At 36.9% G+C, this 288,358-nt stretch overlaps 2 protein-coding genes across 11 annotated transcripts; both read left to right on the plus strand.

Moving 5' to 3' along the window:
* Positions 1-120,720: 120,720 nt before the first annotated feature.
* On the plus strand, positions 120,721-149,148 carry LOC131062366 (phosphoenolpyruvate carboxykinase (ATP) 1-like). The gene is made up of 8 exons (XM_059208381.1): positions 120,721-120,894; positions 145,524-145,569; positions 146,529-146,702; positions 146,810-146,963; positions 147,817-147,900; positions 148,018-148,119; positions 148,514-148,812; positions 148,946-149,148. Exons 1-8 carry the CDS (start codon positions 120,721-120,723, stop codon positions 149,146-149,148), a joined length of 1,236 nt encoding a protein of 411 aa, XP_059064364.1.
* A 275-nt stretch (positions 149,149-149,423) lies between these two features.
* On the plus strand, positions 149,424-240,467 carry LOC131062391 (ABC transporter I family member 1). 10 transcript variants are annotated; one of them, XR_009358463.1, is made up of 7 exons: positions 149,424-149,780; positions 149,909-149,960; positions 183,683-183,785; positions 185,531-185,582; positions 187,283-187,332; positions 216,657-216,801; positions 239,165-239,262. XR_009358463.1 is itself a non-coding variant. In XM_059209035.1 (6 exons), exons 1-6 carry the CDS (start codon positions 149,753-149,755, stop codon positions 239,236-239,238), a joined length of 315 nt encoding a protein of 104 aa, XP_059065018.1. In that variant the 5' UTR covers positions 149,424-149,752; the 3' UTR covers positions 239,239-239,379. The 10 variants fall into 10 exon arrangements, 7 of the variants coding, with proteins under 7 accessions (XP_059065018.1, XP_059065019.1, XP_059065017.1 ...); XR_009358464.1 differs by having other exon boundaries at positions 183,727-183,785; XM_059209035.1 differs by lacking the exon at positions 216,657-216,801 and having other exon boundaries at positions 183,727-183,785; positions 239,165-239,379.
* Positions 240,468-288,358: the final 47,891 nt, after the last annotated feature.

A 288,358-nucleotide genomic window follows, 5' to 3' on the forward strand; every position in this document is an offset into this window, starting at 1 on the left:
CGGTGTAGCTCCCAAACTACTTTACCGACTGAGGGAAAGAACTTCTCAAAGTAGAAAAACATGCATACAAGAAGTGAACCAAACTTCAGTGTATTTGCCGAGTTGGTCTTCTTCAGCTTCCTTATTGTGTTCAAGTTCTCAAACAAGTTCTTCAGTAGCAATTTACATAAATCTACTTTCATTCCCTTCTTCACTACTTTATAGGCCAAGTCAATTGCGGCACATGGTACACTGTTTTCCCTTGCAAATTGGAAGAAACAGTAACCAATTACTCTAATTGCAAACTTGAGTTCTGCATCAGTGACATTGTTCAATTTCAGTCCTCGGTAATCAAATTATACTCCAGTTAGACTGATTAGCTCCTTCTATGATATCATTTTCTGTTCTTGTGCATCATCATAGATAGGATACCCGATGATCACATGAATGATTTCCTTCGTGATTTTGAATGGTTGCTCCTCTAGCCACATAAAATCATCATGTACTCTGCTCAAGACAAACTTAACCCACTAGGGTTTGAACACACGGGGATAGGCTAGGGCTTCAGTTAATTCCTTGATTTTGATGTGCTCATACTTGCTATCCATTTTACCATCTGTGCACAATTCATCATATGCATCTTTGATCTCAACATGACCGAGTTCCTCAACACAACATTTGGTGAAGAATCTAACATCTTCAACTAACAAGACTTGATCTGGGATGAGTGAAAATGCAGTTTTGTAATCTGGCTCAGAGGCAACTTTGGGAGTCAAAGAATATTTCAGCGAGGGCTTCTCCACATTTTTGACAACTATGGGATCTTGGATCTTGGGAGCCATTGTAGGTTTCAGGTAAGATTTAGCAAATTAACCTTAGGGTTTACAAACGATTGACGCTTCACACTCGGTATACAATATCAATTTGACAAGATCAAAAATCAGCTTAACAGTGTGAATAGATTTGATGTAAATACCTTAGATTTCGCTTTGAAGATGGTTTGATCGCCTTGATTCGCTCTGCTCTGCTTCTCGAAAACTTGGTGAAATGAAAATGACCTCGAAGAATGCTTTAAGTACATAATAAACCTTATCGGGCTCTGTGCAAGTTAGGTCAAAGACATTAAATGCACTCGGTTCTACTTAACTTTCTTTCCCTTTTTTGTGCTTTAACCGAGTAACCAAATTTCCTTCATATACCAACTTGACAGGCTTCCTGAATTCACTGACTTGACAGGCTTCCTGTATTCACCGACTTGACAGATTTCCTGTAAAGTGCTCCAAAAGACTTTGATAGAATTTCAAACTTACTACTACATCTTACTATGCAGATTTTGAATTCAGTACATACTAAAATAGGAACTGTTTAAGATTTAACCTTGTGAGAATGCAGTCCCTTCATACCTTTACCGATTAATTTGGAGTGGGAGCACCTAACTCGGTAGGTAAGGTGCTTTCTTTATTTGACACAATTTCCTTCTTTCTCCAAATCATCTTTAATTTCTCTTTTATTTCCTCAGTGTCTTCTCTAGGTTGATCTCTGCAATCTCCAGCCAAGTGTCCAACTTTGTGACAATGAAAACATGCCATACCAGGATTTCTCCATGATCTTCGGATGTTCATTCCAAACCTTATAAAGCAGTTGGCACTTATATGTCCATATCTTCCACAACATTCACACCATATCCTTGTATTGTAATCCCATGGTACTACAGAATATTATCGGTAAGGATCTGTGTGAGTTCGGTAACCTCTAGTAGTTGCTCGGTGTGCAGACCACATGTGGTTCTTTTGCTTAAACCAACACTTCTTGGTACTATGTCCATATCTATTTTAGTTTTTATAAAACCCTTTGAATTTTGCCTTCTGATAATTGTTAACAGACTTTGTCCTACATTGATTAGATGTGTGACCATATTTATTGCAATTGTAACAATAACCATTGGTCTGAGTGGCATTCAGTTGCTTACCTTTTCTGATTTGACACATGTTGGCAGTATGACCTTGATTTCCACAGTAGTTGCAAATAGGCTTCTTTCTTTTGATGTTCTTCTTGACTCCAACTTTCTTTGATGATTCTCCTCTCTCGGTAGTGCAGATTCCCTTCTCGGTAGAGTCTTTTCCTTTGTAACCGAGTCCTCCTTCTTTGTAGGGTTGTCTTGTATTCAGTTGCTCATCCAACATCTTTGATGCTTCATAACTCTTCTTCAGTGTTTCCTTGGATTTCTTCTTTGTTTCAAGTTCATTGCTCAACCTTGATACTTCAAGTTTCAATGCTTGATTCTTATCATCTTTCATATTTGCTTCATGATGTGCATAACCTAGTTGATCTGTCATATTTTGTTGAATCCCAATCAACCTTATGATTTCATCATCCTTATCAGATACTAAAGCTTCAAGTTGTTGTTTCTCTCTTTCTAGATCTCTTACTTTGTCCTCGATTGTCCTCAATGCATCAAGATTTTCAGTCATCTGTGTGCTGAAATGTTCATGTTCTCTTTTCATTGCTTTTAGTTGATCAACCAGTGCTTTGTTCTTTTCTTTCAATTGTCCAATCATTTCTTCAATCTCTTCAAACATATTGTTCTCAGATGATGTCTCAATTTGTTCCACTAACTCTTGAGAGTCTTGCAAATCATCAGATAATCTTCTTCTCACTTTTAGAGATTTTTGCATTTGCCTTTGCATGTCTGCAATCACTTGATTAGCATGATCCAATTCTTCTTGCACATACACAATCCTCTGAGATTGTTTGTAGCCTTCCATTGATAAGATCTTTCTCTTTAGGCAGTTCAACCCTTTTCCAAGATTCAAGCTCTGATACCAATTGTTAGGCCCAATATGGAAAGCTAATGTACTAAGAGGGGAGGGGTCAATCAGTACTCCAAAACCTTTCTTCTATAATAACCTTACTGTTATGCATAAACAGAATAGTGCAGTAACATAAAATAAAGTTAAAACAAACAAATAACAATCATACATGATTCACTCCATAACACATATATTTTGGTTACGCAGAAACTCTTGGTTAGAGAGAAAAACTGCGGTGGGGATGGCACCCACAACTTCACTACTGCAATAATAAAGAGTTCTCGGTTAGAGCTACATATTTAGCTATTTCTGATAGCTTACCCTGTTAGGAGTAACACGATCTGTTAGATCTACCTTGCTAAAGGATTTTACAACATTAATCTGAATGTTGCACCTGGTTAGAGGCTTTACAATTTATAGACTTGGTTAGAGTCTTTTACCCTATTAAAGGTTTCTCTTACAACTTCAAAATATTACAATAAGACTTTACAAATATCTGCAACTTTACATCTGAAATGTTATAGCAAATTCTATGTGCTCAGAATAAGATTACCTTGCTTATAGCATACCTCGGTAACCCATAAAGTAACTCAGTAAACCCTTATGTTTACTCTGTTCTTCGACTGTTCTCTGATAACCTTCTCAGTGACCTCTCTATGTCTCTGTAACAGTCTTCCTTCACACACTTTTTTTTTACTCTCTTCCCATGCTGTATATATAGATCTCTTAAAGCGGTGACCTTATTTATTGCTTCGATCTTACAAACAAGATTCCTTGAATGAATAACTAAACAAAATATTTCATTGGTTAGATTGACCTTGCAATCATACACAATCTTCTAGTGCAATTTCCAATGTAATAACAGTTAGATGTGCCTCGATTTTGTAACACGTTTTCATGTGCATGTCTAGGTTCAATGTATCTGGTAACACGTCTCACTCGGTGAATATTAACTCGGTGTGTTAACTTTACTACTCAGTAGCTGTAAAAAGATACTTGGTGAATACTGCGTTCTGTGACTACTTTCTTCTGTAACCAACTAGACTATTCATATCGACTTCTCTGTGTGTACCGACTGCATGATTTAATAATGCTAACCGACTAGAATATATAGTATGACTTTGAATATAAAAACTAATGGCAATTTGATAAGTAGTAACAGAAGCAAAGAAGCAACCAGTTAGGAAAGTCACTATTGGGGTACTGGCATAGAAATGAACAGCAAAGGAAACACCTTCAGCCCCATCCGGTACTGGAAGAAAGAAGAAGGAGGATGACACTGATCTTGCACCTGTATCTGGTAATGTAACTATCATTCCACCCAAGACTTGTGCAGAATTAGTTGATGAAATAAATAAAGATGGTATGTTGAAGAATGTGCAATTTTATTATGAGCATTTGGATGATGATGAAAAGATAGAAGTAGAGGAATCAATTTTGTTGTATTTGGATATATATAAGAAAGCCTTGTTAGAAATTAAAAACCAAATACCAATACAGTTATATGACATTTTGGAAGCTAGAAGACTATCAGCAATGGAAGAGAACAAGCATATAAAGATTCAGGAGTTGTTATCTATTTGTGTTTCCATTACTCTAGAGGAGATGGACATGACACTTGAAGTTGTAGATAGGAAAATCTTTCACAGCAAGCATAGAATAATCAGTCTTATGTTAGGTAGGTTCAATGAGATAGTCAAGGAGACCCACAAGGCATGGGTTGAAGAAAATCGTGGTTTTTATACTTCATCAAAACCAAAGACAGATAATAGAGATATCTTGGTTGAAGGGAAAGGTAAAGGTATTGTGGGTACGTCACTCTCAATTTTTAAAAATATTAAGATAATGGATATAGAGCCCCTGGTAGAGACTAATGTACAGGAAAATGTTGAGATACTGACAGAATCAAAGAGTGTAAAGGTTGCAAGTGTACAAGTTACTAATGTTGAGGATAAGAGTCCTCCGGATCAAAATGTACAGGATGAGAACATAGTTCCTAAGGAGGAACCGATAGTAACTGAGACTGCACCAAGTGGCGAAGCCACCGATGCAAGTGAGGAAGCTATAAAGGTTAAACCATTAGAGGACAAGAAAAGGGAATCCAACAGGAAACTAGTAGTGAGTCCATCATTGTTGTCAATTGACACCTCATAGCTTGAAAAGAAAAGCATAACGGAGATGAGTTCTACTGAACTCATGATGATGGTTGCACAGAAAATGATGAAGGAAGGATCTATGGATAAAGGTTTTATTGATCAATCTATCACTGTTTTGCATAGACTTGTCCCAAAGTACAAATTTGACAATGAAGCAAGCCCATCCAACAAGCTTAAAGTAATCACATATCAAATTTCAAAGGACTTTCAGTCTTTGCAGCAGATATCAAACCGATAGGCATTAGAGAGGTTTACACAGGCAAAGAGAGCTACATTTGACAAGATGATTGAGTCAGAGAGGAAGGAGATTAATGATAAGTTGAAGTTGATAGATAACTCTTTAAGGTAGTGTACTAATATTTATAGAGTATGTTCTAACATAGGTTTACTCACAACTGAGACATATAAAAGGATTAAGGATATTTGGGAGGAGATTGTAGGTATAGTTAATTATTTTGATAGATCAAACTCTTTAACTACATCTATAGATGGTCAGAAATTTGGTTTTGGAAGCCAAAGTTTTAGCTCTTGAGAGGGAAAAAGATAAAATAATAAGGAGAGATAGAGGTCTTAGAGGATTGGTGAGTCCCTGATTGGATTCATTAAGTGTAAATAAGAAGGAGTGTATAGATATGGTTGGTAAGCCCACACCGACAGAGCTTAATGAGAAAGAGTCATATGCCCATATGCTAAATGGACTTGTATCTATTTCTGCCACTTTCAAATCAGGTTGGGATACCTATCTAGAGCTTTTGGAGAAGGTCTATCTAGATATTTTCAAATATATTCAACTTCGGTAAGGTATTTTGGGACATTCATTGTATAGTCTTTCATTCTTCATCCCAGTTTTTTGTATTTTTGGCATTGATGTCAAAGGGGGAGGTATAGGTGAAAAATATTCAGGAGATATGGAGTATTTTTGTTCAGATACATATTCATCTTAGGGGGTGTAGGCTCAGGATGAAACCAACAGATGGAAACCATGATCATTTTTCACATGAGTGTTGCCATGAATGCCAAAGGGGGAGATTGTTGGTAATTGACACTCAATTGGTTGGTTTCAATATGTTGTCATTGATGGCAACATGGCAATATGTTCTGGCTTCATATTTTGGTTTATTTGTGTACCAACAGACACTTCACCAAAACCAACAACGACACTGGCAGGTTGGAAGGAATTCTTTGGTTATAGGTATTGCAGGTCGACATGGTTCACATTCAGGTTATCGATATTGGAGGCCGACATCATTTGGGAGATCCGGTATCAAAAATTATTTTTGATATTCATGTGTTTATGTTATTGAGCTGACATGTATATTCATATTGTAATTCTCTTTGTAAGACAACATAAGGCTTGATGGATTGTAAAGGGGTGTATAGGTTAGTTGATTAGATCATTTTGTATCATGTGTATGTATGTATATGAAAGGATATGGATATGTAAGGTTATGGAATGTAATGGAGATGCGAAATATATGAGAGAGATCATGTCTGTGAGGATATTTATGTAAGAGGTTATTCCTGTAAAGGGTTTAAGGTTTCAAACTGGAATAGACATAGCTTAACCGGAACTATATTCAGGCATAGAAGATGTTATCATTGCAGTTCAATCATTTCTTTGGATTGTTGTCTAGATTTGTATGTAGTCAGTGAGGCTCCTTTTGTGATTGAGCAGTGTGCTCTAGGTTGTAAGCCTTCCTGCAAGTGCAGGCCCCTATATTTTGTAATATCTCTTCATATGGCTAGTGGATTGATATTGTGGGTCACAAATCCCACCATGGATTTTCCTCTTTGAGGTTTTCCATGTATAATTCTATGTGTTATGGTATTCATTTGTGTGATTAGCTTGTTTGTTGCTTTACTTCTTTCAATTCTATATGTATCAGTATACCGATTGTGTATGCATATTTTAATAAGGTTAAAATTGATCATTTTGGTAGAACATTGATTCACCCCCCATCTTAGTGTTCTTGGATTCCAACAGGTCTAGGACATTATATTGATGAGTCATGGAAGATGGATTAGGTGGAACTCCTTTTAGGATAATGTTTCCTTGATGTGACCTTTACATATGAATCACTTTCATATATGTGATTGATAACATAGTCATAAGATGCATTTGTGTAATTGACGTTGCTTTTACCTAACTTTGGGGGATTTCCCTTTTCATAATTCAGAAGGGGATCATTGAATGCTACATGTTCCTCATTAGATTTATGTCCATCAACTGATATATCACCCTTGTCAATAAAATATTGAATGGTATTCTTTAACCTTTGACAATCATTAGTTGTATGTCCTTTATTCTTATGAAACTTTCTATAATCTTTGATCCTTCCACCATGTCGGTTTGACCTTTGGTTCATAATCTCTTTCTTCGAGTAATGTTTTTTATTACGTGAAAAATAGGTTTTGAAGGGACCCAAAACCCTTTACAAATCAAACAAGGGATAGAACAAGACCGCTCAACAAAGAGGAGAGAGCCACAACAAAAAAAAGAGTTTGCCCCAAAAGAAGTCCTTTATCAATAACCTTTGTAAAGGTAGGTAGACATTGAAGTTTCAATTGGTAACTCAATTCAACATTTAAGTTGTGAATGAATATCTCTATCTTTTGTTACTCTGGTATGTCATATGGACACTTATTGAGGAGTTGTCTCCACCTTTGCAGTAAGGAACTAGTGAAAGATTCTCCATTTTTCTATTTACTATTGCAAAGGTCTAACATCGAAACCTCATGCTCAATTTTGTAAGATGAATGAGTGATTAATTTGTCCACTAGTTCATCAAATGATTTAATTCCTAGTGGTAGATGATAGAACCATTCTATAGCTTGGCCACCTAAACTTTTAGGAAAAATCTGCTTTAGGTGTGTCTCGTTATGTGCGATTTACATACATACAACACAAAACTCTCTAATGTGATCATGTGGATCACCTTTCCCCTTAAAATATGGAGGAAAGGGTAACATTACCAAGATTTTGTAAAATTTGTAAGGAGATATATCCTCAAGTGAGTATTGTTTTGGTGAAGATCTTGATTGTAACTTGGTGAGTTGTAGTTGTAAGTCTTGAATTTGTTGCACAATTTTATTCAAAGGATTCACCAAATGAGTATTCTCCTTCTTATTTCTAGTTCTTGGTTTGCACGATCATTTGTGTTCTCATTTCTGGTCTTATTAGTATTTGTGTTAGCATTTGTTTCACTTTGAGTTGTTGCCTTCAATTTTGATAGATCAAAATTAGATGGGAGTTTCACACCTTGTTGTGCAAGTTGAAGGAAATATTTCTCCCTATCATTCTCCATTACCTTTTCCATAAGTTTATAAAATTTAGGATCTTGTGTTGCCTCAAGAACATGTGCATCATCTATGTCACTAGAGGTTTCATAATCACTATTGTTGTCATACAATGGATTTGAACTCTCACCAAAGAAGTCTATTAAATCAAACTTAGGACCTCTTCCTTTCCCTTTTGTAAAGAAATCCATAGTTTCCCTGGTTTCTCTTTGTCTTCTTGTTTCAACCATACAAGATTCTTGAAATTTTGATGAAGTGATTCTAAGGTATGAAATTTGTATGTGTTGGATGAATACTTGTATATAAATTGGATCAATTCTTGATGTTTTGATTCAGAGGAATGAGACTTAACTAAGGTATCTAAAGTACTATTTTGATATTTTGTTTGAAAGATTAAATCTTGGACTATTGAGAAATACTGATACAAGGAAAATCAAATTGGAGATGGTAGATCTCTATGATGATGAATAACCTTGCCAAGATTTAACACTAGTTTAGTTCCACAGTTGAAGGATGATAAAATCCCGATAAGGAAACTAACCAAGTTGAAATGTTGATCTTAAAAGCAATAAAGGAATCCTGATTTTTGCCCAAAGTTGAATTTGTATGTATGGAATGTGTATGGAAAGTATAGAATGTTATAAAATCTCTTTAATTTGACACTTGATTGAGTATGTGTTTTTTGGAATAGGATCTTCACAAAAAAGGGTATCTAAATCTAATTTTTGTTTTTCTTCTAGACCTGCAGAAGTGCTCTTTGTTGCAGATGCGCTAGAGTAAAGGCGCTAAAATAGTCAATGAATTTGATAAAAGGAGTGCCAAATGCACTACTATTTTGGTCAAATACGCTATTGTATTGTTGAAATGCACTACTTTGGTGAACAAAAGCGCTATTCTGGTGAACAAAAGTGATACTCTGGTGATCAAATGTGTTACTCGAGTAATCAAATGCACTATAAAATGTTTTACAAGCACCAGTTTGTGTAAAAAATGCACTAAAATGTATCTCATATGCACTAACAAAAGTTGTAAATGTGCTACTCTGAGTTTCAAATGCGCTAGACTGTGTTGCAATTACTTTGTCTGTTTGAGATGAATTTATGTGTACGAGTTTTTCAAAAAAAAATTGTTTGTCTCAGGGATGATTTTCTTTGTTTTGATAAGATAACATAAAAAACACAACAAGCACAATGTTTGGTTGAAAAATAAAAGAAAGAAGCATGTACAATCCTAAATAAATGGTTTGGCCAAGACTATACTTGTCGAATCCTCTTGCAAAATAATACTTCACTTAACAGGATAGATGGAATCTTGATAGCATTGGCTCCCCTCCATGACACACACTTCTTGGGCATACCAAGCTTCAGATTTCTAAAAATCCTAAGATTTCTAGAAATTTTCTATCTTAAATTAAGGAATACATGAGAGGTATCTTCAGAATGCGCGTATCACAACTCTTGAGTCAATGAGTAGAAAAGGTAGGATTATAATGACAATAATTTCTAGTAAGGTCATCCATTCAAGTGGCCATACATGCAGTGTTTCAATCTTATAAAAAGAGGCCTCCCAAACCTTGCAGGTTTTACGCACCACTATAGGTACTTGAGGAGACAGATGTCAATATGACACATTGACAGCTATTACTTATAAGGTTCTTCACAAGCACATTTATTTATAGTGGCTTGGAAGGGCTTGTCCTTAGCCTCATTACTACTTGGTTCGTTCCCTCTCACTTTGCCTCATGGGCTACTTGGGAGGCAAGTCCACTGAATAGGTAATAAAAATCTAATAAACATAAAACTGAGTCTGGTTTTTCTGATCGCCCAATTAAGAGGAGAGCATATTACCTATCACTTTTTACAAATACAATAAACACTTTGTTTATTAACCACCTATATTAAGCTATGTGCACCTATTCTAAGAAGACAAATATGTAGATTTTTGTATGTTGTTAATTGACTAGCTAGTTAAACTGTGTGATGCAAAAATGATCAAATTACTGAACCCCTAATTAAAATAAGTACCTAAATGCAAGTAAATATCTTGCAAAAGTTAATAGTTTTCAGATTTCAGTCTTCGACATACGTGTACCTGCATATCCTCAATGGTTAAATAGAATGTATATGCACTATAGAAAATGACAAAAGCACTAATCTATGTAGTGAATTCACTACTTTCTGTCGTAAATCTGCTAATCTATAGTATGAATGCACTAAAAGGAATAGTAAATGTGCTATGAAACATTCTAAATGCACTACTTAATAAAATGAAAGTGCTAAACAAAAAACTACATGAACTAATTAAAAATCTAAATGTGCTAATTGAAAAGCTAAATGCATTAATTTGAGGGCTAAATGAGCTGCGAAATATTGTAAATGTGTTATAATATAGATTAAATGCGCTAAACTAGGTAGTGAATGCACTACTTTGTGAACTCTGCACCTACATGTAGACGACTGAAGAAAATTGTTAAAAATGAGGCAAGAGCCCCATGGTGGGTGCCAAAATGTGATGAGGAAATTTAACTAAATGTAAGACTATTGATTAAGCTACCACAAACTACTAAAATCCTACAATATAACCAAATCACCAAGAAACTATATAAATAAGTAAACTATGAAGAAAAACTCCCTATAAGTTCCATTGTGTTCTATCAACTTTTGATCTTGTTGTGATGTTTCCCTTAGATTGCGTTGTTGCTTGTTGCTTCATGATGACAAAAGATGAATGAACTTTGTTGTATGAGAGATGCAATGAACTATAATGAAACTAGATGAAGATAACATACAAAGCAATGGTGGATGAATGATATGATGTTGCTACAATGATACTAAGCTAAGCTAAAGGCACACTTTGGATTGCTTGATTTCTCTAAAATGCTCTAGAATGCTTGATTGATTGATTGTAACTAGTTCAATGTTGGCAAATGGATTCCTTATATATATTTTGCACGACCAAAGTCTTATGTGGCAAAGATCAACAGTTGAGAGTGAATCTTTTGATAGAATGAATGGCTATGAAGAATTGGTTGGAATGTGAGAGAGAAAGGGGGAAGATGTTACTCCTACGATGACAAGACGGAGGACAAGGTGGAAGGAGAAGCCACATGGCATGATTCTCACCTTGGCCAAGGATGAAGGCTCCTAGGATATAGAATGGTTGGAGATAATATAGGCTTCCTAAGATAAGTGAAGTCACCAATCCAGGGATGTTAGAGAGAATTTAGGCATTATAGGACAAGTGGACCTTGACCAAGTTGATGTGGACAAAACCACCATCTAGGATGTAGGGTGATGGAGAGAAGATAGGAAGTAGGAGGACACCTAAGTATCCTCCTCCTTTTGAATAGGAATGGATGTTGAGGATATACTTAGCCATGTGGTTGTTGACTTGGAAGAGAAGATGACATGGAATTAGAATTTGAAGACTTAGGGTAGATGATCAATTAAATAATTTAGAATTATTTAAGCAAGATGAACTTTAGAAGAAATGATGAACTATAATTAGATAATAAATAAATAAAAATTTAAATTAAATAAATAAAAATTTAAATTAAATAAATAAATTATTCAATTTATGTATTAATAGAAGAACGAATGCATTAAATAAATAATAAATATTTATTTAATTATGTCTAGCCATTTTTAGGTGTATACATATTTAAATTTGATTTTGATAGTCTTTGAGCTAAAATATTGGGTTTAGATATAGTGATCAACAATTTATTTAGAGGACGTTTGAAGTCTTTGAGCTACAAATTCTAGTTCCTTTCTAAGTTTGGAATTGAAATATACTAGAGAGCCTTTATGCTGCTATATATTGTATCTTTGTCAATTAATTTGTAAAGTTTCTTGCAGAAGTATTTAAACTTGTGTTAATCTTGAAATCATACATTGCGCTGGTGCATACGGGGTTTTTTTGTTTGTTTAATCTCGTGGTATTAGTTATTATTGTCTATTATTGTTCTTAGTTGTAAGTCTTGAAGGAATAACTTATTCTGAAACAAGAGAATAAGAGGAACATCAATCCTGAAATAAGAGGAATTGGTGAAGGTAACATCCAAGTCATTAGTTTAGTCTTAGTTCCTAGTCAAGAGTTAATTGGTAACAAGCAATAAGAAGGCAACCCCCCTCTGTGAGGAGAGATTTAATCTCACATACTATGGTTGAAACTACAATTTTGTAAACCTTATAGTTTACAGAATTTTCACCCAACATGCTAGAATTTCCAAGTATAACTCTTGCACATGTTTCCTACACATAGAAAGAGAGGTAAAGATGTTTGGGATAAGGGTTCTCCTTAGGTCAAACCCAAATTTTGGAATTAAATTTGAAATGGAAATTGTTGCAAAGCGCTTTCCTTTTAATAGAAAGGTCACATTTGAAACAAAAGTGTTAATAAAATGAAATATACCTTGATGAAGTTGTGTTTGATGCTCATGTGAGGGAATTAGGATGTCTTGTAAAATACCTTCAAAGAAAATTGATCATGAATGCCATCTTGAATGCACAAACTTGACTTTACTTCTGCTCTAATGCTTGATGAATGATTAATTGCTTTCTCACTTTGAATTGCTAGATTTGATTCTGATTAGATTTGTTAGGATTAGGTTTTGAAATAGAGGGGTAGACCTCCTTTTATACTTGAATACCCAAAAATTAGTTGAATTTCAAAAGCAGGCTGACATGGGATCAAATTTCCTACTTACTTGATGTGACCGTTATGGGGACACAAAATGGGTCTTGATTGGGAGGACTAGAGCATACCACGTCCTAGTGTTGAGCTAGGACCAAGGCACCTAATGCATTGGTCATGAAATTTGGGACTACAAAATGAGGGGGAGATAGTGAAGGTGACAAAAATGTGAGGTTGATAGGTAGTGTGAGCATAATCATGACATATATCAGGCGACAAACACCGAAACACCAAAGTGAGGTCTAGGTGAGAACAAAATTGTATGTGAATACAATTTATGATGCTACACAAACACTATTCATTGATAATTGAAGGAGAAGGTGAAGTCAAGATCAAGATTTCAAGTTCGAGCATCTATGATCAGCCTTATATGAATATATTCTACACCTTTGCATGAGGATTCAAGAAAACTTTATTAAGGTATCAAGTTCATGCATTTTTAGATCAGATCTAGCCTTTCCCTTAAAAGGAAAGCATTCTATTTCAATTTGATTTCAATTATCATTTCTAGGTTAAATCCTAAACTTGGGTTTGAACTAAGGAAAACTCCCATCAACCAAACCTTTTTCCTTCTTTCTATCTGTAGGGAATTATCTTAGGAGTTGCAAGAGAGGAATTAGGTAGTGTAAATGATGATCACTAGACTTGGATTTTGAAGGTGTGAAAAGTGAAGGACCAGAGCAACCCCTCCCCTTAGTCCTAAGGATTTTTTATAACCTTCTGATAGTGGATTTTGTGCATCATCTTGATCAGAAAAGGTCTACTTTGTTAGCAACAATCAAGAAGGAAGACTGAGAGGGGGGGTGAATCAGTCTTCACAAGATCACAACAAATCAAATTCCAAAACATAAACTGATAAACTACAGTAACAGATAGATAAGAAAATTAATAGCACAACACATAAGACCGAGATTTTGATGTGGAAAACCTGGTTAAGGGAAAAACCACGGTGGGAACCTACCCACAATAAGATGATACTCTATAGTAGTATGTGAAAATATTACAATGGGGAATGCACATGCATTCAGGCACACTATCTAGAGCTCACTGCTCAAAATATATATGTCGCACTGGCAAGTGCCCCTCCCACCAGCTCCTGTATCCACCTGTCATGCCTGGATCCTCCCTTGCACCCATCCACTCATCCCAAACCAAGTGAAATGCGGTCTAGAAGCTAGTCCGGCCCTCCAAGGGACTCGCTGTAGGGCCCCAATACCTGACCTCCCGTGTAATCCGGGGATACATTGGAATATCCCCCACTATATCCGATGTCTGACAAAACTATCGGGGCACCCTGAATGGGGCATAGTACTCCCTGTTATATATCGATCTCCCAAAAATCCACATCTCCACTCCCACCCAGTGCAGCTGCCAGTCATCCCTCCACCTCTCACATCCCAAAAATGGTCTCCATGTGAACTATGCCAGCTCATCCAAAATCCTCCTCCAAAACCATACGGACGTTGTCTGTGTATAATGCAGCAACCCCTGTATCTGTCCATAAATGTCTGTTGGGGCCACCTGTTCTGTACCCCCAATGGTCGAGTCACTGCAATATGCTCCCACGCCCAGATGTGTAGAAGAGTGACCCCTACAAATAAACTGGCATATTCTCTGTAGACCACTAGCTGCGTATCATGATATAGTTGGGCTAGCATCATTGAGCCCCACACATACTATACACCATCATGCACCATGAAGTAAACACATCTGCTCCACCTGAGAGGGAATTCATGTTCGCCCAAATTTGGAATGATCCGCCCACTCAGGAAGCCGCAAATCACCAAAACCAATCGAGGAATCCGTCAAACACCCATCGCCCTGCCCAAGTGCATCCTGCTCCTATCTAACATCGGTGGTATCTCATACTCACACACCTCCCGTAGATAAAAATCAGCTTCATATTTCTTCCTCACTTATCTCTTCCACCCAAATTCTTCTTCCTTTATATTCGAGAATTTTTTGTCATTTTTCCGAAAATATTCTCGAGGGGGCATACACCTCCCACACTTTACGCTGGGGCATCTTTTTTCTTCTATCTTCTACACATCACCAAAATTTGCCACTGTGTAAAAGACGGGCAAAATGTACACTTAAAAACAATTATTTTTAATTCCTCACATAATTAATTTATCAATTAATTATGCAAATTATCCTATTAATATTGTCACTATAGTATATGATTGATTTATTTAATAAATCAACCCCTCTTTTTATTCTTCTAAAAATTAAATCTTCTCAAATCCTCCTCTTAGCTAATTAATTTCAATTAAGTAGTTAACCTACATGATTCCTACAAATCATCTTCCTAATCTATCTTTAATCTAATAAATTCTTCTAGAAACTCCCTAAACCCACTTAACCTTATTCTTCTCATTTTTAATTCCCTCCACTCATTCTCTCTCCTAGTCAAATCCTCCTACAAATCCTATCCCACCTAACTTTTCTTCTAATCCCCCTCCTAATGAGTTGCTAGTGGCTAATCATCATGATTAGCCACAAAGTCAATTCCTTGTCCCTTCCATCCAACCACTATCCTTAAATGCTCTTTTCCTAGGTGAATGTGATATTTTCAAAATCTCATATTTCTCTAGGCATATCATCTCCCAAGGAATTTTTAATTCCTTCTTATTCCTCCAATCCCCATGATCATCCCTTTTTGAAGAATTTTAAATTCTTCCTCCCCATTCTTCAAGGAATGTCCCATCCTTTGCTCTTCTCAAGGCACATTGGAAAGTCTTCCCAATGCACCTTGAGGAGTGTGGAGACAAGAAATGCCTTTAAGACATATCTCTTGGTCTCCACACCCTCTCTTGGGCCTTGTGTGAGCTCACAAAAAATCCTGGCCCTTCATCTTGGGTCCATCCTAGCCATCCATTCTTCCTCTCCTCTTCCTATAAATTGAGGACTCCATCCCTTCATTCATCATCTCCAAGTTTAGTAATCTTATGCTGCTAGTTTGAGCCTAGAAAAATTATCATGGCATCCTTACCATGCCAAGATCATCTCTCATCCACACTTAATCAATCTCATCCATATCATCCCTCAAGATCCATCTTCATCCATTTGTGCACAACATTGGAGAGCCATCCACATCAAGCAAGCAAGGAGAAAATCATCATCAATTTGGAGCCACATTGGGTGCACTTCAACCTCATCTAAGCTCCATTTGAAGGAGAGGGTAAAAGGTTTGTGAGGTATATACATGTCATTCATGTTTTCATGTGATTGAAGTTATGTCTTTTGATTTCATATGGTTTTATGTTTGATTTCAATGTTTGCTAGCTAATCCACCTCATTCTCCTTTTCACCATCTTCATTTTGGCACGCCCGGTGGGACCCATGTCCCTAAAAACTAATATTTTTATGATTTTTTGTGAATTGTAAGACGCAGGTTCCAGAATAGCGCGAGAGATTGCAAACCAACACGAGCGACTTGGGTTTAACGTGACAGAAAACCTATTTCAGCACGAGCACAAACGCATCAGCGCAACCGCCCTATAACATTTAAATTTTTCTTGCTCTTTGTTAAATTTTAAAAAAGTTTACTCTTTGTCTATCTGTTTACCGCGTGTCCAGGCATTTTGGCGCAAGCGTAGGCACTTCGGCGTGATCTATTTCAATTAGCAAAACCATTTTTATAAAATTCTCGCTGTATTTTTTAAATTTGAATTTAGAAAATTTTACCCACTAATTTGTCAGGTTTTTCTTTTTAGGGTTTGAGCGCAAGCACAGGTGTTTCAGCGTGAGGGATTCATATCAACATGACAGACAGGTATAAAAACTCATCTCTGCTCTGTGTTGAATTTTTTTTATTATTGTTTTTGTTTACTGCAATGTGCATGCAGGCATTTCAGCGCCTGCGCAGGCACTTCAGCCCAGCTGACTGCATTTTAGCACGTGTGTTGTATGGGCAGTATAATAAGTACGAATTCCTTTTTTTTAGTTTTGCAGTCTAAATCAACCGTCCAAGACCTTAAAAAATAGAAAAACTACTAATCCACTTTTTTGCAGGTTGCCTAAAAGACTCAACCAAACATTGTGTTTTTTTTTTAACTAGGCACCTATATGTTAATTAAAGGGTGAATGAATCATTGTTTTATGTGTTTTGAGAAAAACGTAAAGGTAGGAAAGTATGTTCTTGTCTAGCTAGATGATCAGAAATCCAGACCCTCCAACCTTTTCTTGTTTGATTGCATGCTTACCCTTAGCGGACCTGCCCTCCCAACTTTCTCTTTGAGAAGGTAAGAGGGGAATGACCCAAGTGAGTACAACTGGACCTAGGGTTCCCAACTCACTATAATAAATAGGCCATTGACTATGAAAGGGTCAATGGTTGGGGCTTTATGAGAGTTCACTCTCACATTGGGTACTTATTAGGATCTTAGAAATCTTAATCATGCTTGTATGACTGCTAAGTTCTCGGTTCTTCGTTGGGCTATAGGCCTCAATTGCACTTGTACAACTATGAAGGGTAGCTCCTAATGGGAAGCCATACTAAACACCTTATGCATAGTGGCCAAAAACCTTCTAGTCATTGGTACAGGAGGTCGGACCTCCGAAGCCACCCATATTTTTACGACCCTTAGTAGAGACACAAAGTTCACCATGAGGAGTTTTCATGGGAATTGATGTTTGACTGCCCCAGAGAAGTGAGTGTTGTGGAGGGGAGCCAGTGGGGTCAAGCATCTAAGTGTCCACTCTAGGTAAGCGTAGCTGGGAAACCAATTGCGGTCCAATGACTATTGTCCTTGCTAGCCTTAAGAGTGTTGTATATGAGCATGAGTATCTTTGAGTTAAAATGCATTTGATCATTGTGTTTTCTTTGTTTGATACATACTTGCCAAGAGTAGACTAAAAACACATCACTATTCTCAAACACTTTGCAGAAACACTTGTCAAAACACAAACAATTATCCAAGTCATTTCTCACACAAAGTCCAAAATTGCATCAAAACTCCGTCTGTCTCATGTTTCATAAGCCCAAGTTGTATAAAGATCCTAAGAAGTCAATTCACCGACCTATCAAGAAGAAAAAGCTCACACAAGCACAACTCCTTAGGCATCGAAAATTTTGGTATACCAACTGTAAACTTTTGCTCAAACATAGGACATTCTTGCATCATTACCATGATTATGTCCATGGTCATAGCAATGAGTTTGATTCTAGTGATGAACTAAGAGTCCATGCTCTCCATCAAGGTTCAGGTTTGTCCTTTAACACCAACTATCGTCAAAATCAGGGTGATCATGTCCCTTCATACAACTTGCCATCCGAACCAATCATCTATTGAATCATGTTCATGCCAAGAATAACCTAGTCATCAAGTTTCGTCTAGTCATCACTATTATACCTCCTCAATCAATCATCCTCAATTTCCTAAGGACTTAGCACATCAAATCAATCTCCCTCCACTATCAAATCAATTCTTAAAATCGAAATCCAGTCATTCTTTAATCCAATTCAACCTCACGTTAAGGTTGCATGTCTTGTGAAGTTTCATTTAGACATCATCATTAATCAATTGGCTCTCATGCTTGAAGAAGAATCCTCTCCAAGTATCTTTTGCCTCATCCTTTTTGAGTCGATCAATACTCTTAACTCACACCTTTACTTTGCTTAGGGTCATTAGTCAACTCTTGGTGGAAAAGGGGTTTTTTAATCATCATTCCAAGGTCTAAATTCTACCCAACTTGGTCATTACCTTGCTTGTGGTTTCATCCACCACCTAAAATCCTCATCCAAGGACTAAGGTGTTAATCATAATCAAATCCGGGCTCTAATCCAAGAACCTCACCAATCAGCAAAATCCCTTGTCATCAAAGATAAAAATCCAAAAATTCCACAAAAATCTTGCTAAGTCATTTCACCAAAAAAATTTTCCTCCAAGCCTTTCTAAGGTTATTCGTGTATGGTCACAACTCGATCTCAAAAGAAAAAGATGGATGAACAACAATATGGTATGCCGGACATTAGTGTCCTATATGAAGATCCCACGCAAGATCCTACACAGAGTGGGCAATCTAGCAATCAAGATCAAAGCCAAAATCCTAATATGGTTAGCCAAGATGAACTCTCTCTGAAAGTGCAAACTTTCTTAGCAGACTCTTATAACCAAGAGATGATTGAAAAATTCATCCAACACAATCCTACTGCACTTCTAAAAACTATCCTTGAAAATGTAGCTCAACTTCCACCTGAATTTGACAGACCTGCTCTCGGCCAACAACCACAAGCAGACCTCTCTCCCACACAAAATGTTGCACCCGTTACCCAAACTCAATCAATTGCAGCCTCATCAATCATCCAAACTCAATCAATGCCACTTACGGTACCTCCCACTATGGTCTCCATTCCACCTTCTTCCTCCTTACCATCTATACCACTATCAAATCAGATCTCATCTATTCTCCAACACACTTCCATACCACCTCCTTCCATTCAACCACATATTTCTATTCTACAAACTTTGCTTCCTATCAACAATGTCGCAAATTTTATCTGGGCCACACTCAATCCTATCACAACAGTTTGTAGGCCATAACCAACTATCACTCAACTCCCAATGACATCAATCATCACATCTCATATTCCCGCCTCCTCATCATATCAATACATTGGTGGTGGTGTACCTTCCTTGACTCATCCAATTATTGGGGCAAGTACAATTCATCATTATCAAAGTCCACAACAAGACCTCATCAAGGAAATTCAAGACATGAAAAATATCATCAAGGACATGAAAGAAGGGACTAATAAGAGGAAACCTTACTCATTTAAGGAATTTTGTCCTTGTCCTTATGACCCATCTATATCAATTGCACCTTATCCTCCAAGATTTGAGACCCTAAATTCACCAAGTATGAAGGCAAAGGAGACCCCCGCGACCATGTCCGGGAATTTCACATCTTATGTCAAGAAGTCTCCTATAGTGACATATACCTTCACAGGCTCTTTCCCAAGAGTCTCACAAGAGACACCCTGGCATGGTTCTCATCTCTACCACGAGGCTCCATTGTCTCCTTTCCAGACTTGGCTGAGAAATTTGTAGCTCACTATGCCTACAACATAGCTAATGACGTTTCTATGATGGACGTATGTAACACAAAGAAAAGGCCCGGAGAGACTTTCGCCAACTTCTTACAAAGATGGCGACATCTCATCAAGAAATTCCAGTGGGACATGCCAGAACAACATCAAATTGAATTATTTCAAAAGAACTTGGTACCCGAACTTTCAAGACCTTTGACGTCTCAATGTATCAAATCCTTCCAAAAATTGACTGATAAGGGCCTCACCCTCGAACGTGTCTTGTTGGAAGAAGGAACCCTGAAACATTACCAGAAATCAACAAAGTTCTTCTTCTTATCATAATGACAAGCCAAAGTTTTGGTCTAAAAACAAAAACATAGTCAACGATGGTGTAACTAATGCAAATCGGGTCCAAACCGTGGCTGCTCCCCCAAAATCCACCACCAATAATCATTAATTCAACAATCAAAACAATCAAAATCAATCCCAAAAACCTCACAACAATGTCTCAATCTAGGGACGACCACCCCGATCAAATAACAGGACTACAAGAGACTTCACTCCTCTTGTTGAGCCTATTGAAATGGTGTTTCAAAAACTTGTCCAAGTAGGTGGAGTGGTTTTTCCGATCACTCGCTCATTTGACCCCAATCAACCCAAGTCGAGATGGTATAATGAAAATGAGTACTATGAGTATCATTGTATCAAGGGACATGATACACGAAAGTGCATGAAGCTTAAAATCTACATACAAGATCTCATTGATAGGGGTGAGATTGAAGTAGCAAATGCAAAACCTGGTAATAACAATGACAAACTTAAAATGTACTAGGAACCCTTCCTGAAGCATGATAAAGGAAACGACTCATCATCTAATGCAGTGATTTATGACTACACCAATCATATAACCGGCTTTGACTCTTTAGTAGGTCACATCGAGCCCACAGACAACCATGTTAATGTCATAACTATCCAGGGAGTTAATCCTCCCCCTTCCCAAAGCAGAACAATTCCTGCTAGGATAGTCATTCAAGGGGCCATGCCTTCCACCTCCCATCCCCAAAATGACTGCAATGTAACCACATGCCGAGGTAAAGTTACCATCCAAGGAGTCCCTCCCCCACCAAAACCCCCGCCCATGTCTTCCACCCGCTGATATGACCTCCTTGACTAACTTGGGAAGACCCCCGCGCAGATTTCCATTCTAGAACTTCTCAAGACTTCCCCTGTACATAAGGAAATTTTGGAACAAGCCCTCCTTGAGTCTCGCGTTCCTAATAACATCGATGCTACTCAATTCCAAGCTCTCATTGGAAACCTTGCTGCCCAACATCACCTTGTATTCACCTCCAATGAGGCTCCTGCAGATGAAGACCACAACAAACCTTTGCACATTGAAGCGCTTATCCAAAAGCACAAGGTCAAACGTATTTTGATAGATGGTGGATCTGGACTTAATCTATTTACATACAAGTTAATAAAACAATTGGGACTTTCTAAGGACCTGGTAGACACATCAGGAATGATCACAATAAAAGCATATGATGATGCGGAAAGAGTTTCGAAGGGCATGATCACCTTACCTCTTCAAGTGGGCCCTATTACAATTGAAACCCCTTGCCAAGTACTAGATCTTGATCTTGATCTCCCCTACAATATTCTACTCGGTCGCTCGTGGATTCACTCCTTGCAAGCCGTACCCTCCACTTATCACCAATGCATCAAATTCCCCTTCAATGGAACAAAGATCATTATCAAAGGTGATCCACAACCTTTTCAATATTGCAAACTCTTAGAGGGGAAGCATCCATATCATTTCCCACTAAATAGAACCTCGCCAACACCTCCATCTGACACATCAAATGTTGCCTCCACCTCATCCCAACCAGATACACAAATCAAGATCTTGGACAATGGTTGTGCAGAATACAAATTGGAGGACGTTTTATTAATAGGCAACCTCCCCCTGTCTCCTAAGTCATTTGGCAAACCGAAAGAGCTCAAGAAAGACCCAAAACTAGTCATGTAATACCAAAATACCATCTTCCAACAATGGGGCCCAGTTGATGAGGAGAGCCTCGAGGCAGATGTCTATTCATGGCTGTACCAGGAAGAAGATGAAGATCTAGCAAAAATATCCAAAAAGATGTACCCAAAAGCATCAGCCATAGTAAAAAAATGGGTTACAAAGGACACGGCCTGGGACTAGAGGAGAAAGGAAGAAAAGAACCGATAAATCCTATCTCCAACAAATATAACAGAGGCTTGGGGTACACCTCGATGCCCAAGATTACTATCGTTGGTGCCCCTTCAAGTCCTTCTTTGGATGTTGAAAGCGTTGACGAAGAGGAGTTCCACAAAATGCCTTATGAATACAAAAATGATATCTTCTTTGACACTCACGTCAATGCCATTACCCCCATAACCCCTTCCACTTCACATGAGCTACATCTTGTCCATCCTGAACTAATAGACTAGGGCCAACAAGACAAACCCACTTTAGACATCTGTGTCAATGATAATTCTCTCATTACTCTCCTAACGGTGTGAAATCTGAAAGATTGTAACAGAGTAGAGGGTATTCAACTACATGAAAAGGGATACTTTGGTAGTCAGGTCAATGCCCGTAGTTGCAAAAAAGATAATCAAAGCAAAAAACATGATTCCCTAGGTGAAAACCTCTCTAAGGCACCTTTGGATGAGCAAAAAAACAAAACAAAGGGCGTATCTGAAAGTGAAAACCTGGAAAAGGCACTTGATGATGAGGGACTTGACCTCCCTACCATTGGTTACCTTCCACAAGATAGATCAAATTTATTGATAGAAGAAACAAATAGCATCAACATGGGCACCAAGGCCATCCCACAAAATGTGCTCATTGCCAAGTCCCTCACAGAAAAAGAAAAAAAAGATTTCATCAACTTCCTTATAGAGGTAAAAATCAATTTTGCATGGTCCTATGCCGATATGCCAAGGTTGGATCCTGCCTTGGTGGTTCACAATCTCGCCGTCCACCCAGATGCAAAACTCATAAAACAAAAATTGCACAAAATGCGCCCACATATTGCACTCTTAGTCAAGGCAGAACTCCAAAAGATGTTAGACGTGGAATTCATCAAACCAATAGACTACATTGAATGGGTCTCCAACATTGTACCTATCGAAAAACCCATCGGGGGCATCCGCATCTACACAAATTTATGAGATCTAAATAGAGCTTGTCTTAAAGATGATTTCCCACTCCCCAATATAGATATGATTGTGGACTTTACAGCAGGACATGAGATGTTGTCGCTTATGGATGGATTTTCTGGATACAACCGAATCAGGATTGCGGATGAGGATCAACATAAAACTGCATTCACAACACCATGGGGTACTTTCTATTACCAGGTCATGCCTTTTGGCCTTAAAAATGCTGGAGCTACATATCAACGTGCCATGACAATAATTTTTCATGACCTCTTGCGTAAAATTATGGAGGACTATGTGGATGATCTACTAGGCAAATCCAAGACAAGACAAGAACACATCCCTATTCTAAAGCAGATCTTTGAAATATTGGAAAAATAAAAAACTGCACCTAAATCCCAAAAAGTGTGTATTTGGCGTCACATCGAGAAAACTATTAGGATTCATTGTTTCCCGCAGAGGCATTGAGTTCGATCCTGCAAAGGTAAAAGCTATCATGGAAATGCCTCCACCGAAAACTCTCAGACAAATGCGCAATCTCCAGGGGAAACTCCAATCTGTTAGACGTTTCATTTCACAACTAGCAAATAAGTGTCATCCCTTTGCACACCTATTGCGTAAGGACACAAAATTCAAATGGGACTGTTTATGCCAAAAGGCCTTTGAGAAACTAAAAGAATATCTAGCATCACCTCCAATATTGATGCCTCCTACTCCTAGAAAACCCCTTATTTTGCATATATGTGCTACTGCAGTGGCATTGGGGGCATTATTGGCACAAATAGATGATCAAGGGAAGGAACATGCCATTTACTACATCAATCAGACACTAGTAGGGTATGAACTCAATTATACCCCCATTGAAAGAGAATGTTTGGCATTAGTGTTTAGCACATAGAAACTCTGACATTATATGCTGAACAATAAAACAAAATTGATTGCTAAAATTGATCCGCTTAAATATCTCTTGTCAAAAGCTGCCCTCACTGGCAGAACTGCTAAATGGGTCATGCTCTTAAGCAAATTTGACATTGAATATGTAGACAGAAAAGCAATCAAGGGACTAGTCATCACAGACCACTTGGTCGACACTCCACTTCCAGGTGACCATCCAATTCTCACAGAATTACTAGATGAGTTCATTATGACTGTTACCACATCCTCCACATGGCAATTATACTTTGATGGCTCCTGCACTCAAAATGGATCAGGGGCAAGAACATTGTTGATCACACCTCAAGGAGATGGTATCCCAAAGTCATACAAGATAGATTTTGCATGTACCAACAACATCGCAGAATACGAGGCACTCATCACAGGATTGCGCTTGGCTATCCACTGGAAGATAAAGGAATTACAAGTCTATGGTGATTCCCAACTTTCAATAAAGCAAGTCAATGATGAATACCAAACAAAAGATGACAAACTCCTTCCCTACTGTACCATGGTTGAAGATCTTAAGCAACATTTCATGACAATCAAGTTTGATCAAGTCCCATGAATAAACAATAGGGTTGCAGATGCAATGGCCACCATAGGTTCCCTCCTTTAGATGCCAGCACATAGTCAGAAGTGTGAGTTCTTGGTTGAGCAATTATTTATACCGGCATACGATCTACCAGAGTCTGAAATGGTGTGTGTTCTTGTTGATCCCGAGTCCCCTTAGTACCAAGAAACCTTTGCTTTCCTAAAAAACAACACCATTCCCCCACACCTTACCAAAAAAGAACAACAAACCTTCATTCGCCGATGTGCTCATTACACCATCCTTGGAGACACCCTATTCAGAAGGCATTTTGATGGTTCCCTCCTAAGGTGTTTAGATGAACAAGAGGCAGAATGGGCATTACGCGAGGTACACGAGGGCATCTATGGGGACACTCAAGTGGGCTCACATTGGCTAAAAAAATTTTGAGAACAGGATACTATTGGCCTAAAATGGAAGTAGATGCATATAACTATGTGAAGAAATGCATCCCTTGCTAGCAACATGGTGACAAGATTCATGCACCATCGCAAGAATTGCAGCCATTCATTACACCATGGCCCTTCTAGTAGTGGGGGCTCGATCTCATTGGGAAAATTCACCTTCCATCTTCTAATAGACATAAATTCATTATCACCGCCACTAAGTATTTCACCAAGTGGGTAGAGGCTATCCCTCTTACTTTTCCCACTGGTAAACAAATATCCAAATTTATCCTAAATTACTTGATCTATCGATATGGCATTCCAAAAGTTATTATCACAGATAATGGCAAACAATTTAAAAACCAGGATGTGAAAGAACTTTGCCAAAAATTCAACATCCAACATCGCTTCTCCACTCCATATTACCCCCAAGGCAATGGTCAAGCTGAGGCTTCTAATAAAACCCTAATCAAAATCCTCAGAAAGACAGTCAATGAAGCTGACCGTGATTGGCACCTCCAACTCCATCCCACTTTGTGGGCCTACCGCACCTCCATCCACACCCCCATAGGCACCACTCCTTATTCCCTGGTCTTTGGCTTTGAAGTCATCCTTCCCCTTGAGATCGAGATCCCCTCTCTAAGGGTATCGCTGCAAAATATCCTACCAGAGGAAGAGTACAGAATTGCCCGCTTACAAGAGCTAGAATTCTTAGATGAAAGGCACCTCGAGGCCTTGAACCATCTTCGGGTATATCAGAATCATTTGCGCATGAGTTATCACAAAAAATTCAAAACCCGGGAATTCCAAATTGTTGATCTTGTCCTCATGGAGAATCAAAAAAACCTACAAGAAAGAGAAAAGAAAGGCAAGTTCGAGCCTAATTGGCTTGGACCATATGTAATTACAGCAAAGTATGGATCAGAAGCTTATCAGTTGGCTACTCCTAAAGGCGATCCTTTGGATGATCCAATGAATATTATGCACCTCAAAAGATTTTATGCCTAGTCCTCAGAAAGTCTTAAATTGTCAAAAAATCAAAAAATCAAAAAAAAAAAAAAAGGAAAAGATCCTAAAAAAATGTCACTTGGTGAAAACCAAGCAAACAAGTGCCTTGTGACACAAAAAAATCAAAAAATCAAAAAAAGAAAGAAAAAGCGATTTGTCCATTAGTGAAAACCACTTTGTGGCGCTATGGACAAGTACCTTGGTGAAAACCTCCATGCAGGTGCCAAGGTAAATAACTGGATCCATTGTCTATCAAGTCGACACTGCAAAGCACCCTCCATCTAGTCCACCCATTCACAACATTCCTTCCCTTCCACCCCCCAATAAACCACGTGTATGATGATGAGTCTTCATCTGAGTCATGAATAAGGAATGTCCCATCAAACTGAGCTTTTGTGCCTCTGTGTGAGCTTCAAGAAGTCTTGAGAAATAGTCCTAAGTCCGCAAGTCAATCTTCAAAACCATAGGATCACTTGCCTAATCCAAAAGTCCACTTTTCCCTAGGGATGAATCCTTCCCTCACCTGGCAACCTAATCCTCCATTCTAATCCTACTCTTGGCAAGAGGTATCATTTGGTCACGAATGAAGTGACTTGTTAGATTTTTTGGATTTTTCATTTAGACTTGCATCTTTTGCCCTATGACTACAACTATCTACGACTGTCTGTATTTTCCATATCCAGGTATGCTACAATAGGGGCATACTAGGGCATATTTTTTATAACATGGCATGTTTTGGATCTCTCTTGTATAAACTAGACCTGGTACTAGTGTTTATCAACACTTACCTTCTCATGTACAAGAGGTATTGGTGTGTTTGAGGGTTTCCTTACACGTGCCCACAACTTTGTATTAGTGTTTCTCAGCACTTGCATAGCTGTGTGTAAGGAATTCCCATTTATCTAAGAGTCAGTCCATGCCTCAGGTTTCTCATGGCATCCTGATTCCTATAATCAGTGGTGCAAGTCACCCAAGGCAATATCAAACTAGGTTGGCTCTCCACATTTTTGTGCACAAAATCTCACCATCATTCCATAAAAATCCTAAATCCAATAATCCCATGGAGTCTTCAATTTCCTCCATTTCCTGTTTATTCCATATTCTTCTATTTTTCTATCTAAGATCATTGTGTTATTACTGGCATATTCCCTCTTTGTATTATTCATTCACATCATATAGATTGCATTACTTATTTCATTTAGATAGTCATTTTTCCCACAAAACATTTATCACATAGGTTGCACTTAGGTTGCATCACATAAATAAAAGATACTTATTCATCCATGTAACATTGCATTCAGATTGCATCATAAATCATTTTACATCTATGAATCCATCACACATTTGCATATATGCATATCAAAAAGCATAAATCACTCATCCTGCATCCAAAAACATGTCAACAACAGATCATAAACATACATGTATAAGCATCCACACTACATCATAAATAGGTCAGCACAACATATCCATAATTGCATCCATATATTGCATCACAAGAAAAATAAAGAGAGTCCATCATAATAAAAAGTACACATCATCCATCATCATCAAATCATGTATATATATATATATAAAGAGGTAAATGTGTCTGTCATAATACAATGATCACCCCGAAGGGTCAAAATATGATACACAAGAAAAACAAGGAGCTAGCTCTCCTATCCTCTCCCTCCCCCTCTCCCTCCTCTAGATCCCTCTTCCATACCACTCGGACTCTCCTCTGTTGTCCACCCACACCATGCCCTGCTCCAACCACAACTCTCTCTCCTGAGCCATCATCCTCCCCACCACATGGTCAACCCCTGGCTGCAGCTCCTCATCCTCCAACACCCCAGGAATGGTAAGCCACACTGGCAAGTGCCCCTCCCACCAGCTCCTGTATCCACTTGTCATGCTTGGATCCTCCCCTGCACCCATCCACTCATCCCAGACCAAGTGAAATGTTATCTGGAAGCTAGTCCAGCCCTCCAAGGGACTCGTTGTAGGGCCCCAATACTTGACCTCCCGTGTAATCCTGGGATACACTGGAATATCCCCCACTATATCATGCATCTAAACAAGCTGTTGGGCCACCCTGAATGAGGCATAGTACTCCATGATATATACTGATCTCCCAAAAATCCACATCTCCACTCCTACCTAGTGCAGCTACCAGTCATCCCTCGACCTCTCACATCCCAAAAATGGTCTCCATGTGAACTGTGCCAGCTCATCCAAAATCCTCCTCCAGAACCATATGGACATTGTTTGTGTATAATGCAGCAATCCCCTATATCTCTCCACAAATGGTTGTCAGGGCCATTGTCCTGTACCCCCAATGGTCGAGTCACTGCAATATGCTCCCACACCCAGATGTGTAGAAGAGTGACCCCTGCAGATAAACTGGCGTACTCTCTATAGACCACCAGATGCATATCATGATATAGTTGGGCTAGCATCGTTGAGCCCCACGCATATTGTACACCATCATGCACTCTAAAGTAAACACATCTACTCCACCCAAGAGGGAATCCATGTCCGCCCAAATCTGGAATGATCCGCCCACTCAGGAATCCGCAAATCACCAAAACCAATCGAGGAATCCCCCAAACACCCATCGCTCGGCCCAAGTGCATCCTGCTCCTATCTAACATCGGTGGCATCTCATACTCGCACACCTCCCATAGATAAAAATCAGCTGCATCTAACTGATACTCGAGGATAATACCACGAACGGGGACCTTCAAGATCCTCCAAACATCTAACAGAGTCAATGTGGCCTCTCCAGTCGGCAAACAGAAGGTGTTATACCGACTATCCCACCTCTCCACCAATGTCGTCATCATGGAAGTATGTGCTCGTATCCTTGGTCACCTGCCTACATAATGTAATCCTAGCGCAGCTAGCACCTCCAGCTCATCGCGGCCTAACTCATGATATAGGCTCATCGTAGCAAGCCAATGCTCCTTCAAAAACAACGGTCCCCTCTCCACCTGCATCCATTAGACCAGATCATTACTTCCATGCCTAAACATTCTCTTGTGACCTCCGGAACCAATAATACCCTACCCCTATTCCAAAATTCTAAGCCAAAAACTTCATTTCCCTCTTTCCTAGGCGCATGCGCTAATCTAGCCAGCACTTGTGCCAAAGCCATGACACTCGCGCCATTCGGCAGGCGCTCATGCCAACAAAAAAACTCTACCCTGCTTTGACCCCCCTCCCCGACCCGTCAACACGAGCTCCCATGTAATTCCTTGGGCGCCCGCGTCGAAGTGCGAGCGCCCGCATCAAAATGCAACCGCTTGCGCTGAAGTGCGAGCAGTCACGCTGATCCCCCCATTCCCCTCCCAAAACCCCTATTCTACCCGACCCTACAGCGAGCTCCCACGCTGATCGCTAGCGCTCGTGCTGACCTAGGGGCGCGCACACTGAAATAGCTATTAGCGCATGCGCCTCGCCTAGCCTAGACCCCTATTACTAGCCCTAAAATTAACCCAAAATCAAAAATTCCAAAAGAGGGATAATCCTACTCGCCGGTGGTCCATAGCTAGTCGGTCGGTCGAATCGTCGGATCCTCTTGGCGCGATGATCACGAACTGGAATGTGGTCCATCTCTCCTTCTCTTCTTCTTTGCTCTGAATGGCTCCAAGGTTTGTGTGTAACAATGACTCCTCATTGGACCCATTGTGGCTTAGATGGGTCCCCGTGGGGGCCCATTTTCCTCCCCGGTCTCACATCTCCTATTCTTCCTTCCAAATTTTCCACAGCTGCTTCATATTTCTTCCTCACTTATCTCTTCCACCCAAATTCTTTTTCTTTTATTTTCGAGAATTTTTTGTCCTTTTTCCAAAAAAATTCTCGAGGGGGCATACACCTCCCACACTTTACGCTAGGGCATCTTTTTTCTTCTATCTTCTACACTTCGCCAAAATTTGCCACTACATAAAAGAGGGGCAAAATGTAGACACTTAAAAATATATATTTTAATTATTTTTAATTCCTCACATAATTAATTTATCAATTAATTATGCAAATTCTCCTCAATATTAATTAATTATAATTAATATTGTCACTATAGTATGTGATTGATTTATTTAATAAATCAACCCCTCTTTTTATTCTTCTAAAAAGTAAATCTTCTCAAATCCTCCTCTTAGCTAATTAATTTCAATTAATTAGTTAACCTACACGATTCCTACAAATCATCTTCCTAAACCATCATTAACCTAATAAATTATTCTAGAAACTCCCTAAACCCACTTAATCTTATTCTTCTAATTTTTAATTCCCTCCACTCATTCTCTCTCCTAGTCAAATCCTCGTACAAATCCTATCCCACCTAACCTTTCCTCTAATCCCCCTCCTAGTGAGTTTCTAGTGGCTAATCATCATGATTAGCCACAAAGTCAACTCCTTGTCCCTTCCATCCAACCACTATCCTTAAATGCTCTTTTGCTAGGTTCATGTGAGATTTTCAAAATCTCACATTCCTCTAGGCATATCATCTCCCAAGGAATTTTTAATTCCTTCTTACTCCTCCAATCCCCATGATCATCCCTTTTTGAAGAATTTTAAATTCTTCCTCCCCATTCTTCAAGGAATGTCGCATCCCTTGCTCTTCTCAAGGCACATTGGGAAGTCTGCCCAATGCACCTTAAGGAGTGTGGAGACAAGAAATGTCTTTAAGGCATATCTCTTGGTCTCCACACCCTCTCTTGGGCCTTGTGTGAGCTCACAAAAAATCCTGGCCCTTCATCTTGGGTCCATCCTAGCCATCCATTCTTCCTCTCCTCTTCCTACAAATTGAGGACTCCATCCCTTCATTCATCATCTCCAAGTTTAGTAATCTTATGCTGCTAGTTTGAGCCTAGAAAATTTATCATAACATCCTTACCATGCCAAAATCATCTCTCATCCACACTTAGTCAATCTCATCCATATCATCCCTCAAGATCCATCTTCATCCATTTGTGCACAACATTGGAGAGTCATCCACATCAAGCAAGCAAGGAGAAAATCATCATCAAGTTGGAGGCACATTGGGTGCACTTCAACCTCATCTAAGCTCCATCCGAAGGAGAAGGTAAAAGGTTTGTGAGGTATATGCATGTCATTCATGTTTTCATGTGATTGAAGTTATGTCTTTTGATTTCATATGTTTTTATGTTTGATTTGCATGTTTGCTAACTAATCCACCTCATTCTCCTTTTCACCATCCTTGGCAGACACAATATCAACACCTAAATTACATAATTATATCACTTATATATACAAATCATCAACCTTGATAACAAGGTCGACTAACCCTCAACCCTCAACTCGTAATTACAAAAAATACATTACACGATACAATGATTGACCACCGGACCAATATTATGATTTAATTACATAGAATGGACCTAATTCAAATTGCCAAATGATTACATCCACCTAAAATCCCGCCAAGATCAACCACAACACGCTACACCACCAGAAATACTGCATAACACGCAAATCATCATCGGTTCATAGAAATCACAAAAAAATTGCACAACAATCAATGAAAATCACCAAAACAAAAAGGACATGACTAGGAAACACCAGCAAGCATGTTAGAATCATCGAGAACAGTTGTACCAATACCTATTTTTAAATCTTCATCGGTCAACGTCTCAAAGCTCAAGAACACAACCAATCAACAATTATCACGAGGAAAAATAACGTGTTGAGCACCAAATCACGAACCATCTGAAATGAAGATACACAAGATAATCCCAAACAATAATCCAAAGTCTCGGCACAATATTTGATCACATCAGAATATACCGGAGGAAATACCGAATTCTGCAAAACAGTGATTAGCACAACCAAACTACAAAACCGGACCAAAAACTCTTCCCAAACTCACCGAAATAACTCACAGGAATATGTTGACATCAATGACAACAACATATCCTAGTAGCAGCAATGAACAACCAAATCCAACATACTTTGTCTACCCTCGATATTTGGAAGACTAGGGTGACCTGCTCCCCTTAGTCCCAAAAACTCAATTTGAATATTTCATCATAGGTTATGATCCATTTTCCTTCCTTATATCTAGGTTTACAACTCTGTTTGACATCTGGAACATTCTGTTACTATTGTTTTACATTAATTTCTCATTGTTTGACATAGATATAGCATTACAAATCAACCCTAATCACAATCTAATTTCAACTCTAATAAGTGAAGAGTTAACTTGATCTAAAGTCATTCCTTTTAGGATTGGATCAATCAAGTTCAAGTCCATTCCCTTAATGTAAGGTTATCCCATGGAAATTATTGGTTTTACCCATTAAGGTGGCGAAACCCTAATATTCACCACTTTACAAATACCTTTTCCTCCAAGCATAGAGAGAAAATCCTCCTCACTCTCTTGGTCCAAAGTGTGCATGATAACATGTGTACTGGTAGGTTTCTCATGTGTCTCTACTACTTCAATTCCTACATTTTCCTACAATAAGTATTCACTTGGTGTAGTATCTTAAATTATAACTACAACAATTTACAACTCATGCTTTTTCTCCTACTTTAGTGTTTCCCATTTTCATTTTCTCTAGGCCCATTTTAGCTCCTTTTTACTCCAACCTTGATGTAACATGTTCACACCACTAGGTGGGCTCCATATTTGAAGTTGTCTTCTCTTGTTTCATCATTCACTGGTCTTGTTTTTTGAGGACCAAGCCATGGATCACCTTGGTCCTGGACCAAGGCACCCCAAAATGCTTTGGTCCCCCTTAAACAAGCCTCAAATTTTAAATGGGGCAGGCCCTTTCCCTCTCCAATAGAATTCGGTCCTCATGGCTACACTTGACCATTAGAGGCCAGCCTAATTGGTAATTTCTCTAGGGAACCCTATATAAAGACATCCTATCAATTCATTTTGACATCCACAATATTTGTGCATCCATCCAGCATTCATCATCAAGCATTTTCAGAGATTCAAGTCAACATTTCATCCTTCAAGCATTATGGAGAAAAGTTACATCAATTTTCATGCAAGCATGAGTGTGTGATTAGGGATTTTCACGTTCATATGTTTTTCATGCCATTACATTCTACATTTGTGATTACATTCAAACAACATTGCATAATCAGTCATTCCATCAACAATTGTACATCTAAGGTATATCTCCCAACATTTACTTCAATATTTACATTATTCAATTCAAGTTCAATTCCTAAATCGAGGTTTCACCTAAGGCAATCCCCTATCCACAACCCCATTTCCTTTCTTTCTGTGTACAAAAAATAGGCTCAAGAGTTATACTCGAAGATTTTGATAGGTCCAACTTTTTTGGGAGGAAAATTTGGAGGACTAGGGTGAATTTGGACTACTTGGTCATGAAAAATTAGTCCGAACTTCTGGGAACAGGTTCTTAACATCTTCATTTGCCTAGATCTCAGTTTGTGGCTTTGTGGGATATCTATAATAGTTTATTTTTGACAATATACTTTAATTATTTATTTCTTTATCCTAATTTCACAATTACCATCCAATTTTTAAATAGAAAGAGGGGGCAAACATACAACCGGTGAATATAATCATAATTTTAGCCCTTTCCATATTTGGTGTGTGGCTAGATCTATTGGATTCACCCCTCTTTCAATGTAGTATTCCTTAAGGTAAAATTAGTGGTTTTATTATCTTAATTGTTGAAACTCTAGTTTTTCCACCATTACACAAGTGGATATATTTTCTGTAGGAAAAATTTCTTCCTTTGATGGCTCTTCAAATTACTTAAGCTCTTCTTCAAGATGAGCCTCTAGAACATTGCCATTATCAGCTTTCCCCTCTGTATCAATTTCAATATGGATGATATCTTGGGGTTGTTGTTATTCATCTATTTTATTTTTAGGCACATTAACTAAAGAGGATGGTAATGGAACCTTTCCTTTATCAATAGAAGTTTTTTGTGGAGTAGGGGTTGCCTCTTGGGCCTCTAAACAAATGGAGTAGCTCTCTCTTGTGCATTTGAAGACTCTACTCTTGTTTTCTCTCTCCCTTATAATTGAGATCCCTCCTCTTCTGCTTCTAATTCAAACCAATCTTTAACTATTGTTATTGGAGGAGGTCCTCTCCTTAATCTCTTATAAACTAATGGATCATCTTTAGAAGCTTCTTTAGTCTTTCCTCTAGCTCTAACAGATCTAGTCCTTTGGTGGACTAAAGATGGAATAGTGGTAGTAGCAAAAGACCGAAATTTCTTTCTCTTCTTAGGTGGTTGAGCATTAGTTGAAGGGGTTCCTAAAGTCTCCTTCTTATTCTTCATTTGTTTATGCACTTTTAATGGAGTTTGTTTTGTATAAGGCCTTGCATGACCTATTGAGTTAATCGAAGGAGGTGGATTCCTCGACGTAGAATGACCCCTTTTAATTTTGGAGGTACTAGCTTGTTCCTGTTGGGGTTTTCTCTCAATTTGTGGGATAGGTAGAATCTCATATAGATGGCCAATCCATTCATTTGTCTAGTGCAAAACATCCCACTCTTTCCCCCTCATATCTTCGGGCTCTATCAGGTTCCCATCCATATTGTTGATAGGAATGTTGAAAATTCTTTTCTTATTATACACGAGGTGCAACCTATTTTCGCTTTCCCTTTCTCTTATTTCTTCTGATATCCATATATTTTCAACCTCGGCTATGAAGTATAGGTCCAATATTGAATAGTCTCAAATTGTAACTTTGTAATCATCCATGCAATTGGCCTAATGATCTTCGATATATGGAACATGCATGAAGTGTGATCCTATCACCTTACTAAATGTAGCCATAGAATCAAACTTACTTCTCTCTATTTGCAAGGTTTTCAAAGAGAACTCCACTCCAATAATTCTACCTCTACATTCTTTGTCACTTTCATCTCCAACCAAGAATGGGCACCAACTCTTATCGACAATTGGAAAAATGGCTTGTGTTTATTGACAAGCAATTTATGTGCATCAACATTTGCCTACAAAGCTCTAAAATAATCAACCCATCACATGGGTATCAAGGCAAATTATTAGGAGCAACCATGTAGCCTGCTACTTCGATGTAAGTGAAAGTCTTAAACTGAATAAAGTAGCACTCGAACCTCTTAATTTTAGTTGTAGCATTAGATGACAACCTCTTGCCAATATCCACTTCCAAGGTTCTTATGATTGCAAACACAAAGAAATGATTGACTGTATAGTGATTTTTCGTACTCATTTCCAATGTTAATTGGGGGTAATGGTTATATATTTTCATATTAGGATCTATGAGTGATCCTACTTTCTTCAGTCCCAGATACTTGTCCTAAGCAACTAATAAGTAAAAAAAAATATGATTTCATGTAGAAATTTGGGTCTCTTTTTACTCTTACCAATTGTTCATCTAGATAGACACTAATCATCCTTCCCTAATCAATAAACTCCTTTCTTGTAGCAATGGTATTGATAAACAAGAGCATCCATGGTTGAACTTATTTTGCATCTGGTAAGCTTGTCACTTTGCTTAAGAGAATGAAATAGTTTGTTGCATCTAAATGCAAATAATCCCTATGAATAATATTCATGTGCTCCAATTGATTGGTATTCTTATATTTATCAAGGAATTTCTCATTGATGTATGTCATTGAGTTTTCTTCAGCTTCATAGTGTTGGCATTTTTTATGTTTATGTTGTGATTGTCATTGATGGACACACACTTGCATTGAGATACCCTTTATATGTATGATTTAGAGCACAACCGGTATTTGTTCCAACCGGTATGTTGTATTATAGTCTTTAGACTATTAATGTTTTGCAGAATGTGTTTCCCGGTCTGAAGTGGCATGTTGACCCCAAGTGGTTCATGGATCCCAAGCGATACAAGGGATTAAAGCAGCATAACACATTTTTACCAGTCTTCATTTTTGTCAAACCGGCAACCGGCATTTTATATGAACCGGTAATACTCTATGATGAGTTACCAATCGACATTTTGTGATGAGTTACCATCCACCGATTGCTTGACGGTGCCGACACCTTAACGGTGATTTTTGTGTAGTGGTACCAAGTATGTCTAGGTTCATTGAACCTAGGAAATTGTTATGTAATCCTATTGGACCGACATGAAATCAAATTCCTTTATAAGGACATCATGTCTAGGGTTTTAGGTTGTTGATGTGGTTGTAGCAAAAGTTTATGTTATTGCTAGGGTTTAAGGTGGTTGAGGATTTGGAGAGAATATGAATGTGTAGAAGACTAAAGTAATGCTGAAGTGCATTAGGAACGAGCTATCAAGGATCTAACCGAGCAGTATGTGCTACTAGTTAGATCAAACACTTGTTGATTACTCACATCTTTGACAAGTTTGTAGCCCTTAACTGGGTAGGCCCAAAAGCCTTTTGTAAATCCTCTAACAAGGTGGTTCACATCTGTGGATCTAAAATCCTCTAGCAAGGTAGTCTTTAATCAGACTTATCTAGATTGAGATTCCTAACAGGATATGTTCTGGTAAAGAACATTGTAAGACCTTAACCGGTCTAGTTTCTATTCTGCAGATAGTTACTTGTGAGTTCCATCTCACTGTAGTTTTTCCCATTTGGGTTTCCACGTCAAAATCTCTTGTGTTATGGTGTTTTTGCTTCTGTGGGTGAATGCATTATTAGCTATTTGGTTTGCATGTGTGTTAACCGGTTTGTCTGCTAAACTGTTTTACCAGTTTACTATTAGTCTTGCAAAGTGTTTAAGTGCAGAGATTTTTGGCATACTAATTCACCTCCCCCCCTCTTAGTATTCATCAATTGGTATCAGAGCCTACCTTTCTATAAGTTTAACCACTTGGAAAGAGATATGGGGGAATACTCTATAAGGGAACTTACACATCGGCTCACTCAGTCTGAGCAAGCCTATGATGATCTTATGGTCAAATACAAGGCATCTCAAGCAAAAAGGAGAGAACATGCTGAAAAGCTAATGGAGCTATCTGAAAATAGTTCTTCAGATGAAGCAGACATGGAAGCCCTAATTGCAGAAGTAAATAAGTTGAATGAATCAAACTCCAACCTGAGAAAGGAGTTGGGAGGACTGACTATCCAGATGTGTCAAGAGCTTGAGAATCGGAGGAAAGCTGAAGATCTGGTGAAAGAAAGAGATCATGGGATCTCCAAGCTGAAACAAGAGATCAGTGCCCTAACTTCTCAACTCCATGCAAGAAAAGTGGAAAAGGAAGACATGCAAGGAGAACTGAACATTGCCATCTCTAAGAATGAAAACCTATTGGAAACAAATGCTGCTATTTCCAAAGAGCTCTCTGAGTCAAAGGAAATACTTGCTAAGTTCAACAAGAGTACTGTCAAGCTAGAGAAAAAGCTTGAATCTGCCAAACTAGTCAAGAATACCAATGGACTTGGTTATTCCGGTCATGAGGAAGGTGAGACCTCTGGTACAAATGTTGTAACGTCAAAGAAAAAACTAGCATCAAAGGATAAAGGTAAGCAAAAGTTTAAACATGTTTGCTTCAACTGTCTTAAAGAAGGACATACTGCAAATGTGTGTAGGAGTAAGGCTTACAACAATTTTCCTTATTTCCTAAATGATAAGCCTAAATCCTATAGATTCAATGGTAAATGTAATGCATGCAACAAGTATGGGCATAAAGAATCTCAATGCAGGTTAGTTATGAACAACATTGATAGATATCCTCAGAGGACCCAAGGAGCTGGTCCTGAACCTTTTGTGAACCGGAATCACAACCGATTTAACGCTTTCAATCATCAGCAAAGAAGCGGTGGCTATCAAGCGGCAACCAAATGGAGAGCAAACTGTAAGGTCTGTGATGGTCATGGTCATGGTCATGGTCATACTGCTGCAACATGCAGAAGGAGGAGTGGAAACATGAACAATGGACCTTGGAGAGCACCTGGATTGGTCTGCTATCACTGCAACAAACCGGGTCACATTGCCAGATTATGTAGATCAAGAAAGAACATATCTGATGATATACCAGTCACTCCGGCAGGAAACATTGAGGTTGACATTATTCAAGCGGACATGAACAAAACCTGGAAGAATAAACTAGTGGTGTTACAAGAGGAATCGGTTTCTGCACCTAGTGTGGAAATCACAGAACCGGCAAACTAAGCTTCAAAAAGATTAGGGGGAGCAAACGGCGAAATGTTTCGAACCCCCAGTTTACACCGGTAAAAAACCTTAACCGGTATGTGATACCTGTTGTTTGGTAGAAGACCGAAAACGGTAAAAAAAGGCAAATTAGGGTTTACGCCCTAATGGAGGAGCATTAATGATGGTAGGTGAGGAATATGTTTAAAAGCATTTTTCAAATCATTTCTCACTATCAATTTTCAAGGGAAGAAATTTTTTTCAAAGAGCAGAGCGACGAAAAGGTGATTTGAGCTGAGATTTTGAGAAATTGAGAAACCGTGAAGGAAATTCAAATTCAAACTGCAAAAGGTCAAGTGGAGAACAAAAAGCGGTGATTCGGCAACCAACGGAGTGTGAAGTGAAGGAGAATCTGCAAGCCCTAAATTCACATGTTTCAAAAGGTATTTCTCAAGTTCTTAAAATTTATATCATGGCTTCCGCATCTCATACCAATTCTAGTGCATCTGTCCAGTCTTCAAGTTTTATTCAACGAAAGTCTAAGTATAATGCCCTATCACAAGTTCCAGCTGGTGTGATAGTAGAAGAGGGAATTTCTGACTACATAGATTGCAAGATTGAAGACCTAGGGTCTCTAGCTATCCACTCCCAGTTAGGTTTATTTTGTGGAAAGGATAAGAAGATCAAACCGGAGTATAATATTTTGGAGAAGAAGAAGCTCCACAATGTTGTTTACTTCCTAGAGGATTTCACAGAGGATCATATAAGGATCATTCTGAGCAAAATCCATGGTGACAAGATATACCTGGAGAGAACACATGATATCATGTTGCAGGCAATTCATGCAGTCACCGGATTCTACAACAAAGGGGAAGTGCTAGCCCTAAGGACGGTAAGAAAAACTAAAATGTCCAAGCTCACTGGTTCAGTGAGCAACTCACGAGGCATGACAGTCAATTCTATCAAGGATGATCTGGTTAAGTATGCCTGCATGGTGATAGGCTACCGGACATTCTCTACCAGCAAAATTAACTCTGTATCTGCTGCAACGGTAAATGTCACTTACCGGATGATAAAGGATGATGCATCATTTGACCTGTGCACTAGTATGCAAAGACAACTCATGTTGAATTTGAAGTCGATCAAACAAGATAATGCACAAAGGTTCAAGTTTGGACAACTACTGGTTGGGTTGTTCTTCTATTTCCAAGGCTACTTTCAAGGAGTAGGAGATGTCCAATGCTCTGCTGACCAACCCGTGACCAAGCAAATCAAGGAAAGCATTCAAGCAATTGCAACCGGTTACCCTGATGTTCTGAACAAGTATTTTGATGAGTTCAGATGAAAAATGAGCCAAAGAATGAGGATATCAGGTGACATCGTCAAGAAATATGAAGACGATATTTGTTTCACCATCCAAGTGGATAAATGCATAATGGAGGCTGTTGAGCCCAGACAGGAAGAAGTGGAGCCAATGGGCTATGAGGTGGTGTACGATATGCTGGAAGGGTATGCCTCTACCCTTATTGCCTCACCTCTTGACCCTAAGGCAAACAGGACTGGAACCTATCTGGAAAGGGTTACACCGATTGAGGAACCCTCTACTGAGAAAGGAAAAAAACCTATAGTGAAAAAGGCAAAGGCAGTGCCTGCAGCATCAGCACCGATTACTACTGCAACTCCAAAAGTGACCAAGCGGTCACCAGCTAAGAAGAAATCAGAAGCAACACCGGCTAAAGTTTTCGAGAGGAAAAGGAAGATAAAAAGCAATACACCAGACCCAGAGGAAACTGTGTCTGAGGAGCAGCCCAAGAAGGTGAGACAGACAAGAAAGAAGACAAAGAATGAACTGGCATCATCTGCATCGGTAAATATTGATATCTCCTCCTATAAACCTTTGACACATTGTCAAAGAACAATAAAGAATATTAGGAGAAAATTGCTACATGATTTAACTGAGTATTTTGATGACTTTAATGATGATGAAAAGGAAGCGGTTGAAAAGGAAATAATTCAGTATTTATGTGTTAATGACTGGTCACCTTCAGAAATCAGATTTGAAACACCAGATTCTTTGTATAAGTCCTTAGACAATAAATGGGGCATTGCCATAGAGCAGGAATAGGAAATGACAGAAAAAAATTTAGCTGAACATTTTCCTGATGTATCAAATTCGGAACTGTTTGATGTATTGAACAAATACAAAGGTCTTTTCTTCAAGAGAAGAAGAAGACTCCTGTTACTGGAAGGGAAGGCTAAGGAAGTGCTCAAGGATACACACACTCATGCTCTACAAGCTCTAAAGATGCATCGAGTGGATGAAGCCAACCGGCAAGCTGAGAAAGAATCGGTTATAACAAAACCGGATGAAGCATTTGATGATGAAGGAAACCCGGTTGATGAACCGGTCGACACTATTGATGTCTATGCCCTGGACATAGAAGATGTTGCTCAGGAAACACCATCTGAGGCAACAGGATAGGAGCAATAGGCTAAACAAGTTGATAAGCAAGTCGAGGACAGACAGGAAGTGGCAAAGGAATAGGTCGAGCAAAGGAAAAAGGATGAAGAAGAGAAGAAGAAAAAGGATGAAGAAGAGCAGAGGAAAAGGGATGAAGATGAGAAGAAGAAGAAGAAGGATGAAGAAGAGAAGAAAAAGGATGAAGAAGAGAAGAAAAAGAAAGATGAAGAGGAGAAGAAGAAGAAGGATGAAGAAGAGAAAAAGAAGTAAGAAGATGAAAAGAAAAAGAAAGAAGAGGAAGACAAGGAAGAGGAGAAAAGGAAGGAAGCAGAGAAAAGGAAGAAGGAAGAGGAGGACAAAGAAGAGGAGAAAAGGAAAGAAGTAGAGAACAAAAAAGAAGAGGAGGATAAGGAAGCAGAGAAGAGGAGAGAAGCGGAGAAGAAGAAAGTGGAAGAGGATAAGGCAGGAGAAGAGAAAAAGAGCACCCAGATGGAGACTCTGAAGGCAATCGGGAGTCAAGCCAAACCAACTGATCTCACCAATCCTATCGATATCCATTCTGCAAGTGAAATAGAGCTAATGCAGAGCATCAAGGTTGCTCAAGAGCACCTTGAAATTAATCGAAGGAAGAAGGAGTAGGATGTAATTCAAGCGGCTGTGGACACTCTTACCGGTTTGATACTCGGTACAAATCTTCCCAACACCGATTCATCACTAGCCAAACTTAAGCTCCTATGCAAAGTAGTGGATGATCAAGTGTAGAGCCTAGAAGAGGCAGCAGAGGCAAATGTCAAGAAGGAGCATCAAAAAGCTCTTAACATAGCTCTGGTGAAGAAGTTGAATGAGCTTCGGTCTGAACTAAAGAAAGAACAAAAGGATATAAGGGACGCTCTAGATGAGGGAAATCTGCTACTCAGCAAGATCTACCAACCCCATCTATTCTATGATGATGTGCTATCTCAGAAGCAAAAGCTTCAAACAGACTTTTCTTCCTACATGAGCACATTCAAGCCCCCTTATGATTCCTTTACAACTTATGGGCAAACTGTTCACTGGTTTCACATCTAGTAAGCAAAAATGGAGCAAGAGATCAGTACACGGTCTAGAGATTTGCAGGAGCTACAACTGGTTCTACTCCCATGATTACAAATTCTTCAGAAGTGCTATATGAACCTGGATGCCTTAACAGTTACACAGGAGATGAGCACAATTGATGCCATGGAAGAACAAGTCTCCCAGATGTAGACAAAAAAAGAAGTAGCCACCTCCCTACTTGAGTCCTGGTCTTTGTCGATGACACAAATCTTGCAGGACTTTAAATCTGTTTTTGACAAGTATTATTCCTTATTGTCATAGACTTTTATTATTTTAATATCAAATGAAAATAGGTTGTTCGGTTGTACTTTGTCATTGTTGGCAAAGGGGGGGAAAATTTCAATTTGGGAGAAGTATCTGGTAATCAAAATTTTCATATATGCTCTGAATATCTCAATGTTTATGCTCTATATGCAAAAGTGTTATAAATTGTATTGTTAAAGGGATAGTGCATATGCTAAGGGGGAGCAATTTTGATAATGGCATGTTTTTGTTGTAAAACACTTAGATGTCAAAATTTTATTTTCCTAAGTGTTGCCATCAATGCCAAAGGGGAAGATTGTTGGCATTTTTCATGTTTATGTTGTGATTGTCATTGATGGAGACACACTTGCATTGAGATCCCCTTTATATGTATGAGTTAGAGCACAACCGGTATTTGTTCCAACCGGTATGTTGTATTATAGTCTTTAGACTATTGGTGTTTTGTAGAATGTGTTTCCCAGTCTGAAGCGGCATGTTGACCCCAAGCGGTTCATGGATCCCAAGCAGTACGAGGGATTAAAGCAGCATAACACATTTTTACCAATCTTCATTTTTGTCAAACCGGCAACCGGCATTTTATATGAACTGGTAATACTCTATGATGAGTTACCATCCACCGATTGTTTGACGGTGCTAACACCTTAATGGTGCTTTTTGTGTAGTGGTACCAAGTATGTCTAGGTTCATTGAACCCAGGAAATTATTATGTAATCCTATTAGACCGACATGAAATCAAATTCCTTTATAAGGACATCATGTCTAGGCTTTTCAGTTGTTGATGTGGTTGTAGCAAAAGTTTATGTTATTGCCTGGGTTTAAGGTGGTTGAGGAGTTGGAGAGGATATGAATGTGTAGAAGACTGAAGTAATGCTAGAGTGCATTAGGAACGAGCTATCAAGGATCTAATCAAGCAGTCTGTGCTAATAGCTAGATCAAACACTTGTTGATTACTCACATCTTTGACAAGTCTATAGCCCTTAACAGGGTAAGCCCAAAAGCCTTTTGTAAATCCTCTAACAAGGTGGTTCACATCTGTGGATCTAAAATCCTCTAGCAAAGTAGTCTTTAATCAGACTTATCTCCTAACAAAGATTGAGATTCCAAACAAGATCTGTTCTGGTAAAGAACATTGTAAGACCTTAACCGGTCTAGTTTCTATTCTGCAGATAGTTACTTGTGAGTTCCATCTCACCATGGTTTTTCCCATTTGGGTTTCCACGTCAAAATCTCTTGTGCTATGGAGTTTTTGCTTTTGTGGGTGAATGCATTATTAGCTATTTGTTTTGCATGTGTGTTAACCGGTTTGTCTACTAAACTGTTTTACCGGTTTACTATTAGTCTTGCAAAGTGTTTAAGTGCAGAGATTTTTGGCATACTAATTCACCCCCCCCCCTCTTAGTATTCATCACATAGTATTTCTCTCCATGAGTTACCATCACTGTTGTAGATTGGTCATGTCAAGGAATGTGAAATACTGCTTTAATTGCATCGGGAGAGATATCTAGGATAATTTCTCCCAATAAGCCATAAATCCTTCTTTCATTTGAATTATAATTCATAGCATATGCGATGACCAAATTTGGAAATTATAGAGAAATAAGAAATCTAGCAGGTTGCACCAATTTAGAGCACACCAAGGATGAAGCCCATATAGCTATATCCCATCATGTTTTGACATTCTTGTAGGGATGTCATGTAGGCCCACATGTCCCAAATCTATGTCAGTAATACTCCTACCTATCGAGATCATCTTGGTCAGAGCAAGGTGACCATTGAATTTGTACTTCATAGGGACTACCTTATCTTTAGACATCACTAGTTCTGCATAAAATGAGTTAAGTCAATAGTTTTGTTATTAAGAAATAAATAACTGCACTAAAACTATTTAAGCATATTATTCAAAATAAAACTCTAAAAGAAAAGTTATAACTACACCTAATCAACATGAATTACAAGTAAACCAACACCTATGCTAACTAAAACATCTACCTTTTATTAAAAGAACACAAATCCTCAATTTTGAGGATTGAGGATGTTAACATCCTTGATCCATGTGTAAGACTTATAATAGGGACTTTGGGGGATCAGGGAGTGTGAGAGTCATTGATCCCCACAATTGGTGTTAATCAAGATCATCCCCAATTCCCACATAGAGTGTGTGGGTATAAGCCATCAGGGGTCAAGGATGTTAACACCCTCGATCCCCGTACTAAAGTATGGTGATAGAAATCAGGGGTTAGAGATATAAGAATCCCTTACCCAACTCTAGGGTGTTGGGGGTGAAACTACCCCGATCCTCACCATATGGTGGTTGGTACAAATTTGGCGATTGGGAATGTTTCATCCCCGATACTTTCTAGGCCCTTAGTGGCTTTCAAGATTGGGGGTCATGGATGTGAGAATCCCCTACCCAACTCAAGTTGATTCTTTATGCAAAGATAATTAATTTAAAATGCCCTATCATCAAACCCTAACCAACACACTCCTTGACATTGATATCTCTGGGCTCACGTTAAAACTAACAAGCTAGGGCATAGGTATTGGAGATAAACTTTGCTTATTTATAACCCTAACTAATGTTGGAGTGATCAACCTCACAAGACCTGCAAATAAATATAAACCTTCATACAAGAGAAAAAATATTTCACCAAAAGATGAATTATATTGAGATATGAAAAAATGTAAAAGACCCTTTCTTATAAAGGAAAATGATAGGTTGCAAGCACCAAGGAGGTGCGAGATTAGGTAGGGAGTGTTGGCAACAACAATGAAGGAAAACTGAGAGAGGGGGGTGAATCATTTTTCACCAAATTAAACAATTTAAGCAAATCTTAGATTCGATCAACTACAGCAAGAATAAAGATAAACACAATAACAACAACACACATAACACCAATATTTTGACGTAGAAAACCCGATTAAGGGAAAAACCACGATGGGAACCTACCCACAATAAGATGATACTCTATAGTAGTATGTGTAAACATTACAGTGGGGAATGCACATGCATTTAGGCACACTACCTAGAGCTCACTGCTCAAAATACAATGACCCAGAAGGCTTTAACCCTCAGGGAAGGTTCACTACCTTACAATAATATTCAGAGTACAATCCAGTTAAGATGAACTGAAAGAATGACATCTCCTCATGCCTGATGATAGTTCCCGTTAAGCACATTTGTCTTCTCTAAAATAATCTCTACTCAATACATCACACCAAAATATTAATTCACTTATCGGCACATACACCACTCTCTAATAACGCAGACACAACCACCATACCTGAATTACATGAATATAGCACCTATTTATACAATTCATCAACCTTGACTACAAGGTCGGCTCAAACCCTCAACACCTAATTACAAGATTGCATCACATGATACATAAATAAACCACCGGACCAATATAATTCCATAGATAACATAACATGGACCCAAATCAAATCCTCGAACACACAACACCACCAAGAATTTTGCCAAGATCAACTGCAACACGCTACACCACCGAAAATACCACATAACACAAAGAACATCACCGGACCCATAAGATCTTCAATAATGTACACAATCATCAATGTGGACCACCAAAAAAAATAGGACACAGTCCAGAAACACCAACAAGCACATTAGAAGCAACCATATAGTTGCACCAACACCACTTAATCAAATCTTCATTGATCAACATGCTAACACTCAAGAACACTTAACAACAACAATTCAAACTAGAAATATAACTTGTAGAGAACCAAATCACAAACCATCTGAAATGAAGATACACATGAACATCCAAAACACTCTCCCAAATCTGCAACTCAAGATCAGATCATACCGGAGCACAATGGATCAAATACCAGACACTGCCAACCACTGAACAAAAAAACCAAACCTCAAACCAAATCAAATGATATGATCAAGTAGACTTCCAGATTACTGAAGCCAATAAAAAATAAAGTATCTCTAGTTGATTCATCATCCCAATCAGATAAACCAACCAGATCAACTCTTTGTAATCACTAGAGCACCAAAATACAGGAATATGTTGACATTAATGACAACAACATATCCTAGCAGCAATAATATCCAACAATCTCCCCCTTTGACATTGATGGCAACACATGAATATGAAAAATAATCAATGCAAAGGAATAAATTAATACAAGCAATCACCAGCAAACTCTCCCTAAGATCATGCACATAAAGCTTCAAAGATAAAAGCAGTTTTTCACATGCTTCACTCCCCCTTTGACAACAATACCAAAGACATAATACAAATCATTATTATCTCCCTCTTATAATAAACTCACAAATTTGAACACTTGAATCACTCACTGACTACTTCGGTTGAGTAGCAACACCAACTCATCAATCCAGATAAGAAGATAAGACTCTGAAATCCACCGGATTGATGCATCTAAATGCATCTAGTTCTCATCAGGAGGAGCTGAGACCCATAACTTGTCTCTTAAATAGACAAATGTATATGTAGGAAAAGGCTTAGTAAAATTATATGCAATTTGATCCTTTGTAGATACATACTCCAATTTGACTTCTTCATCACTGACTTTCTCCCTCAATAAATGATACTTAATTTATATATGCTTTATTTTAGAATGCAGTACCGAATTCTTGGAAATATTGATAGCACTTGAATTATCACATTATATAACAGTAGGCTCATCATAAATAACTCTAATATCCGTTGGCATCTATTGCATCCAAACTACATGAGTACAACTGCTAGCAGCAGAAATGTATTCAACATCAACAGTAGATAGAGATATATCATCTTGTTTCTTACTGGACCATGATACCAACTTCTTCCCCCAAAAGAAAGCTCCACTGATAGTTCTCTTTTGGTCATCAACATCACCTACCCAATCAGGATCAGTATAAGCACATAACATGAAATCATCATTCTTTGGATACCATAAACCATAATCAATTGTCCCCTTCAAGTGTTTGAAAATCCTCTTCACAGCTATAACATGAATCTCTTTAGGATCAGCTTGAAATCTAGCACAAAGACAAACAATATGCATAATATCTAGTCCAGTCTGAGTCAAGTACAACAGTCCACCAACCATAGATCTATAGAAAGTCTGATTAAATTTATGGGATTCATCATACTTAGACAACTTACATCCAATCACCATAGGAGTTCCAACAGGTTTGGAATCAACTAACCCAAACTTATTTAACAATTCCTTCACATGCTTACATTGAGAAATGAAAATGCCTTTGTAAATTTGTGAAATCTATAGTCCTAAGAAGAATTTCATTTCACCTATCATAGATATCTCAAACTCTTTTTCCATATAATTAGCAAACTTCATACTCAAATCATCATCTCCTCTAAAAATAATGTCATCAACAAAAACTTCAATAATCAAAATGTTATCATTATCAACCTTAAAGTATAAATTACTATTAGTAGTACCTTTACAGAATCCCAACTTCATCAAATAACTGTCCAATCTAGCATACCAGGCTCTAGGGGCTTGCTTCAGTCCATATAGTGGTTTCTTCAATTTGCATACCATGTCCACTTCATCTGATAATGAAAATACATCTGGTTGCTCAATGTAGACTTCTTCTTCCAAGTCACCATTAAAAAAGGTTGACTTAACATCCATCTGATATACCTTGAAATTCTTGTAAGCAACATATTCAAGAAATAATCTAGCAGCTTCAATTCTAGCTACCAAGGAAAAATTCTCCTCATAATCAATTCCTTCCATCTATGAACACCCTTTACATACCAGTCTTTCTTTGTTTCTAACCACTTCATCAGCTACATTCAGTTTATTCTGGAACACCCATTTAGTACCAATCATATTCTTGTCTTTAGGTCTTGGAACAAGTTCCCAAGTGTTATTCTTCTCAATTTGATTCAACTCTTCTTCTATAGCCTTTATCCAATTCTCATCTTTACAAGCTTATGAAACATCTTTAGGTTCAATCTTGGAAATCAAACATATCTCTTCAACAACAACCCTTCTCCTATTCATCACACCTTTATTTTTATCACTAATAATCTGATTTTTTTAATGATTCAATCTTATATACCTTGGAGTCTTCTAATTGTTCTGTATTTCAGGTTCTTGCACTTCTTCATCGGCAACAACAATATCTGGATTAAGTGTCTCTACTAGGGCATTCATCTTTAAGATCTTAGTCTGCACAAGCTTTGAAGTAACATCTTGATCATCAAATTCATATTGACATGCTCTAATTCCCTTTCCATGATTCTCATCAAGCTTCACATTTGCACTCTCCACTGTCTTTCTCAGTCTCTTCTTGTAACACCGATAGGCCTTTCTCTTAGTAGAATATCCCAAGAAGATTCCTTAATCACATATTGCATAAAAAATTCTTATATCCTCATCTCTCTTGATATAACATTTGTTTCCAAAAATTCTGAAATATCTAGCTATAGGAACATGACCAAACTATAACTCATAAGGAGTTTTACCATAATTACCTTTTATATGCACCCGGTTGAATGTGTAAACAACAGTGCTAACAACTTGTCTCCAAAAGCTTTGAGCAACATTTCCTTCAATCAACATAGTCCTAGCAACATCCAAAATGGTTATGTTCTTCCTTTCAATAACTCCATTCTGCTGAGGGGTTCTAGGAGCATATAACTATCTTCTAATTCTATTCCTTTCATAGAGTGAATCAAACTCACCAGATATAAATTCTCCTCCTCTGTCAGATCTCAAACACTTCAGCTTCAATCCCATCTCAGTCTCCGCCTTAGCTTCAAATATCTTGAATTTCTCCAATGCTTTTGATTTCTCCCTTAGAAAGGTAACCCACATCATCCTAGAATAAACATCAATTAGCAACATGAAGTATCTGTCACCCTGCATACTTCTCACTCTTGTAGGACCACACAAATCAGTATGCACAAGATCCAATAAACCATTAGATGTATACAACTTTCTTTTTAATGTAGTTCTTGTTTGTTTTCCCAACTAACATTCTTTACATACCGGATTACATGGCTTCACAATTTTAGATAAATCTCTAACAGCTTGAGTAGAGCTTGTCGGTGTGATGATGATTGTAATGAATGACTTCATATGTTGTCATTGATGGAACATGTATACACACACATGTGTTCACATTATCTACCAGTATTACTTCTAAATTTACTTGTATTGCAACCGGTATTGGAAGTTTAGTTTATGATGGTTTAGAGAGTGTCAATTGGTACATGGAGACAACCGGTATATGCAGGAAATGACTTGACACCAACTTGAGGATTGAAGACCATCAAAGAAGCAATGAAGGACAATCAGTTTACATGTTGAAATGGTTAACTCTAACCAGTATCAATGTTCCAACCGGTATTCTTTGATTGTGTGATGAGTTATAACCGGTCGTGATGAGTTATCCTAACTGACAAATTTCGGCAGTAATTTGTGATGAGTTATGTTTGATTGTCTAGATACACTTCACCTAGGAAATTGTGATATAATTTCTAAGCCGACATGAAATCTAAATGTCTAAATAATGACATTATGATGAATTGTTTTAGGGCTATGATATGAGATTATTTGATGCGAAGATAGAAGTGTTAAGTTATTGAAGGCATTGAAAAATAAGTTGGTAATGCAGTTTTGAATGCGTAAAAGAAGATCTATTCAAGCAAGTTGTGCTACTTCTAGATCACACCATCTATTTTTTTCTAATCACTACAATAGTCAAATCCCCTAACCGGGTAAGCTCTAACAAGCTTCATTGTACAAATCCTTTAACAAGGTGATCCATTAGTTTGGATTTTTAAATCCTCTACTGAGGTTACTCCTAATAGAGCTTTGGGATCTTTAACAAGATTCGCTCCTAGCGGAGCACTTTTGTAGACCTCAACCGGTCAGTTACCTATAACTGCAGATAGTTAACTTGTGAGTCCCATCTCACCATGGTTTTTTTCCATTTGGGTTTTCCATGTATAAACACTTGTGTTATGGTGGATGTTTTACTTATTGTGGATGCTTTAATATCATTCTGGATTGCATGCATAGTGTTGAGTAAACTTATTAAATATATCTACGAGTCAGTGTTTAAAGTAGTATTGTATTTGGTGTCACTGATTTACCCCCCCCCCCCCCCCCTCTTAGCACTTCATAAGTCTATCAATTGGTATCAGAGCCCAAATTCCTTAAGGCTTAATCACTTGGAAGGAAACCCTAAAGCCACCATGGGGGATATGAGCTACTTTGAGATGGCTAGAGTGCTTGAAGCTACCAAGGATGAGCTTGAAACCTTAAGGATCATATTTAAAGATTCACAAGTCAAAAGGAGAGAGTTGACTGAACAACCATTGGAAATATCTGATAGTAGTTCTTCAGATGAAGCTAACATTGATGCATTAGTCGAAGAAGTTGAAAAACTGAATGGTGAAAAGCTAAATCTGAGAAGAGAGTTAGAAGCCCTAACTATCCTCATGAGTCAAGAGCTGGAAGCTAGAAGGGAAGATTAAGACCTTGCAAAAGAAAGAGATCATGAGATTTCTAAGCCCAGACAAGATAATGCAACTTTGCATGAGCATTGGCATGCAGAAAAAGAAGAAAAGGAGGCTTTCCAGCTAGATCTTGAAATGGCATCATCCCTAAGAGAGACTCTTACAAAACACAATGAAGATATTACTAGAGAACTCACTGAGGCTAATGGAAACCTAGAAAAGTTCAATAAAAGTTCTACCATGCTAGATGACTAGATCCAATCACAAAGGATGAAAGGTGAAACATCTGGACTAGGATTTAACACATCTGGGAAAGGAGAGTCTTCTGGTATAAAGAGAAATATTCACAAGGACAAAACTGCTCCTAAGGCTAACAAGCCTACCAGTAAGAAAGTCTTTAAACCTATTTGATTTATCTGTCATAAACCTGGACATACTGCAAATGTGTGTAGAAATAGATCCAATGAGAATACATGCTACAATGCAAATACTAGGTATGTATCTAAGAGATTTGAAGGTCATTGTTTTACATGCAAAATGTATGGACATAGATCAATTGGATGCAAATATGGAGCAAATAATCCAGTACCTCACATGAATCCAAGACCTAATGGTAACTGGAGGAGAACCTATGATAACTAGGGTAACATGAACTGGCAGAGACTCTATCTCAACCAGTTTGGTCCATTTGAGATGAAAAAGGTAACTAATGTCATTTGCACCATTTGTAATAATTACAATTATGTGGCTATGAATTGCAGAAGGAGAACTGAAAGAGGTAATGCAAGACCCTGGAGATCATCTGGAATGGCCTATTATCATTGTCATAAACTAGGACACATGGTAAAGTCTTGTAGATCCAGAAAGAACAAAGCAGTTAATCATTATGTAGATTAGAAAGGTAAGTAGAAGGTAAATATTGAGGAAACCAGAGAAGAGATGAACTGAATCTGGAAAAAGAAGAGTGATGATATGCCTACAGAAGAACCTAATCCTTAACCCAATGTGGAGAATCCTACACCAGTGAATTGAGCCTTTCAATAGGGCTAAGGGGAGCATAGCGGTAAATCTACTTCCGGACCCCTTGAAAGATGAGTAGTAAGAGAGCTTGCATTTTTTAGTTGATATGTTTGAAATCTTGATATCTTTTGTCAATTGGTTTTTCAAAACTTTATCAACTGGTTTTACACCTATTAATATTGTATGCATCCTTAAGCAGTGTATTAGGGTTTGTAACCCTAGCGACCGACCATTTAATGTAGTAGGTAAAAAGGATAAAAGCAATTTTTACTATGTTATTTTTACCCTAAATACATTCAAAAGATAATTCTTGAGCACTTGCAGAGTGAAGAGAGATTTGCTAGCTGGTCTTAGATGAATTTGTGTCGTGAATTGCATGACTGAAGTTGATTCAAATATTAGTAAAGGTGGAACTAGTGTACATTTGAGTAATCAACCAGTAACTGGAGCAACATGAGTGAATTAAGGTATTTCTTTGTAAACCGAGCCACATACTTATCTACTACTCAAGAGGGAAGCACTCTAGATGGCTTACTATCATTATTGGCTGATATTCAAGCACAGAATTCTTTAATGGATAGTGTAAAGGATGAACTCTATGTCGCTCTCACCGAATCCCAGACCAAGTACAAATCCATTTTTGATCAATTACCACCCCTGAATGGTAATTAAGTTTTTGATGTTTTTCAAAAAGGGGGAGTAATATGATACAGTCTTGGGGGAGTAATACAATATATTTGGGGAGTGATACAGTATTGAGAGAATGGTATATTATTCAGAGTATAGTATATAGGGGGAGTATACCGAGCAAAGTAAGCAAAGTATCCAAGAGAAGTAAACCACGCAGTATACAGGACAGTAAGCAAAGCACATAGAACAGATCACCAAGCATGCAAAATTAGAGTTTTGTACAGTATATCGATAAGGGGAGCATATCTGATATATTATATTATTGACTATTGTATATACTATGAGTATAGTCAAATTTTGCAAGTATATAGATTTTTGAGTTATAACTTTGAAAGTAGATTTTGTCAAACATCTCAACTAATGTCAAAAGGGGAGATTGTTACTACTTATCAAATTGCCATTAGTTTAATGTCAAAGTTATACTATATACTCTAGTCGGTTATCTATTACCAAGATATTCAGTTGGTATGCACAGTCTAGTCGATTACAGAAGAAAGTAGTCACAGAACGTAGTATACACTGAGTTGTCTACCGAGTATCTTTACATGTCTACCGAGCAGCAAAGATGACACACCGAGTTGATATACATCGAGTGAAACGTGTTACCAGATTCATTGAACTTGTGAAAATTTTGTATGTATTGTTAACGAGGAGTTGAAATATATGTGTACAATTTTTTGGTTAGCACACTTAGTTGTAAAGTTGTAAAATTTTCTAAGTGTTGCCATCAATGCCAAAGGGGGAGATTGTTGGCTTGATGATGATTTTAATGAATGACTTCATATGTTGTCATTGATGGAACATGTATACACACACATGACCAGTATTACTTCTAAAGTTACTTGTATTGCAACCGGTATTGGAAGTTTAGTTTATGATGGTTTAGAGAGTGTCAATTGCTACATGGAGACAACTGGTATATGCAGGAAATGACTTGACACCAACTTGAAGGTTCAACGGAGACCAGCAAAGAAGCAATGAAGGACAATCGGTTTACATGTTGAAATGGTTAACTCTAACCAATGTCGGTGTTCCAATCAGTATTCACTGATTGTGTGATGAGTTACCCTAACCAACAAATTTTGGCGGTAATTTGTGATGAGTTGTGTTTGATTGTCCAGATACACTGCACCTAGGAAATTGTGATATAATTTCTAAGCCGACATGAAATCTAAATGTCTATATAATGACATTATGATGAACTATTTTAGGGATATGATATGAGATGATTTGATACGAAGATAGAAGTGTTAAGTTATTGAAGGCATTGTAGAATATGTTTGTAATGCAGTTTTGAATGTGCAGAAGAGGATCTATTCAAGCAAGTTGTGCTACTTCTTCTAGATCACACTGCTTGTTGTTTTCTAATCACTACAACAATCAAATCCCCTAACCGGGTAAGCTCTAACAAGCTTCATTGTACAAATCCTTTAACAAGGTGATCCATTAGTTTGGATTCTGAAATCCTCTACTAAGGTTACTCCTAATAGGGTACTACCTTTAACAGGGTATAGCTCCTAACAGACATTTGGGATCTTTAACAGGATTTGCTCCTAGCAGAGCACTTTTGTAGACCTTAACCGGTCAATTACCTATTACTGTAGATAGTTAACTTGTGAGTCCCATCTCACCGTGGTTTTTCCCATTTGGGTTTTCCATGTATAAACACTTGTGTTATGGTGGATGTTTTACTTATTGTGGATGCTTTAATATCATTTTGGATTGCTTGCATAGTGTTGAGTAAACTTATTAAGTATATCTATCAGTCAGTGTTTAAAGTAGTATTGTTTTGGTGTCACTGATTCACCCCCCCCCCTCTCAGTTATTTATAAATCTATGAGAGCTTATCCTTATCATGCAGTCAAAATTAACATGCCACAACCAACTTTCATCAATCTAAGAAATAAAACAACTTTTCTCACTAGCATTCAAGTGAAAGATATTACCTTTAGTATTAGTCCTTGATGCAATCTCTATAACAGAGGCCTTTAGAATCTTGCATTTACCATTCTCGAATTGCAAATAATATCCCTTGTCAACCATTTGCCCAACACTCAAAAGATTATGCTTCAAACCTTCAACATACAAGACATCATCAGTATTATGTTTACCATCAAAAGAAATTGAACCTCTACCACGGATCACACAAGCCTTATCATCTCCAAATCTCACTATACCACCATCATACCTTTCCATATTCACAAATTTGCTTTTATCACCTGTCATATGATGTGAAAAACTATAGTCAATCACCCATTTATCTTTCTCTTCAATCTTAGCAGCCAAATTTTTCTCCTCAACAATGAAACTTGTAGAATTCACTGGTACCATATCATATTCCTTGATAGCAATAAATACAAACTCATCTTCTAAATTCCCATTCTAAGACTCTTTATCTGTCACACCTTCATTAGCAACATAATAACATCTCTTTTGATAGTTGAACTTCTGGTTAGGTTTATAGGGCTTATCATGCTTCTCAGATCTATCATGCTTATCAGATCTATCCTACTTTTCAAATTTGTCATGCTTATCATACCTAGACATTCTTTCAAGACACCTAGAAGAAAAATGTCCCATCTTATTACAAGAGAAACATTTCAAAGGTAAATTTCCATCATACTTACCATCTCCCTTAGGCAGTGTTCTAGCAATAAGGACTTCAAGCTCATCCAACTCTCTTTCTTGTTCTTCCATCTCTCTCTCATATCTGGAAACCCTAGATGAACTCTCTTCTAGACCATACTTCTACTTCCCAGATATAGAGGCTTTAAATGCAGTCTCAGATTTACCATGCAATTATCCAAATTCACTCAACTCAAGAGCAGCAAGATTACCAACCAACATGTCTCTTGTCACAGTAGTCACACTTCAGATCTCATCAATAGCAGCTACTTTAGGCTTATAAGTAGGAGGCAAAGATCTCAACACTTCAACAACAATCTCATCTTCTTCAAGAGTTCCACTGGCACATCTGATACCTAGGAAAAGTTCATTCACCTTATCCATAAAGGTAGATATGTTCTCATCTTCTCCCATCTTCAGCATTTCATACTTTCCTTTTAAAATCTGTAATTTAGTAACTTTGACATGTTTATCTCCTTCATAAAAGGTCTCTAGCTTCTCCCAGATCTCATGTGTAGTCTACAAACCCATCACATTAGTCATTTCTGAATCAGTCAAGGCACTCAACAATGCTTCCTTATCTCTTATGTTATGTTCAACATCCTTTATCTCACCAGCTAAATGGTCCATTCTGAGGAACATTGTAGGTATTCTTTGTAATCTTCCAATACTCTTTTCCAAGACATTTCAAGTGAACTTCCATCCAGTCCTTCCATACAATATAATTATTTCCATCAAATCTTAGGCTCTCCTTCTTGAACACATAGGTTTCCATCTCGGATCTCCTCAGGTGGTTAAGCTTCTTCTGGAGGATCTAGCTTTGATACCAATTGTTGGCAACAACAATGAAGGAAAATTGAGAGGGCGGTGAATCAGTTTTCACCAGATTAAAAAATTTAATCACAATCTCAAATCTGATCAACTGCAGCATGTCAGGCCCCACCATGAGACCCACAAATATCCCGAAATTTTTCCCCTCAAAACCCCCAATCCAGAAAACTAGAGAAAAGATAAAAATGCAGAGCCATGTTCATGGAAAAACTCACTGCCTCCAAAAAGCAAGCCACACAAAATAAAAATATCCTTTTTCCAAAATGTAACTCCAATCATGCAATATTCCCCCAATAATTAAATGTTGAACACAAGGTACCACTGAGAGGGGGGGGTGAATCAGTGGTTTCCAAACTTAAGAATTATTAAACCTTGACTATTGTGTACCGGTTAGCAGATCTAACACAAGGTGGATGTACCAGTGAGATAGGAAGATGACACAAATGCAACCACACACAAAAGGCACATCACATAACACTAGATATATGAGGAAAACCAACATGGGAAAAACCTCGGTGAGAAATATTGTTGGAGTCTACTGCTCCAATCTAGCCTTACAACAAACATTGTATTACAAAGTTTAAGGAACCGATCCAAGGAGCACCAACCTCTGATTTAGGGCACCAACCCCTGATTTTAGGGCACAAACCCAAGGAGAACCAACCCCTACACTGAGTTCCAACTCAATGATTACAAAGTCTGTAAACAATGCAAAAGTAATCCATTGGTTACAAATGAGTTCTATAACCTCTATAATCTCTCTTCCAGTTTGGCCCTGCTCTATTCTCTGTTTAAGCGGTTCTCTGTTATTCTTTCCTCTCTGCTACAACCTTACGAGTTCAACCTCTACTTCTTCCCTGCATGTACTCTGCTCTCTGTTGGTTCTCTTCTCACTCAAACACACTGTTTCTTGCCACCACCGGTACTCTTCTCTCTATCAGTTTTGTTCACTCTGATCACTACCGATTCTCAGCTTGTCGGTTAAGCCCTGCTCTAATCTTCTCTGACACTCACTCTCCACCACTTCACTCACTCCTGCCTTCTTACCAGTTCAAACACTACCAGTTCACCCCACTGTCAAACTCAATGACAGTCTATCAGTTGCCTTACCCTTGCCAGTTGAACTCTTCTTACCGGTTCTCTCTTAAGCACTCAGTCACCTTGATCTTTGATGAGCTCTCTGACTGGTTGGCTCTCTATTGTACTTTCAGTCTCTATCATTCAGAATTCAGCTTGCAACATCCCCTTCTATGATCTCTGGTCTGCATATTTATATGTGAGCTTTCCCACCATAACCAATATTCAAACATTTGGTGCGCTAGGGTTCCTTCATCAACCATAAGGCATATCAAATCAGATCGGATCTCATCTCTAAGATAGTCAACCTACAACCGATCACCCATTACCGCCAATCTCGCTAATTCTAAAACATATTTGCTATATTTAAAAAACATGACCTATTTGTCGGTCTACACTTGTCAACCACAATGAGCGATCACACAGTTAACTTCACCTACCCCGATCAACACCTAGACACATTGCATTGATCATGATGCCAACGAATCAGATCTTTGTCCTTTGATCTTTCTCGAGCTACATCCTTCTACTCTCGACCTGTGATTTATGCTATCGATATTAATGTCAACCAATCACCTCATCAACAATGCTCGATCCATTTGTTTGACACCTGGACTCCACATGGCATCTCTATCGGCATGCACCTCAACTCAATCATCGTGTCGGTTTAGACTCTGTCACCGACCACAACACACAACCGGTGTTCATCTACGGGTTCACTGACCCTGTCGGTTATACCCTACCCAGTCAACCTTCAAGCCTGCAGTTTGATTTTCTATCGGTGGAACACCTTAACCAGTCACCAAACATACCAATCTACCACATTCCCATCTTCATCAGATAGGAGGCTTTCACTTCTGCACTTTTCAGCTTACTGGTTAACATACTTACTAGTAACCACCTTGATGACACCATGTCATCAATCTTCAACCATCTCCATCTGCATTTCGGCATGAGTCCATGTCTGCATCTGCTCAACTTTACCTTCATCTTCATCAGGTCAGACATCATCTCAACCAGTTGTCACTTATTTACTCTTCCTTCTTTGTGTCAATAGCTTATTATGCTTACTCTTGTTGATCCGGTGCATATCTCCGATTTCATGCACCCGAGGCATCCTCATTGTTCCACTATGTTCATCTGGTGTGAGCTCACAATCATCTGCCTTTAAATTCTTGACTAAACTATCCCGGAGAGTTATAATACATTCCATGCATGTTGGGGGATAAACTCCACTTACCGGTGGGAGTGGATCCTTGTCATCTGCTTCTGGTATTCCACTAATATGACATTGTTATTATTGAGAAGATATATCTTCAATCGGGCACATAACCCGGTAGAGATCCCCTTTGTTTACCTTGTACTAACTTGCAGCAGTCCAAACTTTGTCGGTCATATCAGCATCCTGTGATAGCCTCTTCATCCAGAGGGAGTCCTACTAATTGACATCCAATTGCACACTGGTTTTGCACTTCTTCATTGGATCCTCATTGCTTTCTTACTAGTCATATGCTTGCCGGTTGGCAACAACGCACTACCAACATATCACTTATCGGTTGTCATACCATACCAGTCTCCAATACTTGTCTTCAACACAAGCCAACACTAACTTGTGTACCAGTGACTCCAATGACCACAATGTTGGTTGACATCCTCTTATTCACCGATGACAAGCTATATTAGTAACCTGCTATACTAGTTGACATTAATGACAACATTATTGGTATACACCAATGACAACAATACACATCAATCTCCCATATTGGTTGTCATGCTATACCGGTTGACATCAATGACAACACAATGCCAACATTAAATCCATTAATTAAATTATTTTGTAACCCCCACATGCACATGCAAGATATTAATTGAAATAAATAAGAATTATTTCCTTTTGGATTTAATTTTATTTATTATATATATATTTTTAAACAATTTAAGTGATAAATGTATTTTTATTAGATTAATACTTAATTAATTATTTGTAATCTTCTATTTAATTAATCCTTCTAAATTAGGCAATTATAATAAATTTATTAATTAATTAATCTTAAGACACACAAAAAGATGTTATTATTAATTCCCTTAGTAAATACTCTTTTCGAATTAATTAAATTAATTTAAATAATTTAAATCCTTAAGTTCCACAATTTCAACTTTTAATAAATTAACCAACCATAACCCAAATATCGAGAGAGGTGAAATCCTAATTCCTTCCTCAAAATTATTAAATTATAAGGAGTAACAAATTACGTCAACACAAAACACGGAGAGCCAATGGAGGGTGACGACAGAGAAGACCTGACGAACAAAGAACTAGGGTGCCTGATAGGGGTCTGACTGATATCTTCTTCATCCACTTTACCATTGGGTTGGAGAGCACGCTCAGACTTCAAGATTTAGGTGCAGTCGATGCTCGGTACCTGCAGCTGCATAAACAAGCTATCAAACATATATATAATCCACAAAATATCATACCATGAATAGGGAATGGAAGCAACATAGCTTTCCCGTAAAGAGCAGCGCGGCACTTTTCCCTTTCACCCAAGCACATAAAACATAGAAGTAGTGTACATCAAGTCAGTATGCATCGATAAATGTAAAAAAACTCATAAATAAACTAGCCCAATAATGAACTATTATATATGAACAACTAATAATCACATCATAAACTACATCATATGATTCCATTAAAGACATTGACATATAATTATCAGTCACAACCACATAACAACATCAACAATGTAAGATCAAGGCAGATATATATCTAAGAGTATCAAGATAAAATTCTAATATTAAAAGAATATTCCATCTATAATTATCTTACGTGGAGCGAAAATATATCATATAACATCACATGCTCAAAACATCATTATTCTTACCATCCACTTAACATGAAATATCATAGTCACATAGAAATCCAGGAAACATAGTCAAGCATCACAATCCAAAACCAAAATTGACCAACACTAAAATAGGGTCGAACCACACGGAACACAAATCACAAGGTCTGACAAGCCCAAAGAGGGAGGGGCACTACACAACAAGAATAAAGATAAACACAATAATAGAAACACACATAACACCAATATTTTGATGTGGAAAACCTGGTTAGGGAAAAAACACAGTGTTAACCTACCCACAATAAGATAATACTCTATAGTAGTATGTGTAAATATTACAATGGGGAATGCACATGCATTCAGGCACAATGCCTAGATCTCACTACTCAAAATACAATGACCCAGAAGGCTCCAACCCTTAGGGAAGGTTCACTACCTTACAATAATATTCAAACTACAATCCGGTTAAGATGAACTTAAAGAATAGCATCTCCTAATCCCTGATGACAGTTCTGGTTAAGCACATTTGTCTGCTATACAACAATATCTTCTCAATACATCACATCTAATGATGAATTCACTTATCTGCACATACACCACTCTCTGATAGCGCAGACACAAACACCATACCTGAATTACATGAATATATAACCTATTTATATAATTCATCAACCTTAACTACAACGTTGGCTCAAACCCTCAACACCTAATTACAAGATTGAATTACACGATATATAAATAAACCACCAGACCAATATAATGTCATAGATAACATATCATGGACCCAAATAAAATCCTCGAACATGCAACACCACCAGGAATTTTGCCAAGATCAACCGCAACTCGCTACACCACCGAAAATACCACATAACACAAAGAACATCACCAAACCCATAAGATCTTCAATAATACACACAATGATCAATGTGGACCACCAAAACAAGTAGGACACAATCAAGAAACACCAATAAGCATGTTAGAACCATCCATAATAGTTGCACCAACACCACTTAATCAAATCTTCATTGATCAACACGCTAACACTCAAGAACACTTAGCAATTCGGACTAGATAGATAACTTGCATAGAACCAAATCATGAGCCATTTGAAATAAAGATACACATGAACATCCAAAACACTCTCCCAAATCCGCAACTCAAGATCAGATCATACTGGAGCACAACAAATCAAATAACAAGATCCTCTAAGATTAACAATTGGTATCAGAGCATTGGTCCTCTATGTGCAGAAAGCCTAACAGCTTGAGGAAAAGATTTTGTGAAAGATGATGAAGAAGGAGGGTCCCAAGTTTACCAAGGACAACTACCGAATATGGAGTTATCAGATGAATATTTACATTAAATCAATGGGTTTATAGTATTGGAATCATGTGATAACCAAGTATGTTGCTCCTACTACCAGTCCCTTGACACGGGATGAACTCAAAGAATGTCAGGAAAAAATTTAGGCTCTTGAAGAAATTGTAAGTACTTTGTCTGACTCTGAGTATATTGATGTTCATAGATTAGAAACTACAAATGAGGTATGGGAGAAAATAATTTTAATTTATGGAGGAGATGAACATCTACAAAGGGCAAAGGAAGAGAGTTTGAGAGGAAATTTTGATGATGTAAAAATGGTTGATGATGAGAACATAGCTCAATATGGACAAAGGATTAAGGAAGTTGTAGGTGGTATAAAGAGTGTCGGAGATAAGATTGAAGATGATATTATTGTTAGTAAAATTCTTAGAACTCTTTTACTGCAGTATTCTATCAGAGTGTCTGCTATTCAGGAATTGAGATCCATTTCAAAAGATAAAGTCATTGTTGATTCTCTAATTGGAAGTTAACAGCATTTGAACTAAACAGTTTTGATAATAGTGTTTCCAAACCTTCTGAATCTGCTTTTAAGGCTTATGTAACCGGTACAACAGCAAGGAAAGGAAAATATGTTTGTCATAATCATGACTGCAAGTCTAGTCATGACGGTAGCAGAGGTGATGATGATGATGAAGATCATTTGATGGAACTTGAGGCATTTTGACTAAAAGATTCCCTAGAGGAACAGGTAAATATAAAGGTAAATTACCCTTGAAGTGTTTCTCTTGTAGTAAAATTGGACATGTAGCTGCTAACTGTCCTAACACTGATAAGAAAGAGAATTTTAGGAGATTCAAAGAAAAAGGCAAGAAACATTATTATGTTGTAGTGGATGAAGTTGTGACCGATGATGAAATGGAAGAAGATGACAATGAGGAAATAGTATTTGTTGTGAAGGAGAATCTGACTGATGAGAAGGCTTTGGTGTCTCACATGGATAGTTCAACAATGAATGGATAATAAATAGTGGTTGCTCACACCACATGACCAATGAAAAAAGTATGTTCTTATCCCTTGAAGAGTTTGATGGAGGTGTTGTAAGATTTGGTAATAACTCTCCTTGCATGGTTAAAGGTAAAGGATCAATTTCATTAAATGGGAAGAGGAATGCAGATGATGTCTTTTGGGTTGAAGGACTAAAACATAACCTCTCGAGTGTTGGACAACTTAATGATAAGGGATATCTACTTGAATTTAAAAGTGGAGTGTGCAGGATTATTGGAAATAATGGAGAATTGATTGCTATTGGGAAGTGGACTAGAGGTAATCTATTTCATCTGAATACTAATGTAAATGATTGTTTGGTGGCAAAGATTGAAGACAATTGTTTGTGGCACAAGATATTTTATCATGCCAATTTTGATAATTTGATTAAAGTTAGTAAGTCAAGTATTGTGAGAGGTAAACCGAACAATGTGTTATGCAAGGACTGTCAGATGGGTAAGATGACCTCTATATCCTTTAAGAGTAAGTCTTTCTCTTCAGAGAATATTCTTGATTTGGTTCATACTGATCTTTGTGGTCCTATGAGGACTAAGAGCTATTTTGGTGATAAGTATTTTATGATCTTTACTGATGATTATTCCAAAATGATGTGGGTAACTTTTCTCAGAGAAAATTTTGAGGCATTCAGTAAGTTTAAAGTATTTAAAGCTCATATTGAGAAAGATACTGGGAAGAATCTAAAATGTTTGAGATCTGACTAAGGAGGTGAATTTGCTTCTGATGAGTTTGTGAAGTTCTGTGATGAAGAGGGAATTAAAAGGCAGATGTCATCTCCTAGAACTCCACAACAGAATGGGATAGCAGAGAGAATGAATAGAATAGTTGTTGAAGTTTCTATAACCATGATGATTCAAGGTGAAGTACCGAAGATGTTTTGGAGAGAAGCAGGCAGCACTGTTGTTTATACTTTGAACCAAGTACTTGTCAAAAAAGGTAATAACAAAACACCTTATGAATTATGGCATGGAAAGACTCCTAGTGTAAGTTATTTCAAAAAAAGTGGGAGTAAATGTTATATTAAAGAGATGATTACACTGAAAATTTTGTTGCTAAATGTGATAAAGGCATTTTTCTTGGTTACTCTACAAAGAGTAAGGCATTTAAATGTTATAACAAGAGAATTAAGAAGATCATTGAGAGTGCTAATGTGAATATAGATGAACTCTCTGAGAAATCTGGAGAGACTAGCAGATTTGAGGCTAAGAAAGATGTATAAAGACTTGTGTTTATAGAATCAGAAGTGTAGAATATTGATGAGCAAAAAATACAGAAATAGGTGCTCAACCGGTAAATGCAGAAAGCGATGAAGAACATGAAGCGGGAAGGATACCACCGGAACTGGTCATTCCAAGGTATGTCAGGCTAAATCACTCAGAAGAACAAATAATTGGAGATAAATTTGCTGGAGTACAAACAAGGAGGAAAATCACAGAAAATTCTTGTTTGATTTTTACTATTGAGCCGAAAATAGTAAGAGAGGCATTAAAAGATGATGGATTAATGCAATGAATTAGGAGTTGGATTAGATAGAGAAGAACAAGACATGGACACATGTTCCCAGACCAAAAGACAAGAATGTGATTGGAACTAAATGGGTCTTTAGAAATAAGTTAAATGAAGAAGGCAAGGTTGTGAGAAATAAAGCAAGATTGGTTTGAAAAGGCTATGCACAAGAAGAAGGAGAAGATTATGGTGAAACCTTTGCACCTGTGGAAAGATTGGAAGGAGTAAGAATGCTACTTGCTTATGCTGCATTTAAAGGATTTAAAGTCTATCAGATAGATGTTAAATCAAATTTTCTCAGTGGCATCCTTGAAGGAGAAGTATACATAGAACAACTAAATGGATTTTCTTTGTTTGAAGACAAAGATATGGTTTGCAAACTACATAAGGCACTGTATGGATTGAAGCAAACACCAAGAGCATGGTTTGAAAGGTTGCATGCACACCTGATCAAGATAGTATTGATAGTTGAAGTATTTGTGGATGACATAATTTTTGGTGGTAACGATGACTTATGCATAGATTTTGCTAAGGATATGAAAAAGGAATTTGAGATGTCTCTTGTTAGTGAAATTAAATTTTCATTGGGTTGCAGGTCCAACAATTGGATGGTGGATTTTTTATCTATTAGAGTAAGTATGTCAAAGAGCTGTTGAAAACATTTGGCATGGAGGATTGTACACCAATTGGTACTCCGATGGTGATAGGCTGCAAGTTGTCTAAACAAGATTATTCACCATTTGTTGACGAGAAAGAATACAGGTCTATGATTGGTAAATTGCATTATGTTGTTCATAGCAGACCAGATATTGCACATGTTATTGGATTGGTTTCTAGATTTCAAAAGGATCCCAAGGAGACTCACTTGGTAGTGATGAAAAGGATATTCCAGTACCTGAAAGGCACAGTAGATTATGGTTTATGGTATCCTTATAAAGAAATTTTTTCTTTGAATGTGTTTACTGATGTAGATTGGGCAGGCAATGTTGATGACTGGAAAAGCACTACCGGTGGAGATTTTCTTCTTGGAGGAAGATTGGTTGCTTGGAAAAGTAAGAAGCAAACTTGTGTTTCTCAATCAATAGCAGAGGCAGAGTATGTTGCAACATCAATGAATTGCACGCAGGCAATCTGGATGAGGCATGTGCTTGAAGGATTCAGAGTTGATATGTTTGAACCGGTAACTATTTACTATGATAATACTAGTGCAATTAATATTTCAAAAAAAATTGTGTTACATGCAAGAACAAAGCACATAGAATTGAAATATCATTTTTTAAGGGAAAGAGTATAGGAAAAACAAGTCAGAATGGAGTATGTGACAAGCAAAGAGCAACTAGCAGACATTTTCACAAAACCATTGCCGAAGACAACCTTTAAGTATCTCAAAGGTAAATTAGGGGTCAAACCCCTACTCAAAAAAAACTATAATGCGCGATGTATCAATCCAGTGGGCTTCATGACTATTTTTCACTTTGGATTGATGAGATGCAAGCTACGCCATAGGGGGGCAGCTTAGATGAGTTTGCAGACATGTTGAAGACAACATTAGCAAATTTGATGATTTGTGATGCTTATGAACCTTTGGCATTGTTTTCAAAGGGGGAAAATAAATATGATTAGTCATAAGAGAAGACATATGATCATGGGGAGAAGATGTGTAATTGAAGATAAAGTGTAACCGGCAGATGAGGTGCAACGAAGAAGAGAAGAGTTGCAGAGAAGGGCCAGAATAGAGCGGAACGGTATGAGTTGAGTATGTTGATGTTTAGTGTTACTATCAATGCCAAAGGGGGAGATTGTTGGCATGTTTGGAATAACTGATAAAAAATGGAGAAAGATGACTGAAGCGGTACAAGACTGTTTGAGATGACATTGTGATGAAGAGATTGAGATTGCATGATGGATGACTTTGATCAGTTATTTATGTTGTCATTAATGGCAACTAATGTTTATTTATGTCTATTTATGTTTACTTGTGTTTTATTGTGTCGTCTAAATCTTTTGGTCTACCGAAGAGGGCTTACCGATAAAGAATCAAGAAACTAAGAATTAGGACCTTAATCGATAAACGAGGAAATATTTTGATTGTATCTGGTGATTGGTGATGATTGAGACTTTGTGGTTTTGAATGTAAGTTTATATCATTGTAACATGTATCTGACTGGAACCACATTATGTTGTGATAACCGAAAGTTATGTTTATAATTTCTATTGAGTTTTTGCCAAGGTTTAAGAAGGGTTTAAGGACTGGTAAAGAATTATCTTGATCGGTAATGGTTTTTGGTTTGATGGTGATCTACATCAAGTTCTCAAGTTGATGATAATATGGCACAAATCATGTGATGTGTTTGAAATATGTTTTGGTGCAAGAGCAAATTTCTTGGGAATGTGCAAAGTGCTTAGCGAAATGAGCTAAGGGTTTGACTTTGTACTAGATCGACTTGTTGTGACGATTTATGATCATTCAATGACTGATATTGATTTGTAATTGATTGTAATGATACATATGATGATTTGTAATGAGTTATAAAGATCTATGATGATCTATGTAGTAAGTCTTAGGGTTTTGATGCCGACCTAGTTGTAAAGGTTATTTATGTCGATAAGGTTGATGTTTTGAAGTGTCAGTGATTTTGAGAAGTGTGTGAAGCCGAACAAGGGTGTGTGAGAAGATCTTCCAAAGTGATGCAGACTTAGAACTTATTGGAGCTGATCAAGCAAGCAGTTGAGTACTATACATAGATCATTCATTGTTGTTCTCTAACAATTACAACTACTAAAATCCCTTAACCGGGTAGGTCCTAACATGCCTCACATTGTAAAATCTCCTAACAAGGTGACTCAATATCTGAGATCTAAATCCTCTTATGAGATTGATCCTAACATATCAAAGCTCCTAACAGGGCTGAGGTAAATCCCTTAACCAGGTGACTCCTAACAGGGCATCATTGTAAGCTTCTAACCGGGCTTGGCTCCTAACAGGGTGCATTCCGAAAGAGTGCAAAAAATTTGTGGGTACCAATTCCCACTGTGGTTTTTCCCTATTTGGGTTTCCACATGAAAATCATGGTGTTCATATGGTGAATGTTTTTTGATGTGATGGTTTGCTTTACTTCCTGTTTATGCATGGTTAATAAGCACTTAATGTGCAACATTGATATATCAGTTTAACAAATGTTTATCAGTAGATACCAGTACTAGTAAATGACTCTAGTGTTTATCTATATTTGATTTGGTGAAAGTTTTATGAGTCTGAGTTTCTGATTTAAAATTATTATTAATATTGATTCACCCCCCCTCTCAATATTAACCAGATCCTCTAATATTAACATTATTTAAAGCTAAATATTAAAAAATGGATGCCCAAGAATGATTTATAGAGCAGTTTTTATTTTAGTGTCCTATTGAGTGGAGTTGATGGCATTATGGATTGATATTATTGGCAAGTTTGGAGGTGAAGTTGACAAGGTGTCTAATGACATTCAATTAAATTTCTAAAATGATAATATGATACCCTCTTGGTTTTGGCATAGTCTTTTGGGAGGTTACCAAAACCTTAGTTCAAGGTAACTCCGACAGAGTTTGACAATTACAACTTTCATTCTTTCATTTTCTAGACAGAATTTGGTATGGGTTTGAAGGGGAAGAAGGGAGATGAAGAGAAATTAGATTTTAAGGGTATTTTGTTGTTGTGGTTTCTTCTTGTAGCTTGTGAAGACATTGTATTCATATTTGTTTGTGTTGAATGTGAAGCTAATCGTCTTAAATTTGTAATCAAACTCATATTTAATTTTCAATCATGAATTTTTTTTTCGCTTGCATGTTCTAGATTTGATTTATTATGAGTTTATTTTATTTATGTTAGTTATATTTAAAGGGAGAGTATCTCGTTGCATCAAGTATTCACATATATTTATAATGACTTATAATGGTTACAACTATATAGTTTATTGGAAACTATGCCCCAACATTAATGACTCTAGTTTACATACATGCAATACAAAAAATAATTCTATATTTAGAAGTATTGAATAGACTGTCTTATACCTGTGAAACATTCAAACACTTTTGATTAACTAGTGTATTTTAGAACATACACACTTAGTTAATTGTATATATTTATTATAATTGCACAAACTACATGTGGACCTAGTTAATTGAGTACAATATTGAAATATAAGGCTCAACTTAGATTGTTCCAAAATCCACCTATAAATATCTATTCTTTCTAATAAATAGTTTATTAAAAAATTACAAAAGTGATGGCATCATGTTCTTGGCATAAGGGAAATGATAGATGACCTTATGAATAATGAGAAAAAATTGATTGGTTACATTTCTAACCACCTTGCAAGTGCATTATGAGGTCATTTTATAAAGAAATTTATGTTATTTATTATCTACTTTATTGCTTGTGCATGACCATTAGCAACTAAATTATAATGATCTTCTATAATTTTAAAATGTTGTTGCAAGACTATCAAATTTTGCAACATAAATTATAACTTAATACATATTATTGTCACCAACATGATAAGTGAATCCTTGTGTTCAGTCCCATTCTTGGATTTGACTATGGTTTTTAAATCATTCATCTCCCTGTTGATTGGATTTGTTTCTACTAAAATCAAGTCCTTATGTAGAATTTATTTCACGAGATCCCATTATTATTAATTTAGGGGCCAATAATGTATCACTAAAGGTTTTCCATTTAATTATAATTAGACGCACTAAGAAAAGGGTGACAAAATGCTTTTCAAAATCCTCAAATTGATTTGGAGAAGCCCAAGTAAAAGTACTAATTCAAATCACTTTAACTTCAATTGATGGTGGCTCTTGTTATATTATGTATCCTACCATGATCTCTTTTGAGAAGTTGATGGGGAATATGAAATGTGTACTGTTACATCAAGTGGTATAGCTACATTGTTGAAAGGATCTATAGAAGTTGTTTTAAGGGAAATTTTAGTCATAAATAAGCTAGACTATCCAAGCTAACCACCAAAGATGGAATCTAACTAACTAAACCCTTAAGCACAATAAAAATTAATTAGATTAACAAAGTAATGAAATGAAGCATCAAAACCCACTTTTTGTCAATTCAATAGGCTTCCATTTCTCTTCTTCATCATCGTGTTGGTGTGGCTCTCAATGTCTACATGTTGGGATTCCTGCATAAAGATGACACAATAATTCTGAAGATAGTGGTTTCAAAAAATTGAGGAGAAATGGGTTGAATTTATAGATTTTGGAGGATGAGAACGGATGGCTAAGATTCGTTCCGGAACAGAATTGATCAATGGCTAAGATTGCTTGAGACAAAACTGATTGAGAGTTTAACTAATTTGATTGATAAGTCGACTAGGTTGATTGATTAGACGACTAAATTGATTAGTCAGTGAACTAATTTGATTGGTCTGTTAACTGATTTGATTGCCTATTCCAAAAATTTAATTGAGAGTTGAAAAAGGTTATTAAGGAGTTAATTGAGTTAACTAGGGAGGTGATTGAATAGATTGCTCAGTTAACTTAATTGATTGCCTAGTCAGACTGAAAATCAGTGGGAGTTAGAATTTCAACATGTGTTGTAGGACTTTTGAAATGAAATTCATTCTCATCTTTATTTGAATTTGAATTTTGATTTTCGAATGATGAAATAGAAATGCAAATTAACTCCAAATTTGACGAAATTGGAATTTGGTGAAATGTGAATTTAGAAATATGAAATTAGATGAAATTAATTGAAAATCAGAATTTGGGGGATTTGGAGATTGAATTAATTAAATGAATAATTTAAATGAAATTATTCAATCTTGAGAAATGAAATTAATTAAATAATAAAGATTATTTAATTAAAGAATTAAATCGTAATTAATTAAATAATTAATATTTGAGAAAGGGTTGCATGATGAATGAACTGAGGGATGGAAAATTGAATAATTAATAATGTGAAGAATAATGATTAGGGTGTAATTTAGAAGAATTTAATTAGTTTAATTAAAGAATTAAAGAATTATTTAATTAATAAGATGAATAATTAGTATGTTATTAGTGAGACATTTTTAGGTGTCTATAGAAGTGGAAACAATTAAGGTATTTTGACAATGTCTCTATCTCTACTACATGCTTCATTGAGTATCATTTGGATCAATTAATTACAACCCTATAAGGAATATATAAATACACAACGTGTAATATCTCATTGAAGTTGATGGAGATGGTCGATGGTATGGGAAACACTTTTTTGTAGCAATAGAAGAATTCATGGTATTTTTAGGTCAAGGCTTCACTCTAGTAATGCGATATCTACTGTAGAAATTAAGTTTTGTAGTAATGTAGCCTCCTTCTTAATGACCTTACTACTCAGTAGCCTCTACTAGGCTATTTTCTTGGTAAATAAACTTTTTGTGGTGATGGAGACTCCATTGTAGAGCATTTGAATGTATTCAACATTGAGGTAGTACCATCCACATGTAGTCCATACGCATGAAAATGAATGATGACAATCAATGTCAAAAATATGGAATAATAGAGTGATGAAAATCAAGAGTATTTCCACTGAGTTGAATCTTGAAGAAGTGTGTTCTTTACTCTCAGAACGGGTTGTTACAAAACTTGAATTCTATCAAGGATGTATTGGTTGTTAGAGGTAAATCAAAGGAGAAAGGAATGAATAGAATAAGAAGGATAAAATATCCAAACTAAAGTGAGATCTAAGTCTCCCAGTAGATCTAAGGTTAAGTGTTGGAACTTTGGCACGATAGGTTGCATAAGGAATGACTTCAATTAAAGAAGGACAAGAAAGGATGAAATTTGATTATTCAAACTTAATGACTCCTCAAAACAATATTGGTGAAAGGCCCTAAAAGAATGAACGTTAGATTATTCTTGAATGTGTAAGTAATTATAGAAAATAACAAATGCTCACCTTAGTCTAACCTTTGTTGACCAACACTAGGGCTAAGATTAACAAAAGAGAATGGATTAATAGAAGGAAATAGATAAATAATCTAAGCTAGGAGAGAGTGTGGAAGCTTGAAAAATAAGAAAACAAATTCTATGTACCTACTGGATTGATGACCATGAACTACATCACTTGATTACAAATATTTTTCCACACCGTTAGATCTAGAAACAAACTATCAATATGAAATCTAGGTGTTGAGTTAGTTGAAACAATCGAAAGGTTCAAGCAAAAGAAGAAATAGTTTCTAAAACAAGGAAAATTTCCATCAAAGTTTATAAGGAAGAACTTTGCCAAAAATTTGTCTCACAAACCACAAACAAATGGCTCCAAATTGTTTTAAAGATTCATCAAAACTCAGAAGAAGAAATTGCTAGAAAGAGAAGAAAATAAAGATCTATCTATGCAAAAAATGAACCATCCAAACAAAATTGAAAACAAAAACCTTATCTTTAAAATACTCAAAAACATACATCTTTTAACACTTCATAAATCAAATAGCTCATAATAAAAACCCCAAAAAATCATACTTAGTTTGTTTTTTTAATGCACATCCAAACATCAAATTTTGTATAAATATTAGGTTTCTACAATCATAGATTTGTTTGATGTTGTTTTTGGGATAAATTGGGTGATAGTTTTTTGCATCAACATTCCAAATCACTATGGCGATGCATCACACAATGTGATTCAAAACGTTGATGCATATAACTATCACACAATCTATTCTGATTATAGATCACATAATGTGGTTTGAAATGTTGATATTAAAAACTATCACACAATCTATCCTAAAAACAATAATGATAAGATTTTCTACCTAAATAACAAGATTATACAATACAATCCGAACACTACTCTATTTGTTATATCCACTTTAAAAATACATGGTCAAATCCCCATCATGTGTTTTGTGCTTATCTTCAACTTTCTTAAAAAGAAGAATAAATTACTTTCTTTTGAAAGCACTACCATTTTGTTTCTTTTCCCAAATGCTTTGCCAAAAATACAATAATTTGGGTGTCCGCAACAATAATTTGACTTTGGTGTAGCCGTACAATATTAATTTTCAATTTATAAATGTAAAGAAAAAGATCCAAACAATATTTGCTACGACAATAATATTTATTCTCTTTGTTAAAACATCTTTAGGCCCCACTTAAATTGACCTCTATAAGAACCAATAATAAAAATAGAACTAAAAATAAATAAATTAAATTCTATAATAGAAAAAACATTCATGGGCCCACTTAATTTGCCGTGTAGATCAAGCAACAAGCTTTTCATACATGATAATAACCTTTTCTTGGAATTAACTAATCTTTTATGTACTTTTGTCTCCATTTCACACATAATATATCTTTACTTTTTTTATAATTATTTCAGACATGAAAGTAACTTTTATGGAAACTCAATAAAATATATGTATTTTTTTGTCTTCATTTCAAATTAATTAATTATATATGTACATCCGCATACAAACAAATTGAATTAGATTTTAGTTTTATATAAATGAATGGCCCTCAACTTCTTAAAATGGTGAACAATTTCTACACCCAATTTGAAAAAATAAGTTTCTTTCTATATTTAGATGTATATTTGTTCATTCTTGTAAAGTTGGATTCAAGTTTATCTCCAGAAAATAATATTATTAAAATATGTTTTGATATTGTTGTGTTCAACATTGTTTTATATATAATGGAGGTCTAGAAGCCTCTTCGATTAAGAGTTAAGGATTGTAAATTTGTCTGGGGCACAATCCCGATCTCAAAGCCATTCAACTTCACTAGTAGACCAAGGGCCCATTGACAATTAATTATATTTCAATCTTTAACTAATATTATTTCATTAGATGAAAAGTTTGATCTCTTATTCTATCATTTGTGTAGATCAAAGGCATTCTAAAATCTATATTGGGAACAACATTTATGCTCAAATTATCATTTTATTTTAGTAAATTGTTAGGAACTATTAGTGAAACGCATCTCACATAGATGCTAGCTCAAAGTCTCTCATTACTATCTACAACAAATGACCACTATTTGAAGTTATTGTGTGGATTGAAAGGTGTTTGTTATTTAATAAGGACATGTGTTTATTCCATAATTATGTGCATTTATCAAATAAATTTTTATTTTTTTTTCATACGAAGCACAATACCCTATGCTCATCTCTAAATGGTTCTCACTCAAACTCATTCTACTACAAGATTGAGCTTCAAAAACATATTTTTGGATGGCTAAAATTTCTTACCGGTGAATTCACCTAGTGCTTATGCATCTACTTCCAATTACTTTGTTTTTTTATTAGATTTTATTCTATCATGTCTCTAACAATTTCTACCATTTCAAACCCTGTCATTGGTCAATTCTAATGGTAGACTCATATATAGCAACAAGTCATTTCCCTACAACTATTAAATTGCTTCAATTTTTGGGCTAAGACTCTATATAACTATTTATTACATGCAAATACCAACATTGATACCTTACTAGACTTCAACTAATGCATAAGTTTAAATTACAATCTAATTGTTGGAAAAGTTTTTTTTCTGGTTAATCTTTAATTTTACTATAGTCATTCTAATTATCTTCCTATCATAGAAAAATATTTCAAGGGAATATAACTAAAAATTTATTCCTAGGAATAAGCATGAAAATATTCAAACTTGCAATATGCTCGTTCAATGTATATTTGCATCAAGTCGTTGCATTTCTTTTTTAAAAAGACATACTTAATAAATCTGGGTTGATTATATATTAGTATCTCGAATAAAATTATATATTGTAATCATACCTTGGTACTCATATTAAATAATTGATAAGGGCCTAAATCTCTTTTCTTATCAACCCTTCATATTCCCATCGTAGCTCCCCCACCTCTCCCTCTCTCGATATAATTTGATTCCCCAAGAACAACATATGCTTACACACAAATTCATTTATCATGACAACAAAACACCATGTGTATAAGTATAGATTCATCAATCCACTTGAAGGTGGAACACACAACAATACATAACACACTTCAAACTAACTCAAAACATAATAAAAAGTCTATAACAATGGTGAGATAACTCATCATGAGACTCGATAGGAAAGATATTATCTCACCCTATACTAGTGATAAGGATATTATTGGCCAACCATGGAAAAGGAATCATACCAGTTTTCCAGAAAATGTCCAAAATGCCAAATTCATGGCAACCTTATACATGCACCAGCACATGAGTTGAAACCATTCACTTCATCATGGCCATTTTGTCAATGGGGACTCGACTTAGTGGGCAAGATTCATCATTCCTCATCAAATGGACATAAGTTTATCATCACAGCCACTGAGTATTTTACAAAGTGGATAGAGGTTGTCCCATTGACTACTGTTACCGACAAGCAAATATCCTCTTTTATCCTGAATTATCTCATTTGTCGATATGGAATTCCTAGTTCCATTATCACTGATAATGGAAGACCATTCAAGAATCAAGATGTGAGAGAACTATGTGAAAGATTCGATATCCAACATCATTTCTCCACACCTTACTATCCACAAGGGAATGGCCAAGAAGAGGCTTCAAACAAAACCATCCTAAAAATCCTCAAGAAAACAGTGAACGAGGCTGGTTGTGATTGGCATGTCCAACTCAACCCAGCATTATGGGCCTATAGAACTAGCATCTACACACCTACAGGAGAAACACAATACTCACTTGTGTATGGATCAAAGGCTATCCTACAAGTTGAGATTCCATCACTTTAGAGTATCACTAAAGAGACTTATTCCAGATGAGGAATATTGAGTAAACAAACTGCAAGAGTTAGAGCTGCTAGATGAGCACCGACAATGTGCTTTTGATCACCTCAAAGCCTATCAGCAACACATGTGCAAGAGATACAATCACAAAGTAAAACCTCAAGCATTTCAAATTGGTGACTTGGTACTAAATAAAAATCCCTGCAATCAACAAGATCGAGAAAAGAAGGGCAAGTTTGAAACAAACTAGCTAGGTCCTTTTGTCATCATATCAGCTTATGGATCAGGGGCATATTAGTTATCTACATCAGAAGGGGACTTGTTGATGGGTGTTTTGACACACTCACCACCTCTCCTAAAAAGCAATAAGTTTTGGGAAACTAACTACTCCAAGGTCTCTATAGTCGGGTCTTGACAGTGATGGGCAGCTCAATGGTTGATGTGATTCTAGTTGTCAAGGGGCATACTAGTTGAAACAATTTCAAATTACCTACTTATTTTTTGTATTTTTTTATTTGGATTCTCTCAAAAATAAACAACAAAAGATAGATCAAGGGAACAAGGAAATAATAATGAAATCAACATAATAACAACTGAATGATCCACACGGTTAAAATTTCATAACCTAGTATTATCAATATTACTAAATTGGCATTCAAATGACAAACTCCAGAAAATATATAAAGTCAGACAACTTCACATACCAATGGAAATGAATATCATCAAACCAATAATCACCTTATTGATTTAATTCTCATATACCATTTACATGCGCAATATGATTCATAAAATAAAAAATTATCCAAAAGAACTAGTTGTTGATTCAAATAATAGAAGTTACCAGATAACAAAGAACATAACCATATAGAACACACAAGTAGATCAGGCAATCCACAAGTTGCTTTTTGTATTAAACTTCAAAGAGTATCACAAAATCTTCTAAACTCATAAAACTCTACATCAAAATCTCTAAAAGAATCTCTAAATTGGACCTCAAATCGTCAATTCGCAGACCATTACAATGAATCAAAATCTCTAATTTATAGAGTTTCAAGTCCTAAATTCTAGGAATTAAAAGCTATCTAAACTAAGAGATACAAAAACAAGGAGTTGCAGTTGACATGCAAGTCTCTACCTTAAACTCCAATGAAACTACCAATTAACCATTACCACGAAACATGCGTTCCCGAAATTGGCCCTCACACCCATGCAAAATTTTGCCCAAAAACTGAAGTTGGTGTGGTGTAGCAATTGAACTCTCAGCTTTTGTGGTAATAAAAAAAATATCTTGAAAAAAGCAATCAAAATTGCATGTGCAACAACTATATGTTCATCCTCTACTCCTCTTATAGCTCTTATAGTTGCTAAAAAAACATGCAACTGTGTCTTCAGGAGGATAAGCAACATACAAAATCCGGAACTCAAACTTCTTCAAAATTTGATTTGTCTGCTCCTACCCATCGACCAACTTATTAATCACCCCCTTTGCATGATAAATGCAGGTGCTTGCACTGACTATGGGAAGACGGTTGCCTCTACCAGGCCGAATCTTTTAATCTGCCTATACTCTGCACTCAACCCTGGTTTCTCCAATTATTTTTGTCTTTGAGTTCTATGTGCCCGATCTCGGTATCTGTAACCCATTGGATGGCATCCTCCAGCCTAGAAGCATGTGTTCGCCCCTAGTATTGATACTTCATGGTGATTGGTAGCTTCTCAAGATCTTTTTCTTTGTAGGAAGATTCCATGAAACACTATTAGCCTGCAAGGGAAAACAAGTTGGATTAGACCACATACTTCATAGAAACTAAAAACTGCAAAACTCACCTTGAGAACCCAGGATCACGGGGTCCTAATGTAGCCAAAACATCAAAATAAACAAAACAAACCAAAGAACCTAGAAACCCGAAGTCCCGAGGTAGAAATCACTAAGCTACGACAGTCGAGTTTGGGAACTTAGGAACCTGAGTTACTGAGCTCGGCAAAGAAAAGACAAAAAGCAACTTCGGAAACCTGAGAACCTAGGTTACCAAAGTTGAAAATTAAACTATAAACAAAACTACAAAACCAACAAAAAAATCAACAAGGGAAGAAAAACAAAACACAAAACCCCGAGAACTCGGGAAACTGAGGTTACAGGATGAGGAACCACTTATAAAACAACCAACCTTGAGTACTCGAGAACCCGAGTTCCCGGGTTTGACAAAAGGAAAACCAAAACTCAAAAACAAAATAATAGAAAAAAGAAGAGCCTCGGGGACTCAAGAACCTGAGTTTCTAAGGTGAAACAAACAAACCTCAAAAGGGCAATCCGGGAACTCGAAAACTCAAGTTTTTGGATTGGCCAAACACACAAAAAACCTTCAACTCGGGAACTAGGAAACTAGAGTTTCCGAATTGAAGGAAAGACCATGAAAAACAAACGAACTTAAAAACAAGCAAAGGAAAACACCACTTCGAGAACTCAGGATACCGAGTTTTTGATGTGAAATAAGAAAAAACCAAAAAAGCAATCCGGGAACTCGAAAACCTGAATTTTTGAATTGACCAAACAACAAAGAGAAACCCTCAACTCAGAAACTCGGGAACCTGAGTTTTCAAACTAAAGGAAAAACAACAACAAAGACAAGGAAAACAAAAGCACTCCAAAATAAACAAAAAGAAATGTTACTTCGGGAACTCGGGTAACCGAGTTTCCGAAGTAATGAGGCAAGCAAAGAAGGGCTCTAACTCGAGAACTCGAGAACCCGAGTTTCCAAATTAGGGCAGGAAACAAGAAACAAACCAAAAAAGCTATAATCTAGGAAAAACTAGGAAATCTAAGCACTAAAATCAAAAGAGGAGGAAAGAGAAATTCTACCAACCTGAGAGAATGAACACACGAAATCGGGAAGTCAAAAATACGGAAAAGCCAAATTGTGGGGTAAGAGCTCAGAATCATATCACCTTGGTGCACAAATGAACCCAAAAGGGCCACTGACCACTATATATACCCCCCCCAATTGCAATTAAAGCGACCTCAGGAACTTGGGAACCCGAGTTCCCAAACTCAAACACTTCCTCAAACTCGACAGGCGATCCACAACCCGGGAACTCAGGAACCGGAGTTTCCGACTTACAACAAAACAAAACAAAAACGAAGACCAACTCGGAAACTCAAGAACCCAAGTTTATGAGGTGGAACTCAAAAACACAAAATAAAACATCATAAATTGAAAAAACCAACTTACGAAGCAATTGGAACTAAAACAAGCAACCAGTTCAGGAACACGGGAACCCAAGTTTTCAAATTAGAACAAACAAACAAGCAAATGGGCACCTCGGGTTCCTAAAGTGACCAAAGAAAAAGCATAAAAACTAAGGGAAACAAAACAAAAGGCAGAAAGCAAAAACAAACAAAAGGAACAAACTCGGGAACCTGGGAACCCAGGTTTTCGAAGAAAGAAATAGAACAAGCAAAAACCCACCTCGAGAACTCGAGTTTTCGAAGTGACTAAAACAAAAGCTAAAAAGCAAAAGGAGGAAAACTAACAAAAAAAGACAAAAGAGGGGACCCGTATTTTCATGAAATGAAAATGATGGGACTAGGTATGTAGGGCATAATAGGACCTATTGGATGAACCTATCAACAGTGCGCATTTTAAAAATGTCTATACATGAGTTATCTAATGCACGGATAAGAGAAAAATACAAAAAAATCAAAAAAATTGAGAAAAATGCAAAAAAAATTATAAAAATCAAAAAGTGCAATAAAAGCAAATAGTGAAAACCTGGCAACATGCGCTATTTGTGATATATCGGCTCTTCTATCTATCAGTACATATATCATACCCTTTTGCATCCATTTCATCTAGGCCATTAGCCAACACAACTCTTCAACACAATTCAATCTTGGACACACTTGGCGTAGTCATTGTCCTTCATTGTCTACAATAGTTTATTTATATAATATCTCACCATGGCTTGGTAATCAGTGTATATATCCATATCGATAGTTCTGTCTAGGGCTAGGGGCAAAATCCTGAACTCGTTGGGGGAAATTCACCTTTTTTGGCTTTAAATAAATAACAATTGCACAAACAAAGACATATTTTGCAAAACAAAGATCACGAAAACACTCAAAAGATGAACATCAAAACATTCAATTCCAAAAGCAATTCAACATAAACAATTACAAGCACATTTCAAACCACTCATCAGACTCAACTTTAAGATCGATACAGAACGACACATGATGGATGATCTATTTTGAATCATGGTTTGATTACTTTAGCATGTGATTTGACTGTTTGTATTTTGATTTGTGGATTATCAGATCTCTGAAGCGACTCAAGGATGTCTTGAACTAGAGAAGCAAGGAAGGAGTCTGGTATTTTCTTTGTCTACTATCTGTGATCCGATCATTAGTATTGTGCAACGTTGTCCCAAGACATGATTGGAAACATATCATTGCAGACATTTCGTATTTTCATATACAAAATGGTTAACTCTTATCTGTTTTACGCAAGCGACACTCGGGTCATCCTGGTTTACATATACCTCGACGCTTGTGTCAGATTGCCATATCAAAATCCATGAAAGTTATACTCATGTCATCGTGGTTCAATTACACCATCGATGTTTGTATTAACTTTCAACATTTTAAAATCTCAATGATTATTAAAAGGAACAAACAATTGACTAACGGAATGACAATTTGGTACACTTAGACTTGCAATGATAATTATCATTAGTGCATTTAGTTACATACATTATCATTAATGCATTTAAGTGCTCAAAATTACACTTAGTCACATTTAGATTGCATATCATTTTTATCTTTGCATTTAGTTGCATAGAATTTTAAAACATTACATTAATTGCATATCATTTCAAATCATTGCCTATCATATCATTCAGATTGCATTTATCATTCATAAGCACTTATACATTATCATTTTAGCCACACATACATTCATTTACCTAAAATGCAAGTCCATCATTACATTAGTACATAAACATCATTTATCCATAACAATAGGGGCATTTACATCATAACATCGTCATACATCCATTCATCACAACAAAATATATAAGCATTCATTCATAGGAAAATACATCACATTGTGCATCATCGTAAATGCATCATAAATCATTGTTAGTAAATAGATTTGTCATTGTGGTCGTTTACCTGAAACTGACCCTGTTTGCCCTATGTACAGTGACAAACGTTCCAACAGTTGGAGAGATCGTTCTGTGAAACATGATCTTCCTTTGTGTTTGAGAGGGGCAGCTCCCTCGTATGATAGGGGTATTTAGGATTTTGTGTACTTTTAACTTGAAAGTACATAAAGGAGAAAACATAAAACTAAAGAGAAATAAAGATAGAAACCCCAACAACAGACATATGACCATCGACTGAGATTTCCCAACATTAGCAACAAATTACAAGGGGAATTCATAAGGTAATATGCTTAGCCATGACATGACGATAAAGAAGAATGACAAATCTCAACATATGGAGAGATAAGATACTTGAACACATTCAAACTGAGATACCAAAGGTTGCTTGTGCATCATCACATCAATCGTACATATCACATATGCATAAAAAGACTACCAATTTGACATACAAGAAATCGGCAATAATAACACATGAATACATTTAGAACATAGGAACTAAGACGTATTCTTCATTATCCTTTTGGAAATATACAAGTCCAAAATCCTTTCTATACATAGTGCAAATCAAAATGTTATTACAAGTTTCTTCTGGAATTCCAGTAGAGTTTTCCCATCTGTAAAAAAGTCTCCCTTTACATTACAAATAGCCTTGTATTTATAGGCTTCCCAGAATAACTAATTAGTAACTAACTTTAATCCTAGGTTAATAACTAACTCTTTTCTGCATGAATTTCAAAGAGTTAATAACTTACACACTTATGCGCAGAAAAAGTCATTTTCCTAACCTTTGGTTACAATAAGCGACATAAGTCACTTTTTACAAAAAGAACAACTTGAAAATTTATAACCTTGATGAAAAACAAAGTTGCGAGTTATACTGAGGTACTCTCCATCTTTGTCTATTTCATTTATGGTGCTTGTAACCATCTCACTATCCAACCATCCACAAGTTGCTACTTTGATCATTTGCATCATGAGGTAGCCATTAGCCATCAACTTTCCTTTGATGAAACATAATCCAACTTCACAACATCTATAATGGATAAACCTCTTTTAATAGAGACCCTTTGCAACATCTCAAAGACAAAAATGATATATATAGATGTTATCCATGATAAATAATAAATTGATATCAAAACTTGGACTTTGACCTATCTTTCCCTATCCTTTCATAATATGTATGACGCAAACATTCTATTTCCTTTTTTGTGATGACATTCCTTGGGGCAATCAATCAAGCTTCTAAGGTGCCTCGCATTCTGTCATTTGCATTTTCTCTCATAATCACTTCACCATCTATTCCATATGTTGATATCTTGATCATTGAAATAAGGTATTCACCTACCAATATGTTTTGTTCGAGGATATGATCACATCAACTAGAATCCTTTACTACCATCTTGCAATGTTTGTTAATTATCTGAAATTCACCACCACTCTAAAAATTCAACCGGATGTGAATCAAGAAGAAGACTGTTGCAATGTAAGATCAACTTCTTGACAGAAATGATGGCATCTGGTCTTGAAATAGCGAATGTCGTCTACATTTGGTCAATAGGTTAACTAGATGGAAGCTTGTATTTTCCATTTCAACGTTTGTCCAAACTAGCTTGTAGTGTGGCCTCGTTGGTGCTTGAGTTACCAATGTATGTGGTGGGATTAGCCAATGACACACTCAAGGAAATAGATTGAATCCTGGATGTTCATTCTTAGGGCCAATTGTCAAACAAATCCCGTCCAGGAAGTGTCATTCGTTTGGTAAACCATGTATGCTCATATTATCTGAAATTCTTGTTCAATGGAAGCAGGTCACACCTAACATTAACTAGATACAAAGAAACTAATATGTAATTGGAGTAGACGTTGATGATGGGTTGGAACTGAAGAATGCATTGTAGCTTATCTTGCGACCATCGTAAGAAATAACATCGCTTTGAGGAATTTTGTTAAACTGTTCTCGTGCATTATTTGTGCTTTCCCTATGCTCCACGATCTGCAGCATATGACACATGTGCATCGCTATGCTTTGGTGGAGGTAATACCTATTTCAAAATCCATTTTGTGGATAGCCTACAATCATTGCATTTCAAAAGACCACATTTCTACAATCAACACATTCCAGGAAATACGTTTCAGTGCAGAATTCTGTCGAACATTTCACGTGCGTTGTTTGTGCTTCCATCATTGCGCACCCTTGCCACAAATGTGGCATTCATTGGATTATTCTGCCAATCAATTCATATGTGTTGCCTGTGCTCTCTTAAGGCCCACGTAATATCCATTAGCCATCACATTTCAGCTCTTCCTATGCCCACGTGATATCTAATAGCCATCGCACTTCATGAGACCACATTTCTTTGAGGGATTATGTCAAACTATTCATGCACGTGTTGAGGAATTTTGTCAATGGCTGAGATGCGTTCTATTTGCAGCCAACACCTGAGACCACATGACTTTGAGAAAGTAGACACCAAATAGTGCACCATTGAAACCATGACCTCATTTGGGGAATTCTGCCAAACAGTTAACATGCATTGTCAAACGCATTTCCTATGCTTCTCCGGTGCATTCTTAGCTACCATGATATTCTGTCAAACAGTTCATATGCCATGTCAAGGCTCACATGATTTTCATTTGACGTGTTCCATATCTCCTTGAGGTGGTTTGAGGCGGTCTTCCAAACAGTTAAACACCTGTGAGCGGCATTAATCCAAACACTTTGAGAGCTTCCTCGCAAACTCCATTCCATGCATATCCTGTATTCATCGCATTCCATGAGACCACATTTCTTTGAGGAATTCTGTCAAATGGTTCACATGCATTTTCTGTGCATCCATAACCTACAACATACATGATATTCTTGTTAAGCGTCTCATGAATATTGTCTATTCTTCCTCATTCTGCAACATTCAAACATGTTATGTATATTGGCTATTAGAGTAGTCACGACTACAACATCTGACGTGATTCCCTCTCTTCTTCAATTCTTTGATGAACGCTCATAACTTACTCTCTGAATCCTTATTTTATTTATTGTTTTTCTTTAATATCTTTCCTTTCTTTGATAAAATCAATAAGAGGTTAAGAATGCTCAAAAATTGAGCATTTCTAACCTTCTTGACAAAGTGGGGCCCGAAAGGTTAAGAAATGGGGTTAGAAATGCTCAAATTTTGAGCATTCTTACCCTTTTAGGGATAGGTTAGAAATATGGGTTAGAAATGCTCAAAAAGTGAGCATTTCTAACCTTTTTGACAAAAGGTTAAGAAATGAGGTTAAGAATGCTCAAAAACTGAGCATTTCTAACCTTCTAGTTGAGCAAGCTATCCTTTACACATTGGAAACCATTTTTCACTGAGAATGGATCAAGGAAGAATGCCACCGATGACTGAAGTTTATTTTCTCATCGTAAATGACCAAACATAATAAAATTATTTAAAATATTAAATTATCATTTGAGAAATAATTTAAATATTTTAAATATAACGCTTTGCCTAGAGAAAAATGGCATAACTTTCAAATGGTAGGGAGTTAGGTCCTAAAATTTGAAACACATGTCAATGGTAGGGAAATAGATCCACGCAATTATTTTCACCTCATGAAAAAGCCTTAAATGAGATATTTTAATCATTTGGGAGCAACAAACACTAAAAATTGAAAGTTTAAAATATGACAAAATATGAATTGGGTTCAGGTGAAAGTTGGACATGTGATACAAAATGAAGTTTAGTTCCTAACTGTCAAGTGATTTCCCTAAATTTGTGATAATTTTCAAAATTCTTTCATTTTTCATATTCTGACTAGTAAGGACCTTGGATTGCATGTTCATTGTTTACGCAAAAACAGCTATTGGATCTTTACTCGATGCTGAGACCGATTTAAAGTTCAAATCTTATGTAGGCCAAATATGGGGGCAAAAATCATCATATAGGGATATATCACCTTCAAAAACTATAGATCACATCATCATAAAATCACTTATCAAATAGAAAGCACACACCAAATTAGACACCATCTGCATAAAAATCTTGTAGACATACACATAGCATCTACAAATCATCATCAATATATATGCCAGATCATGTGTCATCATACATATATCAAAAGGACCATGCTCAATCATCATCAAATCAATCACAACATCATATGTATGCATCAACAAGAATCATTACATATAGACATGTGTGAGCATGTAAATAGAAATCATGACATCAACATCATCATATAAGAAACACATCATCATGTATAAGCATCACAAATGGAACCAAGAAAATTTGCTATCTCATCTCATATAAATCTCAAATCAAGGTCAAGTATACAAATAATATCATGTCTGTATATGAGATACATCAAAAAGAATGATCTATAATGGTACAATCAAGCATGATTGCCTCCAGAGGCAGAAGGTCTCGCAGCACCAGTATCACCACTAGATTTCCCTGGCCCAAGATCTCTATTAGGCGGGTCTCATTGTAATGGGCCTGTCACACCCCTACTATCCATCTGGGTGTGACTCCATCCTGATCTCATAGTAGCCACAGTTGCAAAACTCGGTGCTCTCCACTCTCTAGGGACCAAATCCTCATATAATCGCATGTAGTACTCGGCCTATTTGGTCGAATATTGGATCTCTCTCAAAGCATCTCTTAGAGGGGCTCTTTTTGTTTCTCTATCTAAGCTATAGGCCAAGGCCTCTGCTCAACCCTGTCGCTCAAGTGCAGTATCCCTCTCTATCTACAACTAGGCAATATGTCTCTATTGTGCTACAATCTGGCTCTATTGTTGTGCCACCTGTGCCTATAACCGTTGAACAAAGACCTGTAATGCCCTCATCTGTGCATATTGTTGTTGCATGGGAACCCAAATCTGACTAGGGACCTAAGAAGAGGTACCTTCTTCCCCTATCCGTGTAACTGGTGGAGGGAGGATCTCTAATCTCCTCCTCTGGGATTCTCCACCTGTCTCTTGCATAACCCTCGCGCCTGCACCACCACCACCGCCCTCCTCCTCCTCCTCGTCATCTTCATCATCATCCTCTCTGTGTCTATGACCTCCATGGCCCTATGATCTATCCTCGGGTCCTCATCATCAAAAGTTGGCTTTGGGTCCGCTAGATCGGACAACCGTGGCATTTCATGGGATATTCAAAATTGTGCATACGATGTTTGTTGGCATTGGGTTGTCATTGATGTCAACCTGTATGGGATGACTACCGATATGAGAGATGTATGTGCAACACTATCAAGGAGGAGTACAGGTTGAGATATCTTTGATATCACCTTGTGTTGCAGAACATCGGTAAGGTATGGAAGATGACTCCTAGAGTCACCGGTACACGAGTTGGTGCCTGACTTGTGTGGTTGGAATGGTAAGGTGATCGATACCGGTACAGTGTATCATAGGTACGGAAAGGATGTCAACTGGTAAGTGATGTGTTGACATGGGAAGTCAGATCAACCAAGTGAGTGGTTGTCATCCTGCAAAGGTCATAATCAGTGGACAAGCGGGATGAGCAAGGTGCTTGGATGTTGTTTGTGATGAAGAGGCAGAATGTTATCTAAATCACTTCAACACAGCATGAGAAGAATGAACAGATCACAGGTATGTTGTGAAGTTGTAGAACAACAGGAATCCCACCTAATGAAGATGTAGTCATCATGAGAAGTAATGACTAACAATGAATGTCCCCACATCGGATCTTTCAATGAAACAAAGGAATGCCTTAAGTGCATGAAATCAAGGTTACACACTGATCAAAAGAGAAAGCATGTTGAGATGCCAATACAGATGAAGAGTGATGTGTTTGTCACTTTGACAAACCAGTTGTGATATGGTTAGAGCTAATCAGGGAGAAGGCAAGGCAAAGCAGATGCAATCAAAGGAGAATGGTCGGACTGAAGATAAAGTTTGTTGAAGGTTGATGACAGAGTGTCATCAAGAGTTCTTATTAGTATATAATTCCACTGGTAATATGGAAAAGGTGCAGATGCAGATGTCTTCCCACCTTGTGGGAATGAGCATGCTTTGGATAGACATGTCTAGAGACCGGTTTTAGTATTCCACTGACAGTTCAAGAAAGAGCAGACATGAGGAGTTAACTAGTAGAGTGTGAGATACCGGCAAGGTTAGTAAACCAACAAAGAAGAGAAACTGGTAGAGTGTTTGGTTGATGATCCTATCTAGATCGACATGAAGAGTCAAGCTGGTTGTTCGACATGGATGCCACATGGATTCAAGGTGGGGAACTTGCATTCGAATGAAGAAGGAATGTACACTGATGGGGTAGTTGCAGAGTTGGTCGACATTAATGGAAGATCTCGCAAATCACGGGATGTGTTGCAAAGTTGTTGCAGAGGTTTGTGGCTCGAGGTTTGGAGGACAACTTAGAGCCAGCTAAGAGTGTTTGAGGAGATCGAGGTGGATGAAGGAAATAACAAGACCAATCTTGGTGCTTGACCAAGAGATCAACTGACAAGGTAAAAAGAAGATTGCCAAAGATAGAAGGCATGGTCAAGAAGGTGCGATAATGGTGGAGGTGTACAGTTGGCTATCAGAGAGATCAGATCAGGGAAGATCTACTTGGATTTGGTTTGTCTCGAAGGTGATGAGGAAACCCTAACTGCCTAGATTTTGAATTAGCTTTTGGCGAGAAAACCAAACTATAGATATGCAAACCAAAGACATAGTTAAGGGTTGCTGAAGAGAAGAAGATAGTGCTACTGTGAAGTGATTGAGTGTTACTTCTACATGTGAGAGAAAATCAGCCAAGTACTCAATGAGTATCTGAGAAAAGAGGGAGAGTAAAGAGCAAAACTGGTAGTGGTTATACTGGCAGAGCAGAAGTGAAGAGAGTTGCAGAAAGGCAAACGGTGGACCAGTAGAGTATAGCATCGGTAAAGTGCAGAGCAGTGAAGAGGAGATTCAATAGAGGAGATGAAGAGGAGAGGTGTACTGGTAGGTTTTTTGGCAGTTGAGCAACAAAAGTTTGATTCGACGTAGCAGAGAAGGTATCTCATCAACATAGTAAGGTATATGAAATGTTTACAAGATTCAATTGTAACAAGATAACTACTTTTGTAATTGATGTTTTTATTGTGAACACTAAGTTGTAGCTCAGTGCAAGGGTTGTAGCTCCTTTGGGTTCTAGCCCATAAACAAGTTAGGGGTTGGTGCTCCTTGGGTTGGTGCCCTAAACATTGTAACAGAGTTTTCATTGTGAGGCTAGATTGGAGCAGTAGACTCCAGCAGCATTTCTCACCGAGGTTTTTCCCATCTTGGGTTTTCCTCATATATATTGGTGTTATGTGATGTCCCTTTTGTGATTGTATTTGAGTTGGTCTCCCTACTAATCGGTAAGTCTGCATTGGGTTAGATCTATTAATCAGTATCCTCACATAGGATAGCTAAAGGGAAAAGTTTGAGAACCATTGATTCACCCTCCCCCTCTCAGTGGTGCATTGTGTCTAATAATTGGTATCAGAGCCTAGGTTCCCAGCTAGATGAGCTTTCTCGAGCTTGGGTAGATTTTGGTTTAAGGACATAATGGTTCATTTAGTGTCAATCCCTGCTCCTGTGTTTGATGGTTCAAACTATTTTATTTGACGTTGTAGAATGGAAGTCTTCCTATCCTCTCTAGGATTTGATGTATGGATGTCGGTTATCAGTGGTCTCCCTAAGAATTTCAGTCCTTCCACTGGATCTGAAGAAGAAATAAGTTTCATGTGCAATGAAGAAGCCATGAAGGCTATATTCAGTGGGTTCACTAGTGATGTCTTCTCAGAGGTGGATAAGTGTAAATCAATAAAGATTCTATGGGATAGACTAAGGAATATCTATGGAAATGAACCCTACACCACTGGATCTATGTGTGGAAGTGAGAAGAACAATGCAGTAGATACATGTGCAGATGATGAAGGTAGATCCACTAGCAGTCGCAACATTGATGAAGAGGGAACCCACCTCTTCATGGCTCAAGGATATAAAGATGAGGTGCACACATCTAAAAGTGATAAGGCAAATAGATCCCATCGGCAAGATGTGTTTGGCAATGATGATGAGGAAGAAGGAGACGAGACGGATAGATCTAGCCATCAAGATCTATTTGATAGTGAAGGAGAAGAGGAAGAAGATGCAGAAGTAGATGTTGAATGTGAACTGGTAAGTACTTTAGAAGAGATTCAAAATGTTAGAAATGATTTTAAAATCTACAAAATATCACTTCATAACGATTGCAATCAGTTGAGGACCTGCCTTGATGTGTCAAACCAAAAGGTTGGTCTATTTACCTCTCAACTAGAAGAGACAAAAAGATTGATTGATGATTTGAAATCAGTCTTGGACTCCAAGGAAAGTGAAAGGGAGAGCTAGAAAACTAAATACAAGCTATTCAAGAATGTTGCTATAGTAGAGTAGAACCAATTGGCAAAATGCCTTGAGGAATCTGAGAAATGCATCTCAAAGTTGAAGTCTCAAGCAAAGAACACCAAGGTGTGCTAGTGTGAAGATCTAGCATCCAAGTTAGAAATTAGAGATAAAGAATATCAGAAGCTACTTGGAGAAATGGAGACTCCCCAAAATGACCTTGAGAAATGTCAGGATGAGCTCAAGGTAAGAATTTGGTTTGATGGTAGCAGTGATGTCTTGGACAAAATGTTGAAAAAGTAAAAGCATGCCAAGGACATTGAATGATTAGGAAGTGGTGCCAGTGAATGTTCCACCAGAAAGAATGTCCCCCACAATGACATTATGTTTGTCTCCTCCACTGGAGAAAACAAAGGCCAAACCTTCACAGTGAGAAATGCTCCTTGGAAGAAGGTTGATGTAAGTACAACCGATGGAGATTTGCAGACAAGAATGATGATCAGTGTTGCAAGAAGAAGGAACAATGCAGATCCCAAAGGTAAAGGAAAGATGGGAGAAGACAGCTTCACTGGAAGTAGGAACATGAGAAGTCAACAAAGAAGACCTCCCTGCAGAGGACAAAGAAATGCTACCACCCACAGGGAAAAGCAAGTGTGGGAGAAGTGTTGGCAAATGCACACTCCAATGAGACATTGTAGGTGATTGAAGGTTTTTTCATTGATGGCAACCTTACAATCTTATGACACTAGCAAAGCATTCCACCAGCACTAGCAAGATCAGACTCTACACTGGCACTCAGACCACCGGCACCGACAGTGAAAGGAAGCATACCAGCACAGAGGCCGACAAGATTTTTGTTGTAATATATTTTGTTTATTATTGTAAAATCATTATAAGCCGACTTGGTAACATTGTAAAATGACTCATATATATAAGAGATCATTGTAGAACATTTTTGGTAAGAATGAAGGAAGGTAATAAGGCAGACCTATTATGCGAATTATAGGTTAAGGGTTTATGTAAGAAGCAGAGCAGAAACCGGTACTAGATCTGGCATTATAGATGCTATCTTGAAGCAATACAAGACACTAGATTTATATAATCCATTTTGTAAGTCAGTGAGACTTCCTATTTTGTATTTGAGCAGTGAGCTCTAGGCACTTGGCCTTCCTGCATGTGTAGCCCCTCTTGTAGCAGTAATATTCTCTTATTGGCCAGTAAGTGAATATTGTGGGTCACAAATCTCACCGAGGTTTTTCCCACACCGGGTTTCCTTGTTAAACCTTTGTGTTATGGTGTGTTTTTCAAGTGGTTGTTTCTATCTCTATTTATTGCATTACTTTTTGTTTACCGGTATACAGTATTAATATGTTTTGCATGTTTTAAGTTAAGAAATTGCTCATACCAATCAGATACTGATTCACCCCCCCCTCTCAGTATCTATGGGAATCCTAACAAGAAGAAGAGACCAAGTGGAAGAGGTGCACATAATCGATAACCAAGGATCCATTCTCAAAGAAGAAGAAAAAGAGATGCTAAACTGATAAGATCTCCTCATGCATGGAAAAATAAATTTATAAGTCATATGCCATTCTTTACCAGTTACTTCTTTGCATGTAATGCTTATGGCCACAGGGTAGAGGAATGTAGAAAGAAATCCAAAAATAATAATATGGGATCTCATGGACATCATGCATATGAGAAAAATGTATCCAGGAGTAGATACATGCATATCCCCTCTCCTGGTTATGCAAATGTTGTTTGTCTTGACTGCAATAGTTTTGGCCATAGAGAGTTTGAGTGCAGGAAGAGGAACCTACAGTCACATGGTGGTCGATATAACTATGCTCTGTAGAAATGTGAATACAGAGCATATGGAAGTCAGAGACCTGCATGGAACCAAAGGAGAAATGTCCCTGCAGGAGCAAGAGGTCCATCGGTTTCGATTGCCAATAACGGCAACATGACCAAAAGAAAATGGTCAAACCGGTATGTCAAGAGATTCCCCAATCATAAAGTTGGGATGGATGTTGTGTGCTACTATAGCACTACTTTTGGCTGTGATGGAGAATCAGGAAATGGAAGGACTTATCAGCAAAAGAAGGAAATACCTGCTCCCAAATCTAAAAATGGGAAGAAGAATGAGATCATGCAGGTATGGAGGAAGAAGACCATGGACCAACACTGTGCATCCAATACACCAGTGATATCTCCTAAGGCCTAAAGAAGATGCAGGATCTTAGGGGGAGTAATGCACCAAACCTATCATTCACCCCCTCAATGATGAAAGCAACATGTGAGAACATGTTGTTGCTAGTATGAAGGAAGAAAATAAGAAGATAAGTGTGTGTAGAGGCTAACTTGGCTACACACCAATAGATTAGAGATGAATCACTACTGTTGTATCAATGTATGAGAAAATAACAATTGGAATCAGATACAAAGTGACACAGAATGTCAGGAGTCATAGAAAGGTTCTTTGATAGTGATAGTAGATCAGTACAGGAAACCGAAATGTACAGGATGTTACTGACATGAATGCTAATAGATACTTGCAGGTTATGTAAGACAATAAGGTTGGAAATTATTGCAATAGCCCTGGTAGCATGGAATGTGGATTTTATGTCCCAGGTAGTGGTGATCAAGACCTGAATGACATATGTTAGCCTTGTGGTTAATCATGTAGGATCATGTCATGGGCTGTGGTGACTATGATGGAGCCAAAAGATCACCAGATAATCACATATGCACAAATCAACCGGTACATGGAAGATAATTGAAGCCCTGATATTGGACCTGATTGGAGATAAGGACCTGAGATGTATGACTCAGGGGGAGTTCAAGTGGCTATGATGCAAAGTCGAGATCCTTGAACTTAGAAGAGTAAGTGCACTGACTACCCAAAACTATAGATGATGAAAATTCACAGTAGGAATGCCCAAGAGAATTTCATTGCAATGGGTATCTAACTGTCATGTGGTTGGTTGTATTCATAGTGTAATCACATTTGATTCCTAATTGTCAGTTGGTTGGTTGTATTGATAGTACAATCACATTTGATTCCTAAAGAATTTTGAGATCAAAAAGAAGGTGATGCGGGTTGACCGGTAGGTGAGTAGTGTTTACTGGCACATCCCTCTGAAATTAAGTAGTGTAACAAATGGTATAACATTTGCATGCTCAATTGGTGTTAGTTGATAGTTGATTCCTCCATCTCAAGTGTTGTGACTTGAGAAAATTCAACAAAATGTAACAATTGGTATCAAAGAAGGAGAGACATCTGATAAAGACAAAGGGGGAGAAATAATTATGTCAGTGCCTGGTAAATACAAGGAGGAATGATACCTTGATAGTGCCCTTTTCCATTATTGTCAAAGGGGGAGAAAGATTCTATAGTATACTGCATACTACATGTGCTAAGAATCCATAGATCAGTGAAGGGGGAGAAGGATTATGTAGTATGTCGGATACTACATGAGTTGACATCAATGCCAAAGGGGGAGATTGTTGGCATTGGGTTGTCATTGATGTCAACTGGTATATGATGACTACCAATATGAGAGATGTATGTGCAACACTGTCAAGGAGGAAGATAGGTTGACATATCTTTGATATCACCTTATGTTGCAGAACACCAGTAAGGTAAGGAAGATGACCCCAAAAGTCACCGATACACAAGTTGGTGCCTGACTTGTGTGGTTGGAATGGTAAGGTGATCGGTATCGGTATAGTGTATCACCGGTAAGGAAAGGATGTCAACTAGTAAGTGATGTGTTGACATGGGAAGTCAAATCAACCAAGTGAGTGGTTGTTAGCCTGCAAAGGTCATAACTAGTAGACAAGCAGGATGAGCAAGGTGCTTGGCTATTGTTTGTGATGAAGAGGCAGAATGTTACCTAAATCACATCAACATGGCAGGAGAAGAATGAACAAAGTACAGGTATGTTGTGAAGTTGCAGAATAGCTAGACTCCCACCTAATGAAGATGTAGTCATCATGAGAAGCAATGACTGACTGTGAGTGTGCCCACACCAGATCTTTTGATGAAACAAAGGAATTCTTTAAGTGCATGAAATTAGGGTTACACACCTATCAACAGGGAAGGCATGTTGAGATGCCAGTATAGATGAAGAGTGGTGTGTTTGTCACTTTGACAAACTGGTTGTGATATGGTCAGAGCTAATCAGGGAGAAGGCAAGGCTGAGCAGATGCAGTCAGAGGAGAATGGTCGAACTGAAGATGAAGTCTATTAAAGGTTGATGACAGAGTGTCATCAAGAGTGCTTGAGTATGTAAGTCCATCGGTAATATGGACAAGGTTTATATGCAGATGTCTTCCCACCTTGTGGGATTGAGCATGCTTTGGATAGACATGTTTGGAGATTGGTTTTGGTATTCCACCGGTAGTTTAGCAAAGAGAAGACATGAGGAGTTAACCGATAGAGTGTGAGATATCGGCAGGGTTAGTAAACTGACAGAGAAGAGAAACTGGTAGAGTGTTTGGTCGATGATCCTATCTAGACCGACATGAAGAGTCAAGTTGGAAGCTGGTCAACATGGATGCCACATGGAGTCAAGGTGGAAAACTTGCATTCAAATGAAGAAGGAATGTACACCAACAGGGTAGTTGCAGAGTTGGTTGATATTAATGGAAGATCCCACAAATCATGGGACGTGTTGCAAAGCTATTGCAAAGGTTTACGGCTCAAGGTCTGGAGGACAACTTAGAGCCAGCTAAGAGTGTTTGAGGAGATCAAGGAAGATGAAGGAAACCGCAAGACCAATCTCGGTGCTTGACCAAAAGATCAGCCAACAAGGTAAAAAGAAGATTTCCAAAGATAGAAGATGTGGTCAAGAAGGTGCCATAATGGTGGAGGTTGTTGGTGCCCAAAACCACAGATTGGAAAACCCAAAGACTTGCCAACTCCTTAGGAAATCCAATCAGCCTTGGCCAACAAATAGGGATGGTCGAAGACCAAATCCCTCTGCACTTCAGGCTCCACAAGACCTAGGTGGGTGTACCCTTCCCTCTCAAGCACAAAATAGTTATTTAAATGTGGATTTAAGCCTCTAAGAAAGTTTACACAATTGGCAAATTAGTGTTCTGCAACTATGCTATATCATGTGCTTTAGCTAAATACTTTGAAAACTTAAAACTGAATATGAATAAAAGTGTATGTTAAAGATATTGTATATTGAAAATGAAATCTGCAAGGATTAGTTCAAATAGGATATGGAAGAATGTTTCTCTGTAAGGACCTTACGCATACAAATCAAAATATCAGAAATAAATAACAAACCAGTGCCTCTATCTAGGAATATGCACGATACTTTGTGGACAAATAATTCAATTAAACTCTTGAGACAGTTTTCAGGCAACTTGTAACACAAGACTATCAATACAGAGGTTCCATTAAGTGCTATAAGAACATGAAGAAGCAAATCTTATATTCAATTATAACAACTTGTGGTGGCACACTGTATTAAACCCTTTATCGGATTTATCAAGAGGAAAAAATGAAATTCATCAACACAAAAGTATACACGAATTCTGGAATTGAAACAGCGAATCTTGTATATTAATTTTTGGAGAGTGAATGCATACTGTATATGGTGAAAATGGATACAACAATAATAACAATATTGAAAGACTAAATGAGTTCAACCACCAAACCCTAGCCTAACAACAACAAAGATCCACCATAACATATGAAGATTACCTAAGACAATGCAAATCAAATGAAATCACAAAGATTATACCATCACATGTCCAATAGGGTTTGGATCTCCATTCTTCCCATCTCCATTGATCTTGCTTGATATATGTGCTCTCAGATTTTATGTGCACAAGAGCTCAACAAAGAACGGAATGTGGTTGCAAGTAGGATCGTAGTGTAGTCAAGTCATTAAGATGATTCATTAGGGTTTGATAATGAAGGAAGCATCTCCTTATATAGAAGACACTATATGAAATGGAGGGATAAGATTGAGAGGTGTAAAAGGAGGTCGGCTATGATTAGAGGGTACGTAAAGAAAATAATAAAATAATGAAAGGGGTAGGTAGTGTATGAATTAAGAGATGAATGACATGTGTCATGGGTAGAAAAGGTTAATGAATTAATTAAATAAATAAAGATTTATATAATTAATAGAAGAAGTGGGATAATTAAATAAATAAGATATTTATTTAATTTAGAAAAAGGAAAATTTAAATAAATAAATGTATTTATGTAAATGAGAAATAAGGCTAGAAGAGGATAAATGAATTAATTAAATAAATAAAGATTTATTTAATTAATAGAAGAATTAAGCTTAGATAATTAAATAAATAAAATATTTATTTAATTAGACTGGACAATTTTAGGTGTCTACACATACAATAGCTACACTTATAGATACTCCATTACACAGTGATTGCTCAAAATGATACTTCCATTCCTATAGACTTCTCCAATACAGACATCCCATAGCCCCTACTAGCAGCCTGACAGATTGTGAATTGTCCCTTTTTTTAATTGAAAAAGACTCCCTATTAATACCTGATCCAAAAGACTAATGTGAAAGGACACACCCTTTCACCGTTTCACATATAGGAGGGAGTTACAGACAGTTGTTTTTCCAAAGGACACACCCTTTGGTTTACAAAGATAATTACTTTTGAATCCCTAAAATACACACTAAATAAAGCTTTATTAATATTCTTTATAATCTTTCACTTTGATAAAATTCCACTTCCGCTCTTGCTTAAGCTCCTCATTTACAAACTTTGATAAAAGTTCTTCACTTTGATCCAAATATTTAACCCTTCGGGAAAATATTTTTGCAAAAATTCATACTTTGATTTTGCATAAAATCAACCCTAATACATACATGTATCATTTATTCACTTAGGGTGAAAATATTTACAAGCAAATAATAATAACGTAATGTTAAAATATATTAGGTCATCATGAGTTAAAAACATTATTCATGGTAAGAGCACTTGCAAAATGTAATTTTCCTTATGGTAAAATATATCCCTTTATAATTTCTCAAAAGGATAATGTCAAAATACTATCATGTCAAATGTTGTAAACAAGTCTTTATTTACCAAAATGCTTTTGCAAATGATGAATGGCAATATCAAAATATTAAAAAAAATTAAAAAAAGGATACTTCCTATGTCCGTGTAAGCTAAAGAATAAAATATCTTGCACAAAACATAAGAAAATCAAATAACTTGATAACTCATATTTTTAACTTTCTAGGGATATATTTAAAATCATTGATAAAATCTTCCCTATGCAAATAAGAATACTTTCCCCTAAAGAGATATATAACCTTTGCACATAATTAGGGTAAAGTGTTCCTAAAAAGATGATATCATAATAATTAATATAAAGCTCCAGAAATAAATGAAATTTCCTTTGAATAACCTTTTTAGAATAAAACATCCCAACGAAGATATTAGATCAATAATGTTTTGAAATTTTTTTTACTCTGGCTTCAACCATTTCCAAAAGCAAGAATATTATTCTAATTACCTCTTTTCCAAAAAAGTAAAAAATTACCTATTGAATGCTAATAATCACTTATCCTTGATATAATAATCTTTTTCATCAATAATACTTTAAAGATGATTTAAGATAAAAACGTTAGATTTTCACCATCAAACATTATAAAAAAGGCTATTCTTTATCAAAGTATTTTTACCCATTATAATAATTAAAATGAAAAATTATTTAAAGCCTATAGGTAAAAAATACTTCCTTAATATGCACTTAGTAGAAATAATTTGTCATCCTATCCTGCACACATAAGGCACATAATAAGGAATTTGAATAATAAAAATAATATCTCATTAGCTAGGGAAATTTCAAAGTATTCATCTTTAAAAAACTATTCCCTATGTAAAAAATGTTAGAATATTTTGCCCTAAGAAAATATGTTCAATTAACCTTCATAAGGATATAATAAAATAAGGGCAAAAAATGTTCCCCAAATGAATAATTAAGTGATTGAAAAAATAAATCTATAAAGAAATACAAATCATTTCATATAATATTTGAAAAATCCCAAAATGTAAAATATTGCGTAAATAACATTTGAGATCATTTATTTTTAGGAAAAAATAAATTCAAAGGCAAAATATTAATTAATAATCTTTTAAAATCACTTTTACCTTTAAAATAATAAAAAGCAAATGATTAAAACATACCTACCTCCGCTTGATAAAAATAAATTACCTTGGGAATTGTGGAAATATTTGCAAATTATTATCCATACTAATTTACCTTAACAAACATTTTCAAATAATACAATAGAGCAATAGGTAAAAGGGGAGGGTAGGTATGGGTAGTTAGGAAGGTCGGGTTGAGAGGTTGAGTGTTCAACTCCCTCTCCTTGCCTTTTTGTAAAAATATATTTCAAATCAGAAATCATTTTGTTAAGGATAAAACAATATATATTTTTTACTAAGGCCGTCACTTTCAAATCTGGGCCATTTTTGAGCTCTCTGTTGAGAGACAAAAATCACCATTTAAAACTCATATTCAAGCCCAAAAAATGGCCTGAATTGCAAAAACGTGAATGAACTTTTGCTGTTGTTGGTGATTCTTCTCATCATAGCCTCTCCGCTTCTCTAATATTTGCTGAACTTACTTGATTATGTATGAAGATCGCATATACTTAACAGTTCATTGTTGCTTGTCATCACCCCAATCATTTTCTTGCATATAATACTTCAGCTTGAGCGCTCAATAGGTTATTAAGGAAACATGTATATGTTGTTTATTAATGAATATATTGTTCATTGTCAACCCGTTGTACAACAATGGCCACCCTATCGGGGATCGGGAGGGCTCTCAAATGCCTATGCCAATACTCGATGGCTTTTACTCGTCGAGCCCCAATGTATCCCAATCATTTATTTTTTTAAAAATGATTTAAAATTTCACCTTTTGAGGTAAAAACTTTTTACTTCCTGTAAAGCGGAAGATCGCTGTCGAACCCTAGTTGGTCTCCCCTCTTCTAACTCCGAGGAGAGAGAAGGGAGGTTCGCTAGGATTCGATGGGTTTTCACTTAGGGGGAAGACTTTACATTCAAAAGAGGGGTTGAAACTCATAAGATTCAATCCCACACGATGTAAGATTGGATGCTAAATGAATTTCAAGGGTTTGGAAAGCAAAGCTACCCTCTTTTGTAAAGAATGTTGATTAAGGAAATTAAGCTAAGGATGCATAGAAAGTCATAAAGATTCGCTTATAAACTGAGTTTAGGTTATAGGATGAAGCTGCGGACCTGGAATTAGCAGTAGAATGTCGATACGGCGCTGTCCTGCGAATTTGAGAAAAAGTTGTCGGGACGATGGAGCCCGGCGCCACGGTCCTCCGAAAAATCCGCGAAACGAAGTGGGATCGGTTCGTCTCTGCACAAGGATTCCAGATCTTCAATCTCAGTCGCGTACCTGCAACCTACACACAGAAAAGCGAAGACGATTGGGGGGTTAGGGATTAGGGGTTTGCCTTTAGGTCAAACCCCGGTTTTGGAATTAACCAAGAAATGAGCAAGTGCTGTAAATGTAAATGACTGTAATGTAAAACAAGTACTAATACCTTGTTCTAAGGATGTTTGTATCCTTATGTGCAAAGGTTTAGATGTTGTGTGTTGTAGTATGTAGCATGTAATAAGTGATCTCCTCTTCAATGGTTGAATCCTTGTCTTGAATGCAACACTTAGCCTTGAATGGAGACTTGGAATGATCAATTGCTTGAATGCTTGAATGCTTGAGTATAGTTTCCACGCTTTGTACACATATTCTCTTCATTCCAAATGAGAGAGAAAAATGTAGTTTATATACTTGTCAATTAGGGCTGATAGACTGATTTTCCCGACCTTAGGCCAACCAGGGAAGTATATTTCCAAATTGCAATCAAAAAGACCCGATATCACTTAGGAAACCGGGCCCAAAATAGGACCCAGGGACCAGGGCGCTGGGCGCCCTGGTCTTGAGGGACCAGGGCGCTGGGCGCTCTGGTCCCACCTCCGGGACAGCGGGGTGCAAGGAGGTTCAGGCCAACAGTGCTTGAAAAATGCAGTTTTCAGTGTCGTGAGCAAGTTTTGGGGTCTCCATTCAGGTTGCGTGTTGCGTCGCCATCGTGAAGACCGAAATGCAGTCGAAATTGCAAGTGTCGCAATTTTAGGACGCTACATTTAGCCCCCACTTTAGCGGGAGTATGTATGCTCATACTTCCGGTAAAGTACAAGGAAACAATCATTGAAAGACTTTCACCACGTCAAGGAGGCAAGACACACCAAGCCCCCAGTGGACTAAGGATCTTACAACTTTGATTGACAAAGTAAAAGGGAAGATCACGAGGAAGAACCATGACTGTCAGTAGTAAGGTTCCCTCACTATGAGTCATGCAAAAGAAATACCAAAAATCTTCAAGACAAAGCTAAGTTTGCCAAGAAATTTTCAAGTATCTTTGAAAGGATAGATAGGGTGTATGCCCCCCTACGTTAAAGCGATCGCACACGCCTCAACGGGGGTGATTGTTTTAACGTAGTGATACACATAAGAAATGAGAAAGGAAAAGGAGCACGTTATCGCAAAGATTTAGCCCCCAAGTGTGAGATAAACCCAAGGATAATAGACACAAAACACAAAGCACGAGGTGACTTCGCTTTCCTCGGGGTCAGTATGCTGTATGATAAGTCATGTATATATATCATATGTATGTATGCATAATTGTTCTTCATTCCCCAATCAAGGAAGGTCACCTAGAAGAAGGGAACACATGTGTCTTTTGAGTCAACATGAGAGAGACCAAAGAGATCTCAATGCTTTGCATCGTCCTCAAGTAGACAACACTAAGGACGACAAATAGTCTAAGAATGAGAATAACATATAGAAGAAGTAACAAAAGAGAGGGGGAGAGAATCTACCATGCTAATGTAACTAGTCTAGCACGTCATCTACCCCCCGATCTTGCTGATCAATGTTTCGGGAAGGCAGGGAACACGCTAGAGGAGGAACATCCAACACAGCAGATGGAGCTATCACAAGATCCAAACAAGGGCTATGTTCATGTTCCGAGCCACATTGTTCTTGTCTAGGAGCTAGGATAAGTGCTTTAGAAAATTCATTAGATAAATGGTTATCAACATCAACAAGTTCATATTCACTATCAGAAGCAAGAGGAGTAACATTTTCATCTATATCGTCATCAAGATTTATAAAAATAGGATCTTTAACTCGCACAGGATCAAGACCATCATGCATCTTATGTTTAGGAAATTTAGGCTCAATATCCGGCTGAGGAGAAAATGGAATAATGCTTGTTGAAGGTGTTTTTGGAGATTGTAAAGTTTGAGAAGCAGTTGCTTGAGCCCTAAGACGATGCTTTCGTCGGTGTTCCCGTGCAGAACGATTACGTCTAGTCTTAGTAGGAAGTGTAGAAGATAGAGGAGGAGGAATGTTCTCATCCTTATCACTTGGATGTTTAGGTTGTGGTCTCTTAGGCTGGATAATAGGAGAAGAAGAAGGTCTCTTCTCTCTATAAAAGGCAGGAGGAGGAACTGCTCCATACAAAGGAGGAATTTTCGGTTTCGGGAGAAGACCAAGTCCATCATGACGAGGAGGTATAGGTCTACTCTTAGGAAGTTTATTAGGTATAGACATAGTCGCATCCATAGGGACGGGTTGGGAATCTTCTTGGGGAAAGACATTACTTTTGTCTTTCAAAGGAAGAATTTCCTTCTCAAGAATGATAGGAATGTCAAGTTTAGGTGCTCTAGGTTCACTTAGAGATAGGATCATATCTGTTTTCCACTTTTGATAAGATTTAAAAAGATGATCACTTCGCGGAGGAAGAGATTGGAATTGTTTGGGCCAAAAGTAATCAACAGGAACACTAGAGGTTCTTTCAGCTGGTTTAAAGAGACTATGATTGACAGTAACAACTTCACCATTATGGGGAAATTTCAAACACTTATGAATAGGAGAAGCAATAGCTTTCATGGAAGATAGCCAAGGATAGCCAAGATTCACACGAAATTGTTCGGAAGAAGGAATAATAGCAAAGTTCACATCAAGAGATTTATAATGGACCTCAATAGGCAATGTAATAGAACCAATCGCAGGAGAAGAAAATGCATCAAATAACTTCACAACCACATCTGTTTTGTCATAGATCACTTGATTCGATTGCAAAGTAAAAAGAAATTCTTCAGTAATAACATTAACCATGCACGAAGGATCAATAAGCACTCCACAGCAAGGTGTATTCTTGACTTTTGCAACTATGTATAAAGGACCATCAGGTGCTCTAATGGTTTCACTGGAATCAAATGTGATGGAAGGTTCTTTAGGGATTTCTTGCTGCTCTACAAAGTTAATCACATTCGGAGTCATAGACACAAGACCATCAGATGAGAAAGAGGAATCATTAGCCTCAATCGCATTAGAGGTATGAGAGGTATGAGAAGGTAATGGATCGGTAAAAATCTAAAGATTTTGGTTAGGAGGAGCTACAGATGTGTTGCCTTTATCATTCACTCCAGAAACAGAAATAGTATTATTATCAATCAAATCTTGAATTTTACCCTTTAAAGAAAAACATTTTTCAGTATCATGACCAGGTTGACGATGAAAATGACAAAAAGCTTTATGATCAAAATAAGGTGAAGTAATCTTTGCAGGATCAATTTGTCTTATAGGAGGAAGAGTAAGCACATTTTGTCCCAATAACTTATTCATAATATCATGCAATGATTCATTCAAAGGAGTATACTTTCTTTCTTTCCTGAAAAATTTAGAAATAGGAGGCACACCTGATGCTGCATTCACATTGTTGTTGATGATGTTTTCATTGAATTTGATGGAATCTTTGTTCGGTTTAAACTTCCCAAATGGTTGTTGACTGCTATCACCCTTATCACTCGGAGCCATAGGATGTGATTGTTCCATTTGACTCACAGTCAGTTGATAATTGTGAAGAGTGGCACACAACTGTTGGAAAGAAGTAAACTTAGAAAATAGAAGTTTGTCTTGAATATCTTTTTGTAAATTAGAAATAAAGATTCTTTGAATATCATTGTCAGGCACTGGAAAAGAAATTTGAGCATACAAATGCTTATATCTACCAATGAAATCAGTCACTTTTTCTTTAACACCTTGTTTACAATGCATTAAATCAATCAAAGTAACTTTAGGACTTATATTGTTTTGAAATTGTTGAATGAAAGCATTTGCGAGTTGTTCAAAAGAAGTAATAGAATAAGAAGGCAACGAGCAATACCATTGTAGGGCTTTGTCTCTTAATGTTCTGGTGAATAGTTTTGCAAGCAACCTTGGGTCATAAGCAAAATCAGTACATATTGTTTGAAAAGTCTTAACATGTGTTAGAGGATCTCCTTTACCATTATAAAGCTCCAAATGCGGGATTTCAACATGCTTAGGAGGAATAGCTCGAACAATGTCAAGAGAAAGTGGGATCGCAACATCAAATGTGGGCACACTAAACTTAGATTGATTCATAGAGGCAATTTGTTGCTGTAAAGAAGAGACAGTTTGTGCAAGATTATTAATGGTAGCTTCAGTCGAAGAGTTCATATTAGGTGTGTTAGATTGAGATGGAGGTGTGATGTTATTGAAAGAAGGTAGAGAGTAAGGTGGTGGGACCCTATGATAGTCAACCATAGGGGATGATTGGATAGGAGGAACACTACAAGGAGGAATGGAATGGTTAAATGAATTGCCCCCTTGCGTCATGTTCATTTGTGAAGATGTAATAGGAACACTTATTGAAGGAATGAATGAAGAAGTCGGATTGAATGAAGGAATAGGGTTAATTGAAGAAAGAGGATTGCCCCCATGACTAGTGATCACAGGAGGAATGTCTTGTATAGAGGTAGCCATGATGTTTGATGTAAAGGTAGGTAAACTAGCAATAGAAGTGGTCAAAGGAATAGAATGATTGACTTGTGTAGGAGGTTGTGTATAACCTAAAGTTTCGGCACAACTCTTCATAGGCATCACATTCGAATTCACAATATGTGAAATACCACGCAAGACATCAATTCCATTCTTATCATTTTGAAGCATGCGTTTTAGACCCTCAATTAAAGGAAGAGCTTGACTATCGGGATACTCATGAGACATCCATTGGTGAAAATCGTCAAATTGGTTATCCAATTTGGAAAGTTGTTCAACGGAAACTTCATGGAGAGCTTCTTCATCATTCGGAGGATTAGAGGAATTACCCATGTCCTCGTTAAAAAGGCTACTCAAATTAGGTTCCATCTCCTCGGTATTTAAACCTCGGAAAGACTTAATTCTATGGCTTCTTCTAACGGGAATAGTGTAAGTAGGGCTTATTGTTGTAAAACTCATGCACTAGAGAGAGAGAGAAGATTTTGATTTTAGAGGTAGCAATTTTCAGTAAAAACAGCCAATCTTCTAGATTTAAGCTATTAAATGCAATCACAACAGTCTCCCGAAATTTCGGAAAAAATGTTCGGGACCGTGGCGCTCAGAGTGCAACACGGTCCTTGCAACTTTTTTCGAAATTTGCAAGGATGAAAGGTATGATGATTTTAGAGCTAATCTGAAAAAATTGAGTGATTTTACGATCTGTAGATAGGCCAAATTAAAGTTGCAATCTCAAAATTGAACCCTATCAAGATTGTCGAAAAATGCAAAATTTGAATTTTGAAAAAGAGAGGGAAACTGAAATTTTGAATTTTATGATTTTAGAGGGAATGTCAAAAGCAATGCAAATTTTGAAATTTAAAAATTGACTCAATTTCACGCAAAATTCAATTTTGAAAGCGGAAATCAAAGTTGTTGTAATTAAGCACTTAATTTCAAAAGTCACAAAATGCGAATACTTGAATAAAGCACTGAAATTTTGAATAAATGCAAACACAATTTTCAGATCTAAGACAGTAAGAACACAATTTTGACACAAAATTTCAGTTTCGATAATTTTTGAATGATTAGGAGCCTTAAACCAAGCAATCACAAGACCAACTTTGACTGTAATTTTGAAAGTGTTAAAATTGATAAAATCAGCCAAAATTCTGGATTTTAGCAGGAAAATACAGCAAGATCTCGCTCCCGAAATTTTGGAAAAAATGTCGGGGACGATGGCGCTCGGAGTGCAACACGGTCCTCGCAACTTTTTTCCAAATTTTCAGGGATGAAAGATATTGTGATTTTATTGCGGAATCCAAAGTTACAGCTGATTTGGAGATGTTTTGATCGGTCAAATTGTCAAACAAAGGTTGAATTAAGAGGGTTTCAAAAATTAGGGTTTTGACTTTTAACCACTTAATTTTCAAAATTAAAGCACTGATATGAATTGATAATTTGTAATAGCAGGGCAGATCTGAAACAAGCATTAACAATTAAACATTTCACAAGCTTAATTACTAAAAAGAAATTTTAGGGTTTTTATGCAATCACCTCTAAAATTTTGCAAAAGATCAAACATGGAAATGTAATCAATTTTTTTTTTAGATCTAAGCATGAAAAGTCAGAAAGGATGTTCACGTCGGGTTCACCAAAATGTAAAGCGGAAAATCGCTGTCGAACCCTAGTTGGTCTCCCCTCTTCTAACTCCGAGGAGAGAGAAGGGAGGTTCGCTAGGATTCGATGGGTTTTCACTTAGGGGGAAGACTTTACATTCAAAAGAGGGGTTGAAACTCATAAGATTCAATCCCACACGATGTAAGATTGGATGCTAAATGAATTTCAAGGGTTTGGAAAGCAAAGCTACCCTCCTTTGTAAAGAATGTTGATTAAGGAAATTAAGCTAAGGATGCATAGAAAGTCATAAAGATTCACTTATAAACTGAGTTTAGGTTATAGGATGAAGCTGCGGACCTGGAATTAGCAGTAGAATGTCGATACGGCGCTATCCTGCGAATTTGAGAAAAAGTTGTCGGGACGATGGCGCCCGGCGCCACGGTCCTCCGAAAAATCCGCAAAACGAAGTGGGATCGGTTCGTCTCTGCACAAGGATTCCAGATCTTCAATCTCAGCCGCGTACCTGCAACCTACACACAGAAAAGCGAAGACGATTGGGGGGTTAGGGATTAGGGGTTTGCCTTTAGGTCAAACCCCGGTTTTGGAATTAACCAAGAAATGAGCAAGTGCTGTAAATGTAAATGACTGTAATGTAAAACAAGTACTAATACCTTGTTCTAAGGATGTTTGTATCCTTATGTGCAAAGGTTTAGATGTTGTGTGTTGTAGTATGTAGCATGTAATAAGTGATCTCCTCTTCAATGGTTGAATCCTTGTCTTGAATGCAACACTTAGCCTTGAATGGAGACTTGGAATGATCAATTGCTTGAATGCTTGAATGCTTGAGTATAGTTTCCACGCTTTGTACACATATTCTCTTCATGCCAAATGAGAGAGAAAAATGTAGTTTATATACTTGTCAATTAGGGCTGATAGACTGATTTTCCCGACCTTAGGCCAACCAGGGAAGTATATTTCCAAATTGCAATCAAAAAGACCCGATATCACTCAGGAAACCGGGCCCAAAATAGGACCCAGGGACCAGGGCGCTGGGCGCTCTGGTCCCACCTCTGGGACAGCGGGGTGCAAGGAGGTTCAGGCCAACGGTGCTTGAAAAATGCAGTTTTCAGTGTCGTGAGCAAGTTTTGGGGTCTCCATTCAGGTTGCGTATTGTGTCGCCATCGTGAAGACCGAAATGCAATCGAAATTGCAAGTGTCGCAATTTTAGGACGCTACACTTCCTTCTACCAACTATAAAGTATTTGATCATTTGATTTGCTCAAACGTAAAATCTTTTATTTCTTTTTTGTAATAATCCTGCACATTATACAAGCTCAAAATTTGTGTTAGTTTTAAAAGCATCATATAATTTCATGTAACACAAATAAGTTAAATACTATAATATTAATTGGAGGAAAAATATAATATTCAAAATTAAACACTTGCTAATTAATATTATACTCAAGAAAAATAATTATAAAATATAAATAAAATGGCTTTCATAATTCATTCAGCGTGATACTCCTGCAAAAGGAAATTTATTAGTATTCTACTATAATCATTTTGACAAAATTTTGAAATTGTATATTGCAAATTTGAAGATATTGTATTTAGATTAGCCTCATAAAACATATCAAACGATATCGTATGAATTCAAAATTTGAAACATAAGTCCTCATATATACATAAAATACAGAGGAATAATTAATTTGATATAACAAAGTTCAGATGAGAAGAAGTTATGGTTCAAAAAGGCGTACCTGGCTTGATTCCGTATTTGCAACCATATACATAGCTGGAAATCGACCACCTTGTTCATGCATCAAAGTAAGTTGCAGGGAACTCGGAGTGGAATAGATACTTGATCTAAATAATTGCAGAGAGAGATTTGCTTCCTAGTCCAACAGTACAATTGGTTGTTAGATAGATCAGATCAGGGAAGATCTGATTGGATTTGGTTTGTCTCGAAGGTGATGAGGAAACCTTAACCACCTAGATTTTGAATTGGCTTTTGGCGAGAAAACTAGGCTATAAATATGCAGGCCAAAGACATAGTTAAGGGCTGCTGAAGAGAAGAGGATAGTGCTATTGTGAAGTGATTGAGTGCTACTTCTGCATGTGAGAGCAAATTAGCCAAGTAGTCAATGAGTATCTAAGAAAAGAGGGAGAGTGAAGAGCAGAACAGGTAGTGGTTATACCAGTAGAGCAGAAGTGAAGAGAGCTATAGAGAAGGCAGACGGTGGAACAATAGAGTATAGCACCGGTAAAGTGCAGAGTAGTGAAGAGGAGATCCAACAAAGAACAAGAAGAGGAGAGGTGTACTAATAGGTTTTGTTGGCAGTTGAGCAGGAGGTGAGAGCAACAAAAGTCTGAGTCGGTGTAGCAGAGAAGGTATCTCACCGACAGAGTAAGGTATATGAAATGGTTACAAGATTCACTTGTAACAAGACAACTACTTTTTAATTGATGTTTTTATTGTGAACATTGAGTTGTAGCTCAGTGCAGGGGTTGTAGCTCCTTTGGGTTGTAGCCCATAAACAAGTTAGGGGTTGGTGCCCTAAACATTGTAATAGAGTTTTCTTTGTGAGGCTGGATTGGAGCAGTAGACTCCAACAACATTGCTCACTGAGGTTTTTCCCATCTTAGGTTTTCCTCATATATATTGGTGTTATGTGATGTCCCTTGTGTGATTGTATTTGTGTTGGTCTCCTTACTAACTGGTAAGTTTGCATTAGGTTAGATATATTAACTAGTATGCTCACATAGGATAGCTAAAGGGAAAAGTTTGAGAACCATTGATTCACCCCCTCTCTCAGTGGTGCATTGTGTCTAACAATGTTGTCATACCAGCATCAATAACCCCAGACATATAATCCCAAGTCTGCATACCCATGCTCAAATACTCTCTCATTGTTGCATCCAAAGAGATGATCGAACCCTAATCTGCAACATCCTACTAACGATGAGCATATAAGTATGCTCCCTGTGGCATACCCTGTTGTTGACCATGCTATTAGTATAATCACCTATGTAAAAATATCTCAATGATAAAAGGCATCCGACCAATTAAATATCACGATGTAAAGGTATATGGCATCTCTCATGTGTCCTCGGGCTAGGCCACACAATCCAAACATGGTCTCTAGATGACTGTATCCAAATTATCTGGTACTCGACACCAATACTCTAGTTTGCCTAGCCTATGATCGACAACAACACCTATGTATCCAAAAACATAGGGGCGGCCAACTGGTTTGTCTCTATCTAATAATGGTTTTGTAACCGCTATGTGCTCCCAGGCCCATACCTTTAGCAATGTGACCCCTTTTGATAAACTAGTGTACTCTAGGTACACCACATGATGGAGCTCTTTGTACAGATGAGCTAACATGCATGACCCCAAGGCAAATATCCTACCCTCCATCACCATTTCCTCCAGCACTAATCCCCATCCCATTGCCAGTCCCTTCAACCTACGGTCGGGACACAAGACTCATCCAATAAAGCCTACAAGAATAGACAACAATGGTGCATAACTATCTGCTATCTCCTGCCATGGGATCTCATATCCACTAATCCGCTCATCCTGAAATACTCATCGCAATGCCTCAGTGCCACCCTCCTCGGTATGCTCATATGGAAGAAGGTCACCAACAACTAGAATCCATGGGATCTTGTACACATCATCAGGTGTCACCGCCATCTCCCCCATCGCCAAATGGAAGGTGTTGGTATCAGTATGCCACCTCTCTGCCAAAGTTGTCAATAGACCTCGGTTAATCATATATCGGGGTATATCTAATAGAGATGATAATCCACATCTCTCAATAATATCTCTATGTGTTTGTGATAGCTGCGGGATCAGTCTCCTGCTCCAAGATTGCAAAACACCTAATCTCGCTTGCATTTTGAAACCATATCAAGTTAAAAAAATCATTGATCACATTACATTTATCAAATCAAATCTTTCAATGAAGATCATCTTCAAAATTAAATCAAAACAAAAACATATCAGGATCCAATACCATATCGACATCCACAAAGCACCATATCCAAAAATACATCATCAGTCATCACTCAAATCACAACTATCAAAACAAATTTATCTAATAACTCCATAACATATCAATCACATCAAGAATTTCATATCAAAATCTAATTATCAATCAACATCATATTAGAGAATCATATCAGAACATCATATCATAAAATCATATTAGAGCATCATATCAAAACATCATATCAGAGCATCATATTAACATCATATCAAGTATCATCTCATGCATCAAATCAAAGAATCATATCAAGATCAATCACACTCCAAATTAGAATCCTATAAAAAATCCTATTAAACATTATTATCAGAAATCAATAAAACTAGTATCAGCACCCCATATCAGTGATCCATATTAGTACCCCATATTCGAGACCCATATCTTGACCCATATCAAGAAAATCAAATCAATCTGACCCATATCGACATAAATAAAATCTTCCAAATCAACAATCAACTCAACAAAGCAAATTTCACATCTTCCAACTTGAATTCACTAAAACACACATACATAGCACTACACTTCCCTTTATGCCCTAACCTTTCTATCAAATGTGCTTAAGTTTCACGCACAAGTGCTAAAATAATGCTATGCACTAATATTTCAATTGAAAGTGCTACACTACAAATCACACTTGTTGAAAGACCCTATGCACTAACAAACCAATCCTATGTGCTAAAAGATCTTGTGTATGCGCTAATATATTCTGATGTGCTATCCTATAGTGCATATGCGCTATCCTATCGTGCATATGCGCTAATCGGCTGCCCTAGCTACCTATGCACTAAAATGCATTTTGTATGCACTAAAAAAATCAAACCCACATGCCTAAACCGATAAATTCCGACCCAAAACATGCAAAACGTGACAAAAATAAATAAAAATCATACAAACATGTGTGGATTCGGACACTTACCGGTGGTCCATACACGGTGGGTCGTTGGTGTCGTTTGACGCGCTCAAATCGGTGAGTGTGATAGGAGATCAGTATTTTCTCGTCAGATCTCCAACTCACCAATCGCAAGAAGACACATCTACAGATGAATCTTCTTTTTCACTTTTTTACCTTTTCAAGGGGATAAAAGGGAGGGTTAATAAGTGGGCACATGATTTTTTCCATTTTTTTTGCCTTTATTAACCTAACCAACATCATTTTTTGGGAGATTAATCAATCCATGAATATCCAATATTCAAAATCGTCAACACCATCATATCAAAAAAATTTGCACAATTTTTCAAAAGATCGAACAAATCCTCAATTCATCTCCTAAGGGGGCATCATCGCATTATCATCAACCAAATCAATATATGGGGCAAAATCATATTTTTTTAATAATTATTTTTTGTCAACCGATTTTTCTTTGAACTAATGTGCGCACACACATCACTTCAAAGAGGGGCAAAATATAGACGTATAAATCTGACCATTTGATTAAATAAATATTTAACATTTATTTAATCCATTTAATTAATTCCTCTATTAATTAAATTATATTTAATTAATTCCCCCCCCCCCACATTTTTCTATTAATTAAATAAATTATTCAATTTAGTTAAATTAATTCATCTAGCCACATCCTACCTTTTAATTTAATAAATCACCTTTATTTAATTAAACTCCCCTTTTCCATTTAATTAAATTTACATTTAATTAAAATCTCTCTCCCATTTAAATAAATCAATTTTATTTAAATATTCCTCCAATATAAGTTGTCATCCACATTTATGAAATAAATCACTTTATTTCAAAATTAAAATAAAAAATATTCTTCCACTTCCATTCTCTTAACAAATCCACTTGCATGCATAGCAAGTAACATTGTCCTAAGCAAAAAGGATGGAAGGCGGGCGATTCCAGGATTCAAACTCGAGTGGGAATTCTGGATCAGCATCGGGATAGCATTCGGCAGATGATTCAGAGATTCCTGCGGAAGGAGAAGGTTCAGATGGTAAGGACCCCGATGATCTCATGAACTTGGGGGACCTAGGGGGAGGATCAACACCACGTGAAGAGCAGTTAGCACTAGAGAGTGGGAAAGGGAAGCTTCAAACTTAAAAAATAGAAGACAGCAACTCGGAAGGAGCCCAAGGATAGCAAACGACTTGCGTTTCAGAGAACACGGTGGAAGGTAAAGATCATCCGAAAAGGGTTCTTTTTTTAACGAACCCTAAAGGGGGACCCAATGGACAGACAAGTAAGTGGTCCTCGTTGTTTGGGGTCAAGCCCAAAGGTAAGTCCTCATCACCTCCTGTTAAAAACTCATCGAATGTGTCTCAGGACAAGTTTGTTATCGTTGTTCCTGACCAAATCATTGATCAAAACATCGCTAGAATGGAAAACACTTTGATTGGTTATTTCTTTGGATCTAGACCTAACATAGAAATAGTTCATGGATTTGTAAAAAGAAAGTGGAACCTGAAAGGTCAAGTAGGTGTGGTAGCAATGAACAAAGCTTGTCTATCCTTCTCCTTTTCTTGTGATGAGGATAGAAGAAACATTCTTTGTAGTGGGTCTTGGGCAATAGGCAAATACATCATGTACATCTAGAAGTGGTACCCTAATTTAGCGAAAGGAAAGAATTTTTGGCCCAAGTCCCAGTGTGGGTCAAACTCCCTGGGCTCCCAATGGAATTCTGGGAGGAAGACGTTTTTGTAGGAATTACCAATACCTTTGGGGAGCTAATCGCCATTGATCAGATCACAGCTTCTAGAAGAAGGTTGATCTAAGTAAGGATCTATGTTGGAGTTGGACTTGACATGAACTTGCCAGAGGAAATAGAGATAGAATCAAAACTGGGGAAGTGGAAGCAGAACATTGTTTATGAAACAATCCCTTTCGCCTGTTATCATTGTTAAAAAGTCAGACACTGGGCAAAAAAATGTCCATCTAAAGAGGATAAACCCCATACCCAAACTAAGGTTTGGAAAAAAGTGGACAAGCCACTAAAATTTCGGGATTCCAATGACCCTAATCATGAGAAGCAGTCCCAGATAGTAAGGGTGGAGGAAGAAATCACTAGGGAAGTGGGTAATAAACCAAAGATTCAGATGTTGGAACAGGGTGTTGTACACAAAGAAAAAGATAGCACTCAGCAAGAGGATCAGAAAGAGGACAAGACAGAGATAGAGAAAATAGATAAACATCTCACAGATAATAAAGAGGAAGGAGATAACTTCAACCTTGTCTCAAAATCTCGAGATCAAGATAAAGAAATAGACTGGTTCCAAGAAGCCCAACCTGATACCATTTTGGGCCAAGGGCTATCGGAAATCTCATTGACCACCCCAGTAAAGGGAAAGTTGGCTAATTCAGAGGAACAAGATCCAAAATGGGGAGATGAAGAGGACATAAAAAAGGCACTGGGGAAGAATGAATCAAAGCAGGGGGACGAAGAAGTTGCAGAGGATAAAAGAAAGAACAAGCAAAAGAAAAAGAGCAACAATAACCAAGTAAATAGCACACTGACTAGAAACACTAGAAGCAGGCTTGGTGATGTGGAAGCGCAACACACTTCTCTAGGAAGACACTCAAATGCCAAAAAAAGAACATTGGAAACAAGCAGGAATTTAGCAGATGGTACCCAAAGAACCATCTTTGAGGCAGGTATTTCTAAAAATCCATGAAAATCATCTCCTGGAATATTAGGGGACTTAATAGTCCTCATAAACATAATTTAGTTAGAAATATGATTAGAGACAAAAACCCTGACATTTTTTTGATTCAAGAAACTAAGATGGTGAAAGATAAAGTTGAAAGTTTGAATATTTTCAAAAATGGAGGAGTCAGCGGAGGTAGTTCAGAAGGTGCCTCGGGAGGAATCGTTACATTTTGGAACAAAAATAATATAGAAGGAGAGGTGTTAATTCAGGACAACAACCTGGCCTGTATTAGGTTTAAGCACATTAAGAATTGCACTACGTGGGTCCTAACAAATGTTTATGCTCCTAACACTAAGACTGGTCGTAGCGAAATGTGGAGATATCTCACTGGGATGAGAAGAAGATTTGTTGAGGACAGCTGGATAATTATGGGAGATTTCAACACTCCCCTGAAGGAAAATGAGAAAAAGGGAGGGAGTCATGCTGATCTGGATAGCAGATTGGACCTAATGGACTTTATAAATGATAATGTCATTCATGATCTGGAGTTGAAAGGAGTCAAATACACCTGGACTAATCGAAGAAGTGGTGAGAATTTGATTCAAGTCAGACTGGATAGAGCTCTACTTTCCTTAGACTGGTTTAATCTTCATGAATGTTCTTTATCATCTCACATAAGGGCAGGATCAAATCATTACCCTATAACCCTAATGACTGAAGTAAAAAATAGAAGGAGACATTTCCCTTATAGATTTGAAAAAATGTGGACTAGACACCCGGATCTGGAAAGTAAGATTAAGGACTGGTGGCAGGTCAATATTGAAGGCAATGCCATGTATAAAGTGGTAAAAAAGCTGAAGAATGTTAAAGATAATGTCAAGAAGTGGAATAAGGACATCTTTACCTCAAAAGCATCGACCCTCTTAGAACTCAAGGAGATCCAAGATGAGATACAACACAATGGTTATACCTATATGTCTAGAAATACTGAAGATGCTATTCTGATGAGATATCATGAAATAATAGCTAAAGAGGAAACCTACTAGAAACAAAGATCAAGAAATGTCTGGTTAAAGGAGGGGGATAGGAACACTAAATACTTCCATATGTCCACACTTAGACATAAGGCTATAAATAGAATTGTATAGATTAAAGTGAATGGTAGATGTGTTGAAGATGATGATTCCATGAGCAAGATTGCAATGGATTTTTTCTCTAATCTACTTGCTAAGGATCAGAATTTGAATAAACAGGCCCAAAGGGAACTTCTTGATAGTATACCCACCACTCTGGGGGAAGAGCACAATGACCGTTTAACTACCATTCCCTCCCATGATGAAATTCTGACAGCTGTTAAGTCCTTTGAGGGCAGCAAAGCCCCAGGTTTGGATGGCTTTCCCATGTTCTTCTTCCAAATGCACTGGCATATTATTGGAGATGATGTTACAAGAGCTATGAAAGAGTTTTTTGGTGCTAGAAAACTTTTGAAAGAAGTTAATGGTACTTTTATAGCTCTTATACCCAAAAAGATGGGGGCTGATTCAATGGATCTTTTCAAACCTATAAGCTTATGCAACTCTCTCTACAAGATTATCTCTAAGGTCCTTACCTCTAGAATTCTAAAATTGCTTCCTTCCAATATCTTGCCTCAGCAAACTGGTTTTGTCCTGGGGAGGCAAATTTTGGACTCTATCATCTCTGTTCATGAAAATATCCATTCTCTGGCCTTTTCTAAAAATGAAGGTTTTTTTTGTGAAGCTTGACCTCTCTAAAGCCTATGATAGAGTGGATTGGGATTTTATGATGGATGTTCTTTCAGCTTTTGGTTTTAATCCTAGGAGTGTTGGACTTATCAGGCAACTTGTTTCTTCGACCACTTTCTCCGTGTTAATTAATGGCTCCCCCTCTCCTTTCTTTAAAGCCTCAAGAGGTCTCAGGCAAGGGGACCCCCTATCTCCAATGATCTTTATCATCATGGTGGAATGTTTGGGGAGATGTATTGGAAAGCTGGTTGGAAAAGGGAGTTTTGTGGTTTGAAACCTTCTTCGGAAGATCAAATATGCTCTCATCAGCAGTTTGTTGATGATTCTATAATAATGGGAAAAGCCACTGTGAAGGACGCTAGAAGACTAAAAATAGCTTTGGATATCTATGGAGAGGCTACTGGTCAGCTTATAAACTAGTCTAAAAGCTTTGTTTATTTTATCAACACCCCAAAGAGAAGGAGGATTAAAATTAGTAATATTCTAGGTGGCCAAATCGGTAGCTTGCCTGCCTCCTATTTGGGGCTCCCTTTAGGTCAGGATCCTCCGGATACCTTTTGGGGAGCCTTGGTGGATAAATTCCATAAAAAGCTGTCTGGATGGAAGGGAGCTCTACTTAGTCAAGCAAGTAAGGTTCAAATGCTAAAAACTACTCTTCAAAGTATCCCTCTCTATGCCATCAGTCTGTTCAGGATTCCTACTAAGTATGCTGAGGCCATTGAAAAAATACATAGATCCTTTTTATGGACAGGGGTTGAGGAGAAGAAGAGAATGAACTTAATTGCTTGGGAGAAGGTCTGTAAGCCTATGAATAAAGGCGGTCTGGGCCTTAGAAGAATAAGAGACATAAATGAATACCTTATGGATAAGCAAATTTGGAGAGGATATAGAAATCAAGGAGAGTGGAAAAAAATATGGGACAACAAATATAAAAGCCAATGTCCAAATCTTCAAAGTTTCCTCAAAGAGGAGATTATCCCAATTGGATCCAATATTTGGAAAAATATCTCTAGGACTAGAGACTTAATTATCAAAGGTACAAAATGGAAGTTGGGGAAAGGGAATCTTATTCAGTTATGGGAGGATCCTTGGCTTATGGAGACCCCTTTAAATGAAAACCTTGAGTGGAACAGATATCAGAACCAATGCAAGGAAAGATTTGGAACCAAGGTGGAGGATTATTGGAAAGATGGACAGTGGAAAGACTTATCTCAAGTGGATCAGTCTTTGGGTAGTTTGAACAAAGTCATGAACTCAATGGTGAGGATTGAAGAAGAAGACCAATTAATTTGGAAACTCACTGCTAGTGGTACTTTTACAGTGGCATCTCTTTATCATCAACAATACAATAACATGGAAAGTCCTTGCTCGGCTAAACCTTGGGTGAAAGGCCTTACCCCCAAGATCAACATTTTCTTTTGGATAGCCCTCCAAGACAAAATTCTAACAATAAAGAATATAAGAAAAAGAGGTATCAGCATACCAAGTTTCTGTACACTCTGTAAGCAAAATGAGGAGACAATAAATCATATGCTCTTTCATTGCCCCTTCTCAGCTGATGTTTGGGGAAGTTGTCTGGATCAATTCAATATCAGTTGGAGCTTCCCCAACTCGATTCAGGAGATTTTCAAGTCATGGCATCATCCTTCAAAAAATAGAACTACTACCTTGCTATGGAGAATTGCTTTACCACACATGTGCTGGGGTATATGGAAAGAGAGAAATGACAGGATTTTCAGAGAAAAGTACACTAAGGCTAACATTGTGTTTGAAAAAATAAGAAGAAGCATAGTGGAAAATATGAATATTGATGCCCTCCTAAATGGCACAAGGTTAGCAAATGATAAATAACACCAAAAGACACAAAACCGTTAGTGTTAGTCAATCAAAAACTAATCTAAAAAGGCATACCAAGAGAGACACTAAAAACATGCAAGCATATTTAACTATCAAAGCAAACATGATGAGGCATCTCCAAATACCTCCTAACATGCTCTTAGTTTCTTTCTCCCTTGTTCCTCTCCTCTCCAAGTTCCAAAATAGTGTAGCTCTCGGGAGCTTTTTGCAATATGGATGCTTATGGAGGATTGAGATTGTAGTATTGTGCTTCAAACATGAAATGAAAAGCTAATACTAATCTATTGATGCTAAAATGATATATTTTAACCAAAATGATAAGATATTAGTTGATTATGCTAAAATGCTCTCTTAAAATGTCTATAGCTTAAATGCATACAAGTTTTCAGGATCTGGATTATGAAGAAATGGGTTCTATTTATAGGAAAAATGGAGCAATGGATGGTCAGGATTGAAAGATTCAATCAAGGGTTGAGTTTGAAAGTTGGGGATCCATGTGCATAATTTGCACCAACGAAATGGTGACAAGTGTCAACATAGGGTTGGGTTGAGAAAAGGGCTTGGAGGCATTAAATGCCTGAGGAGACCTCATGGTTATCTAGAAGGTAAGGGTCGAGCCTAAATTAGGATTACCCACTGGATTAAGAGTTAATCCAAGGATAAACCTTTGTGCAAATGATTAAGAGATAATCATGGTCAAAGCATAAAAGGCTTGATGAGACCCTTGGGTTGGGTGAAGGTTGAGTTAAAACAAATATTTTAACCATGTAAGAGGGTTTGAGTTAACCATTAATGGTTATTGGAGACTTTGGGGATTTAAGTGGTTGGAGGTTTGAAGCTTTTAATGGCTATCAAAGACTTTGAGGAATTAAGTGGTTGAAGGTTGAAAGCCTTTAATGGTTATCAAAGACTTTGAGGTTTTGAGAAGTGACCTCTCATTTGCTTAGGAATGTGACAAAGTTTAGAAGATGGTTTAGGCTAATTAGAAGTGATTAGAAGAATCTAGAAGAGGATTAGATTTGCAAGTGGAATTGGTGGGTGAGGGAAAATAGGATTTTATTCAAATAAAAATTCATTTATTTCAATAAATGTGTGCAAGTTGCATTTGTAGGAAAATGCAAGTGGGGGGGTTTTTTAAATGATTTAAATAAATGTTAATTTATTTAAAAGAGAAAAAGGGGGATTTTAATTAAATAAATTGATTTTATTTATTTAATTGACTGGAATTTGAATTTAATGAATTAATTAAAATAAATTGAATAATTTATTTAATTAATAGAAGAATGTTTGTGGATGAATTAATTAAATATTAATTTAATTAACTGATGGCTAGTGGATTTTTAATCAAATAAATAGGAAATATTCATTTAATTAAAATGGACAGATTTGTGTGACTACAAATATTATAGGTGGTATTGATAATCCTAACACTAAGGAGGATCAACTTGTCTATAAAAAATGGAGATTAAAAGCTCAAGAGAATATCCAGAGTAACCCTAGAGAGGGAGTGATATGGACCAGCCCACCTAGGGGATGGATAAAAATCAATTTTGATGGGGCCTCTAAGGGAAACCCGGGGGTTGTAGGATGTGGAGTGGTCCTAAGGGATGAATGGGGACTATGTAAAATCATAAAATGTATTCCTATAGGAAAATAGACCAACCATGTTGCTAAAGCCATGGCGGCTTATCATGGGATTATCCTTGCCAAAGAAGCCAAATGCACTAAAGTTTGGTGTGAAGGAGACTCCTTAAACATTATCAACTGTTTAAATATGAAATTCTTGCTGTCATGGTCGATTAGTAATTCTATTAAAGCAATAAGGAAAATCAACGAAGAGTTTGAAATGTGTGTTTTTACACATGTTTATAGGGAGGCCAACTCTTGTGCTGATTGGGCAGCCAACCTGGCTTGCCAATCGAAAAACATCATCACTAGTTATGGTGAAAAGGAGATTGCAAGTGAAATGAAATCCTTACTCAATCAAGACCGAAGCTATACAAGGCAACATGGTACTTTTAATCATTATTTCTAATGACCTTTCCACCTTTTTCGATGCAGGGCTTGCTTGAAGATAATGAGCTATTAAATAGGTGTCATATCATCATTATTTGGCACGGATTATGGGCACTCTTATAGAATAACCACAGAAACCAGAGGAAAAGTTATCAAAATGAGAGAAGGCATTGCAAGGAAGGTGCTGGAAAAATGGGAGGAAACAAGAAGAGATTTGAACCTGCTTCATGCGCTGAATGGAGAAAGAACGAAGAAGTTTGGAGTATCCTTCAGTAGGGGGCTCAATGTTTTCATGGAACAATTGAATGGGAAGGACCCTACATTTACCAGCTACTTCATAAAGAACTGGAAAAATGGAAAAGTTCTGATTAGATCACATATGATGAATGTAGACGAAGAGGTTATCGCTAAGGCCACGGGGATGACTACTAAGGGTATGAAATTTTACAGGGACAAAGGGATATCAGATAAGGCTGCAGACAAGTTTCTTGTTATGGATGGTGAGAGAAGAAAGATGATCAAAATTGACAACTCCTACCACTCCTCGAAGAGAATTTGCGGGCCATGGAGGTTTTTCTTATTTACTTCTATTGAATATATTACCTTAGACGGTAGGTTTACCAGGGCTTATGGGCATCACTTCGTCCTTCTTAACCATTTCCATCATGGTGAAAGGGTTAGCCTTCCCTATTACCTGGCCTATTCAATGGATCATACTATAAAGGAGATCCAGAAGGACCCTAAAGGCGATCATGCCCTCCACCAGGGGCTCATGGTCCTAGTTTACAAAATGCTAAAGGGGAAGTGCATTGAAAAGCCTATTAAAGGCAAAAATGCTAGAGATGAGACTATGGAAAGTAAGGATAGTGGTTTCAACTTTGATTCTGAGACCGAGGGAGAGTCGAAAGAAACTAGCAAAAAATGGAGGATTAGGGCTAAGAAGAGGAGGATTATTGTGGAATCTGAAATGTCGAACTCTAAAACTGATTCCCTTGAGGAAAAACCTATTAAAAAGAGGAAAGGGAAAGCCTCTGGAAAGAAGGCTCAAAAAAAGAACACTAAAAAGGGTAGCAATTCTGATCTTAATTATGTTCTAGTGGAGTCTAAGGAGGAGGATGATGATAATAAGAGGATTGATAGTTAGGACAAAGAAGGGGAGGGTAACCCGGTTAAGGATAATTTGGAAACCGTGGAGACCGTGAATACCACTAGACTGCATAACGAGGAAAAAGGGGGTCAAAGTGATAGTGGTGACAAAGATACCATTAAGGCCTTCTGTGAGACCATCACTACTCTGGTGAAGGACATTAATAGCTTGAAAACAGATACACAGGCCATGGCAAGAATTACAGTTGGTGACAAGCCCTTGGCGGAGCATGTTAAAGAGTTAGTGGCCATTTTGCATAATGCGCAAGCTATTGAATGTATGGTTGGAAAAATCTTAGCCACAGAGAAAAAGGTCAATGAGATGGGAGATAGAAAGGAAATGGACAACAAACTAAAAGATTTTAGCAGCATAATTGACAAGCTGGAGCACAATGTCAAGCTGATTGCTAATCAAAATTTCCAAATTATTAAATCTTCGGTGGGCAATATGAACATCTTTATCAACAGGTACAAGAACAATGCAGAGAAGGAAGGTGATAAAGAGTAGGTGAACAAGAAGGGTCATGAAAGGAGGACCAAAGCCAACACAAAGAATAAGGTCAACATCAAAGGTCGTGAGCTGGAGGATATGAAGACCTCAGCAAACAACATGAAACAAATGGTTGTTCACACTAAGGAGATCCTGAATAGTATTTAGTTCCAGTAGTTGTCCTTGGTTCTGTCTCTTTGTTGTCTTTTGCTTTCCTGTTGCTATCTGTTCTAAGTTTTATGTAATTATGTAATGATGTTTTAAGTTGTGCCCATCCAGTGGGTTCATTTTGACTTTTTGAAGTGATCAAGCACTTTTTTATGCTTTTCTGTTCTCCTGCTTTGTAAAAGGTTTGGGTACCTTTCAAATACCTATTTTTACTTAATCAAAGCAAATCCACTTGCATGACTAATTATCATCTAGATTCTTCTAATCAACCTAATTAGCCTAATCCATCTCTTAAACATTTGCACATTCCTTAAGAGAAGTCACTTCTTAAAAATCCCTCAAAAGTATTTGAAATGTATTAAAGTCTTTATGTCCTCAACAAGTTAACCCTCAAAGTCTTCCTAACCATTAATGGTTAATCCAACCTCAACCAATGGTTAGAGACTTCCTCTCTAACTTAACCCTCATCTAACCCAGGGGTCTCATCAAGCACACAATTCTTTGACTCTAGTTATCCTATTAACCCTTGCACAAGAGTTTACCCTTTGGTTAAAAGTTTTATCCACTGGTTAACCCTAACCACACCCTCCTAGGGTGACCCTCATGTTTTCTCGGTCATTTAATGCCTCTTACATCCCCTCTCAAGCCAGCTCTTATTGACAATTATCACCATTTCATTGGTAAAAATTGTAAACATGGATTGAATAGCTTTCAATCCTAGCCTTTGTTAAGATTATTGAATTTTAACCATCCATTTCCCTATTTCTTCTGTAAATAGGACTCATTTCCTTTATTATCCGCATCCAAGTTTTCATGCATCTACACTATAGTCTAATTCTATCAAGCACTTTGTCTCTCTTTGGTTATCATAGCATTTTAATCATTTAAGAACATATAGTGTATCATTTTAAATCTTGAATCATGTTAGTATAGTTTGTTAATATCTTTATCATAGCTTCATCTTCATCATGGCTTAGTATCACATCTTAATCTTAATCATCATAGCATATAGATCTTAGATGCATTCTTGCACATAGATCATTTTTATCACTCATTCTTGGAGTTTTCATTCTTAAGTCAAATGCTCAATGATCTGAGAGCAACCATTGACTTGAGGGATCCTATGAGATAGAGAACAATGAGACACATCTTGTTGGAAATGTGCCTCTAATTCACTCAACATGTTCGGGTTGATCAGGATAGCCTACACCAATGGAACAACAGAGTGTTACCTTCTTGGTGGTAGAACACCTTCTGATTGGTATGAATTACACTGATGTTTTACTCTCTTTCGGGATAACTTCTACTTTCGGGATGACTGCATGAGAGTTGTGTCGATGACTTGATGAAGCTATCTTAGGCGGTTTGGGTTGTCATCAGCTATTGGGGGTTCCAGTTTGGAGTTCAGCCGATACCCGATGAAGTCGCTTTTAGCGATCAGGCCCATATCGACTATCAGGTTAATGTGTTGAAGGCTACACCAAATTCCTGATGAGTCTGCCCTATTCTATCTCAGAGTGCTTCGCTCATCAGGATAGTAGTTTTGGGCATGAGCCAATGAGGCCACTTTAGGTTATTGGGGTAACATCGCAGTGTTGGTTCCGATGGGCCGATAAGGTTGCCTACCAGTTATCAGAGACCGGGGTAATAGTTCATCTATCTGGCCGATGACCTAATAGAGTCACCTCAAGCAATCGAGTATCATTGGGTGATCAACTCCACCGTTTGAAGGCTATATCGATGGCTGATGGAGCAAAGACCGATGTTGGTGTGAGATGGAACCGAGATCCAAAAAGGTGACCACTCAGACACTAAGGATGAGACTATCGGTGTATATGAATACGAACTGACCCAACTCACTGTTGCATGTGGGATAATTGGTTTTCATTGAATGCAAACCGACATAGGTAGACGGTTAGATTTCAAGTTGTTGCTGCAGTTGCTCAGATGAACGGTCAACCAGTTTGGTATTAGAAGCCAAATGTGAACTGGATGAAGTGTAATGAGTTATGATAACCATTGAGTATCCTGTAATTGTTATCCGAGTGTTGTATGTTACATCTGGAATGATTATTTGACAGAGTGAAAGGAAATCTGAACTTTATTGTATTTGACACAACGATAATAAAGTCATTTTCTGTTGGTGGTGGGTTTTTCTCTCGAAAGGGTTTTCCCATGTTAACTTTGTGTGTTCTATCTCTTTGTTGTTTAATTGTGTATGATCATGCTTGTGCCATATTCTGAAAAGTTGTAAATTTGTAAACACTAGTTTATTTTCCCCTCCAAATTGACATTAGGGAAGCAAATTTTTGCACTTGCTTTCCTTTCAAGTGGTATCAGAGCTTGGCCTGTTTTGTTATCCTTGTTGGGTAGGGTTGGTTTTTTGTGTCAATTATGTTTTAGTGGGAGTCTTGCAGAGTGTCTAGTTGTTTATTTTACAGGTTAAGATGGCGAGCACCTCAGGGCACATAGACATGGAGAAGTTTAATACTTCCAGTTTCAAACTATGGAAACTCAAGATGGAAGACTTACTGGTCAACCAAGATCTTTGGATTGTTGTGATTGCAACTGCTATGCCTACAGGAATGAAGCAAGAAGATTGGGACTTAGCCGACCGGAAGGCAAGGGGTCTAATCAAGTTGTGTCTTGCTGATTTTGTTTTGTTAAACATCGATGAGGAGAAGACTGCACATCTTCTTTGGACTAAGTTGGGGGATATTTATCAAGGCAAATCCTTGGTGAATAAACTTTTCCTGAGGAAGAAATTGTACTCTCTAAAGATGGATGTAGAAACACCATTGCCAGACCACTTGAATGCATTCAACATGGTTCTTGCATAGATAACTTTTGTTGGTGTGTCCATTCAGGAAGAAGAACATTGCATGCTACTATTGTGTTCATTGCCTGACTCTTGGGAGCACTTAGTGATGGCTATCAGTAGTACTACAACCCAGTTCAAGACAGATACTGTGGTATATACTCTTTTGTCAGAAGAAATGAGAAAGAATTCTTTTGACATGATAAAAGGTGCACTCTCTATTCGAGGCAGACCGAAGGACAAAGACAAGAAGAAAGGGAAGAAGTCCAAGTCTCAAGAGAGATTTAAATCTCCAGGCAAGAAGTCAAAGGTGAAGTGTTGGAACTGTGGGTAGAAAGGGCATATCCGAAAAGATTGCAAGGAGGAGAAGAAGAAGAAGCATTATGACACTAAGTCTTCTCAAAGTGATGCAGATGCATTTGTAGTAGCCTTGGCAGTGCTTACCTCATATGACACCTGGTTAGTAGATTCTGGTGCATCTTTCCACATGACCTCCCACAAGGAGTGGTTCTCGAAGTATGAACCGTATGTTGGTGGAAAGGTATACCTGGCTAGTGATTCTACGTTGGAGATTATAGGGAGAGGCAGAATCAAAATTCAGTTCCCAGATGGTAGAGTGAAGGGGATAAATGGAGTCCTTCATATACCAGGTCTGGCAAGAAATCTTCTCTCTGTAAGTAAACTTAATGATGTTGGACTACAAGTTACATTTGTATCTGGTGGTTGCAAGATGACTAGGGGTTACATTATATTAGAAAAGGGTGATCCTTTTGGTACTCTTTATAAGTTAAATGTTGAACCTATATGTTGTAATGTGACCTTTGAAAAGTCAATTAAGACAACTGTAATGATGCATAATGCTAATTCATTGGAAGCTAAACTTCCCACTGAGAAAACAATGCTCTGGCATAATAGGTTAGGCCACATAGGTGAAAAAGGTTTAAAAGCCTTGAAGAATGAGAATATGGTTGAAGGTCTAGATGATTGTAGTTTTGAGTTCGATTTCTATGAACATTGCATAAATGGAAAACATAACCAAGTTCAGTTTTATTCCAGTTCTCATAAGTCTTCTAATATTCTGGATTATGTTCACTCTGATGTGTTTAGTCCAGTGGATGTACCTTCTCTGTCTAAATCTAAATACTATGTATCCTTTATAGATGATTATTCAAGGAGGGCATTTGTGTACTTTCTTAAAAGTGAATCAGAAGTGTTCAGTCAGTTTAAGGAGTTTAAGAACCTTGTTGAAAATCAAACTGGGAGAAAGATTAAATTTTTAAGAACAAACAATGGTGGTGAATTTTGTAGTACAGATTTCGACAAGTACTGTGTTGATCATGGAATTAAGAGACATAAGACTATACCTTACACTCCACAATAGAATGGAGTTGCAAAAAGGTTGAATCGGTTTCTAATTGAGAAAGAAAGAAGCATGTTGAGTGGAGCTGGGCTGGAACAAAAATTCTGGGTTGAAGTAGTTGCTACAGCATGTTACCTGCTGAATCGTTCTCCTACTTCAGTGTTGGTTGACAAAACACCTATGGAATCATGGTCTAGTAAGAAACCTTCTTTAAGGCACCTTTTTTTTTTGGTGCAGAGGCATATGCTCATGTGCCTGATGTGAATAGATCTAAGTTGGATAACAAAGCAGTAAAATGTATCTTCATTGGCTATGGAGTTGGTGTGAAAGGATACAAACTTTGGAATCCAGTGACTAGTAAGGTTGTATATAGTAGAAGTGTGATTTTTCATGAGCTGAAGCCTATGTCACTAGATTATAATATAGAAAAGAAAGGAGAAGCTGAGGTTGAAATTTCTCTAGCCAAAGAAGAATATCCAGAGATACCTGAAGATGAGGAGAGTTCAAGCAGTTCAAGCAGTTCTAAAAAAGAACATGATGATGAGCCTCATGTGGAACCTCAAGAAGCCCCAACACTAGAGTTGAGAATAACTACTCAAGAGAGGCGGCAACCTAATAGGTATACACCTAATAAGTACAGTCACTCTATGTTGAATGTTAATTGTGCTTATGCTTTACTTGCAGATACTGATGAGCCTAGGACTGTCAAAGAAGCAATTGAAATGCCTAATTCGGATTCCTGGTTGGAAGCCATGAATGATGAAATGTCATCATTGGATAAAAATGGAACTTGGGATAAATGGTCCGATTTCCTAAAGGTAGAAAGCCTATAGGCTGTAAATGGGTGTTTAAAAATAAGTATGGTTCAGATGGAAGCATTGATAGGTACAAAGCAAGATTGGTTGCAAAGGGGTATTCGCAAAAAGAAGGTATTGACTATGGGGAAATCATCTCTCCCGTAGCTAAGCTGACATCTATCAGATTTCTCTTATCACTTGCAACAACATATGATTGGGAGATTGAGTAGATGGATGTGATGACAACATTTCTTCATGGTGATCTTGAAGAATAAATTTATATGTCCCAGCCTAAGCACTTTGTGGGAAAAGGTAAAGAACATCTAGTATGAAACTCAAGAAGTCTCTGTATGGTTTAAAACAGTCTCCCAGAATGTGGTATCAAAAGTATGATACATTTGTTTTGTCCTTGGGATTTCTAAGATCAAAGGCTGATCCTTGTGTTTACTACAAAACTGTTGGTGATAGGATTCTTATCATAGATTTGTATGTAGATGATATGTTGTTCATAGGAAACACAAAAGGTATGATCTCAGATTTAAAATCTCATCTTTCTATGAAATTTGAAATGAAGGACTTCGGACCAGCAAATTACATTCTGGGAATGGAGATCAAAAGCGATAGATCTAAGAGGAAACTTTGGCTCAACCAGAGAAAGTATATAACCAATGTTCTTGACATGTTTCATATGTCTGACTTAAACCACACGTTGTTCCCATCTTGCAGGGAACTAGGTTGTCTATGCTTGACAGTCTGAAATCTCCAAAAGAGATTGAAGACATGAAAAGTGTACCTTATGCAAGTGCTATAGGAAATCTAATGTATGCTATGGTCTGTACAAGACCAGACATTGCCCAACCAGTGGGAGTACTTAGCAGGTTTATGTCGAATCCAGGGAAACCACACTGGGATGTTGTAAAGAGAGTGTTTAGATACCTGAAGGGTACTTCAAACTTTGCATTGTGTTATCATGGTAATCTGAAGGATTCAAAAAGAACTCTCAACATTTGTGGTTATATGGATTCTGATTGGGCAAGGGATATTGACAGCAGGAGATCCACTAGTGGATATGTTTTTGTCCTGAATGGTGGAGCAATTAGTTGGATGAGCAAGTGGCAAGTTGTAGTCACTTTGTCCACTACAGAGGCAAAATACATGGCGGCCACACATGCTTGTAAAGAAGCAGTCTGGCTTAGGCATTTGAGTTCAAATATTGATTTTGATGCAGGGCAGGTTGAAATCTGGAGTGACAGACAGAGTGCCATATGTTTGGCAAATAATCCTACTTTCCATGCCAGGTCGAAGCATCTTGATGTTCAGTATCACTTCATTTGTGACATGGTGGAAGATGGAAAATTTTATCTTAACAAGGTAGACACTCTGGAAAATGTTGCAGATGCCTTGACGAAACTAGTGAGCACGCACAAGTTCAGCTGGTGTTCAAATTCTATGGGTCTTCATACCCATGATTCTCAGTAATGTCTAAAATGGTAATCGGTCCAGTGAATTTCTCATCAAGTGGGAGTTTGTTGGAAATGTGCCTCTAATTCACTTGACATGTTCGGGTTGATCGGGCTAGCCTACATCGATGGAACAACAAAGTGTTACCTTCTTGGTGGTAGAACACCTTCTGATTTGTATGACTTACACCGATGTCTTCCTCTCTTTCAGGATGACTGCATGAGAGTTGTGTTGATGACCCAATGAAGCTATCTTAGGCGGTTCGGGTTGTCATCGACTATAGGGGGTTCTGGTCTAGAGTTAAACCGATACCCAATGAAGTCACCTTTGGCGATCGGGTCGATATCGGCTATCGGGTTAATGTGTTGAAGGCTACATCAAAGTCTCGATTAGTCCACCCTATTCTGTCTCGAAGTGATTCGCTCGTCAGGATAGTAGTTTTGGGCATGAACCGATGACCTGATGAGGCCACTTTAGGTTATTGAGGTAACATCATAGTGTTGGTTCCGATGGGCTAATAAGGTCGCCTACCAGTTATCGGAGATCGGGGTAATAGTTCATCTGTCTGGCCGATGACTCGATGGAGTTGCCTTAGGCGTTTGGGTATCATCAGGCGATCGACTCCACCGTTTGAAGGCTATATCAATGGCTGATGGAGCGAAGACCGACGTCGGTATGAGATTGAACCAAGATCCAAAAAGGTGACCACTCGGACACCAAGGATGAGACTGTTGATGTATATGAATACGAACCAACCCGACTCCCTGCTACATGTGGGATAATTTGTTCTCATTGAATGCAGACCGATGCAGGTAAACGATTACATTTCAAGCCGTTGTTGCAGTTGCTTAGATGAACAGTCGACCAATTTGGTATTAGAAGCCAAATGTGAACTGAATGAAGTGTAATGAGTTACGATAACCATTGAGTGTCCTGTAATTGTTATCCGATTGTTATATGTTACATCTGGAATGATTGTTTGACAAAGTGAAAGGAAATCTGAACTTTATTGTATTTGACATACTGATAATAAAGTCATTTTCTGTTGGTGGTGGGTTTTTCTCCTGAAAGGGTTTTCCCACGTTAACTCTATGTGTTCTATCTCTTTGTTGTTTAATTGTGTATGCTCGTGCTTATGCCATATTCTGAAAAGTTATAAATTTGTAAACACTGGTTTGTTTTCCCTTGCAAATTGACATTAGGGAAGGGAATTTATGCACTTGCTTTCCTTTCACATCTTGGGGATTAACTTGTTTAATTAGTTTAAGCCTAGTTAGTTTTTGTACTCAAAATTTTCATTGGTATGTTATCTTTTGGTCTTAATTTTCATATTTTGATTCCACTAATCCTAGCATACATTTTTGGTGCCCACCGTGGGGCAGGTCCCCATTTTTAAAATCATTTTTGCACACAAATTGAAGACAAAGTTATGTTGGAAACACATAATAGTGCATATACAAGATTCTACATCGCATTCACAACATCTTTTAATGTATCAGAATCATCTTTCAGCGCATACAAAGGACATTTTAATAATAAAAAGTTTGTTTGTAAAAACAGATTGAGATTTTTAGGCTTGTGAGCCCACCATATCAACTAACTATTTGCATAGTTTTATTGCAGGTTCTAACATTTATTTGTAGGGTTAGAAGGAGTTAGATTAGTTCTTTACTTTGCTTTCTTTTCAAAGTTGGTAAAAAGAACTCTTTTTTTTTTCTTTTCTTACAAAAATCTTAAAACGAACCTCATTATTCCTTTTGGTGCTTAAAACAAACTTCGCGCTCTCTTTTTGGTGCTTAAAACAAAACTCATATTTCTTTCTTGCAATGATAAAAAGAATAACAAATTCAAATCCTTTTTTTGACAAGTTAGGATCGCCTCTCTTTGGGCTTTAAAAAGAACAAGAAAAACCTTCAAATTTTGCAAAGGGATAAAAAAGGATAAATCACCTTTTCTTTGGAAGCCATAAAAAGAACAAATAATTTTGTATACTACTTCAAAAGCTTTCAAATTCAAAATTGTTGTGATCTTTTGGCGATTCATTTGTGTTGACCAGGATTTTCCTTTTCAAAAGCTCAAAGATTTCTATCTTTTCGCACATTGCTATCTTGGTTTAAAAAAGAACCACGTGTCTTTTGGAGCAACATCTCCAAGGTAGCATTTAGAAAATAATTGCAATATTGGATAAAAAGAAAGAGTGTATTTAGTGATTTGAGGTTGTTAGGTATATGTTCTCCCCTTAATCGGGTGATCAAAAAGCCAAACTCACCATTACTGGCTTTCTTTCAATTTAGCAATAAGATAAAACCTTTAGCAGGCCCGCCCTCCTGAGAAGCCCATAAGATCGGTGAGAGGGGAACAACCTAAGTGGGGAACTACTTTTATCCAAGTTTACCAACCCACTATAATCAAATGTGGAGGTTGATGAAAATCACCTCCAATGACAATGTGCATTGATGGTCTTCCCCTAGTATCCTTGAGATACAAAAAGCCTTTGTTTTAAAGGTTGGGAAGCCTCTTAAGGGAGTTTATCTTTTGTCGCGCCGTACGAAACCTTTACTAAAGAGCCTTAGAAATAGAAGCCTTGCTGAGTCAATTTGCCAGATATTTATATTATCATAGTGCAAGGGTGGGGAAGAATCCTCCCACAAGACACTCACCATAAATATCTCAAGAAAACGATCCAATTGAGAAGCAATTCTCTTTGGATCAACTTCTGGCAAAAAGCAAAAAAAATAAGTGCACTTTAGGGTGTGAAAAGGTTGTTTGAGCTTACGGAGTATCAAGTGTGGGCTATTGATATTTTGAATGAATTTTGAGATTAATAGAGTCTGCTTGATGTGTATTTCTTGTTCAAACTAGTGAAAACAAATGGGGATTCGAAAAGATCCTATTGAACATACACTCATTGTTTAGATTATGCAAATTGTCATCTTACTTGCTACTGTGTTTTCAGATCATTTTTAGAAGATCATCCATCACAAAACAAAATTTTCACAAATACAAAGTCAAATTATAATATTTTTGCCAAATTAGTGTATCTTAGCGCATAAACAGTTCAAAATAGCACATTCAAACATCATTTGAGCACATACAACATATTTAGTAGCGCTTAGTAGTCAAAAAGTGGCGCATACAGATCAAATAGTAGCACATGATTCACAGAACAAATTTCAAAATTCAACAATAAAAAAAAAAAAAAAAGTTAGCACATAGGCATCAAGTATTAGCGCATCTGTAGGACATCTTAGTGCATTGGTAGCTCAGAGTAGCGCATTTAACTCATATTTTAACGCGTACCTTGCCTATTTTAGCGCATCATCTAAAATTGGTCTCAAACAAAGAGAGGGTTATCTACTTCTTTGGAAAATTAACATCATTTTTAGATACCCTTTTGGCTTTTCTCTCGAATTCAAGTATCACAGATAGGTTTTCTTCAAAAATCAGAGAATATCAACTAGTGATCTTAGTTTCAAAGTTCAATCAAATCAAACATCAAAATACTTATTTTGAGTTATCCAAGTTGGTCAAAATAAAATTAGTTTCCACTATCAGGATATATTATCCTTCATTGGGAAAACTCATCACATCTTTTGACATACTTAGTCATATCAATAGGGGAATATCGAAACCCTCTGTATGCGGGAAAAGCGGGTCGATAGAACTCAATATGTGAAAATATTCTAAAAGACTTGTCCACGCACACATAGAGGATTTCTTGGTGCAAGCTATGGAGTAATGAAGTATTACTCAGCTTCCCAAGGTAAGTCCCATGGTTCTCTATCTCACAATGTCCCTCAAACCAATGTTTTTGCTCTCAGATCACTGAGCAAAATGGTTTAGGGATGGCAAATGCAAGAACGAGAGATGCTTTGATAGATTTTAGAATGAAATGTATCCTAAGCTATGCATGATTCTAGAAATGCAATAAACTAACTATAAGATGACAAGGTTAGTATAAATACTATCCTAACATGATATATTTAATCTATGATTGAGCTAAATGATAAAGAAAGTATTCTAAACATGCATATTTAGACTAATTCCTATTTATAAGAGAGACTAAAATGATGAGCATAAAATGAGATATGAAAGCTTGAATGTATTTGAGCATAAGTGTGATACTACAAATTTGGAGGATGATCCAAATGGAGGAATGAGAGCTCTATTTATAGCAAAAATAGGGCAATGGATGGTCAGGATTAAATGGTTTAATCAAGGGTTGAGTTTGAAAGTTGGGGATCCATGTTTGTAATTGCCACCAATGAAATGGTGACAAGTGTCAACATAGGGTTGGGTTGAGAGAAGGGGTTGGAGGCATTAAATGCCTGAGAAGGCCTTATGGTTATCTAGAGATAAGGGTTAAGCTTAAGTTAGGCTTACCCAATGGATTAAGAGTTAATCCAAGGATAAACCTTTGTGCAAATGATTAAGAGATAATCATGGTCAAAGCATTAAAGTTGATGAGACCCTTGGGTTGGATGAAGGTTGAGTTAAAATAAATTCTTTAACCATGTAAGAGGGTTTGAGTTAACCATTAGTGGTTATTGAAGACTTTGGGGAATTAAGTGGTTGAAGACTTGAAGCCTTTAATGGTTATTAAAGACTTTGAGGTTTTGAGAAGTGACCTCCCCTTTGCTTAGGGATGTGACAAAGTTTAGAAGATGGGTTAGGCTAATTAGAAGTGATTAGAAGATTCTAGAAGGGATTAGAAAGGGGTTTAGGAAGGTAAGTGGGAGATGTAGGATTTTGCAAGTGGATGGAGGGATAATAGGATTTAATTGAAATAAAGTTAATTTAATTCAATTTGGTTGCAATTTGGGGAAATTAAATAAATTAGATTTATTCAATTTAGGATAACTATTTAATTAAATTTGAATTTAATTAAAAGTGGATAGGGGGGATTTAATTGAATAAAATGATTTATTCATTAAATGGGTATAGTGAATTTTATTTAAATAAATTGAGTAATTTACTTAATAAAATAGAGGAATGTGGATAATTTAATTAAATTGGATTTAATTATATAGAGAAATGAACATAAAATATTCATTTAGTGATATGGTCATTTTTATACGTCTACACCCTCTATTATCCGCATTGATTGGTGTACATTCTCTTGGTGATTTTGTTGAACCGGTGATGTTCTTCGTGTTATGTGGTTATCCTGGTGGTATAGCGTGTTGCGGTTGATCTTGTCGTGATTTCAGGTGGTGATGAGCATTTGGATATTTGATTTAGGACCATGTTATGTTATGTATATCATTATATTGGTCCGATGGTCAATATTTGTATCGTGTGATGTAATTTTGTAATTGTGAGTTGAGGGTTTAGCCGACCTTGTTATTAAGGTTGATGATTTGTATAAATAGGTGATATTGTCATGTAATTTGGGTATCAAGGTTGTGTCTGTATTATAAAAGAGTGGTGTATGTGCAAACAAGTGATTTATCCTTTGGCATTGTGATTGTGCAGAGAGATTGGTGTTGCAGAGCAAACAAATGAGCTTAACCGAAATTTTCATTAGGCATTATCATATGCTATTCTTTCAATTCATTCCTTTTGGATTATTGTCCGATCATTTTGTAAGTCAGTGAGACTTCCTTGTAAGGTAGTGAACCTTCCCTGAGGGTTGTAGCTTTTCGAGTTATTGTATCTTGAGTTGTAAGCTCTAGGCAGTGTGCCTGAATGCTGGTGTATTCCCCATTGTAATATTTTCACATACTACTGTAGAGTATTATCTTATTGTGGGTAAATTTCCATCGTGGTTTTTCCCTTAACCAGGTTTTCCACGTCAAAATATTGGTGTTGTGTGTTGTGATGTTTACTTTCTTATCTTTGTTGTTGTTGTAGTTTATCAAATCTGTATTTATTATTGAGTTTGTAGATCTAGAAGAAAAATGATTCACCCCCCTCTCAGTTTTCTCTCATTGTTGTTGCCAACAATTGGTATCAGACATAAATCCTCCGAAAGAAGCTTAACCACTTGAGTAGATCCGGGATAGCAACTGGAAGTGAAAGAGTTATCTTTAAGAAGGAGAGTCAAAGATTCGATGGTAGTAACTATGCTATATGGAAGAACTAGATGGAAGTGCACTTGAGATGTTTTGGAGAAGATTACTGGAAGATTACAAAGAATGCCTATTCTATTCCTTGGAATGGACCAGTTACTCTTGATGAGATTAAGGAAGTTGAAAATAACATTAGAGTGAAGGAAGCATTGTTGAGAGCCCTAACTGATTCGAAGATGACAAGGACTTTAGACTACACATGAGATATGGGAGAAGCTTTAAAACTTGTATGAAGGAGATAAACAAGTCAAAGTTGCTAAGTTGTAGAGTTTGAAAGGGAAGTATGAGATTTCGAGGATGGGATTAGATGAGAACATAAATTCCTTTATGGCTAAAGTGAATGAACTTGTCCTAGGTATCAGATGTACTGGAAGATGAAATTGTTGGTAAGGTACTGAGATCACTGCCTCCTACTTACAAACATAAGGTAGCTTCTATTGATGAGATCCAGAGTGTGATTACGGTGATAAGAGATATTTTGGTTGGAAAGATTGTTGCATTTGAACTTAGCGAGTTTGGTGAATCACATGGAAAGTCTGAGACAACATTTAGAGCATTTGTATCCGGAAAGCAGAAATATGATCCTGAAGAATGCATAATATACATATATGAAAGGGAGATAAGAGAGATGGAAGAGCAAGAAAGAGAATTGGAAGAGCTTGAAGCATTGATTGCTTGAAGATTGCCTAAAGGAGCTGGTAAGTATGATGGAAAATTGCCTTTGAAATGTTTCTCTCACAACAAGGTAGGATATTTTTCTTCTAGATGCCCAGAGAGAATGTCTAAATATAATAGGCATGATAAATTTGATAAGCATGATAGAAATGATAGATATAAGAAGCATGAAAAGTATGATAAACCCTATAAGCCTAACCAGAAGTATATGCATCAGAAGAACTGTTATTATGTTGCTTATGAAGATGTTATAAATGAAGAATCGGAAGGAGATGAAGTTGTGTTTATTGCTATCAAAGAAGATGGACTGATGCTTGTTGATTCCACAAATTGCACTTTTGAGGAGAAAGCTTTAGCTACTAAAGTTGAAGGAAAAGATGAATGGGTGATTGACAATGATTGTTCACATCATATGACTGGTGATAAAAGAAAATTTGTGAATATGGAAAGGTATGATGGTGAAATAGTAAGATTTGGAGATGACAAAACCTGTGTGATTTGTGTTAGAGGTTCTATTTCCTTTGATGGTAAGCATAACACTGATGATGTCTTGTATGTTGAAGGTTTAAAGCATAATATTTTAAGTGTTGGACAGATGATTGACAAAGGTTATGATTTACAATTCAAGAATGGAAAATGCAAGATCCTAAATGCCTCTGGTATAGAGATTGCATCTGGAACTAAGACTAAAGGTAATATCTTTCATTTGAATGCTGGTGAGAAAATTTGTTTGATTGCTCAGATTGATGAAAGTTGGTTGTGGCATAGGAGAATGTGCCATGTTAACTTTGATTCAATAATTAAGATCAGTTCTACTCAAGTTGTTAGAGATTTGCCCAAAATTGTTAAGCCTGCTAATTTGGTATGTAAAGAATGTCAAATGGGTAAACAAACAAGAATTTATTTCAAGAGCAGGCAATATACATCTAATGGATTGCTAGATCTTATGCATACTGACCTATGTGGACCTACAAATGTTAGAAGTGTGCAGAGTGACAGATATTTTATGCTACTAATTGATTATTATTCTAGAATGATGTGGGTTATCTTTTTGAAGGAGAAATCAGAAGCATTAGATAAATTCAAGATATTCAAAGCAAAGTTTGAGACTGAGATAGGATTGAAGTTGAAATATCTAAGAACTAACAGAGGAGGAGAATTTTGTTCCAGTGAGTTTGATCCATTTTGTGAGAAGCATGGGATTAGAAGACAATTATCTACTCCTAGAATCCCACAATAGAATGGAGTTGCTGAAAGAAATAAAATGATTGTTTTGGATGTTGCAAGGACTATGCTAATTGAAGGTAATGTTCTGAAGATCTATTGGAGAGAAGATATTAGCATTGTTGTTTACACATTCAACTGTGTTCATATAAAAGGTGATACTGGTAAGACTCCTTATGAGCTATGGTTTGGTCATGTTCCTACTGTGAGATATTTCAGAATTTTTGGTAGCAAGTATTATATCAAGAGAGACGAGGATATAGGAAAGTTTGATGTAAGAAGTGATGAAGGAATTTTCTTGGGATACTTAACAAAGAGAAAATACTACTGGTGCTACAATAAAGGACTGAGAAAGATAATAGAAATTCCAAATGTGAAGGTTGATGAGAACCTTGGAAAAGAGATTAGAGAATGTGGATATGATGATGGTCAACATGTTGTTTTAACTCCTATTCATACTGAATAATTGAAGTAGAATGATCCGATAGAGACAATTAACCTAGACATTGTTGCTGCTGGTGGAGAGGTGCACGAACTTGAAAATCAGAACAATCAGAAGACTATGAGGTATGTAAGATTGAATCATTCTAAAAATCAGATTATTGGAGATAAAAATAAAGGTGTGATGACTAGAAGAAGGCTAGCTAATGAATACGTGTGTTTGATTTATAAAATTGAACCTAAAAATGTTGTTGAAGCTTGCAAAGATGAAAATTGGATGAGAACTATGGAAGAAGAATTAGATCAGATTGAAAATAATAACACATGGGAGCTTGTGCCTAGGCCTAAAGATAAGAATGTGATTGGTACTAAATGGGTATTTGGGAATAAATTGAATGAAGTCGGTGAAGTTGTTAGAAATAAAGAAAGATTGGTATGCAAAGGTTATTCACAGAAAGAAGGAATTGATTATGAGGAGACTTTTGCTCCTATAGCTAGACTTGAAGTTGTCAGACTATTGCTTGCATATGATACCTATAAATATTTCAAGGTATATCAAATGGATGTCAAGTCAGCCTTTTGAATGGTGATCTTGAGGAAGAAGTCTACATTGAGCAACCTGATGGATTTTCATTATCAGATGATAGTGACACGGTATGCAAACTGAAGAAAGCTCTTTATGGATTGAAACAAGCCCCTAGAGCCTGGTATGCTAGATTAGATAAGTATTTGCTAAAATTGAAATTTAATAAAGGTATTGTTGATAGTAATCTGTACTTTAAGATTGAGAAAGATAACATCTTAATTGTTGAAGTCTTTGTTGATGATATTATCTTTAGAGGAGATGATAACTTGAGCATGAAGTTTGTTGGTGATATGTAGAAATAATTTGAGATGTCTATGATAGGAGAGATGAAAATTTTCATAGGTTTGCAGATTTCATAGTTTGGAAAAGGTATTTTTATATCTCAAACTAAGTATATGAAGGAATTGCTGAAAAAGTCTGGGTTAGATGACTCCAAACCGGTTGGAACTCCTACGGTGACTGGCTGCAAATTGTCTAAAAATGATGAATCTTCGAAAGCTAATTAGTCTTTGTACAGATCTATGGTTGGTGGATTGCTTTATCTCACTTAGACTAGACCAGACATTATGCATGTTGTGTGCATGGCTGTTAGGTACCAAGCTGATCCGAAAGAGAGTCATGCCACTATTGTAAAGAGGATATTCAGATACTTGAAAGGGACTGTGGATTATGGTTTGTGGTATCCGAGGCATGATGATTTCATGTTATGTGCTTACACTGATGTTGATTGGGTTGGTGATGTTGATGACCAGAAGAGTACCTCTAGTGGTGCTTTATTTTTGGGTAAGAAATTGGTTTCTTAAGCGAGTAAGAAATAGGACTCGGTATCCTTATCTATTGTTGAAGCTAAGTACATTACTACTTCAGTAATTGCACTTAGGTAGTGTGGATAAAGAAAATGTTGAATGATATCAGAGTTATCTATGATGAGCCTACTGTCATATATTGTGACAAATCTAGTGCTATTAATGTGTCAAAGAATTCGGTACAACATTCAAAGACTAAACATATATCAATCAAATCATTTCTTGAGAGAAAAAGTCAATGAAGAAGAAGTTAAGTTGGAGTATGTATCTACAAAGTAACAAATTGCTGATATTTTCACTAAGCCTTTGCTTGTAGATACATTTGTCTATTCGAGAGACAAGTTAGGGGTATCTACCCCTCTTGATGAGAACTATATGCATTGAGTTGCATCAATCCAATGGATTTCAGAGCCTTATCTTTCTATCTGGGTTGATGAGTTGATGTTGCTACTCAATCGGAGTAGTCATTGTGTGTTTCAGATGATCATTTGTGAGTTTATCCTAAGGGAGAAATTGTCCTTCTTAGAGGATGAGTTTTGGGGAGAGAAACATAATCTGTATTCTGTCTTTGGCATTGTTGTAAAAGGGAGAGAAAATAATGTGAAAAATTGTTTTATTTGCTTGATTTTAGGGGGAGTTTGTTGGAGATATTTTCTTTCTTTGCATTGATTGTTTTTCACATTCATATGTTGCCATCAATGCCAAAGGGGGAGATCATTAGACATTGTTGCTGCTAGGAGATGTTGTTGTCATTGATGTCAACATATTCCTGCTCCGATGATTGTTGATTGGTTTATTGGAATCATGGTTTGGTGTATGGAGTATCTCTAGTATCATTATATCCTTTTGTATTGGTTTCAATGATCCAGAAATCTTAATTGATCATATTAGATGATCTGGTTTCGTAATTTGTTTATCCGATAAATGCTTTGCAGAGTGCAGTATTTCCTTCGACATATTTCGGTGTGATCAGATCTTGATCTGAGATTTCGGGAGATTGTTTGGGATGGTCTTGTGTATCTTCATTTCAGATGGTTAATTATTTGGTACTCTGCAGGTTATCTTTTCTACGTGACAGTTGTTGTTGTTTGAGTGTTCTTGAGTTTCAGATGTTGATCGATGAAGATTTGATAAGTGGTGTTGGTGCAACTGTTACTGATTATTCTAATGTGCTTGTTGGTGTTTCCTTGTTGTGTCCTATTTGTTTTGATGATCCACATTGATTGTTGTGCATTCTCTTGGTGATTTTGCTAAATCCGTGATGTTCTTAATGTTATGTGGTTTTCCTAGTGGTGTAGTGTGCTGCGAATGATCTTGGCGTGATTTCTGGTGGTGATGAGCTTTTGGATATTTGATTTAGGACCATTTTATGTCATGTATATCATTATATCGGTCTGGTGGTCGATCTTTATGTTGTGTGATGTAATTTTATAATTATGAGTTGAGGGTTTAGCCGACCTTGTTATCAAGGTTGATGATGTGTATAAATAGGTGATATTGTCATGTAATCTGGGTATCAAGGTTGTGTCTGCATTATCAAAGAGTGGTGTATGTGCAAACAAGTAATTCATCCTTCAACATTGTAATTGAACAAAGATTGGTGTTGTAGGGTAGACAAATGAGCTTAACCAAAATTGTCATTAGGCATTAGAAGATGCTATTCTTTCAGTTCATTCCTTCCGGATTGTTGTCTGGTCATTTTGTAAGTCAGTGAGACTTCCTTGTAAGGTAGTGAACCTTCCTTGAGGGTTGTAACCTTATGGGTTATTGTATCTTGAGTTGTAAGCTCTAGGTAGTGTGCCTGAATGCTAGTGCATTCCTCATTGTATATTTTCACATACTACTGCAGAGTATTATCTTATTGTGGGTAGGTTCCCACCATGGTTTTTCCCTTAACTGGGTTTTCCACATCAAAATCTTGGTTTTGTGTGTTGTGCTATTTATCTACTTATCTTTGTTGTTTCTTTAGTTTATCAAAATTTGTATTTATCTTAAAGTTTGTAGATCCGGTAGAAAAATGGTTCACCCTCCCCCCTCTCAATTTTCTCTCATTGTTGTTTCCAACAATTTGGGCTTCAGATGCCAAAAAACCTCCCACTATCATGTGTTGGGTTCATTTTTTTCCAGAGATTGATTTTGTAGGTAAAAAATGAAATCTTAAATTACAAGTAACTTTTCTCACTTTTCTGTGTTGCACCAACATAAATTGTAGTTTGGTTGAGAATACTATGAATAGGCTTTGGTGTTATTGAGATCATCAATTATGTGCAAAGTAAAAATTTAAATTTATTATTTAGGTTTTAAAGTCCATTTAGCTTATTATTCTCTACCATCTAGTGATGAAACTATTGTTAGATTTTCATTTCTAGCGAACAAATGGGAAAAAACAGCAGACATTTCACTTCCATTCTTTTTATCTTAGATTTATAGGAAAATATCATAGGGAAGGATAACTCTTCACAGTGGGCATGGATTTTGTGTTAGCTTCCAGTTTTTGAACGAAGTAGCACTCAATTATGGTATCAAGGTGTCAATTTAAGACAAAGACAAAATACATAGCGGGTTAGGCTATTGTTTCTTAGGTGAGTTTCTATCACACCCAAGAAAGCCCTGAAATCAAATGTAGGCATCTGCTATGTTTTTGGGTTTTGTTTTGCTCTAAATTCATTATTGTTTAGGGTGTAAACTTTACAAAAAATCAATGGTGCAAATGCTTTTTGAGTCTTAAGAAGTAATTCTTAATAACAACGTGGAATAGATTTTCTCCACTAAAGACCTCTTGGAATTTATAGGGTCCTCGTGGGCAATCTACACCCAGTGTATGTTAGTCTTCAAAGTGAAAATTCTACATGTTATCTATTTTATTTTAGATTAGAGTTACAAATGTATCTATTTATTTTTATTTATTTTTAAAATTAGGGCTAGAAACTAGCCATGTGCAATTTTTAAGCCCTTATTGGAGGTCTATTTAATCATTTTTGAAAAAAATCACTGCTATTATTTTTTTTCTCCCACCCCCAATTTACTCTAAAATCAATTGTTCTAAGGTTGACCTACAACAGTGCATGCCTTTTTCTTTGGTTTTTTATTTTTAAGTTTGTTTAGTATATAAAATTTTTAACGTGATCGGTGACGCTTGCATGACACGCACTCTGACTCCACATGAACGATTTTGACCCAAAGCTATTCACAAACAGGGGACCTCATCCCCACACTTCACTTTATCAAACCTGTGAGCTCAATCGCCCAACGAAAGCACAAGGCATGTGAGCTCAATGGCCTAATAGGGATTTGAACCTTGGTGGCAACTTCGCCAACGAAGTGTTTTAACAGCGACACTACACATCTGAAGAGTATTTAAATAGTTTGTTAATCAATTTTTTATATTCATTTTAAATTATGGTTTATTATTTTCCAATTGTGGTCTTATTCTCTTACATTTTTTTAATTATATATATACACATTTTTCTCAATTTGATTTTAAAATTTTCGCCAATATCATTACTTTATTTATATGATTTTTATTTATTTATTGTATTTTTTTAATTATGGTCTTTGTCGACCTTCCCAACAAAACAATAACTTGGCTTAAAACATTAACTCAAGGATTGGACATCCATCTTGAATAGCTATCATTTCCATGGCTGAGGTTCCATTTACTTGTCAACCCAGGGACATACTACTTGAAATGGGCCAACACTATTTGTGCACTAAGTTCCAATATAAGCCATTTTATTCTACTGCAGCAAATGCAATTACTGAAATAAACATACAAAAATGTAATGACTGGAATGCTAAAGGAAATCTTAATGTTGAAAGGTAATTTAAGCAACTAACTATCACCAATGTTCATAGCTAACAAACATGAACTACTCTGTTTGTCTTGGCTACAGGAACAATCACAAGTTTTGGTTCCATTGGCTGCAGGAACAATCAACTGCTAGAACAACAACTATAGTAAAAGAAAATTAACGTAACAAATACATAGGATTGCTCACCATGTGGGCCCCCTTGGATGAGCATGTCTAGAACTCAGATAGCCTTATATGTTCAAAACACCATCACTTTAATCATCATTTCAAAAGTTGTTAGAGTCTATGGAAAATAAAGGGAAATTTTGTCTACTTCTCCAAAACTTCATCTACCCCCGCAAGGAGGTCCAAAACTTTATTTATATGAAAATTACATCAAACTACTAACTACCTAGACCATGCCAAAAAGAATAGGTGGAAGTTTTTATTACAACAAAGCAAGAGGAAAGAGTCAACCACAAATATTGTGGGACGTTATCATTATATGACCAAGAATATAGCACAATAGTTCCTGCTAGATTGTCACTCACTGAGGACAGTCATAAATAAGTTCTTGAACTGCTCTGCTATCCTTCAACCACTTAGTTACCAACTTCCCTCACTGTCTTCAATGCTTCCAACCGCCTTGACTTAACCTTTAACAACTTGAATGGCACGATTTTCCTTCCTAACATGCTTTAACCGCTTCTGCTACTACTTAATAATTCCTGCATCTTGAGTTAGCACGCACAAACACATGCATATCCATTTTCTGTCAGCCATAACATTCATTCATCCACATATAAAGTTATCATAATAATTCACCTACATGAATATATTAGCCAAAACAATAGAAAGTTTAGTTAATGCCCAACATACTCAGGATCAAAACTTCTAGGAAGATTATCTGATAGACATATCCTATACCCTCGACATTGTCCAATTATGCAATTTAAACCATGAAAAACATAACATATATGAACACGGAAAGAGCTACGATTTCAGCTCATCAGTCTCTTTATTGAACTTTAGCGTATACTCGTGGTTGCATTATTTTCTTCTTTTGTTACGTTTTGTACCAATTTAGTTTTAATGTGGTAGCTCAAAAACATAAACATTTTAGTATTTACATATATATTCATCATATCTACATAATTTAACTTTTGGTTTTGTTAAATTATAGTATGTGTTCAAAATATATCTAAATAATTTTTTTTATTGGATTAAGAAAAATCAATTACAATATCAAAGTGTTGTGCATCTGAAAAAAGAAAGCAACCATACATAATTACTCATAATAATGCCCAACAACAAGAAGAGAATGTAACAAGCAATATTAAAATGCAACCCAACAACAAGAAAACAACAATAAAGATCAAGTATGTGGCGACTAATCAGCAAAGTACTGTACACTCAGCACGTTTCCCTAAAAAGGCCGACTTTGTTTGTTGCCCTAAAAACACATGTTATAAGCAGTTGGGATGCTTAAGGCATTGTAAGGTTGATGTACTATTTTTGCTGGATGATTGGACGGTTGTGTATGGTGGACGTAACCCATTCTGGGTGAACCACGTTAAATCTCTGTGTTATCTGTGTCCTGTTTTATTTCTTTATCTTTTGTATTTAAATCTGCATATAATTGTTAGTTCATATTTGCTTCGGATCTGCTTGAAACCCTAACAGTATTTACATATATATTTATCATATCTACATAATTTAACTTTTGGTTTTGTTAAATTATAGTATGTGTTCAAAATATATCTAAATAATTTTTTTTATTGGATTAAGAAAAATCAATTACAATATCAAAGTGTTGTGCATCCGAAAAAAGAAAGCAACCATACATAATTATTCATAATAATGCCCAACAACAAGAAGAGAATGTAACAAGCAATATTAAAATGCAACCCAACAAAAAGAAAACAACAATAAAGATCAAGTATTCCAAATCCAAAAATGAGCTATCGTGGAACTTGTATGGAGTTTAATGCTGACAATATAAAACTATTAATTATACTTCTCCATAACATTAAACATGACTACAAAGTAGTCCATAACATTTGCAACAAAATGTCCACTACAACAAGCAAAGTAGCTAGTTACAACACAGTATGGTGATCTCTAGTCTCTCTAGTTTGAGCCCTCATATTACCTGTTTGAATGTTTTGAATGTTAAACTTTGCCTCAAAATTACTAAGTCAAACCTGTAGGTCTTCAAGTGTCCTTTTGAGCTCAGGATTAGCCTGAAAAGTAATTTTAAGAGTAAGAATTTGTGGAGAGAAATCCACACAGACAATTAAGGACTCGATTTGAAGGGACTGGAAAGTGTGTGAAAAGGCAGCCATGCACCTGAATCTCCAAATGTGTTTAATAATAATGTGCCTAGAAGTTTGAGTAATATTAATGTGAGTCAAGGGTAGACCAAGCAAAGGTTTCCAAGACCAATCTAGGGGAAATTATGCAACAAAAGTGGAGAAGAGTATACCCCAAAGGTGTTGAGCATGAGAGTAGAGCCAAAAGGCATGCCTGATAGTCTTTTTTTTAGAGTAGAAGGGACAAGAAGGAGGGAGCCCAATAAATGACAATCAATCACCAATAGTGAGTTTGACATGAAGAATTTTCCACACTATCAACTGGGCTTGCGCATCAGGTTTAGATTTCCAAATGAGGCAGCTTAACTTATTACATATTGATCTATTTAGATTGTAATGCCACTTGAGATTAAGTCAGTGGGATAAGGGAATGGAAGGAAGGAGTTGCTTATAGACAACTTTGAGAGGGAAACTTTAAAAATCCTGAATGTTGGGCCATTTCCAATCTTTAAGAAATTTATCATGACATGGCAAGGACACGAGACACCACAACTTAGGTATAACAAGCTGTAATATTTTTTTGATGGGGGTCCTATATATTGCAAAAAGTTTGAACTGAGATTTGATTTGTTGTCATGTTTTCCAATCAAAATTTAGAGAATCCCATAAGTCTCAAAAAGATTGAATGTCTTTTTTAAAGAGGTGTCTACCTTTGAGGTTTTTAATGGTAGCTAGAGGGATATTATTTTCCTAAACTAGCTAGTTCCACAACATGGAAGAAGCGGAAAAATTCAATCTATGAATCAAGGTCTGATCATACCAATTTAATTTTTTGGATGTAGTTTGCCAAGCTCTCCAAATGGAATTGAAGGGGGCCTGAACCAAGTGTTTTAAAATAAGGGGCGAGAAAAAGCTTATCTTTCTAGCTAACCAAATTCCAAGGTTTATCTAATAGTAGCTATTTTAATATAGTGTTGAATGAGGTGTTTCCAAGGAGCATCTCCATCCAAATCTCTCACAATCCATTTCATAGTTCAACACACACCCTGGGTATAATTGTCTATAATTCCCAAATCACTTTTATGTTTTGGTTTGATGCAATGAGCCCATAAAGTAGTCGATAGACCTTTGGTATTTCCCCATTTGGACCAAAGGAATCTTCTAATAAGCTAATTCAAGTTATTATAGCGGGTTTTAGAGGGAAACCAACAAGAAGAGATGTATACATGACTAGCTAAAAGGATTTTGTTGGTGACTCAGATTCTACCAGCCATGGAAAGGAACTTGTTGGCCCAATTTAGAAGCTTGTTTTTTAGTTTATGCAAGAACCAATTCCACATCTCTTTAAGTGAAACTCCAATACCAAGCGGGATACCAAGGTATCTTGTTATAGTGTCATACTTCACCTCATGTCATTCACTAGGAATCCAAGGTGGTTGAGGGTTGGGGCAAGTCATTATGAATTCAGTCTAATGCATGGCCAACTTAGAGAATGAAATAGTATAAAAAAGATCCAATATGTCCAAAATAATAGTCACTTCCTCCATATAATTTTGAATGAACAACATACCATCATCCACGAAATGAAAATTAGGAGTTGTAGCATTGCTTGGTAGTGAGATGCCTTGAATAAGCTTGTTCGAAAGAGCATGTTGAAACATACAACCAAGTACATCGGCTACAAGATCATCCAAATAAGGATCAACATGAAAAACCCGTCAAATGGATTTTTGTAAAGGAAATGAAGGAGAGAGCACACCATTGACAACAACTATAGCAGATGCATCCATGAAGAACATAAAAAATTGTTCATAGATTTTAGGTCCAAATCCAAGCCATTTAAGCATTTTAAGGATAAATGACCAACGGATATGGTCATAAGCTTTATCATAGTCAAGATTAATAATTAGAGAATCTTGGGTAGATTGTTGGGCCATTCAACTATTTCCCATGTGAGAACCAAATTAACTAAGACAAATCTTTCTCCCAAGAAACCGGTTTCCTTTAGACGTACAATTATTTGGGAAATGTATTTAGTTCTTCATGCAAGAGACTTAGCTATAATTTTGTATGAAGTATTAAGGAGGGTAATTAGCTACCATCCATTAATAGCGTCTTCCTCTTTGCCTTTGGGAACAAGTTTAATCAACCTTTGGTGAATCTTAATTCCTAGCAATCTAGTTTCAATTCCCTCAAGGTAGATATTGTAAAAATCCTCTCAAATGTAGGGCCAAAGAGCTCTATATATTTTCACTAGGAATCCATCAATTCCTGGGCTTTTTTCTAAGGCCATGTATTGAAGAGTGGCATCAGTTTATCCTAAGGAAAGGATGTGGTCAAGAAACTTGTTGTACTCAGAGTCTATTTTCTTAAGAATACAACCGGCTATAATTAAGTAAAATTAGGGTTTCTACAAGTAGATATATGAAAACCATTAATTTTTACTTAGGGACCATTGCATTAAAAGAGGAGTAAACCCAATATATCTAGCCACAAATCAACAATGATGGGGCTGAGAATCCTTATCCAAGGATTGGATCGATTGCCTTCTTTTAAGTTGAATTGTTGAAATGTTGAAATTAGGGAAAATAAAATGTGCAAATAGGGAATTACAGTCATTATATTGAGCCACAAACCTGGACCTAAGTAATATAAGCGTATGCGGATTTGTTCCCAGAAGGAGCTCCTGAAATGTTAGGACTGGTATGTCCATCACACCGGTACTCTAAAATTTTCATCGTCCAAAGGAGAATCAGATTGTCACTATAAATAAAGCTTATCTTGAAGATAGCAGCTTCGTACTTACTTCATACACACAGAAAGAAGGGAAAATGGGTTGAGAATAGGGGCTTGCCTAAGTCAAACCCCAACTTAGGAATTAACCTTCAACGTATTGCAAATATTGAAATAAACAATGGAAAGATATGCCTCAAATCTACAATGACCGATAATGATGCTTTTCTTCTTGAATGTAATCACATATGTAGTATGAAATGGCACGAACATGACAAAAGCCTGATCACACACACATGCTTGCATATGAATGATGTAATTTTGCTCCACAATGGATGAATGAAGAATATGCAACCTCGAAGATCTCTGGAAATGATTGATGATGAATGCTTGAGTGTTTGATTGCTTAGATATGGAGAATTAGATTGAAATGAATTGACTAAATGTCTTTATATATGAGGATCTAGGTCAATTTACCAATTAGGCCAACATTTAATGGTCATATAGAGCCACCAATTTCATTTCTTGTCAGAGAGATAGGTCCCCTCCTTCTCTTGAAAATTGGACTCCATTGAGGAGGACCAGGGTGCTAGTGCCCTAGTCCTCCTCAATCAGGCACAGAAATTTAGGCCCAGAGAGGAGGATACCCCTCCAAAGAGTCATTTGGTAGGTGTATATGACATCAAAACTAGAGTTAAGGCACTGAGTAGACTTGGATAGGAGATGAGGGGGAGACGCTCTAAAGTAGGGGCACAAACATGAGGTGTAAATTGACCTGGTGACAATTTAGGATGCTACATTTAACCCCCACTTTAACGAGAATACGAGCCTATGCAAATACTTGCAGTAAAGTAGATGAAAGAGAGATGAAGGAGATGGAAGAAAGGAGCAACCAGGAGCATAATCACAAGGATTATAAGACATTACCAATTTTGAGAAACCAATACCCCAATATTAGGATCTTAACTTGCTCAAACATATGCAAATCCCCCAATATTAAGTCCGATGTGGTCATTTCATCATTGGTCCTAGCATTTCATACCAACGACATGTCTCCCCATAAACCCTATAGAGCGCAACCTCTATAGGTTGGGAGCCTTCCTTAACAGAGCGTACGCTACCGCATGTATGGCCACTCTAATGGATGCCCTTACTAGACATCTTTTGTGTTAGAAGCTAAAAACCTTCTAGTTGTTGACGCAGGAGGTCGGACCTTTGAAGTGGCTTACATTCTTACGGTTCTTAGTAGAGATACAAAGTTTGCCACAACGAGTTTTTGTGGGGACTGATGCTTGGTTGCCCCGGAGAAGTGAGTGTCGAGGGTGGAGCCAGTGGGGTCAAGCATCTAAGTATCTACTGTGAATCGCGTAGCTCGGGATAACCCTCCAAGTGAGATTCAACAACTATTGTCCTGGCCAGCCTTAGGATTGTGCTTGAATATGTTTTTATTGCAAAATCAAATAAACATTTTGTCTGCCATGTTTTCTAAGTGTGTGCACAAACAAACAAGAAAATTTCACAATCAACACCACACTTGAAATTGAAACACTTTACAAAAACCTTGGTCTAATCTTTCAAGTATCCATCCACGTTGTAAAACAAAAACATTTCAAAACAACATTGTCCTTGAAACATCAAACCTGTGTTCTCAAAACAATCATTTCAAATCTCTTGAGACATCACTTTTGGATTTCTGACCTTTTAGGTCCTCCCATACTCACATCATTCTAGCTTCCCATACCTTTAGGTCCTTGCATAGTCTTCACCTAGTTGCACCTTTCAATCTTGCATACCTCATTTAATTATACCTTGTCCTTATGTACCACCTTTAGATCAAACCTTTGCATAACACCCTTAGATCAAACCTTTGCATACCACCATTAGGTTAAACCCTTACATAATTCCCTTAGATCATACCCATAATCTTTGCATAGCCTTCCATCATTCCTTTAGGACATAACCTTAAACCTTCCATAAGTTCCTTAGGTCATTTCATCATTGGTCCTAGCATTTCATTATTACTAAAGATCAATGTGTAGAGGATAATCTACACTTTGGAGTTTTTGACAAAAAAAAAACATTTCAATTTTTTTTTGTTTGGTGCATTTATTGCCATCAATGTATTCCATAAGACCATTTCTTTGAGGCATTTCTAAAAATAGGTCATGCTTTCAGGCTTCTGTCCAGCAAACCAAGCAGAGGCAACAACGCATTTGGTCTATCCTCCCCGCTTTTTTTACATGCAAAATCAGTCTTCACAAAAAACAGTTTCTACCTGAAGCATTTTCCTTTTACTATTCACGACAAATCCATTTTAGGCATACCATGAAATCATTCTCTATTTGCTTTCATTTCCCACGTGAGAGCCTTTGTTAAGATTTTAAGTTCTTATTTTAAAAGCATATCTTTTAGTTTAGTTTCACATGTAGTCTTAATTTTTAGTTCGTGCCTGCAGGAAACTATAGCGAAGGCATCTAATGGTAAACAGTGATTAATCTTTCCCCTTTCACCCAATCAACATGCCAAAAAACTTTGCATAGTTTTATTTTCTATTATGTGCTATCAAGAAGTTGCTCATTTTTTAACGGAATTTTTTGTGAAATGTATTTTGGCAATCTCTGATTCGTATTGCACATGGTTGGCAGATGCATTCAGAGTTGTTCACAGGTTCCCATAAGAGAGAACGCATGATTAACAAAGGCAGCAGATCTTGGGGTATTCACTTCTGAAAATTGCAAAGCAGGGAAGATGCGTGGCCTCCATGCAAAACATAATACATGTCTTATCTATGTTTTCACATTTTCTATTATAGTTATTAGATCTATTAAAATTCCTTTGAGACTCACCATTTTTAGTGGGTAGCGGCGCCTCTAAGACAGAGTGAGAAACTGAGAATGTATATTATCAGTGTGGTTAATTGACTTGGTTCAGCATCTGCTTATTATGGCAGAGGAAACAGATGGAAGGCAACCTCTGCAACCTTGTACGAAGACTCTAATGCTCTCGGCGTCATGGGTAAAAAAACATAAATTCCTTTGGTTTTTTTATTCATATTTAGTGACGGTCTTTCCTGGAGACAACAGTTTCATTGAGGCATTCTGTCAAATAGTTTACATGTCCTGTCAATGCTTCCACATTCTGCAGAGGTGTTAAAATGTTTTATGTTATGTTGTATGTTATTCAATGCTTCTCTTGCATCCTTGACGAGGGAAAAGGGGCCCCAAATGATTCATGGAGATCCAGAAACGGCAAAGGCAAGAGGGCAGCCTCTCAAGTCCTTAATTTCTCCCAAACCCACCATTAGTGATAGTTCTTTGAAGCTCACCCATGTTCTCTATAATCTTTGTCATCCAGGTGCAATGTCATTTATTTGTATTAATTGTTTATTTAGATATAAGATTGTGGATTAAATAAGTTATTGTTGACAATTCATGTGTGTGGGATTTGTGTTGTTTAAATAGAACTTTATGAGCAGGCTATAAAGTATGAGAAAGGGTCCTTCATCACTTGTACTGGTGCTCTAGCTACCATGTCTGGTGCAAAAACAAACAGATCACCAAAAGACAAAAGGGTTGTGAGGGAAGAGACATCTGAACAGGATCTATGGTGGGGAAGGTATAAACATGACTGAACAGGATCTATGGTGGGGAAGGTATAAACATGAAATGATGTTTTTTATATTTGTGTAGAAATGTTCTTTTAAGAACTGTATTTTTATCAAAATTTTGGATGACACACTTTCATCTATTATTATTGATAGAAAAAAAATGTTAAACAACTTTTTTACACAAATGCAATGGCTATTGTTACTATTATATGATGAATGTCATTCCAAAGGTTGATATAAAAATTTATACTATGATGACTGTCATTCCAAAGATTGATATAAAAAATTATGCAATTTTAAAAAAAATTCTATATGGAGATTAAATTTTGTGGAAAAAAATTACCTTATGATGGATCAGAAGTGTAATTCTCATGTTACACAAAACGTTTTGTAAAACCCTATCAGATTTGTTTATCAATATTTTAGGTGACATTTTATGGTAAATTATTAAGATAATAATCACAAATTTTATAGCCATTATTTTGATGATATATTTTGATATGTAATTCAAAATATACTTTTATTTTCATGATGACAGTTCACAAAATGTAATCGAAAATGTCAATTACAATCATCTAACAAATAATGAACAAATCTCATCATTCTTAATGTTGATGGTCAACCATGATATACAATGCAAAACATTTTGTTATCTATATGATGATAAAAAACGAAGCATGATCTATTAGTTCATATTACTGAAAATCATATTTTGATGAAAATCTTATGTTTCTTTTCATCGGTCTATTCAATCATCTGTTCTAGTGATTATACTGAATATATTGAGCATTATAACATGTGTACACTTAGAAATTTTAGTATTACAATTCTACTATATTATCTAATATCTTATGCTTTCAGTGGTTCTCCAAACATTGAGATGGATGAACAAACATTTTTTGTCAACAGAGAGAGAGCTGTTGATTATCTGAATTCATTGGACAAAGTTGGGATTGTTAACTAATTAATGCATTGAGTTCAATCTAGGAATCTGATTCCTCATGGAAGATTTCCCAGGCAGTGAGCGCTAAGGATAACTATGATTATTTTCTCTTTGAATCGGGTGTTTGTGAATGATCAATTCCTCAACTGGGATCCAGAGCACAGGTTAAAAGTGAGGATTATCTCTACAAGAGCCTATCATTCCCTCTTCATGCATAACATGTAAGAGTCCAATGCAGTGAGATGATTTTAAAATTGCCCAAAACAACTCCTTTCAAAGATTCATTTAAAAACTATTTAGACTTTACCTCCATACAGTTGTGAATATATAAAATATTCTTTTCTTTCATGCAATTCATTCTAGAATAGTTAAATTTTACCACCATATAATCATAAATATATAAAACAATTCTACATGGCCATCTCTATTGTGGCTTAAATATAATCTCCTAAAATTGAACTATCTTGGAGCTTTTGTTCTAATCTAATCATCCATTTACATGTTGATCTAATCGAATGCATGTCTAGGTCAACTGACTGCAAAGCAGGCCTTTAGTTTGCATTTTCTAAGAATTAAAATTTTGATGTTGTACTTGTGCTAAGATGATATATTCAGGTGTATCCAACCAACACTAGAAGAACTGGAGAACCTTGGTGTACCAGATTTCACCATCTACAATGCAGGCCAATTCCCATGCAACCGATACACACACTACATGACCTCATCCACAAGCATAGATCTCAACTTCAAACGTAGAGAAATGGTGATCCTTGGCACTCAATATGCTGGGGAGATGAAGAAGGGCCTCCTCTCATTCATGCACTACCTCATGCCAAAGAGAGGGATACTCTCATTGCACTCTGGATGTAACATGGGCAAGGAAGGAGATGTTACACTTTTCTTTGGATTGTTAGGTATGTACATATATTGTTTAAAAACCTCATTACCTATGCACTCTATGGTTTAATAAACAAAAGTCTAGTGTTTTGTATTATCAAAGTCTTCTGGTAACTGAATTTACTAAAATATAGTGGTTATGTAATATAGGAACTGGAAAGACAACTCTTTCTACAGACCATCAGAGGGAACTCATAGGAGATGACGAGCATTGTTGGAGTAATAATGGTGTGTCTAATATTGAAGGAGGCTGCTATGCAAAATGCATTGACCTGTCAGAGGAGAAGGAGCCTGATATTTGGAATGTCATTAAGTTTGGAACAGGTAGCATACTAATCCTACCAAATATTTAATGAAGGCTTGATGTTGCTTATTCTAGCAAGTTGATTAATAGGACTAAAGTTGCCCGGTAAGTCCTCCAGGCCGTATGTAATATGACGAGATCGAATAGAAGGGTAGTCGTAATACCAACTCACTATGATGACTCTTATGTGCCCCAAACTCTTCAACCAACCTAATAAAGGTCAGCCCCCTGCCTAACCCCAGTCATAAACCCCTGACCCTATAAAAACTATGAGGGGTGCTGCTTCTTCTCTAGGGAATGAATGTTGCTCAAATCTGACCTGAATCATTCGAGAGATCGAGGGCGGCTATAGAGTTGGCACTCCTCCTCTAGATATATGGGCCTCCCCTCCCCTCAATGATATATGGTATTATCCACATATAGTTCGAGGTTATCGAGGCCCCGGCTACCTATATGGCCCAACGGTTAAGTCCTTCACCCACTCTTTGTCCTACCTGACTTGTCTCAGAACCCTCAGTCCAATGCGGCCAAACTCTAAGACAGAGTAAGAAACTGAGAATGTATATTATCAGTGTGGTTAATTGATTCAGTCTCGGCATCTGCTTATTATGGCGGAGGAGGAAACGGATGGAAGGTAACCTCTGCAACCTTGTATGGAGACTCATGCTCTCGGCATCATGGGTAAAAAAACATAAATTCCTTTGGTTTTTTATTCATATTTAGTGACGGTCTTTCCTGGAGACAGTAGTTTCATTGAGGCATTCTGTCAAATAGTTTACATGCCCTGTCAATGTTTCCACATTCTGCAGACGTGCCTAACGGGGAGGCACATAGGGTGGAATTTGGCCTTACACTTGCGAGGTGCATACACTTGTTCTTATCGCAGAGTAGAAATTGTTCCATTCAAGTTACAAGGTCACTATTATATAGAGAGGTCTGTACTGGTAAATCACCATTGTGCCAGGAGTTGCTCATATTTGTTTTCACGGTATGCTATGGTTCAATTTTCCTTAGAACTCGGTTTTGTCTTTCATGCATTTTATCTTTGGGCCCATGATTTGGGCGTCTTATTAACTATTTTCTAAGTTCAACATGTTTCTGTTGGAGAAAACTTTGGTTCGTCTTCTCTTATTTCTTTGAAGAGGGAGGGATTTAATGTCCAAACGTGTTATGATTATTTGGGGGCTACATTTTGCAACTTTTTTACTCTTTTTTCATAGTTTATCTGATCATCTTAGGGTTTAGTTTAGGCTCATATTTATGTTGCTTTTACCACTTGTGAGTCAAATGCATTTTAGTTTGAACTGCTGGATATTTTCATTTTTGCATAGATTGGGAACAGATTTTTTAAATGGCATTTCTATATTCCCATAATCAATGCAATCTTGATTGGGAAAGCAATAACAGATTCAATGTATTAGTTATGTTCAAATTTACTGTCCATGTGCGTTGTGTATGCCTCTATATTTTGCATAAATTTTTACCAGGGCATTTGCATCTTTAACATCTAGCTATAATACCCCTCCCTTTATATTTGATAGATGCTAATATCCTGTTCCAAAGCTCCCATTTTGCCACAACCGAGTAGAATCAGAATGATGTATTTTGTGCATATCCTGCAGTCATGGCGTTCCAGGAGACTAAATTTGATTGAGGCTTTATGTCAGTGAATTCACTGCCTTGTCTATGCTTCTACATTTTGCGCACATCTATATATCAGAGCATTCCAACCATGGTATATTACAAAACTCCTTTCATTACGATTTGATGGATGTCCATACCCTATTCTAAAGCACCCGTTTTAGCACAGGCAAAAGAGGATTCTGACAAAAGCTATGGAATCTGGATAACACCTGTCAGTTGCATAGTTCACGTGCTTTGTCTATGCTTCCACATTTTGCATTCATGTCTACAAAAGAAGTTGCAACTAATAATCCCCCTTCATGTTCCTGAAGCGCCCATTTTGGCAGAGGCAGACTGCCAAGGTTCTTAAAAATAGAATAAACGTTGCAAGAAGTGGGAAAACCAAGGTATAAAATGAAATTTGTGAAATCTTTTTATTGTGGTATAAATCTGAATCTTTTTATTGTGGTGATCTAATGTGTGAAATTATTTTATTGTGATATAAAATTTTGAATCATTCATTTTGAAACTTTGATAAGCATTTATAGTCATAAATTAATTGAAAGCTGAGGGTGATTTAATTGAATGCTTGTATACAATCTGTGTTGTTTGAACTTGTTTGTATATACATTAATAAGTAAGACCTTGAAATAGAAAACTTTACAATTGAGATCTAAGCATACACATACATTCTAAGTGACAACAAAAATGCTTTTTATGTGTTGTTAATGGTAAGTAACATGTTTCTTCAGGTCTCTTCTAATAAAGCATCAAAATTACCTCTTACAAAGGACTTTCATTTGGAAGATGTTCTCTTTCTTTAAAATCACAAAATAAATTTAGGTTTCTTTGTTTCAAGAAATTTGTTAGCTTACATTTTAGTAGTATTGATATTAAAAAAAGGAAATCGCCCATACTACAGGTGTAGCTCTTATCAAACAAATTTTGTGTATATGTATTGAGTAGATATTGCATATGCTAATATCTGCCATCTCCCCATTGATTCTGATAATTGCATTAATAAAATAAAAATCTTTTTGATCTTCCTACTGCTGCACCACATCAAACAACTATAGTTCCGACCATTGCTCGGCAGGAATTTCGTTGCTCGCAGCTCTTGTTATTTTTAGCTTTTAGTTTTTATCTTTTAATTTGGTTTATATTTGAGATTAAAATAGTTTTTAATTAGATTAGATATTAGTTAAGTTTAGATTAAATCAGTTTTTAATTAGATTAGATTTTTAGTTAAGCTTAGATTAAATTAGTTTTTAATTAGATTAGATTTTTAGTTAAGTTTAGATTAAATTAATTTTTAATTAGATTAGATTTTAGTTAAGTTTAGATTAAATTAGTTTTTAATTAGTTTAGATTTATTTATTTATTTTTAATTGTAAATTAGTTTAGATTTTTCTAATTGTTAAATAGTTTAGATTTTTTAAGTTGTTAGTTGTTCATTATTGGGTGTGATTTTTTTTTTAGTGCGATTGTTTTGATTTTGGGGATTAACCTTTTGACTTTTTGTCTTGTGAGGAGCATCCATTTTCGTGTGTTGAAGACACAATTTTGGAAACTACTAATGTCATTTTAATGTAGGACGCATGTCAAAGAAATGGTGATTTGAAACAGATTGTTTGATTTTTTTTAGCTTAGATTGCATTTCGAATTGGTGCTTTAAAATTAACCAGTATCTTTTGTGTCTTAAGAAATAGGCTCTTTTTGTTTTACCTTTTAGAGGGCCTGCCTCCCAAGAAGCCCTTAAGGCTCAGTGAGAGGGAACGATCTAAGTGGTAACGTGCTAAAGTCAAGCTCTTTTGAACCACTATAAATAAATATGTTTGTGATGAAAGTTGAAAGCAATGGGTGTTGATTAGTCAATTTCAAGCTATGGTGGGACATATCACCTCCCCTCATACCCTCACTTTTATCAAGAATGGTGACTTGTCCATGCAACAACCCCATAATGCACCTTTACATATTGAAGTCCTTGTCCATAGAGTTAAGATCAAGTGAGTTTTGATAGATGGAGGAGTGGATCTAAATATTTGTAATAGGATGAGAAGAGAAAAGCAATGGAAAAAAAATCATAAAAAAAAACATAAAATGTCCTTAAAAAAAAACATAAAAATGTCTTGAAAAAACCATAAAAAACCTAAAATGTCCTGAAAAAATCATAAAAAACCTAAAATGTCCTGAAAAAATCATAAAATCTCTTGGAAAAACCCTAAAAATAAAAATATTCATAAAAACCCTGAAAATCATAAAAATCCAAAAATATGTAATAAACATTGCGATGACACAAACACTTCGGACAAGCATGCAGCTTTGGAACTTCAACGAATTCATAATGTGACGAGATTATGATTGAGCAAACATCACAACATATGATCAACTTATTAAAACCAAACCCATCAACTGTGAACAAAAAACTCATTCGACATGAAATATATTGTTTGCTCATTTTCTCTTGATTTTTTCTTATTTTCCTTTTTGGTGACATGTCTTTTAGTTTTTCTAGGATGTCTCTGACTAAAAGGGCGACGATGGGGCATGTTCACTTGTTTGCTGCTTGTGGGATGTTCCTTAGGAATATGATGACACGTCTTAGGACATGATTGCTTAAGATCATTGAGGACATATTGGTCTGATACACACTAAGGCATTCCTTTATTGTCTGATATGTTTTCCTTCTCACAATTGGAGTGACTGATTCATTTGGGTCTAATTTATATCCAAATGTTTTTTTGCCTTTTGCTATAATAAGCTCGATGATGATACAAGCACTTAAAAAGCACAAGAATTCTCATCACCTTTCATATCCTCTTTCTCATCACTCGTTCTTTTTTTTTTCTATCGCTTTTCTCTTCTCATCCACCTTTTCATCATTTCTTTCATCGTCTTCTTCATTCTTCTTATTGCAGCGAGATTGATCAAACACTTTATCTAATTGATGCAGTGTCTTTGAATCTTTAATCTCTTTATCAACCAACTTGCTTCGTGCAATCTCAATGCCCCTAGAGCAATCAATCAATCAATCAATCATTGGATCACCTTATCTTGCGCTCGCATCAATCCCTATCAGTTTAATCAGCTTGTCAACCTAGCTATACTGTTCATTTCCATCAATTGTTCAATTACGCCTCATCAACTATGCATTTCCATCAAATGTACATCTCAACCTAATCACTTGCGCAATATCAATCATCCAATCTTCTCTCCAACAATCTATCGAGAGATCAATCTCCATCATTTTGTTTGATCAATCTCTTGAGGGGGCATAACCAATCAATCATCACCCTTACCAGGACACCTCTGGGGCATATATTAGTTGATCATTTTCTTTGAAATGATGCGACAAGTTGCATTGTCTCAAAGAGGGACAAAATGTAGACACATAAAAAATTCCATTAATTTGTCATTTAATTTCAAATTTCTTCGAACATCGGGCAAGTCCTTATTATTACACCATTATTTTTCCATAATTCATTATTCATAATTTTTCATCTTTTATTATATTATTATTATTAATATCTCATCATTTATCTATTAAATTTATTAAATAAAACATTATATCATATTCATGTATACACCTTCATGCATTCACCTTATATACATTTCTCTATTTACTTAATAAAACATTTTAATATCTCCTCCTACCACTTACCATTTCCCATTTACCACTCATCTTCCCTATACCACTCATCTTGCATTATCCCATATTCATCCCACAACATGAACTCGTCCAGAGAAATTCTATTTAAACAATGCCCCCTCTCTTATTTGGGTATCTCATCTTTATGCGTCGAACTTATATCAATTTGCATTCTTCACCATCTTTTCATTTTGAGCACTCATCCACAACTTTTGCATTCAAAATTCATTGCTTGCATCTTTTGAGATCTTTCATGCATTCTCGCATTTTTTTCTTGATCAATCGCACATCTTTTATTTTAAAATTATCTCCATTCACCATAGCCTCTTGTGCACAATGCTCTGAGAGCGAAATCTTAAAAATACAAGACCTTAGTTAATAGGAGAGCAATGGAGGCAAATTCCTGTTAATGCATGTGTGTGTGTCTTTGTTTATTTTGGATTTGCATGTGCGTTTCTCTTGCAAGTACTTCATTGCTGGATGTTGGGAGATTGAATCTTGTATTCAATCCATTTCCTCCATCTTCAATTAGATAAAGTGTTTGATCGATCTCACTGCAATAAGAAGAATGAAGATGATGATGAAAGAAATGATGAAAAAGATAGATGAGAAGGAGGATGAGAAGAGAAAAGCGATGGAAAAAAAAAAAAAAGGTGATGAGAAAGAGGATATGAAAGTGTTTGAGCACTCATCCACAACTGCAGTTCCAAAGCTGCATGCTTGTTTGAAGTGTTTGTGTCATCGCAATGTTTATTACATGTTTTTGGATTTTTATGATTTTTAGAGTTTTTATGATTGTTTTAATTTTTAGGGTTTTTCTAGGAGATTTTATGATTTTTATGATTTTTTCAGGACATTTTAGGTTTTTAATGATTTTTTCAGGACATTTTAGGTTTCTTATGGTTTTTTCAGGAAATTTTATGTTTTTCATGATTATTTCAGGACATATTATATTTTTTATGATTTTTTTTAGGACATTTTATGTTTTTTTTATTATTTTTTTCAAGACATTTTATGTTTTTTTAATGATTTTTTTCAGGACATTTTATATATTTTTTTTTAAATGATTTTTTTACGACATTTTATGTTTTTTATGATTTTTTTAGTGTTTGCCACTAGTGTCTAGCAAGGTAAAAGGGATTCTGAGTAGATGGATGAACAAATGGGATATAAATGGATAAGTGAATGATGGAGGAAGCTTATGCAATTTTCAAGGACTATACCACAATAGGATAACATGTTTAATCCAAGAACAGGGACCAGATATAGCAATATAAAGCTAGTATAGGTGTAACGAATGTCATGTGATCCAAAGGAATGGACATGTCAACAGGTTTTTTTGCATTTCATGTCCTTAATTTTGATCAAGATCGAGGGATAGATTTGGATAGGAGGCAGATGGGACAAGCAAGATTAAAAGGGGGTAATGGTAGATGTAAGCAAGCAATGGACAAAATAATGGATAGGAGCTTAAGGGTGTGGATCAAGTGCAATAGATAGGACACGCAAAAGCATGTAAATATCCTTAACCTTGTCAAGATCAAAGGTGGAAAAAGGGATATGGATGGATATAGAGTGAATGAGGGATAATGGAGGATGAGGGATAATAGATGGATGCACACGGATGGAACTTCCCCCCAGTGAATAGTGCAAGAGGACAATGAATTACGCATGACACTTGTTTGCCAGGTTTTCATCATGGTACTTGTCTAAGGCATCTATTTGTCAGGTTTTCACCAATGGACGATTTTATTTTTTTTATTTTTCACTTCTTCTTTTTTTGACTTATTTTGAACTTTTGGAAGATTATGGATAGATGATAGGAGATATGACTCAGGAATCAAGTTGTTCTCTGGATAGTACCCCTGAAAGATGTTCTATAACTATCCATGGCTATTGAAGGTATGCTCAAAGATGTCAATAGGATGATGGTAAAGGGAGATGAAATGGATGATAAGATGGAAAAGTTATAAGGATTTATGTAAAGGATTGGATAAGAGGGATGGAAGGATAGAACATAGGTACTATATAATGGATGGGATATTGGAAGATTTGTGTAGGAGTGGATGGAAATATTGGCAAGGTCAACATTGGCACACACCTTGAAGGGTGATGGAATGAGGGAGGAATGGTGGAGTTTGGAGTTTGTGATTTTGATGGAAAGGTTGATGTGGATTTTAGGACACAAGGAGCCAAAATGGATGAAGGAGGTGGAAGAGGTTTTAGGATTTAGGATAGTGGATGTGGGAGAAGTTGGAGTAGAAAAATTGAATGCCAATTTTTATTTTCCTTTAGTGTGCAAGTCTTGTACGAGCGACTTGGGAATCCACATGGTTCTTGAATTTTTATTTTTTTGTGATACTTTAGAACGCATTGCCTCGGTGTAGGATTTAGGAAGCCATACAAATTTTGACTTTTATTCTTTCTTCATGGGCCTTTGTGGCCTTTTGGAAATTTCTCTCTTTTGTAGTTCCTTGGAATGCATTGCTTCGACAAGCACCATAGGAACCCATATGGTTTTTGAAATTTCTTTCTTTTGCTCAATGGGCCTTTGTGGCCTTTTGTATATCTCTTTTTCTTTTTGGATCACATTTTGCTTTGTTTTACATGTCGATTAGATGGGACATGTTGATCCTTAAATGCATGTGGATTGTTTGACTTATGACTTTTATGCTTGGATGAGGAAAAGAATGTGTAAATGGATATGAATGATATGAAGGTATTTTGGATGGATGGAAGGTGCTCGAAGATGTGTGCCTTTGTTGATCCTGCATAAGGGATGAAGAGATATAGGGACCTAAAATGGATGGAAGGGGTGAAGGGGAAGGCGTGTATTTGGATTTAACTGGAGAAATGTAGGATTTATGAGGGATACCAATATCTTGAGAGTGATCAATGCAACCCTTATAATCAAGATTTTCTTTTACATCAGGGGGTTATAATATACCTTGTTCATGAATTTCTAAGCTTTTTCTTTGCTAATGCATGCTTTGGAGGATCTTTTTAACAAAGGGTTTCTTCTTACTTGTGATGCCAAAGGCAAGTCCATTTTGAGGTGGAAGTGGAATGTAGGGAATGATAGGATCATGAGAGGACTTTATAGGCATGATGGACTCTTGAGGTAGACAAGGGAATAAAGGGATACTTTGATCTTGACATGGAAGAGGACCATTGGATAGAGTAGGAAGGGTGTTTGACTCTTCATTTTTAATATGACCATTTGAAAATGTGGAAGAGGCATCGTGATCTTGCTTAGGAAGTGGATTAGGAATGGGATTTGGTAGGATGCTTTTCTCTTGAGATGGAAGGGGATCATCTTGGAAGAAATGGAAAGGTACAAGGGGATCATCATGGGATTCTAGGGAGGTATGATCTTTCTCAACCATTGGATGGGATTGGAGAGTTTTGGTGTCTTGATCTTGATTTATGATAGAACTCATTTCTTCATTTTTCAGATTATCCTCTTGACATGGAGCCACTTCTAAGGAAGGGATAGCAATTTCGATATGCAATTCTTGGAAGGTGCTCATGATTTCACATGATGGGGAAGCATTTTGGATGGGGCCTTCTAGAGTGGGCATGATTGGAATTGGAGTGTATGATGGCATAAGATCTAAGATATTTGAATCGTATAAAGGATTTGTATAAAAAAATGGATTAGCTTGGATTTGTACTATTGATAGCCCTCGAGGGTCAGCATAAGAAGTTTCACCATTAGGTTCATTGTTTGAAGGAGATGGTATGGATTGTTGTTGAGAAGTTTTAGGAGATGAAGGCATCGTGGAAGAGATGGAGGCCACATATGGAGCCTTACTAGACATCTAGGTGTATTATTTTGATCATGTTTGGTAATGACATCTAGTTTGTCCTTAGGTGAATTGTTAGGATCTTGAATTTCAATAACACCATTATCAAGGAGGTCTTGAATTTTATGTTTTAATTTCATGCACGTTGAAGTCTTATGTTTGTTAAAGAAATGTCTTATTGTCTTGGTGAAGAATTCATGGGATCTTGTCTGAGATTTGTCTTTTGATTTTCAATCAGTTGTTGTTCCACCTTATATAGTCTATTTAGCATTTCTTGAAGTTTGTTGTTCTTGATATCATGAAATTTTATCTCAAGAGGGGCCATTGAATATTTTTATTGGGATTGAATGTCATATATTTCTCTCTTAATATCTTGAATTTGTTGGGCCAAGGTAGCCATGGAGATTTATGATAGTTCTAATCTTTTACCTAGGACAATGTATGAGACTCTAGGTATGATGCAAACCCTAAAGTGCAAAGGAGGAACTATATAATATGAGTGAAATTAGGATGTGATAAGGATCAATGAAAAAATATAATCCATGTGACATGATTGAGATGGGAATGTGCTAAAGGGTTGATGCAAAATGCGATCTATGTGATAGGAAAGTGTTGTGCAACTAAACCCTAAATGGGATATGAGGATGAATGATGTTTGATGCAAGGACTAAGGATACTCTAGGCCTGAAAAATATTTTCAATGTGAGGTTAGACTTGTGCTATGATGGATAGATACAAGGACAAGTGATCAAAGAGAGGGCATGCTATGATAGGAGATGATGAACTCCAAGCAGAATACCAACTCAAAGATATTGATAGGTTCCCTAACTCAAGGAAGATGCACCTCAAGTGATAAGGGCTATTGATGATTAAAAGTTGATGTCAGACCTAAGACAAGAAATCCTAAGTGCAAGCAATGTTTTTGGGTTTTTTTGGATTTTGGTATGCAAATAATAATGAAATGCTAGGACCAATGATGAAATGACCTAAGAAACTTATGCAAGGTTTAAGGTTATGTCCTAAAGGAATGATGGAAGGCTATGCAAAGATTATAGGTATGATTTAAGGGGTTTATGCAAGGGTACAACCTAATGGTGGTATGCAAAGCTATGCAAAAGTTTGATCTAGGAGTGGTATGAAAGGACTAGGTATAAATAAATGAGATATGCAAGGATGAAAGGTGCAACTAGGTGAAGACTATGCAAGGACCTAAAAGGTACCAAAAGCTAGAATGATTTGACTAAGTGAGGACCTAAAAGATCAGAACTTGAAAAATGATGTCTCGCAGGCTCAATGTTTCAAGGACAATGTTGTTTTGCAATGTTTTGTTTTACAACGTGGATGTATACTTGAAAGTTTAGATGAAATATTTTGTAAAGTGTTTCAATTTCAAGTGTGGTGTTGATTGTGAAATGTTCTTGTTTGTTTGTGCACACACTCAGAAAACAAGGCAAACAAAATGTTTGTTTGATTTTGCAATAAAAACACATTCAAGCACAATCCTAAGGCTGGCCAGGACAATAGTCATTGAATCTCACTTGGGGGGTTACCCCGAGCTATGCAATTCAGAGCGAATACTTAGGTGCTTGATAGGGAGATACTCAAAAATTGGTTCAAATTATGGGTTTGTAATCAAATTAGTTTACAAGTTCCTTCAAGGGTAATTGTTGAAGGTTTTATCACTTGTTTAGGTATTGTCTCTTTGTTTTTTTCCTGCTCTATGCTTCATACCAACCCTAAGATCTTCCTACCATGTTAATTATTCAATAGTGCTCTCAAATCTCACAAATGTGAGACTTTGTTACTTTAACTCCAATCACCAAAATCACTCACCAAGAGTTGCAGGAGGTCTAGGACATTAACTAAAATCCTCTTAGGCTTATATCAACTTGGTTTGGTGGTCTTTCCAATTGTTCTCTTACCCGATTTAAAGAAAAGCTCAAAACAGGGCTACAAGAAAATAGCCCCGATTATCCCTCTAAAATTGCAAAAATGCTTATAACTCCACAAACTACCAAAACACCCCATAAAACCTTTGCATTTTTGGATACCCTTTATGGATATATTTCAAATTTTTTCTAAGAGGATGTCTGACAAGGCTGTACAACTACTGTCCTATATATGTGCCTAAAAATAAGGGTTTTCAAGGGTTTTAAGTCTTCTAACACCTTAACACCATTCTAAACACTTCTTCAAACCACCAAATATCTTGAGAAGGTCTATAACATCATTATGAATCCTTCCAACTTCATTTCTTGCAAGTATAAAGTCAAACACTTGATGTGCAACCAAGTTTCAAGAGGAAAAATGCTGAAAAACCATTGTCTTACTATACTTTGATTGCTCAAAATGCATTTCCAAACTAATTATTCATTTAAACACCCTTCCATCTTGATTAAAATATCTTTCCAAAATTCAATCCACCTTAGGAAACCAAAATAAGGTTCACTTGGTGAGGGTTTGTAGAGAAACTTTGTTTTTCACCATGAAGGTTCACTAGCCGGGCTATATGAGCTCACCTAGTTAGCAACAACAAAAACCACTTTCTTTGTCATTGACAACAAAAAAAACTTGTATGTACAAGAAGGATATATAAAACAACTTGACTTTTAGAGGCCATGGAGAAAGAGCCAAAGAAAATCAAGTTGCTTCCATTATTGAAGCCAAACCCTTACTCAACCGAGAACAGGGTTAAAACAAAATAATTTTGCTACAATGCTAAAACTCCACACCAACACACAAAACCAAGTGAAAGAGATTCAACACAACATGACACAACTTCCCAAATGAAAATAGTATGACCAAATGCACCAGAAGTATGGACTGCTATACCATATGGAGCAAAAAGTGCAAGAAAAAGGACAAAATTATGAGTTTTTGTATTGAGTTCTTCTTTTCTTCGAATGCCAACTTGATAAAAAGTTGGGGGAGGCTTTAAATAGTCACTCACCACCTAAATCATGCCCAGGTATGGACCAATAACCACCTTTTTTCATTGTTTTACAAATTTGTCCAAAATATTGTCAAAATGTTGCTTGACAACATTGACATTTTTTGGTACAATGAGCATTTTTGACTTGTGAGCCAAATAGACTTAACTCCACCATGTGAAATAGTTTCTTAGAACCACACAAACATATTTCAATGCCTAACAAGGCTTGATAAGGATTTTTGACCATATTTTCACATTTTGCCCATTTTAGGCTTACAAAGCATAAAAGGTCAAAAATAGACCAAAAAATCAACAAACAACAAAACTAAGACACAAAGGACACTTAAACACACTAAAAACACCCTTTGAATATACAACAAGTCCATTATTCAATTGTGACCAACGTAGGCCATTTCAAACCAAAATTTGATGAAGTGCTCCATTAGCTTCACTAGGTACTCCTGCACCAGTGCTTGACCCCACTGGCTCCACCCTTGACACTCACTTCTCTGGGGCAGCCAAGAATTAGTCCCCATGAAAACTCCTCGTGGCGAACTTTGTATCTCTACTAAGAACCATAAGAATGCGAGCCGCTTCAAAGGTCCGACCTCCTACGTCAACAACTAGAAGGTTTTTGGCTTCTAACACAAAAGGTGTCTAGTAAGGGCATCCGTCTGAGTGTCCATACATGTGGCGGTGTACACTCCTTTAAGGAAGGCTCCTAGCCTATAGAGGTTGCGCTCTATAGGGTTTATGGGGAGACATGTCGTCGGCATGAACTAATCAACATTTGTTGCTTGCAACTTTCGTCACAAACACATTTGATTATAGTGGCTCGAAAGAGCTTGGCTTTAGCCTGTTGCCACTTGGATCGTTCCCTCTCATCGAGCCTTAAGGGATTCTTGGGAGGCAAGCCCTCTAAAAGGTAAAACAAAAAGAGCCTCTTGCTCAAGACATAAAAGACACTGGTTAATTTTAAAGCACCAATTAACAATTGTGATCTAAGCTAAAAATCAGACAATCAATTTCAAATCACCATTTCTTCGACATGTGTCCTACATTAAATGACATTAGTAGTTTCAAGATTATGTCTTTGACATACGAGAATAGATGCCATGCACAAGACAAAAAGACCAATGATTAGTCCCCGAAATCAAAAAGTCAATCAAAAGACCAAACACCCATGCTAAGAACACGCTAACAAGCTAAGCCAACAAGTCTAATTAATTAACAAAAACTAAAAACTACTCTAATTAACAAAAAATAAAAACCAATCTACATTTAAACAAAATTAAAACTAATCTAGACTAAAAAGAAATTAAAGAAAACAAATCAAACAAAATCTATTAAAAAAAAAAAAAATCTAATTTATTTAAAAACAAAATCTAAAAAAAATAAAAAATAAAAAATCTAATTCTAAAACAATATAATTTAAATTAAAATCTAATCTAAATTAATTTAAAACTAGAATCTAAACTTTAATAAAACTAAAACTAATCCTAAAAAAAAACTAAACATTAAAAAAAAAGAATAAACTTAAAAAAAAACCTAAAATTAAACTTTTAAAAAAAGACCAACTAAAACTAACTGAAAACCTTATAAAGACTAAAACTAAAAACTTAAAAAAACTCACACAAAAATTACATTATGGCCAATAACTGAAACCGCTCTAGAAACTTTCAAGCAAACGTATGAGCATAGACAAGGCGTTCGGAACTGTTTTGACAAATGACACCGTGGGGATCAGAAACAATATACATTGGCTGTGCTTTGTAGATTAAACGACATAGCCTAGAGGATAAACAAATGATAGGCGTTGTAAATGATAGTGCTACAAATGTCTTGGCACCTATATAAATGCAAGATATGGAAGCAAAGACAAGAGACGTGAACTGTTATAAAACAGTTATGTGAAAAATGAAGTCTCTTAAATTCAACGACTGCATGATACAAAGCAATAAGGCGTTGGGGTGAGAGCAAAGACAAAGGTGTGATTAATGGAGTAGTTGCCTAAAATGATTACAGCCTAAGACAAAAAAAAATGTGGGATAAGAGACAATAGATGTAAATGCTAAAAACAGTCATACCCACACCAGGAAAACTCAAGACCAAATGAAACTTTCAAACAAATGTAACTTGCAAGAAATATCAGAATGATAACGTTATTTTAGAGAGGATGGATAGCAGGTAATGGCTTGACGTGAGAATGGTATTCAAGGCAGGTTGAAATGCATACAAATGAAACTCTTGCAAGACACATTAAATATTCAACGAAATGAGGCATACTAGATGCAATCACTGCAGCAAACAAAGGCACATTAAATTCTCAATGAAATGAGAAACCCTGAAAGCATAAACAAGATATATGAACTATGTGATTGAATGATCAAAAAAATGTGTTTTCATAAACTTCCCATGTCAAAAAAATGCCTTCTATCAAATGAAAATCAAACCAACAAAAAGGACAAAAGGTGTCCCATCGGACGTGCCAAATGAAGATGGAGGAAATGGATTGATTATAGGATTCAATCTTCCAACATCCAACAATGAAGTACCTGCAAGAGAAACACACATGCGAATCCAAAATAAACAAAGACACACACACATGCATTAACAAGAATTTGCCTCTATTGCTCTCCTATCAACCAAGGTCTTGTATTTTTAAGATTTCGCTCTCAAAGCATCGTGCACAAGAGGCTATGGTGAATGGAGATAATTTTAAAATAAAAGATGTGCGATTGATCAAGAAAATGAAATGTGAGAATGCATGAAAGATCTCAAAAGATGAAAGCAATGAATTTTGAATGCAAAAGTTGTGGATGAGTACTCAAAATGCAAAGATGGTGAAGAATGTAAATTGACATAAGTTCGAGGCCTAAAGATGAGATACTCAAATAAGAGAGGGGGCCTTGTTTAAATAGATTTTCTCCTAGCGAGTTCATGTTGTGGGATGAATATGGGATAATGCAAGATGAGTGGTATAGGGAAGATGAGTGGTAAATCAGAAATGGTAAGTGGTAGGAGGGGATATTAAAGGGTTTTATTAAATAAATAGAGAAATGTATATAAGGTGAATGCATGAAGGTGTATACATAAATATGATATAATGTTTTATTTAATAAATTTAATAGATAAATGATGAGATATTAATAACAATATAATAAAAGATGGAAATTATGAATAATGAATTATGGATAAATAATGGTGTAATAATAAGGACTCGCCTGATGTTCGGAGAAATTTGAAATTAAATGAGGACAATGATAAATCAATGATGACCAATTAGTACCAAACCGATACTGAGAGGGGGGGGGGGTGAATCAATACTGATAAAAATAGCTTCTCCTGAACCGGTTAGACTGAGAACCCTGCCCTTTGACTGGCAAGCAATAACACCAGTCTAAACCAGATTACTACTGGTTAAGCACAAAGAAAGACATAAACCGGTAACTCAGCTTTCCATACAATCTAACATCTTATTTCCACTTCACCCATATGCATACACTAGTAATACTTTAACAGGAATGTAAAGACTTACTGGTTCAACATGCTTTACTGCTTAATAGAGAATAACAAAGCATCATATGAAAAGCATCACACATAACACACATATTTTTTCACGTGGAAACCCAACTAGGAAAAACCACAGTGGGGATGAATACCCACAAGCTGTTCTTTGAACCCTTTTGAAGTCTGCTCTGTTAGGAGCCTAGTCCGGTTAAAGACTTTACAATAGGTTCTATTAGGAACCGATCCTGCTAGGGATCACCTGGTTAAGGGATGGCTAACATACCCAGTTAAGGGTTAAAATCGGTTAAAGGTTACCTTGTTGGAGGATTTTTAGAACTCAATGATTTTGAGTCACCCTGTTAAAGGATTTACAACAAGCTAGTTAAAGCTACCCTGTTAAGGGATTTTCCAATTGTTGAAGTGGTTAGAGGTCAACAGGTATTACAATGATCTGGTAACAACACTCAATGCTAATGCAAATCCGCTTTAGTTCCTTCCTTCTGCACTCACACTCTACAGGTATCTATTCTCATATCTGGTCTAGCAAGAATCACGTATCTTTGCACTTAGATACACACACAATATTTGCCAACAACTCAACATGAAAAACAACATCGACCTTATAGGAAACAGATAGGTCGGTAGCATAAACCCTAAACCCTAAACATTTAGGTTTGAGAAATTCAGTCACTTCAATCCTGACCATTGAACACTTTGCTTTGAATACAATGGTTTTGAAAAGATCTCAAGACTTTCTCCATCGCTCGTTCTTCACTGCTTCTTGGAGGCTGATAACCCATCACACGTTCTCCACCGTTTACAGACTTTGCACATTCCCGAGGTAGATAGGATCAATCTCCTTCATGCAAGATCCTTCACCTGCACAAGGCTAACGTGGCAACACAATCTGTTCTTCATTCCAATGCTAACACATCACACAATGTCATCAGTTGAATCACAAAGGCATAGAACACTTCAACCGAAAACCTTGAAGCTAAGACTACCAACCGGTAGTCATACCATATGAAACCTTGATACAAAACATTCCATATATTGGTTCACATTCCAACATGCCAGTTCTCTTGGACAAACATACCGCTTCACTTGTTCACATATACCAGTTAAATTTTTTACATATACCGAATCACATTTCAACATATCGGTTCACTTGCACAAACATACTGCTTCACGTTTTCACATATACCGGTTCTCTTGCAAGTGCTTACTTCAATATACCGGTTCACTCTTCATCATGTTGACATTAATGACAACATACTCTGCACATATGCCAACAAACAAATTAATGGAAATGTTTATGTGTTTACATAAGACATTACCAATTTCGAGAAACCAATCCCCCAATATTAGGATCTTAACTCGCTCAAACATATGCAAGGGCACACAAAACAAGACGAGACTGAAAAATACAAACAAAGGCAAACAAAGATAAAGAGAAAAAGACACACAACACACAAAAGCTAAAAACCAAAAACAAAGACCTCAAGTCAATTAGCCAAAGAGACCTCGATATCAAAATGACTCAACCACTAATATCATTCTTGAAAAATGCCATCTCAAGAACACAAGTGATCACATAAAAGAGCAAAGACACATCATCCATGATTTACAAATAGCCAAGCTATGAGATCATGGGAAGAAATAAAGAGAGAGCATGGATACAAATTCTAGATGTGTTTTTTCTAGGTGATCCATGAGAAGAAAAATGAGAGAAGACATGCATGATACACACTCTAGATGTGTTTTTCTAGGCGATCCATGTTAGGGAGGAGAACAGGAATAGTCTAGTTGTGTTTTTCTAGTTCCAATCATCCTCATGTGTGTGTGTGTGCAAGTGATGTCTAGTTTCAAGTATATAGTACCCCGTATAAGAGTTTGATTTCTCTAGTTTCAAGCATGCTTCAACTTATTAAGACATATAATGCAAATGCAAATACCAAGGGGTGAATGTCTAGTTTCAAGAACATCTTGTATAAGAGTTTGTTTTGTTTGGTTTCAAGAATGTATAACCATGTTTAAGACATATACGTACCTAGTTTCGAGGACATCTCGTGTAAGAATTTGTTTTCTCTAACTTCGGTAATGTGCACCCCATCTAAGATATATATCAATGTTGTGTCTGGTTTTGGGCATGAAGCATCTAGTATAAGAGTTTGTTTGCTTTAGTTCTTAGTTCGAACACCCCGTTTAAGACATGCAAAAATATGGTACGCTATGGTAGAAAGAGGGCGATATGTATGCCCCCCCCTTAAGATATCAACATAGCCCTATGTTGATGTCTTAAGGAAGCTAGAAACAAGGATACCCACCTTCAATACCAAGGAGATATCCTTTTAGGCAACAATGTCATAAATCCAAGCTAAAGAGGGAATACTCTTCAAGTGAGGATAAGCAAGTTGAAAAAGAGATATCTTGCAACAAGTGGAAAGAGGATCTTTGGAGGAGAAGAGATCTTTGCTCCAAAGACATCTACCTCCAAGATGAGTTTCTTAAGCAAATATTACATATTCTATCAAAAGGAAGGAAGGAGAACAAGAATGCATATATTCTCCCTATTGCTAGGTGAAAGAGATTCTTGATGAAGGATGACACACTTTTTACCCAATAGGAAGGATTTGTTTATAATTTATAGACATTTCAAAGTGTAAAAGAGGTTGTAGCCAAGGACATACACCTCTTGCATAAGAGAGAATCCTTGAGAAAACAACGAATTCACACAAATAATGATATCAAATCATAAGCCAACGCTACTCAACAAAGGAAAAGTGGATCCTTAGAAAAGGACGAGAGAGAGAGAGAGAGATCATTGCACCCCAAGAATAGGGACAATGAGAAGAATTACATGACCTCTAAGGAGAGATTAAACATAAACAAATGCACAATGTAATCACATGAAGGAATATTCAATGTTAGAAAAAGGCATCAACATATGTAAAATGCAACCCTGAGAAGAGGTAATCTTCAAAGAGAGAAGGAAATAATTAAAATGAAAGATCACATATTCTGGTAAAGAGAAAGATTAATCATAAAAGACATACCATTCCATGCAATAAAGGATATTAAAACATGAAAAATGCAACCCCTAAAGGAAATAGTGACACTTTAGATAGAGAGAAAGAAAAGGATAGGGTTCTTGCCTCCCAAGTATAGAGGTGAGAAGGAACCATGTTGCTGTCCCAAGATGTTTGATATTGAAAAAAAATCACCTCTTATGACAAAGACCCCCAAATTAAGCTAACTACTTGTGTCATAGGGTGAGGAGCAACATGAAGGGTGAATGGAGTGCTAAGGCACTACCTTTTCACCAAGAAAAAGAGCAAGATTAGTTGTATGTGGTATGTGACCAAGATCAAATTGTTCTTGAACAAATTTTTTAAATACTTTACACTTTCCAAGAGAATGAGGACCACCACGATGAAAAAGACAATGTTCATTACCTTCTTTATGCTTATTGCTAAATTTCACAAAAGGAAAAGCCACATTCTTATCATACTTCAATCTCCAAAAGATTCTAGTTTCTAATTGTTCTCGATCATCAATAGGTGTAGATTTAGTCTTTTGAGTCCTTACATTCCATTTTGAAAATCGAGACAATCATTGGCAGTATGATCATTAGTTTGATAATATGAACAAAAAAGAGTATTTGAAGAAGAAGCACCTTTAGATGAACAATAACTTTTTTGTCTTGCAAGATGATCCTTAAAGTCTTGAATTCTAAGGAGATCATCCATCGATGAATCGTGATAATGTCCTAGAACCTCTGTACTAATTTGTGTACGAGGGTTTATAGGGACTCTAATTCCTTGTTCAAAATTTTCTAGCTATATTCCTTGTCCTCTAAAACCTTGTTTTGATATTATATTATAGCCACCCCTATAGTATTGAAATTAGGGATCAATAAGAGGGGGGGGGGGTGAATCAGTGATCTACCGATTAATGAATTTTCTAACCTAGCTTTAAACCACCAGAAGCATAAACATGAAACTGAAATGCAGAAACACAAAATAACCAACCATAAAATCATAACACTGGGATTTTTATGTGGAAACCCAAATGGGAAAAACCAAGGTGGGATTTGAACCCATAATATTATTCAATTATGGCCAGTAGCAAAACAATATTACAATATGGGGAATGCACAGGCATTCAGGCACACTGCCTAGAGCTCATTGCTCAAATACAATAAGGGCTACAACCCTAGAAGGCTCACTGCCTTACTGATCAATTATAATGATGAAATACAATGAAAGAACTCCAAAATAGCATCTAATAATGTCTGGATGAGTTCTGGTTGAGTCTCAAATATTTGACTGTATCTGCTCTGCAACTCTGCTATGTTTTCTATCTCAGTCAGCTACCAGATCAATAATGCGCATGTGAAACTGTGCTCCAAAGGATTCTCGATCACCACTCACTCGCATATAATTCATACCACACATAAAAAAATCTTCTGCACCAGTCTTATATATCCACAATCACAAAATAGATCATTCACCAAGTCGGCCTGCTAATGTAACATGTAGTCAAATGTCATCTTGACCGGATCACCAAAGAAAAATGCAGATCACCAAATTGATGATAAAATGATGTCTATATGTCGGATCAATCATCCCATACACGATTCATGACACCGCAATTACCAGAAAGCTTTCAGACCAAAACTGCTTTGCTCAACCTGAAATATTTGTTAACTGGCTATCGATTCACATCCTCTTCCAGATATCAAGCTCCGTAATTACCAGATAGGAATCTGAAGAAGAGTTGCCATCAGTGACAACCCTAAACTATTAATCAAGCATCATAAATCACCAGATGAGTGTCAATTGCCAACATATCTAGGAATTTCTTAATTGAAAAAGAGGAGGAACATTGTAATGGATTTCTTTGAAATTTATAGTGTGTGTTTAGAGGGAACAAAGGAACGAGTAGATGAAGAAGGAATATCTTGTGGAAGAGTATTTTCCTTTCTATCATCATGCATATCCTCTTTGGTAGATTGGGAAGGAAGATCCTTATCATTTAAGGCCTCATCTTTGCTTAATATTATGTTAGGAGATAGATCATGAATGAAATGCATATCATCTTCTCTATGAATGTTTTGATGATTAAGATAGACTCTAGGAGAATAAGGTGGATCTAGAGAAATAAAAACACCAATATCTTTACCATGCTCCCCTTGTGCTAGGGCAAGTGTATGAGAAGAGGATGGTGCCATGTTTCTCTTCAATGTTTTCTCTCCATTAGAGAGATCATTGATATGAGTATTAGCTTGTTCCTCATTCACATTAGATACCCTAGGAGAGGTACAAATATTAGGTTTTTCATTATCATCTCTAGGATGAGGATCTACAAAAGATTTTAAGTGATCTACATACGTAATGAATATCCCTAAAAGTATCATCATAAGACAACATGCACTATAGATGAAAGCTTTGAGATTTAATTGATTGATAGGAAGCAATTTGGAAATTATAAAAGTGCAATGTGCCAAAGTCCTATGAATGAAAAGAAGTAAAGTGAAATGAAAGAAGCCATTATCCAACACGTGATTATGATAAATATAAGAGAAAATAAAAGTAATCATATGTGAAATAGCAAATAAATCAAATCTATTAAATGTCATTATAAGTGTGTAAAATTAGATCTGAAAATTGATTTAAAAAATTATGCAACCCACAAATCCAATTAGCCAAGATAAATTAGGGTTTTTGTGAATTCAACCACTAAATTTTTGAAATTCAATTGGAAATTAAACTTGTAAATGTAAATTTGAATTGAAATGCATAAATAACTAGATCTAAGAAGATAAATCAGAAATAAAGGTGTAAGATGCCAGGTTTACCAAAATGTAATGGTGTAAAATTAGGGTTTCTACAATTAGATATAGGAAAATCACTAATTTTTACTTAGGAACCATTACATTAAAAGAGGGGTAAACCTGATGTAGCTACAAATTAGCAAGGATAGGGTTGGGAATGCTTATTAGGTTTACTAGATTGGATTGATTGCTCTCTTTTAATTTGAATTGTTGAAATGTTGAAATTAGGGTAATGTGTTGGAATTGAAGTAAAAATGCGCAAATAGTGAGTTACAGTTGTCGGATCTAGCCACAAACTTTGATCTGAGTAATATAAGAGTATGCGGATCTATTCCTAGAATGAGCTCTTGAAATGTCACGACCGGTATGCCCGTTGCATTGGTCCTCCAAACTTTTCATCGTCCAAAGGGGGATCTGCTCGTCATTGTAAATAAAGTTTATCTTGAAGAGCGTAGCTTCGTACCTACTTCCTACACACAGAAAGAAGGCAAAATAGGTTGGGAATAGGAGTTTGCCTAAGTCAAACCCCAATTTAGGAATTAACCTTGAATGAAATATTACAAATAATAAAATAAATTATGGAAAGATATACCTCATATATGCAATGACTAATAATGATGCTTTGCTTCTTGAATGTAATCGCATATGTTGTATGAAATGGCATGAACATGACAAAACCCTAATCACAAACACGTTCTTGCATATGAATGATGTAATTTTGCCCCACAATGGATGAATGAAGAATATGCAGCCTTGAAGATCTCTGGAAAAGTTTGATAATGAATGCTTCAATGCTTGAGTGTTTGATTGCTTGGATATGGAGACTTAGATTGAAATGAATTGACTAAATGTCTTTATATATGAGGATCTAGGTCAATTCACCGATTAGACCAACCTCCAATGGTCATATAGAGCCACCGATTTCATTTCCCACTGGAGAGATAGGTCCCCTCCTTCTCTTGAAAATTGGGCCCCATTGAGGGGGACAAGGGCACTAGCGCCCTAGTCCTCCTCAATCAGGGACCCAAATTTAGGCCTAGAGAGGAGGATACCCCTCCAAAGAGTCATTTGGTAGGTGTATATGGCATCAAAACTAGAGTTAAGACATTGAACGGACCTGGATAGGAGATGAGGGGGAGACACGCTAAAGTAGGGGCACAAACATGAGGTGTAAATTGGCCCAGTGACAATTTACAACATTACACCAACAATACTCTCCTCGAGGATGGGGAAAATAATGTTATTAGCTGAATCATTAGTAAAAAGATTTTTGAAGTGTTCATAAAAGGTATTTTAATGTCAGAGTGACTATTTTGCAAGGATCCATCAACATATTTAATTATAGAGATGTGATCCACTTTTTGTTTGTGCTTAAGATATTGAAAGAAAAACTTGGACCCATGGTCACCGTCCTTAATCCACTACAGATGGACACAAATTTGAGCACCTTTTCCTTTGTAATTAGCTATTTTTCAAAGCATATTTTCAACATTCGCCATATTTCATTGAAGAGAGATATTGCATGGATCATAAACCAAGAGTGACCTATCATGTTCTAGTTGTCCTTTAAGCAGTTTCTCTAGTCTGCAATATTTTGTAGTAGCTCTCCACCCATAGTCATGAAAGAAGGAAGTACACCTGACAATAGTTCTCCCCCACTAGCTAATCCAATTGTTTTGAAGTGGTTTGGGTTCAACATTCCAAATAGCCATGAGGCCATCTATGCAATCTTGGTTTTTGAGATAAGAAACATTCAACTTGTAGGACATGTCAGGAGAAAGAGGAGTGGAATTCAAGAGGGATAGAATGGAAAAGATGGGAAGGTGGTCAAAAAGAGTGGCTGAGAGGTCTAAAGAAACCATATGAGCTTTAGGTGAAGGGAAAATGGAGCAATTAGGAGAAATATAGAAGCGGTCCAATTGACTCATTTTTATTAAGGGTCATTCTTTGTAGTTATTCAATGTGAACTGGTGAGGCAAGTGAAGATTATTTTTTCCCAAAAGTGGATCATGTACACTAAGGGAACTTTTTGACTAGCATCCAAGCTTCAAATTCAAATTGGGAAAGGGGAGAAAAATCTTCCCAATTATGGCCATATAGATGCTCTACCTTGTTGAAATATCCTCCCAAGAGCTATTGGACATTGGGAAGATAAGTGTGAAGCCACTCCTAAAGAGCAGTTCTCCTAATTGGAGGATTAGGGGCATAAATCAAGCAAGACCCCATGAGCCTATTATCTACGAGAATAGTAGCCCAAACACAATGATTCTTAAGATTGATTCCAAAATCCATAATATGGTTAGCTAGCCACAAAGCAAGCGCCAAAACAACAACAACACCACCGTCAACATAATTGGTATGGAGAAAGTGAGCATCTGGCCAAATGGAAGCAAGGGTAGAATTTAGATAAACTGAGCCAACTTCCACTTCTTGTAGAATAAGTACATCAATATGATTAACTTGGATAGAATTTTTCATATGATATTTACGAGCGGGGAGGGTCAAGCCCTGCACGTTCCATAATTGAATTTTACACTTCATTGGGCTTAGTCTGGGAGGATTTCCTCAATAGATTGCAACACATTAAAATGATTCATATGCATGCTAGTTTGGACATCCTTATTAGGATCATTTTCAAGGGATTCCATAAGGGAATCTTCACCAAGAGATTCTTAACATGAGTGATTTGGTTGATTTATTGCCAAGTTGTTAATTTGAGATGGCAAAGTAGATTCAATAGATAAGTTTTTTCCAAGTCGACGTGTTTCCTTTTTCCTTTTAAAGGCTCTAGACTACAAACCTATCACTGTGTCTTTAAAAGGGTTGCTTGTAGACTAGTGAGGGGGATGGTTAGGAGAGAGAGGTGGGGAGGAAGAAGTTTGAGTGTTGAGTGCAAGAGGGGTGTTAAGGGGATTTGAAGAGGAGGGGTGACCTTCCCTTTGATAGTAGAAGACTCTGACAAATGCCTCTCCCAAGCACTATTGATAGGTTTTGAAATTGATAAGCCTAATGTATCTAAATAATTATTAGTATTGATAATTGTTTATAATCTCATCTCATATAGATTATATGATCATAACTTAATGGTCATGTTTGAAATACTTCTAAATAATTATTTTTAATCAGTTTAAGACTTAATGTTTTATATTTAAAATACGTACGTCAGCTATTGTTAGAAAATGAAGAAAAGGAAAAATAATGAAATAGAAAGTTGAATCAAGTTGATTTGCAATGGTAGTCAAGACCTTTCATTTTGTATAGGAATAGGGAAAATCATTAAATAAGTTGGAAATCAACCATATATACAACTTTGCTTTTGGGTCTCAACTTTTGCTTGCCAAGTTGACCTCTATTTTTAAAAAGTTATTTTTAGTCCATGTCTGTATAGACAAAGACTAATGTTTTGACCTCCCTCCTTGCATATTAATGACTTCTTGAAATCTGTGTCGATAGGAAAATAAGCTGATTTTCCTATGGTTTGTAGCATTCATATTTTTAAAAGGAAATTTCATACAAGCTTTCTCTTTTTCTGATTGGCCCCTCTTATTAGTTCCCGTCGATTGGTAGGTAACTAACACAGCCATTGAATTCCATTTGTTAGTCCTTGCCTTAAGCAGGTAACTAACGCAACCATCGGATTCCATTTGTTAGTCCTTGTCTTAAGCAGGTAACTAACGCAACAGTTGAATTCCATTTATTAGTCCCTGCCTTAAGCAGGTAACTAATGTTTTCAACTTCCCCCCAAAAAAGGCATTAGCATGTTTTGATAATCGTGCAAGGTAAAAAATTTAAGCTTATTATAAAGTTTCATTTTTGTTTCTATTAAATTGTTTTGAAATTTATTACGCCGAAGGCGTACCCTATTTGAAGTAATTGAGTTAACTCTGAAGATCAACGGTTTACATCTTCTAAAAATTGATGCAAGACGATTGAACTTGTCATGACCATCGATATTGAATTCACAAATTTAAATTAATCCTATTTTCCTCATCACTCAACATTCTTTTTTCCTCATTGGCCAGTTGGGATTGACAAAGATTTTTTTTAAGCAAAGCAGAGTATCCATTTTTAAAATAATATTATAATTTGTGAGAATTTTATAAATAAATAAATAAAGTAGAGTATCCATTTTTAAATAATATTATAATTTTGGGAGAGAATTTTATAAAAAATTAAATAAATAAATAAAATTTTTACTAGTGGATGGATATTGAATTCACAAATTTTAATTAATTTTATTTTCCTCGTCACTCAACCATTCTTTTTTCCTCATTGGCCAGTTGGGATTGAGAAAGATTTTTTTAAGCAAAGCAGAGTATCGAGTTTTAAAATAATATTATAATTTTGTGAGAGAATTTTATAAAAAATTAAATAAAGCAGAGTATCTATTTTTAAAATAATATTATAATTTTGTGAGAGAATTTTATATAAAAATAAATAAATAAATAAAAGTTTTACTAGTGTATGGATATTGAATTCACAAAATTTAATTAATCCTATTTTCCTCGTCACTCAACCATTCTTTTTTCCTCATTGGCCAGTTGGGATTGAGAAAGATTTTTTTAATTAAATAAATAAAAGTTTTACTAGTGGATAGAGATTTAAGTGAAAAAATAGAAATAAATCATAGTAAATTATAATAGTTTGAGCTCATTCCATGTTTTTTTCCCTCTTTATTGTTATTTTCAATCTATCACAATTTGTCATTTTATAAAACAAGATTGAAAACTATTTTATAATTTTGTGAGAGTATTTTATAAAATAAAATAAAATAAAAAAATAAAAATTCTATTATGTAAAAAAAAAAAAAATGCTTTATTTCCTCAAGTTCATCCACAACATAAATAGATGTGAGTTCTTGTGCACTATGATCTAATTAAAATAAGTTTTACCCTATAAAAAGTAGGAACCATATGCAAGGCAGGAGAGGATGAGTAGAAACAATAAATATCTATTTTTTAAATTATTCAATAATTAAATGAATGTATTATTTCTTATTAAGTTTTCAAATTACTATTTATTTATTATAAATTTTAGAAATTAATATTTCCATATAGGTTAACTTTGCATTTACTTATATATTTTTCATTTTTACTTAGATTCGGATTTTTATTTTTTATTATTATTTATGTCTATATACCTAACTATAAATAATAAATAAAATTTATCAAATGATTTACAGGAAAACATTTGCCACAATGACAACATTAACTACAAATGCAATTGCCAACATTCTTGCAGGCATGTCTATTTATGATCCTTCTTTACAGGTAACATGTGTAGAGTCCATAAAACAACGATATGCGAATGTGAAATATCGATTACACCTCTCTGATGGTGTACATACACATCCTTCTCTACTTCCTGACCAATTCAACAAGCTTGTTTTGGAGTATGCTTTAGTCAAAGGTTCCATCATTTGCTTGAGCGAATATACTTGCAAGAAGTTCCACAAATTCACGTATGCCCACAATTGCATACTATTATTTTTGAAGTTCTCATTTATTCATCTATATCTCCTTACTAAATTTAAATCTCCTTTCATTGCATGGCTATTGCAATTAATAGCTTGAAAATAATTTTAAATAATGCAAAAATAGTTGGAACACCAATTCCTCTTCTACAAGCTACCAAATTCATTCCATCAAGCAGCTCTCAAAACCCACCCGAATCTGATCCATCTGGAAAATGTTCCCTCCAACAATCTAGAAGGCCTACATATGAACAAACCTTGTCCCCTTTTACAATAATCCCCATCAAAACATTGAGCCCGTATCATAAGCAATGGTCAATTGAGGGTCCCATCCATGAATATAAAAATATTGGACGTGATGGGAAAGTTTTTGGCTTTGATTTTATTGACAATGTAGGAACTGAAATACACGTGACTTGTTTCAATGAACTTGTTGATGAGTTCTACCATGTTATTCAATCTGATAGTCTTTATGTGATCTTCAATGATCATGTTAAAGTTGCCAACACCAAATATAGTAGCTCCACAAACCCTTTTTAAATATTCCTCCACAACTCATCTACCATAATTACATCCACATCCATAGACTCTACCATACTAATGCATAGCTTTGATATAAATAGCATAGATTCATTGGAATCATTACCTATTAATCACCTTGTAGATGTCATTGGAATTCTTGTATCTATCTCTACAACATCAATCATATGCAAAAGAGATGACAGCGAAACAACAAAATGTATTGTTACAATCATAGACACCTCAAATTGTATTGTTGAAGTTACACTTTGGGCTCGTCATTGTCAGATTGAAGGTAACCAAAACTCTGAAATGTCCATAGAAACAACTCGCCCAACCCTTTTAATCAAATCTGCTTATATAATTTCCTAGCATGGAAAAGAAATTGACACCATATTTTCCACTACAATTGTAATCAATCCCAAAATATTGGAAGCGTCAACATTGCAAACATGGTATGCTACCAAAGAAATTGACCATCATTCCCTTTTATTGTCAAAGAGCCACCTTTCCTCCCACAACTTAAAAAATGTACAAGTTATTTCTTCTATAAAAAATAGAAGCATTTCTGAGGAGGAGAATGTGTGTGTAAAGGCCACTATCTCAAAACTCCACGTTGATAAATTTTACTACCTTTCTTGTCCTCATATTGTAGACAATAAAAAATACAACAAAAAAGTAATCCAGACTTCACCAAATACATTATGATGCCCGAAGTGTTCTATTGATCTCTTTGAATTTGATTTTAGCTATATGCTAAAAATCGACTTGCAAGATGAAACAGGTGAACTCATTAAAGTTATCGCATTTGAAGGACCAGACTTTGTTGGGTGTTGGCGCAAAAGATTTTCAACTTCTACTAGCAGAGCCTGATGGTGCTAAATAAATCTTAGACAATGTAATCAATTATCAGTTTCTACTTGATCTCAAAATCAAAATGATCCCATTTGGTGGGCACGAAACACAAAACATCATTATTACGGTTGTTAAGTTGCTTTAGCTTGATTGCATTTAAATCTTAGTACATGTGGAACTACAGTCATATATTGATTTGTACCTCAAAACATTTCTTACTTTTTGTTATGTACAAAGTTCTATTTCCATAACTTGTTATGTCCTAAGCTTATATATAATAGCTTGGCACCTATGTCCTTTCAAATTAGGTTTGCATATCTATGTAAATTGAATAAAGTTAGAATTCGATGTCTCATTTATAGGATTATTAACTTTATTAAGAAAATGAGTTTTCAACAAACCTCTCCTATGATCACTTTGTTATAAAATTGAAGTAAATTTTAGGAGAAAACATTAGCTCTCTTGCAAAATTTTAAATTGATAAGATTATGATTTGTAAGATCCATCTTAAGATAAACATAACATTGCTTCAAGTGGAAGAAATAGTTAGTTTATTTCTTTATAATTTTGCAAAGGATTTGGCATTAGTTCAAGAGAAACTAGAAGTAGATTGATAACAATTATTTATTAGGAGCCTTATTATTATTTACATTGGTTACATAGCAAGTATTTAAACTCTTTTCTAATCTTATGTATCAAGACATTTTGTGTTACTTGAATTATATGCCACATTGTATTGTCTCGTAAGTTTGGTTATAATAGTTGACCAAATTATTTAAAATTATGCATGCAGATTTTTTTGTAAAATAACACAAAAAATAATTCTAACAAATACCTAGATGCTTTCAATTCACATTATTTCATTCCTAATATATATACTATTTACATGATCATCATTTACAGATAGATCACATTCTCCTAATTCTCAAAGGAACTTCAAATGGAAGAACACAATGAAAAAGATGCAAGAAAAGCATGCTCGCCAAAATGAAATGCAACGCATACAGTACCATGCAAGAAAATATAGTATTAACAAAAGAAGATGAGAAAACCAACGCATCCTTCCTGATGAATCTTCCACATATGCATTCTCTTCATCTAACAATCCTTTTTGTCTACCATCACATCCACCTCAATTACAACAAATAATTGAGCCCAACCTTTTTGCCCAAATGCAACCTCCATCGCCTTTCTTTCAAAATTATTACATTGCTAGAAATAAATTTCGTTCAAAGTTGGATAGCCTCTCAAACATGTCAACATGTTTGGTTTGTATGGAAAGATATCTAGGCTTCAAAACTAAGAAATGTGATGGAATAACTACTTGTTAAAGATGCACATTAGAAAAAAAGGGTCATCGATTCTCAAAATGGAACAATATGGATCCTGATCAACAACCTATTTGTTTGCAAAGACTATCTCAAATTGAAGAGATGTTAAATGCAAGGGTTAGCCCAATACTTCAAGTTACTTATGCTAGGGGAGGGCAACTCAAATATAGTGGCCACACTATTTTTTTTCCTCAAGATATTACTACAATTGCATCCTACTTGCCAAGGCTTATACATGAATTGGATATAATAATAGTAAACAGGGAAAGCATTGGGCAACAAAAATATAAATTTTATGTTAGTAGAGATTGTTTTCATGAACCATTGAAATATAAGATAATCAATGACCCATATTATAAAGATGTAAAGTTAGATGAACTTGCATTAACATCTTTACCCATTGCCTCTACTGACATCTCATACCTTCTATATGCAACAACTTCAACCACTGATCCAAGAGATGCAGAGTTCACACAATCATATATTACAGAGGATGACACATTACAAGAGAACATAGAATCACAATCTTCATTTGTGACAAATATTCCACCTGCACTTAGAGACGCTGAAGAGGTGCGCTCTTTACTACAACTAGGGAAATGACAATCAATTCCTACTCTAAATTGGCCACCCATTTCTCCATCCCCCCTATATGAATACACCACTGAAGAATTATTTGCAATGTCATTTCCCACTTTGTTTCCAAAAGGAAGCACCATATTCAAACAACAACGCATCAAAGAAGTTAAGTTACACAAATATGCTCTACATCTTCTACGATACCATGATAATAGATTTGGGCAACACCCACGATTTAGATACTTCATACTAAACATACCGATGTGTCATCAAAGTTAAGCCACATCCTCTATTTTTGTGCAAAGACAACTAGATGATTCTCTACCAACAACGATTTCTGATCTACACCAAAGACTAAAGGACTTGCCTGATGACAAGCTTGCTGACCAACTCATGCGGTTTACCTCATCAATTCGTGGCACACGCTCGTTCTGGAACCAACATAGAGGAGAGCTCTCAGACATGGTTATTTAGATTGGTTGCCCAACACTATGCTTCACCCTCAGTGCAACAGATACAAAATGGCCAGACTTGCATAGTATCATGCCATCCAATGCACCTACAAATCCATATGCAACTTCTAGATGGAGGATACAAAATATAGTTCAAAACCCACACCTTACTGCAATATACATGCACCACAAATTTACAACATTTCGTAAAGAGGTCTTGGAAAAAATCCTTGGTGCAAAAGACTATTGGTATAGGTATAATTCTTAAACTATTGTAATCTTGTACTACAACACTTGTTACTTATATTACTCACTAAAAATTCCTTTCGCAAGTATGAGTGGCAACACAGAGTATCTGCACATATCCATGGTTTCATTTGGCTCCATGAAGCACCTGACTTTGAAAAATTACAATGAAATAACATTCAATCAGTACAAAATGCACTTGACTACATTGATAGATATGTCTCAACATGGAACCCAAAAACCATTGAATTAAGAAACATAATGATTCGCATATCTCCTATTGATGATCCTTGCTTGATGGACACAAGAATGATAATGACAACAGACCCTTTCACTGACTACAATGAATTGGAAAACTGTGTACAACACCACACAAAGTGCACCCTACAAACTTGTCTCAGGAAAAAAGGGACATCTCTTGTTTGTTGTTATAAAGCCCCTTGGAACATGCAAGACAAATCAATCCTCTCCAATGATGACAATGGCCAACCTAAACATACTCCTACAAGAAATGATGACCGCTTGAATCTTCACAACCCATCTATACTCTCTATTTGGAGGGCCAATGTAGATTGCCAACCTATTCTCTCAATAAATATAGTTCTAAATTATATCGCAAAATATGTAGCAAAAGTCAAACAAAAATCTGAAACATACCATGCTATGGTATCTCGCATTTCAACCAATTTTGAGCCTGACAAACCTGCCCCAATTGACTTTCAAAAAATGCTTACTGATACTCTTGTAGATCGAGACATTGGTGCTCAAGAGACTTGCCACCTTCTGTTAAAATTACCACTCTCCATATGTAGCAGGACATTTGTTTCTTTAAATGTAAACCGAAAAAACTTTCAACGTGTTTCAATCTCACCCACATCCACAACCACGTCCCCAAGTTATATAGATGCTTACATGGCACAACCTACACATCTAGAAACATTGTCACTTATTCAAGTCACTCAAAAGTGGACCTTCAAAGCATCTCGCAAACACAACCAATGGAAAGAACAATCCACACCAGCCATTGTTCAAGTAACTCCATGATTCACAAGCATCCCAACAAAAGATGACAAAAGCTTTCCAAGCATCCAATTGGACTGAACTACTACTATACCATCCATTTCGCAACATTCATAATGATATTGGTACGTCAAATGACCAAGTTATGGAAAAATGGGCAACTTTCTCTTGCTACTACCAACCATGGCATGTGTGGCACACACCTCTGCAACCAGATGAAGAAACTAATACTGCAAGTCCACCTATTTAGGAGGACTGCATGCAAGAAGATATACCTGATGAATGAAAAATCTTATCAAGTCTATATACAGGTCTCCCTATGCACATTGATGAAATTGACATGCTTGGTCGACATGGAATTGACCTCAACCATGATTGGGGAGAGGCTCATGTAAATCCACAAGAAGAAATAATAGCTACTACTTTCATAGACTCAAATTGGCCAAAATTTCAAGCTCCCTATGATCTCAATCAAAACAACTAACTTCACCTGTCTATTGAACAAAAAAAAGCATATGATATAGTTGTTTCACACCTATAAGCCATTACTTTGCAGCTGCTACTTAAGATAATTGTTCAAGGAACAAATGGAACTAGAAAGTCTCACTTGATTAAAAGAATCAAGATCGCATTGATGAGCTCAACATCAATTGGCCAATCACCACTACTATTTCTTGCACCAACAGGTATCACAACATTCAACATACAATCATCAACGATTCATTCTGCCTTGAGAATACCAATAAAAGAAATGGCCCCTTTACAAGGAGAAACGCTAGCAACATTCCAAGAGAGCATGTACTTCATTCGATACATTCTAATAGATGAAATGAGTTTCATTGGCCCAAAGCTACTACAACAAATTGACAATAGATTGCGTGAAGCATTCCCAAGCCAAAATCATATCCCATTTGGAGGATGATCAATCATGCTATTCAGTGACTTAGGGCAACTACCACCAGTCAAAGATATCCCTATGTATGCTTCAACTTCTTATGGGGGAATACTGTGGCTTTCTTTCACAACAGTTATAACTTTAAACAAAATATATCATCAAATTGGAGACGATCCAACACAAATTAGTTTTCCTGCCCTTCTCTCAAATTTACGAAATGCAGAGCCTACAATTGTAAATTGGCAACTTCTAATGTCACGATCAAGCTCCTCACTCACAACTGAAGAGAAATCTCATTTCTCATCCTCCATACATCTATTTGCAATGAATGAAATTGTATCTTCACATATGTGTGTTGTTATCTTTAGCAATGCCAATAGCATTATCCATAGCAGAACAACTTAGGGGATCAACATGCTCAAATCCAGAAGAAGAAGAACTTGAATCTAACATACTCCTATGTATTGGCCAAAAGGTTATGTTATGTTCAAATTTGTGGGTGGAAACGTGGCTTGTAAATGGTGCACTTGGAAAAGTCAAAGCAATTGTATATAGACATGGAGAAAGGCCACCTCAACTTCCATTATTTGTTGTTGTTCACTTCAAAAATTACAAAGGACCAATGTGGGATCACAATCAACCAAAAAATGTTCCTATAACCCCTGCGAGTCGTGGTGTTCGCCGTCAAATACCACTAAAAATGGCATGGGCATTAACTATACACAAATCACAGGGGCTCACACTCCAACGAGCAACAATCGACATCGGCAACATTGATCATCAAGGATTGACATTCATAGCTATCTCAAGAGTTCATGAACTCACAAGTCTCCGCATACACCCCACCTTCACATTCGAAAGATATTCATGCATGCAAACCAACCCATATGTTGCTTGTCAAAAACAAGAGGAGGAGCGATTGCTAGCATTATCAAATACTAGTTCTACAAACACAAGTTAAAAGATCTCCAGGTTTGTTCACTCAAGAACTTGTTTCCGTAACTTTAAAATGTATACATTAAAACCATACTTTTTAAACTTGCAAAGTATTCAACAAATACTTCCTTTAATTTTGTTTGAATTACTAAATCTACAAATATTTGATAATCAATGTTAAACAAACAAGCATGTAACAAAAGTTGTACAATATTCAAATTCTAATTATATCTCTTTTCCATATTCTACAGGTACAAATTATACAAAAGGATAATTGAACACTTATTCGTAATACTATTCTATTATTACTACAAGTGAAAAGATCTCCAGGTTTGTTCAATACATCACTTGTTTTTGTATCTTTATAATGTATACATTAAATCTAGACTTTTTCAACTTACAAACAATTCAACAAATAGTTCTTTTAAAAAAATATTAATTACTAAATCTACAAATATTCAATAATCAATGTTAAACAATCAAGCATGTAACAAAAGTTCTACAATTTTTGACTTTCTAGTTATATCTTGTTTTCATACTCTACAGGTACAAGTTTTACAATACGATAATTTCCCTTGTTCGTAACACCATCGTATTATTAGTTACTTCCAATTCAAAAGAGTGCGCAAAAATAATTTGTACAAATAAAAGAATATTAGAGTGTTAATTGCATATATTGTTCAACATCCAAAACTAACTTAAATACAATATCAAAGATACCCTGTGCCTACCATTGCACATTAAGGTGCGATTACTAGTTAATTTTTTGACTTATAATTGGATGTTTGATTTTTTGGTGGGGTTTATTATATATTTTTTTTCCCAAAAATATTTGTGATTTTTTACAGGTTTTTTAATGACTCCAGTGGGCATTTGTGGCAGTTTTAATATTTGTGTCATTCATTAAAAAAAACTACACAGTGCGTTCATTGCTTCTGCAATTTTGTTGCATTCTCATTTGGCAGGGGTGAAAGATTTAAGGAAGCAGAACATTTTGTTTGCGAAAAGTTTCCTAAGAATCCAGGTATGATTTGTCAGCAATTCTTAGTTGCAGAAAGCTACCATTATTTCTCTGTTTTTGTTAGTAAAAAATTTCATTATTTGTTTTTTTTAATTAAAATCCCTATTTTTTTATTGCTCAACTTCATGGTTATTACTAATGTGGGTATTTTCCTGAATCGTTGATTATTGCCTGAGACGTTCATTTATTTATTTGTTCACTGACAGGGGTTTTAGAGAACAGTATCTAGACTTTTTTGCAGGAGCTTTGTTTACTGTGACTTAATTTGAAGAATTTTCATTTTCAATACTTTTGGCTCTATGGCCAATGCATAGGCTAAGGCTACTGATATCCTTCTGCACAGACACTTTGTCCTCAATGTCGTCCCTGTGTTGAGAAAAAATCTCCTTATAAAATCATAGATTTCTCGCTTGAAACGAAGCAGAAGAGGAGAAATGTTTTTTTTTTTTTTTATATTCCGTGTCCACAAAATTCGCCACAACAATGGCAGGAATTTGAGTGGTTTATGTAATGCATATGAATTTTTTTATCCAGCAAATCAACATCAGATTGGACAGTTTTGTTGTCCACTTGCATTAGGGATCTTTATGAATTTTAAGCCACGATTAAGAGGAATTTTTTAAGTCTGCACACCACTACAGGCTGGTCTTGTTACCCATCAACTACTCTTTGATCCCAACAAACAATTTCGAGGGGCAAACCATCCTCCCACCAAGTCAGCCATTCGCCTATCAAATATTTGTAGGGAAAATTCTATAATCCTATGCAATTTGACCCTTCCATTGGTGTGCACTTAATAGGTTAAAGCTCGGGACTCTTTTTTGCAAATGTAGATAGAAATCTGCATAATACCAATTCCATTCTTATTTCCCTGCAACTGGTAGGGGTTTCACCTTCAAGGCTGTTTGCGCAGTTGCAACAAATAACTCAGACAAAATTTGTGTGTATATTACAACCATTGCATTTCATGGCAGTTACAAAACCTGGGCATGCTCCATATTTTCCGTTTGCATAATAGTATTACAGTATCAGCATGGCCTGTAGCCTTCTTACATTGCCTACTGGTGCATTAGGCCTATCCTATGCATTCCCTATTTATTTTTCAGATTCATTTTGTACTGACATTTTGCATTTCTAATTGAATTTGAGGTCTTGTATTGAATATTGAATGAAGTATTCTTTAAATGAAACCCGTGTGAATTTGATAGGGATAATAGCTATCCTTGTTGAATGGAATCATATGATTATAAATTTATAAATTTAAGCAGAATACAAGGACACTAGGGCTCATTTAGATTGAAGTTGTGTAATTATTTTGCAAGTGTGTATGATAAAAAAATCACAATGGAGTAAAGTGGATTCCTGAACCTTCCTCTTTTTCCTTTTACCTTTTTCCATTTGGCTAAAACTTGAGTGAGCATACATCTGGCTTTACCATCCATGGAGTTTGATAGGGATATTCAGTATTTTAATAGTTTTATTATGCAACGCTTTTTGAATGGATTCGGGGGCATATAAATTTTAGTAGAATATAGGGAAATTGGGGTTCAATTTCCTTGAAGTTGTGTTATTTTTTTTTTCTTTATTATTAGACAAGTGGGTTAGGTAAGAAACACCCAATAGAGAAAAATGGATTCCCAAACTCAGCTTTTCTTCTTTTTATTTCAAGCATTGTGAATTTTTCCATTCTTAGTAAAGGATAATATTGTGATATGAATTGACAATATAAATGTGTTTTCGTCTTGCAGGGTATCCTTTGCACAACACAGTCTTACAAATTTCACATGCTTACTGCTCAAGGTAAGTAACTATTTCTTAAAGTTGTTTCTTTTGATTTGTTCTTCAAACATATATGACCAAAATATTAGGCTTTGGTTTTTTTTCATCTAGCCTAGGTAATAATTCACTGAGATAGAGTTTATTCATTTGTAAATCCTAGAGTTCTTGTATTCTGTAAGAGAGAGAGATTGTTGAACAAGTGTAGTGTAATTCTTTTAATTTTAATAAAGAAATAGATACAGTTTTTAAAGTGATATCTGAATAATAGTAAATTTCTCTATGTCTTTTGAAATTACCTTAAGGTCATATCTTTGCTTCTACCAGTGTTGATAAGTTAGAGAGATGTAGCTTTCCATGCTAATTTGATAGGTGATGTGACACTTCTGAGGTATCAATAACAGTACACAATAGTTTTCTCCCTCAAAGATAGTTCAATATTAATGTGAAGCTCTTCAACATTTAAAGTTGTCTGAAGACAATAACAATACACAATGGTTTGCTCATTCAAAGATAGTTTAATATTAATGTGAAGCTCTTCAACATTTAAAGATGCTTGAAGACAATTGTAGGCTTCAGATAGCTCATCTTGTAGTGTACTCTAGTTCACTTCATGTCATGTTGCTTTCTTTGCCAAGTTAATTGGTTTAGATAAGAAACATTTTCTTATTTATCTTTTAGCTTTTGCTACGATTTTCACCAATTGAATGATTTCATTCAATCAAGAGCATTAGCATAATTTTAATGTTCTTTTCCAAATAAAAGATAAGATATTACATAGTTGTTAGACCATGTATCCCAAATTAGATTTCTAGGAAAAAATGGTTTTCCTCCTTTGTAAGCATCGAAATCACCTTAAGGTTCCATACACAATAGAACACTGACTAGTTGTACGTGTTGGTAGTATACATTTATTAGTTATACTTTTTATTTCTATGGCATTTGTATATAAATGTTGTCCCAAAAAATTGCAGCTCATTACTTATACTTTTTATATCTACGAGATCCCTGTATAAATGTTCTTTGCAGCTATGTGCACATTCTCATGCTAGATTTCCCTAGTAACTATTCTTACTTATTATAGGACCAGCAACCATTTAGAGAAATTCATGGGACATATTTAAAGTACCTATTTGATGGTCTACAGTCCATTGCTATTACTAGTTTAACCAAAAACCAAAAAAATTAATAGAAAAGAAGTTATTGTGATTTTTCTATTGTTTTTGAAATGAAACCATGTGGTATTGATTTATGAGATTATTCAAGTCTTATGGCACTGTTTAAAAACTGCATCATTGATTTAGATTTTAAAGATAAATGCAATGTTCATGTCTACAACCTATTGCTCATGTTTTTAATCTTAGCAACTATGCTTTGAAATTTAGTGTAAAAAATCCTTAACATTTAGGGGAACAAATGAAATCTAAGCAGTAAGCATTATTGATGTTCATGCCTATAATATAGTCTAGTTATTGTGATATATCTATTGCTTTTGAAATGAAATCAAATGGTATTGATTTATGAGATTATTGAAATCTTATGGTATTATTTGAAAAGTTCATAGTTAGCCAAATGAATCAGCACAACAACTTGTCATAGCTATATGTTCCTCTATAGAACTGAAAGTTTGGCAAATAAATGCTTTTTAGAAACACTTTTTTTTTTTTCAAAAATTCTGATTTTGATGCGGATTAACAATGTGATTGTGGTTTTGTCTTGCAAAGTATCTTTTGCATGGGACAATCTTCTAGCTTCGACATGCTTGCTGCTCAAGGTTAGTAATGAATTCTTAAAGTTGCTCCTTGTTCAGTTCTTCAAACATAAACTGCTTTCCTCTTTGTCTATATTCGATATTTCTAAGTGGGCACCACTATAGATAAAAATCTTCTTAGTCTAAGTAAGTAATCGAGTAAAATGGTTATAAACACTAGTTCAAACAAACAAAATACATCAGAAAACCCAATTACAGTAGAAACATACAAATCACATGACCAACCACTTATGATATCAATTGACGAGGCTCTAGACAAGGTAAATTGTTTACGAACTGACTCATTCAACTACATAGTTGGTGATTGCTCATTTGACACAGTCCATGGTTTGCTCCATTGTAAATATACACCTAATGAACTACGTAATGGTCTTATAGATCATTTCTTACATTGTCTTCACAATGGTTGTCCTGCAGCATTGAGCTCTTTTGAACATGAATTACATCCAACAATATTTTATGATTTGCATAATATACATGATAAAAATATATATCTATGTGGAATGAGACTTTCAGCAACAAAAATCAATGCCAACGGTGAAGTTGGACTTTGGGGTGACATATTTTGTGTGCAATGGTTAGCACACTGGTTAAATATACCCATATTCATTTGGTCTCTGAGATGCAAAAAAACATATTTGCATTTCAATAGAGATGCACGCCATCCTACAATATTAATTCTTTTCCATGATACAAATCCAACTACTGGATATTATGAACCTATCTTTTCAAGGATAAGCACATACAATTGCCTTCAAAGCATGTAATCACAATTGTCTATTGCATGTTACAAATAAGATAATGTGTGGAGTACAGTTGCAAATGCATTTGATACACTTGGACTTTGCTGACTTGCTACATCTGTTACTCCATGTGGTGAAAGCATGTTTGCTATTATTGCTTTCCTAACTGAAGAATGATTTGATGCAATTGCTTTACGATTGTATATGGCCCAATATTTAGCCAATGCATTGAAAGTGCAAAACAAATTTGCATTGGCATGTGTTGACATGTATGAGAAACCTACTATAACAAAGAACAATTGTCTATTGCAATTGCAATCACTCATTTCTAAGATTGGAATACCATATGCAGAAAGCAAACTTGAAGGTTCTGAATTTTGTTTGTTATAGCTTTCACACATATTTCATGCAACTATATACGTATGGCAAGCAACTGAACAACCCAAAGATAAGGTATATTGCAATTGCACATAACAGAAAAAAAATATAAACTTGATTTGCTTTCAACACAACTCACGTCATTGTCATTATGAACCACTTTACAAAAACAACAACTAATAGCTAATATGCATACAAGGCAACCTATTTTGATACAAGTTAATGCAGCTGCATGTGCATCTACACTACCTCCTACTCTTCAACGAAACCTAGACTTGTTACCAGATGCACTGACTTTTGAACCAAGTAATTATGGTCAACGAAATTGGATTGGTTCATAGAATGTTGCAACAAACAATACAATTACTTTGCCTATGACAAGCTCAGCAGCCCAAAGAACTACATCTTTACCTAGCTCAAACTTGAAAACCGCTCGCTCATTGTGATGTCACAAAGTTGCAATACATAATAAAGATAAGCCAAAACAAGACATAGCCAACAAACAAATGGTTGAAACAATAGACATTGCAAAGGAGAAGTCTACCATTCCACCAGACCACCACTCTTACAATCTCATGGTACGCTACTTCACTTAGCATTCAGCACATTGATGTACTGTATATGACTGTTGACATGCCACCTCTTACTGGTAGATCACATTGCCCATTGCCCATTGCACATAAATAAACTTTAATCTATTCACTTGTTAGGAATTTCTATTTGTTCATATTTGCATAAAAGCAAGAGTTTCTACTTGTCCACCTACATTTAAATTCCATGTAGATATACTATGTTCAGACAATGCTTTCCTGGAAAAGTTGAGCAGTGGGCCAGAATTTGAACCTTATAGAAGAGATTGAAAATAGTTTCAAGTCATTGGGGTTTGACAAAATACTGCGTGCACTACATAAGTGATTGAAAAAGTTTTCCAGTAGTGATTGACAAAATACTACGTGCACTACATAAGTGATTGACAAAATACTGCATGCCGGACTTTGTGAACTTGCGAAATCAAGCAAATTAAAATGTTAATTAAGAAGTTTGACAGTAGTTGAAATATGAAAACGTACACTTTTGTGAATCAGATTTTTAGATACGTAAGACAATAACTTGCAAAGATTATAATATAGAGCTATCAACGAACATTCTGAAAAAAAATCATGCATTCTTGAATAAAAAGGTTTGATCTTCAACAATTGCTCGCATGTCTTAATATATTTTCTAATAAAAAGAAACAAAAACTTTTATTTTGATCCAAAATATAGACTAAATATTACTGAAACTATTTTTTTTTGTATTTCAGCTCCTCAACTCCTTACTACAACAATATTTTTTTCATCCAATATTTTTGATTGTACATTCTAAGAAGCCTTCCAATTGCACGCAGTCCGGCTTATCTGCACACCCTATTGTTGTGACATATTCACACATCGCCCCATTGCAAATGGGGACCCCTACTTCTTTGCTTTCTAGGGTCTGTTTTCTAGGTCTTTTAGGGTTTTATTTGTTAGCCTTTGTGTGATGAGTGCTGTCAGGGGGGTCATTGGATAGCAGGCTTTGCTTAGGTCAGGGTGAGTCCATGATGCTCCTGAATTAGGGTTTATTTGAAAGTCTCCCTTAAGCTTAGTTTCTGCTCTTGTTGCTTATGATGTCAGGAGGTCATTGAATCTTGATGAGGGAATTTTGTCTTTTGAGGGTCTAAGTTGGGCAAATTTGGCTAGGACATGGAAGGAAATGGATCAAATATCTAGCCTAGGGCAAGGTCAAGTTGAAAAGAAGATGAATTAAGCCTAAAAGGAGGAATTTCGCTCCTGACCCTTCCAAAGGGTCCAGAGCGAATTTCTCCATAGGACACTCCACCTTGACCCAAACTATGAGCTAACCCATTCCTAGCCTTGAATGAAGGTAAAAGCACTTGTGTAAATGAAGAAAGGTGAAAATGAAGCCAGGACTTGAGCTCAAACTTGAAATTCGCTCCTGACCCTTCCAAAGTGTCCAGAGCGAAATTCATATTTCCTCTATTTTGCTTCTTAGTTTGACCAAGTTTGGAACTTCTAAGGCATGGTTTGGTAGGTTTTGATGCATATTTTCCTTGAAGATGAGTTTTTAGACCTTAAGGTGATGAAAATCAACTTGGGAGGAGAATTTTGCTTTTGACCCTTCCAAAGGGTCCAGAGCGAAATCCTCCATTTTGCCTTCCTTTGGCCTCAAAAACTTAGTTTGACCTTGCCTAGACCCAGTTGGATGATGGATTGTCTGGATTGCAATAGAAGGAAGTTGATTTGATCAAGTTTGGAGGAGAATGAAGTGAACCTAGGTGAGAAACTAGCCAAGGATAGGGATTTCGCACCTGACTCTTCCAAAGGGTCCAGAGCGAAAATCCCCTTAAACCTCAATTTCTCACTTATCAAGGCCAAATTTTGAGTCCTAAGGCATGTATGGAAGTATTTTGACATGTTCTAAGTCTTAGGAGGTGAGTAAAGGTGGATGAGATGAAGGATTTTAGACTAATAGATGAATTTCGCTCCTGACCCTTCCAAAGGGTCCAGAGCGAAATTCTTGAAAACACTCCTTTCCCCCCTGCCAAAGTCAGGACCAAGATGGAGATGCAAAAAGAACGACCTATGTTTGCCTCCCAAAGAAGATTAAAGTTGGAAAAATCAAGAATCAAGGTCAACAACATGATTTTCGCTCCTGACCCTTCCAAAGGGTCCAGACCGAAAATCCTTATAGTTCTTGTTTTCTTCCTTGTTTTGGCTAGGTGTTGACATGATGGAGGATGAATGGGTATGTTCTTGCCTTGAGAGGGAGTTGGATGCTTTGGATGATCAAGATTTTGCCTAAGAGATGAATTTCACTCCTGACCCTTCCAAAGGGTCCAGAGCGAAAATCCTCCTAGACCTCATTCCCTTCCTTGTTTGACCAAATTTTGACATCCAAGGCATGATGAAAGGAAGATTGGACATGTTTTTTGCCTTTGAGAATGTTTGAAGCTTTGAAGAGTGAGGATTTTGTCCAGGAAGGTGAATTTCGCTCCTAACCCTTCTAGAGGGTCCAGAGCGAAATTCCTTGCAAGCCTATATTTTTAACCTTGCTTGGGCTTAAAACCTTGTTCCTTGGGTGAAAAGAGATGAAATTTTACCTTGCAATGAAGATTGGGATTGAAAGGTGTTGAAATGTGGCGACTGATCAACAAAGTACTGTACACTCAGCACGTATCCTCACCGGGGTCCGAGGCCGGGCTGGGCCCCGAGCAGGGGTTCGGGGGCGGCAGCCCCCGAGAAATTTTTTTTTTTTTTTTTTTTTTTTTTGCCATTTTTTTGTTGATGAAAACTGACATTGTAATAAAACCCTAAAAAGGCCGACTTTGTTTGTTGCCCTAAAAACGCATGTTATAAGTGGCTGGGATGCTTAAGGCATGGTAAGGTTGATGTACTGTTTTTGCTGGATAATAAGAAAGATTGGACGGCTGTGTATGGTGGACGTAACCCATTCTGGGTGAACCACGTTAAATCTCTGTGTTATCTGTGTCCTATTTTATTTCTTTATCTTTTGTATTTAAATCTGCATATAATTGTTAGTTCATATTTGCTTCAGATCTGCTTGAAACCCCTAACAAAAGGATGAAGAATCAAGTCTAGAAATGGAAATTCGCTCCTGACCCTTCCAAAGGGTCCAGGGCGAAATTGTGCAAAACCTATCTTCTCCCTCAATTTTATGCCAAGTCTAGGGTGGTCCAAGGTGAATTAGGATTGGGAGTGTCCTTAGGTGTGACTTTGACTTGCCAGAGATTATCAAATTTAAAGGAATTGAGCCAAAACTTGAATTTCGCTCCTGACCCTTCCAAAGGGTCCAGAGTGAAATTCCTAAAATCACTTATTTTCCTTACAAAGTCAAGTGAAACTTGGGTTTTTATAGCTTGCATGAGTGTGAGGAGTGATTTTCTTGCCCTTTTGAAGTTGGTTGAGGTTGAAAGATGGAGGAATAAGCCTAAAACAAGAATTTTGCTCCTGACCCTTCCAAAGGGTCCAGAGCGAAATTCTAAAATCCATCTATTCCTTTCATATTTGTGCCAAGCTAGGCCTAGACAAAGATGGTAGAAGCCCTTGAGATTGCCCTTGAATGGATTGTTGTCTCCAAAAATGATGATTTTGGGCTAGAGGAAGAAATTCGCTCCTGACCCTTCCAAAGGGTCCAGGGCGAAATTCATTATAGGTCCTGTTCCTGGCCATGATTTCTAGTGAAATTCTCTTTTCTAGTCATTTTGAGGTCAAAACTTTGGTTCCTATGGTGTATATGGAAGTGGAGTGATGTATTTTTGCTTGGCAATGTAGATTGGAGTTCAAGAAATGAAATTTCAAGCCTAGAGGAAGAAATTCACTCCTGACCCTTCCAAAGGGTCTAGGGCGAAATTATGCAAAACCTATCTTTTCCCTCAATTTTATGCCGAGTCTAGTGTGGATCAAGATTAAAGGTGTCCTTAGGCATGTCCTTGAATTGCCAAGAGTCATCAAATATGAAGAAATTCGCTCAAAACAAGAAATTCGCTCTTGACCCTTCCAAAGGGTCAAGAGCGAAATTCTTCAATCTACCTATTTCCTCCTTGTGTCAAGTCGAGACTTTGAGTCCTACGTTGTCCTGCAAGATGAATTGAAGTGAAGGAGATGAGGAATTGAGACCTAAAACTTGAATTTCGCTCTTGACCCTTCTAAAGGGTCCAGAGCGAAATTCCCAATTTCACCTTAATTGCTCATGATGAAGATCAGGAGATGGATTCCTAGACCTTGGTGGAGAGAAGACTAGTGTATGCTTCCCTTGGAAGGCATTTTGGAGTAGAGGCATGATAGATTTTGTCCTAAAATATAAATTTCACTCCTGACCCTTCCAAAGGGTCCAGAGCGAAATTCTTAAAACCTCTATTTTGCCCCAAATTTACATCAAGCTTGGTGTTGGTTGAGAATGAGGGCATCCTTGGGCATGTATCTAAGCAAGCGTAGTCGCAAAGTGAGGTCTAAATGAGCCAGGAATGCAAAATTCGCTCCCGACCCTTCCAAAGGGTCTAGGGCGAAATTCTTATAGAGCCTGTCCCTGGAAAGAATCTTGAGCAAACTTCATTATGATATCTTCTTGTTGATGATTTAAGGTAGAAAATGTTATGTTGAAATGAATTCGTTATATGACCTTAATCATCTTTTGGTTTGTCTTGCAGATGAAAGAAGACCAGGCCAGATCAAGGATGACCTCTTCTAGTCCAGCATCATCAAGGATGACCTCTTCTAGTCCAGCATCATCAAGGACGACCTTCTCCAGTACAACATCATCAGGGACGACCTTTTCCAATCCAGCATCATCAAGGACGACCTCTTCTAGTCCAACATTTCAAGGAAAGGTACACCATCCATCTTGCACATCAAAGACAAAGGAGGTTAAAGCAAGGGTCCGTTGAAGAAGCCAATAGTTTCAGAAGAGTTAATTAAAGTTATCTTCTCAGCATCATCAAATTGAAACATCAACCAAGTTACAAGTGTCAGACAGGGTGGCCTCCCAGTCATCATTCCTCCAGTTGGATTGGTCCACCTCAGTTTGTCCAGATTCAATGTACCTGACTCATCAAAGATGACACTAACTTCGATGTACCTACCCCGTTTATCCATTGGTCGAATATTCCAGAGAAGACATGTGTCCAAATAATGCAATTATTTCATTGGCCAGAATTAAGTTTGTTGTAACAAACCCTAATTAGGGTTTTCATTGTAAAATCTCAGCCATTGATCTCAAATTGATCTGAGCCATTGAATTGTATTGAGAGCACTATATAAGCCCTAACTCCTCATTTGTAAAGGCTAATAGTTAGTCAATAGTTGATAGTGGGTGAATAGTTAGCTAATAGTGAATAGTCAGCTGATAGAATAGCAATTAGAGTAAATTAGGAGGACAAGGCAAGAAATTGTTGCCAGTGATTGTAAACAAACTCCATTTTCATTGAAGTTATGGTGAAGTGTGTTGTTTCGTTGCAATATGCATGGTCTCTTGTTGAATCTTCATTTTAGATGATAGATCATTAAATTGAATGAAAGAAGTTGTTGAATGCACCTGTGTGGAATCCGTCTAATCCATACCACTAGCCTCTTACTAATTGTAAGTGCGCCCTGCGTGGTCAATTGGCATAAATTGAGCTTAATCTTAAGTCATTACACGTCTATTGTTCATGCATTATCTTGAATGGTGATCAGTGTCTGATGGTGTATGATTTGAACGTATTGGAAGCATCCCTTAGAAGATTGCACTGAGTTGGTGTTGGATTGTTCAAGCTTGATGGTGAGACCCAGCTCGGTAGGACTCCACCTAGTCGTTCATCCATCTTCTCGCATTCTAGGTAGTAGAGTAGACTTCCTGAACCCTGCATCTTTTACCATTTGTTTGTCTTCCAGTTAGTAAATAGGACTTGTGATTCCAACAAATCAGACGTTCAGGTCATCGAGTGTAAGTCCCCTTGTGATTCCAGCAAATCACATCATACCACGAAGAGCTTATCCACGAGTAGAGATCCCACATAACGGAACCTTGGAGTTACTCTGATTGATCCTTTGGCAAAATCTTCAGCAGTCGGGAACTTTTTTCAAGAGAGGATAAGATACCCTTAGGTATTTTATTTTGTGTTCGCATGTGCATAAAAAACACATCAACACCTATCTGCACTTTCTATAAGGCTGGCCTTCTTTTTCCCTCCCTTTGTGGGTGTTGCTCCCTTCTTTGGTACTGGACGACCCATTTTTTGTGGTCCTCTTCTCCTCTGCTTCACCCTCGAGAAAAGCTGATCCTTCAACTTTTCTCAAACAAACAATGTTTAGGGTTTTCCGAAAATCTTTTATGCGTTCAAACCCTAAATTTGTGTTTCTACCTGAACTGCTTGACAAAATTCTTCAAAGAGATGTCGTCTCATGAAGTGTCATCCTTTCAGATGGGCAGAAAATAGATCTATTATATCGGCTTCGGAAACTCTCGAGCAATACTAGAGCAGTACAGGCTATGCGCATGATGGGTTTTCCAAAAAAAAAAAGCTTTAAAAGCTTTCTAGAAAATTTAATTGGCAGTGGTACCATGATTTTAGGATATACACAAGATAGATGTGTTGAAAAGGCTTAGGAAAATTTCAAGCGAATGCAAATGTTAGGCACAAACCCAAATTCTTTCCCAGTTTCCTGTCTGCCTTCGCCCAAATGCGAGCTGAATGGCATGAGTTTTTTTTCAAATTTGGAGTTTTAAAGCCAATCAAAGTTGTATTTGGCAGATCACAAGCTAAGCATGCAGTGAACACAAAGCACAGAGAGATGCGTGGATAATTATAGTGGTTTATGTGGTCTATGCTAGTGTGGACACGTTTCATTCCATCAATTTTTAGATTTGATCCATCATTAATATGGATTTCATCCTCCTCAATTTTCAGTGAGGTGGAATTTGAAACTAAATTCAGCGGTCCCTGTAATTCAGATTATATAATCAAAACTTTGAAATTGACTGGTTACCATTTTATTTTGAATGGGTTGTTTCTCGGCAAAGTTTTTAGGTGAATACATGTCAATGTTCCAGCCTCTGTTTTTCTTCCTCTCTTACAATTCAGTTGAAAGAACTTTGTTCTCTTACATGTTCTTGTTTTCTGTTGGGTGATGAGTCACATTTTCAAAGTTTAATTTTAATATTCAAGATGATTCTGACGTTTGTGACAAAGATCATTGCCTAACTGCTTAAATCAAACTTATCAAATGTAAGTTTTTTTGGCCCTGTACAATTATTGGAATTTCAAGTTTCAACTATACCTGTAAGAATTTCTCACAAGTTCACCAAACAAACACATTCTAATTTTTGTAACAGATTAGTAATTCATAGCTATAGACAAAATTTGAGAACAAAAATGCCTAAATTAATAAATTTACTGTTGCAAATATTGATGCTAGCATTCTTAATCTGTTGCACATATGTTGAATAGATTTCTAGGAACACACATCCATCCTACTGTAAACTGTGCCACAATAAAACATCCATAATGTATGATATGTTTTATATTTTCACTGTTTACTTTCTCAGTGATATGAAATGTTTGTTTTTTATATTTCTTTATAAAAAATGTCTGTGATTTACAAATAATGATAGACATGAATTTGCTACAATGTTATTACATTAAGTAATAATATTTTAAAATGTTTATATGAAATATAGGAGTTAATATTATTTGATATTAACTTTAATTTTTTTTTATTAAATACTATTATTTTCATGATACCTCCCTCAATAAACAAGATATTCAATTTTAGTTAATATAGATATATTATTTTTAAACGATATATAATTACTTTACAACAAAAATTAAATCCACTTTCTAACTAACTCAAACAGATTTTAATCAAAAGATAGGATCAACATACAACTTTTCCTTTTCTCCCCTCCCATCTACATTTCTGACATTCGGCAGGAACATGATGCATCGCGTCTCTTGTTTTTCCCAATGTTTTTTTTTAATTTTTAGATTAAAATAAGGAAAAAAATCCACTGACCAATGAACAACGAGCAAGGAAAAATGTAAGACATTTCTTAATGTTGCAAGGGTTTCATTGTTATGTGGCATTCTAGAAACAGTTCACATGCCTCGTCTCTGCTAACACATTCACGTGCTTTGTCTCTCTCATACGGCATTTTGCATACATGCGTAAGAGTGGGGATAGAACCCATGGAGCTATATATAGAATTTTGTTTGAGCTAATTTCCTTGGCAATGGTTCCAACGAATTAATTTTTATTGAGGGCTTTAAAATCAAGAAATCTGCCATGCACGGAAACAAAAATTGGAGCAGAGCCCTCATTTAGCAACTTTATTGGCCATTTGAATCCTCTTACCTCTATTCTATTCATTGCAAAAGCAGACCCAGAAAATCCAAGTGGGCAGATTTGGGAACGAGCGAAATTGAAATTCTGATTTGTCAGGGTTATGTAATAATTTCCTGCATATTCTGCCCATTTTTCCTCAACATTGTTGACTGCGTGACGGAATTTGTGCAGAATCGAGAGGTAAGTTGCATTCCATGATTTAAAGAAGTTTTAGTTTTGTTTTTCTGAATCTGTATACAACCAGATCATTTTGTTGTGTTTTATTTCATTTTAGAACAATTCTGTTGTTTTATATCATCGCAATAGCTGCTATATGTCCCCTGTTTATACGTTTTGAAGAGCATTTCTCTGCACCAGTTGCCTTTGTGTCTATACTCTTGTTTATATATGCCAAGGTTTTAATAGAGTAGGCAATCATTGTATTGATTTGGGCTTTATTTTTTTACCATCAAAAGAATTATAATGCATATTTGTGGGATGGACAAAAGTTCAGTGCCAAAAAGCCAAAATTGTCATGGAGCTTGATTATCTTGGGACTATTTACAATGAATTTGAGCAGTAGTGGAGGCGCATCAAAAAAGTTGCCCGAATCATTTAGTTTTAAAGTTTGCAATGGGGAGTCATTTGCATTTCTGAATGTAACGGTGTTCAGGAGGTGCAAGACCTGAATTTATGTTGTGTTCAGGTGTTGTACGCACAATATTCAATGGATTAGAGTTTTAACATGAAATATTCAAATCATTGAGTATGATGATGATGGATCATTATGATCCGAAACATTGATATTTTATGCAGTTGAAATCCAGAAACAAAGACAACAATATTCAAATGGATGTAGTTGTTAGCGTTAATTAACAATGTCGGCTTGAATGAATCATCAGTTTGATGGCAAAGTTTCACACTTTTCCATTCTGTATCTAAATGCCTATAGCTGTTAGTGTTGATTAGCAGTATATCTTTCATTATAATTCATCTTAGCTCAAGCCTTCATTATGCTCCATCATTTGCTGGCCTTTCTCTGCTATACAAATGAAGGGTGCATTGGTTGTTTTACTCAGTCATTGGTTGCTCACTGATCACACCAATTACTTCTTTAATTGTAGATGCTTCTTCTAAACAATTGTTTTCCAAATTTCTCATTGAGGATTCCCAGCAGTCTTGTAATTATCAGCTCTTTTCACCATAGTAGCCAATATGAATTTTGGGCATTGCTTCACCTTTTTTTAGTGTTGCAGGATTAAACCTCTCTGACATTGTTCCTTTCTCCAAGTTTTATGTATCTACTTCTACCTTTCTTGTATTTTTCACAAAATTTGGTTTTATGAATAATTTTTGCTAGAGGCTTTGGCTCTATCACCAGTGTGATTGTATATGGGTCAGTTAAGTTATGATCCAGTTTAGATTCAACCTTTTGTCCTTATTGTATGCTGGTGTGTACTTTACGAGATCTGCAGACTCTCTTATGTGCCTCTACCATCCTAGTTGTTTGTCTCAAAATATCACAATATGGAAGTCATGCGTTTTCTTGTTATAATAATGTTTAGACAGATGCTTCTCCTTCACAAAGTTGTAAACTTCTTCAAGTTGATCTTTTTCTTGATCTTGTGTATCGCACACATTGGTGCTCCCATTACAAGGATGCATTCCTTGTCAAATTGGAAGGTCCAGTATAAGTCTTCTCATTACTTGAATTGTCATACAAGTGGAAGTGATTCATTCCCAATTTAGCCACGCCTTTGTTTGTTGACCTGTCAACATGTCCTCGTTAGAAGTAGGTCATTATTGTAATAGAAAAACCATTTTAATTAAAGTATTTGCCTGATTTAGGACATTGTGTGCAACTTTAAGTGAGCAAGAGCAGCATGACCTAGTCTTAGTCCAAGTCCGGAATGAAAAGCCATTTTCACTCTGGAGTATCTGCTTGTTTTGGTATGCCATACATACCTTTATTAAGTGAAAAAGGCCTTCATGCCCAAGTCTTAGCTCAATATGAGCATCTTCTCCCATCTAGAATTTTATCAAACTATCCACTGTGTTGGTCCTAAAAAAAGAGTCTTTCCTAGTACCATTCTTTCTTGTTCATATCTCTAATTTACCTTTTGAAGCATATGCAATTCATAATTATTCCTTTGTTGCCATTTGCTTAATTTTTTGTTCAATTGTTTCTGTGTACACAAAAGAAATTGAGAATGATGAGATGGAGATCATAAACTATTTATATTATTTGATTTTAAGATTTTCAAAAAAGATGACTGAAACTGATTTCTAATAATGTGACACTCAGAGAAGACTGATCTAAATTTCAATAATTATTATTCCAATATTTATATATTAAGTGCATATCTTCTGTTGGTCTCTAAAGGTGACCAAAATTTTCCATTTTCTAGTCATACTCTGAAACTAATTTTAATCATTTGAATCTAGACCAGAGTTACACGAAGCATATTTGCAGGTGCAATAAACCCTGTCAACCACATATTTCTCTAGTATTTAGGATTCAAGAATTGGCCTGCATATATTTATGTATGACGTGCTACACATTGATATACAAGTATATTGAATGCAAAAATATAACATAGAATATCTGTATTAAAAATTATATAGGAAGTGCCATCTAAGACAAATATTAATGATTTGGCAAATTTCACTTTGTTTGGTAACCTTTGGCTTAGATAACACTCATAAGGGGTATCTTATTGGGCTTGAACCTGGGTCGGGCACCTAGTGAGTTGGGCGTGGAATTTTACTCTATTTTGAAACTTTATTGTGTCTCATGGAGATTTGAGATTTGGACTACTTTATGAAATTCCTAGTGCTTCACAATTAGATGTAATTTATATATAAAATTATGGACATATATTATATAATAAATATATAAATTATATGCCTTCATATGATAAAGGAAACAAATTATATAGATAATTGTGGGTTTATTTCCTACCCTAGATGATATAAACAAATGCTGATTTTTGACTTGGCTTTGTTTACTTCATCTTTCTTGATTTACTTATCACTTGCAAATCAGAAACTGTAGTTCAGGAGCAGTGTTTTCCATTACTTAAAACATTTTAGATATTTCTAATTTCCTTATACTGTTTCTCCTTGAATATGAGTACAACTAGATCAAACATTTAATTGGATGACGCTTTTATGTGGGAGCCTCTCCATTCTGGCAAATTGTATTTCCACGTTGTTCATAAATAATAATAATAAAAATCTTTAGTTTTGATTGCAGTATTGAACTAAAATTGATTTTGTCCATTCATAAGATTAACCTACTTTTTAATCCATTTGAATAATGTTAACTATTGGCTGCAGAACAGTTTGGCACCTGTGAATGCAATCAAGATGGCAATAGTTTATAAACTAGTGTGCCTATTGCACCCTTTTTTGCATGTTTTGATTTCTAGGAAAAACATTTTTTCAGTCTATTGCTTAGAAACTAAGCAGACTTTTCATCGATGTAGATATGCTGACTCAATAGTGGTAATAGTTTGGATCTTTGTTGTCTAATCGAAAACAATGGCTGGTTATATTTATAGATTTCCTGTTAATCCATCACTATCGATGCTTTTTTATTATCTACTGTATGCTTCAGAGCTCAAGACTGAGGGTAGTTTATGATAGCCTTGTGAATTCAGGGCGTGTTGTTGAATTTCATTCATTTCCAAACAACAAAGGAGTGCATCACAATTTTGTGAGTTTTGAGAATTTTAACTTTGATGTTCTTTATGGATAACTATGGTGGCTTATGGATTGTTGAATCTTGCTGATGTCTTAATTTGTTTTCTCAGTCTATATAGTCATCTAATGCTTTTTAACATGTTCATGCTGTGAACAAAATGTTGATACAAATCCAACCCGAGATGCCTGTGTTTAAAGTTAAGCCTTATTTTTAATACAGGTTTGCTAAACTGAAGAACACACAGATGTTAAACATTAAATCACCATCACTGATGCCTCTTGCCTCTTTGAGCTCCATCGTGCATTCAGATGTCAGATCATTTCTTGCTTCATCAGTTATAAGCCATCAATGACCATGGAGCACCATGTTATCATACTTAAAATAAGTTTATCTCAAAGCAGTTGGATTTATTTTACATTATTTCTCTATTTAGGCACCCTTTAGTAAGTTCAGATGATGATTTGCTATTCCAAGGAGCTTTTAACTACCCGTTGACGTGTATTTTGTACACTATCAAACACAGAATAAAATACCCAAGGGTACCTTATCCTCTCTTGAGTAAAGTCTCTGAATGTTGAAGATATCGCGAAAAGGATCAATCAGGGTGACTTCAAGGTTCTTCGATGTAGGATCTCTACGTGTGGATAAGCTCTTTGTGGTATGATGTGATTTGCTGGAATCACAAGGGGACTTACACTTGATGATTGAACGTCTGATCTGCTTTGAATATTGCTGGAACACAGGCTCTTACTAGCTTTGATTTGAAAAAAGGAAAAAGATGAGGGCGAGAAAAGGATCTAATTCTAATACTAAGAATGTAAGAGCAATGAATGATCTTTGATGAAATTCTAACTAAGTCTTGTTTTGACATCGCAAGACCATCTCCACAAGGTTAGTGCGATCTTTGAAGGAAAGCTTTATGATGTTCAAATCATCACCACAGGCATAGACACCATCAGGCTGATGCATATCAATGAAGAAGCGACAATTGAAGTTAAGCTTAAGCTGAATGACTCTAGTTGACTACACAAGGCAAGTCTGCAATCAACAAACTGCTAGTAGTATGGATATACGAATTTCACCATCAATCAAGCACATTTCTTCCACTCATCTAATAACATGAAATCAAACATGAGAAGTATAGAGACCATGCAAATTGTTGAATCGACCCATAAATTTCACCATTTCTTCAATGAAGTTTCATAAGTCTTTTACAACAACCTCTTGGCAACAATCTTTGCCTTCTCTCTCTACTCTACTCTAATTGCTATTCTAATCACCTCCTAACTACTCTCTATTCACTAAGTCCTTTCTAACTGCTTCCAACTACTATTCTATTCTATTGCCTTTACAAAATGAAATGCCAAGGCTTATATAGTGTTCTCACTACAATTTGATGACTTAGATCAATTTGAGATCAATGGCCAAGATTTTACAATGAAAACCCTAATTAGGGTTTGTTACAACCATTACATAACATTTAATGCTTGACCAATGATAAAATTGTATTGCTTGGACACATGTCCTCTCTGGAAAATTCAACCAATGGATAGCTGGGGTAGGTACATCGAAGTTTGTGCCACCTTCCATGAGTTAGGTACATTGAATCTGGACATGCGGAGGTGGGACAATCTGACTGGATGAGCGATGACTGGGATGCCACCTCGCCTGACACTTGGTTGATGCTAATTTGATGTTGCTGAGAAGCTAGATTTAATTAATTCATGTGGAACTATCTGCTTCTTCAATGAACCCTTGCTCTAACTTCTTTCGTCTTTGATGTGAAGGATGATTGATGTACCTCGCCTTGGAATACTGGATTGGAAGAAGTTACTCCTGATGATGCTTGACCGAAGAAGGCCGTCCTTGTCGATGCTAGACTAGAGGAGGTTGCCCTTGTCCTTGCTTGATCTTCTTGGAGGAGACCGTCCTTGATCTGGCTTGATTTTCCAACTCCGAGATCTCCATTTGATGCCTACATAAAATATTAAAGTTAGTCTTTTGAGCATCAAACCTCAAAGCATGAAATTTAAGACCTTTCAAAGGTAAAACTTAAGATATTAATTTGAAAAAACAGTCATGATAAATCAAGAATTACACATTTTCAAATTAATAATGAATGGAATTTGGATCTTCAAGACTTAGATTTTACAAAATTGCAATGGGATCACAATAAGTCTTGAATAAGAACTTCAAAAAATGATTCTTCATACCTCCTCTTTGATTGCTTAAGTACAAAACCTTGGCAAGAGATGAAAGAAAACCGGATTTTGATGGACAAGCTTAGATTATAGTCCTCCCTTGGATGAATTATGCCTCCTCTAGCTTGGAAAAGAACTCCACCTTCCACTAGCTTCTTCAAGATCTGGAAATTCGCCTTCAAATGTCTTCAAAAATCTGGAAATTATCCTCCAAACTAGCAAGAAATTCGCCTCTCCAATTTGCTCCTCCAATTCGCATTTTAAAACAATGAATGAATGATTTGCATTTGTCCACAACACTCCTCTCTTATAGAGCACTTACCTTCTTCAACCATGAGGCCGACCTAGCAAATAAGCCTAAAAATAAATAAAATTAAAAAAAAGAAGAGGCCGACTTGATAAAATATTAAAAAACGATACCTCAAGCGCTCCATTTTTTAATTTTAATTTAATAAAAATTAATTTTAAATGCCCCAAATAAAAAAAAAATCGATTTTCTAAAGGCTCAAAATTAATTTATTAAATGCCAATGCTTCTTTTATTAAATGCCAATTTAATTAATTTTTTCAAATATTTCGAAGTTGGCAAATTTAGCTTCTAATGCGATTTGGAAGATGTTAACGTCCAAAATATGGTAGAAAATAATGCCAATAACTTCGCTCTGGTCCCTTGGAGAGGGACAGGAGCACTTTTGCATTTTAAGCCTTGCATTCCTCACTTTTCACGTTCAAAACTTCATCTAGGCATTTTAAAATGGCATTTTCAATAGGCGTCTTGAGTTTAATTTACTTGATCTCTAGAAGGAACGTGCCTTAGGACATTTTCGCCCTGGTCCCTTGGAGAGGGACAGGAGCACTTTTTCACTTTTGTCTTCAATCCTCCATTTTTTAATTGCCAATTCTCCTTGTGGGGGGTAAGCAATGATCGCCTTCGTCCATTCAATGCATGTTCAGTCTCGTTTTGCAAGGCAAACTTGATGTTCTAAAGATTTTCGCCCTGGTCCTCCAATGAGGGACAGGAGCACTTTTGAGTCCATTGCATAAATTCTTGATCATATCAACTTCAAATTACCCTCAAGGCGTAGAACATCATTCCCCACTCCTTCTTGAGTCCTGGAAACAAAAATAGTATTTCAAAATGTTAGGTAAATGGGCATATTTGGAGATTTCGCCTTGGTCCCTTGGAGAGGGACAGCAGCACTTTTTGAAAATCGCTTTGGTCCCTTGGAGAGGGACAGGAGCACTTTTGTTAATTGTCATCAAAATTTGCAACTCTTGTATCTCAATTCCACCTCGAATCATCTTAAACATCATTTCAAACTTTTGCCTTGGTCTAGATTTGTCCAAAATTGGTGAGAAAGACTAGATAACATGTTTTTCGCCCTGGTCCCTTGGAGAGGGACAAGAGCGCTTTTGCAATTACAAGCTTATCTGTCCTTTGCTAGCCTTAGAAATTATCTTCAATGGATGAATCATGCCTTCTTTCATTCATTTCAATCACGAAACTTGCCTTGCCTTAGCAAGAAATTTGTACTTTTTAGAAAATCGCTCTGGTCCCTTGGAGAGGGACAGGAGCACTTTTCTACTTCTTGGCCTACTTCTTTGTCTTTTAAACCTTCAATCGCGTCTAAGGCATAAAACATCATTCGTCTTTCCCATCCAAGTCAGGTTTTGCCTCAAAATCTCAAACAAAGAGGAGAATTTTGAAAAAACGCCATGGTCCTTCAGAGAGGGACAGGAGCACTTTTTGTCATTTGGGTTGATTTCCTTGTTTGTTGACCATTCAAATTATATTCAATGGACAAAACATGCTTCCCTTGATCTCTTCAAATCATAAAATTGTCTTGATCCTGCAAAAATAGTGCAAATTTGAAATTCAAGCTCCGGTCCTTCAGTGAGGGACGGGAGCACTTTTTGCCCTCTAGGTCAAAACGCTTCATCTTTCATCTCGAAATTCCTTTGCTAGGGAAGATATCATCTTGTTACACGCCATGAATAAGAGTTCAAGTCCAAAGAAGGTCTAAAAATGTGTATATCAAGAATTTCGCTTTGGTCCCTTGATGAGGGACAGGAGCGCTTTTACCTTTCTAGACAAAAACTCCATCATTTCATCGTCTTTGATCAAGTCTGGATGCTCCATCACGTTCATTTCGTCTTTCACCATGCCTTTGATGTCTCAATTTGACCAAACAAGGTTAGGAATGACTCCAATAAGCTTTTTTGCCCCGGTCCCTTGGTGAGGGACAGGAGCGCTTCGCCTTGGACCCTTGGAGAGGGACGGGAGCGCTTTTCGCTCTGGATCCTCAGTGAAGGACAGGAGCGAAATTTGACTTTTTGAACTCTCTATCAGGATAATTTTATGGAATATAACATTTAAGTATAAGAAAGATGTTTCTTATACTTTAAGTTATATTCCATATATACTTTCAGGATGTTTGAGAGTGGTTTCAGACCTCTAGGAGTTATATTGCAAAATCTAGTTTTTGGAGGTTTTTCAGTTTCCAGACTCAGTCAAATTTCAGGATCAGGACATTCCAGACTTAGCCAAAATTTCAGGATCAGGACATTCTAGACTTAGCCAAAATTTCAGGATCAGGACATTCCAAACTTAGCCAAATTTCAGGATCAGGACATCACTCAAGCCGGACTTGCTATCCTATTGATCTCCCCAACAACACTCAAAAATGCAAAGGCTAACCGACAAAACCCTAAAAAACCTAGAAAACAAACCCTAAAAAGCAAAAAAGTAGGGGTCCCCATTCGCAATGGGGCAATGTGTGAAAACGTCACAACACTACCCTAAAATCATTTCTATTAGAGACGTGGTAGCATGCCTATATTTTGCTTCCAGAATTCCCTACTTTTTATTTGAGGTAGGTATCTGTAAAATTCTACCAATTTCATTAGTTTTCTTTGGCCATGTACCAATGAGTTTATTTTATTGTTTGTGTGCAGTCATGAATTTTTATTTTTAAACATTTGGTTGCATTTCAATCATCCTTTTTATATTCTGAGCCTATTATAAATTGAATTCTGTAACTTTTCAAATGTTGTTTATTTTTTCTACTACACTTAGTGAAATTCACTATCTGAAGCTTCGCCAACTATGAGGTAAAACTCTTTTGGCAAAAGGTCTATATCATTTCGTAAATTCTTGAACATAAGCTTTTAGAATGTAAATCTTTCTATCTCTTATATCTCACTTCAAATGTTGATATTAATATTATACTTTATCATTACAATATGATAATGTTTGCTTTCTTATTACATTGGTTCCTTTAGTTGTAGCAGTTCTAGTTCCTGTGGGTCCTTGGCATAGTGTTTAGACCCAGCTGGATCAGATTTTTTAGATCAGCTAGAATTATCTGATTAGGTCTAGATTTTTTAATTCTTATATAAATTTGACCAAATTTTTGACTATTTGAAAAAAAATTCGCATCTTAAAAGAATTGAATTTTTTGGACCTGGTAACTATGGCCCTGAGTATTAAATTGTTGCAACATATTGGCCTTAGTTAAGTGTGGTGTCTCTGCTTCCGCCTTTCTATGGTATAAGACCTTTTTATCGTCTATTGTTATTGTACTCTACTGCCAGACTATTGTTAAGTTTGTACTTTGCTCCATGTTCTATTGACTTCAGTTCTCAAGCAGTTATTATTTCTTCGGGAAACCCTAGTTCATTTTCTTTCAGCTTTTTATCTTCTTCAATTTAGATCCTTCTTAATTTCAGTGAAAACATATGCAAACTTGCCCATTAAGCTCTAAATTGTGAGGAAGTTTGGGCAGTCTCAATTTGATTATGCCTTTACAATATAGTACTCTATAACTATAGATTATCATGGCTGGTTGCAAGGCATCAATGCCATGCTAGGTGGTGCAAATATTTACTTGACAAGCTTCCAATGCTATGCCTAGTTTACTTCACATTGCTTGGTTAACAACATGTGTTATCATTAGATATTGGGCCAAATTGATATTTCTTGATTTGGCACATGTCCTTTTCTTCAAGTGCCCAGATTTACTACCTTTTCCCTTATTTGACATAATTATTATGAAAGCTAAACATCATTGCATCCTGCCTTTTCCCTTATTTGACATAATTATCTGAAAGCTAAACATCATTGCATCCTGCCTTTTCCCTTATTTGACATTATTTTTATGAAAGCTAAACATCACTGCATACGTTAGGGTTTGTTGCAGAACTCAACCATATTTTTGCTTAGTAAATATGTTTGTTATCTAACTATATGAATCATGTTTTATAAGCAGTTTACTGTCCAATCCTTGGGTTGTATAACCCTCTTTACAGATCGGTTCTCTAATATTGTTCCTAAGAAATATATCTTATCTTTTTTGTAATAAATATTAATAAGAATATGTTGAGAAATGGGGCAGAGCAGTTATAATGTTTGATAGATGAAGTAACATGAAGCTTAACATCTAAGAGCTAATATCTATGAATTTTTTTTCAATTTATAGACATGACCATCTTAACATTTTACACAATTCATAGCATAAGGTATTATCCATGGATATTACATAAGACTTTTCATGGGGGGAACATAGTGATTGATTCTACAAGATGAAAAATCTTGTAACAATTCTTAAACAAATACTATTCAGTATAATGAAAGCATAGACTAAAAATATGTCTTGGACAGAAGAATGGGAAAAGTAACATGGCAAGATCATCTTCTCATACCAATATTGAGTGAAAGCATAGACTAAAATATGCCTTGGACAGAAGAATGGGAAAGGTAACATGGCAAGATCATCTTCTCATACCAATAGTGAGAGATACTTTGATGAAGTCAAAAAAATGAGCTATAAAAGCACTCAGTGAGTATATCTTAAAAAAGGTATCACATTATTAGCAGTGAACTTTTGATCAAAATGGCTTGACATAATGAATAACAAGAAGATAGAGAGAGATTTCTTTACAAATTCTATTGTCACATCCTGCCATTAAATGGAGCATGGGAGTGGGTTAGGAGAGTTAGACGAGAAATTGAAAAGATAAAAGAAAAATATATGGATGCATGTAGTCCTGTCCATGTACTCTATCTGCCCCAGAGACAGCCCATGTATGCATCCATATTTGGATATGGTTGAGTGTGGTCAACAAACAACTTGTATGTGGTCAATACAAAATTCGAGCTTTATATCATGCCAAAAAAAAGAAAATGAAAATTTTCAAACAGACAAAGATGCAAAAGGAAAAACAGTTTATAGAGAGAGGAAAACACTTATCATGTCACCCGTATCACTCATCTTTATACTCGAAATTGGAAGCCTTGTATAATGTTGTTTTATCACTATACATAGCTGGCATCCATATTTGGATATGGTTGAGTGTGGTCAACAAACAACTTGTATATGGTCAATACAAAATTCGAGCTTTATATCATGCCAAAAAAAAGAAAATGAAAATGTTCAAACAGACAAAGATGCAAAAGGAAAAACAGTTTATAGAGAGAGGAAAACACTTATCATGTCACCCGTATCACTTATCTTTATACTCGAAATTGGAAGCCTTGTATAATGTTGTTTTATCACTATACATAGCTGGCATACCGTGCATTAATAACACTATACATACCCGAGTTTATCTCACCTTTTAAAATCTGACTCTGTTATCCATGTCATATACAAATAGAGGTTTTCTTCAAGTTTTGATCATGTCTCGTTTATGGTTCTAAGTAGCAGACTTACGAGTAAACATGTGGAACCTGGTCTTTACCACATAACATGAGAACTGCATGCCAATAATTTATGCCCTTGAAATAATCTCATTTTGTATGCCAGCATGTGCAAAAATCTTAATTATTTTACCCATAAACTCTGATTAAAATATATCTGACACCGCTCATTTGCTCTAAGCAACAAGTATATGCATATTTGTCTTCCTAATTTAGTTACAAGTATTGCTTGGCTTATGATATTTCTAAATTTGTTTAATGTGTGTTTTTCATTCTGTGGGTATCCATTCAGTAACTTGGCAGTTAAGAAACAAGCTACTACAAAGAATTTAGCCTTGATGTTTGTAAATAAAACAAATGCAGAAGCATATGGATTTCAAAGAATTGATTGAATAACAGAATGAGCAAGATGCTCATAAATAGTACAGGAGTATTTACAAGAATAGCAAGTTTCTAATAAGAAATTGCTGATAAGATCGTAGAAGATCTTACTAAAAAAGAATATACACTATTGAGCATTAATACTAAAATTAACAATATTTTAATATTCTAATACCCTCCCTTAATGCTCAATCTATTAACTACACCTATAGACCCCCCTGAATTTTACAAATTTATCAGGACCAAGGGGCTTGGTGAAGATGTCTGCTGGCTGCTCCGAGGTAGGAACATACAGCAACTGGATGGATCCGTCTTCAACCAGCTATCGAATATAGTGTCAATGAGTTTCCACATGCTTGGTTCTTTCATGGAAGACTGGATTCTTGGCGAGTTTGAGCACTCCCTGATTATCACAGAACAAGGGAGTAGGACCTGCCTGGGAGACATGCATATCCGCAAGCATTCGTCGAAGCCAAACCGCCTCACAAGATGCCTTAACTGCTCCCCGATACTTTGCTTCTGTAGAGGAGAGAGCCACTGCCTACTGCTTCTTACTAGTCCATGTGACAGCACCATATCCCAAACTAAACACATACCCTGCTGTAGGCTTACGGTCATCAACCGAACCTGCCCAGTCAGAATCTGTGTAGCCACTGAGTATAGGATTAGAACTCCGAGTGTACAGAAGTCCATAATCAGGAGTGCCACTCACATAACGCAGCACACGCTTCGCTGCTATCCAATGATCAGCCTTGGGAGCTGTCATGAAGCGTGAAATGTAGCTCACTATAAAATTGATGTCAGGTCTAGTGGCAGTAAGATAGATGAGACTGCCCACTAGTTGCCTGAACAAAGTTTCATCCACAACTGGTGAAGATGACTGAGCTGAAAGTTTGAGCCCGGGTTCCATAGGAGTTGAGGCAGGTTTGCAATCCTGCATTCTGAACCTGTCCACAAGACTTTTGGCATACTTGGACTGAGAGAGAAAGATACTGTTCTCAGTCTGCCAAACTTCAACTCCTAAGCAGTAATTTAGAAGTCCCAAATCTGTCATATCAAAGGTGCGGCACAAATCCTGTTTGATCCTAGTGATCAAGTGTGCTAAACTGCCAGTAATGATTAAGTCATCCACATAGACAACCACAAACAGAACATCATTACTAGTATGCTTGATATACAGGTTTGCATCAGATGGACTCCGTTGAAAACCATGATCTGTCAGGTACTTATCAATTTTCATGTACCAAGCCCGAGGAGCTTGTTTCAAACCATAAAGTGCTTTGACTAGTCTATAGACCTTCTGTTCTTGACCAGCAACCTTGAACCCTGGGGGTTGCGTCATGTAGACTTCTTCCTGTAAGTCACCATTCAAAAAAGCACTCTTGACGTCCATCTGATGGACTTTCCAACTGAACTGGGCTGCCAAGGCAAGAATGAGCCGTGTGGTATTCATTTTGGTTGTAGGAGCAAAAGTCTCCTCGTAGTCAATGCCTTCTTTCTGTGAGAACCCACGAGCAACAAGACGAGCCTTATACTTGTCTAGGGTTCCATCAGCTTTGTATTTTACTTTGTACACCCATTTGCAGCTAATGGGCTTCTTCCCTGAAGGAAGATCAGAAAGGGCCCAAGTGTGATTCTTCTGAAGACTCTGGAACTCAACTTCCATAGCCTGTTCCCACTCAGGTATACCTTTAACCTCTGAATATGTCTGAGGCTCAAAAACACTATGTATGTTAGCCATGAGAGCAAAATTGACTGTATGCTGCTGTTTGCTCTTATTACGGGAGGTTCTACCCTCAATGAGCTCAGTATCCCTGAGATCACCAATGGTCTTGGCCCACCATTTAGGCTGGAGAGTAGAAGTGCTAACATCTGGAGGAGCTGGAAGAGGCTCAGGATCAGGAACAGGAGCAGCAGGAGGAGGATTATTCTCCGGAGGGAACTCAGGTAGTGCATCATCGAAAATAGATACTGCATCATCCCTCCCATTAGGCGAACCTAATGGAATAAGAACACTGTGAGGTTGATCCTCAGAACACGGCTCAGAAGAAGGGGATTGAAAGAATCCTCTGTCTTCATCAAATACAACATCACAACTGAAGATAAGACGTTCAGTGTCTATATCGATCAGTCTGTAGGCCTTATGGTGATCACTGTATCCTGTCATCATGAGTTTCTGACTTTTGGAATCCAACTTGGAGCGCTTAGCATCTGGAATCCAAACATAGGCAACAGAGCCAAAAACCTTCATGTGGCTGATCTTAGACTTCCGACCAGACCAAACCTCTTTTGGAGTCTTCCCCTTAACAGCCTGAGTAGGGGAACAGTTAAGGAGGTAGACAGTAGTAAACACTGTTTCAGCCCAATACTTATTCGGAACACTCCTACGTTGTAACATAGAGCGAGCCATCTCAACAACCGTACGATTGTGACGCTTGACAACACTGTTTTGTTGAGGAGTGTAGGGTGTAGTCAATTGGTGTTTGATGGCATGGGTATCACAGAAGTTGGAGAATGCAGAAGAACAAAATTCCCCCTCGTTATCTGTCCTAAGAGTAATGATGCTATATCCAGACTCTTTTTCAACAAAGGACTTAAACTTTTGAAAGATACTAAATACATCTGATTTGTGTTTAAGAAAGTACACCCACATCTTTCTACTAAAATCATCTACAATAAGCAAAAAGTATTTGCAACCAATAACAGAAGATGTATTCATAGGACCACAAATATCAGCATGAAGTAATTGAAGTACCTTAGATGCGCGCCAAGACTTTCCATGTGTGAATGAAGTCCAATGCTGTTTGCCAGCTTGACAGGCACTACATACTCCAAGATGCTGAGTTTGAATATCAGGTAACCCTGAAACAAGTCCCTCCCGAGATAGTTGAGAGAGATACTGAATGTTGAGATGTCCATATCTCTAATGCCACAAAGTGCTGAGAGGAGAAACACGAGCTGCCAAAGTGTGATGTCCCCTTCTAGCTAGAGACATCACTCTAGCTTGTGATTAGCCTATCAGAGACCCTCGTAGGCTAGTAGGATTGGATAGAGGGTCACCTTGGCATGGAGATCTTCCGGGGGACAGAGCAGAGTACACTTCTGGGTTGCCAGAGTTTGTTTATGATGAGTTTGTTTTGAGTTTGGCTTGGCCAGGCTATTTTTAGCAGTTGGAGATGGACCCCAGCTATTTTTAGCAGACATCATGGTCATATGGGTGGTCAACTAGTGAGCTCCAGTTTCAGACGGCATAGCTAAATTCAAAATATTCGTGGAGTTAGACAAGTTTGAATGACTTAGCATTTATTATTAAGTGATTTAATAATAAAGTTATAAAGTGACTTTATATTATAATCACTTAACTTGAGGGTCAACTCATCATTAGACGGGGCCATGTTTTTAATTAAATTATCTGAGCCAGACTATTGAAATATTAAAAATTAAATGCCCATTTAATGATTAAAATCATTTTGACACCCAAAGTGAAATTAAATGAAATTACAAGCAAAATTGTAATTAAGAGGATTAGGGTACGACTTGCAAAAAGGATATATAGCGTTGAGTTTGGAAAGAAGAGGAGGGTTATTTTATTTTGACATTGTGAAATTGAAAGGGTTTTGCTCTGGAGACTAGGGTTTTCAGCCACCATTGGAGGACATAGTTGCTTCAATGTTTACCATCTGAGCTGATGAAATATTCAGTGATATTTGGTTTCAGGAAGACTTCATTCAGAGGTCTTATTTGCATCTAATTGCGCAGAATTGAAGAATAAATTCACGAGAAATTATTGCAGATTTATTGAAGAAATTTTGGTGATTAACAAGTACGGTACGGATTGCTACAGTACTGCCGTATGGACTACTACAGTACCGCGTGAACAATGCCGCCGTACGGATTGCTACAGTACCGCGTGAACAGTAATTTTTTCAAAAAAATTAAAATTTGCAGTTTGCAGATTTTTTTTCAACTACTGGGACAGCAAAAATCAGGTTTTTATCTTACATTGTAATGAATTTGTTTTCCAGGCATATTGGCCATAAAACAGAACAAACATTTCCTTGATAGTCTCGTAAATTAATTCCAGCAGTAATATTATTGTTTCAGTATTATTTTAAGCATAGGAGTTTATTTCAATATTGTATCATTGCTCATTATTACCAAAAAAACACAAAAAAAATCCATAAACATTCAAAAACCAAAACAAATTCAAATCTACTGCATTCAAAGGAAACAGTCAGCAGAGGAGAGCCAAGTTGGGTTCTTACACAAAGCCACTTCAGGAGAATCACCAGTGTCAAGAAGCCTGTATAGGCCATGATCCTCTAGACCAACAGCAATAGTAAGACGAGTCTCCTGATCAATGATGGAACACTTGTGAGCACTAAACACCACATCTAGCTGAGGAGAATTCCTCATAATCTGACTGACAGAGAGCAGATTAAGTTCCATACTAGGAACATAGTACACATTCAGGAAAATGAGAGTCCTGCCACCAGACTATATCTGAACAGTGCCTCTGCCAACAACTGTATACTCCTCACCTCTGCCAAATACAACGGAATCACTGAAAGATGAGAAGTCTGTAAACCAGTCAGGCCGATGAGAAAAGTGACGTGATGCACCAGAGTCGATGTACCAAGCAGAAGACCTGGCATGATCTGAAGACCTCTTAGCCATAAAGGCATAAAAGGTAGACTCCTTCTGCTCGGAATGTTCAGCAACATGCGCCTTCTGGTGTGACCCTCCCTGCTTCTTTTGTTCAGAAGCGAGCCTTTGACGGCAATCTTTCTTCATATGGCTATACTTGTGACAGTAATTGCACTGCACATTCTTCTTCTTAGCACCATCCTGTGTCTGAGAAGAGCCTTTCTGCTGAGAAGACTGAGAGGACTGAAATTTGCCTTTATCCTTGTGAAAGGATTGGGCTGTGAAGGCATTTTTCGAGGAGGCTGACGTAGTACCACTACCAAATTGTTGTTTCCAGCGATCCTGTTGTAGAAGTTTGGTGCACAATTATGAAAACTTTAGATCAACATTAGTGGAAGTAATATTGAGGGTCTCAATGAAGTGTTCATACGATTTTGGAAGACTTTTCAAAGTGATTACTACCATGTCTTCTTCCTCCATAGTCCAACCAATAGCTTCGAGTTGATCTCGAATGTCCTTAATCCTCGTGAGGCGTTCCTGTAAGGACATGTGTTCGTCCATCATGATGGAGAACAGCTGATTCTTCAAAAAGAATGTTCGGCTCTTGTCGGATGTCTCATGCAATTCCTTCAGATGCTTCCAGATGTTGGAAGCTGTCTTGCCGGAAGGAATCTGCGGTAACTTCATCAGTCACGGAGAGCTTGAGAAGCATAATTGCCTCCCGATTGCGTTCATCAAACTTATCTTGATCTGTACCAGGTGTACCAGGACTGAGCTCTTTTCCCAACACAAGCTGGTCAAGACGCCTATATTCAAAAATGGTCAACATACGCTGTTTCTAGATGTTGTAATTGTTGCCATTAAAGCGTTGACTGCCTTCTAACATCAAGTTAGTTAGAGAAGCCATTTGCACGTTTCCCAAGACATGGAAAATGACAGGAAGAGACAGATACAATTACAATAGGCACGGATTTCAAGAAAAAATTTCCGGCTGACCCAGAAAAATCCAAAGACAACCTAGAAATTTGTGCAAAAAACCCAAAAGGAATTTGCTGTTGGAATCTAGATCCGCGGGCTCGAAAATCGAGGCACGAAAATCGAGGCATGAAAATCGAGGCACCCAGAAAAATCGGACAACTACCCAGATTAGGGTTCGAAAAACCCACCAAGAATCTGGAAGAATAATTTATTTTCGATGGAAACTGAAGGTAAACACCATAATCGAAAAAAACAGAGGGTCGTGGGAGCCATGAAATGCCCCAAAAAAATTGCAATCGAAGGAAACTTGGTACGGGAGCCGCGTCACCAGTAGAGATGTCCACACGGGTTTTAGAACCCACAGTAGCGAGCATAAAACAATGCGACGTCTGCAGGTCGCGCATAGAGCCACGGACGTCGTCAGACAAAGGTCGCGACGAGTTTGCAGGTCGTGCACCAAGCCACGAATGCCGCCGAACACAGGTCACGACGAGTCTGCAGGTCGCGACGAGTTTGCAGGTACAAGACGAGAAAACAAATTGCGTCACCTGCACCCCGTGTTGCTGGCAGATAGCACTGCAGAATGATCACGGGTCGCGAAAAAACGCGACTATACAAACCCACGAAGCAGTCACAAAAGCTAGGAAACTGAAAAACCCTGGATGGATTTTTAAAAAATAAATGGAATAATTTCGAAAATTTCCACTAATTGGAAATTAGAATTAAGAAATTTTCGAAAAAATTTCTCCTATAGCTCTGATACCATAAAACAAATGCAGAAGCATATGGATTTCAAAGAATTGATTGAATAACAGAATGAGCAAGATGCTCATAAATAGTACAGGAGTATTTACAAGAATAGCAAGTTTCTAATAAGAAACTGCTTATAAGATCGTAGAAGATCTTACTAAAAAAGAATATACACTATTGAGCACTAATACTAAAATTAACAATATTTTAATATTCTAATAGTAAAAGAAATGATCCTTCAAGAGGAGGATGCAAGTCTTCTCAAAAGTGGGTTTGAGAAATAGCTTACAAAAGATTGCCTTGATTCTCTCTAATATCATCCTTTGTGTTTTGATCCTGCCTACATTTCTAAGTTTTCAATTTCAGTCACTACACTTTCCTAGTTCTTTCAGTTTGAAATTTGATATCTTGTCTGGAACAGTTCATTTTAATCTTTGAAATTTGTTAGCACACATCTATTGGTTTCCCATCTGGCACAATGTTGATCAAACATATAGGTAAATAAGATTATGCACTGTCTATGTTATCTCTGAACCTCCGTATACAATATGCCAGAGATATTGAAATAGTCCATTGAACATATTAGGATATGTTGTAGATCTATGCAAAGGGTCAAAACATTGCAATGATCTGAATGCCAACTCCAAGCCTTAAAGATTTCTTCTTTTAATTGTGTCCAATAGATTTGTAAATGGCTTCCACCAATCACCATTTTTTCGGTATTCTGCTGAATCTCATTCTTATGTGCATTTAGTCTGGTAACAAAGAGTTGTCCATTAAAAATTTAGTTTGTAATTCAAATTTTCATTTCTACAAACAAATTTGCTATTTTTGTCAAAAGGCAGGGACTCCAGCTGCATCGCAGCTCTTGTTTAAAAAATTTTTAGAGCAGTCCTGATGACTCATTAAAATTTAGCGTTTAAAGCCTAAATTCAGTAGAGGGTTCAATTCTCATTGAGGGGACTTGCTGTTGAATTTCCCCTAGGGTTTTAAGGACTGTGGGCTATAGTTAGCTTCATAATCGAGAGTATGCAGAGCGGCTGGGGTGGTGGCGCAAGTTAGCAGGAGGCTGGAGTGATTTTCATTTCAAGGCTGTCACAGCCATGGATAACTTAGTCTCTCGTTGCCAGGTGTGTTGAAGTTTAGGTTATTATGTGATTAGACGCTTATATTTAATTGATTTGGATGAAACCGTGGAGATTCAACCTGTCGAAATGTGGAAATTGGCTATAAAATTTTGTAAAAGGAAAATAATATATGATCGATCATAATTTTTGTGTCATCTTGTTGATCTCTCTTATCTCATAAATAGCTTTTTTCAGAAGATTTTTCTGAAGAAAATGGACCATGGAACGTTAAAACTGTTAGAGTTCTTGGAACGTTATAATTTATGTTCAAAATCTGTCACAGCCCTTGGCATCTTAGTCTATACTTAGTCTTTCTTAAGAGACCTTTTTTCTGAACATATAGACTGTGTAAACTTAAGAAGCCGTTAGATTTACTTGTAATTTTCTTTCCAAATCTGCTTTAGCCATGTATATTTTAGTCTCTTGCATCTAGGTGAGTTAAAAGTAAAACCCTCCGCTGACATGGTGTGTTCACTTTTCCAATCTGTAGCATTGAGTGAGTGGACTAGTAGTGTAGTAGTAGAGCTCTTTGTTAGGATTGCAGTTACTTTTAGGTAGAGTAAGATAAATAAAAAAATAAAGTGGATTAGTTGGCTACCAATCTGTCAGTTAGACTGGGATTACCATTGATTTAGTGTTGTGGTCAGTTAATGGCCATTAATTGCTGGATGAACTGGTCAGTTAACTGCAATCAATTGAAGAATGGTCTTGATAGTTAATTGCCATCGATTATGATTAAGGAACATAGAAAAAGGAGAAGCATGGAGTTATAGGATGTGTCGAGAAGAATGGGAAAGATGCTTATAAAAATTAGAAAACATAAATCAATTTCATTCTCAGGAATGTGATACTGTTTATGGTTAACTGTTGATGTGTTTTTATGCACTATGCAACACAGAATAAAATACTAAGTATGATCTCCTCTTATGCTGAACTTCGTGATCATATGAGGTGACTCTAAGGTTCCGATAGTCAGGTCTTGACTTTATACGTGGATAGACTCAATGATTGTGATGTGATATTGCTAGAATCACAAGGGGGAGTTATGTTGAACTTGAATGTTTGAATGCTGCTGGAACGTGGAATTTGCTAGCAACTGGAAATCATGTGAAGCAGGTTGGGCAGGTCGGGCTTTTGGGGGGTCACTGAAGTGGTGACTTCTCTGCTACATCAACATCATTTGTTCAATGAATTGTCCAAGGCATCCTCATTCATGCTTGATAGACTTTATCAACCTCAATCAATATTGTCTTTCAAAAAAACGTTAAATGTTCTTCTCCACCAAGCGTTGATCTCAGCACAATGAAGGGTGTGCTCATGCTAGCCAAGCTTTTGATAGCCCACTGGAAGTGGCTCCAAGAGTGGCCAGACTTTTCATGGCCAAGTGGAAGTTAGCAAAAGGCAGGCCAGGCCTTTCAACCTGAAGTGGAAATGAAGATGAAGAAAGGTTTCAAGTCATGACCTTTTTTGTTGTTACTCATTTTCAGCACCAAGGTCATCTTTACTCAACTTACTTTGCAACACCTTTATCATCACGAGATTAGGCTATCATCGCATTCATTCATCATTGCCCCTTAAGTTTTTAAATCTTTGAGCTTCCTCAAGTGGACCTTAGCGAGTGTAGGAATGGGTGGATCTAAGCCGGGCTTTTGATAGCCCACTAGAAGTTGTCTAAACATGGTCGTGGATTTGACCACCGCCTAGAAATGAAGCAAACAAGTCTGTGGATTAGGGAGCTAAGTGATACCTTGGCCTATTCCATTTTGTTGGTTGCAACACTTATCTCAACTATTTCCCCAATCCACCTATCAAGGTAACATTTATTGAATTGGTTGAATAGATCAGAATACTGAGAGGGGGTGAATCAGTATTCCCACAATATTCAACACTTTTACTGATATATCAATTTCATCAATCAAGCTCATCAACATGAAATAGCAAATGCATAATAAAGAAATAACAAAGCCATAAAATGAACACCGAATTTTATATGTGGAAAACCCAAATGAGAAAAACCACGAAGAGTGTCAACTCTCAAGATAATATAAATAGTTATATGGTGTTTGCAAAAGGGGTGGCTCACTGCCGAATTACAAAAACAGTTCACTGTCAGAATGCTCATTGCAATAGATATAAATGAACTGAGAAAAGTTGCATCTCCAAATGCATGAAGTTAGTTTCAGGTTAAGCTCAAATAACAACCCACAAAACTCACAGCAGATCCGGTAAGGGATCATTGTGCCACTATCCACAATTGCTTGCAGCAAGTCTGGTAAGGGATTACTGCACTACTCTACTGAACCATGTTAAAATAATATTAATATCTTCTATAATGGCCATCTTCTATTTTTAGCAGTCATCTTAGTTGTCGACTTATTTAGCTATTTAGCTTTTTAGTCGACTTATTTAGCTTGTTAAGTTAGCTTTTTAAGCTTTTTAGCTTATTTGATTTCACTTTAATGACTAGTTCTATTTATAGAACATCGTCTTGTAACCTCTATATATATGTGTGTTTATCATTCAATGTAATTATCCGATTATTGAATCATTCATTCAATTTATTTTTCATGGTATCAGAGCATGGAAGTTAAAAATTTCAAAAGTTTTTGCTATTAAAATTTTTAAGCAGTTTTTATTGAAGAGATTTTTTAAAAAAAAAAGAGCAGGTTCTTTTTCTCTTCTTGGGCAGATTTTTTTTTTTTGCAGGTTGAAAATTTTCCTAAGGTTTCTGCAATTTTTGACTAGGGTTTTGATCCTTTAGTTCAAATTGAAATTTTATTCTAGTTGCAGATTCTTGGTGGGTTTTTCGAGTCATCAACTGGGTCGTTGTCATATTTTTTTGGGTGCATCGTTTTCCGTGCCTTTATTTTTGAGCCATCGGATTTGCATTCTGATTTCAGATTCTTGATGGGTTTTTCGAGAGTTTTTTGGGTTGGTCTCAGATTTTTCTGTGCCTCGTTTTCCGTGCCTCAAATTTCGTGCCGGCGAATTTGCCTTGGACTTTAAAAACAGTCCGCGATTTTTGCTAATTCTGTGGACGTCGGGAATTTTGGTGTCTTCTGGGTGCCATTTATGTTGTACATTTGACCTAGGGTTTTTGCCCCTATTCTTTTTTGTGTTTTTTTTTTGAAAAAAAAATTGTCTATATTTTTCTGTTTTTTTGACAAAAAAAGTCAGAGGTATTTTTTTATTTTTTGATTATTTTCAGGAAAAATTTCAGGTTTTAAGTTTGCAGAAAATTTTAATTTTTGGGTTTCTTCCAAACCTCAAAATTCGTACCTTGGAATTCGTGCCAAAATTCTCTTCCAGGGTTTCAGTTTTTTCAGCAACTGCTTCTATTTTGATTTTTAAAAAAAATCAGATTCTTTTGTCTCTTGCTTTCACTCGGTTGACCTTGTTCAACCTCGATTTCTGTGATGACATCTTTGACCAACATCATGTTGGAACACAGCCAAAAGTTCAGTGGCCTCAACTACAACACCTGGAAACAACGCATGTTATCGATATTCAAATATCATTGCCTTGATCAGATTGTTCTTGGCAAGGTTCCTCGTCCTACATCAGCAAGTGAAGATCAAGACAAACTTGATACAAAGATTCGAGAGGCTGTCATGCTTATCAAACTCTTAGTCACAGATGATCAACTCCCTCAGGTGCCTTCGGGTAAAACAACTAAAGAGATCTGGGATCTTTTGAAGGATCTTCATGAAACCTCCGACAAGAGCCGAGCTTTCTTTCCGAAGAATATGCTATTTTCTATCATGATGGATGAAAAGTCTTCTATCCAAGCACATCTCACGAAGATCAAGGAGATCCGTGACCAGTTGGAAGCTATAGGCCGAACCATGGTGGAAGAAGATATGGTAGTGATCACAATGAAAAGCCTTCCCAGATCGTACGAGCATTTCATTGGTACTCTCAATATCTCATCTACTAGTGTTGATCTGAAGTTCCCTGATCTCTGCAACAAGCTTCTACAACAGGATCGATGGAAGCAGCTGTTTGGAAGCAACGCTAGTTCGTCCACTGAACAGGCCTTCATAGCTATAGTTTTGGATAAGAACAAGGGTAAAGGTTAGTCCTTCCAGTAGAAGGGGCAAGGTCAATATTCATAGTCTTCAAAGAAGAAAAGTGTACAATGTAACTATTGTCACCAGTTTGGCCATATGAAGAAAGATTGCAGGAAATTGTTGGCATCCGTGCAATTTAGGCTGGGAAGGTCTCAGGAACAGGAGCAGGCTCATGTTGCAGAGCATTCTGGAGAGGAGTTAGCCTTCTATGCTTTGTGATAACCAAATTTCCTGTTTGGTTGGTTTTCACATTTTTTTTCCTCAAAAATTGTTCGCAGGGTTTCAAATTTTTTCCTTAAAAATTCTTATCTGTCATCTGCAAAGCTTGCGTGGGATTTCTAGGTTTTCATAATTTTTTCTTCCAAAATTGTTTGCTGGTTTTTACTATTTTTTCCTCAAAAATCATCTGTAATACGCAAAGTTCACGTGGGATTTGTGATTCACGAAGTTCTCTGGTTTTGATCGATTTTTCTCCTCAAAAATCGAGCTTTGTTACAATTAGTTTGGGTCGCACCTGCCAGGGCAAACATCTGCAACTGTGGTATCTTGCAGTCAGTTTTGGAGTTGGTACTCTTCTACAAAAGGGTTTGCTGTTTTTTTCCTCAAAACCATCGTTTCAGATTTCAGTAATTCGCGTGTGCCAGGTCTCTAATTTGCGTGTGAAGGCTACATTAGATTGGATGGCTTTTGGTACTCTTGGTCATTTACATTCTGCAGATCCCGGGAGGGTCTCTGTAGCAACAGAGTGTTCTTTGCATCTGTGATCAAAACACCTGTAGTGTCTTCTGTAGGGCATGAGTACGATGACCATTAGGGAGGGTGTTAAAATAATATTAATATCTTCTATAATGGTCATCTTCTATTTTTAGCAGTCATCTTAGTTGTTGACTTATTTAGCTATTTAGCTTGTTAAGTTAGCTTTTTATTATTTAGCCTTTTAAGCTATATTTAGCTGTTTAAGCTTTTTAGCTTATTTGATTTCACTTTAACGACAAGTTCTATTTATAGAACATCGTCTTGTAACCTCTATATATATGTGTTTATATCGTTCAATGTAATTATTCGATTATTGAATCATTCATTCAATTTATTAAAGATGCCATTGTCCACAATTTCTTGCAGCAAGTCCGGTAAGGGATTATTGTGCTACTCTACCGAACCAATCACTTGCAACAGATCCGGTAAAGGATTACAACAACATTGTCCACAATCACCTTCGCTCATATACTGCCTCTCTTACTGCAACTGCTCTGCTGTCCACAACTCGCACACCTCTGACTCTGCTAAATCATACACATATTGCTCTCACATCCATCATGCCTTGCTTCTACTAAATAAATACACACACACACACACAAATATATATATATATATATATATATATATATATATATATATATATATATATATATATATATATATATATATATATATATATATATATATACCGGTAAGCTCATACACCGAGATAATATGTCGGCCAAGCCCAAATGATTTACACAATAATATGCTTGCTTGGATCAACACATTATCCAAAACATATTTCGACCAAAAATAGGATAAACAAGTCGGCCTATACCAACCTCTTACACGCTTCCTTCACAGACTACATTTACTGAAACGTATGCCTTAATAACCGAGACAAAACAGGGATCTATTGTACCCATAGACTCGGACCCATAAGCACAATAGCTCCCAACTCCAAAATGCAATAGCAATACAAACTGATGCATGAACAATAGATAGAATTGCTATGATTGATATAACTGATACTATTGATACTGAAACTCTCACAACTAATATCAAAATTGGATACAAACCAAGATAAGCACAACACATAATTTCGGAGATGAGGATCTTTCGAAAATGACTCTAGTAGATCATGTACACGTTCATATCACATACATATCTATCTTCCATTGATGCTTGACTTGCAATACCAAAAGCTGCTTCCAACAGCATACACCGGATGTGGTATGCTAACTGGATAACCGGGTTTGACATCTATGAGAACATTCACACAAATCCAACAATCTCCCCCATTGTCATTGATGGCAAAACATATCAAAAAGAAAAAACTCAGAAACATATCTGCATATGACTCCCCCTTACTCATGCATCTCCTTATTTCTCCATTTACCTTACTCCCATTTCATTTGCCTTTCTCCCCCTTTGACATCAAGGACAAAGGGTGCCTTTGATGAATAAGAAAAGAAAAAGAAAAAAAAAATGAATGCGCTCAACTGCAAAAAAGAATTTTCAATTGCTTTTCTTTGAAATATCTGCTTATACTTCTCCTTAAGTTTCGGAAGGAGAACCTTCCAAGAGTGAACAACCAACTTGATGCTAACAGATAAGCTCCTACATTCCACCAACACATGAACAACATGAGAGAAACTGTCTGGAGTAGATGGATTCGGCTCATACTCAACCACATGACCAAGCAATATAGAAAAGTGCTCTCGCTTAGCTTCAACATTTTCCTTGACCTTCCTGGAAAACACTTACAAAGTCTTCTGTTTGCCTTTGCAACAATAACAACTCAGCTTGAAGATAATTCACCTTTTTTCTTTGCTCTCCATCTTTGTCACTCAAAAAATCAAATGACTTACACAAAGAGCTTAGTTCTTCTTCAACAACTTCAATCTTTGCTTTATGCTTCACCGCAGCAGCCGACCATGAAAGACAATACCTGCAAATTTTGCTAGCACCGTTGATACAATCTCTCATTTCATTTATGCAATTAGATAGAGTCCTCTGTGCATCATTGCATTTCTCCAACAAAAATTGCATATTATCAACATCTTTTTCTGAATCTTCTACACTAACAGGTTGCTCAATCAATTTCTCTTTAACCATTTCAGATAGGGATTCTAGAAGCACATCACTAACATCTTCAATCTTAATATTGTTCTGGAGCAAATGATCTATCAGAATAGCTTCAATTCTATCCGCCTCAAATGATCTATCAGATAGGGATTCCGAAAGCACATCACTAACAATTCAATCTTAATATTGTTCTAGAGCAAATGATCTATCTGAACATTCTCAATTCTATCCGCCAAAACATTCACACAAATCCAACAACATTGTCATCATCACTTTGGGCCTACACCCATCTCTTGAGCATTTAGAGCCAAGAAGGCCTCAAACTAGCCTGGAGGAAGACTTGACTTGATCACTTCTTGGCAATCTAAGGTACTGCACCTCCTACAAGTAAGATAACGACTCAATCCATACTTAGAACCTTCCGAAAATTAAACCCAACCTATCAAGAGACTTGAAACATAATCTAAAAGGAAGAGAAATCCCAAATCGGATCAAGACACCCTGTCTTTGATTACGCATGTGTGTGCAAATGTATTCATTTCAACTCACAAGAACATTGTAACCCTTAGAATCCACCGAGACTAGCTATGTGATTTGTCCCAACTCCAAAAACATCCCGGATAGAGCCTCGCTACTAGCGAGCGTCCATAGCCCTGATGGAGTTACTTGCATGTTCCCAAAGCCAAATATTTTGATATTTCTTTTTCATTCCATTTTTCCTTCTTGATTTTTGTTGGTTGTAATTAGGGCCAGCGGATTCCTATTGCCTTAGGCAACATTGGAATCCGCCCCCTTTCATATAGGGCTAGGCCTATCACCACTCGGCACTTAAGGTTGCTCGCCACACACTCAAATAAACATGCCTCCTTGATAGGGCCGACCCCATCAAGGTAAATTAAAAGGAAAGCAATGAAATGTTAAAGTAAAGGAGGCCGACATGTTTAGGGATCTTATGTCACCTATATATATGCAACACTTTCCTCTCATTTATGATATCAAGTTTAATGTTGATAAAACAATCTTTGGTGAAGAGCGAAATTTATACCTATGCATTCAAGCAAGATCAAAGTCTTCCATAATAGGCAGCGAACTTCCACATAGTGGCAGCGAACTTCAAGCAAGATCAAAGTCTTCCATATTAGGCAGCGAACTTCCATATAGTGGCAGCGAACCTCATAAGGATTGCATTAGACTTCAACCAGCAAACTGCGAACCTCCTCACATGTTGTAGCAGATCCAAATAAGAGGGTGCGAACTTGGTCAAACAGCAGCAGACTTTACATTGAAGGCAGCGAACTCCCTTAGAGACAGCAGATCATCATCCAACATTGAAGACTCCATTAAAGGGCTGTAATCAGACTGTAACCTAATTATTCCTCCTTCATGGTGGCTGTAAAACCAGATAAGTGTGTAATTTCCTGTTGAATTCGAAATCATAAATCAGCTCTGAGGATCCTTTGGCTGGGTTTTTCCTCCTAGGAGGTTTTCCCAGGGTAACTGTTGATTGTCTCCAGCATTTCATTTCTTTTCTTATGTTTAAAGTCTGAAAACAATAAATTAATTAATCTAAATCTAATTTTCTGAGTTTTATTCAATCTGAAAGTACTAAAAATTAACAATTTTTTCTTTCTTTTTATATTGCCTTTCTTTTCTTTCCATATTTTCGACACTTTGGCTCATAAGCAATGAAGCTCACATGGGTTCGAGAATTACAGTGGTGCTGAAGCGGGATTTTAGATTTTTCACTAGCCACGACTTCACCTAAGAAACCACAATGACTTAGAGCAATTTGATTAAGTGTGTAAAAAAATTATAGTAATTGAAAGATGTCAGTATCGAGACACAATAAGCGATTTTCTCCCAAGTCAAGTACAAGTCCTAACCAAACGGTAAAGTTAGAGGAGTACGACCTTGGATTCTAAAGCACTTCATAAATAGATATCTAAGGAATGGACTGAACATAAAATAAAAAATGTGCCAGTGCATGAGAAAATGACACAAACACCCTTTTCACAAAGAAAGGCTCCCACTTTAGACATCTGAGCTAAGCAAATGAACCAACTCAAAAGAAAACTAAACTAGAGCAAAGCAAACTAAACTAAAGCAATCAAACAACTAACTACTTGAGCCACCCAGGAATTACGAGTCAAATGAGTCAAGGCAAACTGACAACTTGGCTCAATAGAACAACTAAACTAAACGCATGAAAGGAAAACCAACCCTGAGACTATATACAAAACTCCTAGAACATGCATGAATCAAAGAAGCGACATATGTACATGACTTTACATGATTCCTTAGATTATGCAACAAGGGCATGGCAAAAGTGATGGTTCGAACTTGTGCAAATTCATCTTTAAACTCAAAGAAATAGGGTCTCACAATACATTTCTCATACTCAAACAACACCTCATGCAAGATTATCAGTTGGGGCATCTCATTAGGTCCATGGTCAATCCAAATGCAAGTCGTTCTTCCTAAATCCCCATAATCAAATTCATAGCAACTTTCAAAACTAGGATTAAGGAAAGAGACAACCTGACGCTATTCATGCTCAAATAGGAACTCTTGCATGCTGTTGCCGGGAATAATCATTATGTTATGTTGTTATATTATGTTTATGTTGTCGTCAGTAATAATGAGTTACAGCAGTCAGTTAGTTAGCTGACGGGTAGGTAGTTGGAGTCGCGACGGTTGTGTCGTACCCCTTCGGGTATTATATATTGTGTACCTTTTCTTCGAAGTGGGATCATGTTAGTCGTGTCAGATGTAATGTTATAAGCACTTATTGTACATGGACTGTGGAATTAATACAGAGGCTGGTTATTTAATATATTTCCATTATGTTCTGTGCATTTACTTTCTGCATTTAACTGTTTACCCGAGAGGGCAAACATTTGGTGCCGTTGCCTAGACGAACTCGGGAACGGAAGACACGGATGGCACACGGACACAACGGGCCTACCCGTCGATGAGATTGACCTAGAGGCCGACGACGCACAAAGGGAACAATCGTCGTGGGACGCAGAGCGTGATGGCAAGAGGCGAAGGGGAAATTGAACCTTGTAATAATCCCGACACATTGCTGATATAAATTGTGGCCGACAGGCAAAATAAAAAATAAAAATAATAAAAGTTTTTTTTGTGTACATGGCGTGTGTTTGCTGTGTATGGAAGTGACTTATGCCCAATAGACTAAGGACAAAAATAAAAAGATACAGAGTGACGAATGGGAAGTGGCACAAACCGCATTGAATCTCAGACAGCAGATAGAACGAAGGCGTAGGCTAAGGCAGCTTGCCGAAGGACGACCGGCCGAGGGGTTGCCCGAAGGGAACCCAAGAGGTGTCACGGAGGTTGCGGAGGCAGAGATAGATGGAGAGAACTACACTGTCTACATTGTTGTAGGGCTGCCAGAAGGAGTCATGGAGGGTGCCGAAGGAGAACTCTACAGTTCGCCAGAATACCACCGTAGGGTAAGAAGCTGCGAAGAGTTGGTGGAACAAACAAGGCGAAGTCTAAACCTGATCGACGCTACCAGAGACTTGCTAAAGAATTTGTCCATTTCAGCGGACAACCGGAGGGAGACACCGGAAGGCGACGGTATGACCGAAGGTGCTGAGGGAGCACAAGGGTACCATACGGGAGGCAATTTGTTTGGTTCGGTGTCAGCAACTTTTTCCAGAGGACCCACGAGTGGAGGTTCAGTTGCAGGAGGCGGAGGATCACCAGGTACGAGCACACAAGGAATTAGAGGAGTGAGACCCAGTGGTGGGATGGCGAGTAAACAAAAATTGCCAAAGTTCACAGGGGAGGGCAAGGAAGACCCCTTACGGCATTGCCGTACATGTGAAACCATTTGGTCCGCCAACGGAGTAACAGACCAGGATGACTGGGTACAGCAGTTCCTAGCCACGTTACGAGGAGTTGCCATAGATTGGTACTCCGATGTGGACAAGCAAAAAGTGGCCACGTGGGCCAATCTACAAAAGGAATTCACGGGGGAGTTTTGGTTGCTCCGTGATGACAATGAAATTGTAACGGAGATATACAGTACCAAACAAGGTACCAGGGAGACAGTACGGGCATATAGTCAGAGGCTGAAAGAACTGTTGGGTAAAATGGAAAGCCAACCCGCAAATGGATTGAAGAAACGATGGTTCGTTGAAGGGTTGAAATCCTCCCTACAGAGGAAGATGAAAATTGTACCCTCGACGTCATATGATGACGCTTATAATAGGGCGATGGACCTGGAGAGCGAACACAAAACATCAAAGAAGAAGAAAAGTAATAAATCCTCATCCGAGGATGATGACTCTTCACAGGAAAGCAGCAGCGACGACGAGGCTGGCAAATGGGTGCAAGCGCTCCAGAAAGACATGGAGCGAATGAGAAAGGAATTCAAAATAATGAGAAGCATTGGTCGGAACGAAGGGGACATATGGTGCACTGAGTGCAAAGAGGAAGGGCACACAAAGGGTACTTGCCAAAAGAAGGCATTCTGCGAGATTTGCCAAGTGATGGGACACTCCACCAAGGAGTGCCCATACATGATGAAAACCCGAAGTGTGCAAATGAACTAGGTGCTGTTCACGGAGCAGGCCACAACATCCGCACCAGCGGGTACCGGTCAACATACTAACACAACGGCATCATCTGGAGGATACCGGGACAACAGACGCGACGGCGGAAGGAATAGCAACAATACCAATAACGGAAGCCATATCGAGTATGACGCCAAGGGCCGGCCAATTATCCAATGTAGGGCCTGTAATCAGTGGGGGCACTTCGCCCGTGATTGCACGAAGGAAGCCACCCCTCAGCACCTTTGCCGTTGGTGTGGGCCAGGTGACCATGAGGACGCAAATTGCCCGCAGGCAGGGGTTAATCTCCTCAACATTGAGAAGGCTGAGAAGACTGGTGAGAAAGAAGTACTGGCGATCACCTGCGCCCAGACAAAAAAAGCCATTTATCCTGACCCCCGTACAGAGAAGGTGAGATTACGGGAGGCAAAGGCCAATATTGAACGTGAGATGACGACCGAACGACAGGACAACGAGGTGGCGAGTACATCATTCCGTACAGAAGCGGAAAATAACATCATTGAGCAAATCTTGCAGATGGAGGTGCCGATAAAGGTAAAAGACCTTCTAGACTCTATGCCACAATTGAGGACTGCCATCCTCACCAATGTGCAAAGCACCGCATCGTCGAGTACACCACAAGTAGGGGTTCCCGCCACCGCATTGTCGAGTGCACCACAGGTAGGGGTTCTCGCCACCGCTTCGAAGAGTACACCACAGGTGGAGGTTTCCGTCAGCCCTTCGACTGACCCGATGTTACTAGCCTTGAGCAGTGGTAGACACCCAGCTGTGGTAGAAATGGGTATCCGTGGGACCATTCTGAAGGACACCATTGTGGACGGGGGATCTGGGGTGAATGTACTACCAGAAGAAACATGGAAGCGGCTGGGGAAGCCCACCCTGTGGCCACCCACATTCAACCTGGTGGGAGCGGACCAACACGGCATTAAGCCACTTGGCTTGTTGATGGCCCAGCAAGTGACAATTGGTACGCAACCATTCTTGTTAGATTTCGTGGTTATTCCCTCGAAGAAGAAAGGCTATGACGCCATCCTGGGGAGAGCGTGGTTGATCAACGCGAGGGTAAACCACAACTGGAAGAAAAATACACTTTCCATGGAGAAGGGAGGGCGGAAATATACCATTGACCTACACACCCAAGATGTCGGCGAAGAGCTTGCCTCTTCCAACTCGGACTCAGAGGACTTTAATAAAGGGGAAGGGGGTCCCGATGAAAGCAAGGGCAAGAACGCGATGAAGCCGAATAGTGAAGGGGTGCTCGAATTGGAGGGATGTTCTGAAGATGAGGTATGCTCACTTAACGGGCTCTTCCACTGGCAAATGGAGGATTACTAAATGTTCCAAAGCTACAGGCTCGAAGTAGAGGAACTAGAGCAACCAACAGAGGTGTACCTGCCGGAATACAGAGAATATTGGAAGGGAGACGCCCCAAACCCTGGCGACATAAATAATCCGAAGAGTGTCGGCAACGATTGGAACCCTGTGTGGAAGGCCGCAGCCTTCAAAATCTTTATTATCCTTCTTCTTCTTATGTACGGGAAGGAGACTGTGGTCCCTGTAGAAATTGTGGTTCCAGGTCTTCGGATGGCTATTGAAAATAGATTGACCACCAACGGGCCCAAATTGAAACCCTACCACGCGAAGCGCGCAGGGAACCTGAGAGGCCGGACGGACACTCGAGAGCCCAGACGGACACCCGAGAGGATGGAAGGGGACTTGAGAGGCCAGGCAGGCGACTCAAGAGGCACAGGACCACAGCAAGCGACTCTCGGGTGAGGAAAACCGAGAAGGATGAAGGGCAATCCCAGAGACAGGGGACCCGAGCAGACGACTCTCTAAGACAACTAAATTAGAAGAAGAAAAAAAAACAAAATCGTACAGTCGTATGACAGGCGACCGTACGGTCAAAAATTTGTTAAAATGAAAAAACTGTACGGTCATACGACAGTGACCGTACGGTCAATTTTTTTTTTTAAAAAGAAGAAACGGACCACCGTGTGGTGGGCCACCCCGACGGTGGCAACACTGACGGCGACCACTGTGCGGTGGGCCACCGGCGGTGGTAACACCGTACGGTGGATGCCATCGTGCGGTGGTCAACTGCACACGCCAACCAAGCGCCACCAGCTGCAAAGCCGTTTCGTCGTCATGGTCCGCCGTACGGTGGAGGGTAGGCCGCACGATTGGGAAGGGGGCCGCACAATTGGAGGTGCCAGTGCTGTTGTTGGCAGTAGAGGGAGACGGATTTGGAGGTTGCGAACAAATAGAGTTTGAGGGAAGGCATTGCAGGTCCGTGCAGTCGTACAACAACATGGAGTTATTCAGTTCAGTTATTAGCCTTTGGGGAGTGTGATGGAGGATTTGAGGTGTCTCCTAGCATTTGTGCCAGCAGATTGTGGCCACCTCCAAGCATGACTAGTATGCTTTGAGGAACTCGGAGTATGTTTCGGCTGGACGTGAGGTTGCTGTGGTGGATGCATAGAGGGCTTAGGAGGAGTTGACCACTAGGTTGGAGGCAATAGTCGCGTGAGACTCAGTTCAGCGTACCTAGGAGTTGGATGCCGAGAGAGCAGCACGGGTGGCTATCGAGGACAAATTGGCTAGGGAGATAGTATCATTTGAGTAGCAGTTGGTGGAAGCTGAGACTGAAAAACGTGTTTTGCAGACAAGTTTGGGTTAGGCACAGGAGGACTGTGATGGCAAAGGAAGCAATATTGGTGAAATCCACACTTGAGCATCGGATGGTAGTAGAAAAGGGTTTTCAGGCGAGGACGCAGCAAGTGTATAAGATCCGGGCCCGATTGGTGTCAGTAGTTCCTGCCGTTCATCTCTATTTTGTATTAAGTCGTTGGAGTCGACTTCTTTTCTTGGGGGGGATGATGTTGCCGGGAATAATCATTATGTTATGTTGTTATATTATGTTTATGTTGTCGTCGGTAATAATGAGTTACGGCGGTCAGTTAGTTAGCCGACAGGTAGGTAGTTGGAGTCGCGACGGTTGTGTCGTACCCCTTTGGGTATTATATATTGTGTACCTTTTCTTCGAAGTGGGATCATGTTAGTCGTGTCAGATGTAATGTTATAAGCACTTATTGTACATGGACTGTGGAATTAATACAGAGGCTGGTTATTTAATATATTTCCATTATGTTCTGTGCATTTACTTTCTGCATTTAACCGTTTACCCGAGAGGGCAAACGCATGCTCTCCATCATTGTATTGTAGGAAGAGAAATCATCCATTGGTGATGGATCATTCCACTTGCATTTTTGACATGCAAATTTGCACTTGTTTGTTCTTGAATCCTTAGGAATGGATTTAGCGCAACCTCGAATTTCTCTTCACTCTTCACTTCTATGGTGACAACAGGTTCACTATCTAGCATAAACCATGCATCCTTATGAAACTCCATAAGCATATCTTCGAAAATGAGTCTCCTTGAGCAACTGATCTTCAAAAATTTCCTTTGGTGGTTGCTCAAATGTTGACATTGATGGTAGCACTACCTCAAAGGAAGCTTGAAAGTTATTCCTTTAGGATGCCTTGAAATTCTTCATTTGACTTTTCTTGTTATAAGGATGAATGCTTAGTTGAATCCTCATCAAGGGTTGTTTCCTCTTGGAGTGTATGCGGTTTACTTGCTTGTTTTTGAAATGGTGAAGCATCAAGTGAATCATGATGATTCTCCAAGTCACCCTTGCTCTCTGCTACGTCTTCCTTCTTAATCTCCTAGTGATCTTCACAAGTATCCATGTTTTGTAGGACTTCATGCCTTGGTGTCTCCACATATTGATCTTCACTTATCATCATCTTGGTGGCTCGAACATCTTCCACTATTTCCTCCACTTCCTTGGACACTAGGTTACCCTCAAATGTGGTGCCTTGACTACTTGGCCCATTTGTACTATCTTCTTGCACATCATCCAATAATGTTTGGGGAGGTCGAATTTGATGATGAATCATGCCTCTTGTAGTAATTTGCTTGTATTGGAACAACTTTGGCAGTGACTCCTCTTGTGCTTCTTCCATGAGATGTTGTGACATTTTCACACATCGCCCCATTGCAAATTGTGACCCCCACATTTTGCTTGTTGGTTAGTTGTCTTAGTTTAGTCGTTTGGCTGGGCAGTAGTTTTAGTGTTCTTAACCTTTTGCTTGTAGGAGGTGCAGAACCTTGATTGTTAGGAAGTGATCAAGTCAGGTCTTCCTTCGGGCTAGTTTGAGGCCTTCTTAGCTCTAGATGCTCAAGTGATGAGTGCAGGCCCAAGTGATGATGACGATGTTACCTTGATAGGTGAATTGGGGAGCTCTTGAAATAGATTAGTGCTGCAATTGTGGATGATTAATGCTGGAATTCGCATGTTCATACTACTTGTCTTTCGCTGATTGCCAAATACTTTGCATGGTCAATTGAACTCCTTACAAACTTAACTTTGATTGCCACTCACCCATTGATATGCATTCCATTGATGGTGTCTATGTTGTTGGTGGAATTCACATGTTCATACTACTTGTATTTCGCTGATTGCCAAATACTTTGCGTGGTCAATTGAACTCCTTACAAACTTAACTTCGATTGCCACTCACCCATTGATATGCATTCCATTGATGGTGTATAATTTGTTGGTGGTGATTTGAACATCATAAAATTACCTTAGAAGATTGCACTAAGCTTTGTGGAGTTGTTCTTTGCATGGCAAAGCAAAGCCTAGTAGAGTTTCACCAAATAATTCATGATCTCTTACATTCTTAGGATTAGACTATTTTTCTAAACCCTCACCCTTCTTATCTTTTTTCCAAATCAAGTAAAATTCCATGTTCCAACAGCATTCAAACATTCAAGTATCGACGTAAGTCCCCCTTGTGATTCTAGCAATATCGCATCATACACATTGAGTCTATCCAAGGGCATGTCAAGACCTGACATTAGGAACCTTGGAGTCATCCCATTTGATCATGCAGTTTAGCACTTAGGAGGATTTTGTTCAAGAGGGGATAGAATACTTAATATTTTATTCTATGTTGCATAGTGCATAAAAGCACATCAACAGTAACTTCAGTGCCTGGAGATGAAACCCATTAGTTATGGCAACTAGGTTATCTTGGGGATGGAAACCCTCAGGAAGCAGTTTGAGGTACTAAGTGTCATGAGAATCATCGGAAGCATTCAAATTTGCATGCTGGGTGTGCCTAGTAAGTTGTATCAATCTAGTAAGTTTCAAGTTGTTTGTTTGTGCTTGAATAGAATATAAAATAAAGCAAAAAATAGTTATTGGTGGAGTATTTCTGGGTTTGTTATTATGTGTGCCTTTAATTGAGCTCTGTTACATTGGTAACAGAGCTAAAACCTGGCCAGCTTGAGGAGGATTAAAAAGAAATAGTTATTGCATATCAATGAGTGATGGAGAAGCTGGATATTTATTTAGGGAGCCAAGGTAGCAGAAAATGTCATATGATGATAAAGGGCACGAAATTTTCAATTTGATGAGATCCTTGAAAGATGGGCAACCACAGCTCATCAATCACTTCGTCCAAAGTATGTAGGGCAATGGAACAAATGAACCAAACCATGCCACTATACCTTTAAGTAATGGTGCACAAGGGAAATCTTTATCTTCAGCAGTAAACCAGAACACCCCATAGGAATCAGTTACTGGGACTGAACTACCAAGGCTTACTTTCTTGTGTAAAGAAGCCATGCCTTCTGAAGAGGATATGGATGACCAGTAGGAGGACTTGGACTCTCTCTATACCAAATTTAGTGCAAGGAATGTTGAGTTTCAAGTAGAGATCTTCATGGATTTCTGAATGTTGAAGTTGAAACACCAGAACCAGGAATAGGAGAAACCCACTCCGAACAGACCTTGCAAAGCAGATTGAGGAAGCTTATTACCCCCTCATTTGATGGATCCAACAAGGCCACTGCCCTCGCTTGGATCCAAACATTGAATGCTTCTCTCATTGGGCCCTGTGCATGAGGAGGAAGCAATTAAATATGCAATCCTTCACTTGGAAGGTCTTGCATGAGTGGTGGTATCATACAAATGTAAAAAAATCAACTAAATGTATACATAATATCAAACCCATAAATGCTTAAGCAATAAATGTTTTTTATTTTATTTTATATTTTAAAAACATAGCTTGAAATGTACTAGGTTGATCTATTACTATGACATCTAGCATGCAAGTCTGAGCACCTTTGATGATTCTGATTACACTCTTAATACTGATGACACTGTACAATTCCATTGACACTCTTTACCTGAAACTGTGCCCCAAGATAACCTGGTTGCCAAAGTTGTTATAAACAGTGGTCACATTCCTGGGAATGAAATTTGTTTCTGTATTTTAATTTTTAAAAATTTCCTTTTTTCGTTCCAACATGTCTTATATTCCATGCATTCTCATTTTTCTGCAGTCCTCAATCATAGGCAATTCATTCCTTAATCAATGGAAGTTAACTACTGAGATCATTCGTCAATTAGTGGCAGTCAACTGATCAGTCCATCCCCCAATCAATGGCAATCCCAACTGTTACCTGACAGGTTGGAAACCAACTAATCTGCTCTTTTTCGGTATTTGACTTACAGTGCCATTGCACTCACTTGGTGCTACAGATTGGACTCGTGAACCCCTTGTACCATGAATGTCAAAAAGCATATATTACGCTGTATTAGTTTGTGTATTCTTAATATGGTGTACTCTATTGAGAGATGTGACTGCTTATCATTTGGTTATGCCTAGCTACCGGTTTGTGTATAGATGTTTATAACTGATCTGTGGATCTGTCTTCTATCCATCTTCTCTAACTTTGTGTATGGTAGAGATGTACATATTACAGTACAAGAATTATGGTTACAAAATGATTGGGGTTTAAGTAATGGCTGACTGGTCATCTTACTAGAGTTCCATGGAGTCTGTACAACTACAGACACATGTGATGACATAGTGCAGGCCATCGATTTGCACTTTTGTGTGGTTTGGGTTGTGAAAGTGTGGTATGATATTGCACTGTGGTCCAACTTGTCGTTCTATACATAGAAGATATGGGTAGTGTGTGGCAACGAGGAATTTGAACTTGCATGAGAAGGTGTCAATCTCCTGTTTTAAAGCTGTGAGGGTGAAGCATAGTTGTTGATCCTGCAACCTGTGTGTGTGCTGATTCAATGTAGCAATTTGCGGAATCTTTTGAATTTGATTATTCGATGCAATAAGTCAGTCTAATAGTGTCATGGTGTGGATCAGTTAATGTTATTTTTACGAGCTTGCTCTTTTAGGTTGCAATAAATGATCCTACGACAATCTTATTTATCCCACCAACCATTGGTGATAGTTTAAGGAATATAAATTTACTAAACCCAAATACCAGAAATTATTACTTTTTATTACAGTTAATGTAGTTACATTTAAAATATCATAATTTGTAATGCTTCCTCTAACATAAAATGAGATTGGAATGCCTCATACCTTACATTAAATAACGTTCTCTTGTACTTTAATCAATTCAAGGACTTCTAATAAATTATGCTCAATAACATGAATCTTCTTACCATGCATAATGTCAAAACTAAATATAAAAAATGTGTTAAACTGGATTTTAAAGGTCATTTCTTTTCATTATAAGTTCGTAAATTTATTTACAAAGAACAACACTTATTTTATAATTTCATAGTAACATACTACAAGTTCTCAGTTTGACTCCATAATATTAAACTCGAACCTGAACATGTAATAAATTTTGGAAAACTACATAGTAACATATTACAAGTACACAGTTTGACTCCATAGTTTGAACCTGAAAATGTATTAAATTCTAACATGCAAAGTACAAAGTAACACAAAAATGAATTAAGTCAATGATTCTTGCTGCTGTGAAATATGCTGTGCTAGACTGCTGTGGGTCCTGACAATGAAGCTTCAGGAGCATAGCCTTTCCTAATTTTATCAATCTCAGCTTCTACAAAGATATGAAGATCTTTGTTAGCAAAAAGTGGTGCATCCTTATGATTTTTAAACAATTTGGAACCTGGACTAATCTTGTCAATTTTTATTGGCTGAGCTTTCTTGATGCTACCTGATATTGTCAAATATCCAAATTAAATTCCTCACCATAATACCTGTCAATGTCCTTACTATCATCAGGTTTCCGTTTCTTTTTCACCTTTTTGAAATTCAAGTCTCTAACCACCATACACACCCCACTATAACAGTTAAACCTGGGCTCAAATCTAATCATCGAAACCCCATTCTCTTTCTTCAATCAACCCTTGCAATCCATGCAAGCAAGGACATACCACAGGCAACTTGCTGATGCGTTTCCAAATCTGTGCAATGTCATCTGCGGGGGTTTCATGTCATAGTAATTTAGATTGAGGCTGTTGCCTGTGCCATCAACAATGATAACTGCCAGGGCAGATGCAGAAATTTGACATGTATGGTTTAGGCTATTTTTTCTTCTTCAAGAGGTTGTTGTACAAATGTTTTAGTTGATCGGTGACAGGCAGAACCTTGATGCCTAAGGTTGTGGCATTTTTATTTAGCACCTCTGCTGCAGTGTGATTGAGATGGTAGCTGAGGGAGTGGCCCTTAATGCTATCATCGCTCTTATGCTGTTGTATGCAGATATAACCATATTATCTGGCGCATATGTGGGTTCTCATGCTGTTGATCAGTTTCAGCTTTGCAGAATTCCTGAAAAATGTACAGTTCTCCAATTATTAATAAACATTGCTCCAATACATGGTTCAAAAGCTTAGACCTGGCAAAAACTTGTCAGGCCTAATATTTGCATTGAGTGATAGTTGCATGCAAATATATGAGATATATAATACGCCTTTAAGGAAAAGATCCAGGCTTGTCTTAATTGGCTCAGTTACTTAGAAGGGGATAGTACCATTGTTCAAGTTCAGCCCTCCCATAGCTGAATTTGTGGGAAGATCAGCTTGCCTCCAGGCTGAGGGGGTTGTCTTCTCCCCTATAGCTTCCCTGGCTGTTCATGTGGATCCAGGCGCCTAATGGCTGTGCTTTGTCCTTATTTTGGTTGGATACCTCCAAAAATGCCCAACTCTTGAGTAATGAATATTTTTCAATTTTCAGATTGCCTTATATTTTTTCCTTTTGTAAAATGTGTCAGCCCCTTGTTTTGACCATAGTTTTGAGACTTGGTCTTGGCTCAGACTTTCCAGGTCCATTTTAAGCCCAGTCTTGTAGTTGGAGAGAAATCTAGACAAAAACTTTGCACAACTGAGCAAAAAAGATCAACATAATTTTAGTATGCATTGCAAAATATATAGGACTTTTCTGCATTCAATAGTGTATGATGCAAAGCTGCAAATCCTCGCAAACCACAAGCCTACAAATTTAAGTGAATTGGCATTGTACTACTTATAGCAATTAATGAATTAAATAAATTGCTTTAATGAATTTAAGGTCACAAATGAGTGCTGAAAACGAGTTACTTAAGGTTCAATGTTTAATTTTTGTAATTTCTAACGATCATGGGTCAGAGATTCTGATTGATTCTTGAGCAAGTTCTGCAAAAATTGCAGAGGTGTAGGAAACTCTGTCAGTCTCTGTCAGACTCAGAGAGTTTTCTGAGTCGAACCAGTGAATTTCTTCTGCTGGCTCGACTTGAGACCTTGTGAGTCCACCTAAGTTTCATTGAGCTTGACCTGGAGTTCTGACATTGGTACCTCTCTTCTCCTCAATATGCTATTTATTGTAATGTCTCGTGAATTTAAACCTTTAAAAGATTTTATTGATTTCAAAAAATCACATAGCATGTTCCTCTAGATCCATCCATAATGGTCATGGCCCATGTCATTATAATATTGCTGATCACTGGCGTTATGATATGTTGAGGTTGCAACTTATTACCACTCTTTGGTCAAACCGATTGCTACACCAACATTCATGTCATCTGTTACATCACTGCTGACATGCTTGGAATTATACATCATGTGACCACCCACGATGCCTGTTGCTGTGCATGTTTGGTTGCAATGTTGTTCTTTCTGTCAATTCACAATATGAGGATGTCTACATAAATATGGAAGATTTCTACAAGTATTATTGGGCTTATTTTGCTTCATTTATGGCTATCTTACATGCTTTCCTGTCTGGTTGTTAGTGGAAAACTATGTCGTATAGTTAATTATTCATGGCAAGGGCTGAAATAGATGCACTTCTTTCAAGCATTAACAGGCAATAAGGGAGTCTTCTTGTACCTTATTATAATTTGGGAAATTTCTTCGCTGGCTTTGGAAGTTTATCCATTCTGAGTTTTAAAATTCAAAATAGAAGCTTGAGCTGAGATCTGCCGAGTTTCAGAGAGTTATTTAGTGCAGTATACACGATCTACTTTTTAGGAATACTGTTGATTCAATTGGATTATCCTCACACTTGCACTTTTCAAAACTTCATCTGCTTGTACTACTTGCTATATGAGATTCTTCTCTGCTTCTCGACGTATAGCATCTGTTAAATGACTTTTAATACAATTCAGTACATTCTTCCAGGGGTGGGGATCAAACGACTTTTATTTGACATTTTTTATTCAACTTTGAATTATTTCATTAAGGTACAGAAACGCTTGACCTGTGAATGGGAAAGGGAAATGCTCTAATGTTAAGAGTAAGGAGGAAGAAGTATAATTTTTCTGAGAGAATATTTGGGTTTTATTTCATTCAAGTGCCTTTGCATGCTTCCTCCATAACTTTGTTTTCTATTTCTATATCTTCAGTCCTATCCACTAAATACAAGTTACTTAACCTTCTAAATTTTCTCTTAGCTAGGGCTTGCAATTATTTGAAAATATTCAACGTGCATTCTTAGAGTCTAATCCAATTGGTTTTCTTGCAACAGGTTTGCTGTGTACATTAACGAGGGAAAAAGAATTCAGATTTCTGAGAAGTAATATAAAGCTCAAGCTTGACTGAATCAGTTGCATAGATTATGCCAAAATCATAGAAGATTAGTTGCTAAAATCAGCAGAAAATGGTTTTTCTGATATAGTCAGTGGCAGATAAGTTTCTACTATTTGTAATTTGTAGAAATCTACGATATGGCACGAGGACCGCCAATTCCTAAACTTCTAGCTAGTAGACTCTCATGCATTAGAAATGGCCAGATGGTGCTTCGTGATATTAATATGACTATGCATAATGGAGGTGGAATGATATTAACAGGGCCAAATGGTTCTGGGAAAACTACATTTTTGCGTGTTTTAACAGGATTTCTAAAACCTAGTGCCGGGCATCTGTTATGGAATGGCCATGATGTGACAAACTCTAGTATCTATGAGCTATATAAAGTAGAACTGCATTGGGTGGGTCTTAAGGATGCGATCAAGAATAAATTAAGTGTTGTAGATAATGTTGAATTTTGGGAAACATTGGAAGGTAAAAGTGGGAGGTCACGTAAGGCATTGGAATTCATGGGTTTGGGACATGTCATGAATGAACCAGCTCAGGTGTTATCTGTGGGCCAGCGTAAAAGGGTGCAGTTGGCTCGATTACTTGCAATTCCTCGTCCAATCTGGCTCTTAGATGAACCTTCCGTTGGACTTGATAAGGATGGAGTGCAAAAACTGGAGTACATAATGGAAGAACATCGCAGGAAGGGTGGAATGGTTTTTGTTGCTACACACGTTCCAATTAAGCTTAAAGATGCTATGCATTTGCAATTTCCGCCAAGAATTTTAAAGTCTAAAACTTATATGGACCTTATGTGAAGAATTTTCTTTCTAAATTAAGGTAATCTGTCTGTTTGCAGAAGTAGAAACATATAACAAATCTGTCTAGCTACAACAATTTCATGCATTTCAATTGTTTTTAGGCTGAAGATATGTTTATTGGATACAATATGTTTTACATTTCTTGCAAGTCATTAATATGTAGTATTTTAGATTTAGCTTTGAAATGTTATTAAGGATTAAAGCGCTCAGAGAGACCCAAGAAGGCCTATTTCATGCCTGCCAAGAATTTTAAAGTCTAAAACTTATATGGACCTTATGTGAAGAATTTTCTTTCTAAAGTAGAAACATATAACAAATCTGTCTAGCTACAACAATTTCATGCATTTCAATTGTTTATAGGCTGAAGATATGGTTATTGGATACAATATGTTTTACATTTCTTGCAAGTCATTAAGATGTAGTAGTTTAGATTTAGCTTTGAAATGTTATTAAGGATTAAAGCGCTAAGAGAGACCCAAGAAGGCCTATTTCATGCCTGCCATGTGTGAACTTCAAAGTATTAAATTCTTGCATTTCGTGGTTTGTTGCAGTTTCAAAATTTTATTGGCATGTTCAATGGTTTAAATTTGTCACTATGCAGCCGAAACACCAAATCTTCAAATCAATCAAAAATTTGAAAAAATGTGGCTAACACATTCATCATTTCATGACCTTGTTGAGACATGATGGACTTTAGCCCTTGATTTGCAAAAGTCAACCAATAGTGAAGAACAGATTTTAAAAATAGGCTTGGACTCAAAGCTGGCCATAAAAGAATTCGTGGCAGTCCTGGAGCTAACAGTTATCCAAATGAATATAGTGACTACCAGAGACAGCAAAAAGCTGAACATGTACTAAAAGGAGATTTCAAACTTTTCTTTTTCCACAAATCAGATATAAAGAGACAACTCATCAATGGGCAAGCAGAGATATACTGGAGGATGAAAGAATAGTACTGAACAGCAAGAAATAACCAAGCATGCTACCAATTTCTTCAAAACCTTTCAGACAGCAGTGAATGACGAATAGGAAGTTGGAAAGATGGCTAAAGGAAACCTTCTCAACTACTATCTTAGAATAAAACACAGTAAGAGAAGGATAGACAAATGAAGTTAACTAAACAAGACAACCCAAAAAGACAAAATTAAATAACTCTATTAACTTGGAGAAATCACCCTTGCCAGACAGTTCCTAAACAATTTTCTACTTGACTTTTGGGACAACGTAAAGAAAAATGAGGCTCACATTATTAATAGATGGCCGCCCAAATTAATGGCGCCCAATTGGAACTAGTTCCATAAATAACAAAGGCTTCAGAATTAGAACACTAAAGAACAGTACCATTTTGGAACATGATAAAAATACCATGTACAAGCTAATTGCCTGTCTTCATAAAATCATCTCAGAAAGAAAGACGGTCTTTCTCTGGGAGGACAAATTATGGTTAATATCATTGTCATTCACAAACTCATGCGATCATCAAACTGGATATGTCAAAAGCCTTTGATAAGGTATAATTCGGACTTTCTCATTAGAATTTTGAAATAATTTAGTTTTAGCAAACAAAATGTGGAATGGATAAAGAGTCATGTCTATAAGTCTAACCTCTAACAAGGAAAAGGGTGCATAGTTTAAGATATCTTGATACTCAAGCCAGAAAATTTCCTAAACCCAAATCCATTCATCATAATGGGTGCGAAACTACTCAGAATCCTACCCTACAATAAAAAAGAAAAGCAAATACGTGTATTCTTTGCAATAAATGGAGGAAGCAAAAATATAGGATACTAATGAAGATAATACTATGCTCTGTTCAACCACAACTATGTTGACGGTAAAGAAATTCAAAACATGTTCGCATCAATACCAACAAACAACAAATCAAAGATCAAAGGAGGCTATGTTTTTCCTATAGGCAATAAAAACTTAAATGCTCCCTATACTGAAAGAAAGAAAGGGAAACTTCCTAGGACATATATTGGCTTCTCGATAAATAGGAAGGGAAATGCACGATTATGAAGAATAATAGTCAACAGGGTACAACTCAAGACTTAGAATTGGACTACCAAGCAGTTCTCTCTAGATGGAAAGGCCCACTTGTAAGACTGGTTCTTAGTTAGCTTAGACAAATTGTTGGTATTCAAAGATAGTTCCTGGGCTTGGACAAATTGTTGGTATACAAAAGATAGTTCCTGGGGCAAGTGACAAACAAGTCATTCAAGCACCCTCTTATATCCTAGGAAGATGCAAGGGCTCAAATCTACACAACACGAAGGACTCCAGGCCTGCAGTTGTAATGAGATTTGCATGGAGGTTGAGAACCAACCCTCCCACTTCTTGGGAAAAAATACAGCGTTCATATTTTTGCAAGAACCTCAAAGGAACATTTAAATAGTAGTTGTAGACCACAACTATCAATAGTGATCAGGGTTTAAAACACGGGCGTTTGACCTTTCAAAGTGCATTGCTTAGAAAATAGGGACAACAATAATTTTTTGTTTAAATTTTTTAATTTGAAGTTGGAATGGACTTCAAGACTAGTCCTCCCCATAAGACAAAATCAAAATTTAGGATCGCAAGAATGTGGCGTACTATACTACGAGAGATGAAAAAAACTAGGTGAAAATGCAGTAAGCTGCTAAACAATTTTATCAAGGAAGGAAAATGTAAATCCTTCTGAAGCAAGACACGTAGTATGGAATACAACAAACAAGGTTTACATTATGGTTTCAACATACCAATAATTAACAATGTGCGAAAACCGCGTGGAAACAAGTGGAACAATTTATTGGACCTTCAACTCCTCCCAAGAATTTAGCATTTCTTACAGCATGTAACTCACTACAAGATCCTTTGGAACACGAAGGTTTTCAGGTGTAAAAATCTGTTGCAAGTGTACCAATCCTTTTTTTTTTGCATAAGCTTCTGCAAACTATTCAATCATTCAAAAATAAAGAATAAGTTTTTGAGTCATTTCTGAAAGCTTTCCATCTTAAAAATGATAGGTTGCGATAATAGAGTATTGCTTACTTGAATGAGTCCTTGCGCTGAAATGTCATCTTTTATATCAACAGGACTGCACAATTTAATTTTGTTAGTCTATTCATCCTCACATATTTTGATTTGATCGGCAAAACTAAAGAGCTTACTTTTGGAAAAAAATTACAAATGAGTAGAAAATTAAGTCCTCTACTAGGAACACCAAAACGGATGTGTCTATTCTGGCTCCAAAACGGCAGTATGGATTGGCTAACACGTGTGTTAGTCGCATGTTTTACACCGTCGATTTTGCAATAAACGGCTGCAATTGACTAACACGTTGCTATCGCGCTCTACGAAAGGTCTGTTTTGGGGCCAGAATAACTTCGACCCACCAAAACAAATGTTGCAGAATAAGAGAATGGTGTAGAGAATAAAATGTGGTAGAAAAGAGGGAAAATATTTGGAGCGAAGGCTTTGGACTTGGTTGCAGATTGAAATGCAGAAACAGAGTATTAAGTAAAGACATGGCTGGGCGGACAAGCTTTCTGCACTATCAACGTTCCTTTCCTATCGCTGGTTCCTTCTTCCAGCCTCAAACGAATCTTGGGGATGTTCAACAGACCTGGCGGGGAAACAAATGGCGGGATCTTGGAGAGAAAAATGAAAGCAGCAATAGCTTCTTCAGGGATTGGTAATGGGTGTGATAGTAATCCAAGATTTAGGTTCTGCATAGGCGATGGTCAATCCTAGGATATGCAGAGGTAGGACCAAATGCGTCTAACTAGTACTGAAGCTTTGGGTCAATCCCAAGATATGCAGATGAATAAGAGCTCAATCTTGCGATGGGATGCTCCCAAACCGAATCAGGGTTTCAGAAATAGCGAGCCATCTCCTTTCTTGGATGTTGTTAGAACAAAGTTCACTTCCAAAGAATGGAGAAAGAAAGAACATGGTAGGAAACTCTTAGTCTTGTCTTCAGATGCCATCAATCCTGCTATTGGTCGTCTTCAGGAAAGAACCCTCTTTGCAAAATGGTGCGACATTGGAGGAAGCAACCAAGATATCAGAGAGTGGTGGCTTCAATCCTTTCCTGGTACGGTTTCAGTTTGTTCCTCGCAGACTGATTTTTTCTTCATAGAATGCATTGATTCAAACTTGAAAAGTTGTATCCTTAATGGAAACTCAATTTTCTACCTCGGTCCCACCTTCCATTTGTTAGATTGGAAGCCTGGCTTTGACACTCAAACCTCTAGAATTAGTAGATCCCCGATTTGGTTAAGTTTGGTAGGTCTCCCTTCGGATTTTGGGTGTGTGGAGGCCCTCTTGAAGATCGGTGATGCGATGGGTTCTTTGTTGGAAATAGAAGAGGATTTTTTAAATGGGAATCAGGGGGATGTGGCCAATATTTATGTAGAAATAGACCTAGATTTAGGTTTCTATGGGGAATTGGAAATCATCTCAGAAGTAGGCAGGTGGAAGCAAAAAGTCAAGAGGCTGACAGACAGACGCCCTGGCAAGTGCCTTTTGAGAGCAAATTATCTCTAGTACCTCTCTGAGAGGCTCAATTGGTTCGTCATTCAAAGCAAATGATTCTTGGTTGCAAATGTCAGGAGAATGCCTTCAAAACAAGGAGAACAATAAGGCAGACTTGTCACAGAATGGGAAATAAATTTTGGTCTCTCGCTTTATAGATATTCAAAATCCTACTCATAGAGAGGCTTAAAAAATTTCACCTGCGCCAAGCCCTTCTCCCTCTGGCTCTAGGTCCTTAGATGGTGGTCCCAAAAGGAGAAAACCCCCACAGAAGAGGACCATCCCTAAACGGGGAGCTTGCAAAACCTTCATTGCCAAATCAAAGATGACCTCCAGGAAAAAGAAATGATTTAGGAGTGCCAAGTCGAAAAACAATCATAGTTATAAGGATTAAAATAAATCAAAGGAACAAGCCCTTTCAAAACTTCTTTTTGAGACAATCAACTAGCCCCTCATCAAGCTGCAAATATTCCTCAATCTAGAATGGTGGAGTTAGATAATTTCACAGATTCCCCCTGCTCAAACACACCATTGCATTATATCTCCCCTATCAGGAAGGAACATCTGAAGTCGAGGAATATCAATCTTACTTCGGAGATCCCAAATCCCTTTGCTGATTCTCCAAATCTCCCATTTGCTTCTTTAGTCATGGGGATATATTCCAACACTCATAGTCTTTTAAATGACTATATGTAAGAGGATGAGGTCCTTGAACAAGTTATGGAAACTTCTCTAGCTGCTCTTTACTCACAAGTGAAAGAAAAGAGGAAGTTGGGCATCAAGCAACTCATTGATGCAAAACTAAGCCTGACTAGGGTATTGTCTCACCTAAGAGAGGAATAAAATCTTCAAGTGAGCACTGATCATTAGAGGGAGAGGATGATGGACAAATCAAGATAACTTACATACTGAAAGTAAGGGAGGGATCATCCCTTTTGAACATAAATGAAAATCCTAACATGGAAATATTAGGGGCCTCAATGCCCCTAACAAGAAATGCTTGATCAAAAGAAGAATCCTTTTGATCAATGCAAAGATTATCATGCTCCAAGAAACTAAATTCAACCTTCAACAAGTAGAATCCTTCGGAGAAGGTCTTAGGAACCAATATAATGGCTGCAAGCAGGTAGCAGTTCAAGTAGAGGGTGCTTCCGAGGGCCTACTAATTATATGGAAACCTTCTATGGTACAGATTGAAAGAGTAACTTCAGATAAAAACTGGCAAATGGTCACAGTTGAGATTCTCTCTTCAAATTTTTCCTTCTTGTTGATTAATGTCTATGGTCATATGTCTACGGCCTTGAAACACGCCTTTTCATCAAATTTGGATGGAGTGATTTCTCAAAATCAGAATGAGAACCTGTTCATTGGAGGGGATTCTAATGCCATTAGATGTCTGAAAGACAAAAGAGGAGGTCTAATTAGGCTTGGAAAATCCCAACAAGAATTCAATGAATGGGTTGAAAGAAAAGGTCTCCTTGAGGTGGAATCAAGGGATATCATCTATATTTGGAACAATAGGAGACTAGGTTTCAGCAATATCTCCTCCTTCCCATTCTCTCTAGAGTGCAAAGTCTTACTGTGCTCGGGGTCAGACCATTATCCACTTCTGTTAAATTTTCAGGGAGCTTCCAACTTGTCAAAACCACCTTTTAGATAAGAGAATATGTGGATGAAGGAGCCGAACTTCCTACCTCTTATAGACCGATGGTGGAAAAAAGGTATTTTTGAAGGCTCTAGACTTTTCTGTTTTGTCTCAAAATTGAAATATGTCAAGAGGAAGTTGCTGGAATGGAATTGTTATGCCTTGCATATCTACCCCTATCATTTTCTCTAAATTGAAAATGCGGGTTCCCCCCTCTTTTTTTTTTCTCTGTCTTTTGTTTGTCTTTTTTTTGTTTTGCCTTGTGTTTTCGCTTAGTGCACTTTGGAACCCTGGAATCTCGGAGTTTCAGAGTGTCTTTTTGATTGATTTGAGTTCTGCCTCGGAATCCCGAAATCTTGGAGTTCCAAGGTCTTGGCTTGTTTTTTGTTGAAGCCTCGGAATCTCGGAATCCCGAGTTTTTGTTTTGTTGTCTTTGTTTAGTGGGCTTCGGGATTTCAGAATCCTAAGATCCAAGAGTCTGTTGTCTGTTTGTTTGTTAACTTCAAAATTCTAGAATCCCAGAATCTCGAAGTTGTTTTGAGTTTCACCCCAGAATTCTGGAATCTCGGAATCCCGAGGTGCTTTGCATTGTTTGTTTTCAGAACCTCAAAATCTCAGAGTTCCGAGCTTCTCTTTGTTTTGTCTCGGAATCCCGAGATTCTGTTTAGTGAAGTTGTACGGACATCTGGGGGGTATAAATAAAGCAAATTGGGTCATTTCGGTTCATTTGTGCATTACCTTTTTTGGAATTCAAGCTCTGCGATTCTCTTATGTGACTTCCTGTTTCGTGTTTTTGCGTCTTCTAGTTTGGCCGCCTTTGTCAGGTTGGTTTCTTTTGTTTTCTTTTTTCGTTTTTCGTCGTGTTGTTTTGATTTCCTTGTTTTTGGTAGATTAGATTTAGTTTTCATTGTTTCTTAGTTTTTGGTTGTTTTGTTTTGATTGTTTGTTGTGCCCTAGTTTCAACAATTCAGAATTCCGGGATTTCAGAATTCCGAAGTACCATCCTTGGAAGTTTTATTTCACTTCGGAATTCTAGAATTCCAAAGTGATTGGTCCTTTCCATTTTGGTGTTGGCATTGTGTTGTCATTGATGTCAACTAGTATAGGATGTTACCAGTATCACTGACATTGATGTCAGCTAGTGAACAAGAAGTTGTTGATATGATGTTGCATACAACCAAGGTGAAGAGATTACATGATGAGCATTGGTCATGTTGAAGTGACAAAACGCTGCTTGGAACACACCGGACATGCAAGGTGTGCTACCAGGACAGTGAAGGATGGATGAGGAGTTGAGATGATGTGTTTGTCATCTTGACAAACCAGATGAGAGTAGAATCAGGTTGATGAAGAAGAATGATGGAGAGCTTGCAGGAATATACATGGGATATCGGAGTTGATGCCGAACAATTGGAGTGTGATTGACAAGGTGCAGGTGCAGAAGACTCTTACCTGATGAGAATGTGCATGTATTGGACTGACATGTCTGAAGACCGGTTTGAGGGTTACATCGACAAATCAGGAAAGGTCATGACAAGAAGAAAAACTGCCAAGGTGCCATAAGCCAGTAGGGTTTGCTTACCGGTTATGTGGGTGTTCGGTGACTAGGCGTGTACCCACAAAATCGTGTGATGAGGTGGATACCAACAATGATGTCACACAAGAATGAAATGACAAATATGCATAAATTGGCAGGTGAAACATGCACAGGTCGGTGAGGTAGTTGTGATTGGCCCGACATTAATGGTGACTGCAAAGATCGAGGTAGAGTTGCAGAGTTGTGCGGCTCGAGATCCACGACAAATTGGTTGTGCGGATCGAAGTAGGCGAAGGAGATAGCTGGGCCATTTATGGCGATTGACTGAGAAAAGCCGACAAAATGGTTGCAAGTTGCTAAAGAAGGAAGGCATGTTTTGGAGGGCACGAAAATGGTGGATATGTAGAGATTGACATCTCTTAGTTGTGATCCGATCAGATTTAATTGGATTCGGTGTGTCTCGAGATCAGTGGAGAAAACCCAAAGGCGCCATGTTTGAATTGGTTTTTGGCGGGAAGTTTGGGTTATAAATATGTGAGCCTAAGAGATAGATGGTGCTGTTGAATGGAAGATGATTATGCTGTTGCCAAGTGACTAAGTGTTACTTCTGCACGTAAGAGCAAAACAACCAAGCGCTCAACAAATATCTGAGAAGAGACTAAGAGTGAGGGAGAATCAGGTTGAAGTGCTCAAATGGTAGAAGAGTAGAACTGGTAGTGTCCATACTGGGAAAGCATAGGTGAAGAAAGATGCAGAATAGGCAGACATAGAATCGGCTAAGTATAGTATCGATGGAGAGTAGTAGAGAGCCAAAGGAAGTGAGAATCAATAGAGAGAAAGGTGAACCGGTATGCAACAGCTATGAGAAGAGAGAGTAGTGAGTAAGAAGAGAACAACCAACAAGATAGTGACTGAGTTGGTGAAGATTCAGTCAGAGTGTGTAGATAACTGGTAAAGCTGAGGAGATACCTTATCGACAAGGAAGATTGTATTGAGTTGTTACAAGATTCACTTGTAACTAGATTACTACCTTTGTATTTAATGTTTTATATGGTGATCACTGAGTCGTAGCTCAGTGCAGGGGTTGTAGCTCCTTGGGTTGGTGCCCTAAAGTCAGGGGTTGGTGCTCCTTTGGTTGGTGCCCTAAACTTTGTAACTGAGTTTTCATTGTGAGGCTGGATTGGAGCAGTAGACTCTAGCAGCATTGCTTATCGAGGTTTTTTTCCCAACTTGAGTTTTCCTCGTACATCCTAGTGTTATGAGATGCTTCTTTGTGTGTGAAAGTTTTAAGTTGGTGTACTCACTAATCGGTATGTCTTCATTGTGTTAGATCCCATAACTGGTATACACACATTAGATTTGCTAAAAGAATAAATTTGAAGACCACTGATTCACCCCCTCTCCCTCTCAGTGGTGCATTGTGTCTAACAATTGGTATCAGAGCATAGGTTCCCAGCTAGACGAGCTTTCTCCAGCTTGGGTAGATTCCAGCCTAAGGACACAATGGTTTGTTTCGTATCAATCCTCGCTCCAATGTTTGATGGTTCAAACTATGCTATTTGGATTTGCAGAATGGAAGTCTTCTTGTCCTCACCGGTTATGTGTCTGAATGGCAGTTGTAAATGGTCTCCCTAGGAATGTATGTCCCCCTACCGGCACTATAGAAGAAAGAAGACATTTTTGTAATGAAGAAGCCATGAAGGCTATATTCAACAGGCTCACCGGTGATATCTCCTCACAGGTGGACAGATGCAAAACAACAAAGAGTCTATGGGGTAGACTGAAGATGCTTTATGGAAATGAGCTTTGCACTGCTGAATCGGATTGTGGAAGCATGAAGAACAACATTATTGATACATGTGGAAGTGTTGACAACAGTTCCATCAGTTGTTGCAGTTTTGATGAAGAGGAAACTCATCTCTTCATGGCACAAGAGACATAAAGTGATGCACACACATTAGAGTGTGACAAGGCTGATAGATCCCACCAGCAAGATGTGTTTGGGAGTGATGATGAAGATGAAGCTGAAGTAGATTTTGAAAGTGAACTAGTAAGTGCACTAGATGAGCTACAAAGTGTTAGAAAGAATTTTTAAAATTACAAAGATTCAGTTCATAATGAATGCATCCGGTTGAGAATATGCCTTGAAGAATCAAATGAAAATATCTGCATACTGACATCTCAACTTGAAGAGGCAAAATAATTGACTGGTAAGTTGAAATTAGTCTTCGATGATAAGGAGAGAAGAGTTGAGGATCTCCAGCTAGAAGTGGAAACAAAGGACAAAGAGTGTCTGAAGCTGAAGGAAGAGATGGAGAATCTCAGGAAAGATATTGAGAAATATCAAAATGAGCTCAAGATAAGGATCCGGTATGATGACAATACTGAGGCCTTGGACAAAATGATAAGTAAACGAAAACATTCCAAGGATATTGAAGGATTAGGATGTGCTGTCGATGAATGCTCTACAAACAAGGATACCTCCCACAAAGATATTCTATTTGTCTCCTCAAATAGAAATGGAAAGGATTAGACCTTCACAGTCAAAGATACTCCAAGAAAGAAGGTTGACCTGACTTCAACCGGTGAAGACATGAAGAGGAAAACTGGTGCTGCATGGAGAAACAATGCAGATCTGAAAGGAAAAGGGAAGATGAGGGAAAACACTGTTACCGATAGCATGAAAAGGAGAAGACCTTTTACTAGTAGAAGACAAAGAAATTGTGCTGTCACCAAGTCAAAACAAGCATGGCAGAAGGAGAGATCAGATGGAAGAACTGCAGAAATTGGACAACCCTGGATCCATTCTTGGAGAAGCAAAAATGCAAATGCCAAACCGGTAAGATCACCTCATGCTTGGCAAAATCAATTTGTAAGTAATAATCCTCCTCTCTGTGGTTATTGTTTTGGATGTAAAGATTGTGGCCATAGGGCAAAAGACTGTAAAATGTGGTCTAGGAATAGACAGAGTGTGATTCCTAGGTATAATAAATCAGATGGCTATAGATTTCATGCTTATGAGCATGATGCAACTAGGGGTAGAAGCATGCATACCTCCTCTTCAGGTATTGCTAATGATGTCTGTTATAATTGCAATAGACCCGACCATAGAAGTTGTGTTTGTAGGAGAAAAGACTTGCAGTTCTGTGGCAACTGGAAAATAAATCATGCTCAGTATAAGAGCAGTTACAGGGGATATGAGCAGCATAGACCATCTTGGAACAAGGTAAGTGGCATTCCTACTCAAGTAGGGTATCCAAGGAAATCAACAGATGGCCACAATGACATGATAAGAAGAAGAAGAGCGAACTGGTACAACAGAAGGTTCCCATGTTATGAGGTTAGCATGGGTGATGTGTGCTTCTATAGCACTACATCCTGTCTTGGTGCTGAATCCAGAACTGTAAGTGTCGATCAACAGGAGAAGATGAAACCTGCTCCCTGAGCTGAAAAGGGGAAGAAGAGTGAGACCAAATAGGCATGGCAGAAGAAGCAGGAAAAGAGGACCATGGACTAGCATTGTACATTTAATGTACAAGTGATATCTCCTATAGTTTAAAGGAGATGCAGGACTTAGGGGGAGTCACATATTGATCAGATCAATCACCCCTTAGTTGAAAGTGGTCAAGGAGATGAACAAGATGCTACCGATAAGAGGAAGAAAATAAGATGGCAGTGTGTGTGTAGGTACCACCTTGACTACACATGGAAGATAGTTTACTGCTACAGGTGAACTGAATAGTAGCGGAGGAAATTGGAATCGGGAAATGAAGGTAAAGAGGAAAGTGACCTCGTAGAGATAAGAGACCAGTATGCGAAGCATGTTACTGACATAGATGTTGTTCAGTGTTGCTAAATTATGTAAGTCAAGCCAATAAGTTGAAGGATCATTGCAACAACTCTGATAGCTTGGATGGATGTGGCTATGTCTCAGGTGTCATCAGAAAGGTCCTGAATGACATATGGTGGCCTAATAGTTGATCCTATGTGCATGCATCTTTATGAGTCAAACAAGTTGAATATGTGCCCTGCAGTTGGCATTGTGGTCATGATGGTGGATGTTACCGGTACTGAGGTAAGTACCGGTTTAGGATCTGGTAGATGAGAAATGAAGACCAGAGATCTGAGGTTCAGGGGGAGTTCAGAGCTATATCCTCAGATTAATATCAAATATACTGTACACAGAAGCAGAACAAACAGATGCTCAAAGAAGGAGAGAGACCGGTGTATGCTGTTAAGGGTTGTTAGGTACCTGAGTTTTCCATCTCAAATGTTGGTAGTTGAGATGATGTTGTGCATAATCCTAAAAGGGGGAGAAAGATTTCTGTCAATGCTCGGTAGGTACAAGGAGAAATGTTATCCTGACAGTGCCCTTTGCCATTGTTGTCAAAGGGGGAGAAAGTTACTGTAGTATACTAGATATTACATGTGTTGACATCAATGCCAAAGGGGGAGATTGTTGGCATTGTGTTGTCATTGATGTCAACCGGCATAGGATGTTACCGGTATCACTAACATTGATGTCAGCTAGTGAACAAGAAGCTGTCGATATGATGATACATACAACCGAGGTGAAGAGATTACATGATGAGAAATGGTCATGCTGAAGTGACAAAATATTGTTTGGAACACACCGGACATGCAAGGTGTGCTACTAGGACAATGAAGGATGGATGAGGAGTTGAGATGATGTGTTTGTCATCTTGACAAACCAGATGAGAGTAGAATCAGGTTGATGAAGAAGAATGATGGAGAGTCTACAGGAATATACATGGGATACTAGAATACTGAAGAGAGGTTGATGCCGAACAATTGGAGTGTGATTGACAAGGTGCAGGTGCAAAAGACTCTTACCTGATGAGAATGTGCGTGTATTGGACTGACATGTCTGAAGACCGGTTTGAGGGTTACATCGACAGATCAGGAAAGGTCATGACAAGAAGAAAAACTGGCAAGGTGCCATAAGCCAATAGGGTTTGCTTAATGGTAGATGAAACCGGTTATGTGGGTGTTCGGTGACTATTCATGTACCCACATAATCGTGTGATGAGGTGTATACTGACAATGATGTCACACAAGGATGAAATGGAAAACGTGCATAAAGTGGCAGGCGAAACATGCATAGGTCGATGAGGTAGTTGTGATTGGCCCGACATTAATGGTGACTGCAAAGATTGAGGTGGAGTTGCAGAGTTGTGCGGCTCGAGATCCAGGACAGATTGGTTGTGCGGATCGAAGTAGGCGAAGGAGATAGTTGGGTCATTTATGGCGATTGACTGAGAAAAGTTGACAGAATGGTTGTAGGTTGCTAAAGAAGGAAGAAGTGTTCTGGAAGGCACATAAATGGTAGATATGTACAAATAGACATCTCTGAGTTGTGATCCGATCATATTTAATTGGATTTGGTGTTTCTCGAGACTAGTGAAGAAAACCCAAAGGTGCCATGTTTGAATTGGTTTTTGGCAGGAAGTTTAGGTTATAAATACGCGAGCCTAAGAGATAGATGGTGCTGCTGAATGGAAGAAGATTATGCTGTTGCCAAGTGACTAAGTGTTACTTCTGCACGTAAGAGAAAAACAACCAAGCACTCAACAAATATATGAGAAGAGACTAAGAGTGAGGGAGAATCAGGTTGAAGTGTTCAACCGGTAGAAGAGCAGAATCAGTAGTGTCCATACCGGAAAAGCATAGGTGAAGAAAGATGCAGAATAGGTAGGCATAGAACCAACTAAGTATAGTATCGATGAAGAGTAGTAGAGAGCCAAAGGAAGTGAGAATCGACAGAGAGAAAGGTGAACCGATATGCAGCAGTTGTGAGAAGAGAGAGTAGTGGGTAAGAAGAGAACAACCAACAAGATAGTGACTGAGTTGGTGAAGATTTAGTTAGAGTGTGCAGATAACTGGTAAAGCTGAGGAGATACCTCACTGACAGGGAAGATTGTATTGAGTTGTTACAAGATTCACTTGTAACTAGATTACTACCTTTGTATTTAATGTTTTATATTGTGATCACTGAGTCGTAGCTCAGTGTAGGGGTTGTAGCTCCTTGGGTTGGTGCCCTAAAGTCAGGGGTTGGTGCCCTAAACTTTGTAACTGAGTTTTCATTGGGAGGCTGGTTTGGAGTTGTAGACTCCAGCAGTATTGCTCACCGAGGTTTTTTTTACCATCTTGGGTTTTCCTCGTACATCCTAGTGTTATGAGATGCCTCTTTGTGTGTGATAGTTTTAAGTTGGTGTACTCACTAATCAGTATTTCTTCATTGTGTTAGATCCCATAACCGGTATACACACATTAGATTTGCTAAAAGAATAAATTTGAAGACCACTGATTCACCCCTTCGCCCTCTCAGTGGTGCATTGTGTCTAACATTTGGAACTTCGGATCCCCGAGGTTCCGAAACCCCTTGTCTTAGGAATTTGACCCAACTTCGGGATTCCAGAACCCCAAAATTCCGAAGTCATCATGACCATGGGATTTACCTATCTCGGGATTCCGAAATTTCAGAATCCCGAAATCTTGCCAGGACTTATGTTTTTACTTTGGCCCTTTAGTGCACTTCGGGATTCTGGAACCCCCAAATTCCCGAGTCTCTTTCAAAATGTTTCACCCATCTCGGAACCCCAGAACCCCAGAGTTCTAAAGTTAGCAATTTTGTGCATTTCACACCTCAGGATTCCGGAGTCTCAGAATCCTGAAATTAGTTGTTTTAAGAATTTACATACCTCGGAACTTCGGAGTTCCGGAGTTCCGGAGCATGTAATGATTTTGCAATATGATGATATATCAATTGAATACTGTTATTTTCTTGCATGATAAAGAAAATTAATGGACCCAACCTCAAGCAAGAAAGCTAAGGACCTAGAGAAGAAGCCCATCACAGTGAAATACCATTACCAAGGGCAAACTCTAGCTTCAAAGCTAGATGATGAAATTCAATGGGTGACAGATACGGAAATAGGTCATATTGAGATAGAAGATATCAAGACACAACTTGAGAAACCATACCTAGAAGCACCATACAAAAAGATCAAAAGATCAGGATTGGTGGAGGCCACCACATTTCCTTAGGCTATTCAAGCACCTGAGTTTATCATGACCATAGCACAACATTACCAACCTGACACAAGGAAGTGTCTAGACTCAAAGGGAAACACGATTGTAGATCTTTTACCGGATATGCTGGGAATGACTTTTTGAATACCAGTGAGAGAGAAGGTCCTCATAACAACTGAAGAACGGGCCACATCCATGTTCATCAAGAATATGTCAAATTACAAAAGACACATCAACGAAGCATGGTTACATGAGGCAATGAAGACAGGTTTGAAAGCCTTTGACATCTTAAGAGCAGATTTCAGGGAGCCCCAAAGGGATCTTATTATCATGTTGAGCAGAGCCTTCGAGAAACCTGATTGCCATACACTTCCACACATGGATGTTTCATTAAATGAGTATAATTTTGACAGGAAAAGAGTATTTTGGTTGGGCACAAATAATTTTAGATAATATTCATAATCAATTAATTAATGTACATCAGACAAAAAAGTTTTTCCTCACTTCTTATGTTATCTGGGTGATAGCTTGTGCTAGAAAGTTTCCAGGTTTGAAAATAGAAGGGAAGCTTGGGTAAGAGGAAGGACAAAAGAAAGTCTGGGAGTATTATACCCAATTGCCTCTTACTCAGGCAAGTCTCATTTTAAAAGGATCAATGATGATTTTATCTATGTTGTAATAATTAAACTTACAAGTGACGTAGGATACCGTTTGACCCCTGAAGCAATGAAGATGGTCAAAGAATGGGGGTGTTGGTTTTTGCAGAACCAATGATCTACATACCTTAGAGTCAGTGGGTTCATAGGCAACCCAATGCTTCTACTGTGGTATTGCAACAACATGATCATTATATTGGAATATGCCAGTTAGATGGTTGGTGTCCAATCATTGATTACATTGAAACATAAGACAGGTATCACTTTCCCTATTTCTGTAGGGTATTATACATGTTCTAATTTACAAGAAGCCAAAGCAACAGAGGGAAAACTTCAAGATCTCCACTTAAAAGAATTTGATTATGCTCAGGATGCATATGATCCATATGGTAAATTAAAACAGATGATGCTTGTTTCATATCTGGGACATAAGCCAACATTGGAGGATTTTTGGGCCAATTTGCAAAATAGTTTTGAAGCTAGGGAGAGAAGATTTTACAGGTTAATAGTTCCACAAATGAGGGACTTTTAGGTAGAAACAAACATCCCAAAGGACTTGAGAGATGATGGTGAACTCCTTGATCTGGTGTTCAAGGAAACATGGATGGATAAATGACCTCTCACTCCAAATATATGGTCAGATCAAGAGGAGGTGGATATCAATATTGTTACAAAGAAAGTGGTTGAAAGAACAAAACAATGGTTAAGTTTGAGAATCAGACCAAGTGCCATTCGAGAGAAGAAGGGAATAGCTACAAATAATCCTCAAACTAATATGCATAAAGAATATACAAGGAGGACAAGGTTAGGTTCTAGAAAGAACACATTTATTGATCTCGATGAAGCAGTAGTGCAAATTGACAATCAAGAGATGAAGAGGTAGCTAGATGCAAAGTTCAAAGAATCTGAATTACTGAAGACTGCTGCCAAACATGGGATCACCACAGGGTTGCAAGCTATCCCACAAGCTTCCATTACTCCCATTGTTCCTACTATTGGAATTGTACCACGAGAGGGTACCTCTCAAACTGAATCTACTAATACACAACCTCCTCCTACGCAGACATCAACACCTCCTCCAGTGCCAAATCAAGAACAAGTAATCTTCCATAATATTGAGACTGATTCAGATCAAGATAATGAACCAATTGCAGTTATAGCAAAGAAGAGGAAAGTTGAAAAGAAATAACAAGAACCACAAAAAGAGCCAGCTACAACTTAGCATGAGAAGCAACCAGAGGTTGCAGAAGAACCAATAATATAGGTGTAGCCTATGGAAATACATGTGCAGGTTATGGAAGAAGAAAGATATGATGAGGAACAAGAATATGATGATCATGATGAAAGGATGGTCCTTACTCCTCAGGACCAAGAAATGTTACTTCAACAATTAGGAGGGGATGAGAAAAGACAGACATAGGAAACGGAAATGGTATTTGAAGAGGAAGTTTCTGAGAAGTTGGAGGAGCTAGCGAAGCAACAACAACCCACTCCTGATCAAATGCTTCAAGCTAATCTTGCGCAGTAGGTTTCTCAACTCCAACAAAAGCCACCAACTCCTCCACGTCAACAAGAATATCAAGATGAAGAGCAACGAGAGGAAGAACGTGAATAACATATTGATGCTCACAAGATCACTGCTGAAGTAATGATGCAGAGAGAAGAACAAGATGATATAATGCCTCAATGATTGAATTTTATCTTTAAGAAAAAGGAAAAGGTCGTCCTCCCAAGTATCACTTTACATGAAGCAATTACTGAGTCCCCAAGAAGAGCCAAGAGAGAGAAAACAATTCACTGTCTTTCAAGGACCGATTCAGGAGAGGTAATTGCCAGTATAGCAGCACTCGTTCATGATCATGAAGGACCATCTCAAGCCACCTCAAAGTTCCAAGTGTCAGAGGTAAATTTGGGTAAACAAACCAAGTGGGGGGAGATTTCTACTCTAGTTTCTGCGACTTCTACTATTCAGACAAGAATGAAAAAGGATTATAAAACTAAATCAAAAGTCAAGGTGCAATTAAGGCAATATAAGCAATTGATCATGGAGATAGCTAAGTCGTTCGACTCTAGAGTGGACGACACCTTTCCGTCTACCTCATCTCTCCCTCAAGGTAATATAAAATCATTGTACGAGATGATGAAAGTAGCAACAGTTTAGACTTGGGCTCAAGATCAATTGGAAAGTTCAAATGTTCTTGTAGAACACATTGAAGGTGTTTGCAGAAGCTCATGACAATGAGAGAGCTCTTGTTTCCTGTTCCAAGAAGTGGGAACAACATATACTTCATCTCTCACAACTGCACAAGATACTTAAGAAGATTCAAAGATTGGGAGAAGAAATCATTTTAAAAGAAGACTTGCTAGGAAGGGAGAGTGTTAGTAACTTGCAATCATATATAGATATCGTGGATTTAAAAATGGAGATCATGGAGCAATACCGCACCAAGATTCTTAAGGAACATCCTCCATTTCTCAAAACACTTGAACAATATGAACAACTATTGGTTAAATGTGTAGGGAAAGTATATGGTTATAATCTTAAGCAAGGAGGAGTACTACATCAAGAGACCATACTTAGCAGATGGGATTATTTTACCACTGACCATTTCACAGCCACTGTGGAATTCACCGTAGAAACAATGAATAGATATATGTATGTGGTATTTCAATGCCAGGGTGCAAAAATAATAATGGATGATATGGTTAGTAGGTTAGAAAATGTAAAAGAGATACTTAGAGTATCCAAATTTAGAATCAAATACATCGTTGATCCACTAGCTGCTTCCATGAAATGCTTCCTCACCAACTACCAAAACTACAAGAAAAGTAAAAAGCAAAACAAGTAGTTGTAAAAAGCAAGTGCATGCTGGAGCACCGTCACCGCCACTACAACTGAGTCTTCAATGGATGTTGCATCTTCTTCTTTCTTTTTGAGCATTATTTTTGCATAATTTGAAGTTCCTACCTCTGAAGCACTATCAAAGAAGTGAACATTGAGCACTAGTTTAGTAACTGTCAACTGGAGTTCATAGGTAGCAACTTGTATGTTGATTGCGACTCCTCCCTTTTTGTAATCCTAAGTAATAGGCATGATGCCTTCCTAGAATGTAGGGTGAAACTCTATAAATTGTAGAATCTGGGCCATTTTGAGGGTCCGCAAATTGATGATTCAAGGCCATTTAGCTAGATGATTTAGTTTTATGCAATTTCTATCCCATGAACTCTTGAAGAATTTTGTTATCCATTTTACAAAGATTAATACAAAAGAAGCTTGTGGATTGCCTGATCTACAATACGTGTTCTCTTGGTTTCTGTTCTTCATAGTCTAGTGTCTTCTTCCATTTGAGTCAACAACTTGTCCTTTCAAGCTTTATTGTTTTATGAATCATATTGCACATGTTAATGGTGTATGAGGATAAAATAGTAGAGCGATTATATGATCTTGTGATTGCCATTTCTGTTTATGTGTGGGTTGTATGACTTCACATATCTATTGGAATGTTCCTTTTGAATGCTATATAGATGTTATTGATAATACCTTGTTGGGATCCATTGACTTTGTAGTTCATTAAGTTGTTCAGTATTGGTTTAGTTATTATCTCTTATTACCTTGGCCGATCTTTTGAAGTTTCTTTATCAAGTGAAAATTAGAAAATACAAAAAAAAGAGGATTTTGTTTGTTTTGTTCCAACCAGCAGGCCCCTTGATAGGTACAATCGCAATAACCATTGAGTGACCTAACACCGTTGTGACCCGACTATAGAAACCTTGGAGTAGTTAGTCTTTCAAGATTGATTGCTTTTCAGGAGAGGTGGTATACATTTCATATTCTACCTGACTGTTGGTGAGTGTGTCAAAACACCCGTCAATAGGAATGTTGAATATTTCAAAAAACATATTTGAATCAAAAAGAAATTTAGAAACTCAACTGGAAGAGCTGAATGAAAAAGTAGTCAAGGATGGTATGTCTCAAGAAGAATTCATTAAGGAAAGGCAAATGTTAGTAGAATATGAAGATATTCTCTCCAAAGAAGAAACCTTTTGGAAACCAAAAGCAAGAGAGGGTTGGCTTCAAGCTAGAGATAAGAACACTAAATTTTTTTATAACGTTACTAAGCAAAGAAGAAATATAGACAAAATTCTCAAATTAGAGGGTCAGGGGGAATCAACTCATTAAGGATCCTTAGGACATTCAGAATGAAATCATTCGATTCTTCACTAACTTGCTAAATAATGATGAAGGGTTGGACCTAAGGGAGCAAAGTAAGCTTCTTTCAATCATTTCCAAAATTATTACAAATGACCAAAATAGGGGGCTAAATGAAAGAATTTCAATGAAAGAAGTGTCTATAACCCTCAACCAACTTCCTTCTGATAAAGCTCTTGGGTAAGATGGTTTTCCTATAGGTTTTTATAAAAAAATTTGGCACATAATAGGGGAAGACTTGGTGGTAGCTCTAGAGATCTGAAGAAAATTTGGAAATATTCTTAAAGAAATCAACAATACCTTTATAGCCCTAATTCCGAAGAAAGAGAAAGCTGTTATTATGGGGGATTTTAGACCAATCTCCCTTTGCAATACTATGTACAAAATACTCTCCAAGGTAATGACTAATAGATTTAAACCACTTATGGACAACATCATTTTAGAAGAGCAAACAGGGTTTGTTCCAAGTAGATCAATCTTAAATGGGGTGAGTGTTGCCCAAGAGACTATCCATACTCTTCAAAACATAAATAAAGCTGGGATGATTATAAAATTGGACATATCAAAGGCATATGATAATGTAGACTGACGTTTTTTATGCAAGATAATGCAAGCTTTCAGCTTCAATGATCAATGGATCAATTGGGTTATTGAATGTATCTCAAAACCAAAATTCTCAATTCTCATAAATGGGAAACCTGAAGGCTATTTTTCATCCTCCAAGGGATCAGACAAGGAGACCCAATGTCAACTTTTCTCTTCATTATAATGGCAGAAGCCTTTGGTAGAGCTATTAAAGATATGCAAAATCGAAAGTTAATAGAAGGAATAAAGATTACTAGAAACTTCATTGCTACACACCAATAGTTTGTAGATGATAATATTTTGCTAGGAGTAGCCAAAGCTAGAGAAGCAACTCAATTCCAAAGCCTCCTAACTTCTTATGGAAAAGCCTCAAGTCAAACTATCAATAGGGAGAAATAAGAAATCTATTTCTTCTCAACCTCTCAACCAACATAAAGAAGAATTTTGAAAATTTTTAATTGTAAGAAGGGCAGTCTGCCATGTATCTATTTGGGAATTCCATTAGACAAAGGTTTAAGGAATTCAAGGTTGTGGGACCCTTTGAAATCTAAAATGGATTAGAGCATCAATTCATGGAAAGGCAAATGATTTTCATGGGCCAATAGATTGGTTATGCTACAGGCGGTTATATCAACACTTCCCATTTATCTCTTGTCATATCTCGCATTAACAACAGGGATGAATGCTTTCATTATTCAGAAAATGAGAAATTTCTTTTGGCAGAACACAGAGGAGAAGCACAAAATAGCTCTAATAGCTTGGGATAAAATTTGTAAACCAAAGGCTTCAGGTGGTTTAGGGATTCATAGTCAGCAACTTCAAAACCAGGCTTTAGGGGCTAAACTTGTTTGCAAAATGAAGAAGGATCCAAAAAAAAGATGGGTGAGATTAATGCAAGCTAAATACATTGCGGATGGAGAACCTACAAATTTCATGAGAGTTAGCAATCCGCCTAAGGGATCCAGGATCTAGAATTTTATACTCAAGAGTAGGTTCCTAGTGGCAGCTTATATTTCTTGGGATGTTCATGATGGCTCTTCATGCCTATTCTGGGAAGATTCCTGGGGTGGCTACCCAAGTTTAGATAGCTTAATTTCAATTCAGAACAGTAGAGCTTGGCTAAAACAAAATTGGGTATCCATGTCAGAGATTATATAGTATTCTCAGAGGAGGTTTCTACTTTTGGATGGTCTTGGAAGAATTTTGAAGGTCTCCCTCTCCCTTCTAATGAAATTGATCAGCTCCTAGAGACTATTAAGAATAGGTAGTTGGTCTTTAGAAATGGCAAGGACTCATTTATACACTCCCTCTAAATCAGGTCAATAAAATGCCAAGGAAGGTTATAATCTTCTTGCCAACCAAGTAGACTTCAATGATTAAGGAATCCCACAAAAGCTCTTTTGGAGCAATACACTAATACCAAAAGTTGGGGTTTTTGCTTGGCTAGCAACTAAAAAGAAAATATTAACAATTGAGAAATTCAAGAAAATGGGTTTTGAGGGCCCTTCAAGATGCATCCTATGAAAAGCATAGGAGGAAACTATAGATCATCTCCTTCTCAACTACCCTTTCTCAACCCAGTGTTGGAGATGGTTATGTGCCAAGCTAGGGTGGATCACTGCTCTTCCCAATAATATTGTCTCCCTCTTTCAAGGTTGGCCAATTAGACCTAAGGATGGTCTACTCAGTCCTCTATGAGAAATCAATCCTTCTAGCCTCATATGGGAAATATGGAAAGAGTGCAATAGGAGAATTTTTGATAACAAGGCAAAGAAATTAGAATCGACAATTCTATTGAAAGCTCAATTGTGGAGAACATCAACTGCAAGTTAGTTTTTAATTCCAACACCAAAAAAGAATTTACAGATTGGGATAGTAGGACAAAATGCAGTTGGAATGGCATTAAAGTCCCTCCATTTATAGGGAAGAAGGATCTTGAAAGAAATAGTGCTATTTGGACCCCCCCAAGATAGGTTGGCTAAAACTAAACTTCGATGGTGCATGGAAAGGCAATCCAAGCCCTTCTAGTGTTGGATGTGTTATCAGGGATCACAAAGGAATCATTAAAGGCAAATTAGCTATCCCTACTTTATCTGATACCAACAACATTGCAGAATTCAATGCTCTCTTGGTGGGCTTCATCGAATGCTCCAGGAGAGGAATTAAGAATCTTGAAATTGAAAGGGATTTTGCAATTGTTATAAATGCTATTAGATCAACAAGATCCCTCAACTGGAGATTGCAAGCATTTTTGGATAAAATTTTATCAACTTTGGAAATATTTGAAATTTTTTCTTGTAAACATATATACAGGGAAGCGAACTCAGAAGTAGATCTTATTTCCAAATCAACGTCATAAGGGTTGAAATTGAGATGGTGGGCAGATGAATTTAAGGACTATAGTAATCAATGACGACTCTTGTCTGAGTGTCTTGACAATATTTAACTTGGCTTTTTAATTCGAAGGTAGTCCTTTAGTATTTTTCTTCTCCTGCCATAGTCAAAGATCACAAGGAGTAATATTTACCGCCACATATTTCACTTGCAAAGATAAAAAAATTTCAACCAGTAGTTAGGGACCTCGACCAAACCTTTGCAAGGGTTCCTCCAATTTTGATTTTTTTGAATTTGAATTTTTCTACCATTGAGTTCTTCTAACGGTTGCCCGCAGTAAATCCAACTATTATGCCAACTCTCTCTTCACGTTGATGTGGCCTATTCTATGTTGAGATGGAAGTGGAGGTCACTTCATATTTAGCCCACATTAACCAGAGCAGGCGACACTCGGGTAAGTACTGGAAAATGTCAAAAAAAATCAACAAGATCCAAGACAATCATTCTTCCTTCCTTCCCTCGAGGCCAGTTAGCGGCGGTCAATCATCTTTGTCCTCTTCCAACTTTATTTTGACAAAAACTTAGCTAAAATAATGTTTTAAGGTGACATGTCTCTTCCAAATTTGGTGGCATAGATTGTTCCCCAACCCTAATAACATTAGTAAGGCAAAATTAAATGGCAAGGGTACGACTAGCATTGACGTAGCTCACCAAAATCTCATGAAATCTAAGCAAGTATCTTAAAATTCGGAAAGTTCGCTAGTTTTCAACTACAAGGCAATAATACCGGCCACGACATAGAATTTGAATGAAGCTACTCCAAATCTAACCAAGAGGATGATTTAGTGTTGTCTTTTTGCTCTCGACGAGTAGTTATTTTCATGGAAAACACTATCATAAAAGTGGCGAGTAGACATCGGGGTGCTAGACGATTTCATTAAAGAGGTCAGTCTTTTCAAAATTGCAAATTAAGTAGGGTCCGTCTCCTCATTTTCTTCATTCATCCTTTCTTTCTTGGCCGCGTTTTCTCAATTTAGACGCTTGTTTTCTTCTTGGGAGAGTGAATAGTTTAATTTCCCTCCTGAAAGTTGCTAATGGGTGGCCCTTCAAGATTTATCATTAGGGCATTCCTTGATCCAGTCCCTTGTTTTAGAGTGGATACTCCAGTGTCATTAGCCAGTCCAAATCGTCAAGCCTCCTTCAAGGAAATCTCAGTCCAGAGACTGAAGCAACTTATCCACAACACTGAGCCTCTAGTGATATTGGCAGTAAAAATGGTCTTGGGTCAGAGTCATTTGGACAAAAATGAGTATTATAGGGACAATACTCAAATTTCTTCAAGATTTGTGGCCTCATTGTTGGACAATAATGTCTCCAAGGAAGAGGTTAAAGAGATGACTTCCCATCTTTTTGACTTGGATTTACTGGTTGGCCTAGAAAATGTCTTAAAGTATGCATTACATGGGATTGGGATTCTGCGGCCTGGGGACCTGGTATTAATAACAGACTTGGGATAATCAATTACTTTCTACCCCTTTCTCTTGGATCTCAAGGGTCCAACCCTTTTGAGACACAGGGTCGTTGCTGTTGTGGCGTATGGGTTCCTAAAAAGGAAGCTCTTATCAGATGTTGTTGAAGATTCAAACAGGGACGAAGAGTTCAGGGAATTTGCCATTTTAAATGGCTTCCTTATCTCTAAAGAGGAGAATGAGCCTCCCTCCTCAAGTGGAGATGAACCAACTGGTTTGCAAAGAATCCATGGACGAGGGCGAGGTTGTGGTTCAGGTAGGGGCCGAGGTCGAGAACGTGGTCATGACCGTGGTCGCGGTCGTGGTAGTACTCTGCACCGTTCCCTCCCTAGGTCTTCTGTCTAGGGTTAGAATTTGATACAAGAAAAAGGAAAGATATGAATTTTTTGCTACTTTGATCTTGTATTTTTTATTAGACTTTAAGAAAATATGTTAGAAGATGTCATGATGATAATTTCATAGTGTGAAGGAAGACAACATGTTTTATGTTAAATTTCCAGATGAACTTTCTTAATTTTTGTGGAATGAAATATAGCTTCAATCACGGATAGTGTTCTCATTTTGTATTTTCCAGTGCTAGGGAAGCACTGAAAGGCCCGACAAACTGTTAACTTACATGTAAATTGGAAACATTTTCTTCTTAATATAAATATTTCTAGCTCTGTCGTTTATCGACCCAAAAAAAAAACTCACTACAAGATCCTCATAATATATCAACTAAGGAAAACAAGACGGATAGGCCAAAATAGGTGCTCCATATGCAAATAAATTGATGAAAACATCCCAGATATAAGTGGAATGGCATTACCAAGACAATGTGGATGAACATTGCGGAAAACTAGCCCTATCAAAACCAGTAGATCAAGGCATTACCACTTGATTACAACATTGAGCAAAAGAACAAAAAAAATGGAGTCTAAATGCCAATCATGGAGAAACCCCTACCTCATAGCCTTAGCCACATTATTTGACACATCAAGCTTCGAAGCAACCATTTTTTTAATAAGAATACAAGTTAGAAAATAGAGAAAACAATAAGGAAATTTGCAGCTTGCATTCGTGGTATGGCCATACTATATACCTGAAATTGGATAGTCTTGTCAGATATGAATTTTGCATTGCAAAGATATAGAATATTCCTTTCAAATTCCAGTTCACTTCTTTCCTAATTGGCCCCAAATATACTTGGGAACAACCCCTGAAGATTGGTATAAACTAAACTTTGATGGGGCTTTTAAATCAAACCTAGGGCAAAAAAGAATAGGAGGAATCTTGAGGAAGCAAACTGGTTAGCTCATATTATCTATTAGATAAAGTGAACATTGTCAACTTTCTTCCATAGTTTGATGTAACAAGGTTGAAAACTTGTCAAGCAAACAAAGTGAATGCTAATGCAACTCAGATTGAATAAACAAGGATTGATTAGAGACTAAGACTGATTGATGTGATGGTGAAAGGATGTTTTTATCAATGCATCGTTCTGAGAATTGATGATTAAAATGGTCTAAAATGATGTCCTTAAATACAATTCCTAGATATATATTTCTAGACCTTTGGCATGCAAGTTGACAACTAATAGCCAAACTCCATGGAAGTTTTGGGAAGAGAGAAATTTAAAATCTAGCTTTTTCCAAGTTACAAAACCATTGATGTGGCTTAGTCCAAGGATGCACAACTCTACAAATTTGCAGGGTTAGTGTATCAAATGAGTCAAATTGAGTGTTAAGATTGCATTTACAACATCCACACAAAGTAGTGTAAACAAAGGGATAAAAGTGCATACCATGCATTTTTTATTTCTTACATTTAGAAAGAAATAAGGAGCCATGGAAAGGACATGAAATTTTTCGACTACAAAATTTGAGCAAATGGGAACAAGCATGTTGTAGACTTTTTAATCGATATGGAACATGAATCCACCCATCGTGACATATTGTTGAAGGAAAAGGAAAAACTTATGAAAAATACATAAATTGAAAATATAATTAATAAGATGCCCTCACAAATTTTTGTACACTATGAAGGTGTGACTGAAAATTTAACATGATACATAGAAGAAAATGATGCAAGAATGTATATTTAGTGTACAATTAAAATATATAATCTTCTTCTGAATCTAAAAACATTGCTTGATACAAATTTTCAATAATGAACATTAAGTTTTTATAATACACAAAAAGAGTGAATTTTTTTAGCAAAAATCATAAATTATATTTTTACAAATTTCTTTCTATAATTTATCATTAACATGAAGAGCTGACCCAATAATAATTCATCATTAACATAAAAATTATCATAACCAATAAAGGGTATGAGATGCCAAAGAGGGAAAATGAGGAAGCCCAATACGATATAACAACAATAAACTAAAAGGTAGTGGATTAATGCACTGGAGTCAAAGAGAAGAAAAATTCACGGATACCAATTAGAAAATATCAATATGAATGTACACACTTAATGCTTTCACCGAGTTCGATTAAATCTAAAAGCATCCACCAATAGCCATGAAGAATTAAAATATATTGACTTTTTTTTAGTGTTTTTAATTCTTTTATATTTATTTAAAATCTACAAATTTCTTTTATCTGTAATTCTATTGGTTAATAACAGTGTACAGTAATATTAGGATGATTTAAGCTTCAACTGTTTTGTCAAATTTTTTATAACTATTAATTAATATTTAAATGTGAACAATAATGTTACTATTTTGAAGTGCTGAATAGATTGAATAGTGAATTAGTTACTAATACAAGATTCATTTCCTATTTTTTCAGTGTACAATAATGATGGGTGATACCATTTGATTTTTACTAATAATAATTTTAAATAATAAGATTATAAATATCTCAGAATTGACATAAAGACAAGGTGATAATCCCTCATAGCATTGTCTTAATGTGTATAATATTGTCACATGAAATACAAAATCTTTGGATAAAATCAAACAGATTGAATGAATCTTGATGGCCGTCCAAACTGAAAAGCATGTCTTCTTCTCTTGTTATGTAATTACGCCTAATAAAACAAATTATCTACGTTGATGAAATTGGAATTATGTTTGTGTTTCCTCATAAAATCATTTCAGAGCCTCTTGGGAATTTCCTCTAAGAAGAAGCCACCCGGGGGATTCCCAAATCAAAGGAGTAGCAACAAAGAATATGGTAGATGAGGTATGGAAATGTAGATGTAGGTGCTTCTCTAAGAAAAATAATTTCTGGTGAGGTAGGTGAGGGATGGAAGTGAAATTAACCCCCAAGAAAACCGATGAGAATTCTCCATCAGCGACCAACGAGCTCAGTAGAGAGAATCAGACATAAAGTTCTTGTGGAGGATTTGCCAAAGCTGGTGAGAGCTCGTAGGAAAGAATTGACCAAAAGCTCAATCTTTGAATTGTGCACCCAAAACTGTAATCTTTGAATTTGTACATATCCATTAGCTCTGTCTTTGAATTTGTGCATACCCAAAAGCTCAATCACAGAATGTAAGCTTGCCCAAAAATTCTCTTTGTGTTTTTTAATCTTCATTCATGATTTGTTTGCTGGATTATGGCTATAAGTAACTGTATGATCGTGTATATTTCATACACTATTTATAATTGATTTTGCATACCCAAAATTTCCCATCTCATAATCAATTCTTTCAAAAAAATTTCTATCCAAGGTAACCTTATCGCAAAGTTAGCATCTTGAGGCTAATAACTCTTCTATTCCATTAGAGATTCATAGTCAATCAACTAGTGTATCCGCACAACATATGGGATGAGTATTGTAGTTTGATGACATGTAATGTGATTCCAATATCATTATGATCTTCAAGTGTTTTTTTTGCAGTAGGTTCAGATTTTGCGTCATTTGGCGGTCACATGTATTTAAGGATTTTGACCTTTTAGATCTAAAGGAAACTATTAAGAAAGTGTGATTTCCTCTTTGATGATAGCGCTTTTACTATTGCATCTTGATCTTCTTGGGCATCTATTTTATTAACTACTATACATATTTTGAGCTATCACTTCTATGATTAAGCGTGTGATTCATGATCAAACAACGACACATTTCAACATAGGGACATATACACAATTTCTAGAGACATTCATATAACATTTTCTTTTCTTATTTCTACTAGAAAATTTCTGTTTGGTGTTACTTGTCTTCTTTAGCATTAGTTTGGTGCAAGAGGTTACACATTTGGGAGCTACATGGCTCTTCTCTCCTTTCTTGGTGACATTTATATCTCTACATTGAGAGGGATTCTCTTTATTTTGTTGGGGTGCTTCTTCTTTATAGGGAGATTCTTATATACATGTATGCCTCATTGGACTACACAATATAAGGATCCATCTTATTTCACCCATCTAAGTTACACTTAAGTAGATATTGATGTAGGTTTTTATTCCTTTTGATTAGTTTATTATGTACTTTACTACACCTAATTTAGCTTGCTTGGTTAGGCTTATTTATGTTTAATAATGACGAATATGAGTGATAGGTTTATGTCTCTTTTAAAGGAGTTAACAGTTTTCCTTTTTAAATATTGAGCTACAAACTTGTTTTAGGAGTTACTCCTCATAGTGTTTCAGTGGTCCACCATCCTCCTTTGGTTGTCTTATATATTCAGTCACCTAGCTTCGATTTCTCTCTCATCTTTCTATGCATCTACTCTCTTGTTTGATGGAAAATAGCATTATTTTAGCTTATATTATTTGGTATTAAGTAGTGTAGTGACTATCCTTATATTATTGGGTTTTGGTTGATTTTTTTTGGTTACAAAATTGAACATTGTTAGATCTTTGCTAAATTTGTGATAGAAATCAAATAGTTTTGAAGATCTATGATCGATATCAAGTCCAATCTTGTTTAGAGTGCTTTATACGAATACTACCGGTGTGCCACATCTATGATAGATGGATGAATGGTTCTCATGTATATTGGAGGTGCTATGGAGGAAATAAGACATAGAATGAAGAAATGCAGGAATCTGCCAATTTCTTTTAGCTAAAAATTCAAATTTGGGAGGAGAGTTGCCGTGGTTGGTTCGAAACATGGGGTGCGACTACGAGGTATAACTAGATGTGGATGAAATTATGCAACATTGCAGAAGTAGTGGACCTGGAACAAATGAGGAGAAATTAGGAATTAGATGAAGCTGAGTAAAGTAAATTGTGTGCAAAGTAAGAATATTAACAACTGTGATATTTTAGTGGATGGGAATTGCAAATAAAAAATTAAAAAAACAGTTGTGCAGTTTGGGAAAAGGTGCAAATACGCGAAGGGAACATAGAGAGGAGGGAGAACTTCTGGAACAAGTTGCGGCAATGATGTGTACATGTATAAGCTGAAAAAAAACAAGTCAAAAGAAGAAATTTAATTTGTTATGAAGAATTAAAAAGGGAAAAATCAAAACACCTGAACTATTAATTATTAGCACATTTATTAGTAATTGAGAGCCATTGAAAGCCACCTGGAATGGTGGCTGTTGACAATGCAGATGTAGTGAAAAATATACCTGAAATGCTGGTAGCTGTTTGGCACGTTAAGATAAGAAGTGCTTCTTGAACAACGTGGATAAAGTTTGGAAAAGGGGCAGCGGAAAAAAATAGGAAATGCATCTGAGCAAAATACTGTTAGAATACATAAAAGATCCAAAAAGTGGAAGAAGACATAAAATAAATAAGTTTATGTATACCTGCAGAGAGGATGTAGATGTGAAAGGAACGAAATCAAGGCTATTGAACTAATGAGACGGAGGAGCTGTTAGGTGCCAATAGCTTAATACAACACTGTAGCTAATGAAATGAACACAACAAACAAGTTCAAAAATCAGATCGCAGAGATATGGATAAGATTAATCGAAATATATAAGATTGCATAAAAAATGGTTAGTGAACTTGAAACATAATGAAACGAGATAGGGAGGACAGTTATTTGAATTATTGCAAGTTGGATGGTGTTGATGTGTTTTTTATGTACATGTGAACACATAATAAAATATCTAAAAGTATCTTATCCTCTCTTGAACAAAGTTACTCTAAAAGTATCTTATCCTCTCTTGAACAAAGTTACTCAAATGCTGAAGATTCGCTTAAGGATCACTTGAGACAATTCCAAGGTTCATAAATGTTGGGTCACGACGTGTGGATAATCTCGTTGGTTTGATGTGATTATGCTGGAATCACAAGGGGACTTATGTTGAATAATTGAATGCTTGAATTGGATCCTAGCTACTTGCTTGGAGAATTAAAAAAAGCAAAAGGCATAAGGTTTGGGGAGACTATGCTATTCCTAAGAATGTAAGAGACAATGGACAACCTTTGGGGAAATTCCACTAAGCCTTGCTTTGACATGCAAAGCAACAACTCCACAAAGCTTAGTGCGATTTTCTAAAGAAAGTAAAAATGATGTTCAAATCACTATCATCAACAAAGATACCATCAAGATGATGCATATCAGGGTATGAATAGCAATTGAAGTTAAGCTTATTTGAGGATTCCAATTGACCACACAAGGCAAACTTACAATCAATAAATTGCTAGTGGTATGGATATAAAAATTCCACCATTGATCATGCACAAAGATCTTCCATTCATTTAGACAACATGGAAATGAATTGAAAAGTAAAGACCATGCAAGTTGTTGAAATAACAAATTCACCATTTAACTTCAATGAAATCAATTGTCCTTTATAACAAAGTTTTGGCAACAATCTTTGCCTTCTCCTAATCTAACTTCTACTCTAATTGCCAACTAGCTATTATCTATTGACTATTCACTATTATTAACCTGCTGTTAACCTTTACAAATGAGAAAATTGAGCCTTATATAGAGAACTCATTACAATTCAAAGGCTCATATCGATTTGAGATCAATAGCCGAGATTTTACAATAAAACCTAATTAGGATTTGTTACAACAAACTTCCTTCTAGCCAACGAGATCATTACAATGAATTGGACACATGTCCATCTTGATTTCTAACCAATGAGAGAATAAGATAAGTACATAAAATAGTATTTGATGAGGCACCATGTGTCACTTGCTCCACAATGAGATGAATCAGGTTCATTGAATTTGGATTTGCTGATGTGAAAGTAACTTGATTGGGTTGAAGGTGAATAGGATGCCACATCAACCTCTTCTGAAACTATCTCCATTCCTTGATCACATTCATTCTTCTTCACTCTAACTTGGAAATTTTCCTCCTTGTAATGCATTCACAATCTCAACCTTTGAATCTTGAATTACTTCCTTCTTTAACCTTCTTTGATCTTGAATTTGGAACATGTTGTCTTGAAAAGAAGACAATTGATCCTTTGGAAACCAAGTGATGAGTATCTTGCTCATGCATCTTTGAGGCTTCTATCATGTTGATGACCTTGATGTTGAAATGTGAAGTATGTCCTTCCCTTGGAACATTGAGCTAAACCTCAATGTGTGAATCTTCTTGTTGTCTTAGTTCAAATGTGGTGATGTTGTGTTACTCTTTAAACTTTCAACCTTCTTCTATGATGATGGTTCGCCTTCTCCAAGTTGCCTTGTGTATCTTCTCCTGACATGTTCATGCAAAAATCTTGAAGTTAGAAGATTCAAAGTGTGTTTAGAAGCCAAACTATAATACAGTTAAGTTATGATATTGATGCTCTCAGATTTGTAAAACCAAAACTTAGAATCACTTATATTAAGTTCTGAAATTAATTATAATGATGCATTCAATTTATATTTCAGAACCTGAACTTTGTGACCCTAAAAAGTCTAATTACACTCAGAAAATCAGAGTTAAACCCTTTGGGCTTTGGTCTCTGACCAACCCCTTTGATTCTTCCTTCCTCGAGTTTATGTTCAAAGATCTTTTTTCAAACTGTTACTTCTCCAACGCAAATTCGCAGCGCTTGATCCTTTAACCTTCAGCTCTTAAGATGAATTCGCTGAATCTCCTTTTGAGGGCAACTTGATGGGATTGAAGTTGGCAGGTCTCTCTTAAGAGAAGTCGATGTTCTCTTCTTGGAGTAATTATACTTCAATTTCGCCTATCAAAGCTTGAAGAAAATCTGATTGGAATCTGACCTCTGCTTATGGAGCTGTGAATGCAAATTTTGTTTGTGAATTATGGAAGAATAAGCACATCCTCTCACCTTTATATGTTCAACTCCAAGAGTCGCATTTCTTCAAAGCTTTTTCACCAGCTGACTTCACTAGGAAAGAAAATGTTGCCATTTAATAAATAACATTTTATTTTTAAACTCCCTTTGAAATCCGACTTCAGCAAGCAAATTAAAAACTGTTGAAATCCAAATCGCCTTGCATTGAATTAAACCTCTTGCGATTCTACTTCTCCTCTCAGCCGACTTAATGAAATACCATCTTGTTTTGAATCGCCCATCAACCTCCATCCATCGACCTTCCAACTTGCATGTCTAGAGGTTCAAATTTTTTAACTTAATGACTTCGAGCTTCATCCTTACAGGTTCGGTGATTTCAACTTACATCTTTGCAACTTAAAAGTGTCGATGTTTCCACCTTCATTTAGCGAATCCACCCTTTCCTCCTTTCAATGAACTTTTAACTTGTACCTTTAGGAGTTTGATTTTAATTTTAACCTTCATCCTTAGAGGTTCAGTAGTCTAAAGTCTAGAGGTTCGATCTTAGTGATTTTCAACTCCCATCGATAGAGATTCGAACTTCCATCAACAGAGGTTCGAACTTTCATACTTAGCCGTTTTGGCCGTTTTCAACTCCCATCAATAGAGGTTCGAACTTCCATCCTTAGAGGTTCGAATTTTGCACTTGATAGTTTTAAGTTCCATTGCTCTAGGTTGAATTTTATCCTTTGTTTTAATCCTCATGTCTAGATGTTCGAATCTTGATTTACTTAAATTTTAACCTTCATCTTTATGACTTGAAAGTCTCATCCTTTACACCAACTTAAGTTGATAAGCAAGTTTATAATTCCACCAACTCGCATCTCTAGAGTTTCATTTTTTATTAGGACTTATTTTCAACCTCTATCCTTGCGACTTAAAATAGCGAATTTCATTTCCTTATGCTTTTCAACCTCCAGCTGTGTAATTTGAATCTGCCTTGTTATTTAACCCTCATGTTGGAAGTTCGAATTTTCATTAAGCAGCTTCAAACTTTAATCCTTAGATATTAGAAGTATCAAGTGTGTGAGGTCATGATTCTTTCTTTTATTCACCGAATTGATCCTTCATCTCCTTCAAGCAAACCTCATCTCTCTCAGTTTGTATCTCTGCGATTTTGCATTTCTTCAACTTCTGTCCGCCCAAGTTGGAATTCGTCTCTTTTAACCTTCAAGTGTATACGTCTCCCTTTGATCTTTCTTGCATATTAATTCACTTATCCTTTTGACTCTAATACTTGAGTGTTTCAATCTACACTCTTGGAGGTTCGACCTTTTGAGACTTGGGTTTTAACCTCCATCTCTATGACTTGGAAGAGCGAATTTCATCCTTGTATGCATCTTCAACTTCCGACCTTTTAGTTTGGGGTCTCCTTCAAACACTCCTTAATTTCGTCTAACTCGCTTCCTTCTTGATTTTGACTTCTCAAGTTCGCCTCATCTTCCCTTCCAAGTGTAGTTATAGTTTTTCCTCTTACATCGTTTGAATGCTCCTTCTCATGATCTCAAGTTGATGTGCAATTTTCTTAGTAATTTGCCAACCTTCATTTTCTAAGGAAGATCAATTTGGTGCTTAAGTATGTCCAACCTTCATCTTTGATCACTTAGTTGCTCCTCACGAAATCGGTCCCTAAGGCTTGGTTTGTATAATCTATTTTGAAGTAGCCTTGTGAGCTTCATTCGTACAATCTTGGACTTACTAAGCAAGCACTCATCAAGGTCACTTTCTTCTTTGAAAGTTGATCCCATTCTATAGATGTAGCCTATATTATATGAATTCACACATGATCTTCACTTAGATCTGAACTGAGCTGAATCGGTGATTGAATTGTATGAATATCCACCACTCTTCCTTAGTAAAATTTGCATTTCCGAGTTCTTCACTCTCCCTGTATTGAATGTGAAACCTGAATTCTTGATTGATCTCCTTTGTTCCATGCTCCATGCATCCTTGCTCCCCTTAAACCTGGAAAACAAACATATTTTGATCAAGATACTAGAAAGAGAACAAAGTTTTCTCAAATCTGGAAATAAATTTCAAATCTGATTTCCCTTATTTGACCTTTGATCCTCATCACACTTGCCTTGAATTTACATCTTTGTATTGTCATTTACTTCTGCTCTGATTAGGCACAATTTTGCCTTTGCTTAGGCCTGCAACATTGGCTTCAATGTTTAATAGTGTTAATGTTTTGTAGCAACATGAGACTTCATTATACCTGCGATGGCTGTGCAAGTTTCTTGTTGATGTTTACCTTGTTCTCAAGTCTTCTCAGTTCAACTATATTGTGCCATTTTACTTCATTCCTTTGCTCCTTTTATGAGCTTTATGTTCTATTCTATTTTCCTATGGTTTCTCTCGATGCTTCAAAAATGGTTGGAAGTGTAACGACTCTCTATGATAACTGTCACCGTCCATTTTGTATTGCTAGCATCTTCATGGGAGTTTCATGCTTGCTGGCGGCGTCTTCTATCTTTTCCGAAATTCATCTGGCAAGAGGTTCATTTGAGACAACGTCCATGTGGCTCATTATGGTGACAGATCATGGAATGACATGGAGTGTAACTGCTGTTAAGCATTTTGCGTGCTTCAAGCCTTGGAAGCCTTGGAATTTCGGTTACCTTCGATATAGATATTTTGAGCTATGTCTAGTCTTTAAAGGCATGTTAGTGGAAGGTGTTCGGGTGTGTGAAGTCCAAAAGAGAGACTATATTAAAATCTGCAACTGTGATTATCGGGGCCGTGAGTTTTTTTTTATAGTATCTGCTTCAGCGATTTTCTGTATCTTCTTTAGCCTTTTGTATATGATTGGTGAATGATCATTTCTTGTCGTAGAGAGTTAATATGTTGTATGAAGCTGGCAGGCTTTACTTGAATTTCTAATAGGCCTCTATTGTTGATTGTTAAGTGTTAACAATCTTGTTTAGATTATTGCCTGATTAAGCTTGAGAACATTGTACTCAAATTTGTGCTTTCAATAAAGGATCGATTTTTGGCGTGGCTAGGTTTTTCACCCTCACGTGGAGGGTTTTCCTAGGATAAATGTTTGTGTATTTTGTTCTTGCGTGATTTTTGAGTTTCAGATTTCTGGTTCTTGCTTTTCTGGTTCTAAATTTAACATGATATAAGAGCGGGTCTAAGGAAAAAGATCTAGAACCAGAACGCTTAACCTTGAAGTATTCCTTGCTTGTCTCCTAGCTAGTTTATCTCATGTTCCAACACTGCTGACTGGACTCAAAGTTGAAGACAGGTTGGATGGTCCATCCAATTTTACTTCATGGAAATTCAGAGTCCTAATTGCACTTGAAGAGAATGATCTTCTCAACTATGTGAAGTCTGAAGTAGCCGAACCTTCTGATGACTCTGAGAAAGCTCAATGGAGAAAGATCAATATCATGACAAGAAAGATACCGATTGATTCTATTAAGGATCATCTGGTAACTGCTATTTCTAAAATGGGTTCAACTAAAGAGATGTTTGAGTGTCTTCAAAATTTGTATGAATTCAACAACTCTAGTAGAGCTCTAGCCTTGAGACGCCAACTCCTTCATATTAAAATAGTTAGAGGTGAATCTGTTGTTTCCTTCTTTATGAAGATTTTAGAATTAAAGAATCAACTAAATGCTATTGGAGAATCAATTGAGGATAAAGACCTGATTATGTTGGCAATGAATGGTCTTCCTCACTCTTGGGAATCCTTCATTCAAGGAATTAGTGGAAGAAATGAACTACCCAAGTTTGACCGTTTGAGAGATGATTGCATTCAAGAGGAATGCAGATTAGAGGCAAGAGGAGATGGACAAAAATATCATCATAAAGAAGATCATGTCCTTTTTGCTCATACTTCTAAAAGGAAAGAAAGGAAAGGAAACTTTAAGAGGTACAAAGATAAGAATTCTGATCTAGCCACTGAACCTAAGAAGAAGAAGGATCTCTCTAGAATTCAGTGTTTTAGATGTGACAAATATGGTCACTTTGCTAGAGATTGTTCAACAAGACCCAAGCATCAAGTAGCTACTACGAATGTTGAAAATGCTTCTTCTCATATAGAATCAAGTGAAAGTTTTGAGGGTTTCTTATTTATATCTTCTCTTTCAAGTAATGTTCCTACTGATAGTGATACTTGGCTAATTGACAGTGGAGCTTCTTGCCATATTACAGGATACCATGAGTATCTCTCTAATCTGGTAGAAAAGGATACTCATTTGCATGTTATTACTGGTGATGATGCTTGTTATTGTGTGAAAGGTGCTGGAACTACATCTTTTCATTTAAATTCAAGAATTCCTCTTCATCTAAGTGATGTGCTATTCATTCCTGGAATCAAGAGAAATTTAATTTCTATTTTAGCATTGGAAGATAAAGGGTACCAAATTGTCAAAATTAATGTGTCTGCCTAACCTTCTATGCCACAACTAGCTCTCATCAACTTGTCCCATCATGCATTGAGATTCAAAACATTCCTTCAAGTTATATACATTTCCATATGTTCTTTTACCTTTTGCAACTAGTTGACCATTACTCTCTTTTCTGATTTCACAACCTTTGGAATCAAATGTAAACTTATATACTTTGTCACACATTTGACTCACACTTAGCAAATTGTGTTTTAGACCTTCCACATAATATACATCATAGGCTTTTAAATCACCATCTATGCTTAGTGTACCTTTGCCTTTTATTTTGATTGAATAGTTGTCTCCAAACCTCACGGAACCACCATTCCAATCTTTTGATTTGATAAATTTCTTCTTATCACTAGTAAAGTGATTGGATCAGCCATTGTCTTCTACCCATAAACTCTTTCTTTATGCATGTAGGGCAGTTTGGACAATCAAACTTGACTCAACTTTGTCCTTTTCTTTTTCTAACCAAACTTGTTTTGATTCTTGCTTCTTCTCTATTGTTGTTTCGTGATTTGAATTAACTTTTGATTCCAAGGATGATATTTTCTTCTTTTGCTTAGTTGTCCTAAGCTTACAATGTTTTGCAATGTCCCCCAAGTTTTGAAAATGGTAGAATTTTACATTCACATTGAATGATGAATTTGAAAAACTATTGTATAACTGAGATACATTTCTCCTACATTCTTAAATCCTATGACCTACGCCATTGCAATGATAATAGATGACATTTACATCTCTAAGAGCATTCAAAGGATTTCTACTTTTATAACTAGGAGGGGACTTATGCATAAGTCTACATTCTGCAATTCTATGACCATAAGTATTACATTTATAATAGTAGCCATGGAATTGAGGTACATACCAATCATTGTTGAAGTTGTTTCTCATTAGTCTCCTTGAAGCTGCATAATTTGGTCTTCTTAAGCTTTTCCTTGTATCCTTGACTCTAATGAAGCCTCCATCATCCATCTTGGCTTTTCCTTTAGGATCAACATGTTGGTGTTAGGGTTTCAAACAGATCCGAAGCAAATATGAACTAACAATTATATGCAGATTTAAATACAAAAGATAAAGAAATAAAATAGGACACAGATAACATAGAGATTTAACGTGGTTCACCAAGAATGGGTTACGTCCACCATACACAACCATCCAATCTTTCTTATTATCCAACAAAAATAGTACATCAACCTTACAATGCCTTGAGCATCCCAGCCGCTTATAACATGCATTTTTAGGGCAAAAACAAAGTTGGTCTTTTTAGGGTTTTATTACAATGTCGGTTTTCATCGAAAAAATACCCAAATTTTTTTTTTCTCGGGAGCTCATGCGCCCGAACCCCCACTTTTCTCAGGGGCTGCCACCCCCGAACCCCTGCCCGGAACCCGACCCAGCCCCAGACCCCAGCGAGGATACGTGCTGAGTGTATAGTACTTTGCTGATCAGTCGCCACATTTCAACAATCTCCCACTTGGAGACTGATCAGTCTCCACACCGAACAATCTCCCACTTGGAGACTGATACTACACAACACCACTGTACATGCAACATCTGCTAGATAAAACATTAGGAATCGACTGGTATAAATTCCACAATTATCAATCAAGAAGACCAACAGTAATGAAGAAATCAGCTTCTCCCGTGGAACTGCCTTCGTGAACATATTGGCAGGATTCTCACTTGTGTGAATCTTTTCAAGCCATAACTGACCCTCCTCCAAAACAGTCCGAATGAAGTGGTACCTGAGCTGAATGTGCTTTGTCCTTGAATGAAAAGTAGAGTTCTTTGCAAGATGAATGACACTCTGGCTATCAGTATACAATGGGTGATCCTCCTGTGTCTGACCCAATTCCTCCAGAAAACATTGTAACCAAATCATCTCCTTGCTGGATTTTGTAGCAACAACATACTCAGCTTCAGTGGTTGAAAGTGCAACAACCTTTTGCAGCCTAGAAATCCAACTGACTGCAGTTCCCCCTATAGTAAAAACATACCTTGTAGTGCTCCTTCGTGAATTAATATCACCTGCCAGATTAGAGTCAACAAATCCACTCAAAGCAGCATTAGATCCTTTGAAACATAATGCCTTCGTAGTGGTTCCTTTCAAATATTGAAGGATCCATTTCACAACATTCCAATGTTCCATACCTGGATTACTCATAAACTTGCTCACAACTCCCACTGCATGTGCAATATCTGGCCTTGTGCATACCATTGCATACATTAGACTGCCAACAGCTGATGAATATGGGATGTTAGACATTTTCTTTACTTCTTCCTGTGCCTTTGGGCACATCTCCTTAGTCAATTTGAAATGACTAGCCAAAGGTGTACTAACTGCTTTTGCATCCTGCATGTTAAATATTTTCAACACCTTCTTTATATATTCACTTTGGGACAAATTCAAGGTTCTATTTTTTTTGTCCCGTGTAATCCTCATACCCAGAATTTGCTTCACTGCACCCAAATCCTTCATAGCAAATGACCTTATTCGAAGCCCAGGGTTTCTCATTTTCAAATTAGACAAATGCTTCATAAGAAATACCTTATTCGAAGCCGAGGGTTTCTCATATAACTTTGCCAATGTCGCCATCAAATCTATAGTTATTTTTGCTTCTGTTATATTGAATGCTACAGACGGTGGAAGGCACAATCGAATGGATCCCAGTGCCTTTCTATCTAAAATGTCCCACTCTTCATCTGACATTGTGGTCGCTTTTTTTGCCTTTCCTTCCAATGGCCGCCACAAATCCTTTTGATACAAGTAATCCTCCATCTGCATTTTCCATAACTGATAGTTCTGGCCGTTAAACTTTTCGACCTTGAATTTGGAATCCTCCATTGCTCCCACTCAAATCTGAAAGTCCTACCAATTTATAGAAAACCTCGCTCTGATACCAATTGTTAGGGTTTCAAACAGATCCGAAGCAAATATGAACTAACAATTATATGCATATTTAAATACAAAAGATAAAGAAATAAAACAGGACGTAGATAACATAGAGAGTTAACGTGGTTCACTCAGAATGGGTTACGTCCACCATACACAGTCGTCCAATCTTTCTTATTATCCAGCAAAAACAGTACATCAACCTTACAATGCCTTAAACATCCCAGCCGCTTATAACATGTGTTTTTAGGGCAAAAACAAAGTCGGCCTTTTTAGGGTTTTATTACAATGTTGGTTTCCATCCAAAAAATACCCAATTTTTTTTTTCTCAGGGGCTGCTGTCCCCGAACCCCCGCCCGGGGCCCAGCCTAGCCCCGGATCCCGACGAAGATACATGTTGAGTGTACAGTACTTTGCTGATCAGTCACCACATCTCAACAGTTGGTTTTTTGTAACGACAACATATGTCTTCTTCTCAGTGGGTTTGCTAATAGTGAAGGTTTGTCCTTTACTATTTTCACTTGAGAAGACAAATTGTATTTCTTTATTTGATTCCTTACTTGTAGAACATTAATCTACATCAAATCCAACACCCTTTATGTCTTTGGAGTGCTTTTGTTTACTCAACATTTTATCCAATACATTAGTGCTACCCTCACACTTGATTCTCTCACCTTGAGTTCATCTTTGCACTTTTTAAGTTCCTTTCTAAGATTCATAATCTCTTCCTCCATCTTTTGATACTCCTCTTTGTTTTCTAAATTTGATTTAGTCACTTCATACATTATTTTAGCTCCATCCAATTGTGTTCACAGATTTGAAATGTTTTTCACAGATTCCTTAAGGCATTTGTTCAATCTGTCTTGTTCCACTACAACAACATACTTAATCTTTTTGTATTCTTTCCTCACTTTCTAGAGTTCTTCAAGTGCACTCACAAGTTCACCTTCAAAATCTACTTCAGCTTCAACTTCCTCTGCATCAACAACATATTCATCATGCAACTCATCTTGAGACATAAAGAGATTGACTTTTTTTCCATCCTCACTGCAACACTCATCAAAGACACTTTCTTCATCTATGGCATTATTCTCAAATGTGTAAAGATTGCTCTTCCTTCTAAAGTTCCTTCTTCTTGGTTTATAGTATTTCTTCATCATCTCTTTGCCAAAGCCCTTTATATTTTGCTTCTCATCTTCAAGCTTTTCTCCATTTGGACATTTAGAAACAAAGTGTCCTATCTTACCACAGTTGAAACATTTGAAATGGAGATTACCTTTGTATTTTCCTGAACCCTTTTGATCTTCCTTGCAAAGTTGGCTATAGCAACATCGAAGTCAACTTCTTCTTCATGATCAACTTCTTTTCCCTTTTTGGTTACATTGAAGGCAACCTCTCTCTTTGACATTTCTCCTCCTATTGTTCTCATTTCATAAGCTGATAAGGAGCCAAATAATTCATCCATAGAGAATGTCTTTAAGTCTTTAGCTTCTTCAATAGAAAAGACCTCTCTGTCATAACTTGTGGTTAATGATCTTAGAACCTTCTTGATAGTAACTTCATTTGTGACCTCCTCTCCAAGTCCTCTTATAGCGCTTACAATTTCATCCACTCTTTGCAGATAGTCAACTATCTTCTCCTCATCCTTCATTTTCAGATTTTCAAATTGAGCTCTTAGATTTTGCAATTTGGCTTCTTTCACTTTGGTATCTCCTTCATATACACTTTGTAGCTTGTCCCATGTTGCTTTTGCTAATGTGCAGTGCATGAATTTAACGAACTTTGTATCAGACAAGCCACTTAAGATGACATTCTTAGCTTTAGCATTGTTCTCATATTCCCTTTTAGCATCAGGGTCGCTGGGAGGAACCTGAGGAACAATATAATCATTTTTTATTGACATCCAGACATGAAATCCAAAAGAGGATAAGTTTCCATCCTTCTACTCTAGAATGCATAGTTGGTTCCATCAAAGATAGGTGCTTTAGAAGATGAGGATTCATTCCTATCCATTGTGTTCACAAAGAAGGATCTACCCAAGATAGAGAAAACTTTTACTACAAGGGAACCTAGGCTCTGATACCAATTGAAGAACACAAATGGACATTGAGAGGGGGGTGAATCAGTGTATTTTAAATTTTTTAATTGTGTGTAAATACTGAAACTGCAAATTAATTAAGAACACACACACACAAATCAAATCACAACACAAGATTTACGAGGAAAACCCATAGTGAGAAAAAAAAACCTTGCTGAGAAATGTTGTTGGAGTCTACGACTCCAATCTAGCCTCACAGTGAATAATAGATTACAATGTCTAGGGCACCAACCCAAGGACCACCAACACAAGGAGCACCAACTCCAGAACTTTAGGTCACCAAGCCTTGATTTTATGAGCACCTACTCAAAGAAGAACCTACCCCTGCTCAGAGCACCCACTCAGAGATTTACAATAATTATCAAAGTTTACGATGCAGTGATCAAATCTTGTTACAAATGAGTTTTGTAACACTCACAAATTTCTCATATCTTGAGAATGAATTCTTTGCCTGCTAAATTCTTTTTATATTTCTTCTTCTTCCTCTATTTGGTTGTCTTCTTCTCTCTACTACAAATCCCCCTTGCAGAATACTTTGTTCTTACTCTCTCTACTTCAGTAGGTTGCTCTATTTTCTCTCGGCAACAACAATAAATTTCTTCACACCACTATCCAATAGTCTCGTTGAGACTTCTTTATTTCCTCCTCTATCTTTGTCTCGACGACCCTACTTCTGTCAAATCACATTTACTATCCTGCACAATCAATTTTGCATCAAAGACTATTTTTCCCTCCAAATCTGAAATTTAAAATTAATTCATTTGTCTCTCTGGGATTCAGTCAGTAGCAAATTGGATTTTATTTCTTGGATTGGCCATTTGCATTAAATGGTTCTTCTTTGATTTTCTGAAAGTTCTTTGTATTGGGTTGCTATATTTAGCAAACTCAATTTATCTAACAGATTTGATTCTGCCTTTGTCGATCACCTTGAGCCCTTCAACCATCTGCAACTCGGTAGCCATTAATGCATTCTCCATCCTCTATCGACCTACCCTCAATAGATCGACAACTACCACACTTAAATCCATCGTCACCGACTTCTACATATCAGACATTCTCATCAACAAGCCAGGGAGCCACATGTCTCCATTTTATTCATCCACATTAATCGATCAAGATCAGTCAACTCCCACATAAAACTCTGTGTCTATTGGCATGCACAGATGTAATCAAAAGTCTTCTTAATAAATATTTGGATAATCTGGTCAAACTTGGTAGACTGCCACCCGAGTCATATGTTCAACGTCCACGTCAAAATGTTTAGCAGATCGCATAATGCATGTGTTATTCGTGCCCTCTGCATCACATGTATACCTACGGGCTAGCGGGAACAACTCTCATCCTTCCCTTTATTTGCCCCACATTGTCTTTCAAAAGTGTATTTAGTCATGCGGGTTGGCGGGGTGCTTCATCAGTGTCTCATTTTATTATCCCGCACAACCTTCTTTCTCTTCACCTGCTCGATGTGGGATAGTAGGATGTGCATCACAACTTCTATTTTGATACCTCGCATGGCCACTTTGCACCCAACTTACATGGTGTGGGATAGTGGGATGCACTACCCTTGCTTGGTCTTGTTACCTCGCATAGTCATCTTGCTTCGCCTTTTCCTGGCACAGGATAAGCTCCTGTTTGTTCCATGTCTTCATCATCCTTCTATGTCATCAAGTTAGCCTTGGTTAGCAGTCCATGTGGACCATTTATCTCTCAGCATGCATCCCTTTGGTCATATCCTCCAGTTGGACCCATTTCGCCAAGACTTCGAGTGCATCACAATGAAAAGAACTTCTATCGCTATAGCTTATACCAATCGCTGAGAGAGAAAATGGGTTATGCTGATAGACCATGATATACCGAAATGTAACCCTTATCGACAAGAGTCTCTAGTTGCTACATTGAAGCATGAGACATTTTTCCAAGATACATCTAATATCACACCGAAGAGGGACTTTGTCAGTGAAATTACAAAGGACCGGTAAGAGACAGAATCAGTCATCCCCAACTGCATGGTCACACCGAAATACATCCTATTGGTAAGACATAACTAGAGTCTCACTGAAATCTACCAAGGAGGGGTTTTTCAACATTGCTTAGCCTGCAACCTACACAAATCAAAAGCGATAATCTGACCACGTTGGGGGACATTTGACGTACCATGCTGTCATTGATTTCACCCTTGTTTAGCTCATCTACAACTGCAACTCATATCATCTGCAACAAGTGCTCCCTGCACAACATAAACTGCGTGTTATTGATATCTTCTGTCTTAAGACCAACACGACTAACCCATCATGTTATTGACATCTGCTGTCACCTATCCATTGTGTTATTAAAATTTGTAGTTATATAACCCTCGCATTATTGACAACTCAGTCACCTTCTGCAACCCACCACATTTGTGTAGCATAATCTGTGTGTTAAGTACATTACCTGTCTTCATGTTATGCACACCTTCTACTTGCTTCTCTGCAACCTCTTGTCATCCCTGTTACTCTTGTTGACATCAATGACAACAAGGCCAACATGGATATCCATATTATATGTGACCATGTGTAAATACATGTATCTATATATGCACATACATAAGAATAATAGTTGCACATGAAGATATGCACATACTTATCAATCTGAGAATGCATATGTATATGTCCATGCCTTTCTATACATAGATGTTTTCTATGTATGTATATAATATATATTCATGTATTGAAATATACAAACGTTTAGGTTTATTGTGGGGAACACATATATGAGTTTATTTATATATGTTAAATGAATAAAGAAGCTTCAAAACTAACTCACACACACATATACACAACTTCATTGTCTTGATCAGGTATCCAAATATATTGCATCCAAGCTGAAACTTGTAAGGCCAAGCAATTTATAAGCTTACCAAAGTTTCTAGAAGAGGTTGTTGCGAGTCATCAACAGAGCTTGTTGCGGATGACATAGTGATAACTATTATTTAGAGTTGAGGAGAGGGATTTTGTTTGGCAGTACACAATGTCTATACCACAATAACAAGGGAGAAAAAAATTAAATTTAAAACTTACATATAAAGAAAAAATACAACATAAAAAATATATATCCATCTACATGTAGATTGACATTCACATAAATGTACACACATAAACAGAGAGACAAATATAAATGAATATACATGTCTTATATATATATATATAGACACACACACACACAAAAATAAAATAAAATAAAATAAAAAAATACATAAACACATAGATATATGCATACATGTCCATCTGAGTAATATCAAAGGTGTTATTTGGCGGAAATAAGAAGTATATATTTATGTGTTGAGATGAACGAATGTAAATTTTTCAAACAGTAATTGATGGCAATACACACAATAAACATTTTAATTACGTTTATCTTTTTTGAAGAACAAGAGTGCACTAAAAAAGGATCTCGTATTTTGTGCACATGTTAAACGTAACTTCTGGATAGTGATCGATGGCTATTCATAGAATACCATTTTCATTCTATTTAGCTTTTTGGAAAACAAGAGGGTATTCAAAGAGTTTCTTGTATTTTGTATTCACAGGGTATTCAAATGTGTTTGTGCTATATATTGAGCAAATTAGCAGCACAATATTCTTATCGCTGCTCATTGACAACTAAAACATACATATATATATATATATATATATATATATATATATATATATATATATATATATATATATATATATATATATATATATATATACACACAATCATACATATATACATTGTTGTTCATGTGAACAATATCAAAGCTGTCAAAGGGGCGTGATATAAAAGTATAAAGCTCTTTATATCTCTTAAAAGTATCACTCGAATGAAAGTGCTCCAAATTATCTCATTCCTATAGTTTGGACATTACTACAAAGACCAAAAAAAAAAAGATAATGGCCAAAAGATAAGGCATGAGGTGAATTTTTTTTTTAAGTAAAATTCATTTACAAGAGTTCCTTATTTTAACTAATTCATCATATATGCATTTATACAAACATAATTATTTCTTTCAATTTCCCTCTAACATTTATGGTTGTGGGAGCATTTATGGCTGTTCCCACAGTATTTTTTTATGGTTTGCAATAAAATTCATTTACAATAGTTCCTTATTTTAACTAATTCATCATTGATGGACCAATGTTTACAACTGGAAATATATATGTGTATGCTTAATTCTTTTCACTATATACTAATTTCATGTTAGGTCTTGCATGATATTGACCATAATTCAACATTGTGAACGATATGGGAAAGCAATCAATTTGATGTCATTACGTACTCTTTGAATTGCTTTATATCCATGAATAATCAACAATTGATAGAACCCCAATTCTTATCCAATGGTTCTTCGCCCTCCTTCACCGATTGAAGAAAAAATGGATTTTATATGTGTACTTGACTTAGCAATCATACGCACCTTGGCAATGTGCACATTGGACAAGGTATACGTGTGTGTGTGCGTGCGCACGCGCGCGCGTGTGCTTGTGTGTGTGTTTAACACAAACCAAAAAAAAATACCCTCTCAAAAACCATCAATGCTTGAGGCAAGTGAATTAACTTCGCTAACAGACATATTGCTGCCAACTCCACCAAACTTATTTGTGACTTTGCCCCCGCCAAAAAAATCAACACATTTTTTCCTTCCGATGCATATTGGAAAACACCAAAAAATCAACACATTTTTTCCTTTCGATGCATATTGAAAAACACACACCTCTCAAAAAAATCAATTCATAAAAAACATTTTAAAAAACGCTCCCAAAATGTGTCTTCATTCGCAGGATGTGACATATCCACATTTTGCCACCAAAAACAATACCTATATATATATGTATATATATATATTTGAACAAAATTATTATTTTTTCAATGTGCAGGGATTACTTTGGCTCTACATAGGAGAAGGATGTTGTCATTTATATTTCTATCAACCCATATATATACAAATAATAACATTTTTAAAATTCTGCTCATATGAACGCATATATATATATATATATATATATATATATATATATATATATATATATATATATATATATATATATATATATAGACACACACACACACACACACACACTGAAAGCAAATCTATGAATACCCTCTTCTTGTCCAAAACACAAACACAAAGAATCTTCCAATAGCACAAACCAATTGAAAATTCAAGTAGAAAAAGCTACAAACCTTTGGTCACTCTCTTGTTCACCAAAAGCTAAATACAACACTAATATACCCAACATCGGAAATGAGGCTTTGCAAATACAAACAACAATCGAAAACACAACTTCACATTACACCCCAATTAACTAATCCCAAGAACAAATAACTAGAACACTTTCGATACCCTACTCTACATCATAAACACACTTCAACAATATCCTTGAAAATCTTGGACTAAATACCAGTAGACCTTTCAACACCCTCCCATCACTAATATGGCCAATATTTGAAACACCAAACTTTGGACAATCTAGGCAACAGATGATACCCAACTGCACATTCCACAAATACTTTGAGTACACTCTTGTTCTTCAAAACCTAACGACATTACAAATGTTATTTGTCTGCGGATAGATGAATGTTTAATGCACACCACAAAAATTACCATGTGAACAACCATCATTGCTGCAGCCAAACCAATTAACTTCAATGACAAACATACTACTACCAACAACTCTTTAAATTTTGCTCATATATATATATATATATAGAAGAAATAATAACTATTGTTAAAATCTGTACATATGACCACACACACACACATCTTAGAGAATACAGTTATAGAGCACAAATAACAAAAAATTTAAATTATGTTCATATGGACTCGCACGCGCGCACACACACACACACATTTATTTCTTAGAGAGTATGCTTACAAAGCACGAATAACAAAAAAAATAAAATTTGTTCATATGGACGCGTGCGTGCGCGCGCACACACACACATTTCTTAGAGAATACAGTTACACAAGTATTGAATCATTGTCCTATACATATGAAAATGCAAAAACTACTACGAAACCCTAGCCGATTTTTTTTTAACATGAAACCCTATTTTGTGGACCTCTCAAACACAATGTATGTATATATTCAAACATATATATATATACATATATATATATATATATATATACATATATATATATATATATATGTATACATATATATATATATATATGTATATATATATATATATATATATATATATATATATATATATATATATATACGCACAGTGCCCATTGTTCAACAATGACTACGAAGATAGTTCTACCAGTATTGAATCATTGTTCTATACACACCAAGAAAATATTATTCTACCTTGATCACCTATCCCCTTTCATCTTCCCCACAAAGATTATAAACAAAAAGACGTTTATTAAAACACAAAAAACTACTACGAAGCCCTGAATGGAAAAATAAAACATGAAACCCTATTTTGTGGACCCCTCAAACACAACGTATGTACATACATAGACTTGAGCATGAAACATATATTTCAAGTAAAATTAATTTACGAAAGTTCCATATTTTAACTAATTCATCACTCCTGAACCACTATTTACAACAATAGGAAATATGTACGATACAGACTTGGGAGATATAGTTCCACCCTGATCGCCCGACACCTTTCTTCTTCCCCATAGAGATTACAAACATAAGACATCTATGAAAACACAAAAACTAGTACGAAAAACTAGCTGGAAAAAAAGAGACA

This window comes from Cryptomeria japonica, chromosome 7, assembly GCF_030272615.1.
Source record: "Cryptomeria japonica chromosome 7, Sugi_1.0, whole genome shotgun sequence".
Lineage (NCBI taxonomy): Eukaryota > Viridiplantae > Streptophyta > Pinopsida > Cupressales > Cupressaceae > Cryptomeria > Cryptomeria japonica.

Coding starts and splice junctions, on each gene's coding strand:
- LOC131062366 (XM_059208381.1), top strand. CDS start 120,721: ATGGCGAGCACCTCAGGGCACATAGACATGGAGAAGTTTAATACTTCC. Junction 145,570..146,528: donor GCAACAACGCATTTGGTCTA/TCCTCCCCGCTT, acceptor GTTGTATGTTAT/TCAATGCTTCTCTTGCATCC. Junction 148,813..148,945: donor ACTTTTCTTTGGATTGTTAG/GTATGTACATAT, acceptor TATGTAATATAG/GAACTGGAAAGACAACTCTT.
- LOC131062391 (XM_059209034.1), top strand. CDS start 239,364: ATGGCACGAGGACCGCCAATTCCTAAACTTCTAGCTAGTAGACTCTCA.